The sequence below is a fragment of the Staurois parvus genome, unplaced genomic scaffold, assembly GCF_062004578.1.
Source record: "Staurois parvus isolate SC_StPar_1 unplaced genomic scaffold, SC_StPar_1.0 ptg001345l, whole genome shotgun sequence".
Lineage (NCBI taxonomy): Eukaryota > Metazoa > Chordata > Amphibia > Anura > Ranidae > Staurois > Staurois parvus.
Window position 1 is genome coordinate 563,810 of NW_028319141.1, and position 247,397 is coordinate 811,206.

General features: G+C 45.9%; 2 protein-coding genes and 1 pseudogene across 3 annotated transcripts; 1 reads left to right on the forward strand and 2 right to left on the reverse strand.

Annotated features, from left to right (window-relative positions):
* Window positions 1-305: 305 nt before the first annotated feature.
* On the reverse strand, window positions 306-166,725 carry LOC149436770 (uncharacterized). Its single transcript, XM_089661487.1, is given in 9 exon segments — window positions 306-2,003; window positions 45,985-46,334; window positions 46,337-47,126; window positions 72,445-73,323; window positions 112,356-112,456; window positions 141,336-142,403; window positions 146,261-146,304; window positions 163,961-165,710; window positions 166,602-166,725. Coding segments are annotated over 9 exon segments (6,057 nt in total). The 3' UTR covers window positions 306-1,052.
* Window positions 98,727-104,026, reverse strand: LOC149436771 (uncharacterized). 2 transcript variants are annotated; one of them, XM_089661480.1, is made up of 6 exons: window positions 103,921-104,026; window positions 101,340-101,429; window positions 100,888-100,963; window positions 100,315-100,473; window positions 99,875-99,966; window positions 98,727-99,054 (listed from the first exon to the last, which is right to left on the reverse strand). In XM_089661480.1, the coding sequence occupies exons 4-6, from the start codon at window positions 100,339-100,341 to the stop codon at window positions 98,745-98,747; spliced, it is 429 nt and encodes a 142-aa protein (XP_089517606.1). In that variant the 5' UTR covers window positions 100,342-100,473; window positions 100,888-100,963; window positions 101,340-101,429; window positions 103,921-104,026; the 3' UTR covers window positions 98,727-98,744. The 2 variants fall into 2 exon arrangements, 1 of the variants encoding a protein (XP_089517606.1); XR_016308265.1 differs by lacking the exon at window positions 100,315-100,473.
* A 5,550-nt stretch (window positions 166,726-172,275) lies between the features above and the next one.
* LOC149436772 (uncharacterized) lies at window positions 172,276-215,343 on the forward strand (annotated as a pseudogene).
* The last annotated feature ends 32,054 nt before the right edge of the window (window positions 215,344-247,397 follow it).

Sequence of the window (247,397 nt, forward strand, 5' to 3'; positions counted from 1 at the left end):
AACAGCGTTTTCTTGCATCTGCACAAAACTCTCACCAATTCTGATTCTAGGCTGATTTCGATTATGCCAAAGGGTCATCTGCTGAAGGCTTTTATTTCTCCTGAAAGCTCGACTTCATATTTTGCTGACCTTGCAGCCATCTTCTCTCTCATCAAGGTGAAGGAGAAAAAAGTCAAAAACTATCGATATTCGGAAAAAATCAAACTGGTCTGACTCGCCACTGCAAAATACCGGATTGTCTCGATGTTTTGTTAACTTGTATTGATGAGAAAAGTGCAAAATAGAAAATCCTTCCAACTCTTGCATAAACTCAAAAATGTATTTAATAATAATATTGCATACAATTAGAAATAAAATATTGGAATACAAAATGTTTAGATAATGTCCAAAAAATATAGTTCTGTTCTTGAGATAAAAATTGTATGTAAAATTGTTTGTGTAGTGTGAATCTGTAGGCTCCTTAGCCCAGCTTCTAAAAAGTGTGCCACCAAAAAGTCTTTGTTCTGCTCTATAAGGAGCAATTCAGCCCCCACCTTCTCCTAAAAGTTGGCTGGTTTTCCTCTCTGGTTCTTATAGTCCCACAATAATATCTGGTGACAGATGTATAGAACAAACCTTCAGTCTTCTCCCCTCCCCTAGGAGAGAGTCTGAAAATGAATCCTTGGGACCTCTAATCAAAACTTCACTGATATTCCATCAGTCAGGGGGGATGGGATGTGTTACACATACTGTATATACTATATATATATATATAATTTCCTAAAAATAGTCTTAATATAAAAGTTATATCATATATAAATATCCTAATCAAGAAATATTACAGTATAAAATGTGTAAGCTTACCATGTATCAAGAAGATTCTTACAAATCTCTATTAGTGAAACTTTAGCTCCTACCCACAGAGATGGGGGAGGAAAGCTAGCAAACCAATTCATGACTAATTACTACCACGTTACTATACTAGAATGTAGAGAAAAGATCCAACACATTCATACATATGTTAGTAATGTCAATAAGCAGATATTAGGTTATATCTAACAGGAACATTTCCTTCATTCAGGACAGGAAAGTGGCTTCTCCCCCGTGTGAGACCTCTGATGTGTGTAAAGACTGGACTTCTCCGAAAAACATTTCCCGCAGTCAAGACAGGAAAATTGCTTTTCAACCACATGAGACTTCTGATGTCTGACGAGTTTTGATTTCTCTACAAAACATTTCCCACACTCAGGACAGGAATATGGCTTCTCTCCTGTGTGCAATTTCTGATGATTATAAAGATTGGGCTTCTTTGAAAAACATTTCCCACACTCAGAACAGAAATACGGCTTCTCCCCCGTGTGAGATCTCTGATGTGTGTACAGACTGGACTTATCTGAAAAACATTTCCTGCACTCAGAACAGGAATATGGCTTCTCCCCCGTGTGAGATCTCTGATGCCTGGAAAGATGGGACTTCACTGAAAAACATTTCCCGCACTCAGGACACAAATATGGCTTTTCTCCCGTGTGAGATCTCTGATGTTTCTGAAGACTGGCCTTCACTGAAAAACATTTCCCACACTCAGGACAAGAATACGGCTTCTCCCCCGTGTGAGATCTCTGATGTGTTTGAAAGTTGGACTTTTGCAAAAAACATTTCCCACACTCAGGACAGGAATACAGATTCTCCCCCGTGTGAGATCTCTGATGTTTGTGAAGACTGGACTTCACTGAAAAACATTTCCCACACTCAGGACAGGAGTACGGCTTTTCCCCTGTGTGACATATTTTATGCACATTAAGATTGTACTTAGAACAGAAACCCTTCCCACACTCAGTACAGGAGAAGCTCTTCCCTGTTGGAAGGCCGGCCCGGTCCCACACAGTCTGAGGTTCCTCAGGATACGAGGAATCCGATGGTCCATCTACACTGGGTGGTGCCGGATGGACATTGGAGGGAGCCGGGTTTTCTCCTGGACTATACTGTGTGATGTCCTCATCTTCTACTTTCCAGTCTGGAGACAAAGTGAGACAATCCTCGGAGGTTTTCCTCATCTCCCGGCCATGGACTAAAATACAAAGACAAAGAGGATTACTAGACAGGAGCGGATTGGTTCCTCCAAACCAGGACTCCACCCACATCAGGCAGCTTGGTCTCTGAGGAGCTTACAATTCCACCCTCAAGGGAACTAGGAAATGGCTCCTCTGATCTCCTACCAGGTCATTTCTTTATTCATGGACCTTAGTCAGAGAGTGAGGAAACAACCAGAACTGTCTTTTATAGGAGGGACAGTGATGAGGGGATTATAGGACGAGGGTCCCCACCCCCTCTATCACTCATCGCCAAGATGAAGACTGGACTGATCCTGAAGACCACCATCATTGGGGTATTGACTCCTCCCTCATTATCACTTTCTGTTTAAGGGTCCAAAGTTGGAGGATGTTATCACATTATTATCACTAGAGATGAGCGAATCGAACCAGGCGAACCGGAATTCGAGTCGAATTTCAGGAAATATTCGATTCGCGGCGAAACCGAAATTTTGCCTACTTCGGGTGCGCGAATCGAACATTTCCCGATCAGCCGGCAAAAGTGTCCCTGCAGTGAGCTCCGCTATTTCTGACAGTTCTCTGACAGAAGGAACACATGTTTAGAGGTTGAAACATTGTATCTATTAGTTTCCATTTAGGATACAGATGTTTCAACCGCTGTACATGTGAAGAAGCTGTGAGAGAACTGTCAGAAATAGAGGAACTCTGCACATACACTTTTTGCCGGCTTGGAATTATTCTTCTTTTCATCCTACTTCTTCTTCTTCTTCTTCATCCTCATCCTCTTCTTCTGAGGATGAGGATGAGGATGAAGAAGAAGAAGAAGCAGTAGGATGAAAATAAGAATAATTCCAAGCCGGCAAAAAGTGTATGTGCAGAGTTCCTCTATTCTGCAGATACACTTAGAGGAGCTCTGCACATACACTTTTTGCCTGTTTGGAATTAATCTTATTTTCATCCTACTTCTTCTTCTTCTTCTTCTTCTTCTTTATCCTCATCCTCAGAAGAAGAAGAAGAGGATGAAGAAGAAGAAGAAGAAGAAGAAGTAGGATGAAAATAAGAATAATTGCAAGCCGGCAAAAAGTGTATGTGCAGAGTTCCTCTATTCTGCAGATACACTTAGAGGAGCTCTGCACATACACTTTTTGCCGGCTTGGAATTAATCTTATTTTCATCCTACTTCTTCTTCTTCTTCTTCATCCTCATCCTCATCCTCAGAAGAAGAAGAGGATGAGGATGAGGATGAAGAAGAAGAAGAAGTAGGATGAAAATAAGAATAATTCCAAGCCGGCAAAAAGTGTATGTGCAGAGCTCCTCTAAGTGTATCTGCAGAGCTCCTCTAAGTGTATCTGCAGAATAGAGGAACTCTGCACATACACTTTTTGCCGAAAACCGCTGTATGGAGGGAATGTCCCAGAACTGTCAGAAATAGTCTATTTCTGACAGTTCTGGGACATTACCTCCATACAGCTGTTTCAACCGCTGTATGGAGGGAATGTCATGGAACTGTCAGAAATAGACTATTAATGACAGTTCTGGGACTGTCCTTCCATACAGCGGTTGAAACATTGTATCTATTTGTTTCCATAAATGGATCCATTTATGGAAACAAATACATACAATGTTTCAACCGCTGCATGGAAGGACAGTCCCAGAACTGTCATTAATAGTCTATTTCTGACAGTTCCATGACATTCCCTCCATACAGCGGTTGAAACAGCTGTATGGAGTGAATGTCCCAGAACTGTCAGAAATAGACAGAAACTGTCACAGAACTGTCCTTCTTCTCATCCTTCTTCTCATCCTTCTTCTCATCCTTCTCCTTCTTCTCATCCTTCTCCTTCTTCTCATCCTTCTCCTTCTCCTTCTTCTCATCCTTTTCCTTCTCCTTCTTCTCATCCTTCTCCTTCTTCTCATCCTTCTCCTTCTCCTTCTTCTCATCCTTCTCCTTCTCCTTCTTCTCATCCTTCTCCTTCTCCTTCTTCTCATCCTTCTCCTTCTTCTCATCCTTCTCCATCTTCTCATCCTTCTCCTTCTCCATCTTCTCATCCTTCTCCTTCTTCTCATCCTTCTCCTTCTCCTTCTTCTCATCCTTCTCCTTCTCCATCTTCTCATCCTTCTCCTTTTCCTTCTTCTCATCCTTCTCCTTCTGCTTCTCCTTCTCCTTCTTCTCATCCTTCTCCTTCTTCTCATCCTTCTCCTTCTTCTCATCCTTCTCCTTCTCCTTCTTCTCATCCTTCTCCTTCTTCTCATCCTTCTCCTTCTTCTCATCCTTCTCCTTCTTCTCATCCTTCTCCTTCTTCTCATCCTTCTCCTTCTCCTCATCCTTCTCCTTCTCCTCATCCTTCTCCTTCTTCTCATCCTTCTCCTTCTCCTTCTTCTCATCCTTCTCCTTCTCCTTCTTCTCATCCTTCTCCTTCTCCATCTTCTCATCCTTCTCCTTCTTCTCATCCTTCTCCTTCTTCTCATCCTTCTCCTTCTTCTCATCCTTCTCCTTCTCCTTCTTCTCATCCTTCTCCTTCTCCTCATCCTTCTCCTTCTCCTTCTTCTCATCCTTCTCCTTCTCCTTCTTCTCATCCTTCTCCTTCTTCTCATCCTTCTCCTTCTCCTTCTTCTCATCCTTCTCCTTCTCCTTCTTCTCATCCTTCTCCTTCTTCTCATCCTTCTCCTTCTCCTTCTCTTTCCTCATCTCCAAGGGCATTTAAATTAAAGGTACAGTGTTCTGCACTAATTTAAAGGCTCTCTGAAGCCTAGAAACCCTTTTTATAAGTCATCTTCGTAGCGAAGAAATTCGCATCGAATCGAATTTCACACTGGAATTCGCCGAATCAGCCGAATCGAATTTTTGAAAAATTCGCTCATCTCTAATTATCACCATGTAAAAGTCTGTGCTCCAATCACATCATCCGATATAAAATGTCCAGCTGGGAGGAAATGGGTGTAAAATAATTAAGACCTATGTAATGTCCAACTTGTATAGGATACAAAAGTTAGGACTATACAGTATTAGTTTTCTTCTATATTCATCTAGTGATCTAGCCAGTAAATCTGTTGTTTTATAAAGACCATTTACCACTGACAGGGGGCTTACAATGATCAGCTTTTATTTATTCATGTAAAACTTTTATCCCAAAAAGAAAAACCTGTTTGATGAAACTGAATATGAAGTGTGAGCTGGAGTTTGGCTTCAATTAGTTACTGTTTTTAAATCTGCTAGTACATCTAACACTCCCCTCCCCCCAGACTGACCATGCTGCTGTCTCCACAGTGGGGGCGCTCTAATACAGAAGGTGTGTAACTGGCCAGATCACCAGGTGAAAACAGGGAAAAAATCCAAAGAAAAGGAATGCAGCCGCCACATCCAATGATTGGTAAGCTATAATATGGGACATTTGTGGTTTAACCGCTTGCCGACCCGCCACAGTGTTGTTACTGCAGCAGGGCGGCACCTGTACGCACAATGCCGTCTTTTAACGTCGCTGTGCAAAACAGGTAGGGGGCGCGCGTGAGGCGTGTGCCCGCTCTACCCTACCTGCCGATCGTGGCAGCAGGTGTCTGTCACCGGCTCCGGGCGGGTCATTTCCCGCGGGGTGCCAGCGATTACAAGTAATCACTGACAGACAGCACGGCTGCAGTGTTTACATTACAGCTCTGCTATCTGTCAGTTCCAAACACGCTGAACCTGAGAGAAGACTTAATCTCTAGGGATCAGTGTGTTCCCTTCAGTACACACCCCCGCCCACTAGTAAAACACTCCCCTCACACAGTTAACCCTTTCATTACCTAAAAAATGTTAACCCCTTCCTCCCCAGTGCCATTAGTACAGGGTCAGTGGTTTTTTTTGCACTGATCACTGTATTGGTGTCACTGGGGATGTCAGTGACCCCAAGTCAGTTCCCCCCTATGTCAAAATGTCTGCCGCAGTCCCGCCATAAGTCGCTGATCACTGTCATAAATCGCTGATCACCGCAATAAGTTCCATTATTAGTATAATTAAAAATAAAAATCCCAGTATCTTTCCCGCCATTTGTAAACGTTATAACTTTCACATAAACCAATTAATTTACACGTATTGGGATTATTTTTAAGCAAAGACATGTCACAGAATGCATTTTGGTAGAAATTTATGACTAAATTTGATTTTTACATTTTTTTACTGGACATGTTTTATAGCAAAAAGTCCAAAATATTGTTTTTTTTTCTCAAAATTGTCAGCCTTTTTTTATAGCGCAAAAAATAAAAAAAACGCACAGGCGATTAAATACCACCGAAAGAAAGCTCAATTTGTGGGAAAAAAAGGATGTAACTTTCATTTATGTACCGTATTGCATGACCGCGCAATTGTCTGTTAAACTAGCACAGTGCTGTATAGCAAAAAATGGCATAAATTGCATTATCTATCCCATAGTTTGTAGACGCTATAACTGTCACACAAAGCAATCAATATGCACTTATTGGGATTTTTTTTACCAAAAACATGGAGCAGAATACATTTTGGCCTAAATTTATAACCAACTTTGAGTTTACTATATATTTTTTATAGCTGAAAGCAAAAAATATAATTTTTCTTCAAAAATTTTTTTTTTCTTTATATATAGTGTGAAAAATAAAAAAAAGTGCACAGATAATCAAATACCACTGAAAGAAAGCTCTATTTGTGTGAAAAAAAGGATGTAAATTTCATTTGGGTGCAGCATTGCATGACCGCGCAATTATCAGTGGAATTAGTGCAGCGCTGAGTAGCAAAAAGAGGCGTGGTCATTAAGGGGGGTAAATCCACAGGAGGGCGAGGGGTTGGTGAAATCTCATCCTATGTCCAGTGATAGCAGTGACATCTACTGGCCACAGTGAGACATCACAAGACAACCTAAACTTAGGGAGAAACCAAGTGAAGAACTATACAATCAGCCTGAGCCAAGTACAGCCCAGCCACAAACTAAACCCACATAGTACCTCTATTCAGGACAAGGGGGCGATACTAATAAATAGTGTAAGGATCACATCAAATTGGTGTTTAGTAATCAGAGATCACTTACAGTGGTTGTAACCCTCAGACATGGAATATGAACAAACATATCCCTCTACAGTGTGTACTTGTCTCACTCCAGAGCAATAAGAGCCATTTCTGTCTGCTGTCTCCTTCCTCTGTGATCAGCATGAATCACTTCTAACAAATCTTCCTGACACCAAGAAAAAAAAGATGACAGGGGAGGGAGCTCCAGCACACAGCCTCTGATTGACAGCCTCAGCTCTGTTCCTGTGTGAAGGAAGTGTGTCCCTTCCCATCAATTGTTTCTCAGAGCTCATTTCACTGAGCTCTGAAGAGAGTGACTTCAGCTCTCTGCCCCCTTTTTTCTGACTTCTCAGACAAGCTGTAAATATTCTAGACTTTGAACAAATATAGAGAAGAAAGTGCTACAGATACACAGGTACAACGTATGTAGGAGGATTTTTTTTTATCTCTGTGTGTCACCTGAGGCCAGTCACTGCACTGGGTATATGGAGGGTTTACAACCACTTTAAATGTTTACTGTAGACAAGTTGCAGAGATCCCACACCGCTGCCTCCCATCTCCTGAGACTGCACTCAGTGACTTGGGTCTGAGACACTACAGCCATATCCCTCCACCCGGCACAGCCAGCAGATAACAGAGAAGGTCCCCTGGGAGAATTGTTCTGTCAGACATGTTTCTGGACCCATAGACATCTATGGTGAAAATGAACATCTTGCTGCCAGCTGAACCCCAGAACCTCCATAAATCCAGTCTAGAGACATAAATTGTGTCTGCAGCACAGAGAAGGAAGATTATCCGAGAGAAATCCAGGAATACAGGACGGGGAACACAGCTCAGGAAAGTGACCAGGGGATTACAGGCTGATATCACCCAGTCCCCGCCCTACTCTGGACCAATCAGTGAGCAGTATGGGTGGAGGAATGGATTTAGTGTTCATGACCCACCTGTGCTGATCTCTGTAGGAGTGTCCTCCTCTATAAATGTCCCCGTTATTCCATCCTCCTCCATAGACTGCTGATCATCCCTCACATACGCCTCTTCTTCTTCTGCTTTCACCTCAAATTCTCTCAGGTCTCCACTCTGAATATATAATAAAATGACATCAATGGTAACAATGCAGATAATGTACAGATCCTAATGATACTATCAGTGATTGTTCCTCATCTACCTGATGATGGTGAGGGATGGTGTGACCTTCCTGTGTGGAATCCTGGGAATACAGAGGACGGGGACATCTCTCTGGTGGGTTCCCATGACTGGATCCATCTGTAGGAAACACACACACTGACTGAATCCATTGTTTCTATGTGTTTATCAGATGATGGGGGATCTAGGTGGATCCTCCGTACTGCTCTCTCCTTTACAATAAAGTCTCCTCTTACCCGGTGATGTGAGGGGCGGCTGATTGTCCATCATGACGTCCTTGTAGAGATCCTTGTGTCCTTCTAAATACTCCCACTCCTCCATGGAGAAATAGACAGTGACACCCTGACACCTTATAGGAACCTGACACACACAATGATACAGTCACCATCCAGACACATCCCTTGTCTGTTACTGGAGAATGTCCCAGAATTCCCGGCACCGCTCACCTCTCCTGTCAGCAGCTCCATCATCTTCTTGGTGACTTCTAGAATCTTCTGCATGTTGTGTCTCTCAGGGTTTAGGGAGTCACATGGAGGCACTGTGATGGTCATATGATCACCTGACTTCAGAAGAGGAAATCTCTGTAATGAGGAACCAATAAGAATATCATGTTAGAATCCCAGAATCCTCCTCACCTCTCCGGTCAGGTCTGTGTGTAGCAATTGTGCACACAGAGATGGACGCGGCCCCCCATTTTGTTAAGAATTTTCTATGTTATACAATTTCTAACTCTCAAGGCAGGCTACCCCCTCCATCTTGTAGATCTCTCTTCCCCCTCCCTCGCTGTTGGGTGATATGTGGCCTGAGTGATGAGAAGGGTCACAGGCGGCCAAAACACAGCAGGAAGCTCCGAGCTATAAAACCTCACGAGCTGGGTGCCTAGCTGTCTAATAAACTGCAATCTGGCACATCGTAAAAGTATAAACCGAGTCCCTCACTGAACTTCAAAAGACCTTCCAAGGGGTCGTAAAAACAGACTTACTTTTAAAAACTCACTTTTCATATAAGTTGATATCTTCACGTAGGACATAACTACCTAAACATGGAGCCTATATTCGGAAGGCTCAGATTGAGGCCATTCTCCTGGTATGTGACACCCCTTAGCTGACATACAGAGAAAAACAGAAAAGTATATCTCTTGAACCATTCAAGTGCATATTTCATGTTTCATCTCTAACCATTCCGCAGATGCGGCTGAGTATTAATATACTAGTGACCAGGCCGGCAAATGTACCTAGGAAAAGTTATGAGCCAAAATATTAGCTAGGAGAGATTCTGGTTGTAACTTAGGTCTCCACCCAACACCCCTCCCCAAAAAGAGACCATTGGTTACTACTCCAAAGAGACACCCTGCTGGGATTTGCTAGAAAAAGGCTGTTATGCTTGGAGTGTGGGTGAGAGAAGAGAAGAGTCTCCTGCTTTTAACATCGAAACTAGCAGTAGAGATAAGAAATCCTTTTTGTCTCATGAGACTTGAAGCTGCATAACCCAAGGCTTTTTGGCTAGTACTTCTCTACCTAAACTTCTTTCTGTTGTCTCTTTGCTGTGTTATTGCTCTCTATATATTTATATATATTGGTTACATCTTTTTTTTGTAAATATTATTATTGCACCCTTTTGACCTTTTAGTAATAAAACTTACTTTCTGAAAGTGTTGAACTGTTTCTAAAGCTCTTTAATGCAACTTACGAATTCCTGCTGCTGAAGAGCGCTACTGTGTGTGTTTAACCCTCTGTATAACCTGCCTGCGATTACAGTGGTATACAGATGATTATTTCAACCATCCTAGTGTTATTGCTGATATTGTCAAGTTTTCTCTTTCTCTGTACAAAAAGGAGGTGGTGGCAGTGTGAAGGGTTAATTGCGTAATTAACCTGACCCAGTAACAATTGCGCTCAGGCTGCTGGTACATCGATTTGTGGTCCAGTGAGTTGGAAAATCGTTGTGCAGGGTGCAGCTGGCCGTGGCATTGTTACGCATGTGACATTGCGGTTTTAGATTGGCTAGTCCTTCGGTCATGAGTCTGGTGAGAGGGGCAGGGATTTGACATCGCAATCGTCACACTGTGTATTATTAATAGAGATAAGAGTGATGTCATGTGACCTCCCAGAATTCTCCTCACCTCTCCGGTCAGGTCTGTGTATTATTAATAGAGATCAGAGTGATGTCATGTGACCTCCCAGAATCCTCCTCACCTCTCCGGTCAGGTCTGTGTTTTATTAATAGAGATCAGAGTGATGTCATGTGACCTCCCAGAATCCTCCTCACCTCTCCGGTCAGGTCTGTGTTTTATTAATAGAGATCAGAGTGATGTCATGTGACCTCCCAGAATTCTCCTCACCTCTCCGGTCAGGTCTGTGTTTTATTAATAGAGATGAGTGATGTCATGTGTCCTCCCAGAATCCTCCTCACTTCTCCGGTCAGGTCTGTGTTTTATTAATAGAGATGAGAGTGATGTCATGTGACCTCCCAGAATCCTCCTCACCTCTGAGGTCAGGTCTGTGTTTTATTAAGAGATAAGAGTGATGTCATGTGACCTCCCAGAATCCTCCTCACCTCTCCGGTCAGGTCTGTGTATTATTAACCTTCCTGATGGTATTCCCAAGTGTAGCTCAGGGTAAGGTTTCAGTACCACAAGCGGTAACCCCGAGCTACACTCGGGAATACCATGTGGCGCTGCTCCGTGATCCCTCGATCTCCCACCTTGTCCTCCGCTCCCGCGATGTCCCTCCTGCAGTGTCCCAAGCAATGTATTCCGGCGGATGCCGTCATCTGTTTTCTGGGTTCCCTCCCCTGCGAGCGTCGGGACGTACGAGAAATTTGAAAATGGCAAAAAGTGACATTCACTAAAATCACATCGTATAACATTCCTGTATCAAACCATTTCACATACATTTTGTCCCGAGTGCTTTGTCCGGCGCCCTGCCTGCATTTTTACTGTTCTTTCTGCCTGGAAACTGAGAAACGTCCATGGCATCCAAAAAGCGTCCCTTTAGGTCAGACGTGGTTATAGACCGGCTAGAGAACAGTGATAGTAAATCAGAACCACTTGCAGAATTGAGTGATAATGATTGGTGGGGGAAATTCCTCATCAGACACTGAAAACGATTCTGCGACCGAGCTCAGCGATGTGCGAACTTGGCGCTATATTTCACATTTCAGTGTTTTTGGTTTGTTTATATTATTGAATTACATTTATTATTATTATATTATTATTTTTTATGATTATTTATTAAATTATTATTTATGATTTTGTGTTTCAAGTTTTATCCTCCCCGGGATGGTTACTAGACTCTTGTCCGGACAGATTTCAGTGAGTTATTCCTAAGAATTACAGGCCGACAATAAAAAAATACATATTTCCATGCAAAAAAATGTACCGCTTTCAGCACAGAAATACTGACATAATCAGACTGCTAGGGAGGTTAATAGAGATGAGAGTGATGTCATGTGACCTCCCAGAATCCTCCTCACCTCTCCGGTCAGGTCTGTGTTTTATTAATAGAGATGAGAGTGATGTCATGTGACCTCCCAGAATCCTCCCCACCTCTCCGGTCAGGTCTGTGTTGTATTAACAGAGATGAGAGTGATGTCATGTGACCTCCCAGAATTCTCCTCACCTCTCCGGTCAGGTCTGTGTTGTATTAACAGAGATGAGAGTGATGTCATGTGACCTCCCAAAATCCTCCTCACCTCTCCGGTCAGGTCTGTGTTTTATTAATAGAGAGGAGAGTGATGTCATGTGACCTCCCAGAATCCTCCTCACCTCTCCGGTCAGGTCTGTGTTTTATTAATAGAGATGAGAGTGATGTCATGTGACCTCCCAGAATCCTCCTCACCTCTCCGGTCAGGTCTGTGTTTTATTAATAGAGATAAGAGCGATGTCATGTGACCTCCCAGAATCCTCCTCACCTCTCCGGTCAGGTCCGTGTTTTATTAATAGGGATCAGTGATATCATGTGACCTCCCAGAATCCTCTTCACCTCTCCGGTCAGGTCTGTTTTATTAATAGAGATAAGAGTGACGTCATGTGACCTCCCAGAATCCTCCTCACCTCTCCGGTCAGTCTGTGTTTTATTAATAGAGATAAGCGTGGTCATGTGACCTCCCAGAATCCCCCTCACTTCTCCGGTCAGGTCTGTGTTTTATGAATAGAGATGAGAGTGATGTCATGTGACCTCCCAAAATCCTCCTCACCTCTCCGGTCAGGTCTTTGTTTTATTAATAGAGATAAGAGTGATGTCATGTGACTTCCCAGAATCCTCCTCACCTCTCCGGTCAGGTCTTTGTTTTATTAATAGAGATGAGAGTGATGTCATGTGACCTCCCAGAATCCTCCTCACCTCTCCGGTCAGGTCTGTGTTTTATTAATAGAGATGAGAGTGATGTCATGTGACCTCCCAGAATCCTCCCCACCTCTCCGGTCAGGTCTGTGTTGTATTAACAGAGATGAGAGTGATGTCATGTGACCTCCCAGAATCCTCCTCACCTCTCCGGTCAGGTCTGTGTTTTATTAACAGAGATGAGAGTGATGTCATGTGACCTCCCAAAATCCTCCTCACCTCTCCGGTCAGGTCTGTGTTTTATTAATAGAGATGAGAGTGATGTCATGTGACCTCCCAGAATCCTCCTCACCTCTCCGGTCAGGTCTGTGTTTTATTAATAGAGATAAGAGCGATGTCATGTGACCTCCCAGAATCCTCCTCACCTCTCCGGTCAGGTCCGTGTTTTATTAATAGGGATCAGTGATATCATGTGACCTCCCAGAATCCTCCTCACCTCTCCGGTCAGGTCTGTTTTATTAATAGAGATAAGAGTGACGTCATGTGACCTCCCAGAATCCTCCTCACCTCTCCGGTCAGTCTGTGTTTTATTAATAGAGATAAGCGTGGTCATGTGACCTCCCAGAATCCCCCTCACTTCTCCGGTCAGGTCTGTGTTTTATGAATAGAGATGAGAGTGATGTCATGTGACCTCCCAAAATCCTCCTCACCTCTCCGGTCAGGTCTTTGTTTTATTAATAGAGATAAGAGTGATGTCATGTGACTTCCCAGAATCCTCCTCACCTCTCCGGTCAGGTCTTTGTTTTATTAATAGAGATGAGAGTGATGTCATGTGACCTCCCAGAATCCTCCCCACCTCTCCGGTCAGGTCTGTGTTTTATTAATAGAGATGAGAGTGATGTCATGTGACCTCCCAGAATCCTCCTCACCTCTCCAGTCAGGCCTTTGTTTTATTAATAGAGATGAGAGTGATGTCATGTGACCTCCCAGAATCCTCCCCACCTCTGCGGTCAGGTCTGTGTTTTATTAATAGAGATAAGAGTGATGTCATGTGACCTCCCAGAATCCTCCCCACATCTCTGGTCAGGTCTGTGTTTTATTAACAGAGATGAGAGTGATGTCATGTGACCTCCCAGAATCCTCCTCACCTCTCCAGTCAGGTCTGTGTTTTATTAATAGAGATGGGTGATGTCATGTGACCTCCCAGAATCCTCCTCACCTCTCTGGTCAGGTCTGTGTTTTATTAATAGAGATAAGAGTGATGTCATGTGACCTCCCAGAATCCTCCTCACCTCTCCGGTCAGGTCTGTGTTTTATTAATAGAGATCAGAGTGATGTCATGGGACCTCCCAGAATCCTCCTCACCTCTCCGGTCAGGTCTGTGTTTTATTAAGGTATACGAGGGATGTCATGTGACCTCCCAGAAACCTCCCCACCTCTCCGGTCAGGTCGGTGTTTTATTAATAGAGATGAGAGTGATGTCATGTGACCTCCCAGAATCCTCCTCACCTCTCCAGTCAGGTTTGTGTTTTATTAATAGAGATGAGAGTGATGTCATGTGACCTCCCAGAATCCTCCTCACCTCTCCGGTCAGGTCTGTGTTTTATTAATAGAGATAAGAGTGATGTCATGTGACCTCCCAGAATCCTCCTCACCTCTCCAGTCAGGTCTGTGTTTTATTAATAGAGATGGGTGATGTCATGTGACCTCCCAGAATCCTCCTCACCTCTCTGGTCAGGTCTGTGTTTTATTAATAGAGATAAGAGTGATGTCATGTGACCTCCCAGAATCCTCCTCACCTCTCCGGTCAGGTCTGTGTTTTATTAATAGAGATGAGAGTGATGTCATGTGACCTCCCAGAATCCTCCTCACCTCTCCGGTCAGGTCTGTGATTTATTCATAGAGATAAGAGTGATGTCATGTGACCTCCCAGAATCCTCCTCACCTCTCCGGTCAGCAGGTAGATGATCTCCAGGGTGAGGTTTAGTATCTTCTCAGTCATGTGACTCCGGTCCTCCTCCATCCTCATTGGTGCCATCATGTGATCTATACAGGTCTCCTTGTAGACGGATAACTTTGGGAAATGAAAGTAAGAATGATTTGGATGGTATTGGTCACACAATAATAGGATGTGGATGTGAGGGGGGAATAGGAGGGTTGGTGGACATATAAGATCTACTTCCCCATGCGAAGACAGTAGTCTGGACTGTTTAGTATTTGCTAAATTTTGGAGGTCCCGGGACCCTCTTGACCTGTCAAATCAGAAATCCCCTTTTCTCTGTTGGGTTTGTTTGGTCTCTGAACTGGTTTTGATGAGTTTTGGATCTGCAGACAAGGAATGATAAATCTGATCCTTCCTATGACTAGTTTGCTCTGAGGCAGTGCTGTGAGGTCAAATCGTCTCATCATGATGTCCAGGAAGAGGAACTTACTGACTTTTGGCCGGAGTTGCTGGCTAATCAGGACAATTGGCAGACCTCCGGCTGCAAGGCTCCAATCTCCAGCAGCCTGCTGACTGACAGGAGTGATGTCACTGTCACTCTCTGCAGTAAGAGAAGAGATTGGATTGGGTAGAAGGAGGATGGTGCTGGTGGAGTAGAGAGCTGTCAGGAAGGAGCCTATTCTGTTCCCTCCAATGACAGCCTAGTGTGGGTAGAAGGAGGACAGCAGGAGGGTCTGAGTATCAAGTATACTGTAGTATCCAGGACATTGTACAGAGTGGTGGTGGGTTCCTGGGGCTCTGAATTCCAGCACCGGGCACTGCCAGAGCCTGTGTCATGGGAAGGTATTGGAGTGTCTCCTGAAGATGTTCAGCACTGACCCCTGACTACCTTTTAGTCAAAAATGCACCAAGAGTCCTCCTCTAAGAACAAGTGCCCACCAAGGGGTGAAGGATTGTCCTTCTGCATTCTATTTGGTATCTTGGAATACATTATTTGACCAGTGAGATGGTAAGAAGGTGAAGGTTGTCTTCCTTTCCTGGTAGAAGTTCTGTAAGGAGGTCTGGAAAGTAAGTGCAGGTAAGAGGACAATCAGAGACCAAGAGCCCCCCTCCCTACCTCAGTGTCCCCCTGAGCCTGACAAACTTCTCTTTCCTCAGAGCCCTGCTCCCCACCAACCCTATCCTACCAGATTCCTTTAGCTACTCTACCCCCTTAAAACCCTTTAACTTCACTATCCCCTCAGGGGCCCCAAAGTCTCCCATCCTCAGTAACCCCTGAGAGACCCCTCAGCTCCTCTTCATCCCTCAGACCCCTCAGTATTTTCCTCCCTCTGACACCAATGATGGAACATATTCTTCATGGCAGGCTGGGGAATGTTTCCTTCCTCCTGAGCAGCAATGTAAGGGGCTCTATGCTCCATACTCCTGACCCCGGCACTCCATCATTGTGTTGGCTGCATAGTGTAATGATTGCCCATTGGCTGCCTGTGTAGTGTCATCATTGCCCTTTGTAGGCCATGTATGGTCAGGATGGTCCTTGTCTTGTCTATTTATTGTCAGTGCTGTTTGTTTAGAGGACCATATTACTAGAATTTATCTCCACAATGAGGAGAATGTTCCGGCCCCGGAAGTGGGGGAATGTTCTGCCCCTGAAGGGGTTCATCTGGGTTCCCACACTATATATGTGTGTATCATCATCTGCTGGAGATAAAAGATGTCACAGTGACTATGGAGGAAGAGGACAGACATGACTATGGAGGAAGAGGACAGACGTGACTATGGAGGAAGAGGACAGACGTGACTATGGAGGAAGAGGACGGGCGTGACTATGGAGGAAGAGGACGGGCGTGACTATGGAGGAAGAGGACGGGCGTGACCGTGGAGGAAGAGGACGGGCGTGACCGTGGAGGAAAAGGACGGGCGTGACCGTGGAGGAAGAGGACGAACGTGGCCATGGAGGAAGAGGACGGACGTGGCCATGGAGGAAGAGGACGGACGTGGCCATGGAGGAAGAGGACGGACGTGGCCATGGAGGAAGAGGACGGACGTGGCCATGGAGGAAGAGGACGGACGTGGCCATGGAGGAAGAGGACGGACGTGGCCATGGAGGAAGAGGATGGACGTGACTCTGGAGGAAGAGGACGGACGTGACTATGGAGGAAGAGGACAGACATGACGGGGGTTACTGGGTGTAAATAGAACATAACATCTTATTACCTCCTCTGCTGCCACTTCCACCAACGTCTCCTCTCCACTTTGTATGGTATACAACTTCCTGTCTTTATTCCAGATGACTTCCTGTCTGTGCCTGACATCACTTCCTGTCTTTGCCTGACATCACTTCCTGTCTGTGTTCTATAATAACTTCCTTTCTGGATAGAAGTGAGATCACCACCTTGTGGAGTTCACAGGAACTGCAGCCCTGAGAAACATTAAAATAACCGTTCCTGTGGTTTCCATGAAAGATCAAAAATAACTAAAAAAAAGGGGAGGGGAGAGGGGAGGAGGGGAGAGGGGAGGGAGGGGAGAGGGGAGAGGGGAGGGAGAGGGGAGGGGGGGGAGAGGGGAAGAGGGGAGGGAGGGGAGAGGGGAGGGGAGAGGGGAGGGAGGGGAGAGGGGAGGGGAGAGGGGAGGGAGAGGGGAGGGAGAGGGGAGGGGGGGGAGAGGGGAAGAGGGGAGAGGGGAGAGAGGGGGGGGAGGGGAGGGGAGGGGAGAGGGGAGAGAGGGGGGGGGAGGGGAGGGGAGAGGGGAGAGGGGGGGGAGGGGAGAGAGGGGGGGGAGGGGAGGGGGAGGGGGGGGGGAGGGGAGGGGGAGGGGAGGGGGAGGGGAGGGGAGGGGGAGGAGAGTCAAATCAGGAAGTACTAGGGCATGGAGATGTATGGAATCCATGGATCCCATATTTTATCACATTGGTGATGTAGCTAGGGGCAGTGTTGTGGGTGGCTTTGTACGTTGTAGTTTTTTTTTTGAATTTTATATGTTGGGTTAGTGGAAGTCAGTGAAGGGATTGGCAGAGAGGGGCAGCAGTCACTGATTGGTTGGGTTGTCTAATGAGAGCGATCCCGCCAAACCTGATCCTTCTGGGGGAGACAATGCAAAAATATATATCAATCCACTCATAATGACATCATCTTCTGGGAGTGTCTGCACATCCATCCATTTCATACACATTTCATTGTCTCAGCAGATCTCCTGTAGCCTATTAGCACCCATTTCCCTCTCTATGTCTCAGCAGATCTCCTGCAGCCTATTAGCGCCCATTTCCCTCTCTATGTCTCAGCAGATCTCCTGCAGCCTATTAGCGCCCATTTCCCTCTATGTCTCAGCGGATCTCCTGCAGCCTATTAGCTCCCATTTCCCTTTCTACATCTCAGCGGATCTCCTGCAGCCTATTAGTGCCCATTTCCTTCTCTACGTCTCAGCGGATCTCCTGCAGCCTATTAGTGCCCATTTCCTTCTCTACGTCTCAGCAGATCTCCGGTAGCCTATTAGCTCCCATTTCCCTTTTTACGTCTCAGCGGATCTCCTGCAGCCTATTAGCGCCCATTTCCTTCTCTATGTCTCACCGGATCTCCTGCAGACTATTAGCACCCATTTCCCTCTCTATGTCTCAGCAGATCTCCTGCAGCCTATTAGCACTCATTTCCCTTTCTACGTCTCAGCGGATCTCCTGCAGCCTATTAGCACCCATTTCCCTTTCTACGTCTCACCGGATCTCCTGCAGCCTATTAGCTCCCATTTCCCTTTCTACGTCTCAGCGGATCTCCTGCAGCCTATTAGCTCCCATTTCCCTCTCTATGTCTCAGCAGATCTCCTGCAGCCTATTAGCGCCCATTTCCCTCTCTATGTCTCAGCAGATCTCCTACAGCCTATTAGCTCCCATTTCTCTCTCTATGTCTCAGCAGATCTGCTGCAGCCTATTAGCTCCCATTTCCATGTCTCAGCAGATCTCCTGCATCCTATTAGCACCCATTTCCATTTCTATGTCTCAGCAGATCTCCTGCATCCTATTAGCACCCATTTCCCTCAATATCGCCTCTCCAAGAATAATGTCCCTTCTATCTAATATTCCTGAGACATCTATACAAGTCCTGAGCCAACAACAACTTCTTCCTGATACCTTTAGGGCTGAAGCCCAAACCTTTCCCCAGAAGGTCCATCTTACCCGATGTCAGTCCAGCTGAGGAGAAGGTGACAATTCCGTCTATTTCTGTTGATGATGAATCGTCTGTTGGGATGGTTGGATGAGTGGGAGATCCCTTGTTGCAGCGTTGATGTTTCCTACCTCCCCTATGGCCGGATCTCTGCTGTTTCCTTGATTCTGATGGACAATACGAGGCCGGAGTTGTCCCTCTATAGATCCTAATAAAGTGTCTCCAGCAGAGGAGGGAAGTGATGGGTCAGAGGCTGTAGAAGAAGCTCTAGTGAGCAGTCTAGATGGACGAGGTGAGTCTTGTGTAGGTGGTGCTCCAAGAGTACGCCTGATTAGTAGACGGTTAGATGTTGGACTCCTTCAGCTGCTCGGCTGACAATGCAGACTGCAGTGTAGACTCCACCTGTGTGATCTGTACAGCCAGAGCAGCTTCTTCCTTCTGGAGAAATGAAACTCCGAGAACAATGGAGCTTTTGTTTAGGACTTGTGTAAACAGACCACTGGACTCCTCCCTGTCCACGAACAGACCATTAGACTCCTCCCTGTCCACAAACAAACCACTGGACTCCTCCCTGTCCGCAAACAGACCACTGGACTCCTCCCTGTCCACAAACAGATCACTGGACTCCTCCCTGTCCACAAACAGACCACTGGACTCCTCCCTGTCCATAAACAGACCATTAGACTCCTCCCTGTCCACAAACAGACCACTGGACTCCTCCGTAGCTGCATACAGACCATTGGACTCCTCCCAGTCCACAAACAGACCATTGGACTCCTCCCAGTCCGCAAACAGACCACTGGACTCCTCCCAGTCCGCAAACAGACTACTGGACTCCTCCCTGTCCGCAAACAGACCACTGGACTCCTCCCTGTCCACAAACAGACCACTGGACTCCTCCCTGTCCGTAAACAGACCATTAGACTCCTCCCTGTCCACAAACAGACCACTGGACTCCTCCGTAGCTGCATACAGACCATTGGACTCCTCCCAGTCCACAAACAGACCATTGGACTCCTCCCAGTCCGCAAACAGACCACTGGACTCCTCCCTGTCCGCAAACAGACCACTGGACTCCTCCCTGTCCGTAAACAGACCACTGGACTCCTCCCTGTCCGTAAACAGACCACTGGACTCCTCCCTGTCCGCAGACCACTGGACTCCTCCCTGTCCGCAAACAGACCACTGGACTCCCCCCCTGTCTGCAAACAGACCACTGGACTCCCCCCCCGTCTGCAAACAGACCACTGGACTCCTCCCTGAACACATACAGACCACTGGACTCCTGCCTGTCCACAAACAGACCACTGGACTCCTCCCTGAACACATACAGACCAGTGGACTCCTCCCTGTCCACAAACAGACCACTGGACTCCTGCCTGTCCACAAACAGACCACTGGACTCCTCCCTGAACACATACAGACCACTGGACTCCTCCCTGTCCACAAACAGACCACTGGACTCCTCCCTGTCCGCAAACAGACCACTGGACTCCCCCCCCGTCTGCAAACAGACCACTGGACTCCTCCCTGAACACATACAGACCACTGGACTCCTGCCTGTCCACAAACAGACCACTGGACTCCTCCCTGAACACATACAGACCAGTGGACTCCTCCCTGTCCACAAACAGACCACTGGACTCCTGCCTGTCCACAAACAGACCACTGGACTCCTCCCTGAACACATACAGACCAGTGGACTCCTCCCTGTCCACAAACAGACCACTGGACTCCTCCCTGTCCGCAAACATACCACTGGACTCCTCCCTGTCCGTAAACAGACCACTGGACTCCTCCCTGTCCGTAAACAGACCACTGGACTCCTCCCTGTCCGCAGACCACTGGACTCCTCCCTGTCCGCAAACAGACCACTGGACTCCCCCCCTGTCTGCAAACAGACCACTGGACTCCCCCCCGTCTGCAAACAGACCACTGGACTCCTCCCTGAACACATACAGACCACTGGACTCCTGCCTGTCCACAAACAGACCACTGGACTCCTCCCTGAACACATACAGACCAGTGGACTCCTCCCTGTCCACAAACAGACCACTGGACTCCTGCCTGTCCACAAACAGACCACTGGACTCCTCCCTGAACACATACAGACCACTGGACTCCTCCCTGTCCACAAACAGACCACTGGACTCCTCCCTGTCCGCAAACAGACCACTGGACTCCCCCCCCGTCTGCAAACAGACCACTGGACTCCTCCCTGAACACATACAGACCACTGGACTCCTGCCTGTCCACAAACAGACCACTGGACTCCTCCCTGAACACATACAGACCAGTGGACTCCTCCCTGTCCACAAACAGACCACTGGACTCCTGCCTGTCCACAAACAGACCACTGGACTCCTCCCTGAACACATACAGACCAGTGGACTCCTCCCTGTCCACAAACAGACCACTGGACTCCTCCCTGTCCACAAACAAAGCTGGGGTCAGTTTACCTCATAGCCCCCTTGGAATACGCTGTGCTTCTAATATTCAGCTAAAGTTATCTTTTTACATAGACAAGACAGCTGTCTTTAGGAACTTCACAGGAGGACTTTGATCTGGTGTCATTTACCCAAAAAACCCTTCCCCTCCTCCACTAAGAACACCCTCTTCCCCCCACAGAGGACACCCTCCCCCACTACAGACACCCTTTCCACTGAAGACACTCCTCCCCCTCCTTTCCTGTGCTGGGGACACTCTTCTCCTTCTGAGGACACACCTCTCCCCTAGTGTTGTCACCCCTCCCCCACTGAAGACACTCTTTCCACTGAGATCACCCCCTGCAGTTTAACCAGTTGCTCTCCAGTCTATAGTCAGATGGCGGTTGGACGAACAGCTCGCCCCTCCAGGTGCTGCCATATGGCGTCCTTTCTGGAGCGTGCACCCCGCAGGGCTGTGGTGCGATCTGTCACCGGCCATGTACCTCAGACATGGCCGATGACAGATCTGTGCACCGGCCCTATTGCCAGTGCCATGTGACCTGCTGTGACCAATCACTGTAGGTCACATGACAGTTGTATACAATGGATGGCTTCCTTTCATACCATCCATTGTATACAAGTGTGTCTAGCTGTGAATGGTCACAGCGATCAGATGCACAAGCTGTACCACTCACAGCCCAGCTGTGTCATGTGATTAGCTGTAGCCAAATCACAGCTAAGCACAAAAAAACCCTGAATGAATCAATGTCATTCAGGTAAATGCATAAAACCTCCAGCAGCACTGAATGTCCGTTCGGAAAGCACGCTGGATGCAGGACAGGCCAGTAGCTTGATGGCATATTGAACAAGTTCTGGTCAGTGATCCATCCACAAGACCCAGTAACCCAGTGGATGCTCAGTTGGAAAGGTCTCCAAGTCTGTTCTTACCCCTAGATAATCCTGCACCATATGATGCAGACCCTGCCGATGGGTGCTTAAACCTAACAGTCCTGGGCGCTGAGGACTAAAGAACTGTTTAATCGGTCAGCTGACTGCCTTCTCCACCGCTCTTCCTTTGACAGAATGAAGCCTCAGAAACACGTTGTCCAGGAAATGGTGACCTCCCAGTGTCTGGAAAGGTGTTACACAATTTCAAGGCGTCCTCAGGATGTTTCATCCTCTGCTCCCTCTGGGAAGACTGGATGAGCTCTGCACCTTTACCCTTGTAACGTGGATCAAGAAGGGTTGCCAACCAGTATTGATCCCTCTTCTTGATAACACAAATCCTCAGGTCCTTACACAGACTTTGCAGAATCAGGGAGCCCATGCAGTGTAAGTTTGAGGAGGCAGGAGATTCTGAGACCTCTGGGTCACTGAGGATGACATTGTCAGGAACTACCTCCTCCCAGACATGTACTACTCCTGGCTGGGTTTCTGAGGACTGAAAAGTGCCCCTTGAAGACTGCTCTATGTGATCCTCTACTTCCATGCTGCTGCAATCCTCCTCCTCCACTTCCTCCTTCTGTGTGTTCTGTGGCCCCACAGGAATGGTTTCTGCATAAAGAGGGCCTTGAGAGGACAGGAAATCCTCCTCTTCCTCCCGATGTTCTGCCTCCAGTGCCCTGTCCATGATTCCATGCAGCGTGTGCTCCAGCAGGATGACAACAGGGATAGTGTCACTGATGCATGCAGTGTCACAGCTCACCATCCTTGTGGCCTCCTCAGATGGTGACAGGACAGCGCATGCATCCATTGTCAGCAGCCACTGGTGTGGTGAGAAGAAGCCAAGCTCCCCTGAGCCTGTCCTTGTGCCATTCTCACACAGGTACTCATTGATGGTCCTCTGCTGTGTGTGCAGCCACTGCAGCATCACCAAAGTGGAGTTCCACCGAGTGGACATGTCACAAATGAGTCAGTTGGTGGGCAGGTTGAATTTCAGCCAACTGAACACAGGCCGTGTATGACCACCAGAAATGGCCACAGACTTTTCTGGCCTGCCTCAGAAGATCTTGAAAGCCTGGGTACCTGTTCAAGAAGCACTGCACCACCAAATTCAGGACGTGTGCCAAGCATGGAACATGTGTCAAGTGTACCTGTTGGAGGGCAGAGAGCCCCTTCATAGCTGACAGAATCTCTGGCCCGGTGTGGCTCCTGTCCCTTAGACAGACCAGCTGAAGCACCACGTGGCATCTTTTATCCTGACTGATCGCATAGCTCCTTGAACGCTTATGGAGCACTGCTGGTTCAGATGACAATTCAGCAGAAGAGGCCATAGAAGCAGAGGAAGGGGAGAGGGTGGAGCAGACAGATGTGGCAGAATCACCACCAGGTTTTTGGAGGCATGGTGGTGGAACAAGCTCCAGAACTGAACCCTGTCCTGCATCCTTCCCAGCTGCTAGCAGAGTCACCCAGTGTGCCGTGACGGATATGTAACATCCCTGACTGTGCCTGCTGGACCACGTGTCAGTAATGTGGACCTTGCTGCTGACCGCCTTGTCCAACAAGGCCAAAACATGACCTTCCACATGATGGTACAGAGCTGGAATGGCCTTGCATGGAACAAATTGTCTTTTCGGAACCTGTCACTGTGATACAGCACATTCTGCAAATTCCCGGAAGGGGGAAGAGTCCACCAGATGGAAAGGCAGCAGTTGTAACGCAGCAATTTGGCCAGGATAGAATGTGGATGGCTGGGACAGTCTTTTTTTCATGGTTCAGCAAATGGGGTAGTGAAATGTTCCTGCTGAAATGAACAGGTGGTGTCCTGCTGTCAGATGGGCCACCCACTGCTGTACCATCACTCCTCTCAGTGGAGGCTGTTGAGAAGACCTGACGTTTTACAGTAGAGATCCCAGATGAGGAGCAAGGAGAAGTCTGCACTTTTTCTGGGTCTTTCAGGTGCTGTTACCAGCGGGCTGCATGGCAGCTCATCATACGTCTTGTCAATCATGTGGTGCCCAAGTGGCTGGTGTTTTGGCCACGCTTGGTCTGCTTCAGACAAAGACTGCAAACAGCAATGCTGCACATGTGTTGAAGAAAGCCCACACCAGAGAACTTGTGGAAGTCTGCATGGAGTCAGCAGCACCCCCCACCTGTGGAGCTCTGTCGTGTGATGCCATTGGTTGGCTGCCCTTATGCCTGTCCCTGGAGGACCTCCTGCCTTGTTGGAGTTCTGCCTCCTCCTCACTGTCCTCCTCTGTTCTCTCAGGCACCCAAGTATGGTCAGTGACCTCATCATCCCCATCCTCCTCATCAATGGAGCCAACTTGGCAGTGTGCTGCGGCTGGGGGAACAGGACTGACAATTTCTTTTCCCTCACTGGCGCCCCCTCTCTCTAGGCTCACGTCACTCCTTTCCTCATCCTGGGAACCAACATCACAGCATTCAGATTGCTGCACATCCTCCAGCAGCATGGGACTGACACTATGATCCAATCATTCTGGTGACTCCTCCATGCATGATGGTGGGGCTACGGAAGGAGCAGCTGTGGTGGACAAGGAGCCGGAGGAACAGGACACTTTGGCAGCTGTAGTGGAAGGCAAAATAGTATGAGCCTGGATGACAGAGGATGAGGATGACTGACTTATCCACTCCACCACCTCTTCTGCACGTTGTGGTTCAATAATACGGCCAGCACTTTGGCCAATCATGGCTCTTCCTGAGAACTCAGCTGTTATTGGCCAAAGCATTCCACCTGACCTGTGGTCAGGTGCAATGCTTTGGCCAATCACAAAGCATGTTTTACATTGTTTGGGCACACGGGCAAACTTCCTGCATAATGGTGAACACGCAAATGGCTAATGTTTGACTCAAACCATTAGCCCATCCCTACTCAAAATATTATTCTCTGTGGATCTACTGCTTCCACTTTACACCTACTTCATTGATCTTGTGTTGTTTGCCAGTAAATTAAGAATACTGAACCATGTGCAAATTCATATACAACAAAGTCTTTTGTGCTCAAGATTCAGTTCCCTGCAGATCTACTGCTTCCACTTTACACCAACTTCATGTAGCACTACCTCAGAAGGAGCTGAATGTTGCCCCTGGTTTCCCTTTGCTTTGCCCCACAGCAAGGCAAACACACACACTTCTGCTCGTTGTCCCCAATGACCAGTCTAGGGGATGTTTTGTGTTTGGAGTTTATTGTAGAACTGGGGATAGGGATGGGGAATGTAGTCGGATCCTCCAGAATCAGAACTCTTCACACTGAGGACATCTAGCTGATCTCTTAGTAGAAGACTTGTGAAGTCTCGGCTGACAGTAGATAGCAGACTTCTCAGTAACAAATAGCAGCAAGTAGTTGTAGGAGAGCGAAGTCCCATTAGCAGTAGCAATACTTGGACAAGCTCTGCAGAACACTAGGCAGGGCTCCCTTTCTCAGACCCAGGCTGACTATCAAGCACCAGAGGGGTAACAAGCACACAGAGCCCCCCAGATCTCTCAGAGTTTGCACTCACAGGTCCAAGGACAGAATGGTTGCCTCCTTCCAATCTTCCAAGCCACTCTCTCCAGTGACACCAGACAGAGCTTTGGCAGACAGCTCCCCTCAGTCAGCTTACTGTAGAATCAGGGTCACTCTCTCTAACTTCAGGCCCTCAGGTCACCCACCCGAGGCCACATAACAGCAAGTGCCAGGCGAGGCAGCCTGCCTCCAGCCTGGCTGGTGCAATCCTCTCCGAGGAAAGACACTGAACCCATGTGCTCTCAGAGTATAAATACCACTCCCAGCATGCAATGGGGCCACCCTCCCCTGCAATTGGCCAGGACTGTATCCATATTCATGCTGGTCATTTGTCTAGCCAATTCCCATGTTCTGGAAGACTCTCATAGCTTCCTGAAGGCGGGCAGAACTCAGACAAACTCCAACAGAACTAGAGCAGCATGAGCAGACCTGACTAATCAATCACAGCTCTCTGTAAAGCAGAATACCCGACTGAATTTACCTGACAGCCTCTCTGGTGAGCAGAGAAACACAGCTATGCATCACCTGACTACACATCCTAGACCTGACCAGGAGGGGGCGCTACATTCATTCATCTCATCAGATTTGCTGCTATAGGAAATCATCTCAAATTCTGTGCAAATCCATGGAGACCGACAATATTGTGTGCTCAGTATAGTGTTCTCTGCAAGTCCACCGCTTCCACTTTGCATCTACTTCAATCCACTTATTTTACTCCAAATATCCACCAATCAGTGAAAAGTTGATAAGGTGTGAAAGTGCTCCGCCCTCCAAACTAAGTTGGCTGTAGTGTAGCCCCGCCTTCTTCCACCTCTTGTATACGGGATGGTGAGGGCGCCCTCTAGTAGTGCTTCCCCCTCACCACACCAATAGGACTCCCAGCTTTTCAGCTCCCAGAGTCAGAAACATCCTTCACACTCTCCTCATCTCTGATGGTAAAGGAACCGGATCCTCCTCGCTCCCTCCTGCAAGTCTGCTGCGGGTTCTGTCAGTCTCCCTCCTAGACTCCGCCTCTGACCGCCATTCCAGAAGGAGCTCCGCCTCTAAATACACACTCATGGAGGAGAGAAAGGGGAACCCGACATCATGTGACACCTTTTATTACATGGAAATACGAAAATCAACGGGACTAATGCAATCACATTTACTGCAAAATCAAAGGGGCCAAAATCCCTCCCCCGAGGAGTCATATATTTCTGTCCCCCTTGGTGGGAGTGGAGGTGACCCCTCTATAAGGATCTACAGTCCATACACACCCAGCACAAGGTCGGGGTCACACTACCAGACGCTTCTCGGGGCTGCAGTTCCTCTGAGCTCCACAAGGTGGGGATCTCACTTCTACCCAGACAGGAAGTCTCTATGGAAGACAGACAGGAAGTGATGTCAGGTACAGACAGGAAGTGATGTCAGGTACAGACAGGAAGTGATGTCAGGTACAGACGGGAAGTTCCATGAATGAGGAAGTATAGAGGAGACATTCCTGGATCTGGCATCAGAGGAGGTAATACGTAGATGAACCCCTTCAGGGGGAGGAGTTGATGATAATATATTTGCTCCCAAAGCTGGCCTACATGGTTCAGTTTTATCGTTCAGCCAGCGGGATGACCATAAAAAGCTGAAGTGATTCCCCCATCCACACATTGGAGGTAGATGGGGGAATCCTCCCCGCTGCACTCTTGTATTCTGACAATGGGGGGACTCCTCCGCTCTCAGAATACACAGATCAGCACTGAAGCTATTGGCTGCAGCCGCTGGGGGAGTGGCTTTTATCCGGCAGTGGCCACACATGGATGGAAATGTGAGCGATCCCTGCTGAACCAGCTGAATTTCCATGGATCTATGGTCACCTTCAGTGACTTCCTCCCCTCCCCCTCATCTCCTTCATGATGGAAGTCATGCTGAGATCATCTCCCATTGGCTGAGCAATATTCTCATTTGTCTCTCAGCTCCTTCTTGCTATTCCTCGTCCTGCCTGTTGTTTCCTTGGATTGATTTTCTGTGTAGTGACCCCGGCTTGGTCTCTTGGATGCGCTCGTCTGTTGCTTGCCCTGACCTTTCTCCTGATTCCTGGATCTCCTCCTCATCTCTCCTCCATATCCTCTTACACAGCTTTTCTCCACACCTGCAGTGACCCTGGGGGGAGGAAACTTGGCACCAGCACGCCGCCAAATCCATCCCCACCATTAGGGGCTCTGGAGACAATTGTCTGCTATTTACACTCCGTTCCTCCGCACGTCACCTGATCACATGACAGCTTACTTCCACAGATTCCGGACAGATTTCTGGATGGTAAAGGTCAAAGTTCACTCTTCAGTTTAGGAGAGGTAGGACGCACCCAGGAACAAGGATCTGGTTTATACAGGAGCCTCATATAGAGGACCCCTCAAATCTCCCCATCCAAATGTCCCTCCATCCAGAGTCTATATGTCTTATGACATCACACTGACCTCACAGCTCCTCCCCCCAATGTCCCTCCATCCAGAGTCAGAGAATCCTATGACATCACACTGACCTCACAGCTCCTCCCCCCAATGTCCCTCCATCCAGAGTCAGAGAATCCTATGACATCACACTGACCTCACAGCTCCTCCTCCCAATGTCCCTCCATCCAGAGTCAGAGAATCCTATGATGTCACACTGACCTCACAGCTCCTCCCCCCAATGTCCCTCCATCCAGAGTCAGAGAATCCTATGACATCACACTGACCTCACAGCTCCTCCCCCCAATGTCCCTCCATCCAGAGTCAGAGAATCCTATGACATCACACTGACCTCACAGCTCCTCCTCCCAATGTCCCTTTATCTGATTTTCCCTGATGTTCTTAGGATGTGGGGCCCCTTGGTATCCTCACATGTAAAGTGGGACTGTTGGTCCTGCGTTGTATGTAATGACATCAGAATGCTGCAACAAGCCTATACCCTGCGTAGTGGGGGGTCCTGGGGGGGGAAATTATACCTCAGCCTGAAGTGGGGCTTTAATAAAATGGAGACCTGAATGGAGAGGTGAGGAGGATTCTGGGAATATCATTTGATGTGACTATTTGTGTTCAGATGTAGAGTTTTCCTCCTGTGAAGTCTGGAGATCATATGGCATCACATTGCCTCCACCTCCCTCCCTGATAGAAGAGAGAAAGAAGAAGAAGATTCTAGAAGTCACCAGAGAGATCACTGAGCTGCTGACAGGAGAGGTGAGCGGTGCCGGGAATTCTGGGACATTCTCCAGTAACAGACAAGGGATGTGTCTGGATGGTGACTGTATCATTGTGTGTGTCAGGTTCCTATAAGGTGTCAGGGTGTCACTGTCTATTTCTCCATGGAGGAGTGGGAGTATTTAGAAGGACACAAGGATCTCTACAAGGACGTCATGATGGACAATCAGCCGCCCCTCACATCACCGGGTAAGAGGAGACTTTATTGTAAAGGAGAGAGCAGTACGGAGGATCCACCTAGATCCCCCATCATCTGATAAACACATAGAAACAATGGATTCAGTCAGTGTGTGTGTTTCCTACAGATGGATCCAGTCATGGGAACCCACCAGAGAGATGTCCCCGTCCTCTGTATTCCCGGGATTCCACACAGGAAGGTCACACCATCCCTCACCATCATCAGGTAGATGATGACAATTATTGGTAGTTGTGATTTATACACAGCATGTTTGTTACAATGAATGTTTTATTATATCTTTCAGAGTGGAATCCTTGGGGATGATAATATTGATGGTAAAGAAGAGTATAAAGAGGAGGATGAGGAGTATGGAGTGATGGAGGAGTTTTCAGAAGGACACAAGGATATGATGGAGCCACCTAATACCAGGAACCCACCAGAGAGATGTCCCCGTCCTCTGTATTCCCGGGATTCCACACAGGAAGGTCACACCATCCCTCACTATTACAAGGTTGGTGGGATGGAGAATCTAGAACATGGACTTGTAGAGACTATGGGCTCCAATCACAAAGCGGTATCTTCCCGTATCCCAGTATGTAGTAAGATGCTGCATTCTGTTTTTTAGTAGTGAAGCCTGCGGGTAATTTACCACTGGTGTCCATAGCAACACTTGTAAATAGCTTGTTGTTAAGGAGAGGGCAGCCGCCAGTGTCCCCAACAACCAGTAAACAAGGAGAGGACGGCCACCAAGTTCCCCGCTGACAGCTGTGACAGGTCTGGTATGGATTTTGAGGGAATCCCCCAATGCCAAAACAATAAAAAAAAATGGCATGGGTTTCTCTCCAAAATCAATACCAGCCCCTTAGTGAGTGCCCACCTTCCTCCTGAACCATATCAGACCACATATCCTCAACATGGGGTGAGTGCTTCAGGGCAGGGGCACTCTGCCACCCCAAAAGCACCTTGTCCCCATGTCGATGGGGAAAAGGGTCCCTTACCCACATCCCTGGCCAGTGGTTGTGGGGGGCTGTGGGTGGGGGACTTATTGAAATCTGAAAGCCTCCTTTAACATGGAGGCCCCCAGATGCCAGCCCCCCCACAATGTGAATGAGTATAGAGTACATAGTACCCCTATTCATTTACCAAAAAAGGGTAAAAAAAAACTGTAAGAAAGTTTTGACAAAACAAAAATAAAGAACAATATCCCCCTGATGTAGATCCATCGATGATCCAATCACAACACTCGCTGTCATCGCTGACTGGAAGAAAAAACAAAGCTCCACTCCTTCCATCTGACAGCTCCGCCGCCTCCCACTTCTGAAAACACGAAGGACTGCTACTACCCTGTGACATCACTGGGTAGCCTTGCCCTCTTGTGACATCACCAATACAACATGCCCCGGTCAATGACGTCACCGAGTGGCACCGTCCCTTAGTATATTTAGTGGCAGGAGGCAGCAGAGCTGTCAGACAGAGGGGAGTCTTCATTGGGAGCGGAGCTTTTCTTTCTGAGTCAGCGGTGACATCGTGATTGATGATGGATCTACACCTGCCTGCTGTCTATATAACAGAATACTTTGTTGGGGTGAATAATTAGGGGTACCACGTACCCCATACTCATTCACATGGGGTGAAGGATCTGAGGGCCTCCTTGTTAAATTTTGTAAGTCCTCTTCCCGCAAACCCCCACAGCCACTAGCCTGGGTTGTTGGGAAGAGTCCCTTGTCCCCATCAACATGGACAAGGTGCTTTGGGTGAGCAAAGCCCCCCCGCCCCAGAGCATGCACTCTATGTTAAGAGCATGTGGCCTGGTATGTTTAAGGAGGGGGGGTCACTTGCTCATCCCCCGTTTACTGACCTGCGAGGCTGCATGCTCAGATAGGGGTCTGGTATGTATTTCTTTCATTTTGGCAAGGGGTCCCCCTCAAAATTCATACCAGACCCGAGGGGGGGACCCCACGCCATTTTCTTAATTTTTCATTGCCGATAATTCTTTTTTTCAGATTTATCGGTTGGTTAGGACGCGGCACCCGCTCACTCCCTAACAACCATGTTGTTTACTGGTTGTTAACCACCTCCCGTCCGGCTGTTCTATATAAACGGCTGGATGGTGGCACTGCAGGGTAGGGTGGCTGTTTATAAATGGTCTCCCCACCCCCTGCTTGTGCGCACTCCCTGGGAGCGTGCAGCACCACGATCCGGTGCCTGCTGTGTCCTCCGGACACAGTGAAACACCGGTCGTTGGATGGGACCTCTGTACGAGGTCCCGATCATCTGATCACTGATTGGCCAATCAGTGATCACATCCAGAGTAGTAAGCAAGATGACATTTGTGACTTCATTGCTTACTACGTGTGAAATCTGTGAATGATCACAGAGGTCACATGGTACAGGGCTATTCACAACAGCCTTGTACCATGTGACAAGCTGTGACCAATCACAGCTCACACAGTATTTCTCAATGGCTGCAAGAATGCAGACAGAGAGAAAGAGAAATGATTGCTTTTACATCCTATATGGGTGTAAAAAGCAATCAATGTAAAAAAAGAAAAAAAAAAATCTTCATCACCTCCCACAAGTAGTACAGTGTCACCATGGTGACACTGTACTGCTAGGGTGACAGTATGTAAAATAAATAAATAATAATATAAAAAAATAAAATAAAAATTAAAAAAAATTGTTTACAAATTATAATTTTTGGTTATAAACTAATTTGGCTTATTTTTTTTTTTACTAAAAAGATACATTTTGGCCAAGATTTATGATGAAATATTATTTATTTGCAAAATTTTATAAGAAAAACACTTTTTTTTCAAAATTTTTGGACTTTTTCATTTACATTGCAAAAAAAATAAAAATCCCAGCGGTGAATAAATACCACAAAAATAAAGTTTTATCTGTCTAAAAAAATGGTAAAAAATTCATATGGGTACAGTGTTGCATGACCGCGCAATTGTCATTCAAAGTGTTACAGCGCTGAAAGCTGAAAATTGTCCGGGGCAGGAAGGGGGTGAACGTGTCCGGACTGGAAGGGGGTGAAAGTGTCCGGACTGGAAGGGGGTGAAAGTGTCCGGACTGGAAGGGGGTGAAAGTGTCCGGACTGGAAGGGGGTGAAAGTGTCCGGACTGGAAGGGGGGAAAGTGTCCGGACTGGAAGGGGGTGAAAGTGTCCGGACTGGAAGGGGGTGAAAGTGTCCGGACTGAAAGGGGGTGAAAGTGTCCGGACTGAAAGGGGGTGAAAGTGTCCGGACTGGAAGGGGGTGAAAGTGTCTGGACTGGAAGGGGGGGAAAGTGTCCGGACTGGAAGGGGGGGAAAGTGTCCAAACTGGAAGGGGGGAAAGTGTCCGGACTGGAAGGGGGGGAAAGTGTCCGGACTGGAAGGGGGGGAAAGTGTCCGGACAGGAAGTGGTTAAGGATGCCAGCGGCCGCCCACTCTTTACCAAGCAGTACACATTTCCTGAATGCCGCATGTCTCCACCACTAATTAATGACCGCATGCATTTCATTCTTTATTTCCTTCTGTGAATGTAACGCCTGTTCATGCGGTATTTACTGAGCGTGTTCAGTGTTTGTGGTCAATACCGCAACACGGGATAGGAAATGGACAGTTTCAGGATGGCATGCGGTATTTAGGGGAAATGTACCCACATATCACATGTGATCTGCTTCTGTGAAGGGAGACAATGTGTGGATTTTGTGTGTGATGTCACAATCATAAATCTTACATTTTACAGATGATATTTTTTCCAATTTCCTTGATTTAGAGTGGAGATCCAATCGATATAGAATTTGAGGTGAAAGCAGAAGAAGAAGAGGCGTATGTGAGGGATGATCAGCAGTCTATGGAGGAGGATGGAATAACGGGGACATTTATAGAGGAGGACACTCCTACAGAGATCAGCACAGGTGGGTCATGAACACTAAATCCATTCCTCCACCCATACTGCTCACTGATTGGTCCAGAGTAGGGCGGGGACTGGGTGATATCAGCCTGTAATCCCCTGGTCACTTTCCTGAGCTGTGTTCCCCGTCCTGTATTCCTGGATTTCTCTCGGATAATCTTCCTTCTCTGTGCTGCAGACACAATTTATGTCTCTAGACTGGATTTATGGAGGTTCTGGGGTTCAGCTGGCAGCAAAATGTTGATTTTTACTCTAAGCATTGCATAATGTAGGCACCCAGGACATGTGACTGGGGTCTCCTGCCTTGTGCCTGACTCCTCCAGGGGACCTTCTCTGTTATCTGCTGGCTGTGCCGGGTGGAGGGATATGTCTGTAGTGTCTCAGACCCAAGTCACTGAGTGCAGTCTCAGAAGATGGGAGGCAGCGGTGTGGGACCAGTAATCTCCAGTAAACATTTAGATTAAAATTGATTACTGAATGCCAATATTATGATGCCTGACCTTTACACTATATAATTGATATTATACATTACATACTCCTGACCCCTGCACTATATACTCTATGTTGTACATTACATACTCCTGACCCCTGCACTATATACTCTATGTTGTACATTACATACTCCTGACCCCTGCAGTATATACTCTATGTTGTACATTACATACTCCTGACTTCTGCTCTCCCCCCTCCCCCCTCTGCTATATATACACATAATATGGATTCTCTTATTACACCCATTTCCTCCCAGCTGGACATTTTATATCGGATGATGTGATTGGAGCACAGACTTTTACATGGTGGTAATAATGTGATCACATCCTCCAACTTTGGACCCTTAAACAGAAAGTGATAATAAGGGAGGAGTCAATACCCCAATGATGGTGGTCTTCAGGATCAGTCCAGTTTTCATCTTGGTTGTTCTCCCCCCATCCTCACTCTCTGACCTCTGGTGGGGCTCAGCCCCGCTGTTCTTCATGACTAAATCATGGACTAAATAAGGAAGTGCAGTACTTCTTGTGTTGGGAAGATGATGATGAGTGATAGAGGGGGTGGGGACCCTCGTCCTATAATCCCCTCATCACTGTCCCTCCTATAAAAGACAGTTCTGGTTGTTTCCTCACTCTCTGACTAAGGTCCATGAATAAAGAAATGACCTGGTAGGAGATCAGAGGAGCCATTTCCTAGTTCCCTTGAGGGTGGAATTGTAAGCTCCTCAGAGACCAAGCTGCCTGATGTGGGCGGAGTCCTGGTTTGAGGGAACCAATCAGCTCCTGTCTAGTAATCCTCTTTGTCTTTGTATTTTAGTCCATGGCCGGGAGATGAGGAAAACCTCCGAGGATTGTCTCACTTTGTCTCCAGACTGGAAAGTAGAAGATGAGGACATCACACAGTATAGTCCAGGAGAAAACCGGGCTCCCTCCAATGTCCATCCGGCACCACCCAGTGTAGATGGACCATCGGATTCCTTGTATCCTGAGGAACCTCAGACTGTGCGGGACCGGGCCGGCCTTCCAACAGGGAAGAGCTTCTCCTGTACTGAGTGCGGGAAGGGTTTGCGTTCTAAATATGGTCTTAATGTGCATAAAAGATCTCACATGGGGGAGAAGCCGTATTCCTGTCCTGAGTGTGGGAAATGTTTTTCACATATGTCCAGTCTTTACAGACATCAAAGAACTCACACGGGGGAGAAGCCGTATTCCTGTCCTGAGTGCGAGAAATGTTTTTCAGAAAAGTTCAATCTTCACATACATCAGAGATCTCACAGGAGGGAAAAGCAATATTCCTGTCCTGAGTGTGGAAAATGTTTTTCAGTGAAGTCCAGTCTTTACAGACATCAGAGATCTCACACAGGAGAGAAGCCGTATTCCTGTCCTGAGTGCGGGAAATGTTTTTTAAGGAAGTCCAATCTTTACACACACCAGAGATCTCACACAGGGGAGAAGCCGTATTCCTGTCCTGAGTGTGGGAAATGTTTTTCAGACAAGTCCTATCTTCACACACATCAGAGATCTCACACGGGGGAGAAGCCATATTCCTGTTCTGAGTGTGGGAAATGTTTTTCAGACAAGTTCTATCTTCACACACATCAGAGATCTCACACGGGGGAGAAGCCATATTCCTGTTCTGAGTGTGGGAAATGTTTTTCACAGAAGTCCTATCTTCACACACATCAGAGATCTCACACGGGGGAGAAGCCATATTCCTGTTCTGAGTGTGGGAAATGTTTTTCACAGAAGTCCAGTCTTTCCAAACATCAGAAATCTCACACGGAGGAGAAACCGTATTCCTGTCCTGAGTGTGAGAAATTTTTTGCAGACAAGTCTTATCTTCACACACATCAGAGATCTCACACGGGGGAGAAGCCGTATTCCTGTCCTGAGTGTGGGAAATGTTTTTCAGCAAAGTCCTATCTTCACGCACATAAGAAATCTCATACAGGGGAGAAGCCGTATTCCTGTCCTGAGTGTGCGAAATGTTTTTCATGGAAGTCCCATCTTTCCAGACATCAGAGATGTCACACGGGGGAGAAGCCACTTTCCTGTCCTAAGTGAGGGAAATGTTCCTCACTGAAGTCCTGTCTTCCTGTACATCAGGGGTCCCACACAACCCTGGAGGTGTATTAGTGCCTTGAGTGCGGGAAATGTCTTCTAGATGAATGTTGCTGGACATCCCAGCTCTCATGTGGGGAAGAAGCACACCCTGATATACACCTCAGCTATACTCCATGGCTGATCTTCATCATGGAAGAAACAGTTGATAAGGAGATGAGAGGCCCCCAAAGACATGGATGAAGTGCAGTAAATGTCGGGGTGCAGAGTGGTCAGTAGATCCTGGAGATGAAGGACACAACTTCAGCCCTTCTTGGGTGTCGGAGTTGCGTTTCCTGATAATGATGTAGCGGGTTACAGAGCTAGAAGCCGGGAGAGCCCAGATCTCATTATCGGGGAACTTTACACAGACAACAAGAACTTCTGAAGTTGATGTCCTTCATTTCAAGGCTCTACAGAACAGTGGTGACCCCGAAGCGTCTCTCTGTCTTCAGTCCATCCTTCTCCCATCCCCCAACAGGAGGGAAGGAGAACTCCGCCCCAAACTAGGGGGGAACTTTCCTCTCATTATTTCCCTTGGCTTCTGTGTGGGTTTGGGTGGTTGGAGGAGTGCGGCACGAGAGGGAACACAGCTTGTTGTTCTATGTCTACATATGGGGTCTGGGTAGAGGGGATCCACCGGAAAATATTTCTACTCTTTGATTTTGTGCAAATCGTTTCTGTTTTCACTTTGAAGGGTGATATTATGTGTGGTTTGTAAAAGGGATTGGCCCAATAGATACCACCCCACTTAGAGAATAGATGAACTAATATGACCAGCATTCATTCAGCCAAGTCACATGGTGTTGTTTGATTTCACATAGTGATTTACTGTGATCATTGAATTATGTAAAGATTGCTTGTGAGCCACTGGAGTGTGTGTTCTGGATCTTTATGCAAAACAAATTTGTAGTGTATAAAATAAATTATAAAAAATATTAATATGGGCGCTGGCTTCCTTTCTCACCCTCATAAATGTGAGTCAAATATTGACAAAAATGAATATACTATAAGGTACCGCGCTCTATTTAGGACTAATGGTTGCTTACTCACTTGTGGAGGTGACTATGTCCTCTCTACAGTATAGTCATGAACAGTTTATAATATGATGAAATGAGATAATAATACTAAAGAAACTAATATATTAATTATTGTGATAGTATCTGTGGAAAACAGAAGAAATAAATGTATTCACCTAATTAATTTTGAAAAATTCAAATTGTGTGTGCTACTTGAAAATATACACTCATTAATTATAAATGATAAATTAGACAAAAATATATTATAATAATGATGAAAATATATTGTGAATATAAGTTTCAATGAAAAAAAAATGTTTCAAATGAAAAGAAAGTCTTAACCAACTTTGTGCAGAGTTCAATGAAATAGTTAGTGCGATGTGCTCTCTTCCCAAGCAGCCTGCTGATTTATGGGTGTAGTCTGTGTAGAGAAGATACTTCAGTGACAGGCAGACAGACCTCTCCCTCCTTGGAGCGCTCCTTATTCCTGCTCTCCGTTATTCCTCATTTCAGCCATGTAAGAAAAATGACATAGTGTCTTATCATAAACCGTGGATTTTATTTAGTGCCCAATATGCACTCACATTTAAAAGGATAAATCACGCTTTGTATAAAAAGCCGCTGCAAGCGGTGATGACCAGCCTCTTTAGTGTGTCAGCACACACTGACAATACTCGCTGTGTGGGTAGTCAGATCACTGGTGACGTCTCTGCTCCTCCCCTACGCGTTACGTTACAGGGACTCGTAGCTTCATCTGGGGGATGTAGTGAGACAAGCACCTTAGCTGAACTCCTTCAATAGCCATACGGTGCCATTTTCTTGAAGACGTAATATATTCTGCCATCTTTATGGGGTTGATCTCTCTATACTTATGGAGATGCCACTGACATGTTGTGCATTTAGATAATAATGATACAATTTAAACAATGTTGCATAATGGATACATTGTATGCCCCAGTGTCCTGCGGTTGATGTGTCCGTGAGTGTGATGGACACTACTAGGGAGGTCTGGTATAATAGATAAAACAAATTTAAAAACATAAATATACATTGTATTACTGTTTCATTATAACTATAAACTGCCCTAAACCACAGAGCCAATTTAATATCAGAGTAGGGTAGTCATATTACAAATAATAAATATATATAAAATAAAGATAAAAATAAAATTAAAATAATATATTATAAAAAACTAATTGTACAAATACAAGGAAACACCCAATATAAATTCTAGTTATATTCCTGTATCCTGTTAAATGAATATATGATTGATAATAGATATTCTTATGTGATATACTAATATTTAATCAGTTCCTAACCCACCATGGCCGGGAATCCCAGGAATAGAAAATCACAACAGAGAGAATGCAGAAAGAGAGGAAAAAGGGGAAGAAGAAAACACAAACAAAAAAAGGAGAAGAAATTAGGAGAAGGGGTTTTCAATTTAAGTGGAATATAGGAAGAAATATATGTACTGGACCAAGGTTTAAAATTTGCCCCAACAAAGGGACTCAACAAGTTTGAAACATATGTCAGTTTACAAAAATTGATTAGAAAATTACACATCAAAAATATTCTGCTCAAAATCCGTTTGGAAATAGTAACCCAAACCAATCGTCTACATTCTTACACAGCAATTTAACCACTTGAGCTCCTGAGGATTTACCCCCTTAATGACCACGCCTCTTTTTGGTACTTGGCGTTGCACTAATTCAACTGATAATTGCGCGGTCATGCAATGCTGCACCTAAACAAAATTTGCGTCCTTTTTTTCACACAAATAGAGCTTTCTTTTAGTGGTATTTGATCACCTGTGCGATTTTTATTTTTCACGCTATAAACAAAAAAAGACCAAATATTTTGAAGAAAAACAATATTTTTTACTTTCAGTTATAAAAAATATATAGTAAACTCAAAGTGGGTTATAAATTTAGGTCAAAATGTATTCTGCTCCATGTTTTTGGTAAAAAAAATCCCAATAATTGTATATTGATTGCTTTGTGTGATAGTTATAACGTCTACAAACTATGGTATAGATACTGCAATTTACGCCATTTGTTTGCTATACAGCGCTGCGCTAGTTTAATGGACAATTGCGCGGTCATGCAATATGGTACATAAATTTAATTTATGTCCTTTTTTAAAACAAATAGAGCATTCTTTTGGTGGCATTTGATCACCTGTGCACTTTTTATTTTTGGCGCTATAACCAGAAAAAATTTGAAGAAAAAATTTTTTTTTGGAAAAAACAATATTTTCTCATTTTGGTCATAAAAAACATCTAAAAAAACCTAAAATTTTGTCATAAATTTAGGCCAAAATGTATTATTCTACATGTTTTTGGTTAAAAAAAATCCCAATAAGTGTATATTGATTGCTTTGTGTGAAAGTTATAGCGTCTACAAACTATGGGAGAGATAATGGAATTTACACAGCTTTTACTTTCTGACCGCCCATCACATTTCTTGAGGTGCTAAAATACCAGAGGAGTACAAACACCCTTAAATGACCCCTTTTCGGAAAGTAGACACCCTAAGCTATCTGCTGAGAGGCATATTGAGTCCATGGAAGATTTATTTTTTTTCCACAAGTTTCTGGAAAATGACAAAACCTTTTTTTTTTTTTTTTTTACACGAAGTTGTCATTTAAATGATTTATTTCTCACACAAGCCATGGGTATATGTGGAATTACACCCCAAAATACGTTCTGCTACTTCTACTGAGTATGGGGATACCACATGTGTGAGAGTTTTTGGGAGCCTAGCCAAATACAGGAGCCTGAAATCCAATGACCGCTTTGAAAGCCTGAAGGTGCGTAACTTCCTCATTACACTTCCTCACTACCTATCACAGTTTCGAAGGCCCTGACATGCCAGATTAGCACCAAACCCCCCCAAATGACCCCTTTCTAGAAAGTAAACAACCCAAGGAATTTAAAAAGAGGCATGGTGAGTATTTTGCAGATCTCATTTTTTCCCACAAAGTTTTGAAATAGAAAAAAAATAGAAAAAATATGTTTTTGTTTTTTTCTTCATTTTCCAAAAAACTTGTGGCAACAAACGATATCTGCAAAATACTTACCGTGCTTTTTATCAAATTCCTTGGGGCGTCTACTTTCCAAAAAGGGGTCATTTGGGGGGGGTTAGGTGCTATCCTGGCATTTCATGGCCTCCGAAACTGTGATAGGTAGTCTGGAAGTGTAATGAGGAAATAAAGCCCTTTAAAAGCCTGAAGGTGCTTATTGGATTTTGGGGTCCTGTACTTGGCTAGACTGCCAAAAAGTCTCTCGCATGTGGAACCCCCATACCCGGGAGAAGTAGCAGAATGTATTTTGTGGAGTAATTCCACATATACCCATGGCATGTGTGAGCAATAAATCATGTAAGTGACAATTTTGTGTAAAAAAATATATATTTATTTTTGTCATTTTCCAAAAACTTGTGGTAAAAAAATAAATTCTTCTATTGATTCAACATTCCTCTCAGCAAATAGTTTGGGGTGACTACTTTCCAAAAAGGGGTCATTTTGGGGGGTGGGGGCGTTTTATGCCCAGCATTAGAAGTTTATGCCACACATCATTCACTCTTCTAACCACCTGAAGACCAAGCCTTTTTGTTCACATGAACCAAAACAGTTTTTTTTGCTAGGAAATTAATTTAAACCCCCCCAAACATTATATATTTTTTTTAAAGCAGACACCCTAGTGATATAAATGGTGGGTACTACAATTTTTTATGGCACATAGTACTTGCGCAGCGATTTTCCAAAAGCAATTTTTAAAAAAAAAAAATACACTTTTTTTACTTTTAATGCACAAAAACACAATATATTGGCCAATTGTTTGGTAAAATATAAAAGATAATGGTATGCCGAGTAAATAGATACCAAACATGACATTCTTTAAAACTGTGCATGCCCCGTTTAATGGCGACAAACTGCAAACATTTTTAATATCCATAGGCAGCGCTTTAAAAGCCTTTAAAAGCCACCATTTTAGATTTACAGAGGAGGTCTAGTGTTAGAATTACTGCCCTTCATCTGACGTTCACGGCAATACCTCACATGCATGGTGCAACCGCTGTTTACCTAATGGCACAGAGTCAAGGCTTGTGCACACAGGTGTGCGCGCGTGGGAGGGGCAATTTTTTTTTTTTTTTTTAGTTATTTTGATTTTTTTTATTATTTTTACATTTGTACCTCTCATTTTTTTTTTTATCACTTTTAATGCTATAACAGGGAATGTAAATGTCCCCGATAACTTCAATGGGCATTGTCATATATTATTTTTTGAGAAATCTGGGGTCTATCAGACTCTGGATATCTCCTCTGCCCTTACATTATCTAATCTCACCAAGATCGGTGATCAGATGCTTTCCCAATTTACAAATGGCGCTGTTTATATCCTGCGAAACTGAAGTGATGAAATGCTCATAGCTTCCGAATTCTTAGACTATAGAGATGATTGGCACCACTCTGGTCTCCAATCAGCTCTATGGTCAGCTGGCAGAAACACCGGCTGTATTCTCAGGTTCCCCTGATGGCACGGGACTGCCCGAGAAGGCCGTGGAAGGCAGCGGGGGAGGGGGGACATCATATCCCGCTGCTTGTAAAAGCAATCCTGCAGCTAATTAGCCACTAGGATTGCTTTTACATAAAAGCCGATCGCCGGCTGAAAAAAACAACACCAGGATGATGCCTGCAGCTGTAGGCATTATCCTGGTATAACCATTCAAAGTCCAGGGATGTACCAGTACGTCGCTGGTCCTTGTTGGGTATATATACTATATTCTTTTTTTTGTATGCAGCCTGTGGACTGAATGAAAAAAGAAAAGAAATCTCTGCCAGAAAAAGTGTGTGGTATGCCCACCATTAGAATATACCGCCCTGCATCCACCCACTTCTAATGGTGGGCACACATTAGGTCACACGGTGCCACATGCGCCAGTTCCAAGATTGTACAAATGTCTAAATAGTGGCACGCTTGAATAAAAATTGTCCACGCATAAGTGGTACCCCATATGGAAAAAGGATGACACCAAGTCCCAGACTATCTTGTCACTGCTCCCCATGTAGTCTGGGCATCCAGGGGGGCTCCACGTGACTATCTTTTGCCTTGTAAATCCAAAACTTATAAGTATAGCCTGTTGTCCTCTCACAGGTCTTCTACATCTTGACCCCATATCTGGCACGCTTGCTGGGGAGAAATTGTTTGAATGCAAGGCGGCCAGAAAAATGAATGAGGGACTCATCAACGCAGATGTTTTGCTGGGGAGTATAGATATCTGCAAATTTTAGGTTAAGGTGATTTGCGAGGGGCTGAATTTTGTGGAGCCGGTCAAATTCAGGGTCACCTCAAGGATGACAGAGTGTATTGTCATTGAAATGCATAAAACACATTATACTCTCATATCTATGCCTGGCCATGGCAGCAGAGAACACGGCATATGATGAATGGGGTCTGCGGACCAATACAACCGCAATTCATTTCTTTTAGTAATGCCCATGTTGAGGGTTAGGACCAAAAAAATGTAAATTTGAAAACCGTAATAAGTTTCCATGTGAATGGTCTGGCAAGGTTTGAATTTGGGTTGGCAGCAATAAATTGTTGTGCATATAAACTGCTTTGATCCACAATCAACGCATACAGATATTCCGTGAAAAACAGCTCCAAAAATCAAGGAGGTATGTGAAAGACCAGGATGTACTAGACCGCTGGTACTCGCCAGTTCACCAAAAGGTAGCGCGGCACTAGTACTGGCACTCTGTTGCATATGAGAGTTATCAAAATTTACCAGCAAGTGCTAACAGAGATCAGGCCTGATTCTGTGAACACTGCGGTTTGGTGTGCAATGTATCAAGTGACAGTGACCTACTGACACTGCACTTGCTGGGGGAGAAGGGGGGGTAAGCGTAGGGGCTAAACGCAGGTGTTGACAGGTGCCGGGGCTGATCCCACTAACACTGCACTTTTGGGGACGCTATACTAATGTGAACGCTAGTACAGTGCTGACCTGATCAAAGATATTGACCCGTTCAGACACTATACTAACAATGGAGGTTTATTGTACATGAGCATGCTCCTGGCAATCAAGGGGTTAAATGTGATGACTGGTGTACTGACGGACAATTTGATGCTATCTGGGAGGGGTGTGAAAACCACGGGAGCGCGAATCACGTATATATATATATATATATATGTGATTTTGCGTACCAATGCCGCCCTGTAGTAGTATTTCTGCTGTAGGGTGGTCAGGAAGCGGTTACAGAAGAGGTTTGTGTTACGGCACTGCGTTACTTTAACGGACAATTGCGCGGTCATGCAACACTGCACCCAAATTAAATTTACATCCTTTTTTTCACACAAATTGAGCTTTCTTTCGGTGGTATTTGATCGCCTGTGCGTTTTAACTTTTTTTGCGCTTTAAAAAAAAAGGCTGACAATTTTTAGAAAAAAAAACAATATTTTGGACTTTTTGCTATAAAACGTGTCCAGTAAAAAAAATTAAAAAAATTAATTTTGTTACAAATTTTGTCCAAAATGCATTCTGCGACATGTCTCTGCTAAAAAAAAATCCCGATATGTGTAAATTAATTATTTTACATGAAATTATTATAGTGTTTACAAATGGCGGGAAAGATACTGGGATTTAAAATTTTTTTATACTAATAATGGCGGCGATCAGCAACATACGGCGGCGATCAGTGACTTATGGTGGCAATCAGCGACTTATGGCGGCGATCAGCGACTTATGGCAGGACTGCGGCGGACATTTTGACACTGGGGGGAACTAACTTGGGGTCACTGACATCCCCAGTGACACCAATTGTCAGGAATGGACTTGCCAGTAATGGTGGGACTCACCTGCCTTGTGGGCTGCAGTACCAGGGCTGGCCAGCGGGTGCTCTCAGCAATCAGAGACTCAACCCTGCAGCCAGCCAAACACCTGAAGCTGATTATGCAGGTGTATTTAAGGGATGGCCAGACCTGCAGTCTGGGCCTTGGTGTGTGTGTTTTTCCTGGGCCCCTGTATCTTGTTACCTGCATCCCTGTTCCTGTCCCTGTCTGACTGATTCGTTGCTGACCCTGCTTGATCTGGACCTCTGCTGACTTCTCCTGTTTGATCCCTGGCTTGTGACCCCGACCATTCTCTGCCTGACCCCCTGTACCTATCTGCCCGTTAGTTGCTGTACCCGGCTCGTGACCTGACTACTCTCTGCCTGCTCCTCCTGTTCCTACCTGCCCGATTGTTATTGACCCGGCCTGCATGACTACGCTTGCATTGTATGTATTGTTATCTGTGGGTGGTTTGGTTCGTTTGCACTGTGTTATGTTTTAGTATTGCACTGCGTTTATGTATTGTTAGTGTTAATAAATTATATTGTTATAACATATCTGAAGCCTGCGTTTCCCTGTGTCAGTCCACATAACTCTGGTCATACCCAGAGCCCTGACACCAATACAGTGATCAGTGAAAAAAAAACCCACTGACACTGTCCTAATGGCACTGGGGAGGAAGGGGTTAACATTTTAGGGGTTTACTGTGTGAGGGGAGTGTTTTACTAGGGGGCGGGGGTGTGTGCTGGACGGGGGCAGGCTGATCAAGAGAGAAAAACTCTTCTCTCCCTCTTCAGCTTGTCACGAGCTGTCAGGGAACTGACACAGAGCAGGGCTGTGTGTAAACAATGCAGCCCTGCTCTCTGTCAGCGATCACCGTGAATCGTGGGAAAAAGGCCGGTAATGACCGGCCGTGACCCGGCGGCAGAGACCCGCTGCTGACACCCGCAGGACCGGTAGGGCGGGCACGTGCCTCACGCATGCCCCCTACCTGTTTTGCAAAAACACGTTTTAAAACGTGGTTTTGTGCAGCCGTGCCGCCCTGCAAACATACATATGCAGTGGCTGGGGCTGAAGAGGTTAAAGAGTCCCTAAAAATGAGAAACAATGGCTGTGAGATGACAGAGCTGAATTCTTTAAGGCCCCTTGGGTGTATGCCATCCGGTCCAGGGGCTTTATTCACCTTTATTCTGTCTAAATATTTCTGGATCATATAAATTGTGAGCCAATGTGGATCATCTGGGGGGTGTCAGTACCACCCCCCATTATGGACAAGAGCCCCCCCATGCTCCTTTGTATACACAGAGCTGAAGAAGGGATTTCATACATTGTCCTTCTCTTTGTCCCCCCCCCCTCTAGATGGTTCTGTAAAGGGCCTACATGCTGGGACCGGACCTTTCTACTATTCATATATTGGAGGAATGTTTTGGGGTCGTCCTGATATCTTTCTGTCGTTTGTTTTCAGTTTTTGCTCCTTTATTTCCTTTTTGCATATTCTGTTCTATTCTTTGTAATGTGTAAACGATGATCACGTTCCTTCATTGTTATATTTAATAAAAGCTCTTTTCTTATTATCTATCGCTTTTGTAACTTTGGCTGTAAGCCACATAGGTTTGATTTTTAGCCTTTTATACTTGTTGCCCATGGGAGTATATTTTGCAGTGTGGTCACATACAGTCTTTTTGAAGAACTCCCATTTCTGTGTTGTGTTCATCAATGCCAATATTCCCTCCCAGTCTAAGTCTTGGAGAGCAGCTCTCAGCCTTGGAAAATTAACTCTCTTAAAGTTGAGCATTTTTATTTTCCCCGTATGTGCTCACTGTTTACAGCTAACAATAAATGAAATCATGTTATGGTCACTGCTATCCAGATGTTCTTTTATATGGACATTCGTAATAAGCTCTGCATGGTTGGAGATGACCAGATCCAGCAGAGCATTATACCTAGTTGGGGCCTCTATGAACTGCACCATAAAACTGTCCTGTAGTAGGTTTATACATTCTTTTTGCCCTTTAACTGTTCCTGCAGTACCATTACTCAAGTCACTTTCTGGGTAGTTACCATCCCCCATTATTATCACTGTCCCAGCCCTTTCCATCTGTGGGAGGAGCTGAGTCTCCACCTCCTCATTAACACTGGGAGGCCTATAACAAACTCCAATGATGACCTTTGTAGTACCGCCCCCCATGTGCAGTTCCACCCATAATACTTCAGCCTCATCACACTCTCCATCAACTAGGTCCTCTTTCACACTCGCTCTGAGATCACTTCTCACATAGAGACAGACACCACCACCTTTCCTATTTCCCCCGTCTCTCCGAAAGAGAACCTAGCCAGGAATATGAATGGCCCAGTCATGTGAGGAATGAAGCCAAGATTCAGCAATACCAATTCAATCCTAGTTCTCTTCATGCACCAAACCTTCCAACTCACCTATTGTGCTGGGCAGACTTCTGGCATTGGTGAACACTTTCATTCACCTACACCTTGTTCATTCACCAACACCTTGTTCATTCACCGACACCTTGTTCATTCACTGACACCTTGTTCAATCACTGACACCTTGTTCACACGGTTTTTGTGTAATTTTTATTTTCATACAAATGGTACCAATTCCACTGGTTGTTTATAACATGGGAACCTTTTTACCATCTGCCATAGCCCTCCCCCCATCTTTCCCCATTCCAACCCCAATAAGTACTGACCCCTGTCTGATCTGTCTTCCCCATTATAATCCCAGATGTACAGGAAGACAGGACTTCAGTGAGGAACATTTCCCTCACTCAGGACAGGAAAGTGGCTTCTCCCCCGTATGAGATCTTTGATGTGGGTAAACATGGGACTTCTGTGAAAAACATTTCCCACACTCAGGACAAAAATATGGCTTCTCCCCCGTGTGAGATCTTTCATGTGTGTAAAGATGGGACTTCTGTGAAAAACATTTTAAGCACTCAGAACAAGAAAACGGCTTCTCCCCCGTGTGAGTTCTTTGATGTGTGTAAAGACTGGACTTCGCTGAAAAACATTTCCCACACTCAGGACAAAAATATGGCTTCTCCCCCGTGTGAGTTCTTTGATGTGTGTAAAGTCTGGCCTTCTCTGAAAAAGATTTCCCACACTCAGGACAGGAATATGGCTTCTCCCCGTGTGAGATCTCTGATGTGTGTAAAGACTGCACTTCACTGAAAAACATTTCCCACACTCAGGACATGAATATGGCTTCTCCCCCGTGTGAGTTCTTTGATGTGTGTAAAGTCTGGCCTTCTCTGAAAAAGATTTCCCACACTCAGGACAGGAATATGGCTTCTCCCCCGTGTGAGATCTCTGATGTGTGTAAAGACTGCACTTCACTGAAAAAGATTTCCCGCACTCAGGACAAGAATATGGCTTCACCCCCGTGTGAGTTCTTTGATGTGTGTAAAGTCTGGCCTTCTCTGAAAAAGATTTCCCACACTCAGGACAGGAATATGGCTTCTCCCCCATGTGAGTTCTTTGATGTATGTGAAAACTGGACTTCACTGAAAAACTTTTCCCACACTCAGGACAGGAATACGGCTTCTCCCCCGTGTGAGTTCTTTGATGTGTGTGAAAACTAGACTTCACTGAAAAACATTTTCCGCACTCTGTACAGAAATACGGCTTCTCTCCTGTGTGAGATCTTTTATGCCTATTAAGAACAGCTTTAGAACAGAAACCCTTCCCGCACTCAGTACAGGAGAATCTCTTCCCTGTTGGAAGGCTTGCCCGGTCCCACACAGTCTGAGGTTCCTCAGGATCCGAGGAATCCGATGGTCCATCTACACTGGGTGGTGCCGGATGGACATTGGAGGGAGCCGGGTTTTCTCCTAGACTATACTGGGTGATGTCCTCATCTTCTACTTTCCAGTCTGGAGACAAAGTGAGACAATCCTCGGAGGTTTTCCTCATCTCCCGGCCATGGACTAAAATACAAAGACAAAGAGGATTACTAGACAGGAGCTGATTGGTTCCCCCAAACCAGGACTCTGCCCACATCAGGCAGCTTGGGCTCTGAGGAGCTTACAATTCCACCCTCAAGGGAACTAGGAAATGGCTCCTCTGATCTCCTACCAGGTCATTTCTTTATTCATGGACCTTAGTCAGAGAGTGAGGAAACAACCAGAACTGTCTTTTATAGGAGGGACAGTGATGAGGGGATTATAGGACGAGGGTCCCCACCCCCTCTATTACTCATCGCCATCTTCCCAACACAAGAAGTACTGCACTTCCTTATTTAGTCCATGATTTAGTCATGATGAACAGTGGGGCTGAGCCCCACCAGGGGTCAGAGAGTGAGGAGGGGGGAGAACAACCAAGATGAAGAATGGACTGATCCTGAAGACCACCATCATTGGGGTATTGACTCCTCCCTCATTATCACTGTTTAAGGGTCCAAAGTTGGAGGATGTTATCACATTATTATCACCATGTAAAAGTCTGTGCTCCAATCACATCATCCGATATAAAATGTCCAGCTGGTAGGAAATGGGGGAAAAAAAGAGAATCCATATCATGGTGTCATGGAAATTTTCTACTTACAGGTTGAACTTTAAATGTGTCATATATTAGTGTTATACAAATCCACCACCAAAAACGATGGAATGAACTCACCAGAGCTATTTGCTGGTCAAATTATAAACCAGCAACAGCGCTTGTGCTCTGGGAGCGATGAATAATGATGTCCAATTAGTAGATGTAGTAATACTCAATCACTTTCCAAGTAATCAATAATAGTAATCAGCCTGAGGAATACTATATCCCGATCATAGGAAATACTCTGCAGCCAAAGGATCTCATGGGAAATTTCTCCACTCCATTTCATACCTCCATATATACATGCAGCACACTCAGGAACAAAGAAGAGAACATAATGGTGCCGTACGTTTTTACCATTTATCTATTTAATAAAAAAAGCTCATAAAAAACTCACAAACAAGGTGTCCAGACAGACACCAGCTTAAACTGCAATGCTCAACAGAGGCGAGGTACAAATACCGCTCACCACGGATCACCTCCACCGAACAATGGACAAGGAGCGTTCTGACATCGAGTAGGCCACGCCCAACGCGTTTCGTCACCACGACGTCATCAAGGGGCGGTACAGATAGACACGTCAGATGGCTCATACAAATACCGCCGTACATTTACATAATGCTAATGACCCGCCAATCACCGCGGCGCTGTCTCAATCCACCACCGCTCAATTAATCAGGTCATTAGAACTCTCCATTCAGTCCGCTCCACACAAATGTAGATAGGATGAATAAATGGCTGAATCCAAACCTGTGTGTGTCTGACCCTCCACAGTGAAACGCTATTGAAGGGCCACCCACACAAACATACAAAAATTCAATACATTTTATCGTGTGTATGGCTCTCCCCCGCTCGTAACAACATTAAAGGGCCATACACACAACTTAAAGCATCACTCTTCTCATAAAGAAAAAATATATATCAAATATATATAAGAAATAGTCATTAATATACACACAAAAGGAAGGGAATAGACCACCTAATTCCTATTTCCCCTGCATGTAAATACTAATACAAGGAATGAATATAAAATAAAATAAAAATTAAAAATAAAAAATATATTAAAAAAACCACCATCTTCCTAAAATTATAATCTCCAAAACATATAAAATATATGTGTAGCCAGTTCCCATCCTCCAATTTCTATAGCTAGCCACTATATTTAAAAATTAGTCAAAAAACAATTCAAATCAATATCTATATTTAAACCTTTTGGTACTAAAGAATCCAGTTCATATATCCAAAACGTCTCTTTCTTGGATATTTCTTTAATCAAATCAGTACCCTCCAATGTCTTTGTGCTCTCTCAATACTAGAGATGAGCGAAGTATTCAAAAATTCGATTCGACTGATTCGGCGAATTCGTGGAAAAATTTCGATTCGAGTCGAATATATTCGCTGTGAATTTAACTTATAAAAGGGTGTTTCTAGGCTTCAGAGAGCCTTTATATTAGTGCAGAACACTGTACCTTTAATTTAAATGCCCTTGGAGTCTGCTGGGGAAGAGAAATAATACTGTCAGTCAGTATGACATGCAGATGAGTGCCGTCGATCTTAGAATCACCGCACACTTCACTCATTTGGGCAGTCACGGGGCCAAAACCAGAGTGTGGAGCCACAGTGTGGCGGTGGAGGCAGCAGCAATGGGAGGCCATACAGCACCCTATGACAAAAATGGAAACCACCAGCAGTGTGAGGAGACCTGAAAGTGGCACATGGCAGAGTGTGGCGATAGAGACAGCAGCAATGGGAGGCCGTACAGGGACCCATGACACACTCTGGACCTGGCAGCAGCATGAGGAGGCGGTACAGGGGCCCATGGCAGATTACGGGCCTGGCAGCAGCATGAGGAGTCGGTACAGGGGCCCATGGCAGATTACGGGCCTGGCAGCAGCAATGGGAGGCCGTACAGGGACCCATGACACAATCTGGACCTGGCAGCAGAATGGGGAGGCGGTACAGGGGCCCATGACAGATTACGGGCCTGGCAGCAGCATTTGGAGTCGGTACGGGGGCCCATGACACACTCTGGACCTGGCAGCAGCATGAGGAGGCGGTACAGGGGCGCATGACAGATTACGAGCCTGGCAGCAGCAACTTGGACAGGAGGACGTTCAGTTTCTGCACCGTCTGGTGCGTGCTCGCAAACTGTTGTCTCTTGGAAACGGATTCCAAGAAAGACTGCTGACGGAATCCGTGAAGAGGAGTAGCAGGAGAAGGAGCATCTGAACGAGCGGAATATGCCAACAAGCGACAACAGGGGCCCATGACAGATTACGGGCCTGGCAGCAGCATGAGGAGTCGGTACGGGGGCCCATGGCAGATTAGGGGCCTGGCAGCAGCTATGGGAGGCCCGTAATCTGCCAGCACCCTATGACAAAAAATGGAACCCACCAGCAGTGTGAGGAGACCTGAAAGTGGCACATGGCAGAGTGTGGCGATGGAGACAGCAGCAATGGGAGGCCGTACAGGGACCCATGAGAGACTCTGGACCTGGCAGCAGCATGAGGAGGCGGTATAGGGGCCCATGGCAGATTAGGGGCCTGGCAGCAGCTATGGGAGGCCCGTAATCTGCCAGCACCCTATGACAAAAAATGGAATACACCAGCAGTGTGAGGAGACCTGAAAGTGGCACATGGCAGAGTGTGGCGATGGAGACAGCAGCAATGGGAGGCCGTACAGGGACCCATGAGAGACTCTGGACTTGGCAGCAGCATGAGGAGGCGGTATAGGGGCCCATGGCAGATTAGGGGCCTGGCAGCAGCAATGGGAGGCCCGTAATCTGCCAGCACCCTATGTCAAAAAATTCTACACACCAGCAGTGTGTGAGGAGACCTGAAAGTGGCACATGGCAGAGTGTGGCGATGGAGACAGCAGCAATGGGAGGCCGTACAGGGACCCATGAGAGACTCTGGACCTGGCAGCAGCATGAGGAGGCGGTATATAGGGGCCTATGGCAGATTAGGGGCCTGGCAGCAGCTATAGGAGGCCCGTAATCTGCCAGCACCCTATGTCAAAAAATTCTACACACCAGCAGTGTGAGGAGACCTGAAAGTGGCACATGGCATGAGACACTGTGGACCTGGCAGCAGCATGAGGAGGCGGTATATAGGGGCCCATGGCAGATTAGGGGCCTGGCAGCAGCTATGGGAGGCCCGTAATCTGCCAGCACCCTATGTCAAAAAATTCAACACACCAGCAGTGTGAGGATACCTGAAAGTGGCACATGGCATGAGAGACTGTGGACCTGGCAGCAGCATGAAGAGGCGGTATAGGGGCCCATGGCAGATTAGGGGCCTGGCAGCAGCTATGGGAGGCCCGTAATCTGCCAGCACCCTATGTCAAAAAATTGAACACACCAGCAGTGTGAGGAGACCTGAAAGTGGCACATGGCAGAGTGTGGCGATGGAGACAGCAGCAATGGGAGGCCGTACAGGGACCCATGAGAGACTCTGGACCTGGCAGCAGCATGAGGAGGCGGTATATAGGGGCCCATGGCAGATTAGGGGCCTGGCAGCAGCAATGGGAGGCCCGTAATCTGCCAGCACCCTATGTCAAAAAATTCTACACACCAGCAGTGTGAGGAGACCTGAAAGTGGCACATGGCAGAGTGTGGCGATGGAGACAGCAGCAATGGGAGGCCGTACAGGGACCCATGAGAGACTCTGGACTTGGCAGCAGCATGAGGAGGCGGTATATAGGGGCCCATGGCAGATTAGGGGCCTGGCAGCAGCTATGAGAGGCCCGTAATCTGCCAGCACCCTATGTCAAAAAATTCTACACACCAGCAGTGTGTGAGGAGACCTGAAAGTGGCACATGGCAGAGTGTGGCGATGGAGACAGCAGCAATGGGAGGCCGTACAGGGACCCATGAGAGACTCTGGACTTGGCAGCAGCATGAGGAGGCGGTATATAGGGGCCCATGGCAGATTAGGGGCCTGGCAGCAGCTATGGGAGGCCCGTAATCTGCCAGCACCCTATGTCAAAAAATTCTACACACCAGCAGTGTGTGAGGAGACCTGAAAGTGGCACATGGCAGAGTGTGGCGATGGAGACAGCAGCAATGGGAGGCCGTACAGGGACCCATGAGAGACTCTGGACCTGGCAGCAGCATGAGGAGGCGGTATATAGGGGCCTATGGCAGATTAGGGGCCTGGCAGCAGCTATAGGAGGCCCGTAATCTGCCAGCACCCTATGTCAAAAAATTCTACACACCAGCAGTGTGAGGAGACCTGAAAGTGGCACATGGCAGAGTGTGGCGATGGAGACAGACGCAATGGGAGGCCGTACAGGGACCCATGAGAGACTCTGGACCTGGCAGCAGCATGAGGAGGCGGTATATAGGGGCCTATGGCAGATTAGGGGCCTGGCAGCAGCTATAGGAGGCCCGTAATCTGCCAGCACCCTATGTCAAAAAATTCTACACACCAGCAGTGTGAGGAGACCTGAAAGTGGCACATGGCATGAGACACTGTGGACCTGGCAGCAGCATGAGGAGGCGGTATATAGGGGCCCATGGCAGATTAGGGGCCTGGCAGCAGCTATGGGAGGCCCGTAATCTGCCAGCACCCTATGTCAAAAAATTCAACACACCAGCAGTGTGAGGATACCTGAAAGTGGCACATGGCATGAGAGACTGTGGACCTGGCAGCAGCATGAAGAGGCGGTATAGGGGCCCATGGCAGATTAGGGGCCTGGCAGCAGCTATGGGAGGCCCGTAATCTGCCAGCACCCTATGTCAAAAAATTGAACACACCAGCAGTGTGAGGAGACCTGAAAGTGGCACATGGCAGAGTGTGGCGATGGAGACAGCAGCAATGGGAGGCCGTACAGGGACCCATGAGAGACTCTGGACCTGGCAGCAGCATGAGGAGGCGGTATATAGGGGCCCATGGCAGATTAGGGGCCTGGCAGCAGCAATGGGAGGCCCGTAATCTGCCAGCACCCTATGTCAAAAAATTCTACACACCAGCAGTGTGAGGAGACCTGAAAGTGGCACATGGCAGAGTGTGGCGATGGAGACAGCAGCAATGGGAGGCCGTACAGGGACCCATGAGAGACTCTGGACTTGGCAGCAGCATGAGGAGGCGGTATATAGGGGCCCATGGCAGATTAGGGGCCTGGCAGCAGCTATGAGAGGCCCGTAATCTGCCAGCACCCTATGTCAAAAAATTCTACACACCAGCAGTGTGTGAGGAGACCTGAAAGTGGCACATGGCAGAGTGTGGCGATGGAGACAGCAGCAATGGGAGGCCGTACAGGGACCCATGAGAGACTCTGGACTTGGCAGCAGCATGAGGAGGCGGTATATAGGGGCCCATGGCAGATTAGGGGCCTGGCAGCAGCTATGGGAGGCCCGTAATCTGCCAGCACCCTATGTCAAAAAATTCTACACACCAGCAGTGTGTGAGGAGACCTGAAAGTGGCACATGGCAGAGTGTGGCGATGGAGACAGCAGCAATGGGAGGCCGTACAGGGACCCATGAGAGACTCTGGACCTGGCAGCAGCATGAGGAGGCGGTATATAGGGGCCTATGGCAGATTAGGGGCCTGGCAGCAGCTATAGGAGGCCCGTAATCTGCCAGCACCCTATGTCAAAAAATTCTACACACCAGCAGTGTGAGGAGACCTGAAAGTGGCACATGGCAGAGTGTGGCGATGGAGACAGACGCAATGGGAGGCCGTACAGGGACCCATGAGAGACTCTGGACCTGGCAGCAGCATGAGGAGGCGGTATATAGGGGCCTATGGCAGATTAGGGGCCTGGCAGCAGCTATAGGAGGCCCGTAATCTGCCAGCACCCTATGTCAAAAAATTCTACACACCAGCAGTGTGAGGAGACCTGAAAGTGGCACATGGCATGAGACACTGTGGACCTGGCAGCAGCATGAGGAGGCGGTATATAGGGGCCCATGGCAGATTAGGGGCCTGGCAGCAGCTATGGGAGGCCCGTAATCTGCCAGCACCCTATGTCAAAAAATTCAACACACCAGCAGTGTGAGGATACCTGAAAGTGGCACATGGCATGAGAGACTGTGGACCTGGCAGCAGCATGAAGAGGCGGTATAGGGGCCCATGGCAGATTAGGGGCCTGGCAGCAGCTATGGGAGGCCCGTAATCTGCCAGCACCCTATGTCAAAAAATTGAACACACCAGCAGTGTGAGGAGACCTGAAAGTGGCACATGGCAGAGTGTGGCGATGGAGACAGCAGCAATGGGAGGCCGTACAGGGACCCATGAGAGACTCTGGACCTGGCAGCAGCATGAGGAGGCGGTATATAGGGGCCCATGGCAGATTAGGGGCCTGGCAGCAGCAATGGGAGGCCCGTAATCTGCCAGCACCCTATGTCAAAAAATTCTACACACCAGCAGTGTGAGGAGACCTGAAAGTGGCACATGGCAGAGTGTGGCGATGGAGACAGCAGCAATGGGAGGCCGTACAGGGACCCATGAGAGACTCTGGACTTGGCAGCAGCATGAGGAGGCGGTATATAGGGGCCCATGGCAGATTAGGGGCCTGGCAGCAGCTATGGGAGGCCCGTAATCTGCCAGCACCCTATGTCAAAAAATTCTACACACCAGCAGTGTGTGAGGAGACCTGAAAGTGGCACATGGCAGAGTGTGGCGATGGAGACAGCAGCAATGGGAGGCCGTACAGGGACCCATGAGAGACTCTGGACTTGGCAGCAGCATGAGGAGGCGGTATATAGGGGCCCATGGCAGATTAGGGGCCTGGCAGCAGCTATGGGAGGCCCGTAATCTGCCAGCACCCTATGTCAAAAAATTCTACACACCAGCAGTGTGTGAGGAGACCTGAAAGTGGCACATGGCAGAGTGTGGCGATGGAGACAGCAGCAATGGGAGGCCGTACAGGGACCCATGAGAGACTCTGGACCTGGCAGCAGCATGAGGAGGCGGTATATAGGGGCCTATGGCAGATTAGGGGCCTGGCAGCAGCTATAGGAGGCCCGTAATCTGCCAGCACCCTATGTCAAAAAATTCTACACACCAGCAGTGTGAGGAGACCTGAAAGTGGCACATGGCAGAGTGTGGCGATGGAGACAGCAGCAATGGGAGGCCGTACAGGGACCCATGAGAGACTCTGGACTTGGCAGCAGCATGAGGAGGCGGTATAGGGGCCCATGGCAGATTAGGGGCCTGGCAGCAGCAATGGGAGGCCCGTAATCTGCCAGCACCCTATGTCAAAAAATTCTACACACCAGCAGTGTGTGAGGAGACCTGAAAGTGGCACATGGCAGAGTGTGGCGATGGAGACAGCAGCAATGGGAGGCCGTACAGGGACCCATGAGAGACTCTGGACCTGGCAGCAGCATGAGGAGGCGGTATATAGGGGCCTATGGCAGATTAGGGGCCTGGCAGCAGCTATAGGAGGCCCGTAATCTGCCAGCACCCTATGTCAAAAAATTCTACACACCAGCAGTGTGAGGAGACCTGAAAGTGGCACATGGCAGAGTGTGGCGATGGAGACAGACGAAATGGGAGGCCGTACAGGGACCCATGAGAGACTCTGGACCTGGCAGCAGCATGAGGAGGCGGTATATAGGGGCCTATGGCAGATTAGGGGCCTGGCAGCAGCTATAGGAGGCCCATAATCTGCCAGCACCCTATGTCAAAAAATTCAACACACCAGCAGTGTGAGGAGACCTGAAAGTGGCACATGGCATGAGACACTGTGGACCTGGCAGCAGCATGAGGAGGCGGTATATAGGGGCCCATGGCAGATTAGGGGCCTGGCAGCAGCTATGGGAGGCCCGTAATCTGCCAGCACCCTATGTCAAAAAATTCAACACACCAGCAGTGTGAGGAGACCTGAAAGTGGCACATGGCATGAGAGACTGTGGACCTGGCAGCAGCATGAAGAGGCGGTATAGGGGCCCATGGCAGATAAGGGGCCTGGCAGCAGCTATGGGAGGCCCGTAATCTGCCAGCACCCTATGTCAAAAAATTTAACACACCAGCAGTGTGAGGAGACCTGAAAGTGGCACATGGCAGAGTGTGGCGATGGAGACAGCAGCAATGGGAGGCCGTACAGGGACCCATGAGAGACTCTGGACCTGGCAGCAGCATGAGGAGGCGGTATATAGGGGCCCATGGCAGATTAGGGGCCTGGCAGCAGCTATAGGAGACCCGTAATCTGCCAGCACCCTATGTCAAAAAATTCTACACACCAGCAGTGTGTGAGGAGACCTGAAAGTGGCACATGGCAGAGTGTGGCGATGGAGACAGCAGCAATGGGAGGCCGTACAGGGACCCATGAGAGACTCTGGACTTGGCAGCAGCATGAGGAGGCGGTATATAGGGGCCCATGGCAGATTAGGGGCCTGGCAGCAGCTATGGGAGGCCCGTAATCTGCCAGCACCCTATGTCAAAAAATTCTACACACCAGCAGTGTGTGAGGAGACCTGAAAGTGGCACATGGCAGAGTGTGGCGATGGAGACAGCAGCAATGGGAGGCCGTACAGGGACCCATGAGAGACTCTGGACCTGGCAGCAGCATGAGGAGGCGGTATATAGGGGCCTATGGCAGATTAGGGGCCTGGCAGCAGCTATAGGAGGCCCGTAATCTGCCAGCACCCTATGTCAAAAAATTCTACACACCAGCAGTGTGAGGAGACCTGAAAGTGGCACATGGCAGAGTGTGGCGATGGAGACAGACGCAATGGGAGGCCGTACAGGGACCCATGAGAGACTCTGGACTTGGCAGCAGCATGAGGAGGCGGTATAGGGGCCCATGGCAGATTAGGGGCCTGGCAGCAGCAATGGGAGGCCCGTAATCTGCCAGCACCCTATGTCAAAAAATTCTACACACCAGCAGTGTGTGAGGAGACCTGAAAGTGGCACATGGCAGAGTGTGGCGATGGAGACAGCAGCAATGGGAGGCCGTACAGGGACCCATGAGAGACTCTGGACCTGGCAGCAGCATGAGGAGGCGGTATATAGGGGCCTATGGCAGATTAGGGGCCTGGCAGCAGCAATGGGAGGCCCGTAATCTGCCAGCACCCTATGTCAAAAAATTCTACACACCAGCAGTGTGTGAGGAGAACTGAAAGTGGCACATGGCAGAGTGTGGCGATGGAGACAGCAGCAATGGGAGGCCGTACAGGGACCCATGAGAGACTCTGGACCTGGCAGCAGCATGAGGAGGCGGTATATAGGGGCCTATGGCAGATTAGGGGCCTGGCAGCAGCTATAGGAGGCCCGTAATCTGCCAGCACCCTATGTCAAAAAATTCTACACACCAGCAGTGTGAGGAGACCTGAAAGTGGCACATGGCAGAGTGTGGCGATGGAGACAGCAGCAATGGGAGGCCGTACAGGGACCCATGAGAGACTCTGGACTTGGCAGCAGCATGAGGAGGCGGTATAGGGGCCCATGGCAGATTAGGGGCCTGGCAGCAGCAATGGGAGGCCCGTAATCTGCCAGCACCCTATGTCAAAAAATTCTACACACCAGCAGTGTGTGAGGAGACCTGAAAGTGGCACATGGCAGAGTGTGGCGATGGAGACAGCAGCAATGGGAGGCCGTACAGGGACCCATGAGAGACTCTGGACCTGGCAGCAGCATGAGGAGGCGGTATATAGGGGCCTATGGCAGATTAGGGGCCTGGCAGCAGCTATGGGAGGCCCGTAATCTGCCAGCACCCTATGTCAAAAAATTCTACACACCAGCAGTGTGTGAGGAGACCTGAAAGTGGCACATGTTTGAGGCATGATTCATGGCGGATTTAGTCAGTTGTGTCAGGAACTGGTGGTTTGAAATCCAGACTAATCCACGCCTGATTCATTTTCACAAACGTGAGTCTCTCCACACTTTGGGTGGACAGTCGTGTCCTCCGCGGAGTTACAATACCTCCTGCCGCACTAAACACGCGCTCCGATGCCACGCTACTGGCCGGGCATGACAGCCTTTCAAGGGCAAATTCAGCTAGTTGGGGCCAAAGGTCAAGTTTCGTTGACCAGTAGTCAAGGGGATTGTCTACCTCGGTTGGCAGGGTGCTGTCCAAGTAGGCCCAAGCCTGTTGTTTGAGGTCCTGCTCCAGGTCCACCTGATGCTGCTGCTGCTGCGGCTGGTTAGTAGTTTCCTCACTGCGCTGGTGAAGAAAGCTACTCATCATTGACTGCAGACTGAGGCAGCCGCTGCTGGTGGAGCTGCCACTGCTCCTACCACCCCACCCCTCCCCTGCTGCCATGGCAGCGGAACGCGAGCGCACAGGGCCCACAGTGTCTGAGGATGGACGTTGGCGCACAAAGGCAGAGACCAGCTGACTACATAGGTGGTTTTTATAGTACGTTATTTTGGCCTCCCTCTCAGCAGGTGTGAAAAAGGCCACCATTTTGGAACGGTAGCGAGGGTCCAACAAGGTGGACAGCCAAAAGTCATCCCTCTGTCTGATGGTTATTATTCGGCTGTCGCTACGCAAGCAACCGAGCATGCTATGGGCCATTTGTGCCAAGGAATGCGAGGGACTCCCTGCCTCCATCTCCACAGCATACTGCCACGGTGCGTCTGGGTCCTCTGTCTCCTCCTCCTCCTCCTCTACCAGATGCTCCTGCTCCTCCACTCCTGTCCGCTGAGTGGAAAAACCACCCATTTCACTCAATAATTCCTGAGCACAAATGTCCTCCTCTACCTCCTCCTCTTCTTCCTGTCCTGCCCCCACAGGGGTCATGTGGCGTTGAGATCTGTGCGCCACGTCTACCGCACCCTGACCAGCCATTGTTAACAGCATTTGTTCAAGGACGTGCAACAGAGGAATGACGTCGTTCATCCCATAGTCCTGCCGACTCACGAATAGCGTGGCCTCCTCAAAGGGCCTGAGCAAGCGGCAGGTGTCACGCATGAGCTGCCAATGGCTGACATCGAAGTTACACAGGGGAGTACCTTTATCCGCTTGTAACATCAGGAAATCGGTGATGGCCTTTCGCTGCTCGTAAAGGCGGTCTAACATGTGTAGGGTTGAATTCCACCTTGTTGCAACGTCGCAGATCAGGCGATGCTGTGGAATTCCGTTCTGCCGCTGCAGCTCAATGAGGGTGTGCTTTGCGGTGTAGGAATGGCTGAAATGCATGCAAAGTTTACGTGACATTTTAAGGATGTCTTGCAGTGGGATGGTGGATTTTAGGAACCGCTTGACAACCAGATTGAACACGTGAGCCATGCATGGCGCATGGCACAACCTTCCTTGACGCAGAGCAGACACCATGTTCTTTCCGTTGTCGGTCAACATGGTTCCGATTTTCAGTTTGCGCGGAGACAGCCATCTGTCGATTTCTCTGTTCATTACACTCAGAAGTTCCTCCCCTGTGTGACTACGTTCGCGAAGGCATACCAGGTGCAGAACAGCGTGACACCGTTGCGCCCTGCACATGTGATATGCCGGTCGGGTAATGGGACTTGGCACGGGGGTGGCGGCTGAGGACACGGCGGAAGAAGAGGTGGTAGAGGCGGACATGTTTGCTGGACCAAGGACGTGCAAACGTGGAGGCAAAAGCGTCGTGACCTGTCCAAGTTGCTGGTGCGGCTGTGCCGGCACCACGTTCACCCAGTGGGCCGTAAATGACATGTACTGTCCCTGACCGTAGTTACAGCTCCACACGTCGGCGCTGCCGTGCACTTTGGCAGAGACCGACATGCTCAAAGACTGGCCCACCATCTCTTCTACATGTGAATGCAGGGCTGGCACTGCCTTTTTGGCGAAGAAATGCCGGATTGGCACTCTCCACCGTGGCGCGGCACAAGCCATCATTTCTCGGAAAGGTGCTGAGTCCAGCACTTGGAAAGGGAGGGACTGCAGCACCAGCAACTTGGACAGGAGGACGTTCAGCTTTTGCACCGTCGGGTGCGTGCTCGCAAACTGTTGTCTCTTGGATACGGATTCCAAGAAAGACTGTTGATGGAATCCGAGAAGAGGAGTAGCAGGAGAAGGAGCATCTGAACGAGCGGAAGATGGCAACGAGCGACAACTCCCCTCAGCAGAGGTGTTGGAGCCTTGACTGGCTGATAGAGGGCGATTGACGTCGGGTGACGGAGCAAGTAACGGAGCGGGTGATGGAGCGGGGGCTGGGGCAGGCAGAACCGCCGTATCTTTATCACGGTTTTCCCAGGCCACCGAATGGTGACGCTGCATATGCTGAGGCAACGCTGTAGTCCCAACATGGGCCCCCTGGCCACGCTTGACTTTCTGGCCACATAGTCGACATACGGCTACGTTTACTTCCTCGGGCGGCTTGACGAAAAATTGCCACACCACCGAGTAGGAAACTTTGCCCCCGATACTCCTCACTGGCTGACTGCTACTTCCTCCGTGCGCACCGGCACCACTACTGGCCGTGGTGGTAGGCTGCAGTGGAGCTGGTGCTCTAATCCGTGGCCGTTTGGCTCCACTGACACTGCTGCGACCCTGCTGCCTCCTGGGCAACCCACCGACTGTTTCGCTCGCTGCCAAGCTGGCACCCTCTTCTCCTGATGATGTGGAAGAAATTACCTGATGACGACGAGGCTGCCAAGTGCGATCAACCTCCTCATCATCAAGTAGGGTCTCCGCCTCACTACTAGCCCCCTCGGCTGCGTCTGGGTCAGGAGACAGACCTGTCTCTAGACCGGCTACCGAGCCACTCTCCTCGCCAGTACTTCTTCGCCTGGCTGCTGAAAAGGCGGATGTCTCCCCCCGTTCCTGACCGCCCTCTGTTAGCTCTTCCTCACTGTACAGTGGGGCTGAGCCCACAGCATGCGATACTTCGCTTGGTGAGGGAACAGCAAAGGACAGGGGCAGGTCGAGGACACGTGATTTCAGTGGGCTTGCTCCCGGGCCATGCCAACTAACGGTTGAGTCTGACATACCCACCGACCGTTGGCTGTAGGTGTCAGAGGTGACCTGGGAAGAGGAAGACGACCGAGCCAACCAATCGATGACGGCAGGGTTGTCGGTGGAGACACGACCGCTGGATGACACCGGGAGCACTGGCCTCTGGCTGCGAATAGTGCTGCCTCGACCCCTTCCTCTGCTGCCACGTCTGCTCGCTCCTAAAACATTGCCTCCTCTGCCACTCATCTGCGTGTTGTCTGACATACTCTTTAATTCAACGATTCTGTGTCCCTGAGTAACAATTCTGTGTCCCTGAGTAACAATTCTGTGTCTGTCCCTGAGTAACAATTCTGTGGCCCTAAGTAACGGTTCTGTGGCCCTCAGTAACAATTCTGTGTCCCTGAGTAACGTTTCTGTGTCTGTCCCTGAGTAACAATTCTGTGGCCCTAAGTAACGGTTCTGTGGCCCTCAGTAACAATTCTGTGTCCCTGAGTAACAATTCTGTGGCCCTAAGTAACGGTTCTGTGGCCCTCAGTAACAATTCTGTGTCCCTCAGTAACAATTCTGTGTCTGTCCCTGAGTAACAATTCTGTGGCCCTAAGTAACGGTTCTGTGGCCCTCAGTAACAATTCTGTGTCGCTGAGTAACGTTTCTGTGGCCCTAAGTAACGGTTCTGTGGCCCTCAGTAACAATTCTGTGTCCCTGAGTAACAATTCTGTGGCCCTAAGTAACGGTTCTGTGGCCCTCAGTAACAATTCTGTGTCCCTGAGTAACAATTCTGTGGCCCTAAGTAACGGTTCTGTGGCCCTCAGTAACAATTCTGTGTCCCTCAGTAACAATTCTGTGTCTGTCCCTGAGTAACAATTCTGTGGCCCTAAGTAACGGTTCTGTGGCCCTCAGTAACAATTCTGTGTCTGTCCCTGAGTAACAATTCTGTGGCCCTAACTAACGTTTCTGTGGCCCTAAGTAACAGTTCTGTGGCCCTCAGTAACAATTCTGTGTCCCTGAGTAACGTTTCTGTGGCCCTAAGTAACAATTCTGTGGCCCTCAGTAACAATTCTGTGTCTGTCCCTGAGTAACAATTCTGTGGCCCTAAGTAACGGTTCTGTGGCCCTCAGTAACAATTCTGTGTCCCTGAGTAACAATTCTGTGGCCCTAAGTAACGGTTCTGTGGCCCTCAGTAACAATTCTGTGTCCCTGAGTAACAATTCTGTGTCTGTCCCTGAGTAACAATTCTGTGTCCCTAAGTAACGGTTCTGTGGCCCTCAGTAACAATTCTGTGTCCCTGAGTAACAATTCTGTGGCCCTAAGTAACGGTTCTGTGGCCCTCAGTAACAATTCTGTGTCCCTCAGTAACAATTCTGTGTCTGTCCCTCAGTAACAATTCTGTGTCCCTGAGTAACGTTTCTGTGGCCCTAAGTAACAATTCTGTGGCCCTCAGTAACAATTCTGTGTCTGTCCCTGAGTAACGTTTCTGTGGCCCTAAGTAACGGTTCTGTGGCCCTCAGTAACAATTCTGTGTCCCTGAGTAACAATTCTGTAGCCCTAAGTAACGGTTCTGTGGCCCTCAGTAACAATTCTGTGTCCCTGAGTAACAATTCTGTGTCTGTCCCTGAGTAACAATTCTGTGGCCCTAAGTAACGGTTCTGTGGCCCTCAGTAACAATTCTGTGTCCCTGAGTAACAATTCTGTGGCCCTAAGTAACGGTTCTGTGGCCCTCAGTAACAATTGTGTCCCTGAGTAACAATTCTGTGTCTGTCCCTGAGTAACAATTCTGTGGCCCTAAGTAACGGTTCTGTGGCCCTCAGTAACAATTCTGTGTCCCTGAGTAACAATTCTGTGGCCCTAAGTAACAGTTCTGTGGCCCTCAGTAACAATTCTGTGTCCCTCAGTAACAATTCTGTGTCTGTCCCTGAGTAACAATTCTGTGGCCCTAACTAACGTTTCTGTGGCCCTAAGTAACAGTTCTGTGGCCCTCAGTAACAATTCTGTGTCCCTGAGTAACGTTTCTGTGGCCCTAAGTAACAATTCTGTGGCCCTCAGTAACAATTCTGTGTCTGTCCCTGAGTAACAATTCTGTGGCCCTAACTAACGTTTCTGTGGCCCTAACAGTTCTGTGGCCCTCAGTAACAATTCTGTGGCCCTGAGTAACGTTTCTGTGGCCCTAAGTAACAATTCTGTGGCCCTCAGTAACAATTCTGTGTCTGTCCCTGAGTAACAATTCTGTGGCCCTAACTAACGTTTCTGTGGCCCTAAGTAACAGTTCTGTGGCCCTCAGTAACAATTCTGTGTCTGTCCCTGAGTAACAATTCTGTGGCCCTAACTAACGTTTCTGTGGCCCTAAGTAACAATTCTGTCTGTCCCTGAGTAACAATTCTGTGGCCCTAACTAGCGTTTCTGTGGCCCTAAGTAACGATTCTGTGGTCCTCACTAACAATTCTGTGTCCCTGAGTAATGTTTCTCTGTCCCTAAGTAACGTTTCTCTGTCCCTAAGTAACGTTTCTCTGTCCCCAAGTAACGTTTATGTGGCCCTAACTCTGTCCCTAATACAGAGCGGTCTGCCTCTCTTGAATGACTGGAGGCAAATGAAGAATTCTAAAATGGCCGCCATTTATAGCTCGACCATTACACAGTGCTGGCTGGCTGGCTGCTGGCTGATTGGCTAATGCGATCACATGTCATTAAGGAATGCATTATGGGTCAGCGCGCCTTGTCTGCGCGCCTTCCCAGACATCCCCGCTCCGTCGCCGCACATGTCCGCCGCCATTTTAGGAAAAATTTCGATTCGCGCATCCGAAGTATGCTATTTTTCGGATTCGGCGCGAATCGAAAATTTTCCAATATTCGAAACGAATTCCACTTCGCCTACTTCGATTCGCTCATCTCTAATTATTACTAAAAGGTCAAAAGGGTGCAATAAAAATATTTACAGAAAAATATGTAGCCAATATATATATAAATATACAGAGAACAATAACACAGCAAAGAGATAACAGAGAGAAGTTTAGAGGGTTAAAGTACTTGCCACACGTCCTGGGTTAAGCAGATTAGTTTTCAGAGCAAAAGGATTTCTTATCTCCCACTGTCAGTTTCAATGTTAAAACAGAGATTTTTCAACTCACCCCAACTCAGCATTTTCTAGCAACTCCACAGGGTGTCTCCCTGGAGCAGTAAACCAATCGCCTCATTTGGGGAGGGAGGTGTAGGTGGAGACCTAAGCTATGACCAAAAACTCTCATAGCTTCTATTATGATTCATAACTTATTCTCGGGGCATTTAGCAGCCTTGAAATATCAGAAACAAGAACGAGCGCTAGATCTATAGGGCAGAAGCAGCTAGCATGAAAGGTAATTCCCTCAAAACCTTCTATATCACTCAGATCTCATATACCATGCAGCGCTAAAATTATTCAATAATATCCTCAAAGTGTGCTTAAATATCGTCTCTATTTAGCCAAAACGATTCAAATAATAAATGAATATTCAACAATAATACAGGTAGGTGATGAGTCGTGACAGTCTCTTAGATATTTAAATCATAGTATGGTGACTTCGGTGACAGATATAGCTGTAGAATGCACTAACCAGAGAGCGCTTAATATTGCGCATGTAATAGATGGTATTAGGTAATCTGGGGTTGGGCATCCAGGACACAGATCTGTTGAAGAACGCCACCAGAGATAGTAGTATTTCAGCCAATATATCCAGGTTATGCAATCCAGATCCACCAGGGGGAGCCAGCAGTCTAGATGTCATCCAGGATCCAAGGCTCAGAAACACAGATGAATATCAGATGGTTGCAATCTCTCAGAGGGTGCCAGTAATTAACCTGTCATCTCAGGGGATCCTTTAGGAGGTGGGCTCAAAGAAAAAAGAGCCCAAGCACAAATATTTCCATAGTGCAACACCGTTTTTATTCAGAATTTGTATAAAAAAGATAATAGTGACACTTACACTTTTAATTTTCTGTTGGCATCTGGCCAGATGAGAGATCCACGTGGCTGAGTCACTGAGAGCAACTTCCTGACATGTTTCATGCGATGGCACGTTATCAAAGGAAGCTGACTGCTCTCAGTGACAGCTCTTATATAGTGTGGGCGGCGCATGCTCATTAGATGATCGTGACGTCATCATTGGATGCTCGAGCATGCGCAGATCATCTGCGCGGCAGCCATTTTGAAGAAGACCAAAAATGCATTGACTTTTATGGGGGATTTTTCTCAATGGGAAAGGACATGTGAACTCAATCAGTACAGAATCTATGTATTGAGCCACTAATTCTCACGTGTTTAGATGGTTAAATAAACATGTATATTCTAGTTTAAATAGCAGAGATTGTCTAGATCTCTTCCTTTGATTCCCAAAGTTGATTATATCCCCTCATTTATTTATTATAAATTTTACTCAGTATGTTTAATGAAGTGGTGGAACTACAAGTCTCAATTAGCTAGCGATCTCCATAGTATGCGCAGACCACAAATATAATTAGTCAACAGGCATTGAATACTTAATATTACACATTAAAAATAGACTGTATATATGAAAAAACAGTATATGCCTATAAAATAACAATGAATTATATGTATATAAAATATTAATAATCCATAAAAATACACAAAAAATGAATCCAAATGATATCTGTATGAGTATAATAGGATTATAAAACGCTCCATATACATACATAAAATAACATAATAGTTAAAAAATGTAAAATGATGTGCTTGATATTAGTTATGTAAAAAAATATTCTCCCGTGCATATCTTATATTTATGTTCACACCTATAGTTGACAACCTTTAATAAATATATTTGGTAAATAAATGTATAGATAAAAAATGGGTGAGCTACCCAATGCAAAAATAATAAAAAATATTAAAAAACGTCACTCCCTAAAATATAGGATATTTTAGTGGCTGTGAATGAGTTTTCTTACTATTAAGATGAGTATTAAAAATAATGATATAATAAAATTCATAACCATAGACCATTTCCTTCGAAAATTGGAAGAATGTTCCCATAACTGGTATGATTAATTCTAAACAGAGGAGAGTTAACTAGTATCTATATAACAATTAATATCTAATTCCACATTCAAGCCTAGCGGTGCCGAGGTACACAACAGATAAATCCATTTCGTTTCTAATCTCGATACCGCACGGCGTTTAAAAATACCCCTCCAATGGCTATTTACAATATCAATTCCCATCAATTTCAAACCGTGTGGATTTTTACCATGGGCTTCCTTAACCCCTTGACGCCGACGTAACACAAATATGCGTCCTCACAGACCTGGGCTTTTTTCCGTGGGGCCGCATATTTCCGTACCTGTCTTTGTGCTGGGAGCGCGCTGCTCGGCGCGCTCCCAGCACCAAGACCGCGGTGTCACTGAGAGCCCTGGGTCCCGTTCTAACGATCGGGACCCGGGACTCCCGATTCCGGGTCACGTGATCGCTGTGATAGCCTCTGATTGGCTATCACAGTGATCAATCACTGTGCAGCCCGGCCCCCTTGTTTTCTCTCTCTCTATGAATGGAGAAGAGAGATACATTGTATCTCTCGAACTCCTGACATAGAGAGATAAAAAAAAAGTTTGTAAAAAAAAAAAAAAAAAAAGATAAATATTAAAAAATAAAATAAAAAATAAAGAAAAATACCTAGATCAATGTTTGATCTAGTTCAGTACCAGGGTTAGTGTTTGGGTCAAGGTCAGGGTCAAAGGTCAGGGTCAAGGGCAAAGGTCAGGGTCAGGATTTAAAAAAAAAATTGGTATCAGTGTCAGTTAGTGTCAGTGTTAATGGCAGTGACAGTGTGTTTTATGTATAAAAAAAAGAAAAAAAAAAGACAAACAAAATGCACACTATTGTTTCTGGACTGTACTACGGGTACAAACAACAAATAACATATACATATATGGTATTGCTGTGATCAACAAGAACTGGAGAATGTATTTTGGGTTGTTCTTTGGTGGTAGGTTATGGTCGTAACAAGAAACACACAGTTAAATTTAAAAAAATGTTTTTTTTTTACTATTTTGGCCCAGTTTTCCTTTAATAATAAAAAAAAAATTAGGAGCTATCCATGACCATTTACCACCAAATGAAAGCCCAATTTGTCCTGAAAAAAACAAGGTATAATCCACCTGGATGTACAAAGTAGTTGTGACAATATGTACGGTTTTACTAACACGTCAACGTTGCAGAATTGTGCTTAGGCATTTAGATTTGTTTTACCCTTAGGCGTGAAGGGGTTAAAGTGCATTGATACTGAGTGGTCTTTGAACCCCTTTTTTATATTTGAAAGATGTTCCCTGAGTCTGTCCTGCAACTTTCTTGTAGTTCTACCAATGTATTGTTTCCCACATTCACATTCCAGTAGATATACCACATGAGTGCTATAACATGTTATTGTTCCTTGAATGTCATATGTTTTACCAGTGATACTGGAGTGGAAACTCTTAATTGGTTTTTTATGTATTCCATTGTAGGTGCATAACATGCACCTATTGCAGGGGTAGAATCCTTTATGGTTCAAGTTAAAGGAGAGGTTTTTGGGTGGCTTGACAATATTTGGTGCCAGAATATTCCTTAACGGTGGGGCTTTTTTAAATGTGATTTCAGGATGACTGGGTAATGATTCACCAAGTATAGGATCGTTCATGAGAATGGGACAGTTTTTCTTACTAATTCTAGATACACTTCTATGTTGCAACGAATAGTTCGTAATGAAGGGACAGAATCTTTCATTGTTCCGTTGAACTTTAGGACCAAGGAGATTCTCTCTGTCCAAGTTACCAACTTCTATGATCTCCTTGTCCAAAACTTCAGTATTGTACCCTTTCTCAGCAAATTGTGCTTTGAGAGTATTAACTTGGGAAGTGTAATCTTCTAATTTATGGCAATTTCTGCGAATGCGTAAGAACTGACTCTTGGGGATCCCATTTAGCCATCTGGGATGATGGCAACTAGTTTTTGGGATGAAACTGTTTCTATCTGTGGTTTTAAAAAAACTTTTGGTTAAAATACTTGTCCCTTCTCTAAAAAGTGTTAAATCTAAAAAGTTTATTTCGTAGTAACTGTATTCATACGTCAGTTTGATATTATGATTATTATCATTTAAAGTGTTAAAAAAGTTAGTTAACGTGAATTCGTCCCCTTTCCACAGGAGTAAAATATTGTCTATATAGCGTTTATAAAAAATGAGGTCTGGCCAGTCCCTAGAATAATCTCCTCCTCCCAGTTAGCCATAAAGAGATTGGCTAGGCTGGGGGCAAATTTTGCCCCCATATCAACCCCTGTGGTTTGTAAGTAATATTTGTCGCCAAACCAAAAATAGTTATGTGTCATTGCAAAATCAAGGAGTTCTAGAATCAAGTTTTTTTGTAACATTGAAATATCCTGCGATTCATTTAAGTAATGATCCACTGCCATCAAACCATCAGTGTGTTTTATGTTGCTGTACAGTGACGCTACGTCCGCCGTCACTAAATACGTGGGATGTTGTAACTTAATGTCACGATATAAGGTCAGGTTCAGAGACCAGTTGCTATAGCAGTAAAAGGCTTACCTGAAACCAGTAGTATAGGTACACCAGTGGATCCCCCTGGGAATGACGCAGGCTCACCTGAGGTGCGGGGTCTAAGTATTAACCGGTCTTCCCCAGAGCTCCTAATGGTGGAGGTGGATTGGGCTGCGTGTTAATACCAGGTCGCAGATCTCAGGATCACCCCACCAGGGAATGAGCAGACTGGGAACCAATAGCGGATCAACAGGTTAGGGATCAGACGAAAGCAGAGTCAGTCACAAGCCAAGGGTCGGTCACAAATGGTAGCAGATCAATCATAGTACGTTAGGATGAGACAAAATCGTGGTCAGGAACAAGCCAAAGGTCAATAGCGGAGGTGTAGACAGCAGCAGGAACAGTAGCGGGATATTGGCTGGAAAGGCACAATAATCTGGCAAGGAGGAAGTGCATGGACATGACTTTTATAAGGAAGTTCATGGGAGGAGCAAGGAGTTCAAGGTTCAAGAGTAATCAAGGCACAAGGCAGGATTATCCAAGAATTGTCAAGGGAGCTGTCCAGCATTCCAGATAGCTCAGTGAGTAGAGACATTGCCTCTCACTGCAGAAGGACCAGGTTCGATCCCAGGCTCTGACACTTAATAGTTTTCAGGTCCAATAAAACCTGTTTGGTATCCTTTAAAAATGCAGGAGTATTATTAACCAGCGGTTGTAAAAAGAAATCTATATACTCCCCAATGCGTGACGTTAGTGATCCTATACCGCTTACTATTGGTCTTCCTGGCCGTTTAATCAGACTTTTGGTAAGCAATAGAAGACAGGTAATCTGGGAGCAATAGGGCATAGGCAGTCCTTCTCTTTTTTGTTTAATATCCCTGCTTCATAACCTCTTTTCAGAATGCACTTAAGAGACTTTTTATACAACATCAGAGGGTTATTCTGTAATACTTGATGTGTGTTTCTATCATCCAATATATCACATACTTGTGTTATGTAATCTTTTTGTCTAGGACAACCACTCCGCCCCCTTTATCAGCTGGGCGGATAACAAGCTCTTTCTCTTTTAGTAAATCATCCTTCAGTTTCACAATTTCTTTTGGGCAGTTGTAGTCCCATTTATTAATTTTTAATTTCTGTAAATCCTTTAGGAGCATGTTCTTAAAAATAAAAATGTGGGAGTGCGGTGGAGGATTAAATAAAGAGGCATTCTTAAGATGCGATGATTTTATGTGTACCTGTCTATACACAGGGCTGTATGTGACATGTTCCTGACCACTGCACTCTATACACAGGCCTAAGATATAATCCTGACCACTACATTCTATATACAGGGCTGTGTATGACATATTCCTGACCACTGCACTCAATACACAGGGCTGTGTATGACATGTTCCTGACCACTGCACTCAATACACAGGGCTGTGTATGACATGTTCCTGACCACTGCACTCAATACACAGGGCTGTGTATGACATGTTCCTGACCACTGCACTCTATACACAGGGCTGTGTATGACATGTTCCTGACCACTACACTCTATACACAGGGCTCTATATGACATGTTCCTGACCACTGCACTCTATACACAGGGCTGTATATGACATGTTCCTGACCACTGCACTCTATACACAGGGCTGTATATGACATGTTCCTGACCACTGCACTCAATACACAGGGCTGTATATGACATGTTCCTGACCACTGCACTCTATACACAGGGCTGTATATGATATACTCCTGACCACTGCACTCTATACACAGGGCTGTATATGACATGTTCCTGACCACTGCACTCTATACACAGGGCTGTATATGACATACTCCTGACAACTACTCTATACACAGGGCTGTAAAATGACATACTCCTGACCACTGCACTCTATACACAGGGCTGTATATGACATGTTCCTGACCACTGCACTCTATACACAGGGCTTTATATGACATGTTCCTGACCACTGCACTCAATACACAGGGCTGTATATGACATGTTCCTAACCACTGCACTCAATACACAGGGCTGTATATGACATGTTCCTGACCACTGCACTCTATACACAGGGCTGTATATGACATGTTCCTGACCACTGCACTCTATACACAGGGCTGTATATGATATACTCCTGACCACTGCACTCAATACACAGGGCTGTATATGACATGTTCCTGGCCACTGCACTCTATACACAGGGCTGTATATGACATGTTCTTGACCACTGCACTCTATACACAGGGCTGTATATGACATACTCCTGACAACTACTCTATACACAGGGCTGTAAAATGACATACTCCTGACCACTGCACTCTATACACAGGGCTGTATATGACATGTTCCTGACCACTGCACTCTATACACAGGGCTGTATATGACATGTTCCTGACCACTGCACTCTATACACAGGGCTGTATATGACATGTTCCTGACCACTGCACTCTATACACAGGGCTGTATATGATATACTCCTGACCACTGCACTCTATACACAGGGCTGTATATGACATGTTCCTGACCACTGCACTCTATACACAGGCCTAAGATATAATCCTGACCACTACACTCTATACACAGGGCTTTATATGACATCTTCCTGACTACTGCACTCTGTACACAGGTATGTATATCATATACTTCTTACCACTACATTCTGTACTCTGGGATGTAAATCACATACTCCTGACCACTACACTCTGTACTCTGGGATGTAAATCACATACTCCTGACCACTACACTCTGTACTCTGGGATGTAAATCACATACTCCTGACCACTACACTCTGTACTCTGGGATGGAAATCACATACTCCTGACCACTACACTCTGTACTCTGGGATGTAAATCACATACTCCTGACCACTACACTCTGTACTGTGGGATATAAGTCCTGACCACTACACTCTGTACTCTGGGATGTAAATCACATACTCCTGACCACTACACTCTGTACTGTGGGATATAAGTCCTGACCACTACACTCTGGGATGGAAATCACATACTCCTGACCACTACACTCTGTACTGTGGGATATAAGTCCTGACCACTACACTCTGGGATGGAAATCACATACTCCTGACCACTACACTCTGTACTCGGAGATGTAAATCACATACTCCTGACCACTACACTCTGTACTCTGGGATGTAACTCCTGACGACTACACTCTGTACTCTGGGATGTAAATCACATACTCCTGACCACTACACTCTGTACTCGTAGATGGAAATCACATACTCCTGACCACTGCAAGGGGGGTGATGAAATAGTCATCACCTGTCTAACGTGCAGCATAAAAGAGTTCCAAGGTACATAAGGACAGATGAGCGAGGTCTTATAGGGACAGATGAGCGAGGTCTTATAGGGACAGAGGAAAATAGTCATTTTAAGGGGGGACTGTGATGGATTTGGTAAAATGCCTATTTGGTTTCCTATTGAATATACTGTATATGTTTTTTATACACATTTTATAAATATTTACTTTTATACTTTAATACATGTTGTGTGAATATTTTCTGCCTGCTGGGCTTTGTGGTACTTTAAGAAATCCTTGCTTAAGAAATGTTTCACTCACACACACCGACCCCCCCCCCTCCCATCGTCCCAACTTGAGACAAAGGAATGTTTTTCTTTCTATAGATAAGACTTGGAAGAAGATCACACCTATACCATGACGGAGATTGTTTTCCTGTGGAAATGACCAAAGACTGATATAATACTTATGCTGTTGTCACATGACTCTGATACTGTTGTCACATGACTCTGATGCTGTCCTCACATGACTCTGATGCTGTCCTCACATGACTCTGATGCTGTCCTCACATGACTCTCGCATCATTCTGCATATATAAGTTCACTTTCTCATTATAATAAACTAGAAGTATTCATAGACTGAACATGTGTGTCAGCGTGAGTCTCTTCCAATGTGCGCACATTCCAAAGCTAGCGTCATAAATTAGGAAAGGAACAGATAATCAACGGACATTTTTAGTCCTCTTCTAAATCAATATCATTATCAGGAAACGCAACTCCGACACCCAAGAAGGGCTGAAGTTGTGTCCTTCATTTCCAGGATCTACTGGCCACTCTGCACCCCGACATTTACTGCACTTCATCCATGTCTTTGGGGGCCTCTCATCTCCTTATCAACTGTTTCTTCCATGATGAAGATCAGCCATGGAGTATATCTGAGGTGTATATCAGGGTGTGCTTCTTCCCCACATGAGAGCTGAGATGTCCAGCAACATTCATCTAGAAGACATTTCCCGCACTCAAGGCACTAATACACCTCCAGGGTTGTGTGGGACCCCTGATGTACAGGAAGACAGGACTTCAGTGAGGAACATTTCCCTCACTCAGGACAGGAAAGTGGATTCTTCCCCATGTGAGATCTCTGATGTTTGTAAAGATTAGACTTCCTTGTAAAATATTTCCCACACTCAGGACAGGAATACGGCTTCTCCCCTGTGTGAGAACTCTGGTGTGTGTAAAGATTGGACTTACTTGTAAAACATTTCCCGCACTCAGGACAGGAATACGGCTTCTCCCCTGTGTGAGATCTCTGATGTGTGTAAAGACTGGACTTCACTGAAAAACATTTCCCGCACTCAGGACAGGAATATGGCTTCTCCCCTGTGTGAGATCTCTGATGTCTGTAAAGATTGGACTTTAGTAAAAAACATTTCCAGCACTCAGAACAGGAATACGGCTTCTCCCCCGTGTGGGATCTCTGATGTTTGCACAGGTGGGTCTTCGTTGAAAAACATTTCCCGCACTCGGGACAGGAATACGGCTTCTCCCCTGTGTGAGATCTCTGATGTCTGTAAAGATTGGACTTCCCTGAAAAACATTTCCCACACTCAGGACAGGAATACGGCTTCTCCTGCATGTGAGATATTTTATGCACATTAACATGGGATTTAGAACTGAAACATTTCCCGCACTCTGAACAGGAATATGGCTTCTCCCCCGTGTGAGATCTTTTATGCACGTTAAGATGGTATGTAGAATGGAAACATTTCCCGCACTCAGTACAGGAGAACCTCTTCCCTGTTGGAAGGCCGGCCCGGTCCCGCACAGTCTGAGGTTCCTCAGGATACGAGGAATCCGATGGTCCATCTACACTGGGTGGTGCCGGATGGACATTGGAGGGAGCCGGGTTTTCTCCTGGACTATACTGTGTGATGTCCTCATCTTCTACTTTCCAGTCTGGAGACAAAGTGAGACAATCCTCGGAGGTTTTCCTCATCTCCCGGCCATGGACTAAAATACAAAGACAAAGAGGATTACTAGACAGGAGTTGATTGGTTCCCCCAAACCAGGACTCCGCCCACATCAGGCAGCTTGGTCTGTGAGGAGCTTACAATTCCACCCTCAAGGGAACTAGGAAATGGCTCCTCTGATCTCCTACCAGGTCATTTCTTTATTCATGGACCTTAGTCAGAGAGTGAGGAAACAACCAGAACTGTCTTTTATAGGAGGGACAGTGATGAGGGGATTATAGGACGAGGGTCCCCACCCCCTCTATCACTCATCGCCATCTTCCCAACACAAGAAGTACTGCACTTCCTTATTTAGTCCATGATTTAGTCATGAAGAACAGCGGGGCTGAGCCCCACCAGAGGTCAGAGAGTGAGGATGGGGGGAGAACAACCAAGATGAAGACTGGACTGATTCTGAAGACCACCATCATTGGGGTATTGACTCCTCCCTCATTATCACTTTCTGTTTAAGGGTCCAAAGTTGGAGGATGTTATCACATTATTATCACCATGTAAAAGTCTGTGCTCCAATCACATCATCCGATATAAAATGTCCAGCTGGGAGGAAATGGGGGGAACAGAAGAGACTCCATATTATGTATATATATAGCAGTGGGGGGAGAGAAGAGGTCAGGAGTATGTAATGTACAACATAGAGTATATAGTGCAGGGGTCAGGAGTATGTAATGTACAACATAGAGTATATAGTGCAGGGGTCAGGAGTATGTAATGTACAACACGGAGTATATAGTGCAGGGGTCAGGAGTATGTAATGTACAACATAGAGTATATAGTGCAGGGGTCAGGAGTATGTAATGTACAACATAGAGTATATAGTGCAGGGGTCAGGAGTATGTAATGTACAACATAGAGTATATAGTGCAGGGGTCAGGAGTATGTAATGTACAACATAGAGTATATAGTGCAGGGGTCAGGAGTATGTAATATACAATATAAATTATACAGTGTAAGGGTCAGGGTTCATAATATTGATATTAAGTAATCAGTGGAAGATTAAATGTTTACTGTAGACAAGTTGCAGAGATCCCACACCGCTGCCTCCCATCTCCTGAGACTGCACTCAGTGACTTGGGTCTGAGACACTACAGACATATCCCTCCACCCGGCACAGCCAGCAGATAACAGAGCAAGGAACCCTGGGAGAATTGTTCTGTTAGAGATCTTACTAGACCCGGGAATGGGGAAGAAGACTCAAAGCACACACCCCAGGTGCCTAGGTTAATGCTAATGGTGAAAACGTAACATTTTGCAGCCAGCTGAACCCCAGAATCTCCAAAAATCCAGTCTAGATATTTAAATTGTGTCTTACAGACTGATATTGCCAAGTGTTGACTCTACTCTGGACCAATCAGTGAGCAGTATGGGTGGAGGAATGGATTTAGTGTTCATGACCCACCTGTGCTGATCTCTGTAGGAGTGTCCTCCTCTATAAATGTCCCCGTTATTCCATCCTCCTCCATAGACTGCTGATCATCCCTCACATACGCCTCTTCTTCTTCTGCTTTCACCTCAAATTCTATATCGATTGGATCTCCACTCTAAATCAAGGAAATGAGAGAAAATATCATCTGTAAAATGTAAGATTTATGATTGTGACATCACACACAAAATCCACACATTGTCTCCCTTCACAGAAGCAGATCACATGTGATATGTGGGTACATTTCCCCTAAATACCGCATGCCATCCTGAAACTGTCCATTTCCTATCCCGTGTTGCGGTATTGACCACAAACACTGAACACGCTCAGTAAATACCGCATGAACAGGCGTTACATTCACAGAAGGAAATAAAGAATGAAATGCATGCGGTCATTAATTAGTGGTGGAGACATGCGGCATTCAGGAAATGTGTACTGCTTGGTAAAGAGTGGGCGGCCGCTGGCATCCTTAACAACCAGTAAACAACATGGTTGTTAGGGACCGAGCGGCCGCTGCGTCCTAACCAACCGCTAAAAAAAAAAAAAAATTACCGGCAACAAAATATTAAGAAAATGTTGTAGGGTCCCCCCCTGGGGTCTGGTATGGATTTTGAGGGGGACTCCTTGCCAAAATGAAAGAAATACATACCAGACCCCTATCTGAGCATGCTGCTGGCAGGTCAGGAAAAGGGGGGATGAGCAAGCGACCCCCCTCCTGAAACATACCAGGCCATGTGCCCTTAACATGGAGTGGATGCTCTGGGGCAGGGGAGACTTTGCTCCCCCAGAGCACCTTGTCCATGTTGATGGGGATAAGGGAGTCTTCCCCACAACCCAGGCTAGTGGCTGTGGGGGTTTGCAGGCAGAGCACTTACAAAATGTAACAAGGGGGCCCTCAGATCCCTCACCCCATGTGAATGAGTATGGGGTACATGGCACCCCTAATTATTCACCCCAAAAAAGTATTCTGTTAAATACAGCAGGCAGGTTTTGACAAGTCCTTTATTAAAAAAGCAAAACTAAAGCAAAATGTCCCCCCGGTGTAGATCCATCACCAATCACGATGCTCACTGTCACCGCTGACTCGGAAAGAAAAGCTCCGCTCCCAATGAAGACTCCCCTCTGTCTGACAGCTCTGCTGCCTCCTGCCACTAAATATACTAAGGGGCGGTGCCACTCAGTGATGTCACTGACCGGGGCATGTTGTATTGGTGACGTCACTGACCAGGGCATGTTGTATTGGTGATGTCACTGACCGGGGCATGTTGTATTGGTGACGTCACTGACCAGGGCATGTAGTATTGGTGATGTCACTGACCAGGGCATGTTGTATTGGTGATGTCACAAGAAGGCAATGACAGCGAGTATCGTGATTGGATCATCGATGGATCTACATCAGGGGATATTGTTCTTTATTTTTGTTTTATCAAAAATTACTTCCAGTGTTTTTTTAAACCACTTTTTTTTGGTGAATGAATAGGGGTACTATGTACTCTATACTCATTCACATTGTGGGGGGCCGGGATCTGGGGGCCTCCTTGTTAAAGGTGGCTTCCAGATTCCAATAAGCCCCCCACCCACAACCACTGCCCAGGGTTGTGGGGAAGGACCCTTGTCCCCATCACCATGGGGACAAGGTGCTTTTGGGAGGATAGAGTGCCCCTGCCCTGAAGCACCCACCCCATGTTGAGGGTATGTGGCCTAGTATGGTTCAGGAGGAAGGTGGGCACTCACTAAGGGTCTGGTATTGAGTTTGGAGGGGAAACCATGCATTTCATTTTATTATTTTGGCATCGGGGTTCCCCTCAAAATCCATACCAGACCTGTCACAGCTGTCAGCGGGGAACTTGGCGACCGTCCGCTCCTTGTTTACTGGTTGTTGGGGACACTGGCGGCTGCCCTCTCCTTAACAACAAGCTATTTCCAAGTGTTGCTATGGACACCAGTGGTAAATTCCCCGCAGGATTCACTACTAAAAAACAGAATGCAGCATCTTACTACATACTGGGATACGGGAAGATACCGCTTTGTGATTGGAGCCCATAGTCTCTACAAGTCCATGTTCTAGATACTCCATCCCACCAACCTTGTAATAGTGAGGGATGGTGTGACCTTCCTGTGTGGAATCCCGGGAATACAGAGGACGGGGACATCTCTCTGGTGGGTTCCTGGTATTAGGTGGCTCCATCATATCCTTGTGTCCTTCTGAAAACTCCTCCATCACTCCATACTCCTCATCCTCCTCTTTATACTCTTCTTTAACATCAATATTATCATCCCCGAGGATTCCACTCTGAAAGATATAATAAAACATTCATTGTAACAAACATGCTGTGTATAAATCACAACTACCAATAATTGTCATCATCTACCTGATGATGGTGAGGGATGGTGTGACCTTCCTGTGTGGAATCCCGGGAATACAGAGGACGGGGACATCTCTCTGGTGGGTTCCCATGACTGGATCCATCTGTAGGAAACACACACACTGACTGAATCCATTGTTTCTATGTGTTTATCAGATGATGGGGGATCTAGGTGGATCCTCCGTACTGCTCTCTCCTTTACAATAAAGTCTCCTCTTACCCGGTGATGTGAGGGGCGGCTGATTGTCCATCATGACGTCCTTGTAGAGATCCTTGTGTCCTTCTAAATACTCCCACTCCTCCATGGAGAAATAGACAGTGACACCCTGACACCTTATAGGAACCTGACACACACAATGATACAGTCACCATCCAGACACATCCCTTGTCTGTTACTGGAGAATGTCCCAGAATTCCCGGCACCGCTCACCTCTCCTGTCAGCAGCTCCATCATCTTCTTGGTGACTTCTAGAATCTTCTGTGTCTTCTGTCTTGTAGGGATCAGGGATGGAGGTGGGGGGATGGTGATGGGATTCTGGATTCTCGAGGATCTTGTGGTCATACGATGAGATCTCCTTCTGGTGTCATTGTCGGTAGATTTCTTCATGACTCCTGTACAGTTCTGTGTGATACAAAGATAAATCTCACTCTCCCATAATCCCTCACTTCTATGGTCAGCTCTAGATTTATTCTCCAGGGATTGGCCACAATGTGCCGACTCAGCAAAGGACAGACATCTCCATCCAATGATATGATGACAATGGGGTCAGATTTATAGCTCCTTCTAGAAGTCATATAATAGAGTCACTAATGGTTTACTAGTAAGGCTCACTGACCCACCAGGAAATGTCACCCATGGATTTAGTGGTCAGTGGGCGTGGCATGCTGGTAATCATGGGTCTCCCTGATTGGACTAAAGCTGAGATTGTTCTCTTCTATAACCAATGCCGCCATCTTGTGCTATAACCAAATCTCATAGAGTCCGGACACTTTATGTATTCATAGTACTTGTGTGGATGTCGTTATTGATTACAGAACATCAGAAGACTTCAAGTGACTCTGAATACCTCCCAGTGTACAGCCGAGTCAGATTTAACCCCTTCATTACACTCACCTCTCCAGTCAGCAGGCTGAGGATCTCCAGGGTGAGCTTCAATATCGTCTCATTCCGGGGAAATTCCTTCCTTACAATCTTCACAAAACCCAAAGTCTGCTGATTGTCCATCATGACGTCCTTGTAGAGGTCCTTGTGTCCTTCTAAATACTCCCACTCCTCCATGGAGAAATAGACAGTGACACCCTGACACCTTATAGGAACCTGACACACACAATGATACAGTCACCATCCAGACACATCCCTTGTCTGTTACTGGAGAATGTCCCAGAATTCCCGGCACCGCTCACCTCTCCTGTCAGCAGATGGACCATCATGGTGGTCAGTTCCAGAATCTTCTGCTCTTTCTCCCTCTCAGGTATTAGAGAATGAGATGGAGGCACCATGGTGAGGCTCCGGGTTCTGCTCCATCCTCCTGAGATTGGCTCCCCACTAGACTTCTTCTTTACAACATAATCCTACAGATCAGGAGACAAATAAAACATCAACCACCTGACATCATCTAAATGTGTGCAAAAATAAAATGGTCTATTGACCAGAATAGACAAGAGTGATGTCATGTGACCTCCCAGAATCCTCCTCACCTCTCCGGTCAGGTCTGTGTTTTATTAATAGAGATCAGAGTGATGTCATGTGACCTCCCAGAATCCTCCTCACCTCTCCGTTCAGGTCTGTGTGTTATTAATAGAGATGAGAGTGATGTCATGTGACCTCCCAGAATCCACCTCACCTCTCCGGTCAGGTCTGTTTTTTATTAATAGAGATAAGTGATGTCATGTGACCTCCCAGAATCCTCCTCACCTCTCCGGTCAGGTCTGTGTTTTATTAATAGAGATGAGAGTGATATCATGTGACCTCCCAGAATCCTCCTCACCTCTCCGGTCAGGTCTGTGTTTTATTAATAGAGATGAGAGTGATGTCATGTGACCTCCCAGAATCCTCCTCACCTCTCCGGTCAGGTCTGTGTGTTATTAATAGAGATGAGAGTGACGTCATGTGACCTCCCAGAATCCTCCTCACCTCTCCGGTCAGGTCTGTGTATTATTAATAGAGATGAGAGTGATGTCATGTGACCTCCCAGAATCCTCCTCACCTCTCCGGTCAGGTCTGTGTTTTATTAATAGAGATAAGAGTGATGTCATGTGACCTCCCAGAATCCTCCTCACCTCTCCGGTCAGGTCTGTGTTTTATTAATAGAGATAAGAGTGATGTCATGTGACCTCCCAGAATCCTCCTCACCTCTCCGGTCAGCAGGTAGATGATCTCCAGGGTGAGGTTTAGTATCTTCTCAGTCATGTGACTCCGGTCCTCCTCCATCCTCATTGGTGCCATCATGTGATCTATACAGGTCTCCTTGTAGACGGATAACTTTGGGAAATGAAAGTAAGAATGATTTGGATGGTATTGGTCACACAATAATAGGATGTGGATGTGAGGGGGGAATAGGAGGGTTGCTGGACATTGAAGAACTACTCCCCCCATGGGAAGACATTTTGTTTGGACTGTTTAGTGTTTACTACAATTTTGAGGTCCGGGGCCCTTTTCTCTGTTGGGTTTGTTTGGTCTCTGAACTGGTTTTGATGAGTATTAGATCTGCAGACAAGGAATGATAAATCTGATCCTTCCTATGACTAGTTTGCTCTGAGGCAGTGCTGTGAGGTCAATGTCGGCTCATCATGCAGGGATGGTCACTTTACATCGCCCGACGCCCGGGACATGTAGTTCTGGGGGCCGGGCAAGTATTGTTTTTAATCTTTATCCCTGCTGAGGACAAGCCGCAGGGCTCTCCTTTCAGGTGCCAGCCTCTGCCACCCCGTGTGTGTGAACCTCTCCTGTACCTGCTATGCTTCCCCGGCTCTGCTTGCCCATCTGTGGGCCCGGGTCAGCGGGTGTCGGAGGGTAGAGGGGATGGAGGAGAGCGGACATGTTCACTCCCTTCTTGTCCTGACCCAGAAGTGACGTTATGACAGATTTCCCGACCATCGAGGCCGGCAAAGAATGTAATGCGGTGCGATGTGCTCTACATTACATCCAATGGAGTACAGGGGAGACATTGGGGGTCTTTTAGACCCTGGATGTCTCAATAAAGAGAACCTGTCATCAAACGACATCTCATTGAGGACTTTGTCCCCTTAAGTAAATATGTTTTTTTTAAATGCAAAGAATTAAAGTTATAACCAAGTACATAACTCCTCCCTTTAAAAAATTTTAAGGCCCCCCTCCCCCACATATATGCACACCCAAACGTAAGAGCACATGCCGGAGCGCCTACACGTGATAACATTGATTGTGATACACGTTACATATCGCCGGTCACACCAGAATGAGAGGATAATTCTAGGAGCAGACCTCCTCCGTACTCTATACTGATGACCTAGAAGGGGCTATAAATGTGTCCCCTATAGATAATACCGGGGACTAAAGGTTGTCACCATTTCAGCACACACAACTTAAGGTTTGACATGTTGAATATCTATTTACTCGCTGCAACCTCGGCTTTTATATTTTTACACATAAATGGGTCATTTATTGCTTTTTTGTGCCCTGAAATTAACTTAAGTGTATTTTTTACTGAAATTTGGCATTTCCTAGACTTTGTGATAATATTTTGTGACATAAAAAATTGGAACTGCCACTATTTTATTCTCTAAAGTCTCTACTTTCAGAAAATCGATATTTTGGGGGTTTTGTGTCAACTTCAGGATAAAATGATTTTTTAAACGTGCAAAAATGCAAAAATGGCTCTGGGAGTGAAAGGGAAAAAGGATAAGCAGGACACTCCCCTTTCCTGAGGAGCAGCCAATCGGTTCTCATTACACTGTAAGGAATCTCCCCTCCCTGCTAGTCCCCGGGTGCGGTGCTGGAGACAGGCGGGGGAGGGGAGGAGGAGATAAACAGCTCAATGTTACACATATTAAATGTTTTAGTCGCTATAAAGCCCCATTTATTTTTTAACCCCCAGATATTCCTAAAAGAGCCTCAGATTTATATACATTTTCTGTTACAAAGGAATGTTTCCTTCCTCCTGAGCAGCAATGTAAGGGGCTCTATGCTCCATACTCCTGACCCCGGCACTCCATCATTGTGTTGGCTGCATAGTGTCATGATTGCCCATTGGCTGCCTGTGTAGTGTCATCATTGCCCTTTGTAGGCCATGTATGGTCAGGATGGTCCTTGTCTTGTCTATTTATTGTCAGTGCTGTTTGTTTAGAGGACCATATTACTAGAATTTATCTCCACAATGAGGAGAATGTTCCGGCCCCGGAAGTGGGGGAATGTTCTGCCCCTGAAGGGGTTCATCTGGGTTCCCACACTATATATGTGTGTATCATCATCTGCTGGAGATAAAAGACATCACAGTGACTGTCAGGAATGGACTTGCCAGTAATGGTGGGACTCACCTGCCTTGTGGGCTGCAGTACCAGGGCTGGCCAGCGGGTGCTCCCGGCAATCAGAGACTCAACCTTGCATCCAGCCAAACACCTGAAGCTGATTATGGAGGTGTATTCAAGGGATGGCCAGACCTGCAGTCTCTGCCTTGGTGTGTGTTTTTCCTGGGCCCTGTATCTTGTTACCTGCATCCCTGTTCCTGTCTGATTCATTGCTGACCCTGCCTGATTCCGGACCTCTGCTGACTTCTCCTGTTTCATCCCTGGCTTGTGACCCCGACCATTCTCCGCTTGCTCCTCCTGTTCCTACCTGCCCGATTGTTATTGACCCGGCCTGCCTGACGACGCTTGCATTGTATGTACTGTTATCTGTGGGTGGTTTGGTTTGTTTGCACTGTGTTATGTTTTAGTATTGCACTGCATTTATGTTTGTATTGTTAGTCTTTAATAAATTATATTGTTTATAACTTATCTGAAGCCTGCGTTTCCCTGCGTCAGTCACATACCTCTGGTCATACCCCGGAGCCCTGACAGTGACTATGGAGGAAGAGGACGGACGTGACTATGGAGGAAGAGGACGGACGTGACTATGGAAGAAGAGGACGGACGTGACTATGGAAGAAGAGGACGGACGTGACTATGGAGGAAGAGGACGGACGTGACTATGGAGGAAGAGGACGGACGTGACTATGGAGGAAGAGGACGGACAGGACTATGGAGGAAGAGGACGGACAGGACTATGGAGGAAGAGGACGGACATGACTATGGAGGAAGAGGACGGACAGGACTATGGAGGAAGAGGACGGACAGGACTATGGAGGAAGAGGACGGACAGGACTATGGAGGAAGAGGACGGACGTGACTATGGAGGAAGAGGACGGACAGGACTATGGAGGAAGAGGATGGACATGACGGTGAGGTTACTGGGTGTAAATAGGAAATAACATCTTATTACCTCCTCTGCTGCCACGTCCACCAATGTCTCTGATCTGCTTCCTCCCAACTCACCTCTCTGTCTACCTGACATCACTTCCTGTCTGTACCTGACATCACTTCCTGTCTGTACCTGACATCACTTCCTGTCTGTACCTGACATCACTTCCTATCTGTATCCCATAGAGAAGTCCTGTCTGGGGAGAAATGAGATCACCATCTTGTGGAGTTCAGAGGAACTGCAGCCCCAAGAAACATCCCCTAATAACCATTCCTGCATTGTATCTACCTTACAGAGATACCAGGGAAGATCAAAAAGAACTAAAAAAAGTAAGAAACAATAAACCTAACTCTTATGCAACCAACTGTTTAAATAATATATTTTACTACAGATAGAAAAGACTTAAAGACACAGAACACAAGATAAAAACAAAATACATAATAAAACAGAGACCTCCAAAACAGATCTTTTTGGGTAAAAAAAATGCAAAAATACATCCTAAAGTATAAGAATATCTATCAATCCACTGATAATGAAGATGTTAGACATAAATGACAAGGATGTAATGGTCACAGAGGAATGGTGGTGGAGATCTCTCAAAGTAAGAACACTTCCTTGAATGGTTCTATAAATAAAGAATGAATCCTGGAGGGAATAAAGCTGTAAAGCAATAAATAATATATAAACTGGGCCATCCACTTCATCCATAAAGACATTGTGATTGAAGATCTTCTAGATCACATAGAAGGAGGACTCATCCATGATTTCATACATTTGTTTGGAAGGATAGAACAATCCTCAGAAGGGAACATGTAGGATGACAGGAAAGGCTCCTGACTGGTGAGATCCTCCAAACATAATGATGACATCCATGAACTGGAGCGAGCTCGTTGGGGTGATAAAGCCAATCTGGAAACACTGTGTAGACGTTCTCCAAGAACTCAGCACACTCCAGGTGTGGAGAAAGTCTCCAGGTGGGTTTAGCCTGTCATTTATCATAGGTAGAAATGTCCACACATGGACTTCCACAGGGACCCCGAGACTACATATAGATCTTGTACAGTGTCCCCTGTAATGAATTGCTTCCCCATCGGCCTATAGCAGAATGACAGCTGAGCGGGATCTCTCCCATCCTGGGTGGACATCATATGAAGTCCTCCAAGTCTAGTGGCTCTGCTGTATCTTGATATGTCACCTGCTGTGTCCACCAAATGACAGATCATTTTATCTGGCCAGCCCAGTACCATGTGATTGCTATGACCAATCACAGTGATCACATGACAGTTGTACACAATGAATGGCTTTCATTCATAGCCATTCATTGTGTACTATTGTGATGATCTCTGTGATTTGTCACTGGCTCACTACCTCTACTGGAAATGTATTCCAAGCATCTACTACTCTTTCAGTAAAATAATACTTTCTGAGATTAGTTGTGAACTTTCCTCCAGTTAGTTGGAGGTCATGTCCTGTGTTCTTCATTTTGGTTTCATATTGAAAATCCTGCCCTCCTGAACCTTATTCACTCCCTTGTTGTATGTAAAGGTTTCAGTCATGTCTCCCCTTTCCCTTCTCTCCTCCAGACTGGACATGTTACGTTCCTGAAGTCTCTCCTGATATCACTATTTGTATTCCCCGTCTCTGGACTCGTTCTATCTTATCACCTTTATGTAAGTGAGGTCTCCAGAACTGGACACAGTATTCTAAATGAGGTTGCTGGTGACCCCTCTAGTGATAGATCTATATAGAGGAATCAGGACCTCCTTCCTCCTGCCGTTGACCCCTCTAGTGATATAAAGATCTATATAGAGGAATCAGGACCTCCTTCCTCTCGCCGGTGACCCCTCTGTAAGGGAATTCCCGTGAGACGGCTGCTGATTAGACGTGCGCATGTGCACAGAAATGCACGATCATGCACGGTGAAGATTGGCTCCAGGTGGACTATTTAAAAGGTGCCTTTGCCTGTGCTGAGTGCTGACTGGTCTTCAGCTGTTCCCTGTTTCCTGCTCGTTCCTGTGTGTGATTTCCTTGTTGCTGACCTGGCTTGTTCCTGACCTGACTCTGATTACTCCCCTGCTTGATACTGGTTCCTGACTTCGGCTCTGCTCCTGACTTTGGCTTGCTTATGATTTGGTACCTTGCTGTCCGCCCATTAATGACCCCGGCTATTCCTATGACATTGCTCCTGTCTCCCATGCCTGCTTCCTGCCTTGCTCTGGTGCACACCTGGTGATCTACCATACCAGCTCTGCATATCACTACTGTGCCTCAATTGGAGGTTCATCAGTCTTCCAAAGTCTCCAGCTGCAAGAGCTGAAAACAACATCTGCTGGTGCTCTTGTCCCCCTGGTCCCTAGACACCCTCTGTTCCTCTTCCAGTGGGGTCAGGGCTAGTGACACAAGTAAGGCCGACCTCGTCATTTCAGTCCCCCATCAGGTACATGACAGTACCAGTCAGCCAATGATGGAGTCTGAAAGGGAGGCCTCTGCAATAGGGGACATCTGTCAATCAATCTCTGCCTTGTCTTACATGGTGCAGAGGTTGCAAAAGAATCCTTGAGCACATGGAAAACCAATTACCAACCAAGTCAGATGTCTCAACAGCCATGGGTCCTTCTGCAGTCTCAGACATAACTACCCAGAGAGGGCTCAGCATGATTCATGACCCCTCTAGTGATATAAAGATCTATATAGAGGAATCAGGACCTTCCTCCTCCTGCTGGTGACCCCTCTAGTGATATAAATATCTATATAGAGTAATCGGGACCTCCTTCCTCCTGCTGGTGACCCCTCAAGTGATATAAAGATCTATATAGAGTAATCGGGACCTCCTTCCTCCTGCCGGTGACCCCTCAAGTGATATAAAGATCTATATAGAGGAATCGGGACGTCCTTCCTCCTGCCGGTGACCCCTCTAGTGATATAAAGATCTATCTAGAGGAATCATGATCTCCTTCCTCCTGCCGGTGACCCCTCTAGTGATATTAAGATCTATATAGAGGAATCAGGACCTCCTTCCTCCTGCCGGTGACCCCTCTAGTGATATAAAGATCTATATAGAATAATGAGGACCTCCTTCCTCCTGCCAGTGACCCCTCTAGTGATAGAAAGATCTATATAGAGGAATCGGGACCTCCTTCCTCCTGCCGGTGACCCCTCTAGCAATATAAAGATCTATATAGAGGAATCAGGACCTCCTTCTGTGATGATTGTGTGCAATAGAGGCATAGACATTGTACATGACAGCCATCTTGTTAGGTTTCAGCCATGTTCCCTTCTGTCCTCCCTCCTCCCTTTGTCCATGGAATGCATAGCTACAAGTTGACGGAGGTCAACAGGATCTCTTATCCTAAATAAAACACAGATAGATCAGCTCCAGGGCTGTAAACCTCTAATTAGTCTGGTTCCAGGGGGTTTGCTGGAAAACCACTTCCCTCTGCCCGGTTGTAAAACAATAACTCAGTCAGTCATGACCTGTTAGGCTATTAGGGCAGAGCATGCCATAAAACGTACATTCCACAAGAGTCATTTTTCATACAATTTATAAACTTCAGCAGGAACTGGGCACATTAATATGAAGTATATATACAGATGGATCATTTTATTATGAGTCACACAAGACCTTACATTACTATGTTAGTGCCTACAAGAGAGAAGAAGCAGTCTCTTTCCTCCTGGGTGACAAGGGTACGCTATGTTTGGTATCTTTGTGTTCCGAACAGGGGCGGACTGACAACTCATGGGGCCCCTGGGCAATAGGGGATCATGGGGCCCCTGTGTCCTTGCCCAAACTCAAAAAAGCCTATGAAACATTTAAAATTCATTTCCACCTCCCGTGAACTTATATTCTCGTGAACCAACCTAAATATTCTTTTTTGTTTAACCTCATCTATCTCCACACCCAAATCTCTTTCCCATTTTTCTATATACATTAGTTTTTTTCCACCTTTATCTAACTCAGTGAGAATTTTATATATCCTTGCCGTACCGTGTCTCCCATCACCTCGTGCTCCCAACAGCTTCTCAAACAAGTTCCAATCTATACTCGCTCTAAAAAGCCTTAGGCAATTTCCCCACAAAACATTTTAATTGATTATATCTCCAACCATCTATCCTAGTGAAAATCTTTCCCTCTTCCTTTTTCAAATCTTTAAGTGTTCTCAGTTCTACTCCTTTCATTATATCTCTCAATTGGGCACTCTCATTTGTGATACATTTTCCTGAAACCTCCTCCCTACCTGGTGGGAAGAACCCTGAATTTTTCAATGGCATCAATAATGAATTAAATTCCCACTTTAACTGTCTGTGCATTTTATCCCACACTCTTAACACATTTAAAGTATACACACGTGTGCTTTCTTTTAGTCCTCTATACTCTGTAGGCATCCATATACTCCTACTTAAATCATTACCACTAAGTGAGTTTTCCACTGTGACCCAACTTTTCCCTTTTGCATTATATGTCCAATCAAATATTCTAGCCAAAATAACTGCATTATAATATCTCTTAAAATCAGGGACTCCCAATCCGCCATTCTCTTTATTTCTAGTTATCACTTCATAAGATACTCTAGGTTTTTTATTACTCCAAATAAATCTTGTCATCATCTTTTTCAGTATCTTAAAATATATCTCAGGCAACTTAATAGGGACCATTTGAAATTTATATAGGATTTTGGGAACTACAACCATTTTTATCAAATTTATACGTCCCAACCAGGACCGATTTCCTCCCCCTAATCTCTTTAGTTCCTCTCTAATTTCATTTAACATTACTATATAATTTGCTTGATACAAGTTTTTATAGGCCGAAGTGAGTTAAATACCTAAATACTTCAATTCTCTCTCTCTCCACACAAAGGGAAACTCCCCTTGTATCCCCCTTTTTTCTTTATTTGAAAGGTTTATATTTAATATCTCTGTTTTAGACGGGTTTATTTTTAAGTTTGACATCTCTCCATATTCCTTCAAAGCCCTCATTAAATTAGGGAGCGTTATCCTAGGATTTTCTACATAAAACAGTAAATCATCTGCAAATGCGGCAACCTTATGTTCTATATTTCCCACCCGTATTCCTTTTATGTCTACATTTTTCCTTATTGTTGCTAATAATGATTCCAAAGATAGAACATATAACAATGGGGACAGTGGACAGCCCTGTCTTGTTCCATTTGTCAACTCAAAAGATTCCGATAGCTCCCCATTTACCATTACCACTGTAGAGGGGTTCTTATATAACTTTCCTATCCAAGTTCTCATTCTATCGCCCACTCCTAAGATCTCCAATGTGTCCATCATATATCCCCATTTGACTCTATCAAATGCCTTCTCTGCATCCACTGAAAGAGCCACCGCTGGCGACCTTCCCTTTCTACTTTTCTGGATAAGCAACAGTGATCTCTACCCTCTCGCCCCTGAACAAAACCCACCTGATCTTCATGTATCCATTCGGGCATTAAATCTTTCAATCTATTTGCCAAGATCTTTGCATAAATCTTCGTATCTATATTCAGCAAAGATATTGGTCTATAGCTTGAACATTGGGTGGGATCTTTTCCTTCCTTGTATATGAGGACCGCCTGAGCCTGCAGTGATTCTCGTCTCATATCCATCTCTTCTCCCAAGGCGTTAACATAGGACTTCAATTTAGGTATTAACAGTTCACTATATTTTTTATAATATCTAACAGTATATCCATCTGGTCCTGGGCTTTTACCTATCATAGATGTTTTTAATGCTATCTTTATTTCTTCATAGGTAATTTCAGATTCTAAGGAATTCAAAAGATCTTCATTTAATTTCGGTAGTCCTGTGTTTTTTAAATATATTCTTCTTTTTTCTACGTTTATTATTCCATCTTTACGTGTTGAATCTTGAGGGGCAATATTATAAAGTTTGCTATAATAATCCCTAAACACCTTCGCAATATCTTTAGTTGAGTGCACCAGTTCTCCCTTGGGGTTTTTTATTTTCTCTATGTAATTCCTATTATTCTTTTTCCTCAAAGCTCTCATCAAAAGCTTTCCTGATTTATCACCCCATCTATATCTTTCGCATAATACTTTGTTAAAGACTCTCTTCTTCTCTTCCTCCATCATAATCTCTAATTCCTCTTTCTTTTCCTTTACCTTCTGCATTATCTCTTTCGTTATATTCTTTTTATGCAATTGTTCAACATCCGCCAGTTCTTTTAGGAGCCTACTGATCTTCTCTCTCCTTTCCCTTTTCTTTCTAGCCCCTATTGCAATAAGAATTCCCCTTATGTAGACCTTATGAGCCTCCCACACTGTAGCCTCAGATATCTCTCCCGTTTAATTTTCCTCAAAATATCTCTTAATTTCCTCTCCAACCTTTCGCTCAGTCTCTGGATCCATTAGGAGAGACTCATTCAACCGCCACATCAAACCACCTGGAGGCTTTCTTCCCCATCCTATTTTCATTACAACTGGGGCATGGTCTGAGAGTGACCTTATCTCTATTGTCACTCTAACCAAAGACTCTATTAATCGATGATCTATCAGTATGTAATCCAGTCTAGAATACATCTCATGGGCCCTTGAGAAGAAGGAATAGTCTCTATTGTTCATGTGCATAATTCTCCAACCATCCACTAACTGATACTCCCTTATCTCTTTCTTTAGTACTCTTAGGGACTTACTACCCTCTCTTTGTATAGATGAAGTAGTATCCATTTGTGGGTCCATACATAAATTGAGGTCCCCAGCTACTATCAAATACCCCTTTCTAAAATCCATCAATCTTTTTAAAATTATTTTCAAGAATCTTTCCGGCTTCTTATTAGGACAATAAATATTAGCAACTGTACATTCAATGTCTTCTATTTTACCTCTTAGAAATAAAAACCTCCCCTCCGGGTCTGTCTCTCTCTCTTCCAACTCAAACCTTATATCTTTTGCAAATCTTATAGCTACCCCCTTTGCTCTCTTAACCGGGGAATCTGCATAGTACCATAATGGGTAATATCTAGAATTCAACTTTACATTTGACTTTAGTTCAAAATGCGTTTCCTGTAGGAAAGCCACTGATACTGCTCTATGTTGTAGTTCCTTATATAATTTAAATCTTTTTCCTGGACAACACAACCCGTTTACATTATAAGTTATAAATCTTAGATCTTTCATTTCCTTTATATCTTTTCCCTTCTCTCTATCTTATCCTCTCTCTCTCTGCCCCAATTACTCTTCTCTTCCTCCAAACTATACAGCCTCTTATCTTTCCTCCATCCCTCCCATATCCCTCTACCCCCCTGTCCACCTCTCCCCTCCCTCCCACCCTTCCCATCCTTTAGGCTTACGTTTTGCCTATACATCTTTTGCGGGGCCAAACCCACCATAGATTACCTCCTTGGGGTTGAACTCCAACCATGGACAGATCCCCACACCTCCCACCACCTCAGATACCCCAAAAGTATTTCCATCATCAATTCAAGATGTTCCACCTTTCTTAAGGTCCCAACGGAGAAAAGAGAGAGAGAGGGTGGTGTCAAGCGTGATAAGAGGAGAGAAAAAAAAAAAATTCTTTCCCCTTCTCTTTCTCTCTCCTCTCCTTCAATTCTCTATCTCCCTCTTCTAGCAAACTGCCACTCCTCTCTCTCTCCACCTCCCAAACCACCCTCTTCCACCTCCCAACCAGGGACTTCCATCCTTTGTAATTCAAGTCTATCACAGAAGTTTCTTAAGTCCTCAGGAAATCTCAACTGGGCTGTAACTCCATTCTTCCATCCAATTAGGCACTCTGGCATACCCCATCTATAGTGCACCTTTTGCTTTATCATCTGCTCTAACAGGGGTTTTAGAGTTCTTCTCCTCCACAATTTCTCTGGTGTTAAATCTGCAAAAATCTGTATATTCATTTCTCCATAATTAATACTTGATCTTCCCTTGATCTTTCTCCATACTTCTTCTTTATCCTCCCATTTCTGAAATTGGACTATTTTATCTCTTGGTTTCTCTTTTCCACTTCCTTGTTGATTTTTTCCTATCCTGAAAACACCTTCCAGGTTAATCTTTTCTGTTTCTGATCTATCCATAATGGAGTTTAATATTTTACAGATAAGGCCTCTTGTTTCTTCTCCTTTTACCACTTCCGGAACTCCTCTCACCCTAATGTTGTTTCTCCTTTCCCTATTTTCTTGTACTTCCATTCTATATAACAGCTTTTTTTGATCTTTCTTAATTTCCATTGTCCTTTTCTCCAGATCAGAAATATATTGAGCATGGCTTTTTGAACTCTTTCCTCTGTCTCCTCCACCCTCGATAGCATCCGGCCCAAATCATTTTGTATACTTGTCATTTCATGTTTTAATGTTTTTTCTAAGTTCTTGAACATATCTGCCATCTCTTTCTTGTTTGGAATTTGTAATTCACTTTCACTTTCCAATTTTTCTGTAAGATGTTGACTGTTATATTCTTTTCCCAGGGAGAGTCTAGGGCTACCTTCTATACTCATTTCCATTTCACATTTATCACCAACGCTTTGAGATCTATCTGGAGTCACGTTTCCTTGAGATGTATATTTTTTTATCGTGCCAGTTTGAGACCCCTTTGGGCCACTATTTTTAACATTTTTATTTTTCATCTCTTCTATGCGTTCTTTTTCTTTCTTCAATAGGGGGAACACAAAGATTGATAACAATTTATACCAGGGACTCCTTTTTTTTTTTCTCTTTTTTTTTTTCTTCTTCAAGTTCTCTACTTAGTATTCCTTCCAGGCTACTTTAATCTCCTCCTCTCTCTCCGTCAGACCCCCCAGGGAAACCCCCTCTCTCACAACTCCTCCTTTGCCTTTAGACAACAGAAACAGTCATTTATGTATCACAATAATCCATCCAGGCTGCTCTCACTCACCCTTCACAGCTGCAGCTCTAGCAAGTTCCTCGGTTGTCACATTCCATAGCTCTCTTCAGGAGGGGGAGGTTTCCTCCAGGTTTCTTCGTTTTCACTCCTCTGTAACAAAGTCACCTCCATTCGGGGGGGGGGGGGAGGCATCTTGCTGCATATTTCTCCCATAAGAATGTCTCATGTACTGGGAGGGGAGCAATCTGACGTCTTCCTCTCCCCTCTCAGCTCTAAAGACCAGCCGGCTTTTCCCCTACCCAGTAGTTCTCTGCGGCTGACACGTGGTCAAGCCGAGCCTGCTCGTTTCCTCGGCAACCCTGCTCTCTGCTCTCTCTCCCCTAGGACGGGTCTCCAGCCTGTCTTCAATCCAATGGCACCGTTCACTTCCTACTCATAGCGCCCGGAGCCACGGCTTCAGCACGGAACCCACCATACTCTGGTAGGTCCCCCCAGTCCCTGCTCTCCAGTATCTGTATCCCAGGCGGTGGGGAAGGACGGAGAGCTTCCACACCACGCTCTCCTACACCGCCATAGTTAGGCTCCTCCCCCTCGGTTTTGTAAGTTGATAATATTTTGAATTTGATTCATTGGGTGAGCGGAAGCCAGTGGAGATGACAATTCAGCAGAAGAGGCCATTGAGGAAGGGGAGGGGGAGGGGGTGGAGCAGACAGATGTGGCAGAATCACCACCAGGTTTTTGGAGGCATGGTGGTGGAACAAGCTCCAGAACTGAACCCTGTCCTGCATCCTTCCCAGCTGCTAGCAGAGTCACCCAGTGTGCCGTGACGGATATGTACCATCCCTGACTGTGCCTGCTGGACCACGTGTCAGTAATGTGGACCTTGCTGCTGACCGCCTTGTCCAACAAGGCCAAAACATGACCTTCCACATGATGGCACAGAGCTGGAATGGCCTTGCATGGAACAAATTGTCTTTTCGGAACCTGTCACTGTGATACAGCACATTCTGCAAATTCCCGGAAGGGGGAAGAGTCCACCAGATGGAAAGGCAGCAGTTGTAACGCAGCAATTTGGCCAGGATAGAATGTGGATGGCTGGGACAGTCTTTTTTTCATGGTTCAGTAAATGGGGTAGTGAAATGTTCCTGCTGAAATGAACAGGTGGTGTCCTGCTGTCAGATGGGCCACCCACTGCTGTACCATCACTCCTCTCAGTGGAGGCTGTTGAGAAGACCTGACGTTTTATAGTAGAGATCCCAGATGAGGAGCAAGGAGAAGTCTGCACTTTTTCTGGGTCTTTCAGGTGCTGTTACCAGCGGGCTGCATGGCAGCTCATCATACGTCTTGTCAAGCATGTGGTGCCCAAGTGGCTGGTGTTTTGGCCACGCTTGGTCTGCTTCAGTCAAAGACTGCAAACAGCAATGCTGCACATGTGTTGAAGAAAGCCCACACCAGAGAACTTGTGGAAGTCTGCCTGGAGTCAGCAGCGCCCCCCACCTGTGGAGCTCTGTCGTGGGATGCCATTGGTTGGCTGCCCTTATGCCTGTCCCTGGAGGACATCCTGCCTTGTTGGAGTTCTGCCTCCTCCTCACTGTCCTCCTCTGTTCTCTCAGGCACCCAAGTATGGTCAGTGACCTCATCATCCCCATCCTCCTCATCAATGGAGCCAACTTGGCAGTGTGCTGCGGCTGGGGGAACAGGACTGACCATTTCTTTTCCCTCACTGGCGCCCCCTCTCTCTAGGCTCACGTCACTCCTTTCCTCATCCTGGGAACCAACATCACAGCATTCAGATTGCTGCACATCCTCCAGCAGCATGGGACTGACACTATGATCCAATCATTCTGGTGACTCCTCCATGCATGATGGTGGGGCTACGGAAGGAGCAGCTGTGGTGGACAAGGAGCCGGAGGAACAGGACACTTTGGCAGCTGTGGTGGAAGGCAAAATAGTATGAGCCTGGGTGACAGAGGATGAGGATGACTGACTTATCCACTCCACCACCTCTTCTGCATGTTGTGGTTCAATAATACGGCCAGCACTTTGGCCAATCATGGCTCTTCCTGAGAACTCAGCTGTTATTGGCCAAAGCATTGCACCTGACCTGTGGTCAGGTGCAATGCTTTGGCCAATCACAAAGCATGTTTTACATTGAGCACACGGACAAACTTTCTGTATAATGATGAACACGCAAATGGCTAATATTCGAGTCGAACTTATGTTTGACTCGAACCGTCAGCCCATCCCTACTCAAAATATTATTTTCTGCGGATCTACTGCTTCCACTTTACACCTACTTCATTGATCTTGTGTTGTTTGCTAGTAAATTAAGAATACTGAACCATGTGCAAATTCATATACAACAAAGTGCTTTGTGCTCAAGATGCAGTTCCCTGCAGATCTACTGCTTCCACTTTATACCCACTTCATGTAGCACTACCTCAGAAGGAGCTGAATGTTGCCCCTGGTTCCCCTTTGCTTTGCCCCACAGCAAGGCAAACACACACACTTCTGCTCGTTGTCTCCAATGACCAGTCTAGGGGATGTTTTGTGTTTGGAGTTTATTGTAGAACTGGGGATAGGGATGGGGAATGTAGTCGGATCCTCCAGAATCAGAACTCTTCACACTGAGGACATCTAGCTGATCTCTTAGTAGAACACTTGTGAAGTCTCGGCTGACAGTAGATAGCAGACTTCTCAGTAACAAATAGCAGCAAGTAGTTGTAGGAGAGCGAAGTCCCATTAGCAGTAGCAATACTTGGACAAGCTCTGCAGAACACTAGGCAGGGCTCCCTTTCTCAGACCCAGGCTGACTATCAAGCACCAGAGGGGTAACAAGCACACAGAGCCCCCCAGATCTCTCAGAGTTTGCACTCACAGGTCCAAGGACAGAATGGTTGCCTCCTTCCAATCTTCCAAGCCACTCTCTCCAGTGATACCAGACAGAGCTTTGGCAGACAGCTCCCCTCAGTCAGCTTACTGTAGAATCAGGGTCACTCTCTCTAACTTCAGGCCCTCAGGTCACCCACCCGAGGCCACATAACAGCAAGTGCCAGGCGAGGCAGCCTGCCTCCAGCCTGGCTGGTGCAATCCTCTCCGAGGAAAGACACTGAACCCATGTGCTCTCAGAGTATAAATACCACTCCCAGCATGCAATGGGGCCACCCTCCCCTGCAATTGGTCAGGATTGTATCCATATTCATGCTGGTCATTTGTCTAGCCAATTCCCATGTTCTGGAAGACTCTCATAGCTTCCTGAAGGCGGGCAGAACTCAGACAAACTCCAACAGAACCAGAGCAGCATGAGCAGACCTGACTAATCAATCACAGCTCTCTGTAACTCAGAATACCCGACTGAATTTACCTGACAGCCTCTCTGGTGAGCAGAGAAACACAGCTATGCTTTACCTGACTACACAACCTAGACCTGACCAGGAGGGGGCGCTACATTCATTCATCTCATCAGATTTGCTGCTATAGGAAATCATCTCAAATCCTGTGCAAATCCATGGAGACAGACAATATTGTGTGCCAGTATAGTGTTCTCTGCAAGTCCACCGCTTCCACTTTGCATCTACTTCAATCCACTTATTTTACTCCAAAAATCCACCAATCAGTGAAAAGTTGATAAGGGGTGAAAGTGCTCCGCCCTCCAAACTGTGTGGGCTGTAGTGTAGCCCCGCCTTCTTCCACCTCTTGTACACGGGATGGTGAGGGTGCCCCCTAGTAGTGCTTCCCCCTCACCACACCAATAGGACTCCCAGCTTTTCAGCTCCCAGAGTCACAAACATCCTTCACACTCTCCTCATCTCCGATGGTAAAGGAACCGGATCCTCCTCGCTCACTCCTGCAAGTCTGCTGCGGGTTCTGTCAGTCTCCCTCCTAGACTCCGCCTCCGACCACCATTCCAGCAGGAGCTCCGCCTCTAAATACACACTCAGGGAGGAGAGAAAGGGGAACCCGACATCATGTGACACCTTTTATTACATGGAAATACGAAAATCAACGGGACTAATGCAATCACATTTACTGCAAAATCAAAGGGGCCAAAATCCCTCCCCCGAGCAGTCATATATTTCTGTCCCCCTTGGTGGGAGTGGAGGTGACCCCTCTATAAGGATCTACAGTCCATACACACCCAGCACAAGGCTGGGGTCACACTACCAGACGCTTCTCGGGGCTGCAGTTCCTCTGAGCTCCACAAGGTGGGGATCTCACTTCTACCCAGACAGGAAGTCTCTATGGAAGACAGGAAGTGATGTCAGGTACAGACAGGATGTGATGTCAGGTACAGACAGGAAGTGATGTCGGGTACAGACAGGATGCTCTACACTGTAAAATCCAATTAGTAAACCTTACTTAAAAAAAGCATGCAAACCGATTGCCTCAAAAAAACCAAGTAAACTAGAATAAGAATTGCATTTTCTTCTTACAAATGCTTATTGAGTGTGGTGAACTTACACTTTAGTATACACAACTAACAAAAAATAGTGAATAGTACTTGGAAATTTTTTGTTAGGTGAACTCTTAACTTAGTAATGAGTACTCAGATTTGCCATTTAAAATAACAAAATCATATTAAGTTAAGTTTACTGTGTAATGTATTCCAAATGACACATTTATTTAGGTTGGGCTAACTAATGTGATATTTTCTGCAACTCTGAATATTGAGTTGTGGTTACTTGCACAGCAATCCGATTTACTTGTTAAAACCATGCAAACCGATTGCCTTAAAAAAAACAAGTAAGTGTTACTTGTTTTATTTTAGTTTTATCCAAACATCCATTTTACATTAACATCTCTCATCTGCCCAATACTGCAGACAAGCGGCGCAGGCAGGCCAGACTATCTAACTGTAAGGCATGGGTCTGTTTCAGGGTTTGGCACCCCCTGCCTACCCATGCTGTGATTGGAAGCAGTACACATCAATCAACAGGTTTCAGCCAATGATTGTGGCTGAAACCTGCTAACCGGCTCTTTCAAATCACGTTTACACAGACACAGCCAGATCACTGTGCTGTGAACAGAGGTCATGTTTCTTCTCCCTGACAACTAAATCTGTTAACAGCAGCACAAATGACACACATTACACTTCACAGAACCCCCCCCCCGTCAGTGTCATTAATACAGTGTACATTATTGTCTGATCACTGTATTAGTGTCACTATTGATGTCAGTTGGTGTCCCTCCCAGCCAGTGTGTTAGCTCTAGATTGCCCACCACTCCATCACAGTCACACTATTTATGTTATGTTGCTGTACTGTCATTACAGTATAGAATCTATAGCTGTGTAAATTCCATATGTGTAGACACAAACCAATTAATATACACTTATTTGGAGTTTGTTTTAACCAGAACACGATCATTTTTTTCAGAATACCAATTTTTTTTTATTGGATGTTTTGTAACAAATCTATATCTATTAATTAAAAACCCAGTGGAGATCAAATACAATACAAATACAAAATAAAGCTCTGAGTGAAAAAAAAAATTGTATATAAAATTTAATTTGGGTACAGCGTTACATGGCTGTGCAATTGTCAGTTAAAGTAGCATGGTGCTGAATAGAAAAAAAATGACCTGGTCATGAAGGGGCAAAAGCTTCTGTGGGGCAAGTGGTTCCATTCTCACAGGTACATATAAATAAATGACTGTTCCAAAGTTCAAATACAATTTTTTTTAATTTTTCTTACTGTTATAAGAAATAACATCGTTCTTTAAAACTTTGTTACATAACAACTCGCTTTTGAAAACATTTAGGCCTCGTTCACACCATGAGGTTTTGTGCACCTTTTTCTGCAAGAGAATGAAAACATCTTCTGCACTATGTTCATACCACAAAACTGGTATCTTGTGCGGATTTGGCCTGAGCAGGAACCTGCAACAATATATGCAGTTTTCTGTGTGAAGAAAAAAAAAATAAAAAGGAAAGGACGTGACATGAGCATTGTGGAAAGAACAGGGCACATACAGAGCTGTTTATTGCCCTTGTAGAGAATTTACATATTACTTCTACAAACTGTTATAGTAAGCAACAGCCATAATAACAAACGTTGATGCTCGGTTTAAAACCTGACAAACTATCCAGAGTTTTCCATGACTGCCTATTTAAATATATCATTTCATACAATTAAAGTGGTTGTAAACCCTTCCATATATACCTAGTGAAGTGACTGGCCTTAGGTGATACAGAGATTAAACATACTGCTACACAAGTTATACCTGTTAATCTGCAGTCTTCAGTACAGCCATTTAAAGTGCTGTATTTATAAAGCTTGTCCGAGAGTTCAGAAAACAGAGGGTGGAGAGCTGAAATGAAACTCTGCAGAAATTCAGTGAGGAGAGCTCTAAGAACTGTTTGGTGGGATGAGATACCTCCTTCACAGGAACAGAGCTGAGGCTGTCAATCTGCTAGAGGGCCCTCCAGTTACCTTTTTTCTCTTGGTGTCAGGAAAAAAAACTTGTCAGAAGTGATTCATGCCGATATGGAGAAATGAAGCAGCAGAAATGAAATTATACTCATTGCTTTTAATGGAGACAAGTACACACTATAGGGGGATATACTTTGTTCATATTTCATGTCTGAAGTTTACAACCATTTTAATAGTAGTTTTCCACCATGCCATTTTAACCTTACTCACAATAGGTCCACTAAATTAACTCTGCCTGCAAGTAAAGGACCTTTTACAGGATGAGTAGGAACTAGTGAACACTTTGCATATACAAGAGATGTACAAGCTGGCCAACTGTATCAAAATGATCTGTCTCTGGTCCTTGCATACCAAATCACCAAAATAGAAAATATAGGCATAGCTCATTGCATATATCACAATTGATATTAAAGCTGACCAACTGCCTCAAAGTGATTTGTACTTACATGGAATAAACTCAGTGCATATATTATAGAGATGTACAAACTAGACAACTGCATCCATGAGTTTATTCCACGTAAGCACAGATCACTCTGAGGCAGTTGGTCAGCTTTAAAATCAATTATGATACATGAAATGAGTTTAGCCCACATTGGTAATATACAACCACTCAGGTATGTTTGTTGTATGATCAGAGAGAGATTACTTTGAGGCAATTGAACATCAATTGCAATATGTGAAATAACATTAGCCTGTATTGGTTCTGTACAACCACTGAGGTATGGCGATTTGGTATGCAAGGACCAGAGACAGATCATTTTGATGCAGTTGGCCAGCTTGAACATCTATTACAATAAATTTTAAAACAGCACACTAAGGTTTCTGAGCTCTGTGACGTCAGCTAACTTTAGTCTACTGAAAACAGGTCACAGGCATGCAGAAAACAAAACAAAATAAAACAAAAAACAAACATTCTAACACAACAGGAGATTCTTCAGACTTTGTAGTTTTGGTGGGAGTTTGTTCTCCCACATGCCAAGCGTCACTCTTTGAATGAAGTTAAAAGTGTTTTTCATGGCTTTAGGGTATTCCAGGTGTAAAGCATATAAAAGTCCAAAGAGGCAAAGTGCTTGAGGTAGGTTCTGGAGATCCTCCATTACAGTACCTCCCTTGGCTATGATGGCAATAAACACTGGGTCAAGGTGGAGATGATTTGGAGAAGCAGGCATACTTTCATCAATGACAGTCATCAGTCCAACAGGTAAACGTGCCCAGACCTCATCGCTGTCAGAAGGCGATACAAAAACAAACATGATCATTTGTCACTGTGTTGTATATGGTTAGTTTTAGCGTCAAGGTAAGGGTCAAAGTCAATCTATTTTTGGAAGGTTTCTTCCTTTAAAGCATTTTTTTAAGCGGTTCTAAAGGCAGGTTTTTATTTTAATGCATTCTATGCATTAGGATAAAGCACCTTCTGTGTGCAGCAGGTCCTCATTAACTGAGACAGCAGTGGGGCACCATTACCTCCCATTGCATTCAAAGTCAGTGAGCCAATGAGGAGAGAGAGGAGGTGGGGCCAATCCGCAGCTCTGTGTCTAAATAGACACACACAGCCTTGGCACAATTGGGGCAATTGGGCCAAGGCTGTGTGTGTCTGTAGGGGCACTCAGCAGGAGGGAAGGGCCAGGAGTGCTAGCAGGGGACCCGAGAATAGGAGGGTCTGGGCTGCTCTGTGCAAAACCAACTGCACAAAAGGTGGTGAGTATAACACGTTTGTTATATTTAAACAGAAAAACACACAAGGACTTTAATATCACTTTAAATTAGATAGCTATATACACACACAAAAAAGGGTATAATCCATCTGGATACACAAAGTAGTTGTAATGATACAGTTCTACTAACACGTCTAAGTTGCAAAATTGTGTTCAGGCATTAACATTTGTTTTACCCTCCCTCACTAAAGGATTACATTTTATAAACTGCCATGCCAAACTGCCATGCCCACCACTGTACTAGTGATATAATAAGTATTAATCTGTATTTCTAAGGAATATAAAGCAAATCCCCCCACAACTGCCAAGGTGCAACTATGATAACTTACGAAGCAGGTGATGTAGAATGTACTGGGGTCATCACCAAGTAGAACAGGGAGGCCTCGGAGCACAAGGTGTGCATTGCTGTCACATCAGGTTTCTAGAAGTAAATTATCAAAAGTTCAGTTTAATATTGCATAAAATGTAAACCGACGTGTTTCTGAAACAAATATCACAATATTTGACAGTTCAGGAAAGTTACTGATTGAAGTTATTTAAATTACACCCATAGCTTCGATGTTTTAACATCATTGGATCACAACTTCTCAAGACCACTTTAAAATATTGAAATCAATACAGGTAGCAACATAGGCCAAAAGGGATAGTAGCAGAGGTTATCGGTTGTACATTTATGGTATCTTACATATTTCTGTATATTACAACAAAGTGAATCATGAAAGGTTTTGTAAGTTGAGAACAAACAAAAAGAGGGTTGCAGTAGACTCACCTCTGAATTAATTTGCTGCACAAACATTGACAATGTCTCTCCAACACTTCCTTTCTTGGACTTGAAGATTGTGACAAAGCGTGGTGTGTATCGATCCAGGGCATCAAAAAAGTTATTTTGCAGATTTGTGGTGGCTATTCTATTGAACTCTGCAAACACCTACAACACACAAATAAAAAAAAAAAAAATCTCTTTTGCCTTAATATTTGAATATGTTTCTCCCAAATTCTCCAGTGCCCCAGCAGGCAGATCCTTGTCCTCCCTCTCTCTGTGGTTCCCCCAGCTCTTCCCTCACCTTTACCTGTGAAGTTCAGTGGTTAGTAAGGTAAACTTTTCTTCCTTACAAACTACTAAAGTCTGCATTCAGAGATCATTGGTTTGTAAGCCAACACAAAACTGCTTAACTCCTAAATTTACTTACCAACTACTGAACTCTGCCTTACAAACTACAGAATTCTACATGTATAGTTCAGTAATTTTGTGAACCAGAGCTCAGAAGTTTGAAAGGCAGAGTTCTAAGTAGACCTATTGCAGGAAAATCCATTAAAATATTACTAGCTATTGGCATCTTACCTCCAGTGTACTGAAGCCCACTTTGACAAAGTCTGTTCAAGGAAGAGATCTCAGGCAGCTGCTGTGAGCAATTCTTCTGAAAAGGACAAAATTCCTTACTTAAAAATAAGTTCCCCTTTACAACCTAGTGGTTAGTAGATTACAGATAGACACCGTCTTTGATACCGTATGTACATTCTTTATAAGCATAGGAAACTACAGCAAGCATTGAAAAAAAAATTATTACAATAACTTAAAATTGAATGTTTCATTTAACATTTTAAGTGGTTAGGATAAGTTTAATGGTTTAAGGCAACATCCAGAGTTCAGTGGTTTGTAATGCAGAGTTTATATTTACCACCTCCATCCTGAACACAGGCTTTTGTGCCCTGTAGCACCCCCCTTCGTGGTGGGCAGTATCTGTATCCACTCCCCCATGTGGTCAGTGTTTGTGTACCCCAGAAAATACTCACAATGGCAGAGACTGTCCAGTCGGTAATTATGGATCAAGGATTACCATTACACAAGGAAAAATCTTCCTCTGTAGAATGGATCGTTGTTGACTGAAAGAGTAGAGTACAGGAAAAATGGTCATAAATAACTGTAATAAAAGCTGTGTCTGCGCCCCTTGTCCTTTGTGGTCAAGTGTCTTTTCATCCAGTGCCCCCCCCCCCCCCCCACACAATAGGTTTGAAGATTGCCACCATACAAGCATTCATAGAGCAAAGTGATTGTAGAGAGACAGCACAATGTGCTCCTGGTGGTCAGACGCCAAGCCCCTGGCGATCAGTGGCTGCTCCCCCATTCAAATAGTGCTTGTTGACTGCATCCTTTTCTTGCCAGTCCATGGCCACATGCACCCCTCCCCTTGCTGGTTGGTGGCCACACCCCCATATCCTCCTTGTTGGTAGTCAGCATCTGCGCCCCCCAGGCCCCAGATGATCAGTGTCCACACTCTATCTACAGTGTTGCCAACCTACCAAAATAAATTTACTGGTAAGACACCCACAATTTAATGACACAGACATGTTTTTACTGCCATTTTGACAATTACAGTTGTAAGTGCAAATTTCAGTATTTAAGTTACAATTAAGTACAATATATAATTAGCAATGTGAGAAAATCTGAAGGCAAAAACATTTTTGATAAAGTAAGGGCAGTTATTAAAACCCATTAGTTTTCTGTCATCCCTGTCAAACTCAAGAGATTTCCTATTAACTACTTTAGCCCTAAAAGGATTTACCCCCCTTCCTGACCAGGCCATTTTTTGTGATACGGCACTGCGTTACTTTAACTGACAATTGCACGGTCGTGTGACATGGTACCCAAACAGAAACTATGTCCTTTTTTTCCCACAAATAGAGCTTTCTTTTGGTGGTATTTGATCACCTGTGCGGTTTTTACTTTTTACGCTATAAACAAAAACAGAGCGACAATTTTGAAAAAAATATAAATATTTTTTACTTTCTGCTATAATACATAGCCAATGAATTTTTTTTTTTTTAAAGTCAATTTTCTTCATCAATTTTGGCCGATATGTATTCTGCTACATGTTTTTAGTAAAAAAAATCCCAATAGACATATATCGATCGGTTTGCGCAAAAGTTATAGTGTCTACAGACTACGGGAAAGATTTATGGTTTTTATTTTTATTTTATCTTTACTAGTAATAGTGGCTATCAGCAATTTTTAGCAGTACTGTGACATTGGGGTGGACACATCGCATACTTGTGAACCATTTTGGGAACCAGTGACACCAATACAGAGATCAGTGCTAAACAAAAAGCACTTTTTCTGTATTGGTGTCACTGGGAGGGAAGGTGCTAACACTAGTGAGATAGGGAGGGGTTAAGTGTGTTCCCTGGGCATGTTCTAACTGTGAGGGGAGCTGGGCTGTCCAAATGGAGCAGAGTGATCTGTCTCCTGATGACAGGAAGGTGGGGATCATTCCGCTCCTTACCAAAAGAACCGCAAGCTGCCTTGTTTACATAGGCAGCTCACCGTTCTCCTCTCATAGTGAAGATTGTTGGGTAGCTGGTGGCAATCAAGCCTGCCGGATACCTGCGCTGTCTCCTGCTGTGTGAGGAGACAGTGACAGCGGCGCTGGGGGAGCGTGTGAGCACCTCCCCTGCCCACCTGCGCCCTCGACATACAGTTACGGGATTTAGCCTGCACGTGCCACCCCGTTGCCGTATATGTGTGTGGGGTGGTCCCAAACAGGTTAATTTCTGTTTCATAGCCAACACTGAAAGTGAGGGGAAATCCATGGTAGCCACCAGGATTACAAGAAATTAGGTCTCCAATTCTAAAATTTTGCCTTTATTTCTGTTTTAGATTCTTCTACTCTTGGTGATAGCAGTAAAAGGAGAGGAAAAAAAATCTACCAAACTGGGGCATGAGAGAGAAAAAACACACACTGAGACTGCTGCACATTGCACCCCCCCAGACTGCAGAGGGACACAGATATGGAAGCACACATTGAACAGAACTTAGCTTTTCCCATGCACTTCCTCTCTCCAGATCACAGTGCAACACACACTCACCTCCAGAGATGATACTAAATCCCAAGAGGGAATGGCAGTCTCAGAACTCAGCTTTTCCCCCACTCTTCCTCTCTCCAACTCACACAGCCCCCACCTTCCTGATCACACACAGACCTCAGCCCCCACCTTTCTGATCACACACAGACCTCAGCCCCCACCTTTCTGATCACACACAGACCTCAGCCCCCACCTTTCTGATCACACACAGACCTCAGCCCCCACCTTTCTGATCACACACAGACCTCAGCCCCCACCTTTCTGATCACACACAGACCTCAGCCCCCACCTTTCTGATCACACACAGACCTCAGCCCCCACCTTTCTGATCACACACAGCTCTCTGGGGAAGCAGACACTGAACACCAAGGAGGAGTGGCATATTACAGCACATGGACTTTCCCACGCGCTTCCTCTCTGCAGCTCACACTGCTCAGGCACCTCCTCTACATCTCAGATCTGTCTTCAAGTCCATCCTTCGAGTCCAATTGCCCATATTTCCCACTGTACTCACTCCATGTCTCTCACACCCTCTTCAGCAGCTCTTCTTTCTCCTGGACGTCCTTCCAGTCTGATGTCCACGTGCTTTCTGCCTGCATACTGTTGTAGCTTAGCTGGGACCTCTGCTTCTCATTGGTGCAGACAACTGTCTGTCACTAATAACCCCATGTCCTATTGGAAGTAGGGAGGAGGAAAATGTAGGTGGCTGGAGATAGGACAAATAATGATTGAGGCTCTGAGGCTGTGTATGGATAAACACTTGTATTCCAGTGTGCATGTAAATGAGTATATACAGAGTATAGACAGAAAATAAGTGTACTTTGTATTTTTTTCTTGCACACTTGGTGCTGCTTTATTAATCTTTAGTCAGTAGTGTGCATTGTGTCATAGACATCAGTACATCTGATTAGAGATCAGTAAAACACAAGGTGTTTTTCACTCCCATGTGCAAGAGGCCTAACCCTTTCTCCTCCTTAAAGGACCAAAAAGAACCAGAAAGGCAGCACTGTGAAAAAAAGAGCCAGCAGGAGAAAATGTACTGTAACTGGCTGCCTGTTAGGGCATTTTTAATACATTTGCAGCAGTACTGAAACACTGGACTAAAGTGATTGTAAACACAATTTAAAAAAATAAAGGTTTATACTTTTCTGCTGTGTGCAATTCCCCCAGTTGCCCTATTTTGGCGCTCATGGCTCCTCATGTTCTAAGTGTGCTTCCTATGGTGGTACACCTGCAGGCGCAATCCTGAGCCGCTGTCTGTGTCAACTGACAGACTCTGGCTCCACCTAATCCCTCAATCTCTCTTCACTGGCTTTGATTGATGACAGAAGGAGCAACTGCCTCAGAAAAGCCTGTTAGACCTGGAAATCTGAAGAGAAAGCCGCTATACAGACAGACATAGCGCTGGATCAAGTGTAATAAGGGGAGTGAGGGGGCAATAATATTACCAAAACATTTATCACCTTAATGCAGGAAAAATTGTTTAGACTTTACAATCACTTAAATCCCAACTCCAGGCAAAACAAATATTACCTTGCAGTGGGACTGCAAGGGTTAACTACCCATTTTTGTCTAGTGGTGAGAGAAAGGAGATATACTTACCTGATCTTTCAATTCTCCCTGTACAAAACTGATCCCTGCAGCTCATGCAACTCCACCCCCCTGATCTAGCATTCTTGAGTAGTGAACTGGTCCTGATGTCAGCAAGCCCATAGACCTGCAGGACATGAGGATGTCAGGAATAGTCCACTGTTGGATCGTGGGGGAGTGCCATTTGCAGTATTGGAGGATCAACTGAGTTTAAGCTTTTTTTCTCTCCTGCAAAAACAGTTAACCCTTGCAGTGCAAGCAAAGCTCCTCTGCATAGGAATTTCTTTCTTTTTGCCCAGAGTTGGGCTTTAAGGACAGTTAATGCATTGCTGCCTCCTACTGGTGTAGTATTGCCACTGCGTCCTTTGTTGCAGCTTGATTATTTTAAGTTGGTTTCACTCAAAAAAATAAGTAAAATGGTTTCATTACCTTGCAATTATCTCTAACTTAATAAACACTAGTAAGAAGGCATATTTTTGATATATGAGTAAAATTAACAAATATATCTAAGTTGGGAAAGCTATTGGATTTTACAGTGTATGTGAGAGATGAATCGGGAGGAAGCGGAGAGGAGAATCTGCATCTGGTGTCAGAGGAGGTAATACGTAGATGAACCCCTTCAGGGGGAGGGGTTGATGATAATATATTTCCCCCCAAAGCTGGCCTACATGGTTCAGTTTTATCGTTCAGCCAGCGGGATGACCATAAAAACTGAAGTGATTCCCCCATCCACACATTGGAGGTGGATGGGGGAATCCTCCCCGCTTCACGCTTGTATTCTGACAATGGAGGGACTCCTCCACTCTCAGAATACACAGATCAGCACTGAAGCTATTGGCTGCAGCCGCTGGGGGGGTGGCTTTTATCCGGCAGTGGCCACACATGGATGGAAATGTGAGCGATCCCTGCTGAACCAGCTGAATTTCCATGGATCTATGGTCACCTTCAGTGACTTCCTCCCCTCCCCCTCATCTCCTTCATGATGGAAGTCATGCTGAGATCATCTCCCATTGGCTGAGCAATATTCTCATTTGTCTCTCAGCTCCTTCTTGCTATTCCTCGTCCTGCCTGTTGTTTCCTTGGATTGATTTTCTGTGTAGTGACCCCGGCTTGGTCTCTTGGATGCGCTCGTCTGTTGCTTGCCCTGACCTTTCTCCTGATTCCTGGATCTCCTCCTCATCTCTCCTCCATATCCTCTTACACAGCTTTTCTCCACACCTGCAGTGACCCTGGGGGGAGGAAACTTGGCACCAGCACGCCGCCAAATCCATCCCCACCATTAGGGGCTCTGGAGACAATTGTCTGCTATGTACACTCCGTTCCTCCGCACGTCACCTGATCACATGACAGCTTACTTCCACAGATTCCGGACAGATTTCTGGATGGTAAAGGTCAAAGTTCACTCTTCAGTTTAGGAGAGGTAGGACGCACCCAGGAACAAGGATTTGATTTACATGGGAGGCACATCTAGAGGATCCCTCAAATCTCCCAAATGTCCCTCCATCCAGAGTCTATATGTCCTATAACATCACACTGACCTCACAGCTCCTCCTCCCAATGTCCTTCTATCCAGAGTCAGAGAATCCTATGACATCACACTGACCTCACAGCTCCTCCTCCCAATGTCCCTCCATCCAGAGTCAGAGAATCCTATGACATCACACTGACCTCACAGCTCCTCCTCCCAATGTCCCTCCATCCAGAGTCAGAGAATCCTATGACATCACACTGACCTCACAGCTCCTCCCCCCAATGTTCCTCCATCTGGCATTTCTCTGTTGCTCTTAGGATGTGGGGCCCCTTGGTATCCTCACATGTAAAGTGGGACTGTTGGTCCTGCGTTGTATGTAATGACATCAGAATGCTGCAACAAGCCTATACCCTGCGTAGTGTGGGGGTCCTGTGGGGGGAAATTATACCTCAGCCTGAAGTGGGGCTTTAATAAAATGGAGACCTGAATGGAGAGGTGAGGAGGATTCTGGGAATATCATTTGATGTGACTATTTGTGTTCAGATGTAGAGTTTTCCTCCTGTGAAGTCTGGAGATCATATGACATCACATTGCCTCCACCTCCCTCCCTGATAGAAGAGAGAAAGAAGAAGAAGATTCTAGAAGTCACCAGAGAGATCACTGAGCTGCTGACAGGAGAGGTGAGCGGTGCCGGGAATTCTGGGACATTCTCCAGTAACAGACAAGGGATGTGTCTGGATGGTGACTGTATCATTGTGTGTGTCAGGTTCCTATAAGGTGTCAGGGTGTCACTGTCTATTTCTCCATGGAGGAGTGGGAGTATTTAGAAGGACACAAGGATCTCTACAAGGACGTCATGATGGACAATCAGCCGCCCCTCACATCACCGGGTAAGAGGAGACTTTATTGTAAAGGAGAGAGCAGTACGGAGGATCCACCTAGATCCCCCATCATCTGATAAACACATAGAAACAATGGATTCAGTCAGTGTGTGTGTTTCCTACAGATGGATCCAGTCATGGGAACCCACCAGAGAGATGTCCCCGTCCTCTGTATTCCCGGGATTCCACACAGGAAGGTCACACCATCCCTCACCATCATCAGGTAGATGATGACAATTATTGGTAGTTGTGATTTATACACAGCATGTTTGTTACAATGAATGTTTTATTATATCTTTCAGAGTGGAATCCTCGGGGATGATAATATTGATGTTAAAGAAGAGTATAAAGAGGAGGATGAGTATGGAGTGATGGAGGAGTTTTCAGAAGGACACAAGGATATGATGGAGCCACCTAATACCAGGAACCCACCAGAGAGATGTCCCCGTCCTCTGTATTCCCGGGATTCCACACAGGAAGGTCACACCATCCCTCATCATTACAAGGTTGGTGGGATGGAGAGCATGGACTTGGGACAATATATGGATTTTTTATGTGAGTTTATATTTTACAGATGACCTCTTCTCTCATTTTCTTGGTTTAGAGTGAAGACATCAAAGTTGAGGTTAAAGCAGAAGAAGAAGAGGCGTATGTGAGGGATGATCAGCAGTCTATGGAGGAGGATGGAATAACGGGGACATTTATAGAGGAGGACACTCCTACAGAGATCAGCACAGGTGGGTCATGAACACTAAATCCATTCCTCCACCCATACTTGTCATGCTTCCCTTCACATTGATCCAGCACCGGGTTTTGCCTCCTGTCTGTTGCTCGGGTTCCTACCTATCTCCCCTGAACCTAGGTATTATTAAGCCTTTACACCTGTGTATTAGTGTTTGAGAAACGTGTCTTCATGTGGACCCTTTGGACCCTTAAACAGAAAGTGATAATGAGGGAGGAGTCAATACTCCAATGATGGTGGTCTTCAGGATCAGTCCAGTCTTCATCTTGGTTGTTCTCACCCCATTCTCACTCTCTGACCTCTGGTGGGGCTCAGCCCCGCTGTTCTTCATGACTAAATCATGGACTAAATAAGGAAGTGCAGTACTTCTTGTGTTGGGAAGATGGTGATGAGTGATAGAGGGGGTGGGGACCCTCGTCCTATAATCCCCTCATCACTGTCCCTCCTATAAAAGACAGTTCTGGTTGTTTCCTCACTCTCTGACTAAGGTCCATGAATAAAGAAATGACCTGGTAGGAGATCAGGGGAGCCATTTCCTTGTTCCCTTGAGGGTGGAATTGTAAGCTCCTCAGAGACCAAGCTGCCTGATGTGGGCGGAGTCCTGGTTTGGGGGAACCAATCACCTCCTGTCTAGTAATCCTCTTTGTCTTTGTATTTTAGTCCATGGCCGGGAGATGAGGAAAACCTCCGAGGATTGTCTCACTTTGTCTCCAGACTGGAAAGTAGAAGATGAGGACATCACACAGTATAGTCCAGGAGAAAAACCCGGCTCCCTCCAATGTCCATCCGGCACCACCCAGTGTAGATGGACCATCGGATTCCTCGTATCCTGAGGAACCTCAGACTGTGCGGGACCGGGCCGGCCTTCCAACAGGGAAGAGGTTCTCCTGTCCTGAGTGTGGGAAGGGTTTCAGTTTTAAATCCCATCTTAATGTGCATAAAAGGTCTCATACGGGGGAGAAGCCGTATCCCTGTCCTGAGTGCGGGAAATGTTTTTCACAAAAGTCCAACTTTCAATTACATCAGAGATCTCATACGGGGGGAGAAGCCATATTACTGTTCTGAGTGCGGGAAATGTTTTTCAGATAAGTCTAATCTTTACAGACATAAGAAATTGCATACTGGGGACAAGCCACATTCTTGTCCTCAGTGTGGGAAATGTTTTTCAGAGAAGTCCCATCTTTACATACATCAGAGATCTCACACGGGGGAAAAGCCATATTCCTGTTCTGAGTGCGAGAAATGTTTTTCGCAGATTTCCCATCTTTACATACATCAGAGATTGCACACGGGGCAGAAGCCGTATTCCTGTCCTGAGTGCGGGAAATGTTTTTCAGGGAGGTCCGGCCTTAACACACATCAGAGATTTCATACAGGGAAAAAGCCATATTCCTGTTCTGAGTGCGGGAAATGTTTTTTGCAGAAGTCCGATCTTTACAGACATCAGCAAATTCACAAAGGGGAGAAGCCACGTTCCTTTCCTGATTGAGGGAAATGTTCCTCACTGAAGTCCTGTCTTCCTGTACATCAGGGATCCCACACAACCCTGGAGGTGTATTAGTGCCTTGAGTGCGGGAAATGTTTTCTAGGTGAATGTTGCTGGACATCCCAGCTCTCATGTGGGGAAGAGCACCCCCTGATATACACCTCAGATATACTCTATGGCTGATCTTCATCATGGAAGAAACAGTTCATAAGGAGATCAGAGGCCCCCAAAGACATGGATGAAGTGTTGGACCGGGTTGGCATTGATAGCAGGAGAAGAATAAAAATGGAGTCCTGACGTTTCATTGGCTGAGTACATATTTTTTAAACATTCTTTATTGAGTTTTCTAAAGAGATATACAAAGAAGCAATATGTCTGGGGTGAAAGAGGAGACGAGCACCTCATACTTCTTGCCATGACTTCTGAATAAAAGATAAATCACAGTAACCAATGAAATAATTATAATCTCTCCAATAAAGAAAGAGGAAGGAATCTTCTGGCAGGAACTGACCTGGAGGTGTGACCGGGTGTGATACCTGATCAGAAAACATGGATGGACTCTCCTGAGACTTTGTTCCCAACTCCAATAAGTGAGAGGAGCAGAATGTCATAATGTTCCTAGATGTCATGATAAAGCCAAGGAAGTAAGGTTCGGCCATGAGTGCGCACAGACACATCAGGAGAGCAAAAGAATGACAACGTCATGAACCAGAAAACCAAGGTATACACGGCCAGATGGGGAGCAAGTAACACCTGTTATGTATGCGTGTCCTCAATGCGTGTTCCATACACGGCTGTCTGATCTCTACAATGTAACCACCTTCACCAACCCATCCATAGAAGTAAATGAAGACAACATAGAGGATTGCTCCAAGGATGTAAGTGTTGCTGCAATAAAAGTGTCCCATCTATTATGGAAATGTTTGACTGAGGCTTGGTTGTTGAGCTCCATGTCTACCTTCTCTCTGTAAATCAGAAGACGTAGATCTTTTTTAGTGTCTGTGATGGTGGGGACAAGGTGATAGTCCATTTCTTAGGAATAGCCCTGTGGGCCACCAGTAAACATAATAATATCCTCTGCAAGCTCCTGCAGGATTTGTGGATGTGGGTTTTCTCGGCTGAAGGGAGAGTTGTAGAAGAACTGGGTCCATGGGGAGTGAGCAGCCACAAACTCCTCAGATGTAGGCTAACACTTGTTCCCAATAGGTTGAGATGCGGGGCCATTCCTGAAATCGGTGGAAGAGAGAGGGCGGTGCTCACTACATAGTGGATTTGTGGAGAGTTCTTAGTGGATAGAAATGGGATGATGGCCCCATGGAAGAGCTTACATTGAGACTCTCCAGGATTCATTCACCACAAGCCTTTGCACTTTGTTCTATCCTTCCAGTATGTTGCCCAGCAGGTTCTCTCCCGGTATGACCTTGCTCCAAGATTTCACAGATGTGGGATGTAGAGGTTTAGTAAAGAGAGAGTGTAAAGGTTGATAGATGTCGGATATGGAGTATTTCCATTCCTGTAGAAAGAGATCCAATATGGAAGCTTGAAAACATTGTTGTTTGGCTGGGCAGCACCAGTTTATACAACCTGAGAGGTGTAGGTAGTAGAGAGAGGGATGGCTTGGCAGGGCACAAGTTGATGCATTGGTTGGGAAAGATTTCAAAGTTCCTGATGGTTCAAATATGCGTCATACATGGAGGCAACGCAGGAGAGCCCCTTAGAACTCCAAATGTTGAAAGCCGCATATTGAACAGCTTCTGGAAACATTGGATTGCCTCTTATGGGCAGATATTGGGAGACATGGGGTGACAGGCCCAGTTTGCTCTGTATGTCCCTCCATGTAAGAATCAGATCCCGTATCAGAAGGTTGTGTTGAATACTTGTGGGGAACAATTGTATTTTGCAATGCAGGAGTGCAGCTAAGTCATATGGTTGCCTCACTGCCAACTCCAAAACATAATTGGTGTATGAGGAAGCCTGAAGTATCCAATCTGTCCCTATACACAATAAACAGGCAAGGTGATACAATCAAATATTGGGAAAGTTTGCGCCACCCTCCTTTTTTTTTTGTTGCTCCCCCTGTTTAAGCAGTAACAGAATTGTTTGAAGAGGGTACAATAGGGGAGCAAAGCTCACCATTTTGAACAGGTGGCATCCCCCAAAAAGCGATAGGAGAAGGTACATCCATGTTTCCATCTCATTTCCTATTTTAGATATCAGTGGAGGGTAGTAATGATAGACCGAGGATGGCTCCTTCCCTATCGTAATGCCTGAATATGTGATCTGAACATTTGCTACGTGAAGAGAGACTGCTGGGCCCAGGGAAGGGTGTTGGTTTGAGATAAGGAAAGTATTCCACTCTTAGCAGAATTGATTGGAAGGCCAGAGCACTGTAGGCAGCTTGTGAAGACCTGATGGAGAATGTGAATATCTGCCACAGGATCCACCATAAAATATATCATCAGCAAATAGGACTACACAGAGTTCTTCTTGACCTGTCTGAATCCCATGTATTGGGGCTCTGGAGGAAAGGTAACGGGAGAAAGGTTCCAGGGCAAGGTTGAAAAGAAGAGGTGAAGGGGGGGCAACCCTGGTGAGTACCCTTCGTGCAGCAATATTTCACCTGATATGAGACCTGCAGCTACCACCCTGGGTGAAGGTGCAGAATCCATACTGCTGAAAAGCCCATCAGAAGAACCAGAGCAAGCCAATGATAGCTGACATTATCCAAGACTTTTCCAGCATCCAATGTAATAATAGCTCGATCCTCAGACGGATGTACCTTGCCTTGTTCCAGCTCTGCAATAACTTTCTGAATGTTGGAAGCCACTGGTCTACCATTAATAAAGCCAGCCTGGGCAGTATGGATAAGGGAGGGTAATACTGCAGCCAAGAGGGATGCTACTATTTCAGAGAGTATTTTAGTGTCCACATTTAGGAGGGATAGGAGTCGGTATGCCTCCGGTTCAATTGGGTCCTTGCCCTTATTAGAAATCAATTTCATTGTCTTGGTGACCCATTGGAAGGTATGGGCCCCCCTCCCAAACCCCGTTATATACTGTCAGTAGCTGAGGGATGAAGAGAGTCCATCATCTTATACAATGCTGGTGTGTAGCCATCAGGACCAGGTGATTTCCCACTAGGTAAGCCTTTAATCACCTCAGACACTTCCTTTAATGAAATAGGGGCATTTACAGATTGCAGGTGGGAGGGGCCAATAGTGAGTAAATGAAGCGAGTCTAGGAATTTTGTGGTCACCTCAAGGTCTTGGATCTAGATATAGAGTGGCACAAATATCTTCCAGTATTTTATTGGTTTCTTCTGAGGAGGAGACAAGGGTAGCAGAAGTATCCTTTAGGGAGGCTACATGAGTTGGTTGGAGACCCTTTGCTTACCCACCTTATCACCATATTTACACAATTGTGAATCAGCAGAGGAACAATTTACTGTATATGTTTACCCAGCCAAGTCCTTCCTGTGTTAGCGCCTCCACTCTGCTACCCAGCCAAGTCCTTCCTGTGTTAGCGCCTCCACTCTGCTACCCAGCCAAGTCCTTCCTGTGTTAGCACCTCCACTCTGCTACCCAGCCAAGTCCTTCCTGTGTTAGCGCCTCCACTCTGCTACCCAGACGAGTCCTTCCTGTGTTAGCGCCTCCACTCTGCTACCCAGCCAGGTCCTTCCTGTGTTAGCGCCTCCACTCTGCTGCCCAGCCAAGTCCTTCCTGTGTTAGCGCCTCCACTCTGCTGCCCAGCCGAGTCCTTCCTGTGTTAGCGCCTCCACTCTGCTACCCAGCCGAGTCCTTCCTGTGTTAGCGCCTCCACTCTGCTACCCGGCCGAGTCCTTCCTGTGTTAGCGCCTCCACTCTGCTGCCCAGCCAAGTCCTTCCTGTGTTAGCGCCTCCACTCTGCTACCCAGCCGAGTCCTTCCTGTGTTAGCGCCTCCACTCTGCTACCCAGCCGAGTCCTTCCTGTGTTAGCGCCTCCACTCTGCTGCCCAGCCGAGTCCTTCCTGTGTTAGCGCCTCCACTCTGCTACCCAGCCAAGTCCTTCCTGTGTTAGCGCCTCCACTCTGCAAACCCCGGGAGATGTTCACCTGTCCTTCACTCCAGGCCAGGACCTCCAGAAATCCCCCCTGTACCCATCTCAGGCTCTCTCCTTCCAGTCACAGGGCTTTTCAGAGGACATCTGACAGACGATGAGGACATGTTATTACCACCCCCACACCTAATTTCACCCTACAATGATACACTACCACATTGTAATTGTGGGCATTGTACGTAGTGGTGGTGTGGCCCCATTGAGCCCAGTGGGGGAGCTTGATAAGAGGTGCTGCTTGTCAGACTCTGCACCCCGAGGTAATAATGCTGCAGACACGGCCTGTTAATAGCCCCATCTGGCTGTTATTTTACAGTTTGAGAGCAGAAACACTGTGGCTCAGCTGTCCATTTTTACCACCCCCAAAACCCAACTGAAAGAGACCAATCTCATGAGCAGTGGTATCTAAAATAAATTTAATAACTCTAACACTAACTATGGTGAAATGAAAACAACAAAAATTACAATTAAATACTGTAGCCGCTAGTGCACACAACCCATGTCTCAGTATACAATCGTAATGTGAAGTGAAAAAATGCTGCGCTACATGAAACAATGGCACAATCCTTATATAACCAAAAAACAAAGTGAAAAAATAAAACAAATATATATTATAAGATAAAATAGAAAAAATATTAATATTGAAATTAAAAAAAAAAAAAATATATATATAAAAACAAAAAACACAAAAAATAAAGAATAGTTTTAAGTATGAATCAAAAAAAAAGTCATTCAAAAAATCAATCAATAAAGTGTTCATTCAGTGAGCCCTCCTTTTGGATAATGAAAAATATGTGCATCTGTTATGAATTCCCATGCAGAGACACCATATATCCGCTCACCATCCTCCGCCGTGTATCCGCTCACCATCCTCCGCCATGTATCCGCTCACCATCCTCCACCATGTATCCGCTCACCATCCTCCGCCATGTATCCGCTCACCATCCTCCACCGTGTATCTGCTCACCATCCTCCACCATGTATCTGCTCCCCATCCTCCACCATGTATCTGCTCACCATCCTCCACCATGTATCCGCTCACCATCCTCCACCATGTATCCGCTCACCATCCTCCACCATGTATCTGCTCACCTCACGCAGTGTGATCGCACATTGTACAATGTTACGGTGTAGCTGCACTTTTTTTTCTCATATGGACTCAGAAGATCAGCTTGCTGAATGAAGACTCCAAAGTAATCTCCCTCCTGATAAGCGTCTTTGTATCAGCCGTATTCCTCATTAATAAGAACTCCACATGGTGCTTTATCCTTTTATACTTTTATTCATCAATTAGACATAATAAATGCTCTCACGTTGCGGAGGTGTACATTGCACCATGTATGATGAAGATCCAGTGATGTACTGATTAGACACAAGGTGGCAGTATCATCTCAGCAGCAGAGTCCTGCACATGCTCAGAACAGACACCATCCATCGGGGAGGAGTGTGCGGATGACGTCACGACGTTGCCATTCATCGGGACAGCGGTTGTAGTACTTTACAAACGGCTCTTGGAAGGACATTACAGCAGGCAATAGCATTCACTAAGGGGCCCCGTGCTTTGCCTTGCATCACATGGTGGATGGTGTCTGTTCTGAGCATGTGCAGGACTCTGCTGCTGAGATGATACTGAGATGATACTGCCACCTTGTGTCTGATCAGTACATCACTGGATCTTCATCATACATGGTGCAGAATACACCTCCGGAACGTGAGAGCATTTCTTATGTGTAATTGATGAATAAAAGTATAAAAGGATAAAGCACCATGTGGAGTTCTTATTAATGAGGAATACGGCTGATACAAAGACGCTGATCTTCTGAGTCCATATGGGACCAAAAGTGCAGCTACACCGTAACATTGTACAATGTGTGGTCACACTGCGTGACGTGAGCAGATATACAGTCATGGCCGAAATTGTTGGCACCCTTGATATTTCTCCAGGAAATCATGTATTTCTCACGAAACGTATTGCATTAACACATGTTTTGCTATACACATGTTTATTCCCTTTGTGTGTATTGGGACAAAACAAAAAAAGGGAGGAAAGAAAGAAAATTCGACATAATGTCACACAAACCTCCAAAAATGGGCTGGACAAAAGTATTGGCACCCTTTCACAACTGCGGATAAATAAGAATGTTACAAGCATGTGATGCTCCTGTAAACTCACCTGGGGCAAGTAACAGGTGTGGGCAATATAGAAATCACACCTGAAAGCAGATAAAAAGGAGAGACGTTCACTTAACCTTTGCATTGTGTGTCTGTCTGTGCCACACTAAGCATGGACAACAGAAAGAGGAGACGAGAACTGTCTGAGGACCTGAGAACCAAAATTGTGGCAAAATATCAACAATCTCAAGGTTACAAGTCCATCTCCAGAGAACTAGATTTGCCTTTGTCCACAGTGCGCAACATTATCAAGAAGTTTGCAACCCATGGCACTGTAGCTAATCTCCCTGGTCGTGGACGGATGAGGAAAATTGATGAAAGATTGCAACGCAGAATAGTCCGGATGGTGGATAAGCAGCCCCAAACATGTTCCAAAGACATTCAAGCTGTCCTGCAGGCTCAGGGAGCATCAGTGTCAGCGCGAACTATCCGTCGACATTTAAATGAAATGAAACGCTATGGCAGGAGACCCAGGAGGACCCCACTGCTGACACAGAGACATAAAAAAGCAAGACTACAGTTTGCCAAAATGTACTTGAGTAAGCCAAAAGCCTTCTGGGAAAACGTCTTGTGGACAGATGAGACCAAGATAGAGCTTTTCGGTAAAGCACATCATTCTACTGTTTACCGAAAACGGAATGAGGCCTACAAAGAACAAAACACAGTACCTACGGTAAAATATGGTGGAGGTTCAATGATGTTTTGGGGTTGTTTTGCTGCCTCTGGCACTGGGTGCCTTGACTGTGTGCAAGGCATCATGAAATCTGAGGATTACCAAAGGATTTTGGGTCGCACTGTAGGGCCCAGTGTCAGAAAGCTGGGTTTGCGTCCAAGATCCTGGGTCTTCCAGCAGGACAATGACCCCAAACATACGTCAAAAAGCACTCAGAAATGGATGGCAAAGAAGCGCTGGAGAGTTCTGAAGTGGCCAGCAATGAGCCCAGATCTAAATCCCATTGAACACCTGTGGAGAGATCTTAAAATTGCTGTTGGGAAAAGGTGTCCTTCCAATAAGAGAGACCTGGAGCTGTTTGCAAAGGAAGAGTGGTCCAAAATTCCGGGTGAGAGGTGTCAGAAGCTTATTGATGGTTATAGGAAGCGACTGATTTCAGTTATGTTTTCCAAAGGGTGTGCAACCAAATATTAAGTTAAGGGTGCCAATACTTTTGTCCAGCCCATTTTTGGGGTTTTGTGTGACATTATGTCATATTTGCTTTTCTGCCTCTGTTTTATATTTGTTCCAATACATACAAAGGGAATAAACATGTGTATAGCAAAACATGTGTTAATGCAATACCTTTTTTGTGTGAAATACTTGATTTTCAGGAAAAATATCAAGGGTGCCAACAATTTCGGCCATGACTGTATGGTGGAGGATGGGGAGCAGATACATGGTGGAGGATGGGGAGCAGATACATGGTGGAGGATGGGGAGCAGATACATGGTGGAGGATGGGGAGCTGATACATGGCGGAGGATGGGGAGCAGATACATGGCGGAGGATGGGGAGCAGATACATGGCGGAGGATGGTGAGCAGATACATGGTGGAGGATGTCTCTGCATGGGAATTGATGACAAATGCATATATTTTTCATTATCCAAAGGAGGGTTCACTGAATGAGCACTATTGATTGAACTTGATTTTTTGAATGACTTTTGTTTGATTCAAGCTTAAAAATATATTTAATTTTTTGTGTGATTTTTGTTTTATATATATTTATACATACAGTATGTGTGTATATATATATTTATTTATTTATTTATTTCAATATTAATAGTTTTTCTACTATTTCTTCTTCTAAAAATAAATATATATACAGTTGTGTTCAAAATAATAGCAGTGTGTTGAAAAAAGTGAATAAAGCTGAAAATCCTTCTAATAGCTTTTATTTCCATCCACACAAATGCATTGGGAACACGACACATTCTATTCCAAATCACAACATGAAGAAAAATACATCAAATTTGTGTTGTTCCTCTAAAAAAATGGAAGAAAAGTGAATATTAGACGGTTCAAAAAAATCGCAGTGTTTGTATTCTTCTTTACAAACTCAAACATTCACTATATAAACTGAGAAATGTTTGAAGATTTTGCTTTCCTTTGAATGACTTCATGAATATTTGGTTGTAGTCGCACTGTTTCTGAGAACTGCTGTACATCTGTGTTGCATGGAGTCCCCCAACTTCTGGCCCCTGTGATCAGGTATTCCAGCCCAGGATGATTGGACCACATTCCACAGTTCTTCTCTATTTCTTGGTTTTGCCTCAGAAACGGCATTTTTGATGTCACCCCACAAGTTTTCTATTGGATGAAGATCCGGGGATTGGGCTGGCCACTCCATAACGTCCATCTTGTTGGTCTGGAACCAAGATGTTGCACGTTTACTGGTGTGTTTGAGGTCGTTGTCTTGTTGGAACACCCATTTCAAGGGCATTTCCTCTTCAGCATAAGGCAGCATGACCTCTTCAAGTATTCTGATGTCTTCAAACTGATCCATGATCCCTGGTATGCGATAAATAGGCCCAACACCGTAGTATGAGAAACATCCCCATATCATGATGCTTGCACCACCATGCTTCACGGTCTTCACAGTGTCCTGTGGCTTGAATTCAGTGTTTGGGGGTCATCTTACAAACTGTCTCCGCCCACTAGACCCAAAAAGAACAATCTTACTTTCATCAGTCCACAAAATGTTGCGCCATTTCTCTTTAGGCCAGTCAATGTGCTCTTTGGCAGATTGTAACCTCTTCAGCACACGTCTTTTTTCCAACAGTGGGACTTTGCGGGGGCTTCTTGCAGATAGCTTGGCTTCACATCGGCGTCTTCTAATTGTAACAGTCCTCACAGGGAACGTCACACCTTCTTTGATCTTCCTGGAGCTGATTGTTGGCTGAGTCCGCCCCATTTTGGCTATTCTTCTATCCATTCCAATGGTAGTTTTTCGCTTTCTTCCACGTCTTTCAGGTTTTGGTTGCCATTTTAAAGCATTTGCCATCATTTTAGCTGAGCAGCCGATCATTTTCTGCACTTCTTTATATGTTTTCCCCTCTCCAATCAACTTTTTAATCAAGGTACGCTGTTCTTCTGAACAATATCTGGAACGACCCATTTTCCTCAGAATTTCAGAGAGAAATGCACTGTAACCAGCATGTCCAACATTTGCTGCCTTCCTTCCTTAAATAAGGGCAATCATTGCCACCTGTTTTTCAAAGAATGAATGACCTCACTAATAGAACTCCACACTGCAATTATTTTGAACACGCCCCTTTCAATGAGTGATTCAATGACACAGAATCAGCAGCATGCATGTCATGACTGTTGGGTCTGTTGGATTTCTATTACTCTACTACACCTGCTAGGAAATTATTTGCCATGTAGAAATATCATTTCCACCAAAAACAGTGATTGATCCGGTTAGTGATGTCTGACTGCTATTATTTTGAACATAACTGTATTTCATATCCCACTCAGGATCTGGACCAAAATAGGGAAAGGAAGTTTTGTCTCCTAAACCTATATCCCCTTTATCATATCCATGTGAAAATCATCATTGTCCCCATGTCTGGGAAAAGGACTGGCACTCCCCATGGTTGAACTCCACCCCACCAGACTGTCCACTCATGGGACAACACAACTCCAAGGTGACACTCGGGCAACATACTCTTTACATGTCTCATTAGCTGGTAGTTGGGATTTTTCTAGAGCTGATCCGTCTTCCTTAGTACATTTCTTTAACAGTTTTCTTCCTCTGAATACTTTACACGATGGCTCCGGAGGGTCTGGGTACTTCCCCTTACCTTGGGAGTTTCCCATCATCACTGCAAAGCAAAGAAGCAATATTATGTGAGCTGACCTATGTGTTTCTGTCCCGGTGATGACTCTTTGTGCCGGGTGAAGCTGGACTGAACTCACATAGAGCTCCGACAAAATTCTTCTCAAATGCACAAGTGCTTCAAGGCTGAAAATCCCCTGGACAGGTACACCCCTATTGTGACTCCTTCAGACTGTCACTGTTCTGCCCATATTGTTGAAAATAATGTATGTAATATACTGTTGTGATGGATTTGGTAAAATGCCTATTCTGTTTTCTGTTTAAAATATACATTTTATACATATTTACTTTTATATTTTTTTTATATTTCTAAATATATGTGTTGTGCGTATATATATATTTTGTCTGTTGGGCTTTGCAGTCCTCCTTAACTTGTTTTGTTCAGAGCGATGCTCTCAACCCCTCCCTTCGCACTGAGAGGATTTTACTTTGGGAATGTGAGGAGGAGTGAAAAGATAACGGGATGAGAAGCAAGCATCAAGTTTCTACATTTCTCCTATATTTCAGCCAAGCAAAATGTGCCTTTTAGAATGTGACTGTATATACGTAATAGTGACGTGTACTCTATTGTTTTCTATGTATAAAAGGTTAAGCACCGCCCTGCAATAAACAGAGATGAGATGATGTGAAAGTGGTTGTACTGGACAGTTGTCCGTGTAATTATTTTCCGGCACGCAATCCATATCTCAAAATTAGGAACAGCAGCAGAAATCCTACCCTGAGCCCGATTGTGGTTCTCCCAACCTTTTTAGCTGGCTGCCCAACGAGGGGCCCCAGGTTCTGATCGATGGAAGGCCGCGTGAGGGACTGAGCGGCTGGCCAGGACAGACCAAAAGGGATTTGCGCACCCCTGAGAGTACGGTAGGTACTTTTTATACTTACCACTGTACGATTTGTTTCTGTCCAGCCTTGACGCCAGTTTTGTCGGCTTCCAGAGGTCATCAAGAGCGGCAGGTCATTTTTATTCCTCGCCTGGGGCTGTTTAACGAACCTGCCACTGGATTTCTGCTGACTATGTATTTGTTCAGTGTCTGTCGTTCTATGCGACTGTGATAACTCAGTAGACTGAAAGATAAGTTGCAATGAGTGTCCTGACCAGGTGAGCTGTGGGCCCCTGGAAGACGGAACCTTGCAATATGTTGCAATGAGATTTCTGACCAGGTGAGCTGTTGGCCCCTGGAAGACGGAACCTTGCAACAAGCGTCTTCGGACGGTGACTCGGAGTTGACGGTGTGAGACCCCTGAGGGTTTAGTTCACGGAGCGAGGGGCGGCAGGTGTAATGTCCTGTTCTGAGTGTATTTGTGGATTAGTGTTTGTTCTGAGATAAGACAGAAAGCAGCGAAGGAGGGATAATAATCTAATAGTTGCCCTCGCTGCCTCTGAAACCGTTAGCTGAGACTACGGTGAAAGAACAGAACAGAGTGAGAAGAGAGAGGGGGGGAAGATGGGTCAGAAGACAGCCAAGCCACAGAAAGGATTGTTAGTATGTGATATTGTGACGAGGAGAGAAGGAAGTGAAGCAATTAAAAAGTTATCTAAAGTAGCAAAAGTTTGTAAGCTGAAGGTCAACATTGCCCGACTTCAGCCAGAGGACTGGCGTAAATTATTGCAGGAACAGAGAGGAATTTTATGTGATAAAGGTTTGCTGAACGTAGCAGAAGCCTGGTATAAAACTGCAAAAGCGTTGCATAAAGAAGGATGGTTGGAAGAAATTCAAGAAAATGGCGATTGTATAATGTATGTGTATCACAAAATTGAAAATGGAAGTGTGCTAAAACCACCGCCCTATGACGATAGTATTCAGAACAAAGGAGGGCAGGGACAGCCCTGCCCTTCGTCTAACGCCTACTTTATTCCCACCACCCCAGCCCTGCCCAGTACACTTCCCACTAGCAGCCATCTTGCCGCACCTGTATTGTCACTTCCTGCCCCGCCCAGTACACTTCCTGGTAGCAGCCATCTTGCTGCACCTGTATTGTCACTTCCTGTCCAGCCCAGTGCACTTCTGCCCGGCGGCCATCTTGGTACAGCCGGAAGGCCTAAACAAGGTGTTTATCCAGTTCTCCCTGTTCTAAAACAGGATGGTTCCTACCACACTCCCGTTTTCCCCAATATGGAAGTGTCACCTTCACAAGCCGGATACATGAATGACAATGCATTCGAGTCGGATGATCAAAAACCGCAAGCAGGAAGGATGCCGATAGGTATGACTCTCAAACCTATGCCAGATGTCCAATTGAATGACAATGCAGCTGAATGGAGTGCTCAACAACTGCAAGCAACAAGGGCTCCAATGGATTTGACTCCCAAACCCACGCACAGTGGAGTACAACCTAAACAGGAACAGTACACAAGACAACCCCGACATTCAATATTACCGGAAGGGGCACCGGTAATGTATGTCGCTTTTACCCCATCACAAGCAGCGGCTTTAGTGACGAGTCTGCCTGACCAAGAGAAACAGCCAATGCCCTTTTACCGCAGGGTAGTGCAGATACAAGAAACTTACTCAGCTGCTTGGAAAGACCTGCTCAGTCTATGCCAAATTAAAGCAGGACATGTTTTCTGGCCAGTTATGCAGACGGCCTTCAATGATGCCTGCCTGACAAGTGTTATTTCCTATTCTTCAGGCGTGGAGTTCTGTGCCCAGCTCCATGACTGGGCAAAGGAGAAATTGGCGGATCAGACTACCACGATTCAAGACATCACCCAAGATAAAGGGAAGTCTGTGGAGAAGTATTATGCCAGACTCATACAGGTCTTTGATGATCTGGGCTTCTCTCAATATGAAAAGGCACACACACACATGCTCTCAACTGCTTTTGTTTCAGGGCTCAAAGAGGATATCAGGAAAGGTCTGATGGTGGCCCGCCCTGAATACCGCTCTATGAAGATGTCTGACTTACTGTTGGTGGCCAGAGGCATAGAAAACCAAAAAGGGAAAAAACCAGCGCCCCTTATGGTGGTCAATGACGAAGATCCCACCTACACTCGTCCACCACCATTGCCAAATATCAGGGAAAGGATCACCTGTTATAATTGTGGGAAACGGGGACACTTTAGAAGAGAATGCAAAGCCCCAAGATATCCCAGACAAGACAGGGACCCCCGAGAAGGGCAGCGCGAATATCAACCACCATGCCCCAACTCTCGTTAGGAAATGGGCAAACCCGTGTCACCCCTTATGGCAGTATCCTCGAACAAGACTGGGGGACCCCTTGCAAAGGTCACGTTACCCATACAGGGAAAACCTACTACCTTTCTCGTTGACACGGGTGCAGCCAGGAGCGTGCTGAGGGCTGAGGACCTGCCTGCTGATTCTTTCCTTTCCACTATTGATGTTTGCTGTGTGGGTGTGGAAGGGGTGCCCCGATCCAGCCCACTTACAGAGCCACTTCAAGTGGGGACATTTACTGATTTGCTTGCCAGATTTGTGGTGTCCTCTACATGTCCCTTAAATCTGTTAGGAGCTGATGTGCTGTCCAGACTGCAGGCCTCAATCATTTTCACGCCTGAAGGAGGAGTGAAACTATACACTCCCCTATCCTTGGAGGATTCCTCTGTCTTGTGCTCTTTACCCCTCATGATGACAATACATGAAGCAATAACCCAAGGTGTAATACCACAGGAAGTACTTGATAGGATCCCATATGTTTATGGTCTACAGGACCCGAAGACATCGGTCATTTGAAGGTGCCACCGGTTTCAGTCAAGCTCAAAGAGGGCGCAACATTGCCCCGAAAACCACAATATCCACTCAAACTGGCGAAGTCAGAAGCTATATCAAAACATGTAGTTGCTCTAGTCCGGAATGGAGCCTTGGTCCCCTGCACCTCACCGTGTAAATCACCCCTTTTTCCTGTCAAGAAGAAAACACAGAAGGGGGAACCAGACAGGTACAGAATGGTGCAGGATCTGCGAGCAGTTAATGAAGCCACGGTGTTGGATACCCCAATTGTGCCAAATCCACATACCTTATTATCAGGTGTACCTCCAGAGGCTGAGTACTTTACAGTGGTGGACCTGGCCAATGCCTTCTTCAGTGTGCCTCTTGCCCAAGAGAGCCAGTACCTTTTCGCCTTCACCCATGAGGGCCGGCAGTACACCTGGACAGTTGTGCCACAAGGAGCCCAGAATTCACCCAGCCAATTTGCTCAAGCAATGGCAGGGATCTTGAGCACGTGGCAGGCAGAGAATCCTACTGTGACCCTGCTCCAATATGTTGATGACCTCTTGCTATGTGCCGACACCCTGCCCTTAGCAGCAGAAGCATCTGAAAAGCTGCTCCGGTACTTGGCCGAACAAGGCTGCAAGGCCTCCAAAGACAAACTACAATGGTGTTCCAAGAAAGTCACCTTTTTGGGCCACTGCATTTCCAAGGGCACAAGACATATTACACCGGACCGTGTAGCTGTAATCCAGGATATTCCCCAACCTAAAGCTGCTAAACAACTGCATGCCTTTCTTGGACTCATATCCTACTGCAGGGCATGGATCCCTGATGCATCGGTCCTTATGCAACCACTCTATGATGCTCTCAAGTCTGGGCCATTTACTTTGTCAAGCAAGGCCCTGGACAATTTTATTCTGCTGAAGCAAGCAATATCCACCGCTCCTGCCTTGGGACTTCCAGATTATGAGAAACCTTTCAAACTGTTTGTGTCAGAAAAGCAAGGCCACGCCACGGGGGTCCTAGCTCAAGTACATGGAGGGCAAACCAGACCCATTCTTACTTACATTCGTACTATTCTTGCCATTTGGACCTCGTAGCTAGGGGTGGTCCTTTATGTTTAAGAGCCGTCTTCGCTGCTCAAGCACTGTTGGACAAAACTTCAGATCTCGTTTTAGCACACCCCCTGTTTCTTCTGGCACCGCATGACATTGCTGCCATCCTGAATCAGGTACAACCCCGACACCTGTCCACGGCCAGACATCTACAATTGCAAATCTCCCTTCTTATTCCTGACAATGTGACCCTCCAAAGGTGTCTCACCCTCAACCCAGCCACCCTTCTGCCATTTTTTGAGGGGGGAAAAGAAGGCGAGGGTGAAGAAGGAGACCCCTGCACTACTCCACATGACTGCCTTGAAATGATGCGCATGGAAACCACACATCTCCCTACGGTGAGTGAAATTCCTCTGGAAAACCCTGATTACACACTTTTTGTGGATGGCTCCAGATATGCAGATGAAGGAGGCAAGTACCACACAGGTTATGCTGTGACCTCGGAATTTGAAATTCTACAAGCAGGAGCATTATCACCAACTTTATCTGCCCAGGAAGCAGAGCTTCAAGCCCTCACTACAGCGTGTAAGATGGCAGAAGGTAAAAGAGCTAATATTTACACAGACTCAAGGTACGGCTTTGGAGTAGCTTATGACGATGGTATCACCTGGAAAGCCAGAGGGTTTCTAACAGCGGCTGGAACACCGGTAAAACATGGCCCAGCCATCAAGGATTTAATAGAAGCACTGCTCCTGCCTGACTAAGTGGCTGTCTTGAAGGTTAAAGCACATGGTAAACTGAATTCTCAAGAGGCCAGAGGGAACCACTTGGCGGATATAGCTGCCAAAGAAGCAGCGAAAAACCAATGAAAAATGTCCGAGGTGGCCGAAGAGGAGAGTGAGATATCAGCACAGATACTTTTGGCGGTGCATGTGCCATCAGACAAGCAATACCTGATTTATATGCAAATGGCCGCTTATACAGAAGAAAGGCTGGAATGGATTGATAAAGGAGCAGACTACGATGGAGAATTGAATTCGATGAAAGGAAAAACTTGTTTACCAAAACATATGTATCCAGCAGTTGTCCAATGGGCGCATAGACATGCACATTTCTCCAAGGACTTAATGAATTCACTGATCAGCAAGTATTACTGAGCTCCAGGGATAACCACCTTAACCAGAAATTACTGCGCCTCATGTGTAGTATGTGCAAAATGCAACCTGGGGAGGACAGAAAACACACCGCAGAAACATCTGGCAAAACCCCTCTATCCATTCCAGAGGGTACAGATTGATCATATACAGATGCCAAAAAGTGGCCGATATGAATATGCCCTAGTGGTGGTGGACATGTTCTCTGGTTGGCCGGAAGCCTATGCTGTTACAAACATGACAGCCAAGACCACGGCTAATAAACTACTGAGTGAGGTAGTCTGTAGATTTGGGGTCCCAGAGGTGATAGAGAGTGTTCAGGGTCCAGCCTTCACAGCAACCCTTACAAAAGAGATTTGGACAGCACTGGGGGTCGAGTTGGCCCTACATACCCCATATCACCCTCAAAGCAGTGGGAAGGTAGAAAGGATGAATGGGACTCTAAAAAACAGGATGCTAAAGATGGCCCAAGAGACTAACATGAGTTGGCCACACAGTTTGCCCATTGCTCTGTTTAGTGTCAGACACACCCCCCTGGGGGAAACAAGCCCTGTCCCCTTATGAAATTTTGTTTAGCTCAGCCCCCAGACTTGGCTGTTACTTTCCGCAACAGTTGCAATTACAATCTGATGTGTTAACTGATTATGTGACTGTATTATCACGTGAATTAACCCGTATCCATGTCCAAGTGTTTTCTCCATTCCAGATTCTGAGTCAGATACAGGAACTCACAGCCTATTACCCGGAGATTGGTTATTAGTAAAGACATTTATGAAGAAACGTTTCCTTGAGCCAAGATATGATGGTCCATTCCAAGTTCTGCTGACCACAGCCCCTTCTGACAAGGTGGCCGGGAAGAACACTTGGATACACGCCTCCCAATGCAAGAAAGTCCCAACCCTGAGGGAAAGGCGTCATCTACACCATGACAACTATGTTGTATATCCTTTTTCTTATAAGTCTGACAGAGGCTCAACAGGTGGCTATCACTGAAATAGGTGACACCACTATATTTTGGTACAACTCATCCAACACTCATGTAGCTATTTTCACCTTTGATTTCTGTAGTATAGATCCCATGTGGTGCTATGACCATAATCTATATGATCTTGACACAACGAGCATGTTCCGATAGTAGTGACCAGGTATACATATATGTCATGGATGATTACTGGGGGCAAAAGATTAGAACCAGATTGGAAGGGATTTGGACTGGTGAGTATGCTCTTGCAAAGGTCATTATGCCTCTCCACATCCTAGCAGAGAATACCCCTGACCCAACGCCTGGCCGTAGGAGGAAGCGAAAAGCTCCTTCTGGCAGTTTTGACCCACATGTGTATATAGATGCCATTGGAGTCCCAAGGGGGGTGCCTAATGAATTCAAAGCCAGAGACCAAGTAAAGCAGGCTTCGAATCCCTGATTCTCATGATAACTGTTAATAAAAATGTAGATTAGATAAATTACATATACTACAACCAACAGAGGCTTGTGAATTACACCAGGGATGCCCTCCAAGGAATCGTTGACCAGTTAGCCCCTACATCCTACATGACATTCCAGAATAGAATGGCTCTGGACATGATTTTAGCGGAAAAAGGAGGTGTCTGTAAAATGATAGAAGGAACCGGAACCTGTTGTACATATATTCCTGACAATGCTGGCCTGAATGGTAAGGTTACTCTGTCTATAAAGAAATTAGAAGATCTGTCAGTGGAGCTGAAGAAGAACTCAGGTATCTCAGACCTGTGGGATCAATATATTAGCTGGATGAGTGGGTGGCAAAAAGTGCTCGCCCAAATAGGGGTAACGGTACTAATAATTCTAGTTCTTTTAGCTCTGATTGTATGTTGTATTCTATCATTTGTAAAGAAGTTAATAAGCAAGGCTGTAGACAACAGCACACCTGCATTTCTCCATCAAGAAGAGGAGGACCCTTTGTGATGGAAGAGGATAAACCTTTCACTCCTCTACGGTCCCTCCCCACCAATAGCAATTTCACAATTTTGTAGGGATAGCATCTGACTTCCTTATGTACAAAGTCTGTGGCAAGGGGGGTGATGAAATAGTCATCACCTGTCTAACGTACAGCATAAAAGAGTTCCAAGGTACATGAGGACAGATGAGCGAGGTCTTATAGGGACAGAGGAAAATAGTCATTTTAAGGGGGGACTGTGATGGATTTGGTAAAATGCCTATTCTGTTTCCTGTTTTAAAATATACATTTTATACATATTTACTTTTATACTTTTTCATATTTCTAAATATATGTGTTGTGCATATATATATATATATATATATATATATTTTGTCTGCTGGGCTTTGCAGTCCTCCTTAACTTGTTTTGCTCAGACCGATGCTCTCAACCCCTCCCCTTGCACTGAGAGGATTTTACTTTGAGTATGTGAGGGGGAGTGAAAAAGATAACGGGCCTCAAGCTTCAAGTTTCTACATTTCTCCTATATTTCAGCCAAGCAAAATGTGCCTTTTAGAATGTGACTGTATATACGTAATAGTGACGTATACTCTATTGTTTTCTATGTATAAAAGGTTAAGCACCGCCCTGCAATAAACAGAGATGAGATGATGTGAAAGTGGTTGTACTGGACAGTTGTCCGTGTAATTATTTTCCGGCGTGCACGCAATCCATATCTCAAAATTAGGAACAGCAGCAGAAATCCTACCCTGAGCCCGATTGTGGTTCTCACAACCTTTTTAGTGTAAATGTACTTGGGTGGGTGAGTCTAGGGGTGGTCCTTTGCAAAGTGTATATAACCCCTTAGCAAAACCCCCAACATTCTCTTTGTCCCTTTGTCTCTTCCGGAGCCCAGACCTCAGAACATCAGGATGTCTGTGTAATGTACCAGCATTGCTCTGTTTCTTTTCTATAACTTCCATCTCTTTGTATTGGTAACATTCTGTATTTGAATTGTTATATTACTACTTTTAAAGTTATACCGGCTACTATTTATTTGGTCATAACTGATTAGTAGTCAGCTTCTTTGCTGTGTAAATAAATCAGATCTTTACTTTTTGCACAGTTGTTTTCCTTTGCTATTAACATTATTGGTAGTATCCACATGAGGATTGGCTGAATTCATGTAGAGGGAAAAGGTTGTGATCACTTATTTCATTAAAATATTAGATAGAAACAAGTAAATAAGTGCAGTAGGAAAACCGCCAAAACACACCAATGTAGGAAGGAACCACAATGACCACCAATGTAAGGAGACACTATACTGACCACCAATGTAAGGAGGAACTACAATGATCACCTCACTCATACTCCTCCTCATACTCCTCCTCCGTTCCCAAAATCTCTTCTCTATATTCCTGTGCTCCTCCCAAACATCTGTACATTGCGCCCTCACTGCTCCCTTCTCCCCTCTACGGCTCTCTCCACCTCCTCCTGATACTCCACTCTCCCACTGACCCAAACACCTCCACTGGTAGACTTACACGCTCTTGTACATCCCGCTCCCATGCCACCTTTCTCACCCTTCTTATTCTAACAGCAGGGGACATCTCCCCGAACCCTGGTCCTCCACCACCTTGCTCACCCACAAGGCACCCTCCTACTTCCATGAACTGCCGCAACCCCCTCAACCTAGTACCTGTCCCTGTGCTCCCCAAAACCACCCCCCCATTTTTGTGTGCACTCTTGAACACCCAATCGGTTTGCAACAAACTCACCGCCATCCATAACCTCTTTGCCTCCCACTCCCTCAACCTCCAAGCGATCACTGAAATCTGGATCCAAGCCTCTGACTCTACCTCCCCTGTGGCACTCTCCCACTGAGGTCTCATTTGGACCCACTCACCCAGACCCAACGGTCGGAAAAGTGGTGGGGTTGGCATGCTCCTGTCACTGCTGAGCACCTTTCAAGTCCTCTAAAACCCCCCCACCCTATCCTTCTCCTCCTTTGAGGTCCATGGCATCTGACTATTCTCCCCCACCCCTCTGAGGATTGTGGTAATCTATCGGCCTCCTGGACCCGTGTCCCACTTCCTCAATGACTTCTCCACCTGGCTACCCTTCTTTCTCTTCTCCGAGCTACCCACCATCATCCTTGGAGACCTCAACATCCCTATCAACATTAAAAACCCGGTTACATCCCAACTCCTCCACTTGACCTCTTCTTTTGAATTTGCACAGTGTATACAGTCCACCACCCACACCCACTCTGACGGGAACACCCTGGACCTTGTTTTCTCTCATCTCTGCACTCCCCACAACCTCACAAACACCCCCTTTCTTCTCCCTGACCACAACCTTATTACCTTTTCCGCCTCCTCGTCCTCAAACACCTACCCCTCCAAATGTCAAACTATCACCAGCCAAACCCTCTGCAACTTCAACCCTGACCCTTTCCACTCTGCAGCTGAACAACTGTACAACAGTATCCTTTCCCCGCTCTGCCCTGACCGGGCCACTACTTTTTATAACAACTCTCTGTCAGCCGCTCTGGACTCGTTAGTCCCTCTAACCACACAAAGCATTAGACCCCGACCGCTTCAACCCTGGCAGACTGATCATACCAAAAATCTCAAACAACGCAATCATGCACTGGAGCGACTATGGCACAAAACCAGATCCCAGCAAGCGTTCACCCGATATAAATCCACCTTCCTCACCTACACTTCCTCCCTCCACACTGCCAAGCAATCCTACTTTGTGACCCTCATCAATACCTTCTCCTCCAGTCCTCGCTGGCACTTCTCTACTTTTAACTCTCTACTCTCTCCACCCCCACCTCCACCCAGCACCTCACTCACTGCCCACGAGATTGCCAATCACTTCAAAAATAAGATCGACACTATTCGTAGGGACATTGCCACTGCTCAGACTTCCACCCCACCTAGCATCCCTCACATGAAAACCCCCTCAACTCCCCTCTCCTTTGACCTCACCACTGTCCAGATATCCACCCCACCTAACACTCCCCGCACAAAAACCCCCTCAACACTCCACTCCTTTGACCTTGCTACCACTGAAGAAGTCACTAAGGTCTTCTCTGAAGCCCGCCTCACCACCTGCCCCCTTGACCCTGTCCCCTCACAACTCCTACGGTCACCCTCCTCCTCCATCCTACGCTCCCTGACTCACATCTTTAATCTCTCCCTCTCTGCTGGCACTTTCCCCTCCCCTCTGAAGCACGCGCAGATCACTTCCATACTTAAAAAACCCTCCCTGGATCCCACCGACCTGAACAACCTTAGACCCATCTCCCTGCTGCCATTTACATCCAAACTCCTTGAGCACCTTGTCTATAATCACTTGAGTTCCCACCTCACCGACAACAACCTCCTTGATCCCCTACAGTCTGGCTTCCGTCCCCTTCACTCCACCGAAACTGCCTTACTCAAAATCACTAATGTCCTGCTAACCGCCAAAGCTAATGGCCACTACTCAGTGCTGCTACTCCTCGACCTCTCTGTGGCTTTCGACACAGTTGACCACCCCCTCCTCCTCAAAAACTATACTCTATTGGCCTCAGAGACTCCGCTCTCTCCTATCTATCACAGCGCTCCTTCAGTGTTACCTATAATGCTACCACCTCCCCCTCTCTGTTGGGGTCCCTCAAGGTTCTGTCATAGGGTTCCTTCTCTTCTCCATCTACACCTCCTCCCTTGGCCAACTGATACACTCTCACAGCTTCAACTACCAATTCTATACCGATGACACGCAAATCTGTCTATCCCTCGCCTCACCCCCTCAGTCTCTGCCTGAATCACTAGCCTACTGAACGACGTATCGGATTGGATGTCACTTCACTTCCTCAAATTAAACCTTTCCAAAACCGAGCTCCTAATTTTCCCCCAAGCCCGTACCCCCCTGACTTCTCCATCAAGACCAACAACACCACCATCAGTCCCACCCCGCACACCAGAGTACTTGTTGTCATCCTAGACTCCAACCTGTTTTTCCAACCCCAGGTCCAATCGCTGACAAACTCATGTAGACTCCACCTCCGCAACATCTCCAAAATCCGCACGTTCCTAACCCCGGAAACCACTAAGCAACTCGTTCACTCCCTTATTATATCACGACTCGACTACTGCAACTCCCTCCTCGCTGGCCTGCCTCGCCGCTGGCTATCCCCGCTTCAGTCTGTCCTAAATTCTGCGGTCAGACTCATTCACCTTACCAACCGCTCCGTATCAGCCACCCTCCTCTGTCAATCCCTCCACTGGCTTCTGATTGCCCAACAAATAAAATTCAAAATACTAACATTGACGTACAAAGCTGTTCATAACACTGCCCCAAACTACATCACTGACCTGACATCCATCTGCCACCCAAAACATACTCTTCACTCCTCACAAGATCTCCTACTCTCTAGTTCCCTGGTCTCTTCCTCCCATGCCTGCCTCCAGGACCTCTCAAGGGCTTCCCCCATCCTCTGGAACTCCCTACCCCAATCCATTAGACTATCACCTACCCTCCTCTCCTTTAGATGCACCCTGAAGACCCATCTCTTCAGGGAAGCCTACCCCGCCCTCAGCTAATTGCCGATCGCCTCCACTCTTTCTACCACTCCATCCCCCACAGCTATTTCCTCCTGTACCACTATCCCCTCCCTCCTAGATTGTAAGCTCCAAGGAGCAGGGCCCTTGAACCCCTCGTGTATCGTATTGTACTGTTACTGTACTGCCTCGTGTACTGTCTCCCATTATGATGTACAGCGCTGAGCAAACCGTTGGCGCTTTATAAATACTGTATAATAATAATAATGGAAGGAGACACTACACTGACCACCAATGTAAGGAGGAACTACACTGACCACCAATGTAAGGAGGAACTACACTGATCACCAATGTAAGGAGACACTACACTGACCACCAATGTAAGGAGGAACTATACTGATCACCAATGTAAGGAGACACTACACTGATCACTAATGTAAGGAGACACTACACTGATCACCAATGTAAGGAGGAACTACACTGATCACCAATGTAAGGAGACACTACACTGACCACCAATGTAAGGAGACACTACACTGACCACAAATGTAAGGAAACACTACACTGACCACCAATGTAAGGAGGAACTACACTGATCACCAATGTAAGGAGGAACTACACTGATCACCAATGTAAGGAGGAACTACACTGATCACCAATGTAAGGAGACACTACACTGACCACCAATGTAAGGAGACACTACACTGACCACAAATGTAAGGAAACACTACACTGACCACCAATGTAAGGAAACACTACACTGATCACCAATGTAAGGAGGAACTACACTGATCACCAATGTAAGGAGACACTACACTGACCACCAATGTAAGGAGACACTACACTGACCACCAATGTAAGGAGACACTACACTGACCACAAATGTAAGGAGACACTACACTGACCACAAATGTAAGGAGACACTACACTGACCACCAATGTAAGGAGGAACTACACTGATCACCAATGTAAGGAGACACTACACTGACCACCAATGTAAGGAGACACTACACTGACCACCAATGTAAGGAGACACTACACTGACCACCAATGTAAGGAGACACTACACTGACCACAAATGTAAGGAGACACTACACTGATCACCAATGTAAGGAGACGCTACACTGATCACCAATGTAAGGAGACACTACACTGACCACAAATGTAAGGAGACACTACACTGACCACCAATGTAAGGAGGAACTACACTGATCACCAATGTAAGGAGACACTACACTGACCACCAATGTAAGGAGACACTACACTGACCACCAATGTAAGGAGGAACTACACTGATCACCAATGTAAGGAGGAACTACACTGATCACCAATGTAACGAGGAACTACACTGATCACCAATGTAAGGAGACGCTACACTGATCACCAATGTAAGGAGACACTACACTGACCACCAATGTAAGGAGGAACTACACTGATCACCAATGTAAGGAGGAACTACACTGATCACCAATGTAAGGAGGAACTACACTGATCACCAATGTAAGGAGACACTACACTGACCACCAATGTAAGGAGGAACCACACTGATCACCAATGTAAGGAGGAACCACACTGATCACCAATGTAAGGAGACACTACACTGACCACCAATGTAAGGAGACACTACACTGACCACAAATGTAAGGAGACACTACACTGACCACCAATGTAAGGAGACACTACACTCACCACCAATGTAAGGAGACGCTACACTGACCGCCAACGTAAGGAGGCACTACACTGACCACCAACGTAAGGAGGAACTACACTGACCACAAATGTAAGGAGACACTACACTGATCACCAATGTAAGGAGACACTACACTGACCACCAATGTAAGGAGGAACCACACTGATCACCAATGTAAGGAGACACTACACTGACCACCAATGTAAGGAGACACTACACTGATCACCAATGTAAGGAGGAACTACACTGATCACTAATGTAAGGAGACACTACACTCACCACCAATGTAAGGAGGAACTACACTGATCACCAATGTAAGGAGTAACTACACTGATCACCAATGTAAGGAGACACTATACTGACCACAAATGTAAGGAGACACTACACTGATCACCAATGTAGGGAGACACTACACTGATCACCAATGTAAGGAGACACTACACTGACCACAAATGTAAGGAGACACTACACTGACCACCAATGTAAGGAGGAACTACACTGATCACCAATGTAAGGAGACACTACACTGACCACCAATGTAAGGAGGAACTACACTGATCACCAATGTAAGGAGACACTACACTGACCACAAATGTAAGGAGACACTACACTGATCACCAATGTAAGGAGACGCTACACTGATCACCAATGTAAGGAGGAACTACACTGATCACCAATGTAAGGAGACACTACACTGACCACAAATGTAAGGAGACACTACACTGATCACCAATGTAAGGAGACGCTACACTGATCACCAATGTAAGGAGACACTACACTGATCACCAATGTAAGGAGACACTACACTGACCACAAATGTAAGGAGACACTACACTGACCACCAATGTAAGGAGGAACTACACTGATCACCAATGTAAGGAGACACTACACTGACCACCAATGTAAGGAGGAACTACACTGATCACCAATGTAAGGAGACACTACACTGACCACAAATGTAAGGAGGAACTACACTGATCACCAATGTAAGGAGACACTACACTGATCACCAATGTAAGGAGACGCTACACTGATCACCAATGTAAGGAGACACTACACTGATCACCAATGTAAGGAGGAACTACACTGATCACCAATGTAAGGAGACACTACACTGACCACCAATGTAAGGAGGAACTACACTGATCACCAATGTAAGGAGACACTACACTGACCACCAATGTAAGGAGGAACTACACTGACCACCAATGTAAGGAGACACTACACTGATCACCAATGTAAGGAGACACTACACTGACCACAAATGTAAGAAAACACTACACTGACCACCAATGTAAGGAGGAACTACACTGATCACCAATGTAAGGAGGAACTACACTGATCACCAATGTAAGGAGGAACTACACTGATCACCAATGTAAGGAGACACTACACTGACCACCAATGTAAGGAGACACTACACTGACCACCAATGTAAGGAGACACTACACTGATCACCAATGTAAGGAGACACTACACTGACCACCAATGTAAGGAGGAACTACACTGATCACCAATGTAAGGAGACGCTACACTGACCACCAATGTAAGGAGGAACTACACTGATCACCAATGTAAGGAGACACTACACTGACCACAAATGTAAGGAAACACTACACTGACCACCAATGTAAGGAGGAACTACACTGATCACCAATGTAAGGAGGAACTACACTGATCACCAATGTAAGGAGGAACTACACTGATCACCAATGTAAGGCGACACTACACTGACCACCAATGTAAGGAGACACTACACTGACCACCAATGTAAGGAGACACTACACTGATCACCAATGTAAGGAGACGCTACACTGATCACCAATGTAAGGAGACACTACACTGATCACCGATGTAAGGAGACACTACACTGACCACAAATGTAAGGAGGAACTACACTGATCACCAATGTAAGGAGGAACTACACTGATCACCAATGTAAGGAGACGCTACACTGATCACCAATGTAAGGAGACACTACACTGATCACCAATGTAAGGAGGAACTACACTGATCACCAATGTAAGGAGGAACTACACTGATCACCAATGTAAGGAGGAACTACACTGATCACCAATGTAAGCAGACACTACACTGACCACCAATGTAAGGAGGAACTACACTGATCACCAATGTAAGGAGGAACCACACTGATCACCAATGTAAGGAGACACTACACTGATCACAAATGTAAGGAGACACTACACTGACCACCAATGTAAGGAGGAACTACACTGATCACCAATGTAAGGAGGAACCACACTGATCACCAATGTAAGGAGACACTACACTGACCACAAATGTAAGGAGACACTACACTGACCACCAATGTAAGGAGACAATACACTGACCACAAATGTAAGGAGACACTACACTGATCACCAATGTAAGGAGACACTACACTGACCACCAATGTAAGGAGGAACCACACTGATCACCAATGTAAGGAGACACTACACTGACCACCAATGTAAGGAGGAACTACACTGATCACCAATGTAAGGAGTAACTACACTGATCACCAATGTAAGGAGACACTATACTGACCACAAATGAAAGGAGACACTACACTGATCACCAATGTAAGGAGGAACTACACTGATCACCAATGTAAGGAGACACTACACTGATCACCAATGTAAGGAGACACTACACTGATCACCAATGTAAGGAGACACTACACTGACCACAAATGTAAGGAGACACTACACTGACCACCAATGTAAGGAGGAACTACACTGATCACCAATGTAAGGAGACACTACACTGACCACCAATGTAAGGAGGAACTACACTGACCACCAATGTAAGGAGACACTACACTGACCACCAATGTAAGGAGGAACTACACTGATCACCAATGTAAGGAGGAACCACACTGATCACCAATGTAAGGAGACACTACACTGATCACTAATGTAAGGAGACACTACACTGATCACCAATGTAAGGAGACACTACACTGATCACCAATGTAAGGAGACACTACACTGATCACCAATGTAAGGAGACACTACACTGACCACCAATGTAAGCAGACACTACACTGATCACCAATGTAAGGAGACACTACACTGACCACCAATGTAAGGAGGAACCACACTGATCACCAATGTAAGGAGACACTACACTGACCACCAATGTAAGGAGGAACTACACTGATCACCAATGTAAGGAGTAACTACACTGATCACCAATGTAAGGAGACACTATACTGACCACAAATGTAAGGAGACACTACACTGATCACCAATGTAAGGAGGAACTACACTGATCACCAATGTAAGGAGACACTACACTGATCACCAATGTAAGGAGACACTACACTGATCACCAATGTAAGGAGACACTACACTGACCACAAATGTAAGGAGACACTACACTGACCACCAATGTAAGGAGGAACTACACTGATCACCAATGTAAGGAGACACTACACTGACCACCAATGTAAGGAGGAACTACACTGACCACCAATGTAAGGAGACACTACACTGACCACCAATGTAAGGAGGAACTACACTGATCACCAATGTAAGGAGGAACCACACTGATCACTAATGTAAGGAGACACTACACTGATCACTAATGTAAGGAGACACTACACTGATCACCAATGTAAGGAGACACTACACTGACCACAAATGTAAGGAGATACTACACTGACCACCAATGTAAGGAGACACTACACTGATCACCAATGTAAGGAGACACTACACTGATCACTAATGTAAGGAGACACTACACTGACCACAAATGTAAGGAGATACTACACTGGCCACCAATGTAAGGAGACACTACACTGACCACCAATGTAAGGAGGAACTACACTGATCACCAATGTAAGGAGACACTACACTGACCACCAATGTAAGGAGTAACTACACTGATCACCAATGTAAGGAGACACTACACTGATCACCAATGTAAGGAGACACTACACTCACCACCAATGTAAGGAGACGCTACACTGACCGCCAACGTAAGGAGGCACTACACTGACCACCAACGTAAGGAGGAACTACACTGATCACCAATGTAAGGAGGAACTACACTGATCACCAATGTAAAGAGACACTACACTGACCACCAATGTAAGGAGACACTACACTGACCACCAATGTAAGGAGGAACTACACTGATCACTAATGTAAGGAGACACTACACTGACCACAAATGTAAGGAGATACTACACTGGCCACCAATGTAAGGAGACACTACACTGACCACCAATGTAAGGAGGAACTACACTGATCACCAATGTAAGGAGACACTACACTGACCACCAATGTAAGGAGTAACTACACTGATCACCAATGTAAGGAGACACTACACTGATCACCAATGTAAGGAGACACTACACTCACCACCAATGTAAGGAGACGCTACACTGACCGCCAACGTAAGGAGGCACTACACTGACCACCAACGTAAGGAGGAACTACACTGATCACCAATGTAAGGAGGAACTACACTGATCACCAATGTAAAGAGACACTACACTGACCACCAATGTAAGGAGACACTACACTGACCACCAATGTAAGGAGACGCTACATTGACCACCAACCGCCAGCAGACACTTTTACCTTCCCGCACTTTCACTCTACTCATGCGTGGACACTGCTAGCAAACACCTCTACCTTCCCCCACTTCTGCTCTACTTCTCACAAGTGGACACCACTAGCAGACACCTCTACCCTCCCCCACTTCTGCTCTACTTCTCACAAGTGGACACCACTAGCAGACACCTCTACCCTCCCCCACTTCTGCTCTACTTCTCACACGGGGACACAGCTAGCAGACACCTTTACCCTCCCCCACGTCCGCTCTGCTTCTCAGACTAGCAGACACCTCTAAACCACTTCATCCAAGGAGATCCCATTACTCCATCTTCTCTGCAGATTTGACCAAGTCATTATCATCCCCTATACTCCAACTGTTGAAGGGCCCCATCTATAGCCGGCAGAAGATGAACTCTCCTTGATCTCCATATACTGTATATCCATCAGTAACTCAGAGATGCTCCCACTTTCCATTAGCCAATCCCTGCTCGTCATCCCTCCACACCCGCCCCATATACAGTCCAGGCGTGGCAGTCCCGGGAGTGCAGCTGTAGCTGTGTGAAGCCTGAATGTCCCAGTAGGAGGAGTTCTGCCCGCAGTGTGAGCTGCACTCCTGGAGGACCCTGTTCCAGTCTATGCTGCACCACCCACAGCTTCATGATTGGCCTTCCTCGGCCTCATTGTCTGATATCAATTGTCCGTGTATTGCTACATGTTGGGGATTTCTGCTACAAATCTGAACTAGGAATAGAGAAAGGTAGAAAGGATGGCGCTCTACTTCCTGCTCTCTGTGCTTTCCATCCCCCATCAACCAATCACAATGTGTCCACAATCACCATGGAAATGATCAGATCAATAAAACGTTTGTCATAGACAGACCATCATGTGCCGATCATATACACAGACATTTGTATCACGGGAAACATACAAGAAGAAACATGTATGGAGAAAGACACGGGAAAGTCCCAATATGTGCATTCACCAATCACTCCTTCATTCCCGGTATACACACAATTCCATTGCTTCCATGTGTACACCATCAGTCACTCTCCTAGAATTGGGACATTTTATTACCACCCACCTCTTCAGTGATCCCCCACCATGCAAGTATTGTCCTCACCTCCAACTGTGGGCCTAATGGGTGCTTGGAACATTTGTCCACAAAGTATTAATAATAGACCTCCAAGTGTTTGTGAAATCTCCCACCACAAAATGTACTCAGCCAATCACAGGGCAGGACTCCATTTTTATTCTTCTCCTGCCATCAATGGCCAACCCGGTCCCAGTCTCAGTTATATCTGAAGAATTGTAATACTATTGGCTTAAGGCGTCCATTCAAACATATTAATATTAATTATGATTAATGATAAAAAAACAAATATTTTGCAAGCTTGCCATCAGTATAAGTGCCGAATCATAAATTTTGATTTCTAACAATAATAATAATCCTAACAGGAGTTCTGTCATTTTTCAGGATGTCAGGAAAAACATGTCCTCCGTCAGTAAATGTTCATGTTGTGTCAGTAATAAAAGTCACGGAGGGTTGGGAACCCTGCAAGGGGGGCAGAGATATGTGACTGCCTAGTCCAGCCTTTCTCAGCCAGGGTTCCTCCAAAGGGTTCTAGGGCTTCCTTGTCACTTCATTGGGCTGTATATGGAAGTGTCACCGACCAGCCGTTTCTGGATACACAGCTTTGTCATCATTGCACACACACCATTTTGTTTTTGTTCAATACAATTTTTATTATAATTTCACTTTTAACAAGATTGCAAAAAAAAAATTCAGGAAACAGTAAAGGCAGAAATCCGATTGGTCAGGAAGATCCCTTGTCTGGAATGTGGGGGCGGAGTCATTATTATTGGTGTACAATACAATACACAACGTGTTCCATTATTATAACAAACTATTGTAGAAAAGATCCCAACATAGAAAATGGGGGAAAGGAGGAAATAAAGGCGGATATGAAGGGGAATCTGTGTACGGGGAACACCTTAACAATCACCACCATTTTATTCTCCAGGGCCTCTGATGTCACAGAATAGATGTTTGGGGGTTTATCTCATCTTCAGGACCAAAATCTGCATTTTCCCATGTGTGCAAAATCATGCAGAAACAGCTCTGGCAGTGAGAGGGTTAATGTGGGCTAGATGGGATCCCTCTGCTGGGGTGACATTAGAGCTCCCCCTAGCTGCAGCCTGGTAATAACATTGCCCTCCATCCATTAGACATAATGGGGGATTTTTCCTGATATATGGCAATCAATAACAGCAGCACAATATCACATTATGGCCACTAGATGGAGCCAAAGGAATCAGAGTATGAAATAAAGTATGCCCAATATTCGTCATGGCCGGGCGAATGTCACTCACATTCCTTCTAACTTTTTTTTTTTATTTTTTTACTAAACCTCTAAATGTTTGTGAAAGCTTCCATCATAAATATACTCAGCCAATGAGAGGTGATGACTCCATATTTATTACAGGTACTTCTATAGCACTGTCCATTTACACAAATTGTTCATTCCCATCAGTCCCCGCCCCCGAGGAGCATACAATCTAAGGTCCCTAACTCACATTCATACATACACATACTAGGGGACAATATAGACAGGAGCCAATAAACCTATCAGCATGTCTTTGGCATGTGGGAAGAAACCAGAGTACCTGGAGGAGACCCACACAGGCACAGGGAGAACATGCAAACTCCAGGCAGGTGGTGCCATGGTTGGGATTCAAACTAATGACCCAAGTACTGCCAGGCAGAAGGGCTAACCACTGAGCTGCTATCAATAGCCAACCCCGTCCCACACTTCATCCGTGTCTTTGGTGGCCTCTGATCTCCTTATGAACTGTTTCTTCCATGATGAAGATCAGCCATGGAGTATATCTGAGGTGTATATCAGGGTGTGCTTCTTCCCCACATGAGAGCTGGGATGTCCAGCAACATTCATCTAGAAGACATTTCCCACACTCAAGGCACTAATACACCTCCAGGGTTGTGTGAGACCCCTGATGTACAGGAAGACAGGACTTCAGTGAGGAACATTTCCCTCACTCAGGACAGGAATATGGCTTCTCTCCCATGTGAGAGCTTTGATGTTTATTAAGACTGGACTTGTCTGAAAAACATTTCCCGCACTCAGGACAATAATACGGCATCTTTCCCTTGTGAGATCTCTGATGTCTGTAAACACTGGACTTATCTGAAAAACATTTTCCACACTCAGGACAGGAATATGGCTTCTCCCCAGTGTGAGATCTCTGATGTCTGTAAAGACTGCGCTTCTCTAAAAAACATTTCCCACACTCAGGACAGGAATATGGCTTCTCACCTGTATGAGATCTCTGATGTGTGTAAAGACGGGACTTCTGTGAAAAACATTTCCCACACTCAGGACAGGAATACGGCTTCTCTCCCGTGTGAGATCTCTTATGTGTGTAAAGATTTGCCTTCTGTGAAAAACTTTTCCCGCACTCAGGACAGGAATACAGCTTCTCTCCCGTGTGAGATCTCTGATGTATGTAAAGATAGGACTTCCTTGAAAAACATTTCCCGCACTTAGGACAGGAATACGGCTTCTCCCCTGTGTGAGATCTCTGATGTATGTAAAGACTGGTCTTCTGTAAAAAACATTTCCCACACTCAGGACAGGAATACGGCTTCTCTCCCGTGTGAGATCTCTGATGTAAGTAAAGAAGATACTTCCGTGAAAAACATTTCCCGCACTCAGGACAGGAATACGGCTTCTCCCCCATGTGAGATTTCTGATGTAAGTAAAGAATTGAATTCCGTGAAAAACATTTCCCGCACTCAGGACAGGAATACGGCTTCTCTCCCGTGTGAGATCTTATATGCTCATTAAGATTGGATTTATATCGGAAACCCTTCCCACACTCAGTACAGGAGAACCTCTTCCCTGTTGGAAGGCCGGCCGGGTCCCGCACAGTCTGAGGTTCCTCCGGATACGACGAATCCGATGGTCCATCTACACTGGGTGGTGCCGGATGGACATTGGAGGGAGCCGGGTTTTCTCCTGGACTATACTGTGTGATGTCCTCATCTTCTACTTTCCAGTCTGGAGACAAAGTGAGACAATCCTCGGAGGTTTTCCTCATCTCCTGACCATGGACTAAAATACAAAGACAAAGAGGATTACTAGACAGGAGCTGATTGGTTCCCCCAAACCAGGACTCCGCCCACATCAGGCAGCTTGGTCTCTGAGGAGCTTACAATTCCACCCTCAAGGGAACTAGGAAATGGCTCCTCTGATCTCCTACCAGGTCATTTCTTTATTCATGGACCTTAGTCAGAGAGTGAGGAAACAACCAGAACTGTCTTTTATAGGAGGGACAGTGATGAGGGGATTATAGGACGAGGGTCCCCACCCCCTCTATCACTCATCACCATCTTCCCAACACAAGAAGTACTGCATTTCCTTATTTAGTCCATGATTTAGTCATGAAGAACAGCGGGGCTGAGCCCCACCAGAGGTCAGAGAGTGAGGATGGGGGGGAGAACAACCAAGATGAAGACTGGACTGATCCTGAAGACCACCATCATTGGGGTATTGACTCCTCCCTCATTATCACTTTCTGTTTAAGGGTCCAAAGTTGGAGGATGTTATCACGTTATTATCACCATGTACAAGTCTGTGCTCCAATCACATCATCCGATATAAAATGTCCAGCTGGGAGGAAATGGGGGGAACAAAAGTGTCAGGGATCTCCTCGATCCCCGCCGCGATGGTCCCGGCGCAGGCACAGTGTGCCGCCCTGTGCAGGGACTCGGGCACTAGGTCTGGGCCGGCCGCGGCGTTCGAGTTTGCGCATGCGCAGTAGAAGCCGCGGCCGCCCGCTGGGCACCAATGGCAGCGCAGGGTGGGATATTTAAATGGCCCTGAGCTGTCATTCAGTGCCTTCTGGTCTTCCCTGTATCCTGTATCTGCGAACCTGTGAATTGTAAGTTGCTGACCCGGATTGTATTCTCCTGCCCAGACCCTTGCTTTGCCTGACCTCTCTCTTGAATTCCCCCTATTGGATCTGACCTGCTGTTACTGACATGGCGTGTGACCCGACTATTCTCTGCCCGCTGCCTTGTACCGTACCATCCTCCCTGTTACCGACCCGGCTTGTCTGACTTCGCACCTGCTCAGCCATCCATCCCTTCCAGTGGGGTCTTCTGACCTCCTCATATCAGGCTCTTCCCCGTGGGAGCCCTCGGCGTATACCACTACCACTGATGGGTTTACCCAGTAGCCACGACCTTTTCTCGGGGAGCTCCAAGTCCATCCCCACCATCAGGGGCCCTGGTGAACAACCACCCTGGGACTTAGACTCCGTGCTCTGGGAACGCCTATTTAGTGGAGTGCTAGTGGTACCTCCGGGTGGTCCCTTACAGTACCAGAAGGTCATGACGGAGCCTCGAGGAGAACCCTCCCCGCTGGAGGAAGTTTGTAGGCACCTGGCTACCCTGACACAAGCTGTAAACGTATTACAGGACAGGTGTTTACAGATTGAAAATCGGTTCCAGGCCTGCACTATATCTGTCCCTGCACCACAGGCCCCGGTCCCTGCACCTCCGCCCGTAGCGGCCCCTGAGCCCGCTTCAGGGGCCCCCGCACCACTTCCTATGGCCGAACCCCGAGTACCTCTACAGGAGCGTTTTCACGGGGACCGCACATGCTTCAGGTCGTTCCGTGAGTCCTGCCTTCTCTATTTCGAGTTACAACCTCGTACCTTTTTGACGGAATCAGTAAAGGTGGGGTTTGTCATCTCCCTCCTGCAGGGTGAACCCCAAGACTGGGCCCACCGACTGAGAGGGAACAACGACCCCCACCTAGGCTCAGTTAACGTTTTTTTTGACGCAATGGCCATCTTATATGATGACCCACAGCGGGCAGCTTCGGCCGAAGCAACCTTGTACGCGCTCCGGCAGGGCCGACGGGCGGCGGAGGAGTACGCCTCTGATTTTAGGAGTTGGATGGGGGACACACGCTGGAACGAGTTTGCCCTTGTGCACCAGTTCCGTATGGGCCTGTCAGAGGCCCTGAAAGACGAGCTCGCCCGGGTAGAAATGCCTGAGGCGCTAGAAGACTTAATTGCACTAACCATCAAGATTGACCGTAGACTGCGGGAACGCAGGTTTGAGAGGTCCGGTCAAGGTCGTGGAAGTACCTGGGGGTCTTTCCAGGGTCCCAGCCAATCCACTAGGCCACATTTCCAGAACCCACCGCCGGAGGATACTCCTGAACCCATGCAGCTAGGCCTGGCGCGACCTAAGCTATCTCCAGAGGAACGCCAGCGCAGACGCTCCCAGAACCTATGCCTCTACTGTGGTGAAGCTGGTCACATAGTACGATCCTGCCCGCAGAAACTGAGTAAGTGCACCTCTTCTTCCTTATCTGTTGGCGATGTTCATTATTCCCAATACTTAGTTGTTCCCCTCTCCTTTCAGCTTCCAGAGAGGACCGTGGAAGTGACGGCCATAATTGACTCGGGGGCATGCAGCTGTTTTGTAGATATTAATTTTGCTCACCAGCAGGGTATTCCCCTCCAACCAAAAGAAAAGGGGTTCAACATATTTCTGGCCGATGGATCCCGGATAAGATCAGGGGTGGTTAACCAGGAGACCCCTTCCATTGCCACCACCATTGCCAGCCAACACCAGGAACTCCTCCACCTGGATGCTATCGCATCACCCCTTTTCCCAGTTATTTTGGGGCTCCCGTGGTTACGGGCTCATAACCCCCAGATTGACTGGGAGACCAGGGTAGTCTCGTTCCCTTCCCCATACTGTCGGGAACACTGCCGCACTTCGGGCCCGGGGGTCCCCCAGGTCCTCGTGTGCTCGGAAGGGGATGCCGACTTAAGGCAGGTCATTCCTGCAGCCTATCATGAATTCCTTGATGTATTCAGTAAACGGGGAGCAGATACTCTACCCCCCCACCGCCCGTATGACTGTCCCGTTGACCTGTTACCTGGCTCAGAGATCCCTTTTGGGCGGATCTTCCCCCTTTCGGAGCTCGAATTGGGGGCCCTGAGGGAATACATTGAGGACAGCCTCCAGAAGGGATTCATCCGCCCCTCTACCTCTCTGGCAGGGGCAGGGATTTTCTTTGTAGAAAAAAAAGGACAAGACCTTGAGACCGTGTATTGATTACCGGGAGTTGAATAGAGTCACAATCAAAAATCGTTACCCCCTGCCATTGGTACCAGAGTTATTTCAGAGTTTAAAGGCTGCAGTGGTGTTCACAAAACTGGATTTAAGGGGAGCATACAACTTGGTTCGCATAAGGGAGGGGGATGAGTGGAAAATGGCATTCCGCACCCGCTTTGGCCACTTCGAATATCTGGTCATGCCGTTCGGTCTGCGCAATGCACCGGCCACTTTCCAACACTTTGTGAATTACATTTTTAGGGACTTCCTGGATGTCTTTGTTATCGTCTACTTAGACGATATTTAGATTTTTTCACCTTCTCTGGGGGAGCACAGAGTTCATGTAGCAAGGGTATTGGGGCGGTTGCGGCAGCACGGCTTATACGCCAAGGCTGACAAATGTTGCTTTGAACAATCCAGCATTATTTTTCTGGGTCTGATTATCTCCACTGCGGGGGTCGCGATGGACCCTCAGAAAGTCTCTGCAATACTGGATTGGCCTGAACCCACAGACAGGAAAGGCGTCCAACGGTTTGTTGGGTTCGCAAACTTTTACCGCAAGTTCATCAAGAACTTCTCGGGTCTGGTCTCCCCCATTACTCAGCTAACCAAGCTTGGAACTCGGTTCAGGTGGATGCCAGAGGCGCAGGAAGCTTTTGAAGCTTTGAAGAAGCTATTCACCTCGGCACCCATCCTGGGTCACCCAGATGCCGCCTTACCCTACATCTTGGAGGTAGATGCATTGGAGAATGCAGTAGGTTCCATCCTATCCCAGCGAAAGGGCACCAGGGAATTGCTCCATCCTGTGGCATTCTTCTCACGGAAACTCACCCCGGCGGAAAGGAACTACGATATCGGCGATCGTGAACTTCTGGCTATTAAGACAGCGTTAGAGGAATGGAGGTACCTGCTGGAAGGTGCCTCACACCCCATCTTGATATTTACAGATCACAAGAATCTGGAGTACCTGAGGACCGCCAAACGCTTACGCCCACGACAGGCGAGATGGGCATTGTTCTTCTCAAGATTTAATTTCCACATTACGTACAGGCCTGGATCAAAGGATACGAAGCCAGATGCGTTGTCACGCATGTACGAGGACGCCAAGGAGATCCCAGTGCCCGACACTATCCTGTCCTCAGGAAACTTCTTGGCGCTCCAGACGGACCTTCGGTCCAAGATAATGGAGGCATCCACGGCCATACCCATCCCAGCCGGGGTGCCCCTCCAGAACAAGGGGGGACTCCTATGGAAGGGGGATCGGATTATGGTGCCAGAGGAAACCCGAACCCTGGTCTTGGGACATTGCCATGACCACCCGATGGCAGGGCACTTTGGCTAGGCCAAGACCCTAGAGCTCCTCCGACGCTCCTTCTGGTGGCCTGATATGGCTAAAGATTGCAAACACTATGTAAAATCCTGCATCACCTGCCAGAGGAACAAACCTTCAAGGAACAAGGCTTGGGGTCTTCTGCGGCCTTTACCGATTCCTGAACGGCCTTGGCAGAAGATTTCGATGGATTTTATTGTTGAGCTCCCACCATCACTAGACCACACAGCAATCCTTGTGGTCGTGGACCGTTTATCTAAGATGGCCCACTTCATACCATTAAGGAAGACTCCATCGGCAGCCGAAACTGCGCGAGTATTCATTCAAGAAATTGTAAGACTGTACGGGGTCCCTAAAGACATTGTCTCAGACCGAGGGGTTCAGTTTACCTCAAGATTTTGGAGGGCTCTGTGTAAAGCCCTGGACATCCAACTGTCCCTCTCTTCTGCATTCCACCTTCAGTCCAATGGACAGACCGAAAGAACCAACCAGACTCTGGAGCAATACCTGCGCTGCTATACATCTTTTGCCCAGGATGACTGGATACCACTTCTACCCTTGGTGGAATTCGCGTACAACAACGCGTGCCATTCGGCAACGGGGCAGTCCCCGTTCTTTTCCAATTATGGGTTTCACCCTATCTTCCTCCCGGACTTGGTCCCTGAATGCCCAGTTCCAGCAACGCAGGATACATTGACATTCTTCTCCTCGAACAACAAGAAGCTACAGGAAGCCATCATTCGGGCCCAAGAAGACTACAAGAAGGCATTTAACAAGAAACGAAGGGGAGATCTGGTGTTGCGACCCGGAGAGAAGGTTTGGTTGTCTACATCCAACTTAAAGATGCTTTGCCCCTCAAAGAAATTGGGACCTAAATTTATAGGACCCTTTTGCGTTAAGCGGATGGTCAACGAGGTGGCTTACGAACTTGTCCTCCCTGACACACTCAAGATCCACCCAGTCTTCCATGTGTCCCTGCTGAAGCCAGTGATCCCAGATGCCTTCCCTGACCGAGAATCTAGACCTCCGGAGGCCATAACGGTCGAAGGAGAAGAAGAATTTGAGGTAGAAACAATCCTGAAGTGCCGAAGGAGGGGGGGCCAGACCCAATTCCTAATCAAATGGAAGGGCTACGGCCCTGAGGACAATTCTTGGGAACCAGCCCATAATGTCCATGCACCCAGACTTGTCCAGAGGTTTTTTCGCGATCACCCGTGGTGGAGAGATCGGGTGGGCATCCGGAGGTTGCCCGTAGGGGAGGGCAATGTCAGGGATCTCCTCGATCCCTGCCGCGATGGTCCCGGTGCAGGCGCAGTGCGCCGCCCTGTTCAGGGACTCGGGCACTAGGTCCGGGCCGGCCGCGGCGTTCGAGTTTGCGCATGCGCAGTAGAAGCCGCGGCCACCCGCTGGGCACCAATGGCAGTGCAGGGCGGGATATTTAAATGGCCCTGAGCTGTCATTCAGTTCCTTCTGGTCTTCCCTGTATCCTGTATCTGCGAACCTGTGAATTGTAAGTTGCTGACCCGGATTGTGCTCTGACCTTGTTGTATTCTCCTGCCCTGACCCTTGCTTTGCCTGACCTCTCTCTTGAATGCCCCCTATTGGATCTGACCTGCTGTTACTGACCTGGCGTGTGACCCGACTATTCTCTGCCCGCTGCCTTGTACCATACCGTCCTCCCTGTTACCAACCCCGCTTGTCTGACTTTGCACCTGCTCAGCCATCCATCCATCCCTCCCAGTGGGGTCTTCTGACCTCATATCAGGATCTTCCCCGTGGGAGCCCTCGGCATATACCACTACTACTGATGGGTTTACACAGTAGCCACGACCTGGTCTCGGGGAGCTCCAAGTCCATCCCCACCATCAGGGGCCCTGGTGAACAAGCACCCTGGAACTTAGACTCCGTGCTCTGGGAACGCCTATTTAGTGGAGTGCTAGTGGTACCGCCGGGTGGTCCATTACAAAAAGAGAATCAATATTATGTGTATATATAGCAGTGGGGGAGGGGGGAGAGAAGAAGTCAGGAGTATGTAATGTACAACATAGAGTATATAGTGCAGGGGTCAGGAGTATGTAATGTACAACATAGAGTATATAGTGCAGGGGTCAGGAGTATGTAATGTACAACATAGAGTATATAGTGCAGGGGTCAGGAGTATGTAATGTACAACATAGAGTATATAGTGCAGGGGTCAGGAGTATGTAATGTACAACATAAAGTATATAGTGCAGGGGTCAGGAGTATGTAATGTACAACATGGAGTATATAGTGCAGGGGTCAGGAGTATGTAATGTACAACACACAGTATATAGTGCAGGGGTCAAGAGTATGTAATGTACAACATAGAGTATATAGTGCAGGGGTCAGGAGTATGTAATGTACAACAGAGTATATAGTGCAGGGGTCAGGAATATGTAATGTACAACATAGAGAATATAGCGCAGGGGTCAGGAGTATGTAATGAACAACAGAATATAATGTGCAGGAGGTCAGGAGTATGTAATGTACAACAGAAAAAAAAGTGCAGGGGGTCAGGAGTATGTAATGTACAACAGAGTATATAGTGCAGGGGTCAGGAGTATGTAATGTACAACATAGAGTATATAGTGCAGGGATCAGGAGTATGTAATGAACAACAGAATATAAGGTGCAGGAGGTCAGGAGTATGTAATGTACAACATAGTATATAGTGCAGGGTTCAGGAGTATGTAATGAACAGCAGAAAATAAAGTGCAGGGGGTCAGGAGTATGTAATGTACAACAGAGTATATAGTGCAGGGGTCAGGAGTATGTAATGTACAACATAGAGTATATAGTGCAAGGGTCAGGAGTATGTAATGTACAACATGGAGTATATAGTGCAGGGGTCAGGAGTATGTAATGTACAACATAGAGTATATAGTGCAGGGGTCAGGTGTATGTAATGTACAACATAGAGTATATAGTGCAGGGGTCAGGAGTATGTAATATACAACAGAGTATATAGTGCAGGGGTCAGGAGTATGTAATGTACAACATAGAGTATATAGTGCAGAGGTCAGGAGTATGTAATGTACAACATAGAGTATATAGTGCAGGGGTCAGGAGTATGTAATGAACAACAGAATATAAAGTGCAGGGGTCAGGAGTATGTAATGTACAATATACAGTATATAGTGCAAAGGATAGGAGTATGTAATGTACAACAGAGAGTACATAGTGCAGGGGTCAGGAGTATGTAATGTACAACCCAGAGTATATAGTGCAGAGGTCAGGAATATGTATTGTACAACAGAGTATATAGTTCAGGGGTCAGGAGTATGTAATGTACAACATAGAGCATATAGTGCGGGGGTCAGGAGTATGTAATGTACAACATAGAGTATATAGTGCAGAGGTCAGGAGTATGTAATGTACAACAGAGTATATAGTGCAGGGGTCAGGAGTATGTAATGTACAACAGAGTATATAGTGCAGGGGTCAGGAGTATGTAATGTACAACAGAGTATATAGTGCAGGGGTCAGGAGTATGTAATGTACAACATAGAGTATATAGTGCAGGGGTCAGGAGTATGTAATGAACAAGAGAATATAATGTGCAAGAGATCAGGAGTATGTAATGTACAACATAGAGTATATAGTGCAGGGGTCAGGGGGATGTAATGTACAACAAAGTATATAGTGCAGGGGTCAGGAGTATGTAATGAACAACAGAATATAAAGTGCAGGAGGTCAGGAGTATGTAATGTACAACAGAGTATATAGTGCAGGGGTCCGGAGTATAGAATGTACAACATAGAGTATATAGTGCAGTGGTCAGGAGTATGTAATGTACAACATAGAGTATATAGTGCAGGGGTCAGGAGTATGTAATGTACAACAGAGTATAAAGTGCAGGGATCAGGAATACGTAATGTTCAACAGAGTATATAGTGCAGGAGTATGTAATGTACAATATAGAGTATATAGTGCAGGGGTCTGAAGGATATAATGTACAACAGAGTATAAAGTGCAGGGGTCAGGAGTATGTAATGAACAACAGAATATATAGTGCAGGATGTCAGGAGTATGTAATGTACAACATAGATTATATAGTGCAGGGGTCAGGGGTATGTAATGTACAACATAGAATATATAGTGCAGGGGCCAGGAGTATGCAATGTACAACATTAAGTATATAGTGCAGGGGTCAGGAGTATGTAATGTACAACATTAAGTATATAGTGCAGGGGTCAGGAGTATGTAATGTACAACATAGAGTATATAGTGCAGGGGTCAGGAGTATGTAATGTACAACATAAAGTATAAAGTGCAGGGGTCAGGAGTATGTAATGCACACCAAAGTATATAGTGCAGGGTCAGGAGTATGTCATATACAACAAAGATTATATAGTGCAGGGGTCAATAGTATGTCATGTACAACAGAGTATATAGTGCAGGGGTCAATAGTATGTCATGTACAACAGAGTATATAGTGCAGGGGTCAGGAGTATGTAATGTACAACAGAGTATATAGTGCAGTGGTCCGAAGTATGGAATGTACAACATAGAGTATATAGTGCAGGGGTCAGGAGTATGTAATGTACAACATACAGTATATAGTGCAGGGCTCAGGAGGATGTAATGTATAACATAGAGTATATAGTGCAGGGGTCAGGAGTATGTAATGTACAACATAGAGTATATAGTGCAGGGGTCAGGAGTATGTAATGTACAACATAGAGTATATAGTGCAGGGGTCAGGAGTATGTAATGTACAACATAGAGTATATAGTGCAGGGTTCAGGAGTATGTAATGTACAACATAGAGTATATAGTGCAGGGGTCAGGAGTATGTAATGTACAACATAGAGTATATAGTGCAGGGGTCAGGAGTATATAATGTACAACATGGAGTATATAGTGCAGGGGTCAGGAGTATGTAATGTACAACATAGAGTATATAGTGCAGGGGTCAGGAGTATGTAATGTACAACATAGAGTATATAGTGCAGGGATCAGGAGTATGTAATGTACAAGTTATATAGTATAAGGGTCAGGACTCACAGTATTAGTATTCTGTAATCAGTGGAATCTTAAATGTTTATTGAAGACAACATGTAGAGGTGAGTTGGGATTAAACCATCATGAAACAGGTTAGATTGGAAGTGAGCAAATCCTTGGACAGAGGGGTGGCGGTGGACGTGGTATACTTGGACAAAGGGGTGGCGGTGGATGTGGTATACTTGGACAGAGGGGTAGTGGTGGACGTGGTATACTTGGACAGAGGGGTAGTGGTGGACGTGGTATACTTGGAATGAGGGTAGCCTGGGGACGTGGTATACTTGGAAAGATGGGTGGTATTGGACGTGGTATACTTGGACAGAGGGTGGCTGTGAACGTGGTATACTTGGACAGAGGGGTGGCTGTGAACGTGGTATACTTGGACAGATGGGTGGTGGTGGACATGGTACACTTGGACAGAGGGGTGGTGGTGGATGTGGTACACTTGGACAGAGGGGAGGCGGTGGATGTGGTACACTTGGACAGAGGGGTGGTGGTGGATGTGGTATACTTGGACAGAGGGGTGCTGGTGGATGTGGTATACTTGGAATGAGGGTAGCCTGGGGACGTGGTATACTTGGAAAGATGGGTGGTATTGGACGTGGTATACTTGGACAGAGGGTGGCTGTGAACGTGGTATACTTGGACAGAGGGGTGGCTGTGAACGTGGTATACTTGGACAGATGGGTGGTGGTGGACATGGTACACTTGGACAGAGGGGTGGTGGTGGATGTGGTACACTTGGACAGAGGGGAGGCGGTGGATGTGGTACACTTGGACAGAGGGGTGGTGGTGGATGTGGTATACTTGGACAGAGGGGTGGCGGTGGACGTGGTATACTTGGACAGAGGGGTGGCTCTGGTTGTGGTATATTTGGACAAAACGGTGGCAGTGGAAATGGTATACTTGGACAGAGGGGTGGCGGCGGACGTGGTATACTTGGACAGAGGGGTGGCTGTGAATGTGGTATACTTGGACAGAGGGTTGGCTGTGAATGTGGTATACTTGGACAGAGGGGTGGTGGTGGACGTGGTACACTTGGACAGAGGGGTGGTGGTGGACGTGGTACACTTGGACAGAGGGGTGGCGATGGACGTGGTATACTTGGGACAGAGGGGTGGCGGTGGACGTGGTATACTTGGACAGAGGGGTGGCGGTGGACGTGGTATACTTGGACAGAGGGGTGGCGGTGGATGTGGTATACTTGGACACAGTTCCCCACACACGGCTAATGTGTAAGGTAAAGTCTATAGGCTGGAAAAATCTGAATGTAAATGGATAGAAAACTGGCTAAAAGATCGTATTCAGAGAGTAGCGGTTCATTTTTCATACTCTGAATGGTCTGGGGGTGTCAGTGGGGTACCCCAAGGGTCAGTATTATTAGTGGGGTACCCCAAGGGTCAGTGTTAGTGGGGTTCCCCAGTGTTCAGTGCTATTAGTGGGGTACCCCAGGGTTCAGTGTTATTAGTGGGGTACCCCAGGATTCAGTGTTATTAGTGGGATATCCCAGGGTTCACTGTTATTAGTGGGGTACACCAGGGATCAGTGTTATTAGTGGGGTACCCCAGGGATCAGTGTTATTAGTGGGGTACCCCAGGGATCAGTGTAATTAGTGGGGTACCCCAAGGTTCAGTGTTATTAGTGGGGTACCCCAAGGTTCAGTGTTATTAGTGGGGTACCCCAAAGTTCAGTGTTATTAGTGGGGTACCCCAAGGGTCAGTGTGAATAGTGGGGTACCCCAGGGATGAGTGTTATTAGTGGGGTACCCCAAGGTTCAGTGTTATTAGTGGGGTATCCCAGGGATTAGTGTTATTAGTGGGGTACCCCAAAGTTCAGTGTTATTAGTGGGGTACCCCAAGGGTCAGTGTGATTAGTGGGGTACCCCAATGTTCAGTGTGATTAGTGGGGTACCCCAAGGTTCAGTGTTATTAGTGGGGTACCCCAGGGTTCAGTGTTATTAGTGGGGTACCCCAGGGTTCAGTGTTATTAGTGGGGGTACCCCAAGGTTCAGTGTTGGGACCCTTACTTATTAATATATATATAAACAATATGGGGTGTGAGATTATAAATCCCATTCCAGTCTTTGCAGATGACACCAAGCTGTGCCGGGGAATAACGTCCTTACAGGATGTCTCCAACTTACAAGCCGACCTCAATGCTCTGTGTAATTGGGGGACTATGGGGCCAATGAGGGCTAATGGTGATAAATGTAAGGTTCTGCACTTGGGGGGGCCAAGAATATGCATCATACATACTAGGGGGGTAATACTGGGGGGGACAATGGTGGAAAGTGATCTGAGGGGATCAATTTCGGAGAAGGATCTAGGAGACAATGGTGGAGAAGGATCTAGAGAGGTAGGGGTCAGTGGTGAAGGATGTGGGGGGGTCACTGGTGGAGAAGGATCTGGGGGTTCTAGTAGATCCCAAGCTTAATAATGGCAGCAATGCAAAGCTGCGGGTTCTAAAGCGACCAAAAATCTCTCTTGTATTAGGAGAGGTATAGACTCCAGAGAGAGAGATATCACCCCCCCTCCCCCGGTACAAATCATTAGTAAGACCTCATCTGGAATATGCAGTTCAGTTTTGGGCTCCAATTCAAAAAAGAACATTGGGGAACTGGAGGAAGTACAGAGAAGGGCAACCAAACTGATACGAGGCATGGAGGAGATCAGCTATGAGGAGAGATTAGAGGAACTGAATGTATTCTCTACTGAGAAGAGGAGATTAAGGGGGGGATATGATCTCCATGTATAATACATAAGGGGGGATATGATCTCCATGTATAATACATAAGGGGGGATATGATCACCATGTATGATACATAAGGGGGATATGATCTCCATGTATAATACATAAGGGGGGATATGATCACCATGTATGATACATAAGGGGGGATATGATCTCCATGTATAATACATAAGGGGGGATATGATCTCCATGTATAATACATAAGGGGGGATATGATCTCCATGTATAATACATAAGGGGGGATATGATCTCCATGTATAATACATAAGGGGGGATATGATCACCATGTATAATACATAAGGGGGATATGATCTCCATGTATAATACATAAGGGGGGATATGATCACCATGTATAATACATAAGGGGGGATATGATCTCCATGTATAATACATAAGGGGGGATATGATCTCCATGTATGATACATAAGGGGGGATATGATCTCCATGTATGATACATAAGGGGGGATATGATCTCCATGTATAATACATAAGGGGGGATATGATCACCGTGTATGATACATAAGGGGGAATATGATCTCCGTGTATAATACGTAAGGGGGGGATATGATCACCATGTATAATACATAAGGGGGGATATGATCTCCATGTATAATACATAAGGGGGATATGATCACCATGTATAATACATAAGGGGGGATATGATCTCCATGTATAATACATAAGGGGGGATATGATCACCATGTATAATACATAAGGGGGGATATGATCTCCATGTATAATACATAAGGGGGGATATGATCTCCATGTATAATACATAAGGGGGATATGATCTCCATGTATAATACATAAGGGGGGATATGATCTCCATGTATAATACATAAGGGGGGATATGATCTCCATGTATAATACATAAGGGGGATATGATCTCCATGTATAATACATAAGGGGGGATATGATCTCCATGTATAATACATAAGGGGGGATATGATCTCCATGTATAATACATAAGGGGGGATATGATCTCCATGTATAATACATAAGGGGGATATGATCTCCATGTATAATACATAAGGGGGGATATGATCTCCATGTATAATACATAAGGGGGGATATGATCTCCATGTATAATACATGAGGGAGATATGATCTCCATGTATAATACATGAGGGGATATGATCTCCATGTACAATACATAAGGGGGATATGATCTCCATGTATAATACATAAGGGGGGAAAAGATCTCCATGTATAATACATAAGGGGGGGGGGATATGATCTCCATGTATAATACATAAGGGGGGATATGATCTCCATGTATAATACATAAGGGGGGATATGATCTCCATGTATAATACATAAGGGGGGATATGATCTCCATGTATAATACATAAGGGGGGATATGATCTCCATGTATAATACATAAGGGGGATATGATCTCCATGTATAATACATAAGGAGGGATATGATCTCCATGTATAATACATAAGGGGGGATATGATCTCCATGTATAATACATAAGAGGGGATATGATCTCCATGTATAATACATAAGGGGGGATATGATCTCCATGAATAATACATAAGGGGGGATATGATCTCCATGTATAATACATAAGGGGGGTATGATCTCCATGTATAATACATAAGCGGGATATGATCTCCATGTATAATACATAAGGGGGATATGATCTCCATGTATAATACATAAGGGGGGGATATGATCTCCATGTATAATACATAAGGGGGGATATGATCTCCATGTATAATACATAAGGGGGGATATGATCTCCATGTATAATACATAAGGGGGGATATGATCTCCATGTATAATACATAAGGGGGATATGATCTCCATGTATAATACATAAGGGGGGATATGATCTCAATGTATAATACATAAGGGGGATATGATCTCCATGTATAATACATAAGGGGGGATATGATCTCCATGTATAATACATAAGGGGGGATATGATCTCCATGTATAATACATAAGGGGGGGATATGATCACCATGTATAATACATAAGGGGGGATATGATCACCATGTATAATACATAAGGGGGATATGATCTCCATGTATAATACATAAGGGGGGATATGATCTCAATGTATAATACATAAGGGGGATATGATCTCCATGTATAATACATAAGGGGGGATATGATCACCATGTATAATACATAAGGGGGATATGATCTCCATGTATAACACATAAGGGGGGATATGATCTCCATGTATAATACATAAGGGGGGTAGGATCTCCATGTATAATACATAAGGGGGGGGGGAATATGATCTCCATGTATAATACATAAGGGGGGGGGGATATGATTTCCATGTATAATACATAAGGGGGGATATGATCACCATGTGTAATACATAAGGGGGGATATGATCTCCATGTATGATACATAAGGGGGGATATGATCTCCATGTATAATACATAAGGGGGGATATGATCTCCATGTATAATACATAAGGGGGGATATGATCTCCATGTATAATACATAAGGGGGATATGATCTCCATGTATAATACATAAGGGGGGATATGATCTCCATGTATAATACACAAGGGGGGGATATGATCTCCATGTATAATACATAAGGGGGATAGGATCTCCATGTATAATACATAAGGGGGGGGGATATGATCTCCATGTATAATACATAAGGGGGGATATGATCACTATGTATGATACATAAGGGGGGATATGATCTCCATGTATAATACATAAGGGGGATATGATCTCCATGTATAATACATAAGGGGAGATTTGATCTCCATGTATAATACATAAGGGGGGGATATGATCTCCATGTATAATACATAAGGGGGGATATGATCTCCATGTATAATACATAAGGGGGGATATGATCACCATGTATGATACATAAGGGGGGATATGATCTCCATGTATGATACATAAGGGGGATATGATCTCCATGTATAATACATAAGGAGGATATGATCTCCATGTATAATACATAAGGGGGGGATATGATCTCCATGTATAATACATAAGGGGGGATATGATCTCCATGTATAATACATAAGGGGGGATATGATCACCATGTATGATACATAAGGGGGGATATGATCTCCATGTATAATACATAAGGGGGGGGGGATATGATTTCCATGTATAATACATAAGGGGGGATATGATCACCATGTGTAATACATAAGGGGGGATATGATCTCCATGTATGATACATAAGGGGGATATGATCTCCATGTATAATACATAAGGGGGGATATGATCTCCATGTATAATACATAAGGGGGATATGATCTCCATGTATAATACATAAGGGGGATATGATCTCCATGTATAATACATAAGGGGGGATATGATCTCCATGTATAATACACAAGGGGGGGATATGATCTCCATGTATAATACATAAGGGGGATAGGATCTCCATGTATAATACATAAGGGGGGGGGATATGATCTCCATGTATAATACATAAGGGGGGATATGATCACTATGTATGATACATAAGGGGGGATATGATCTCCATGTATAATACATAAGGGGGATATGATCTCCATGTATAATACATAAGGGGAGATTTGATCTCCATGTATAATACATAAGGGGGGGATATGATCTCCATGTATAATACATAAGGGGGGATATGATCTCCATGTATAATACATAAGGGGGGATATGATCACCATGTATGATACATAAGGGGGGATATGATCTCCATGTATAATACATAAGGGGGATATGATCTCCATGTATAATACATAAGGGGAGATTTGATCTGCATGTATAATACATAAGGGGGGGATATGATCTCCATGTATAATACATAAGGGGGGATATGATCTCCATGTATAATACATAAGGGGGGATATGATCACCATGTATGATACATAAGGGGGGATATGATCTCCATGTATAATACATAAGGGGGATATGATCTCCATGTATAATACATAAGGAGGATATGATCTCCATGTATAATACATAAGGAGGATATGATCTCCATGTATAATACATAAGGGGGGGATATGATCTCCATGTATAATACATAAGAGGGATATGATCTCCATGTATAATACATAAGGGGGGATATGATCTCCATGTATAATACATAAGGGGGGATATGATCACCATGTATGATACATAAGGGGGGATATGATCTCCATGTATAATACATAAGGGGGATATGATCTCCATGTATAATACATAGGGGGGATATGATCTCCATGTATAATACATAAGGGGGGGATGTGATCTCCATGTATAATACATAAGGGGGGATATGATCTCCATGTATAATACATAAGGGGGGATATGATCTCCATGTATAATACATAAGGGGGGATATGATCTCCATGTATAATACATAAGAGGGATACGATCTCCATGTATAATACATAAAGGGGGATATGATCACCATGTATAATACATAAGGGGGATATGATCTCCATGTATAATACATAAGGGGGGATATGATCTCCATGTATAATACACAAGGGGGGGATATGATCTCCATGTATAATACATAAGGGGGATAGGATCTCCATGTATAATACATAAGGGGGGGGGGGAATATGATCTCCATGTATAATACATAAGGGGGGATATGATCACTATGTATGATACATAAGGGGGGATATGATCTCCATGTATAATACATAAGGGGGATATGATCTCCATGTATAATACATAAGGGGAGATTTGATCTCCATGTATAATACATAAGGGGGGGATATGATCTCCATGTATAATACATAAGGGGGGATATGATCTCCATGTATAATACATAAGGGGGGATATGATCACCATGTATGATATATAAGGGGGGATATGATCTCCATGTATAATACATAAGGGGGATATGATCTCCATGTATAATACATAAGGGGAGATTTGATCTGCATGTATAATACATAAGGGGGGGATATGATCTCCATGTATAATACATAAGGGGGGATATGATCTCCATGTATAATACATAAGGGGGGATATGATCACCATGTATGATACATAAGGGGGGATATGATCTCCATGTATAATACATAAGGGGGATATGATCTCCATGTATAATACATAAGGAGGATATGATCTCCATGTATAATACATAAGGAGGATATGATCTCCATGTATAATACATAAGGGGGGGATATGATCTCCATGTATAATACATAAGAGGGATATGATCTCCATGTATAATACATAAGGGGGGATATGATCTCCATGTATAATACATAAGGGGGGATATGATCACCATGTATGATACATAAGGGGGGATATGATCTCCATGTATAATACATAAGGGGGATATGATCTCCATGTATAATACATAGGGGGGATATGATCTCCATGTATAATACATAAGGGGGGATGTGATCTCCATGTATAATACATAAGGGGGGATATGATCTCCATGTATAATACATAAGGGGGGATATGATCTCCATGTATAATACATAAGGGGGGATATGATCTCCATGTATAATACATAAGGGGGGATATGATCTCCATGTATAATGCATAAGGGGGGATACGATCTCCATGTATAATACATAAGGGGGGGGATATGATCTCCATGTATAATACATAAGGGGGGTATGATCTCCATGTATAATACATAAGGGGGGATATGATCTCCATGTATAATACATAAGAGGGATACGATCTCCATGTATAATACATAAGGGGGGATATGATCTCCATGTATAATGCATAAGGGGGATATGATCTCCATGTATAATACATAAGGGGGGGATATGATCTCCATGTATAATACATAAGGGTGGGATATGATCACTATGTATAATACATAAGGAGGGATATGATCTCCATGTATAATACATAAGGGGGATATGATCTCCATGTATAATACATAAGGGGGGGATACGATCTCCATGTATAATACATAAGGGGGGGATACGATCTCCATGTATAATACATAAGGGGGGATATGATCTCCATGTATAATACATAAGGGGGGATATGATCTCCATGTATAATACATAAGGGGGGATATGATCTCCATGTATAATACATAAGAGGGATACGATCTCCATGTATAATACATAAGGGGGGATATGATCACCATGTATAATACATAAGGGGGGATATGATCTCCATGTATAATGCATAAGGGGGGATACGATCTCCATGTATAATACATAAGGGGGGGGATATGATCTCCATGTATAATACATAAGGGGGGTATGATCTCCATGTATAATACATAAGGGGGGATATGATCTCCATGTATAATACATAAGAGGGATACGATCTCCATGTATAATACATAAGGGGGGATATGATCACCATGTATAATACATAAGGGGGGATATGATCTCCATGTATAATGCATAAGGGGGATATGATCTCCATGTATAATACATAAGGGTAAGATATGATCACTATGTATAATACATAAGGAGGGATATGATCTCCATGTATAATACATAAGGGGGATATGATCTCCATGTATAATACATAAGGGGGATATGATCACCATGTATAATACATAAGGGGGGGATATGATCTCCATGTATAATACATAAGGGGGGGATATGATCTCCATGTATAATACATAAGGGGGGATATGATCTCCATGTATAATACATAAGGGGGGATATCATCTCCATGTATAATACATAAGGGGGGGGGGGATATGATCTCCATGTATAATACATAAGGGGGGATATGATCACTATGTATAATACATAAGGGGGGATATGATCTCCATGTATAATACATAAGAGGGATACGATCTCCATGTATAATACATAAGGGGGGATATGATCACCATGTATAATACATAAGGGGGGATATGATCTCCATGTATAATACATAAGGGGGGATATGATCTCCATGTATAATGCATAAGGGGGATATGATCTCCATGTATAATACATAAGGGGGGGATATGATCTCCATGTATAATACATAAGGGTGGGATATGATCACTATGTATAATACATAAGGAGGGATATGATCTCCATGTATAATACATAAGGGGGATATGATCTCCATGTATAATACATAAGGGGGGGATACGATCTCCATGTATAATACATAAGGGGGGGATACGATCTCCATGTATAATACATAAGGGGGGATATGATCTCCATGTATAATACATAAGGGGGGATATGATCTCCATGTATAATACATAAGGGGGGATATGATCTCCATGTATAATACATAAGAGGGATACGATCTCCATGTATAATACATAAGGGGGGGGATATGATCTCCATGTATAATACATAAGGGGGGTATGATCTCCATGTATAATACATAAGGGGGGATATGATCTCCATGTATAATACATAAGAGGGATACGATCTCCATGTATAATACATAAGGGGGGATATGATCACCATGTATAATACATAAGGGGGGATATGATCTCCATGTATAATGCATAAGGGGGATATGATCTCCATGTATAATACATAAGGGTGGGATATGATCACTATGTATAATACATAAGGAGGGATATGATCTCCATGTATAATACATAAGGGGGATATGATCTCCATGTATAATACATAAGGGGGGGATATGATCTCCATGTATAATACATAAGGGGGGATACGATCTCCATGTATAATACATAAGGGGGGGATACGATCTCCATGTATAATACATAAGGGGGGATACGATCTCCATGTATAATACATAAGGGGGGATACGATCTCCATGTATAATACATAAGGGGGGATACGATCTCCATGTATAATACATAAGGGGGATATGATCTCCATGTATAATACATAAGGGGGGATATGATCTCCATGTATAATACATAAGGGGGGATATGATCACCATGTATAATACATAAGGGGGGATATGATCTCCATGTATAATACATAAGGGGGGATATGATCTCCATGTATAATACATAAGGGGGGATATGATCTCCATGTATAATACATAAGGGGGGATATGATCTCCATGTATAATACATAAGGGGGGGATATGATCTCCATGTATAATACATAAGGGGGGGATATGATCTCCATGTATAATACATAAGGGGGATATGATCGCCATGTATAATACATAAGGGGGGATATGGTCTCCATGTATAATACATAAAGGGGGATATGATCTCCATGTATAATACATAAGGGGGGGATATGATCTCCATGTATAATACATAAGGGGGGATATGATCTCCATGTATAATACATAAGGGGGATATCATCTCCATGTATAATACATAAGGGGGGATATGATCTCCATGTATAATACATAAGGGGGATATGATCACCATGTATAATACATAAGGGGGGATATGATCTCCATGTATAATACATAAGGGGGGATATCATCTCCATGTATAATACATAAGGGGCGATATGATCTCCATGTATAATACATATTCTGACTCAGATTGTTGTGATAGCGATTTATCCCTTGTGAGACCTCTCTGCCTAGCCTGTATAAGCAGATATAATCACTGTGGACAATCCTTATCAGATAGCTGAACTCACCAATACTGTGTTCATCCAGAAGTTGCTTTATTCTGTACATGTGACAACAGGATACAGCAGAATGAATGGTTTCCAGTATTATGCGGTCAAAAGATGTTAATTTCTGTAGCGTACTATGCAGAATACATGTGTCCCTGTTACATGTGGTCTGTTAGCTGCATCCATGACACAGGAAGTGCTGAACTCAAGAAGAAGGGAGGAGCTTCATATACAAAGGAACTGTGTCATAGATCTCAGGGAGGCAACATGAAAAACAAAGTGCACTACCAAATAAGACCACTGGATGGCAGCATTACTAACTATAGAAATATCCATAGAAAATGGTACAAAAAATAAACTATATGAACTCTCATGTGCATTAACATAAATAATAACTGTGTAACAGCATACTCCCCGTCTGGCATTGTAAATGTCACTATTTAAACCATAACGGTAGTTATACAATTGCAAATAAACAACAGTGCAATTTGCTTGAAGTCTTCAAGACCTGAAAGACATAAAAAAGAGAACATGCATATAGTGCAACAATTATAATGTAAGGCTTCAAGTTGTATCAAATAAAGTTCAAGACACTTCCTTCTTGAAGTCACAGGTTGGATCCAGAAGCATACGCAAGCAAGTTCATTCTCCAAAGGGTAAGAGCAGAACAAGTTCCGTGATAGGTCTGCTGAAAGTCTTTACAGTCCCTTGTCTTGCAACTTTCACCTCCACCTTGCGTACCTTGCTGTCATCACTAGGAATGCTCTTTACAATGAGTCCCATAGGCCACTCGATTCTTTCAGCTTGCTGGTCCTTCAGCAGAACGAGATCTCCAACTTTAATGTTAGGGTTCAGGCGTTGCCATTTTCTGCGTCCTTGCAGAGTAGAAATATACTCCATTCTCCAACGATTCCAGAAGCAGTTGGAGAGGTGTTGTACTCGCTTCCACTGGTCATAGCACATATTTCCTGTTTTAAAGTTTCCAGGTGGAACAGGAACGGACCCAAGCTTCTGGGTAAGTAGAGTAGCTGGGGTAAGGATAGTTGGGGTCTCTGGATCTGTAGAAACTGGAACAAGTGGTCTTGAATTGATTATGGCAGATGCTTCTGCCAGGAAGGTGGTTAGAATCTCATGGGTAAGTCTTGTGGAGTTCAAGTCCATAAGCATAGAGTCCAGTATTTTTCGTGTGATGCCTATCATTCTCTCCCAAGAGCCACCCATGTGGGAAGAATGAGGAGGATTGAAAATCCATGTACAGCCCTTTTCAGCTAAAAGGTCTTGGATTGGCCTAGAGTTAAGCTGTAACTCTCGACAGGCTCCAACAAAATTAGTTCCACAGTCAGATCTTAGTGTCTTGACTGGTCCTCTGATGGCAAGAAATCGTCTTAGAGCATTGATGAAACTTGAGGCATCCATAGATTCTATGACTTCAATGTGTACTGCGCGCACACTCATACAAGTGAACAGCACTGCCCATCGTTTGCTGTTTGCTTGGCCTCCTCGAGTTCTGCGGGCTGTTACCATCCATGGTCCAAAGACATCCAAACCAACATGAGTGAAAGGTGGGTCAGTACTTAATCTGTCGGCTGGCAAATCTGACATTTGCTGTTGCTGATGTTTACCTCTTAGTTTCCGGCACTGAACACAGCTGTGCAGTGTAGTTGTAATCTGTCTTTTTGCTCCTATAATCCAAAGGCCTGCAGCTCTTATGGCACCCTCTGTGAAGTGTCTTCCTTGGTGCTTAACCCCTTCATGGTAGTGCCGTATGAGCAGAGTGGTGATATGATGGCGAGCAGGTATAATGAGAGGATTCTGTTCCTGATCTCCCAACTCAGCCTTGTTTAAACGTCCACCAACCCTTAACATGCCATCACTGTCAATGAATGGGTTCAGGTTTGCAATTGAACTGTTTTTTGGAATATCCCTCTTGTCACGGATACATTTAATTTCTGAGCCAAAGACATCCTGTTGTACATTGTGGATTATGATCATTTCACCTTCAGCAATGTCTTTTGCAGAAAGAAGCCTTTGGCACATGTGCCACCCTTGACATTGAACATTGGTGGGCTTTGTGTGAAAGCAGTGTGCAATATGGACTAACCTTGCGATGGTGCGTACATGTCTTATCCACTTAGAAAAACGTTCAAAGCGTTGACAGCCCAAGACGAGTCTTTGTTCAGTTCTGGTGACAAGGGTTTTGACTTCAGGACGAATCTCTGGATCTCTGTCAGGTTCTAGAAGACTGAAGATATCAGCTGAGGTTTCTTCTGGATGATCCAGCAGGAATTCAGGACCTGTTAACCACGAAGAATTTGCAAAGACACTTGCAGACACTGGCCTGGTGGCATGATCTGCAGGATTCATTTCAGATGGGACATAATGCCATTGTTCAGGTTTAGATGATTTCCTGATTCTTTCTACACGGTTGCTGACATACACATAAAAACGTTTAGTCTGGTTGTATATGTAGCCCAGAACAACTTTGCTGTCTGTGTAGAATTTGGTGTCATCTATCTGAGTGTCCAACTCGCGCAGTATGAAATCGGCAATTTCTACAGCTAGCACAGTTCCACAAAGTTCAAGCCTAGGAATTGTGTGCACAGGCTTAGGTGCTAACTTAGCTTTCCCAAACAGAAACCCTATGTGGGTTTGATAAGAGTCTATTACCTTGAGGTAGGCAACAGCTGCTATGGCCTCATTAGATGCATCTGAGAAGATGTGAAGCTCTTTCCTCTGACTTGTAGCAAGGGAAGCTGAGGTGTAACAGCGTGGTATACTGATTCCATCTAAGGCATGTAGAGATTGTTTCCAGGACTCCCACTTTGGAAGCTTGTCTGTAGGCAGCGGAGCATCCCAATCTTTAATAGACTCTGAGAACTGTCTAAGTAAGGCTTTACCTTGTATGGTGATGGGAGCCACAAATCCCAATGGATCGTATAAACTGTTCACCACTGACAGAACACCACGCTTGGTAAATGGTTTGTCTGCAGAGCCGACTTGAAAGCCGAAGGTATCTTTTAATAAGTCCCACCGTAGGCCCAGACTTCTCTGTACAGGTGGCATGTCCATTCCAAGATTTAAATCTTTAAACCCAGTGGCATGATCGCCAGGTTGAAAGGCTTTCATAACAGCGACACTATTCGAGGCAATCTTGTGTAGTCTGAGGTTAGCCTCGGAAAGCATACCTTGTGTCCTTTGGAGCAGGTCTATGGCTTCTTCGTCTGTAGGTAAAGACTTAAGTCCGTCGTCAACATAAAAGTCTCTCTCAACGAAGTGTCGAGCATCCGCACCATACTCCTTTTCTCCATCAAGGGCAGTCCTTCGTAAACCATATGTTGCAACAGCGGGTGAGGGACTATTTCCAAAAACATGTACCTTCATGCGGTATTCAATTATCTCATTGTCCATGTTGTTGTTACGGTGCCACAGAAACCTTAGGAGGTTCCTATGGTCTTCACGTACAATGAAGCAATGAAACATTTGCTCAATATCAGCAGTTATGGCAACTGGTTCTCTTCTAAATCTCATAAGTATACCTACAAGGTTGTTGGTTAGATTCGGGCCAGTGAGAAGAACATCGTTCAGGGATACGCCTTGATGCTTGGCACTGGAGTCAAATACTACCCTGATTTGTTTTGGCTTACGTGGATGATACACTCCGAAGAAGGGCAGGTACCAGCACTCATCGTGTCTTTGAAGTGGTGGGGCTGGTTCGGCGTGATCATTATCAAAGATCCTTTTCATAAAAGCGATGAAATGTTCCTTCATTTCTGGCCTGTTCTTTAGTGTTCGTTGAAGTGAGTTGAATCTGGATAGAGCCTGTTCACGATTGGTTGGGAGTGTGGCCCTTGCAGCACGAAGAGGTAATGGTGCGATCCAGCTGTTAGACTCATCCTGGAAGAATTCTTCGTCCATTATTTTGATGAACTCTCTATCTTCGACCGACAAGGCTATTTTGTTGTCATCACTTGTAGTACAAAACACTGTGGTACCTAGGTTGTCATCACAAAGAACAGGAGTAACATCAGGTACTTGGATGATGTCAAGAGGCTTCTCCTTTACTTCATAATGGTGAGGGCACTGTTTGAAGTGGGATGCACGTCCATTTCCCAACATGTAAGTTTTGAAGGAGTGGATCTCAGAGGACGTTCTGTCCAGGCATACATCGCCCACTGTTACCCAGCCTAGGTCAAGTCTTTGTGCATAAGGGGCATTGTTAGGTCCATCGCATTGGTCGCGTACTTTATGTACTCTGAGAATGTCTCTTCCTAGCAGGACCAAGATTTCAGCACTCTTGTCCATCGCAGGAATCTCATCAGCAAGGTGCCTTAAGTGAGGATGATGATATGCAGCTTCTGGAGTAGGAATCTCTTCTCTTTCGTCTGGTATCTGATCACACTCAACTAATGTTGGGAGGGGTATGCCTTCTCCATCCTTGATATGAGAGACCATGAATCCATCGACCCTTCTGCCAAAGGTCTCTACACGAGCAGAACAGGTTCTGAGAGTATACGGTGTGGCGTGACCTTCTAAGCCAAAGATCTCAAAGAATTTAGGCTTAACCAAGGATCTGTTGCTCTGTTCATCTATTATGGCATACATCCTAGCAGCTTCCTCAGGATGATCCTTGGGGTATATCTTGACTAGGCATATCTTGGCACAGCATTTGTGATCCAGTCCCTCTCCACAGACTTCTGTGCATGAAGAAGAAACATTACTTTTGGCTAGAGCATGACTTTGTTGCTCCCCGCCATAATTTGGGACAGGGGTTGAGGTAGGTAGCTGCTGCGGGTTGTCTGGAAGTGGAGTAGGATGCATGGCTGTAACATGTCTGTCGCTACCGCATTCTGTGCACTTGATGACAACTTTACAGTCTTTAGCAAAGTGGTTATAAGAAGCACAGCACTTGTAGCATATTCCAAGTTTCTGGAGAATCTCCCTGCGCTCTTGTAAAGTCTTTGCCCTAAGCCCACGACATTTCTTAAGAGGGTGAGGCTTCTTGTGAATAGGACACTGACGATTAGGGTCTTTATCTCTGGCATCCACAATGCCTTGGTCAGTAGGTGAGGTTGTGGAGGGTGAGATGTCTGTCCTTTTAACAGATATTGCTCTAGTATAGTCTCTACGTTTAGCTGCTGTGTTATCATACCTTGATGATGATGAGGATGAAGCAGGTAAGTTTGGTTCACTGAAGCTGAAGCTGGGATCGTTTCTCGTCCAGGCTTGATCACTAATGAACCTGCAAAAGTATGAGAATGGAGGAAAGGATACGTTATAGTCTCTTTTGTACCTTGAGCCCTGTTGTGCCCATTTCTCTTGCAGGCCGTATGGCAGTTTAGACACCACTGGGTTAACACCATGAGCGGTGTCCAGGAAGCTTAGTCCAGATAGACGTGGGTCTGTCTTTGCCAACTCTAGCTCCATGAGGAGGTCACTTAGATCTTGGAGCCTGCGATAGTCTTTGTTTCCTATTTTTGGGAAGTTTTGCAGTCTCTTGAATAGAGCGCTCTCTATGGCTTCAGAGCTACCATAGGCTTGCTCAAGTCTTGCCCATGCAGCAACAAGACCTGCGTCTGGGTGGTCAACATGTACTGTTCTCAGTCTTTTAACACGATCTGCAGATTCTGGTCCCAGCCACTTTATGAGCAAATCAAGTTCTTCCTTAGTAGTAAGGTTGAGATCAGCAATAGCAGCCTTGAAGGTTGATCTCCAGGCCCTGTAGCTCTCTGGACAGTCGTCAAACCTTGAGAGGCTGGTGTTAATGAGCTCACGGCGAATCATATATCTGGCAAAGTGATTCAAGTCTGATCTCTCACTCTTTGGTGCCAAAGTAACTTGTGGAACCCCTTGGGTGTGAAAGTTCTCTGGTGATGTAGGGTGAGGTTTACCAGGGTAAAATGATGTTGCATGAGCGTTTAACTGTGGTGTAGTCTCTAAGGCTTGTGCTGGCTGTGGCTTGAGCTGCGAATTGTCACTGGAAGTCACCTTGTTGTTGGCAAGAGTTGATGTGGTTTGCTGCATAGATGTACTTGTGTTGTAGATTTGAAGAGGGTTAGGCATATGGAGCCGAGAGGTCTCTGTGTTGAGAGTCAGAACAGTGTTAGTAGGAGGTACAGGAGATGACTCTGTATCTTCGCAAATGTTATGCTTTAATACGTATTCACTGGTGCGTTCAACTGGATCTTCCAGTTCTGCTGGGATAAGGCAGTCTGAATTAGTACTTTGTCCCATTGCTTGTTCAAGGACTTTCAGCCTTGCTAGGGAAGCTGCTTCCTCCCCTTCCATCTGCAGAATCTTTATTTGGGAATCTGCCTCTGCTTGTTGAGAAGCCATTTGTGCTTGGAGAGCTTTGCTTTGAGCTTCCATCTCTGCTTGCTGAGCTATCTTGCATGCTTCTATCTCTGCTTGCTGAGCTTTGCTTTTAGCTTCCATCTCTGCTTGCTGAGCTTTGCTTTTAGCTTCCATCTCTGCTTGCTGAGCTTTGCTTTTAGCTTCCATCTCTGCTTGGTGAGCTTTGCTTTTAGCTTTCATCTCTGCTTGCTGAGCTACCTTGCGTGCTTCTATCTCTGCTTGCTGAGCTATCATCTCCGCTTGTTGCGCTATCTTGCGTGCTTCTACCTCTGCTTCTTTTCTGGTAAAAGAGCTTTGCGCCTTTTTTGATTCAGCATCAGCGCGGGCCTCTATTAGCTTATCGCTTAACGTCGAACTTCTGGAGCGAGAGGATCTAGAAGAAAGTGCAATGCGCTTGGTTGAGGTGGATCTGTGAGATCTGGTCTCCTGCAGTTGAGTAATGCGGAGTTCTGCTTTAAACTTAGCATTTTGCACTGCAAGATCCCTTTGTTGGTTTAGTGCATCAGTCCTGGTCAGTTCTGCTGAAGAATCCTCTATATTAGAGTCCTGCAAGAAAGCTGAGTATTTTACAGACAGCCGCTGGTAGCGTTCATACGCAGCAGATAGGCGATTTATAGAGTCTCTTAATTCAGCTGGTTGATCATTAAAGTGTGACAAAACTGACATGCATTGTGAAGTTCGGTCCCAGAGGTCTGACAGATTACTGGAGAACTCATCTCTAGTGGCTTCATAGTTTTCCCTGAGTTTCTGTGTCAGTTTTATTGTACGTTTGGGTTTTACGCTCTGTTCGGGAATGTCTGCAGAATCTGCTCCCTGTACGTCTGCTGGTTCAGAGGAATGATGTATCTGCATTGGTTCGGCCATAAAGGAGTGTTTAGTGCCTTGTCTAGACATTTTTTACTGTTCTGCAAAAATTGGTACTGTCTCTTTAAGAAGACGAACAGCAGCTTAGACAGGTGGGGTAACACAGTTCAATGCAGAGAAACAGTTTTCAACATTCACATGAAGTGCAGTAAGCTTGTGTGACCATGTGCTTTGCAGGATGGCGGATGGCACTGAGCTTGATTGCAGATTAGGCACACACATATACACAGCAGGCTGTAGGGATTCTATGCATCTTCTGACTATTCTGACTCAGATTGTTGTGATAGCGATTTATCCTTTGTGAGACCTCTCTGCCTAGCCTGTATAAGCAGATATAATCACTGTGGGCAATCCTTATCAGATAGCTGAACTCACCAATACTGTGTTCATCCAGAAGTTGCTTTATTCTGTACATGTGACAACAGGATACAGCAGAATGAATGGTTTCCAGTATTATGCGGTCAAAAGATGATACTTTCTGTAGAGTACTATGCAGAATACATGTGTCCCTGTTACATGTGGTCTGTTAGCTGCATCCATGACACAGGAAGTGCTGAACTCAAGAAGAAGGGAGGAGCTTCATATACAAAGGAACTGTGTCATAGATCTCAGGGAGGTAATATGAAAAACAAAGTGTATACCAAATAAGACCACTGGATGGCAGCATTACTAACTATAGAAATGTCCATAGAAAATGGTACAAAAAATAAACTATATGAATCCTCATGAACATTAACATAAATATTAACTGTGTAACAGCATAGTTTTTACTTCTCTGATAACCGTAGCTACAAAACACTGAACTCCAGCTACTGCTGACCAGAAGGGAAAGAGAAGATTTAACAGGTAAACCCTGATCATCGGATCTCATTTTATGATAACAGATCAATGATCTCTTATCAAAGTTGGGACCGTTTCTCCAACCGATTAAACACTCTGGGAATCCCCAGCTATATCTAACGTTCTGCTTTCTCATTTGTTCAAGTAATGGTTCAATATTCTCCTTCTTATAAAAGTTTCCACTGCTAGGTCAGCAAAGATCTGCAAATGTATATCTCCATATTTTATTGCTGCCCTTCCTTTTATCTCCTTCCAAAGCTCCTCTTTATCCCGGTAATAATGTAATTGTACAATCACATCTCTCAAATTTTCTCTTCTACCTTCTTGCCATAATCTTCCAATTCTATATACTTTATCAGTTTTAAGTGGCTCTGTTGCAGGTCTGTCCATTACTATTACAAGCATTTTCCCTGTTGTTTCCATTACATTTTCTCCTTGGGAAGTCTCAGGGAAACCTTGAATCTTCTATCCCTGTTCTCCTGATTTTGCAGTTTATATAGCAGATTTCTCTGTTCTTTTCTCATTTCCGTCATCTGTCTCTCTAAATTTTATTATGGCTTGGGCATGTTTATCCAATTCTTCCTCCGTCTCTACTACCCTCTTCAATACCTGCCCCAAATCTTTGTGCAGTTTCGCCATCTCCTGTTTTATTGACTTTTCTAACCCTTTAAACATTTCTGCAATTTCTGTTTTAGTGGGTAATTGAGAGTTCTTTTTTTGTTCTTCTATGTTCTCCAAATCCGCTGTTTTTCCTATATCTCCTTCCTCTATATCCTGACTAACGTTGGTCATGTCCAGGACAATCTAGATCATTCTCCAGTGCTGTTCTCCATCTCTGTTCTTCCACTTATTCCTTGGTGTCTCTGGGGTCTGTTTCTCTTGTTGGGGTATATATTTGAATTGCGCTTGTCTGGGAGGCCTTTGGCCCTCCTCCTTTTATCCCTTTATTTTTCATCCTGTTGACATTTTTTTCCCTTTTCTCCTTACTCTCCCCTCCTATAGACCTCTGTTAGTATCCAGTCCCCTTTTGGGTCCTATTGATTTTAGTTTATCCTCCTTCCCCTTCTTCTTTTTCAGGATCCCCGGGGTTCTGTCCCCTGGGTGCCTCCCCCCCTCAGATTTACTTCACAGTTCCAATCAATTATAATAAGTTATTTCATTTAAATTTTCCTTTTTCATTTCATCTCAGTCACCATCCTGATCTCTTCTTCCTCCACACCAGATGATTCAGTCTTCAGATGGGTCTTCTCCTGAATGAGCGAGATGTCTGCTTCCCTGGCTGTTGGTACAGCTTCCGGGGGGGGGCTCCCTTGGTGCCCCTACAGGGGACCCAACAGCTCCAGCCTGATGGTATCCAGGAGGGGGGGTGGTAAGGAGAGGGGAGAGAGGTCCGCCACTTCCTGCACTCCTTCACACCGGCCAGCTTCTCCCAGCTCCCAGGACTCCTTTGCAGCGAGTACTGTGACCGCTCGGCATCCACGCTGGATCTCTGCTCTCCTCCTCCTCCAGCCTCAGCCGCGCTCTCACTCTCCATCACCGGCCGGCCAGCCCAACCTGGAAGGGTCCGCACTCCTCGCTCTCCTCCACATAGGACCACTCCTGATCCCAGGAAGGTCACGGCAGCTGCTCCTAGGGGATTTCCTCCTGTGCTCTAGCGGGACATTGGAGAAACCTGGTGCTGGGAGATCTCACATTGATCTGCCGCTTGGTGCCATATTCAGGCTCCTCCTCTGCAAACTAGTTTCCTTCATTTATTGATAAACTCCATAAGACCAATGAAGTGGGTGTAAAGTGGAAGCAGTGGATCTGCAGGGAGCAGCATCTTGAGCACAAAGCACTTTATGTTGTGGATGGATTTGCACACGGTTCAGTTTCCTTCATTTATTGATAAACCCCATAAGACCAATGAAGTGGGTGTAAAGTGGAAGCAGTGGATGTGCAGAGAATAGGATTTGGAGCCCCGAGCTCTTTATCTCTGAATGTCTCCACATATTTGTAGTGTATTTGTGATGATTTCTGTGCACACACAATAGGACAGCGCTGTGACACATAATGCTCTTCTAGATGACAGGGAATCCTTCCCTTTGTTACAGCAGCAGTCCGCTAGAAGGTTTTTGTAGGTTTGGAGTTGTTACACATAGCGCGGGTTTTATCCATTTATAGTGATGACATCATTGCCCAAATCTGGGGGTCATCAGCCATTTCCACCCTTTACTCCCAGCTGGGGGGCTTTGTATCCATATACCAGATGTTCTACAGGACTAAATCTGCAATCAATGTTACTGCAAAATCAAAGGGGCCAAAACCCCTCCCCCGAGCAGTCATATATTTCTGTCCCCCTTGGTGGGAGTGGAGGTGACCCCTCTATAAGGATCTACAGTCCATACACACCCAGCACAAGGCCGGGGTCACACTACCAGACGCTTCTCGGGGCTGCAGTTCCTCTGAGCTCCACAAGGTGGGGATCTCACTTCTACCCAGACAGGAAGTCTCTATGGAAGACAGACAGGAAGTGATGTCAGGTACAGATGGGAAGTGATGTCAGGTACAGACAGGAAGTGATGTCAGGTACAGACAGGACATTCCATGAAAGAGGAAGAAGAGAGGAGATATTCCTGGATCTGGCAGAGGAGGTAATACGTAGATGAACCCCTTCAGGGGGAGGAGTTGATGATAATATATTTGCCCCCAAAGCTGGCCTACATGGTTCAGTTTTATCGTTCAGCCAGCGGGATGAGCATAAAAACTGAAGTGATTCCCCCATCCACACATTGGAGGTGGATGGGGGAATCCTCCCCGCTGCACTCTTGTATTCTGACAATGGGGGGACTCCTCCATTCTCAGAATACACGGATCAGCACTGAATCTATTGGCTTCAGCCGCTGGGGGAGTGGCTTTTATCCGGCAGTGGCCACACATGGATGGAAATGTGAGCGATCCCTGCTGAACCAGCTGAATTTCCATGGATCTATGGTCACCTTCAGTGACTTCCTCCCCTCCCCCTCATCTCCTTCATGATGGAAGTCATGCTGAGATCATCTCCCATTGGCTGAGCAATATTCTCATTTGTCTCTCAGCTCCTTCTTGCTATTCCTCGTCCTGCCTGTTGTTTCCTTGGATTGATTTTCTGTGTAGTGACCCCGGCTTGGTCTCTTGGATGCGCTCGTCTGTTGCTTGCCCTGACCTTTCTCCTGATTCCTGGATCTCCTCCTCATCTCTCCTCCATATCCTCTTACACAGCTTTTCTCCACACCTGCAGTGACCCTGGGGGGAGGAAACTTGGCACCAGCACGCCGCCAAATCCATCCCCACCATTAGGGGCTCTGGAGACAATTGTCTGCTATTTACACTCCGTTCCTCCGCACGTCACCTGATCACATGACAGCTTACTTCCACAGATTCCGGACAGATTTCTGGATGGTAAAGGTCAAAGTTCACTCTTCAGTTTAGGAGAGGTAGGACGCACCCAAGAACAAGGATTTGGTTTATACAGGAGCCTCATATAGAGGACCCCTCAAATCTCCCATCCAAATGTCTCTCCATCCAGAGTCTATATGTCCTATGACATCACACCGACCTCACAGCTCCTCCTCCCAATGTCCCTCCATCCAGAGTCTCTATGTCCTATGACATCACACCTCACAGCTCCTCCCCCCAATGTCCCTCCATCCAGAGTCAGAGAATCCTATGACATCACACTGACCTCACAGCCCCTCCTCCAATGTCCCTCCATCCAGAGTCAGAGAATCCTATGACATCACACTGACCTCACAGCTCCTCCTCCCAATGTCCCTCCATCTTGCTTTTTTCTGATGCTCTTAGGATGTGGGGCCCCTTGGTATCCTCACATGTAAAGTGGGACTGTTGGTCCTGCGTTGTATGTAATGACATCAGAATGCTGCAACAAGCCTATACCCTGCGTAGTGTGGGGGTCCTGTGGGGGGGAATTATACCTCAGCCTGAAGTGGGGCTTTAATAAAATGGAGACCTGAATGGAGAGGTGAGGAGGATTCTGGGAATATCATTTGATGTGACTATTTGTGTTCAGATGTAGAGTTTTCCTCCTGTGAAGTCTGGAGATCATATGACATCACATTGCCTCCACCTCCCTCCCTGATAGAAGAGAGAAAGAAGAAGAAGATTCTAGAAGTCACCAGAGAGATCACTGAGCTGCTGACAGGAGAGGTGAGCGGTGCCGGGAATTCTGGGACATTCTCCAGTAACAGACAAGGGATGTGTCTGGATGGTGACTGTATCAGTGTGTGTCAGGTTCCTATAAGGTGTCAGGGTGTCACTGTCTATTTCTCCATGGAGGAGTGGGAGTATTTAGAAGGACACAAGGATCTCTACAAGGACGTCATGATGGACAATCAGCCGCCCCTCACATCACCGGGTAAGAGGAGACTTTATTGTAAAGGAGAGAGCAGTACGGAGGATCCACCTAGATCCCCCATCATCTGATAAACACATAGAAACAATGGATTCAGTCAGTGTGTGTGTTTCCTACAGATGGATCCAGTCATGGGAACCCACCAGAGAGATGTCCCCGTCCTCTGTATTCCCGGGATTCCACACAGGAAGGTCACACCATCCCTCACCATCATCAGGTAGATGAGGAACAATCACTGATAGTATCATTAGGATCTGTACATTATCTGCATTGTTACCATTGATGGCATTTTTATTATATATTCAGAGTGGAAACCTGAGAGATCCTAAAGTTGAGGTTAAAGAAGAGATAAAAGAGGAGGAGGATGAGGATGGGGGGATGGAGGAGTCAGAGCTTCTAAAAGAACACAAAGATCTGTACCAGGACACCATGGTGGAGTCATCCAGCTACAGGAACCCACCAGAGAGATGTCCCCGTCCTCTGTATTCCCGGGATTCCACACAGGAAGGTCACACCATCCCTCACCATCATCAGGTAGATGATGACAATTATTGGTAGTTGTGATTTATACACAGCATGTTTGTTACAATGAATGTTTTATTATATCTTTCAGAGTGGAATCCTCGGGGATGAGAATATTGATGTTAAAGAAGAGTATAAAGAGGAGGATGAGGAGTATGGAGTGATGGAGGAGTTTTCAGAAGGACACAAGGATATGATGGAGCCACCTAATACCAGGAACCCACCAGAGAGATGTCCCCGTCCTCTGTATTCCCGGGATTCCACACAGGAAGGTCACACCATCCCTCACCATTACAAGGTTGGTGGGGTGGAGAGCATGGACTTGGGACAATATATGGATTGTTTATGTGAGCTTATATTTTACAGATGACCTCTTCTATTTTTTCTTGGTTTAGGGTGAAGATCTGATAGATATAAAAGTTGAGGTGAAAGCAGAAGAAGAAGAGGCGTATGTGAGGGATGATCAGCAGTCTATGGAGGAGGATGGAATAACGGGGACATTTATAGAGGAGGACACTCCTACAGAGATCAGCACAGGTGGGTCATGAACACTAAATCCATTCCTCCACCCATACTTGTCATGCTTCCCTTCACATTGATCCAGCACCAGGTTTTGCCTCCTGTCCGTGTTGCTCGGGTTCCTGCCTATCCCCCCTGAACCTAGGTATTATCAAGTCTTTGCACCTGTGTGTTAGTGTTCCAGCAACGTGTCTTCATGTGGAAGCCGCACCCCTCTGGTTCCTGTGGTGTTCACTGCTGCTTGAGTATTCCCACATTCTGTGTGCTGTTTGATCCTGTCTTTGTTCTCAGTGTTTTCCCTCTGGCTGTGCAGTTATATTCCCTTTGGTTTCTGTCCGTGGATCCCCTCATTTCCTGTTGCTGTGTGTGTCCTTTTCAGCATTGTTTCCTGTTGTTTGCCTGCAGCCCTTTCCATCTTGCTGAGTCTCTCTGTCTGCACCATTGCTCAGCATCCCTCCCTCTCCTGCACTTTACACGTGTTCCCTGCGTCCTCTCCCCCGGAGCCCCTTCCTAGGTTGCTGCAGTAGGTGACCTTGGTTCCTAGTATCCTGTGTGTACCGCGTGTCCTTCCAGCATGCTATTTGGTTGCACTGTGCCTGCACGGGTGTGTTAGAGAGCCGCAACCTGGGGGCTGCCATGCAGCACAACATCCACCCCTCCAGTGGCTCTGGTACATACCATAGTCCTGACTTCTGCTCTCCTCCCTCCCCCCACTGCTATATATACACATAATATGGATTCTCTTTTGTTACACCCATTTCCTAGTTACCATGAGGGTGGAATTGTAAGCTCCTCGGAGACCAAGCTGCCTGATGTGGGCGGAGTCCTGGTTTGGGGAACCAATCAGCTCCTGTCTAGTAATCCTCTTTGTCTTTGTATTTTAGTCCATGGCCGGGAGATGAGGAAAACCTCCGAGGATTGTCTCACTTTGTCTCCAGACTGGAAAGTAGAAGATGAGGACATCACACAGTATAGTCCAGGAGAAAACCCGGCTCCCTCCAATGTCCATCCGGCACCACCCAGTGTAGATGGGCCATCGGATTCCTCGTATCCTGAGGACCCTCAGACTGTGCGGGACAAGACCAGCCATCCAACAGGGAAGAGCTTCCCCTGTCCTGAGTGCGGGAAGGGTTTCAATTTTAAATCCCATCTTAATGTGCATAAAAGGTCTCACACGGGGGAGAAGCCGTATCTCTGTCCTGAGTGCGGGAAATGTTTTTCACAAAAGTCCAACTTTCAATTACATCAGAGATCTCATACGGGGTAGAAGCCATATTACTGTTCTGAGTGCGGGAAATGTTTTTCAGATAAGTCTAATCTTTACAGACATAAGAAATTGCATACTGGGGACAAGCCACATTCTTGTCCTCAGTGTGGGAAATGTTTTTCAGAGAAGTCCCATCTTTACATACATCAGAGATCTCACACGGGGGAAAAGCCATATTCCTGTTCTGAGTGCAAGAAATGTTTTTCACAGATTTCCCATCTTTACATACATCAGAGATTGCACACGGGGCAGAAGCCGTATTCCTGTCCTGAGTGCGGGAAATGTTTTTCAGGGAGGTCCGGCCTTAACACACATCAGAGATTTCATACAGGGGAAAAGCCATATTCCTGTTCTGAGTGCGGGAAATGTTTTTTGCAGAAGTCCGATCTTTACAGACATCAGCGAATTCACACAGTGGAGAAGCCACGTTCCTATCCTGATTGAGAGAAATGTTCCTCACTGAAGTCCTATCTTCCTGTACATCAGGGATCCCACACAACCTTGGAGGTGTATTAGTGCCTTGAGTGCGGGAAATGTCTTCTAGATGAATGTTGCTGGACATCCCAGCTCTCATGTGGGGAAGAAGCACACCCTGATATACACCTCAGATATACTCCATGGCTGATCTTCATCATGGAAGAAACAGTTCATAAGGAGATCAGAGGTCCCCAAAGACATGGATGAAGTGTGGGACCAGGTTGGACATTGATAGCAGGAGAAGAATAAAAATGTAATCCTGACCTTTCATTGGCTGAGTACATATTTTGTAAACATTCTATATTGAGTTTTCTAAAGAGATATAGAAAGAAGCAATATAAAAAGAGGAGACGAGTGGCTCATACTTCTTGCCATGACTTCTGAATAAAAGATAAATCACAGTAACCAATGAAATAATTATAATCTCTCCAATAAAGAAAGAGGAAGGAATCTTCTGGCAGGAACTGACCTGGAGGTGTGACCGGGTGTGATACCTGATCAGAAAACATGGATGGACTCTCCTGAGACTTTGTTCCCAACTCCAATAAGTGAGAGGAGCAGAATGTCATAATGTTCCTAGATGTCATGATAAAGCCAAGGAAGTAAGGTTCGGCCATGAGTGCGCACAGACACATCAGGAGAGCAAAAGAATGACAACGTCATGAACCAGAAAACCAAGATATACACGGCCAGATGGGGAGCAAGTAACACCTGTTATGTATGCGTGTCCTCAATGCGTGTTCCATACACGGCTGTCTGATCTCTACAATGTAACCACCTTGACAAACCCATCCATAGAAGTAAAAGAAGACAACATAGAGGATTGCTCCAAGGATGTAAGTGTTGCTGCAATAAAAGTGTCCCATCTATTATGGAAATGTTTGACTGAGGCTTGGTTGTTGAGCTCCATGTCTACCTTCTCTCTGTAAATCAGAAGACGTAGATCTTTTTCAGTGTCTGTGATGGTGGGGACAAGGTGATAGTCCATTTCTTAGGAATAGCCCTGTGGGCCACCAGTAAACATAATAATATCCTCTGCAAGCTCCTGCGGGATTTGTGGATGTGGGTTTTCTGAGCTGAATGGAGAGTTGTAGCGGAGCCGAAGAGTAGAAGAACTGGGTCCATGGGGAGTGAACAGCCACAAACTCCTGATATGCAGGCTAACACTTGTTCCCAAAAGGTTGAGATGCGGGGCCATTCCTGAAATCGGTGGAAGAGAGAGGGCGGTGCTCACTATATAGTGGATTTGTAGAGAGTTCTTGGTGGATAGAAATGGGATGATGGCCCCATGGAAGAGCTTACATTGAGACTCTCCAGGATTCATTCACCACAAGCCTTTGCACTTTGTTCTATCCTTCCAGTATGTTGCCCACCAGGTTCTCTCCCGGTATGACCTTCCTCCAAGATTTCACAGATGTGGGATGTAGAGGTTTAGTAAAGAGAGAGTGTAAAGGTCGATAGATGTCAGATACGGAGTATTTCCATTCCTGTAGGAAGCCATCCGATATGGAAGTTTGAAAACGTTGTTGCTTGGCTGGGCAGCACCAGTTTATACAACCTGAGAGGTGTAGGTAGTAGAGAGAGGGATGGCTTGGCAGGTCATAAGTTGATGCAAGGGTTGGGAAAGATTTCAAAGTTCCTGATAGTTCAAATATGCGTCATACATGGAGGCAACGCAGGAGAGCCCCTTAGAACTCCAAATGTTGAAAGCCGCATATTGAACAGCTTGTGGAAACATTGGATTGTCTCTTATGGGGAAATATTGGGAGACATGGGGTGACAGGCCCAGTTTGCTCTGTATGTCCCTCCATGTAAGAATCAGATCCCGTATCAGAAGGTTGTGTTGAATACTTGTGGGGAACAATTGTATTTTGCAATGTAGGAGTGCAGCTAAGTCATATGGTTACACCACTGCCAACTCCAAATCATAATTGGTGTATGAGGAAGCCTGAAGTATCCAATCTGTCCCTATACACAATAAACAGGCAAGGTGATACAATCCAATATTAGGCACGTTTGCTCCACCCTCTTTTTTTTTTTTTTGCTCCCCCTGTTTAAGCAGTAACAGAATTGTTTGAAGAGGGTACAATAGGTGAGCAATGCTCACCATTTTGAACAGGTTTCATCCCCCAAAAAGTGATAGGAGAAGGTACATCCATGTTTCCATCTCATTTCCTATTTTAGATATCAGTGGAGGGTAGCAATGATAGACCGAGGATGGCTCCTTCCCTATCGTAATGCCTGAATATGTGATCTGAACATTTGCTACGTGAAGAGAGACTGCTGGGCCCAGGGAAGGGTGTTGGTTCCAGATAAGGAAAGTATTCCACTCTTAGCAGAATTGATTGGAAGGCCAGAGCACTGTAGGCAGCTTGTGAAGACCTGATGGAGAATGTGAATATCTGCCACAGGATCCGCCATAAAAAATAAGAATATCATCGGCAAATAGGACTACACAGAGTTCTTCTTGACCTGCCTGAATCCCATGTATTGGGGCTCTGGAGGAAAGGTAACGGAAGAAAGGTTCCAGGGCAAGGTTCAAAAGAAGAGGTGAAAGGGGGCAACCCTGGTGAGTACCCTTCGTGCAGCAATATTTCACCTGATATGAGGCCTGCAGCTACCACCCTGGGTGAAGGTGCAGAATCCATACTGCTGAAAAGCCCATCAGAAGAACCAGAGCAAGCCAATGACAGGTGACATTATCCAAGACTTTTTCAGCATCCAATGTAATAATAGCTCGATCCTCAGACGGGTGTACCTTGCCTTGTTCCAGCACTGCAATAACTTTCTGAATGTTGGAAGACACTGATCTACCATTAATAAAGCCAGCCTGGGCAGTATGGATAAGGGAGGGTAATATTGCAGCCAAGAAGGATGCTACTATTTCAGAGAGTATTTTAGTGTCCACATTTAGGAGGGATAGGAGTCGGTATGCCTCCGGTTCAAGTGGGTCCTTGCCCTTATTAGAAATCAATTTTATATAGTCTTGGTGACCCATTGGAAGGTATGGGCCCCCCTCCCAAACCTCATTATATACTGTCAGTAGCTGAGGGATGAAGAGAGTCCATCATCTTATAAAATTCTGGTGTGTAGCCATCAGGACCAGGGGATTTCCCACTAGGTAAGCCTTTAATCACCTCAGACTCTTCCTTTAATGAAATAGGGGCATTTACAGATTGCAGGTGGGAGGGGCCAATAGTGAGTAAATGAAGGGAGTCTAGGAATTTTGTGGTCACCTCAAGGTCTTGGATCTAGATATAGAGTGGCACAAATATCTTCCAGTATTTTATTGGTTTCTTCTGGGGAGGAGACAAGGGTAGCAGAAGTATCCTTTAGGGAGGCTACAGGAGTTGGTTGGAAAGACCCTTTGCTTACCCACCTTATCACCATATTTACACAATTGTGAATCAGCATAGGAACAATTTACTGTATATGTTTACCCAGCCAAGTCCTTCCTGTGTTAGAGCCTCCACTCTGCTACCCAGACAAGTCCTTCCTGTGTTAGAGCCTCCACTCTGCTACCCAGACAAGTCCTTCCTGTGTTAGCGCCTCCACTCTGCTACCCAGCCAAGTCCTTCCTGTGTTAGCGCCTCCACTCTGCTACCCAGCCGAGTCCTTCCTGTGTTAGCGCCTCCACTCTGCTACCCAGCCAAGTCCTTCCTGTGTTAGCGCCTCCACTCTGCTACCCAGCCGAGTCCTTCCTGTGTTAGCGCCTCCACTCTGCTACCCAGCCGAGTCCTTCCTGTGTTAGCGCCTCCACTCTGCTACCCAGCCGAGTCCTTCCTGTGTTAGAGCCTCCACTCTGCTACCCAGCCGAGTCCTTCCTGTGTTAGCGCCTCCACTCTGCTACCCAGCCAAGTCCTTCCTGTGTTAGCGCCTCCACTCTGCTACCCAGCCGAGTCCTTCCTGTGTTAGCGCCTCCACTCTGCTACCCAGCCGAGTCCTTCCTGTGTTAGAGCCTCCACTCTGCTACCCAGCCGAGTCCTTCCTGTGTTAGCGCCTCCACTCTGCTACCCAGCCAAGTCCTTCCTGTGTTAGCGCCTCCACTCTGCTACCCAGCCAAGTCCTTCCTGTGTTAGCGCCTCCACTCTGCTACCCAGCCGAGTCCTTCCAGTGTTAGCGCCTCCACTCTGCAAACCCGGGAGATGTTCACCTGTCCTTCACTCCAGGCCAGGACCCCCAGAAATCCCCCCATCTCAGGCTCTCTCCTTCCAGTCACAGAGCTTTTCAGAGGACATCTGACAGGGAACGAGGACATGTTATTACCACCCCCACACCTAATTTCACCCTACAATGACACACTACCACATTGTAATTGTGTGCATTGTACGTAGTGGTGGTGTGGCCCCATTGAGCCCAGTGGGGGAGCTTGATAAGAGGTGCTGCTTGTCAGACTCTGCACCCCGAGGTAATAATGCTGCAGACACGGCCTGTTAATAGCCCCATCTGGCTGTTATTTTACAGTTTGAGAGCAGAAACACTGTGGCTCAGCTGTCCATTTTTACCACCCCCAAAACCCAACTGAAAGAGACCAATCTCATGAGCAGTGGTATCTAAAATAAATTGAATAACTAGCGCTAACTATGGTGAAATGAAAACAACAAAAATTACAATTAAATACTGTAGCCGCTGGTGCACACAACCCATGTCTCAGTGCGACAAATTATACATTCATAATGTGAAGTGAAAAAATGCTGCGCTACATGAAACAATGGCATAATCCTTATATAACCAAAAAACAAAGTGAAAAAATAAAAATATATATATTAGAAGATAAAATAATAGAAAAAATATTAATATTGAAATTAAAAAAAAAAAAAAAATATATATATATATATATATATATATATATATATATAAAACAAAAAACACACAAAAAATAAAGAATATTTTTAAGTATAAATCAAACAAAAGTCATTCAAAAAATCAAGTTCAATCAATAAAGTGTTCATTCAGTGAACCTTCCTTTGGATAATGAAAAATATGTGCATCTGTCATGAATTCCTGTTCAGAGACATCCTCCACCATGTATATGCTCACCATCCTCCACCATGTATCTGCTCACCATCCTCCACCGTGTATCTGCTCACCATCCTCCACCATGTATCTGCTCACCATCCTCCACCGTGTATCTGCTCACCATCCTCCACCATGTATCTGCTCACCATCCTCCACCATGTATCTGCTCACCATCCTCACCCATGTATCTGCTCACCATTCCCCACCATGTATCTGCTCACCATCCTCCACCATGTATCTGCTCACCGTCCTCCACCATATATCTGCTCACCATCCTCCACCGTGTATCTGCTCACCATCCTCCACCGTGTATCTGCTCACCATCCTCCACCATGTATCTGCTCACCATCCTCCGCCGTGTATCTGCTCACCATCCTCCACCGTGTATCTGCTCACCATCCTCCACCGTGTATCTGCTCACCATCCTCCACCGTGTATCTGCTCACCATCCTCCACCGTGTATCTGCTCACCATCCTCCACCATGTATCTGCTCACCATCCTCCACCATGTATCTGCTCACCATCCTCCGCCACATATCTGCTCACCATCCTCCGCCATGTATCTGCTCACCATCCTCCACCATGTATCTGCTCACCATCCTCCACCATGTATCTGCTCACCATCCTCCACCGTGTATCTGCTCACCATCCTCCACCGTGTATCTGCTCACCATCCTCCGCCATGTATCTGCTCACCATCCTCCACCGTGTATCTGCTCACCATCCTCCACCGTGTATCTGCTCACCATCCTCCACCGTGTATCTGCTCACCATCCTCCACCGTGTATCTGCTCACCATCCTCCACCGTGTATCTGCTCACCATCCTCCACCATGTATCTGCTCACCATCCTCCACCATGTATCTGCTCACCATCCTCCACCATGTATCTGCTCACCATCCTCCACCATGTATCTGCTCACCTCACGCAGTGTGACCGCACATTGTACAATGTTACGGTCAAACTGCACTTTTGGTCCCATATGGACTCAGAAGATCAGCTTGCTGAATGAAGACTCCAAAGTAATCTCCCTCCTGATAAGCATCTTTGTATCAGCCGTATTCCTCATTAATAAGAACTCCACATGGTGCTTTATCCTTTTATTCATCAATTACACATAATAAATGCTCTCATGTTCCGGAGGTGTACATTGCACCATGTATGATGAACATCCAGTGATGTACTGATCAAACACAAGGTGGCAGTATCATCTCAGTAGCAGAGTCCTGCACATGCTCAGAACAGACACCATCCATCGGGGAGGAGTGTGCGGATGACGTCATGATGTTGCCATTCATCGGGACAGCGGTTGTAGTACTCTCTAACCGGCCCTTGGAAGGACATTACAGCAGGCAATAGCATTCACTAAGGGGCCCCGTGCTTTGCCTTACATCACATGATGGATGGTGTCTGTTCTGAGCATGTGCAGGACTCTGCTGCTGAGATGATACTGCCACCTTGTGTCTGATCAGTACATCACTGGATCTTCATCATACATGGTGCAAAATACACCTCCGGAACGTGAGAGCATTTCTTATGTGTAATTGATTAATAAAAGTATAAAAGGATAAAGCACCATGTGGAGTTCTTATTAATGAGGAATACGGCTGATACAAAGACGCTTATCAGGAGGGAGCTTACTTTGGAGTCTTCATTCAGCAAGCTGATCCTCTGAGTCCACATGAGACCAAAAGTGCAGTTTGACCGTAACATTGTATAATCACACTGCGTGAGGTGAGCAGATATATGGTGGAGGATGGTGAGCAGATACATGGTGGAGGATGGTGAGCAGATATATGGTGGAGGATGGTGAGCAGATATATGGTGGAGGATGGTGAGCAGATACATGGTGGAGGATGGTGAGCAGATACATGGTGGAGGATGGTGAGCAGATACATGGCGGAGGATGGTGAGCAGATACATGGCGGAGGATGGTGAGCAGATACATGGCGGAGGATGGTGAGCAGATACATGGCGGAGGATGGTGAGCAGATACATGGTGGAGGATGGGGAGCAGATACATGGTGGAGGATGGTGAGCAGATACACGGTGAAGGATGGTGAGCAGATACACGGTGGAGGATGGTGAGCAGATACACGGTGGAGGATGGTGAGCAGATACATGGTGGAGGATGGTGAGCAGATATATGGTGGAGGATGTCTCTGCATGGGAATTGATGACAGATGCACATATTTTTTGATTCATACTTAAAAATATTTTTTATTTTTTGTGTGATTTTTGTTTATATAAATTATTTAATTTAATTTTTTTTTATTTCAATATTAATAGTTTTTCTACTATTTTTTATTCTAATATATATATATATTTTTTTTTTTTCACTTTGTTTTTTGGTTATATAAGGATTGTGCCATTGTTTCATGTAGCGCAGCATTTTTTCACTTCACATGATGATCATCAATGGACAGCCAGAGACTATGTCAGCATTGTAGGATATGAGCAGCTTGCTGCAGTGTGGGTGCCAACAAGTGGCCATATGAAATTGGCCTTAAGCCCTTCTGGTTCTGGTCATCTAGTTTAGTAACCCAAACTGAAAGAGGACTTTGCTATGTTGGTTAGGGCTAGGACTTACTACCGGGGCCTGTACTATGTGACTGTTTAACATCCATGTGTTTCTTGAATGTCAGGGCTCGCATCTTTACTGTGTCTTTTTTTTACTCTTCACGTATTTGTACCTCAGAATGCCCGGGGTGCTATGGGGGAGCTCCAGCCCCCTCTGGATGCAGAGGCCAGCGTCCCTGAAGGTCAGTTTCTAAACTGCTTAAACATATGCACATGTAATGTATGTAGAAGGCTTCCCCTCCCCCCTACTTGTCTCCATTGGTTGGCCTCATCCTGAGTTTCGGATGCCCCCCAAAGAAATAAAACATTCACACTAAACAACACATCAGGCAGATAGGGGGCTTAATCTTCACACTTAGACCTGACAGCTGAGTTGGTCTACATAGGAATACATTAAAGTGTTTTTCCAATGAAGAAAGGACAATAAACCAAGAATATGACACAATAGTCAAGCACTAACCTGACACTCCAGTGAGCAAAAACCTGCTTCCCAAGTAACAAGTGTTTGTTCCACTCTGGTCTCTCCGCCATCTTAAAGAATCACTCCTAATAGATGCAGCTGACACATCCAGCTTCCTGGGAGATGGACCGCCTCCCTTCAAGGACACACCTGGTTAATCACACTGCCAGATCTATAGGAATCTCTGGGCCTGTGTGGAGGGAGTTGGGCCACTAGCCTCCAATAGGCTCACAGAGTTTGCTCAGCTCTGTGCTCTGACTGTGTATAATGTGTGTAGGGCCCCCCTCCCCCCCCTGCAGCTAATAGAAATCTAGGATAGATGTCTTTGGGAACTCTGTGGAGGAGATAGGTGTGACAAAGTCATCTGTTGTCTTTACTGATGAGATTGCCCTTTTCACTGTTGCCCACAGATCTATTTGTAGTCAGTGAGCAAACACTTTAATCTAGGCCTAAGGATTCCAAGCTCACTCCCTGGGCCATGAAATCCTCCCAGGCAAGAAATGTAAGTTCTGTGTTCCAGTTATGAGGTGACAACAGTATAGAGTGCTTTCAGGATAATGGACAAAGGTAGACAAGTATTGCATGCTGTTGTTGGTTTTGGAAGTAATTGTGTCTCCTTTTTTATTGCAGCTAATACATTTTGTTTGGCTTTTTCTACATTGTTCAATGATCCAGACATTCATGGCCTCATGTGCTGTGTGTGCCGACACATCCAGACCCTGGAGCAAGCCCTGGAGGTGGACCCAGCCGAGGACCAGCCTGGACTTGTAGCCTATATTAAGGAACATTTTTAGTTTTTTTTTTTGTTTTAAGATGTTTTATAGTTTTCTATTGATTGTTGGTAATAAATGTTCTATTTCTCTTGGACAGTGCCCTGTGTTGTGCCTTCTTCAGCCTTTGCAGGTCGGCAATCTTCTTCATTGCAGTTGGAGCTGATCTGCATGTCCCTAAAGCATTGCAGGACTCTGCTAGCTCCAGCTGCACTGGACAATCCTGCTTACCTGGAATTTCTGGTAATGTCCAAACGAAGTCTTTTCTGGCAAGTCCAGCTTTAGGACTGTAGCAGATAGGATTGCATGTTTCTGAGAGGTAAACCAGCTCCTTCCATCCTAAGCTGGGATACATAAAGATTGAAGTTGTCTGCTTGCTGTCTGCAGCTACTCCCAATCTTGGTTTGCTTCCTCTTGTGAAATGCTGCAACAGTTTACACAGAACACTCCATTCACGTTACATTGTTCACGTTTGGAGTAGATCTTCATTCCATCCAGGGACTTCTACATAGCTTGGTGGGGTGTAGTTGTGCAGACTGACAAAAGGGGGTGCAGCCAAGTAGACAATGTGTGGGGGGATCCTGTGGCCCAACTCTGTCAAGATGTCTCCCATCACCTCATCTCTAGTTGGGATTGGCATTACACAGAAGTCACATGACTTGAAAGCTGCTCTTGGAAGGACTATCAGTTATGGATGAGACCAGTTACATGCAATGTCCCCCAGAAAAGAAGGGGCCCTAATGGGCAAATTGTCTATCTGCTCACCACATACCACTTGGATCCAACTTGTTGCTCATTCACATGTCAGTGTTTTGGCAACAAGAGGTGGGGAGGGAATGAAGTGAGGAACAAGTGTCCACTGGACACATAAATTCCATAGGCACACACGTCTAGAATCAGGCAGCTAAAGGTCCTATGCTCCTCAACCAATCTCGGGGCAAGATGTTACACGGGGTGTAAAGCAAACTTAGTCTGGGTCCAGTTAGTCCAGCATAATGATAGTCCAAACAACAGAAGGCCTTCTTCTTATTTTCATATTAAAGCGTGTAACACACAGCACAAGGGTACAGTAGGACAGGGGGCTCGTCTGACACCAAACACTAGATCATGTTCTTGTCCCACCCCTAGGACCAGGTATTGGTGAATGCCTTTCCCTGACACATTACACTGGATGAACATTTGACTGAAATGAATGGTTTGGCATCTTTCCCCAGACTGATACCTTCCTGCTGATTTGTCACCTGCACATCACTCCCTCCAGCTCCTGACTAAACAATGATCCGAAGAAAGTAAGTTACACATCACGTTGCCAAGTCCTGCCCAGCCAGGAACGGAGTTATACTCTAAATGGGTGACTCATTAGGGAGAACATCTTTAGCATCTCTTACTGGATGTTCAGGAAACTCAGGTGGAGGTGACGGCATTTCACACAAGTTTGGAGTGCCTGAACTTTCCTGCACCACAAAACAAAAAACAATGCATGACATTTCCCAAATACACATGAAACATGCATTTGTACATCCCCACCCATTACAGCAGTTCCTGTACCCCAACATCAGATGCAGATTCTTCTCCCACTCCAACAGCTGGGGCCTCCAGGGGCAAAAGATGATCTGCAAATAGAGTTCAAGATGCTGATTAGTAACAGATACTAGTTGGGCTGTGTGTATGATGTGACATTTGTGACCAAGGTTTGAGGGATTGCTCATTGGTATGTTCTTCACCCAAGTTTATCCAGACAAATAGGACACTGGCAGCCACAGCCCAGGAGACTGTTTGGGAGAAGAAAGAGGAATGGTAAGGCTCAGGAGCAGGGGCCACAAGAATGAGGGGCCACCTTTCCTGCCAAACAAGGAGGCAGATGTTAGGATGGCTCCATTATGCCCATAAGCTACTGCACCCATTTTGACTATGGGCTTCAAACATTAAAGCAAAAGATATAACATTTTTTGTTAAGGCAACATTCCAAAAAGGATTCAATAGGTAATAGAAGGGTCACCCAGGGAAAAAAAGGGGTCGGATCAAATCTAAATTTTCCCCAAAATATTTCCAAAGCCAAACGCATGTAAATGCACCCAAAAGAATTGTTGATATAACTGTTGATCTGAAGAGACCAAGAGCAATGCATCCAAAACTCCTTTAATCACTTTTAAACCGCAGGTCTCCTGCAAACTCAATGTGAAAAAGAAAATAATGAACTCATGTGGCAGTCTCAGAATATCCAAAAAGATTAAACAGCCTTTCCAGATGATTGGAAGCTGAGCTACAAAGGGCGGGACTACTCAATATTGAACCCTACGGACTAAGACTGGGATGTCATTGAAGTTCATGTGTGCGGAAAGGAAGTCATCCCAGCAGTGTTGGCAATATAGTGTATTTGTCAATGAACTATAGATTAGTCTTTATGATGCCTTTTGGGCTTTAGGTGACTTCAATCCTGAGATACTCGGTGGATAAGTCTGGCAAAGGAATAGATCTTCCTGCTAGTCATGTGATGTGCAAAACTCAAGCAGTCTAATTATTGGCCCCAAGTTTACATAAGAGGCCCAAAGCATTAGTTAGATTCCATTTTTTGGGGGGGAGGGGCACTATAAAATGATTTGCCCCTGGGCATTCCTTTTTCAAAAATTAGAAAATTGACATTTTTGTGTGATTTTATTTTTGATCTGGCTGGGTTTTTGGACTCCGGGAAAATGGCCCCAAGAATACTCAGTCTTGGTATGTATTTGATTTGGCCTCTACATTTGGAGCAATGGGAAAATGGTTGCCGTCAATTGGAACTTGACAATTGGGTGAGTAGCTACATTTCTTGATGTTGACCTCAAGTTTTACTATGCTGAAGTCCCAGATCACATGCTTCTGGTAGATCCCTACCTGCCATATCTGCTACTGGTTCCTGGCTTGCTCACTTCCTGGTGAGATGATCCTGAGAACTGCGACCTGGTACTAACACCAGCAAAATCCATCTCCACCATTAGGAGCTCTGGTGATACCAGTTAGTACTTAGACCCCGCACCTCAGGTGAGCCTGCGTCATTCCCAGGGGGACCTGCCTCTGTACCTATCCTGCTGGTTTCAGGTAAGCCTTACACTGCCGGTCTTTGATCCTGACCCCTGATCGTGACAACGGAAATAGATCGTATCCATAGAGCTCTGGTCTTTGATCCTGACCCCTGATCGTGACAACGGAAATAGATCGTATCCATAGAGCTCTGGTCTTTGATCCTGACCCCTGATCGTGACAACGGAAATAGATCGTATCCATAGAGCTCTGGTCTTTGAGCCTGACCCCTGATCGTGACAACGGAAATAGATCGTATCCATAGAGCTCTGGTCTTTGAGCCTGACCCCTGATTGTGACAACGGAAATAGATCGTATCCATAGAGCTCTGGTCTTTGATCCTGACCCCTGATCGTGACAACGGAAATAGATCGTATCCATAGAGCTCTGGTCTTTGATCCTGACCCCTGATCGTGACAACGGAAATAGATCGTATCCATAGAGCTCTGGTCTTTGATCCTGACCCCTGATCGTGACAACGGAAATAGATCGTATCCATAGAGCTCTGGTCTTTGATCCTGACCCCTGATCGTGACAACGGAAATAGATCGTATCCATAGAGCTCTGGTCTTTGATCCTGACCCCTGATCGTGACAACGGAAATAGATCGTATCCATAGAGCTCTGGTCCCTATAAAACTGGATGGACCTCCTCAAGACATAATCATTAAACCCCATTTTTTTAAATTAAGGAGGCGGTGATGCGATACGCCAGGGAACATCCAGATTTTGAAATCCATGGGCACAAGATTCAAGTCTTCGCAGATATTTCTCAAGCTACTATCCTGAAATGGAGGAAGTTCAAGCCGTTGCTTTCATCTTTAATTCAAAGGGACATTCGTTTTCAATGGAAATATCCATTTTGCTTACAATTTACTTACAATGGCAAATCCTACGCCTTTTCTACATTTTCTGAAGGAGAGAAACTTGCTGAATCTGGGCTTTATTTCCCTTAGCCCCTCCCCACAGAACCAGCCCAGGGTTGACGGCCCTCCTCCCCCACTTTCACCTCTGTGGTCCCCCTCTTCAAGGAAGAAGAAACCTGCTACTCCACATTAGGTCCCTTGAGGACCCTGCTGGCTACTAGTTGATTTCTATCGGGCGGGGACCTCTACATGGTCTTGTTATGGGACATTGGCCTCCGCCCTTGTTCTTCTTTGAATTGTTATTCCAAATATTATGTTTTTTAATTTTATTGCTTTTTACCTGTTTAATGGCTAGATTGGATATATGTCAGGTATTCTATTTCTCTGGGGTTAGGAACCTTTCTTATACATGTCTTTTACAGACCCCATGGTGCTGGGAAGCGTCTATGTGCTCTTCCAAATTGAAAGACTGTCCCCACTGCTGTGCTTTGGCAGAGACTCTTCCATTCCTTGACCTTGTGTCTGGGTTATTTGGTGTTTTACTGTTTTATGCTGCATATCGTTGTTTTACCACTTGAACTGATGCCAGCCATTTTCTGGGCTCGGTGTCTTTTGTCTCTCCCCTATTTCTTCCTTTTTTTCCTCACTTTTTTAATTATTTTTCTTTGAGGGTCATCTCGGGAATTTTTATTTGATCCTGGATTCTCGATCTCCCCTACGGGGATGTGTGGGTCTCCCCATCGCTGTCTTGCATTTTTCTATGTCCACCTTAAGACCTAATAGTGGCGTTGTTCCATTACTCTCCCATAATGTGCAGGTTTGGGATTCCCCTCTAAGCATCTCAAGGTTTTTTCTCATTATCCTCGCTGACTCTTCTCCACCTTCAACTCTCTACTCTCTCCACCCCCACCTCCACCCAGCACCTCACTCACCACCCTTGAGATTGCCAATCACTTCAAAAAGAAGATTGACACAATTCGCAAGGACATCACCACAACTCACACACCCTCTCAACCCGTCCCCTCTCACACAGCTACCCCCTCATCCCCCCTCTCCCTCGACATAACCCGCAGGGACTTCATCACTGCTCAAACTCCCTCCAACCCCGTTCCCCCTCACTCAGCTACCCCCTCATCACCCCTCTCCCACGGCCCCACCACTGCTCTGACCTCCACTTCCACCCCACCCTGCATTCTTCATACTGAAGCCCCCCCAACACTTCACACCTTTGACCTTACTACCATCGAGGAAGTCTGCAAGATCCTCTCTGATGCCCGCCTCACCACCTGCCCCCTTGACCCTATCCCCTCACAACTCCTACGACCTCCCTCCCCCTCCATCATATGCTCCCTCACCCACATCTTTAATCTCTCTCCTCCGGCACTTTCCCCTCCCCTCTGAAACATGCACACATCACCCCCATACTTAAAAAGCCCTCCCTGGACCCCAATGACCCGAACAACCTCAGACCCATCTCCCTGCTCCCATTTACATCCAAACTCCTCGAGCGCCTAGTCTACACCCGCCTATGCTCTCACCTCAACGACAACAACCTCCTTGATCCCCTACAGTCTGGCTTCCGTCCCCTACACTCCACCAAAAATGCCTTACTCAAACTCTCCAACGACCTGCTAACCGCCAAAGCTAATGGCCACTATTCAGTGCTCCTACTCCTTGACCTCTCCGCGGCCTTCGACACAGTCGACCACCCCCCTCCTCCTCAAAAAACTACACTCCCTCGGCCTCAGAGATTCTGCTCTCTCCTGGCTCTCATCCTACCTGTCACAACCCTCTTTCAGCGTTACCAATAATGCTACCACCTCCCCCTCACTGTTGGGGTCCCTCAAGGCTCTGTCCTCGGGCCCCTTCTCTTCTCCATCTGCACCTCCTCCCTTGGCCAACTCATACACTCTCACGGCTTCAACTACCACCTCTATGCCGACGACACACAAATCTATCTCTCAACCCCCCACCTCACCCCCTCTGTCTCCGCCCAAATCACACACCTACTGAGCGACATATCAGACTGGATGTCGCTCCACTTCCTTAAACTGATCTCTCCAAAACCAAGTTTCTTGTCTTCCCCCCAGCCCGGACACCACCCCCCATTGACTTCTGCATCACATCCAACAACGCCACCATCAAACCCGCCCCACATGCCAGAGTACTTGGTGTCATTCTGGACTCCAACCTATCCTTCCAGCCCCAAGTCCAATCTTTAACAAACTCGTGCAGACTCCACCTCCGCAACATCGCCAAAATCCGCACGTTCCTAACCCCAGAAACCACTAAACAGCTCATCCACTCCCTCATCATATCACGACTCGACTACTGCAACTCCCTCCTCACTGGCCTGCCTCGCCGCTGGATATCCCCGCTACAGTCCATCCTGAATATGGCTGCCAGACTCATTCACCTTTCCAACCGCTCCATCTTTGCCACCCCCCTCTGCCAATCCCTCCACTGGCTTCCGATTGCACAACGGATCAAATTCAAAATCCTAACACTGATGTACAAAGCTGTCCACCATACAGCCCCGAACTACATCACTGACCTAATATCCAAGTAGCGCCCAACACGCACACTCCGCTCCTCACAAGACCTCCTTCTCTCTAGTTCCCTGGTCTCCTCCTCCCATGCCCGCCTCCAGGACTTCTCCAGGGAGTCACCCATCCTCTGGAACTCCCTGCCCCAACCCATCAGATTATCACCTACTCTCCTCTCCTTTAGGCGCACCCTGAAAACCCACCTCTTCAAGGAAGCCTACCCCACCCCCTGCTAACTTGCCGACCTCCTCCACTCTTCCTACCACTCCATCCCCCACAGCTATCTCCTCCTGTACCACCATCCCCTCCTAGATTGTAAGCTCGAAAGAGCAGGGCCCTCAATCCCCTCATGTGTTGCATTGTATTGGTATTGTTCTGTCACATGTTCTGTCCCCCTTTGTAATGTACAGCGCTGAGCCAACTTTTGGCGCTTTATAAATACTGTATAATAATAATTATAAGTCCCTGGGAGCTGATATAGTTGCTCTGCAGGAAACCCATTTTGTCTCCTCTTTCACACCACGTTATATTCATAGAGATTTCCCTGTGTGCTTTTTGCTAATGCATCTGAGAAAGAATGAGGGGTAGCGCTCTGTTTGGCCCGGCGGTTATCATTTACTGAATCTAAAGTGATACGGGACAAGGAAGGGCGATATCTATTGGTTAAAGGCCACTTGGGGGGAAACTTAGTGACTTTCCTGATTTACTACGCCCCTAATGTGAATCAATTAGCCTTTTTTCGATCCCTGTTTCAGTCTTTAGCTCCGTAACTGGAAGGCGATGTCATTTTAGTGGGGGATTCAAATTTGGCTTTAGATCAAACGCTTGATAAATCGCATGCGACCAAACTTGCATCCCCTGAAACAAAGTCGCAAATTTGCTCAACCTTTATATCGCTATAATTTGGTGGATGCATGGAGAGAGGCCAATCCTACTTCTAGAGACTACTCTCATTTCTCTAGAGCTCACAACCATAAAGCTTCTATCAGAGGTTTTTGTATCCAAAGAGCCTATAGACTAAAGTGATCTCGTGAGATCTCTGCCAAAACTAAGGAATACGAGGCTTTACTGGCCCAACGTAAAATTACTCCAACCCCGGACTTGTTACTTAAGATACAACAGGCTCGTTTGGAGCTTAATCTTTGTCTCACCACAAAAACGGAAAAACAGCTACGATGGAGGAATCATAAATTCTTCACATGGCGAGACAAACAGGAGTGTTGAGAGAGACTGCCCATGTGCTGGGAGCTGCCAAGTAGCCAGAGATGAACTGGGCTAAACTTGGGGATGATGGAGTCATGAGATGTTTGCCTAAGGATTGGAACCCCGTCTGTAACATACTGGAGTGACAGTTCAGGGAGTGACTACAACACTGGAGTGACAGTCTGGGGAGCGACTACAACACTGGAGTGACAGTCCGGGGAGCGACTACAACACTGGAGTGAGAGTCCGGGGAGCGACTACAACACTGGAGTGAGAGTCCGGGGAGAGACTACAACACTGGAGTGACAGTCCGGGGAGCGACTACAACACTGGAGTGACAGTCCGGGGAGCGACTACAACACTGGAGTGACAGTCCGGGGAGAGACTACAACACTGGAGTGACAGTCCGGGGAGCGACTACAACACTGGAGTGACAGTCCGGGGAGAGACTACAACACTGGAGTGAGAGTCCGGGGAGCGACTACAACACTGGAGTGACAGTCCGGGGAGCGACTACAACACTGGAGTGAGAGTCCAGGGAGCGACTACAACACTGGAGTGAGAGTCCGGGGAGAGACTACAACACTGGAGTGAGAGTCCGGGGAGCGACTACAACACTGGAGTGAGAGTCCGGGGAGAGACTACAACACTGGAGTGACAGTCCGGGGAGCGACTACAACACTGGAGTGACAGTCCGGGGAGCGACTACAACACTGGAGTGACAGTCCGGGGAGAGACTACAACACTGGAGTGACAGTCCGGGGAGCGACTACAACACTGGAGTGACAGTCCGGGGAGAGACTACAACACTGGAGTGAGAGTCCGGGGAGCGACTACAACACTGGAGTGACAGTCCGGGGAGCGACTACAACACTGGAGTGAGAGTCCAGGGAGCGACTACAACACTGGAGTGACAGTCCGGGGAGAGACTACAACACTGGAGTGACAGTCCGGGGAGCGACTACAACACTGGAGTGAGAGTCCGGGGAGCGACTACAACACTGGAGTGAGAGTCCGGGGAGCGACTACAACACTGGAGTGACAGTCCGGGGAGCGACTACAACACTGGAGTGAGAGTCCAGGGAGAGACTACAACACTGGAGTGAGAGTCCGGGGAGCGACTACAACACTGGAGTGACAGTCCGGGGAGCGACTACAACACTGGAGTGAGAGTCCGGGGAGCGACTACAACACTGGAGTGAGAGTCCGGGGAGCGACTACAACACTGGAGTGAGAGTCCGGGGAGCGACTACAACACTGGAGTGAGAGTCCGGGGAGCGACTACAACACTGGAGTGAGAGTCCGGGGAGCGACTACAACACTGGAGTGAGAGTCCGGGGAGCGACTACAACACTGGAGTGAGAGTCCGGGGAGCGACTACAACACTGGAGTGAGAGTCCGGGGAGCGACTACAACACTGGAGTGAGAGTCCGGGGAGCGACTACAACACTGGAGTGAGAGTCCGGGGAGCGACTACAACACTGGAGTGAGAGTCCGGGGAGCGACTACAACACTGGAGTGAGAGTCCGGGGAGCGACTACAACACTGGAGTGAGAGTCCGGGGAGCGACTACAACACTGGAGTGAGAGTCCGGGGAGCGACTACAACACTGGAGTGACAGTCCGGGGAGCGACTACAACACTGGAGTGAGAGTCCGGGGAGCGACTACAACACTGGAGTGAGAGTCCGGGGAGCGACTACAACACTGGAGTGAGAGTCCGGGGAGCAACTACAACACTGGAGTGAGAATCCGGGGAGCGACTACAACACTGGAGTGACAGTCCGGGGAGCGACTACAACACTGGAGTGACAGTCCGGGGAGCGACTACAACACTGGAGTGACAGTCCGGGGAGCGACTACAACACTGGAGTGACAGTCCGGGGAGCGACTACAACACTGGAGTGACAGTCCGGGGAGCGACTACAACACTGGAGTGACAGTCCGGGGAGCGACTACAACACTGGAGTGACAGTCCGGGGAGCGACTACAACACTGGAGTGACAGTCCGGGGAGCGACTACAACACTGGAGTGACAGTCCAGGGTGTACTCTTTAAAGGCTCGCTATTACTCTAATGAGGGTAATTGTATGCATTTCAGCTATTTAGAAGTGTTCACAATTTATATCATTTTATTTATTTATTTCCTTTATTTTATTTATTTATTTTAATTTTATTTATTTTTTTGTTTTATGAGTGTACACTGATTGTTCACATTTATATATATTTATAGTGTACACGGAGTGATTTCACGATTCATGTGTTGCTCACGATTTGAATCTTGTTTTTATTTTATTTTGTGCATATTTTGTTAAGTATATATTATTGTTGGTAAAGTATATACCAGATGATATTGAAGGTAATACACTATTTTTAGTTTTTCCATTTTTTTTGAGGTACACATCTTATCTGGATTTATGGGGAGGTTGAAGTTGGACACAGAGGATTCATTTATGTGGACTATAATTTTGGATTTTAAACATTGACTGGCACAAATAAGATTTTTGTATAATGTCTGATAGTTACTAGATTTTGGATCCACATGTTTAACCTTATGTACAGGGTGATGGGGGTTAATGTTGGTAGGGCCCCGGAAACGGCCATAAATTTCCACTTACAGTACCAAAAGAAGACCCTTAACCACTTGCCAACTGCATATAGCCAAATGATGGCTTCACTGTGGCCGGCTAGTTCTGGGAGTGTCATATGACGTCCTCCCAGAACACGCCCTCCCGCGTACCCCCGGAGGCATGCACTCTGTGATCTCCATGATCGCTGTGTCCTACGGACACAGCTGATCATGTGATGTGGTAAAAGGCCAATCACAGCGGCCTATTACCACATGATCAGCTGTGTCCAATGACACAGCAGATCACCAGGAAATGTAGTTGCCAGTTATCGGCTGCACTTTCCTCACACTGTCACAGCATGAGGAAAGTACTGCTGATAACCAGCAATTGTCAGAGGAGGGATCAGCACCGATCATCAGGGCACTGATGATCAGTGCCAAGCAGTGCCAGTCACCTGTGCCCTGCAGTTCCGCCCACAAGTGCCCAGAGGTGCCCACCATTGCCGCCCAGCAGTGCCACCCAGCAGTGCCGTAAGTCAGTGCCATCCATCAGTGCCACCTCTCAGTGCCTATGAGTGCTTTCTATCAGTGCCCAACATTGTTGCATATCAGTGCATCAGCATCAGTGCCGCCTATAAGTTCTGCCTATCTGTGCCACCTCATCAGTGCCCATCAGTGCTGCCTATCATTGCTGCACATCAGTGCCCATCAGTGCTGCCTATCATTGCTGCACATCAGTGCCCATCAGTGCTGCCTATCAGTGCTGCCTATCAGTGCAGTCTCATCAGCGCACATCAGTGAAGGAGAAAAATTAACTGTTTGCAAAATTTTATAATAGAAACAAAAAAAACCCTTTTTTTTTCAAAATTTTTGCTTTTTTTTGTTTATAGCTCAAAAAATAAAACACCCAGCAGTGAGTAAATACCATCAAAAGAAAACTCTATTTGTGTGAAAAACAAATGGTATGTTTCACATGGGTACAGTGTTGCATGACTGCGCAATTGTCATTCAAAGTTCTACAACGCTGAAAGCTGAAAATTGTCCTGGTCAGGAAGGGGGTAGAACTGCCCGGTAGGCGAGGGGTTAAGCATCTTACTTCTATGCTGTTAGCAGCGAGAATCACTATTGCTGAATATTAGAAGAGATCAATTATTCCGCTTCAATATGTTCACAACAAATGAGATTGGATCCTGATTAACGACAGACTCACCTGTGTTTTACATCATAATACCAACATGTGTGATAAAACGTGGGATCCGTGGAGTCCATACATATCCGTGCTCTAGTACTTCCTGATTTGGCTCTCTTCTCCTTCCCTCCTTTTCTCTCCTTCCCTCTTCTCTCCTCTTCCCTCCTCTCTCCCCTCCCCTCTCCTCTCCCCTGCACTCCCCTCCCCTCTCCTCTCCTTTCCTCTGCCATCTCCTCTTCCCTCCCCTCTCCCCTCCCCTTTCCCCTCCCCCCTCCTCTACCCTCTCCACTCCCCTGCACTCTCCTCTCTCCTCCTCTACCCTCTCCCCTGCCCTCCCCTCCCCTCTCCTCTCCCCTGCACTCCCCTCCCCTCTCCTTTCCTCTGCCATCTCCTCTTCCCTCCCCTCCCCTCTCCTCTACCCTCTCCACTCCCCTGCGCTCTCCTCTCTCCTCCTCTACCCTCTCCCCTGCCCTCCCCTCTCCTCTCCCCTCTCCTTTCTTCTCCTCTCCTCCTCCTCCCCTCTACTCTCCTCCCCTTTCCCCTCCCCCTTCTCTTCTCTCCTCTCCTCCTCCTCTCTTCTCCTCTCCATCTCTCTCTCTTCTCACCTGCCCTGCCCTCCCCTCTCCCCTCCCCTCTCCCTTCTCCTCTTTTCTCTTCTCTCCTCCCCTCTCCTCTCCTTCTCTCCTCTTCTCCTCCCCTCTCCTCCTCTCCTCCTCCTCCCTTCCCTTTCTCCTCCTCCTCTCCTCTCCTCCTCCTCCCCTCTCCTCCTGTCCTCTCCTCCTCCTCCCCTCTCCTCCTCTCCTCTCCTCTCCTCCTCCTCCCTTCTCTTTCTCCTCTTCCTCTCCTCTCCTCCTCCTCCCCTCCCCTCTCCTCCTCTTCTATCCTCCTCTCCTCCTCTTCTCTCGTCTTCTCTCTTCTCTCCTCTCATTACTGTTACCCTCTTTTCTTCCTTTCTGCTGTCTCTTTTATTTTCCCATGTTCTGGTGCTAGTGTAGTTCCATGTTGTATGTGTTGTGCACTATGTGTGGTGTGTATGATGAATGCTCTGTGTGATCCATATGTCTCCTATTATTGCTTCCCCTGTACAAGGTGGACTTAATGCTGGGAATGTTCTATGTGACGTCTCCAGTCATTATTGCACACATTTCCTGCTTCCCTGCGGGATGTCTGTTGTTTATTCATCCGCCTGTTTGTTGGGGAGATTTCATACCTTATATTATAACATGACACTTGTCTGTTACATTTTCTGTAACTTGAAAAATTTCAATATAAATATTAGAAAATAAATAGTTGGTTGCATAAGAGATAGTTTTTTTTTTCTCAGTTTTTTTTAGTTATTTTTGATCTTTCATGGAAACCAAAGGAACGAATATTTTAATATTTCTTGGGGCTGCAGTTCCTCTGAACTCCACAAGGTGGTGATCTCACTTCTATCCAGAAAAGAAGTTATTATAGAACACAGACAGGAAGTGATGTCAGGTACAGACAGGAAGTGATGTCAGGTACAGACAGGAAGTAATCTGCAAAAAGACAGGAAGTTCCATACCATAGGAAGCAGCGAGGAGACAGTGGTCGAAGTAGCAGCAGAGGAGGTAATAAGATGTTATTTTATATTTACACCCAGTAACCCCCCATCATGTCCGTCCTCTTCCTCCATAGTCACGTCCGTCCTCTTCCTCCATAGTCACATCCGTCCTCTTCCTCCATAGTCACGTCCGTCCTTTTCCTCCATAGTCACGTCCGTCCTCTTCCTCCATAGTCACGTCCGTCCTTTTCCTCCATAGTCACGTCCTTCCTCTTCCTCCATAGTCACGTCCTTCCTCTTCCTCCATAGTCACGTCCGTCCTCTTCCTCCATAGTCACGTCCGTCCTCTTCCTCCATAGTCACGTCCGTCCTCTTCCTCCATAGTCACGTCCGTCCTCTTCCTCCATAGTCACGTCCGTCCTCTTCCTCCATAGTCACGTCCGTCCTCTTCCACCATAGTCACGTCCGTCCTCTTCCACCATAGTCACGTCCGTCCTCTTCCACCATAGTCACGTCCGTCCTCTTCCACCATAGTCACTACGACGTCTTATCTCCAGCAGATGATGATACACACATATATAGTGTGGGAACCCAGATGAACCCCTTCAGGGGCAGAACATTCCCCACTTCCGGGGCCGGAACATTCTCCTCATTGTGGAGATAAATTCTAGTAATGTGGTCCTCTAAACCAGTGGTTCTCAACCTTTCTAATGCCGCGACCCCTTAATACAGTTCCTCATGTTGTGGTGACCCCCAACCATAAAATTATTTTCGTTGCTACTTCATAACTGTAATTTTGCAGTGGGAGGACTAGTGCCACATCACTGATGTCAGTGGGAGGAATAGTGTCCCATCGTTGGTATCAGTGGGAGGAATAGTGCCCCATCATTGGTGTCAGTGAGAGGAATAGTGCTCCATCACTGATGTCAGTGGGAGGAATAGTGTCCCATCGTTGGTATCAGTGGGAGGAATAGTGCCCCATCATTGGTGTCAGTGAGAGGAATAGTGCTCCATCACTGATGTCAGTGGGAGGAATAGTGTCCCATCGTTGGTATCAGTGGGAGGAATAGTGCCCCATCATTGGTGTCAGTGGGAGGAATAGTGCCACATCACTGATGTCAGTGGGAGGAATAGTGTCCCATCGTTGGTATCAGTGGGAGGAATAGTGCCCCATCATTGGTGTCAGTGGGAGGAATAGTGCCCCATCACTGATGTCAGTGTCAGGAATAGTGTCCCATCGTTGGTGTCAGTGGGAGGAATAGTGCCCCATCATTGGTGTCAGTGGGGGGAATAGTGCCCCATCATTGGTGTCAGTGGGAGGAATAGTGCCCCATCATTGGTATCAGTGGGAGGAATAGTGTCCCATCGTTGGTATCAGTGGGAGGAATAGTGCCCCATCATTGGTATCAGTGGGAGGAATAGTGCCCCATCATTGGTGTCAGTGGGAGGAATAGTGCCCCATCATTGGTATCAGTGGGAGGAATAGTGCCCCATCATTGGTGTCAGTGGGAGGAATAGTGCCCCATCATTGGTGTCAGTGGGAGGAATAGTGCCCCATCATTGGTGTCAGTGGGAGGAATAGTGCCCCATCATTGGTGTCAGTGGGAGGAATAGCACCCCATCATTGGTGTCAGTGGGAGGAATAGTGCCCCATCATTGGTGTCAGTGGGAGGAATAGTGCCCCATCATTAGTGTCAGTGGGAGGAATAGTGCCCCATCATTGGTGTCAGTGGGAGGAATAGTGCCCCATCATTGGTATCAGTGGGAGGAATAGTGCCCCATCACTGATGTCAGTGTCAGGAATAGTGTCCCATCGTTGGTATCAGTGGGAGGAATAGTGCCCCATCATTGGTGTCAGTGGGAGGAATAGTGCCCCATCATTGGTGTCAGTGGGAGGAATAGTGCCCCATCATTGGTGTCAGTGGGAGGAATAGTGCCCCATCATTGGTGTCAGTGGGAGGAATAGCACCCCATCATTGGTGTCAGTGGGAGGAATAGTGCCCCATCATTGGTGTCAGTGGGAGGAATAGTGCCCCATCATTAGTGTCAGTGGGAGGAATAGTGCCCCATCATTGGTGTCAGTGGGAGGAATAGTGCCCCATCATTGGTATCAGTGGGAGGAATAGTGCCCCATCACTGATGTCAGTGTCAGGAATAGTGTCCCATCGTTGGTATCAGTGGGAGGAATAGTGCCCCATCATTGGTGTCAGTGGGAGGAATAGTGCCCCATCATTGGTGTCAGTGGGAGGAATAGCACCCCATCATTGGTGTCAGTGGGAGGAATAGTGCCCCATCATTGGTGTCAGTGGGAGGAATAGTGCCCCATCATTGGTGTCAGTGGGAGGAATAGTGCCCCATCATTGGTGTCAGTGGGAGGAATAGTGCCCCATCATTGGTATCAGTGGGAGGAATAGTGCCCCATCATTGGTATCAGTGGGAGGAATAGTGCCCCATCATTGGTATCAGTGGGAGGAATAGTGCCCCATCATTGGTATCAGTGGGAGGAATAGTGCCCCATCATTGGTATCAGTGGGAGGAATAGTGCCCCATCGTTGGTGTCAGTGGGAGGAATAGTGCCCCATCACTGATGTCAGTGTCAGGAATAGTGTCCCATCGTTGGTATCAGTGGGAGGAATAGTGCCCCATCGTTGGTGTCAGTGGGAGGAATAGTGTCCCATCGTTGGTATCAGTGGGAGGAATAGTGTCCCCATCATTGGTGTCAGTGGGAGGAATAGTGCCCCATCATTGGTATCAGTGGGAGGAATAGTGTCCCCATCATTGGTGTCAGCGGGAGGAATAGTGCTCCATCATTGGCATTAGTGGGAGGAATAGTGTCCCCATCATTGGTGTCAGAGGGAGGAATAGTGCTCTATCATTGGCATTAGTGGGAGGAATAGTGTCCCCATCATTGGTGTCAGCGGGAGGAATAGTGCTCCATCATTGGCGTCAGTGGGAGGAATAGTGTCCCATCATTGGTGTCAGTGGGAGGAATAGTGTCCCATCATTGGTGTCAGTGGGAGGAATAGTGCCCCATCATTGGTGTCAGTGGGAGGAATAGTGCCCCATCATTGGCATTAGTGGGAGGAATAGTGTCCCATCATTGGTGTCAGTGGGAGGAATAGTGTCCCATCATTGGTGTCAGTGGGAGGAATAGTGCCCCATCATTGGTGTCAGTGGGAGGAATAGTGCCCCATCATTGGTGTCAGTGGGAGGAATAGTGCCCCATCATTGGTGTCAGTGGGAGGAATAGTGCCCCATCATTGGTATCAGTGGAGGAATAGTGCCCCATCATTGGCATTAGTGGGAGGAATAGTGTCCCATCATTGGTGTCAGTGGGAGGAATAGTGCCCCATCATTGGTGTCAGTGGAAGGAATAGTGCCCCATCGTTGGTGTCAGTGGGAGGAATAGTGCCCCATCATTGGTGTCAGTGGGAGGAATAGTGCCTCATCATTGGTGTCAGTGGGAGGAATAGTGCCCCATCATTGGTGTCAGTGGGAGGAATAGTGCCCCATCATTGGTGTCAGTGGGAGGAATAGTGTCCCATCATTGGTGTCAGTGGGAGGAATAGTGCCCCATCATTGGTGTCGGTGGGAGGAATAGTGGCCCATCGTTGGTGTCGGTGGGAGGAATAGTGCCCCATCGTTGGTGTCGGTGGGAGGAATAGTGCCCCATCGTTGGTGTCGGTGGGAGGAATAGTGCCCCATCGTTGGTGTCGGTGGGAGGAATAGTGCCCCATCCTTGGTGTCAGTGGGAGGAATAGTGCCCCATCATTGGTGTCAGTGGGAGGAATAGTGCCCCATCATTGGTGTCGGTGGGAGGAATAGTGCCCCATCATTGATGTCAGTGTGGTGGAGGGGGAATAGTGCCCCATCATTGGGGTCAGGGGGGGGAATAGTGGCCCATCATTGGGGTCAGTGGGGGGGGGGATAGTGACCCATCGTTGGGGTCAGTGGGGGGGGGGGGAATAGTGCCCCATCGTTGGTGTCGGTGGGGGGAGGAATAGTGCCCCATTCTTGGTGTCAGTGGGGGGAGGAATAGTGCCCCATCGTTGGTGTCAGTGGGGGGAGGAATAGTGCCCCATCGTTGGTGTCAGTGGGAGGAATAGTGCCCCATCGTTGGTATTAGTGACACAAATGATGGGGCACTATCCCTCCCACTGACACCAATGATACTTACCTTGCTGACTCCTGCTCCAGCCTGGGCTCGCTCTCTCACTTACCTGTCAGCTGTCTTCCTTCTCTGGCCTCTCTCTTCACTCGCTCCTGCAGATCCCTCGATCTTCTTTGATCTCCGCGCGCTGGCGCTCGGCTCCTCCTCTCCAAGCTCCACCTCCTCGCCGGTGATTGGCCGCCTGTGTGCCTCTCCTGAGCTACAGTTCCGGTGGCCAATCAGCGGCGAGGAGGCGGAGCTGTTGAGTGATCCCGGAGGTGTGGCCATGTGACAGGGGCAGCATATCATCCCGCCCACAGATCGCCTGAGACAGGAGCGGTGTCTCGGTTCCTAAGACCATCGGAAATATGTGTTTTCCGATGGTCTTAGGCGACCCCTGTGAAATGGTCGTTCGACCCCCAAAGGGGTCGCGACCCCCAGGTTGAGAACCGCTGCTCTAAACAAACAGCACTGACAATAAATAGACAAGACAAGGACCATCCTGACCATACATGGCCTACAAAGGGCAATGATGACACTACACAGGCAGCCAATGGGCAATCATTACACTATGCAGCCAACACAATGATGGAGTGCCGGGGTCAGGAGTATGGAGCATAGAGCCCCTTACATTGCTGGGAAGGAGGAAGAAAACATTCCCCAGCCTGCCATGAAGAATATGTTCCATCATTGGTGTCAGAGGGAGGAAAATACTGAGGGGTCTGAGCAAAGTAGAGGAGCTGAGGGGGTCTCTCAGGGGTTACTGAGGATGAGGAACTTTGGGGCCCCTGAGGGGGTAGTGGAGTTCAAGGGCTTTTAGGGGTTTGAGTAGCTGAAGGAATCTGGTAGGATAGGGTTGGCAGGGAGCAGGGCTCTGAGGAAAGAGACGTTTGTCAGGCTCAGGGGGACACTGAGGTAGGGAGGGGGGCTCTTGGTCTCTGATTGTCCTCTTACCTGCACTTACTTTCCAGACCTCCTTACAGAACTCCTACCAGGAAAGGAAGACAACCTTCACCTTCTTACCATCTCACCGGTCAAATAATATATTCCACGATACCAAATGGGATGCAGAAGGACAGTCCTTCACCCCTTGGTGGGCACTTGTTCTTAGAGGAGGTCTGTTGGTGTATTATCGACTAAAAGGTAGTCAGGGGATCAGTGCTGAACATCTTCAGGAGACACTCCAATACCTTCCCATGACACAGGCTCTGGCAGTGCCCGGTGCTGGAATTCACAGCCCCAGGAACCCACCACCACTCTGTACAATGTCCTGGATACTACAGTATACTTGGTATCCAAACCTGTCCCCCTCCTGTCCTCCTTCTACCCACACTAGGCTGTCATTGGAGGGAAGAGAACAGGCTCCTCCCCCACAGCTCTCTACTCCACCAGCACCATCCTCCTGCTATCCCATCCAAGCTCTTCTTTTACTGCAGAGAGTGACAGTGACATCACTCCTGTCAGTCAGCAGGCTGCCACAGATTGGAGCCTTGCAGTCGGAGTTCTGCCAATTATCCTGATTTTCCAGCAACTCCGGCCAAAAGTCATCAAGTTCCCCTTCCTGGACCTCATGATGAGCCGACATTGACCTCACAGCACTGCCTCAGAGCAAACAAGTCATAGGAAGGATTGTATTTATCATTCCTTGTCTGCAGATCTAATACTCATCAAACCAGTTCAGAGACCAAACAAACCCAACAGAGAAAAGGGGATTTCTGATCTGGCAGGACAAGAGGGTCCCGGGACCTCAAATATGCATCAAACACTAAACTGTCCAAACAAAATGTCTTCCCATGGGGGGAGTAATTCTTCCATGTCCAGCAACCCTCCTATTCCCCCCTCACATCCACATCCTATTATTGTGTGACCAATACCATCCAAATCATTCTTACTTTCATTTCCCAAAGTTATCCGTCTACAAGGAGACCTGTATAGATCACATGATGGCACCAATGAGGATGGAGGAGGACCGGAGTCACATGACTGAGAAGATACTAAACCTCACCCTGGAGATCATCTACCTGCTGACCGGAGAGGTGAGGAGGATTCTGGGAGGTCACATGACATCACTCTCATCTCTATTAATAAAACACAGACCTGACCGGAGAGGTGAGGAGGATTCTGGGAGGTCACATGACATCACTCTTATCTCTATTAATAAAACACAGACCTGACCGGAGAGGTGAGGATTCTGGGAGGTCACATGACATCACTCTCAACTTTTTTAATAAAACACAGACCTGACCGGAGAGGTGAGGAGGATTCTGGGAGGTCACATGACATCACTTTGATCTGTATTAAAAAAAAAACACAGACCTGACCGGAGAGGTGAGGAGGATTCTGGGAGGTCACATGACAGCACTCTTATGTCTATTAATAATACACAGTGTGACGATTGCGATATCAAATCTCTGCCCCTCTCACCAGACTCGTGACCGAAGGACTAGCCAATCTAAAACCGCGATGTCAGGTGCGTAACAATGCCACGCCCAGCTGCACCCTGCACAATGATTTTCCAGCTAACTGGACCACAAATCTATGTACCGGCAGCCTGAGCACGATTGTTACTGGGTCAGGTTAATTACGCAATTAACCCTTCACATTGCCCCAACCTCCTTTTTGTACAGAGAAAGAGGAAACTCGGCAATATCAGCAATAACACTAGGGTGGTTGAAATAATCATCTGTATACCACTGTCACTGCAGACAGGTTATACAGAGGGTTAAACACACACAGTAGCGCTCTTCAGCGGCAGGAATTCTTAAGTTGCATTAAAGAGCTTTAGAAACAGTTCAACACTTTCAGAAAGTAAGATTTATTACTAAAAGGTCAAAAGGGTGCAATAAAAAGATTTACAGAAAAAAGATGTAACCAATATATATATAAATATACAGAGAGCAATAACACCGCAAAGAGATAACAGAAGTTTAGGTAGATAAGTACTAGCCAAAAAGCCTTGGGTTATGCAGTTTCAAGTCTCATGAGCCAATTTCTTGGCTCTACTGCTAGTCTCGATGTTAAAAGCAGGAGACTCTTCTCTTCTCTCATCCACACTCCAAGCATAACAGCCTTTTTCTAGCAAATCCCAGCAGGGTGTCTCTTTGGAGTAGTAACCAATGGTCTCCTTTTGGGGAGGGGTGTTGGGTGGAGACCTAAGTTACAAGCAGAATCTCTCCTAGCTTATATTTTGGCTCATAACTTTTCCTAGGTACATTTGCCGGCCTGGTCACTAGTATATTAATACTCAGCCACATCTGCAGAATGGTTAGAGATGAAACATGAAATATGCACTTAAATGGTTCAAGAGATATACTTTTCTGCTTTTCTCTGTAGGTCAGCTAAGGGGTGTCACATACCAGGAGAATGGCCTCAATCTGAGCCTTCCGCATATAGGCTCCATGTTTAGGTAGTTATGTCCTACGTGAACATATCAACTTATATGTAAAGTGAGTTTTTAAAAGTAAGTCTGTGTTTACAACCCCTTGGAAGGTCTTTTGAAGTTCAGTGACCCTTCTCATCACTCAGGCCACATGTCACCCCACAGCACGGGAGGGGGATGAGAGATCTACAAGATGGAGGGGGTAGCCTGCTTTGGGAGTTAGAAATGGTATAACATAGAAAATTATTAACAAAACGGAGGGCCGTGTCCATCTCTGTGTGCACGATTCCTACACACAGACCTGACCGGAGAGGTGAGGAGGATTCTGGGAGGTCACATGACATCACACAGACCTGACCGGAGAGGTGAGGAGGATTCTGGGAGGTCACATGACATCACACAGACCTGACCGGAGAGGTGAGGAGGATTCTGGGAGGTCACATGACATCACACAGACCTGACCGGAGAGGTGAGGAGGATTCTGGGAGGTCACATGACATCACACAGACCTGACCTGACCGGAGAGGTGAGGAGGATTCTGGGATTCTAACATGATATTCTTATTGGTTCCTCAATACAGAGATTTCCTCTTCTGAAGTCAGGTGATCATATGACCATCACAGTGCCTCCATGTGACTCCCTAAACCCTGAGAGACACAACATGCAGAAGATTCTAGAAGTCACCAAGAAGATGATGGAGCTGCTGACAGGAGAGGTGAGCGGTGCCGGGAATTCTGGGACATTCTCCAGTAACAGACAAGGGATGTGTCTGGATGGTGACTGTATCATTGTGTGTGTCAGGTTCCTATAAGGTGTCAGGGTGTCACTGTCTATTTCTCCATGGAGGAGTGGGAGTATTTAGAAGGACACAAGGATCTCTACAAGGACGTCATGATGGACAATCAGCCGCCCCTCACATCACCGGGTAAGAGGAGACTTTATTGTAAAGGAGAGAGCAGTACGGAGGATCCACCTAGATCCCCCATCATCTGATAAACACATAGAAACAATGGATTCAGCCAGTGTGTGTGTTTCCTACAGATGGATCCAGTCATGGGAACCCACCAGAGAGATGTCCCCGTCCTCTGTATTCCCGGGATTCCACACAGGAAGGTCACACCATCCCTCACCATCATCAGGTAGATGAGGAACAATCACTGATAGTATCATTAGGATCTGTACATTATCTGCATTGTTACCATTGATGGCATTTTTATTATATATTCAGAGTGGAAACCTGAGAGAATTTGAGGTTGAAGAAGAAGAGGCGTATGTGAGGGATGATCAGCAGTCTATGGAGGAGGATGGAATAACGGGGACATTTATAGAGGAGGACACTCCTACAGAGATCAGCACAGGTGGGTCATGAACACTAAATCCATTCCTCCACCCATACTGCTCACTGATTGGTCCAGAGTAGGGCGGGGACTGGGTGATATCAGCCTGTAATCCCCTGGTCACTTTCCTGAGCTGTGTTCCCCGTCCTGTATTCCTGGATTTCTCTCGGATAATCTTCCTTCTCTGTGCTGCAGACACACTTTATGTCTCTAGACTGGATTTATGGAGGTTCTGGGGTTCAGCTGGCAGCAAAATGTTCATTTTCATCATAGACGTTACTAGACCTAGACACCTGGGGTGTGTGCTTTGGGTCTTCTGCCCCATGCCCGGGTCTAGTAAGATCTCTGACAGAACATTTCTCCCAGGGTTCCTTGCTCTGTGGTCTGCTGGCTGTGCCGGGTGGAGGGATATGTCTGTAGTGTCTCAGACCCAAGTCACTGAGTGCAGTCTCAGGAGATGGGAGGCAGCGGTGTGGGATCTCTGCAACTTGTCTACAGTAGACATTTAAAGTGGTTGTAATCCCTCCATATACTCAGTGCAGTGACTGGCCTCAGGTGATACACAGAGATAAAACAAATCCTACATATGTTGCACCTTTTTATCTGCAGCAATCTCTTCTCTACAACTGTTCAAAGCCCAGAATGTATACAGCTTGTCTGAGAAGTCAGAAAAAAAGAGACAGAGAGATAAAGTCACATTCTGCAGAGTTCAGTGAGGTGAGCTCTAAAGGTGATTGGAGGGAAGGTACACACAGCACACAGGAACAGAGCTGAGGCTGTCAATCACAGGCTGTGTGCTGGAGCTTCTCCCCTTTCACATTTTTTCTCTTGGTGTCAGGAAGACTTGTCAGAAGTGATTCATGCTGATCGCAGAGGAAGGAGATAGCAGACAGAAATGGCTCTTATTGCTCTGGAGTGAGACAAGTACACACTATAGAGGGATATGTTTGTTCATATTCCATGTCTGAGGGTTACAACCCCTGTAAGTGATCTCTGATTACTAAACACCAATTTGATGTGATCCTTACACTATTTATTAGTGTCGCCCCCTTGTCCTGAATAGAGGTACTATGTGGGTTTAGTTTGTGGCTGGGCTGTACTTGGCTCAGGCTGATTGTATAGTTCTTCACTTGGTTTCTCCCTAAGTTTAGGTTGTCTTGTGATGTCTCACTGTGGCCAGTAGATGTCACTGCTATCACTGGACATAGGATGAGATTTCACAAACCAAACTAAAGGGATATTAGACCACAAATGTCCCATATTGCAGCTTACCAATCATTGGGTGTGGCGGCTGCATTCCTTTTCTTTGGCTTTTTTCCCTGTTTTCTCCTGGTGATCTGGCCAGTAACACACCTTCTGTATTAGAGCGCCCCCGCTGTGGATACAGCAGCATGTTCAGTCTGGGGGGAGGGGAGTGTTAGATGTACTAGCAGATATAAAAACAGTAACTAATTGAAGCCAAACTCCAGCTCACACTTCATAATCAGTTTCATCAAACAGGTTTTTTCTTTTGGGATAAAAGTTTTACATGAATAAATAAAAGCTGATCATTGTAAGCCCCCTGTCAGTGGTAAGTGGTCTGCCTCATCCCTGGAACTGATACATTCTGCTGCAGAGTTTTATAAAACAGATTTACTGGCTAGATCACCAGATGAATATAGAAGAAAACGAATACTGTTTAGTCCTAACTTTTGTATCCCATATGATAAGTTGTACATTACATACAGTGAAGGAAATGTGTATTTGCTCCCCGGCTGATGGTGAATGTTCGCCCCGCACACAGAAATGATCGGTCTAACAATGGAATGTTCGCCCCTCACACAGAAATGATTGGTCTAACAATGGAATGTTCACCCCTCACACAGAAATGATCGGTCTAACAATGGAATGTTTGCCCCTCACACAGAAATGATCGGTCTAACAATGGAATGTTCGCCCCTCACACAGAAATGATCGGTCTAACAATGGAATGTTCGGTGTAACACTGAGAGACAGAATACAACAACAAATTCAGCAGAAATGCGTCTAACAAATGATGACGGATCTGCATGTTCATGAGGGAAAGAAGGATTTGATCCCCTATCATTCAGCAGGATTTCTGGCTCCCAGGTGTCTTTCATACAGCTAATAAGCTGAGATTAGAAGCAGTCTCTTAAAGGGAGTGCTGCTAATCTCATTGTGTTACCTGTATAAAGACACCTGTCCACAGGAGCAATCAAACCATCAGATTCCAAACTCTCCACCATGGCAAAGACCAAAGAGCTGTCCAAGGATGTCAGGGACAAGATGGTAGACCTACACAAGGCTGGACTGGGCTACCAAACTATGGCCAAGCAGCTTGGTGAGAAGGTGACAACAGTTGGTGCAATCATTCACAAATGGAAGAAACACAAAACAAGTGTCAGTCTCCCTAGGTCTGGTGCACCATGCAAGATCTCCCCTCGTGGGGTGTCAATGATCATGAGAACAGTGAGGAATCATCCCAGAACTACACGTGAGGATCTTGTCAATGATCTCCAGACAGCTGGGACCACAGTCACCAAGAAAACAATTGGTAACACACTACGCCGACAAGGACTGAAATCCTGCAGTGCCCGCAAGGTCCCTCTGCTCAAGAAAGCCCATGTCCAGGCCCGTCTGAAGTCTGCCACTGAACATCTGAATGATGCAGAGGAGGACTGGTGGGAAGTGTTGTGGTCAGAGGAGACCAAAATCCAGCTCTTTGGCATCAACTCAACTCATTGTTTGGAGGAGGAGGAATGCTGCCTATGACCCCAAGAACACCATCCCAACTGTGAAACATGGTGGTGGAAACATTCTTCTTTGGGACAGGACAACTGCACCGCATCAAAGGGACGATGGATGGGGCAATGTACAGTCTAATCTTGGGTGAGAACCTTCTTCCCTCAGCCAGGGCATTGAAAATGGGTGGTGGATGGGTGTTCCAGCATGACAATGACCCGAAACACATGGCCAAGGCAACAAAGGAGGGGCTCAAGAAGAAGCACATTAAGGCCCTGGAGTGGCCTAGCCAGTCTCCAGACCTTCATCCGATTGAAAATCTGTGGAGGGAGCTGAAAGTTCGAGTTGTCAAACGTCATACACCAAACCTTAATGACTTGGAGAGGATCTGCCAAGAGGAGTGGGCCAAAATCCCTCCTGAGATGTGTGCGAACCTGGGGCCAACTCCAGGAAACGTCTGACCTCTGTGATTGCCAACAAGGGATTTGCCACCAAGTACTAAGTCATGTTTTGTGAAGGGGATCCAATCCTTCTTTCCCTCATGAACATGCAGATCAGTCATCATTTGTTAGACGCATTTCTGCTGAATTTGTTGTATTCTGTCTCTCGGTGTTACACCGAACATTCAATTGTTAGACCGATCATTTCTGTGTGAGGGGCGACCATTCAACATCAGCAGGGGAGCAAATACACATTTCCTTCACTTTAGGCCTTAATTATTTTCCACCCATTTCCTCCCAGCTGGACATTTTATATCGGATGATGTGATTGGAGCACAGACTTTTACATGGTGATAATAATGTGATAACATCCTCCAACTTTGGACCCTTAAACAGAAAGTGATAATGAGGGAGGAGTCAATACCCCAATGATGGTGGTCTTCAGGATCAGTCCAGTCTTCATCTTGGTTGTTCTCCCCCCATCCTCACTCTCTGACCTCTGGTGGGGCTCAGCCCCGCTGTTCTTCATGACTAAATCATGGACTAAATAAGGAAGTGCAGTACTTCTTGTGTTGGGAAGATGGCGATGAGTGATAGAGGGGGTGGGGACCCTCGTCCTATAATCCCCTCATCACTGTCCCTCCTATAAAAGACAGTTCTGGTTGTTTCCTCACTCTCTGACTAAGGTCCATGAATAAAGAAATGACCTGGTAGGAGATCAGAGGAGCCATTTCCTAGTTCCCTTGAGGGTGGAATTGTAAGCTCCTCAGAGACCAAGCTTCCTGATGTGGGCGGAGTCCTGGTTTGGGGGAACCAATCAGCTCCTGTCTAGTAATCCTCTTTGTCTTTGTATTTTAGTCCATGGCCGGGAGATGAGGAAAACCTCCGAGGATTGTCTCACTTTGTCACCAGACTGTGAAGTAGAAGATGAGGACATCACACAGTATAGTCCAGGAGAAAACCCGGCTCCCTCCAATGTCCATCCGGCACCACCCAGTGTAGATGGACCATCGGATTCCTTCTATCCTGAGGAACCTCAGACTGTGCGGGACCAGGCCGGCCTTCCAATAGGGAAGAGCTTCTCCTGTACTGAGTGCGGGAAATGTTTCTGTTATAAATCCCATCTTAATGTGCATAAAAGAACTCACAGGGGGGAGAAGCCGTATTCCTGTCCTGAGTGCGGGAAATGTTTCCGTTTTAAATGTCGTCTTAATGAGCATAAAACATCTCACACAGGAGAGAAGCCACATTCCTGTCCTGAGTGCGGGAAATGTTTTTCACAGAAGTGCAATCTTTCCAGACATCAGAGATCTCACAAGGGGGAGAAGCCATTTTCTTGTCCTGAGTGTGGGAAATGTTTTGTAGCAAAATCAGATCTTGTTAAGCATCAAAGATCTCACACAGGGAAAAGACCTTATATCTGTCCTAAGTGTAGAAAATGTTTCTCAGAGAAGTCTGATCTTTACAGACATCAGAGATCTCACACAGGGGAAAAGCCATATTCCTGTGCAGAGTGTGGGAAATGTTTTTCAGACAAGTCCAGTCTTTACAGACATCATAGATCTCACACGGGGGAGAAGCCATATGCCTGTCCTGAGTGCGGGAAATGTTTTTCAATGAGGTTCCATGTTTACAGTCATCAGAGAACTCACACAGGGGAGAAGCCACTTTCCTGTTCTGAGTGCGGGAAATGTTTTTCTGATAAGTCCAGTCTTCGTATTCATCAGAGATTGCACACGGGGGAGAAACCATTTTCCTGTCCTGAATGTGGGAAATGTTTTTCAGAGAAGTCTAATCTTCACGCACATCAAAGATCTCACACGGGGGAGAAGCCATATGCTTGTCCTGAGTGTGGGAAATGTTTTTCACAGAAATCCAATCTTTACACACATCAGAGATCTCACACGGGGGAGAAGCCGTATGCCTGTTGTGAGTGTGGGAAATGTTTTTCAGTGAAGTCCAATCTTTACAAACATCAGAGATGTCACACGGGGGAGAAGCCACTTTTCTGTCCTGAGTGAGGGAAATGTTCCTCACTGAAGTCCTGTCTTCCTGCACATCAGGGGTCCCACACAACCCTGGAGGTGTATTAGTGCCTTGAGTGCGGGAAATGTCTTCTAGATGAATGTTGCTGGACATCCCAGCTCTCATGTGGGGAAGAAGCACACCCTGATATACACCTCAGATATACTCCATGGCTGATCTTCATCATGGAAGAAACAGTTCATAAGGAGATCAGAGGTCCCCAAAGACATGGATGAAGTGTGGGACCGGGTTGGCTATTGATAGCAGCTCAGTGGTTAGCCCTTCTGCCTGGCAGTACTCGGGTCATTAGTTTGAATCCCAACCATGGCACCACCTGCTTGGAGTTTGCATGTTCTCCCTGTGCCTGCATGGGTCTCCTCCAGGTACTCTGGTTTCTTCCCACATGCCAAAGACATGCTGGTAGGTATATTGTCCCCTAGTATGTGTATGTATGAATGTGAGTTAGGGACCTTAGATTGTACGCTCCTCGGGGGCGGGGACTGATGGGAATGAACAATTTATGTATAAATGAACAGTGCTATAGAAGTACCTGTAATAAATATGGAGTCATCGCCTCTCATTGGCTGAGTATATTTATGGTGGAAGCTTTCACAAACACTTAGAGGTTTAGTAAAAAAAAAAAAGTTAGAAGGAATGTGAGTGACATTCGCCCGGCCATGACGAATATTGGGCATACTTTATTTCACACTCTGATTCCTTTGGCTCCATCTAGTGGCCATAATGTGGTATTGTGCCATTAGTGATTGCTGTATTTCAGGAAAAATCCACTATTATGTCCAATCGATGGAGGGCAATGTTATTACCAGGCTGCAGCTAGGGGGAGCTCTAATGTCACCCCAGCAGAGGGATCCCATCTAGCCCACATTAACCCTCTCACTGCCAGAGCTGTTTCTGCATGATTTTGCACACATGGGAAAATGCAGATTTTGGTCCTGAAGATGAGATAAACCCCCAAACATCTATTCTGTGACATCAGAGGCCCTGGAGAATAAAATGGTGGTGATTGTTAAGGTGTTCCCCGTACACAGATTCCCCTTCATATCCGCCTTTATTTCCTCCTTTCCCCCATTTTCTATGTTGGGATCTTTTCTACAAAACTTTGTTATAATAATGGAACACGTTGTGTATTGTATTGTACACCAATAATAATGACTCTGCCCCCACATTCCAGACAAGGGATCTTCCTGACCAATCGGATTTCTGCCTTTACTATTTCCTGGTTATTTTTGTAATCTTGTTAAAAGTGAAATTGTAATAAAAATGTATTGAATGAAAACAAAATCCTGTGTGTGTGCAATGATGACAGAGCTGTGTATCCAGAAACGGCTGGTCACTGACACTTCCATATACAGCCCAATGAAGTGACAAGGAAGCCCTAGAACCCTTTGGAGGAACCCTGGCTGAGAAAGGCTGGACTAGGCAGTCACATATCTCTGCCCCCCTTGCAGGGTTCCCAACCCTCCGTGACTTTTATTCCTGACACAACATGAACATTTACTGACGGAGGACATGTTTTTCCTGACATCCTGAAAAATGACAGAACTCCTGTTAGGATTATTATTATTATTATACATTATTTATATAGCGCCAAAGGGTTTGCTCAGCGCTGTACAGTAGCGGGGGGGACAGAACATGAGACAAGACAGTAACAATACAATACACGAGGGGTGCGAGGGCCCTGCTCTTTCCAGCTTACAATCTAGGAGGGAGGAGAAGGTGGCACAGGAGGAGATGGCTGTGGGGGATGGAGTGGTCGGAGGAGTGGAGGAGGTTAGTTGTTAGGTGTGGTCAGGTGTTAGGTGAGGGTGGGGTAGGCTTCCCTGAAGAGATGGGTTTTCAGGGTGCGCTTGAAGGTGAGGAGGGTAGGCGACAGTCTGATGGATTGGGGTTGGGAGTTCCAGAGGATGGGGGATGTCCTGGAGAAGTCCTGCAATCGGGCGTGGGAGGAGGAGACCAGGGAGCTAGAGAGCAGAAGGTCCTGAGAGGAGCGGAGGGCACGGGTAGGGTAGTATCTGGGTATCAGGTCGGTTATGTAGTTTGGGGCGGCGTTGTGAATGGCTTTGTAGGTCAGGGTTAGCAGCTTGAACTTGATGCGTTGGGCAATTGGGAGCCAATGAAGGGATTGGCAGATGGGGGAGGCAGATGTGGAGTGCTTGGTGAGGTGGATGAGTCTCGCCGCTGAGTTTAGGATCGACTGGAGTGGGGATAGTGTTCGTTTGGGTAGGCCAGTGAGGAGGGAGTTGCAGTAGTCCAGGCGTGAGATGATGAGGGAGTGTACGAGTTGTTTGGTGTCTGGGGTGAGGAATGTGCGTATCTTGGAGATGTTGCCGAGGTGGAGCCTGCAAGATTTAGATAGCAGTTGGATATGGGGTAGGAAGGAGAGGTGGGAGTCCAGGGTGACACCCAGGACTTTGGCGTGTGGTGTGGGAGTGATGGTGGCGTTGTTAGTAGTGATGGGGGGGGCACGGGGTGGGGGGGAAGACCAGGAGCTTGGTTTTGGATAGGTTAAGTTTGAGGAAGTGGAGCGACATCCAGTCTGATATGTTGTTTAGGAGGTGGGCAATGCGGGCAGAGAGTGAGGGGGTGAGGTGGGGGGGGTGGAGAGGTAAATTTGGGTGTTGTCAGCATAGAGGTGGTAATTGAAGCCGTGGGAGTGAATAAGTTTGCCAAGGGAGAAGGTATAGATGGAGAAGAGGAGGGGCCTGAGGACAGAGCCTTGGGGGACCCCGACAGAGAGGGGGAGGTGGCAGTGTTGTAGGTGACACTGAAGGAGCGTTGGGAAAGGTAGGAGGAGAACCAGGAGAGAGCAGCGTCCTTGATGCCAAGGGAGTGCAGTTTGGCAAGGAGGAGAGGGTGGTCAACAGTGTTGAAGGCCACGGAGAGGTCGAGGAGCAGGAGGATAGAATAGTGGCCATTGGCTTTGGCGATTGTAGGCCAGGTGCTCAAGGAGCTTGGAAGTGAAGGGCAACAAGGAGATGGGTCTAAGGTTGTTAAGGTTGGTGGGGTCAAGGGAGGGTTTTTTGAGTATGGGGGTGATGTGTGCATGCTTTAGAGGGGAGGGGACGGTGCCAGTGGAGAGGGAGAGATTGAAGATGTGGGTGAGGGAGCGAATGATGGAGGGGGGTGACTGGAGGAGCTGTGAGGGGATTTGGTCTAGGGGGCAGGTGGTGAGGCGGGCTTCAGGGAAGACCTTAGAGACCTCCTAGGGGGTAGTTGAGCTGAAGGAGCGGAGTGTTGGCGAGGTGATGATGTGTGGGGCATTAGGTATAGTGGGGGGTAGTGCGGCTATGAGGTCGGGGGAGGGGACGGTTGAAGGAGGGCAGAAGGCTGGGTGGAGAGGTAGATTGCGAGTTGACAATGTCCTTACGGATTGCGTCAATCTTGTTTTGGAAGTGATTGGCAATCTCGTGGGCGGTGAGTGAGGTGCTGGGTGGGGGTGGGGGGGATGTAGTGACTTTTGGGGGAATATTTATTAAAAATATGATTTCAATCCAACAGTAACAAGCCCAGCCGTCTGTTAGGGGTTAATCTTTCTTGGTGAGAATTCAAATGACCTTCTCGTGAAATCACACACACAATGAGTGGAAGAGACTTGTTCCAGAGACAATATACTATTTGAATCTCTACAGGTGGTCAAACAAGTCCCAGGAAAGATAATAGTGGGATCTGATGTCGGTGACTCTAAGACTGGCAAAGTATGTTTTCTCAACAATTACCATTGTCTGTTGAAAATGAGGAGATTTCACCTGAAAAAAGTTAATTACAAAGTCAAATACCACCGTTGGACTTCCAAACAGCGAGTCATCACACCTGACCAAAATGACAATGGTGAGACGATACTTGTAGATCTGAGAAGATTAAATAAAACCTTGAAAGTGTGGATTCCCAGAGGAAACTTTATGGACTGTCACAATAGGCTATTGAATTCAGGTTTAACTACAGGCCAGTCTATGTACTTTAAGCACTCAACAATGGATAAGGGTCTCTGTCATATTCCCATGAACTATATTCCCAGCCAAGGAAAGTGTGGGGGATCTCAATGGGATGTTATAAAGGGTTCCACACACAAAAATCTATTCAGCAGAGTTGGGGATTGCAGACCACTAAATTAAGTATGAAATGGTGAAAAGTAAGATATTTTGTGAATTGGTATCAGTTGTATGTTTCCATCAGAAAGCAAATGTTTCACACAAGTTTGAATCTCAGGGAAATGAAAAACTGAATGCACATATATCTTTCTATGGTTCCTATCCGAAACATTAGTGGTAAAATCAAATATATTTGGATAAGACGTATATTTAATATCTAAAATTACCTTGGTTTCCACCCGAGGCATGAGTCATCATTAATACTCAAATTGTTTTGTGATCCCTGACTGCCCCCCAGTGGACAGGTGAGAGATATCTTAGGTACATACACTTCTCGACCGGCCAATCAAAAAGCCTGTTGGGAGGGTCTTTTAAAACAATGGTTTGGATGGTATAAAAAAGCCATGCACCTCATTTAAAAAAAAACATATACTAAAAGACTCATGCTAAGAAAAATAAGAAAGCTAAAGAAAAACCAATCAACAATCGGAAGGAGATTTGAAAAGCTGAAGGAATCTGACGAGGCTGAAATCTATCCCATCTGAAAAACTTAAAGACCTTTTAACACTATTTCTCAATATTTTCAAACTACTAAAACTTCTACTAGACTCCTAAATCTCTGAACTTCTACCATCCTACACTTTTTCTTAAACACTACCCCCTATTGCACTCACTTGCTCCCTGCGGCCATTCTTCTGCAGGAATTTCAATTGCCAGCTAAATCCACTGGGGAGGCGTCATAATCCAGGTTCTGGGTGTGGTGAGATTGTTAAGAATTAATATTGTATTTTATATTTCCTCTCTTGCATTGGGGTGATAGTAATTGCATTGGGGTGATAGTAATTGCATTGGGTGTTCATATATATATAGAGAGATCCATATTATTACTGCTAAGAATTGTTTGGTGTAATATTGAAATTATAGATATTGCATAATTAATTAATTTTTAATTGGTTATAGTATGATTTATCAGGGAATATTTTCTCACATTTCTATGGCCACGTTTTGGGAGAAATGACCTCTGAAGTACTATAAATTAACACTTATCACTAAATTTGATTTTAATCTTTATTACTATCTAGAAAAATTGTTTGGTGTATAGAATTGGTATAGTATATCTTTGATCGTGTGTACCAGTATCCATTCATCACCAGTCTTTTGCGTTTTGTGTTAAAATATATATAATTTTTGTACATAAATAAATTTATCTATTTATTATAAAGGCAATTTTTGTGTGTATGGTACGAAATCATACTGGCTAAAAGGACTCAAGGTATATTAATAAGTGGTGATCAAATTATTAAGGTGTCCAAATTATTGGTTCATTAAATAATTGCCGTATTTTAACGGCTGTAGGCACTGCGATATTTTGTTTAAGGGAAAAGGACACGGCCCTACATAAGTAGAATAAATTCTTACATAAACCACCACAGGGAGAGAGCAGGGATTTGAAAGTGGAGAAGAGCCGACGAGGACAGGTGGAGAGGGTGTTGATGAGGGTTATGAAATAGGCTTGCTTGGCAGCGTGGAGGGAGGTGGTGTAGGCGAGGTAGGCAGCTTTATAGAGGGAGAACCCGGGAGGGGATCTGGTTTTGCACCATAAGCACTCCAGGGCGTGACTGCGTTGTTTGAGGCATTTTGTGTGGTCGTTTTGCCAGGGTTGAAGCGGTCGGGGTCTAATGCTACGTGTGGTTAGGGGTGCCAGGGAGTCAAGGGTCAGCTGCTGGGTGGAGATGGGTCGGGTCCAGATTGCGGAGGTTGCGGGTGATGGTTAGATGCTTTGGGGGGGAGTTGAGGGAGGGGGAGATGGAGAATGTGAGGAGGTGGTGGTCAGAGAGGGGGAAGGGGGTGTTAGTGAAGTCATGGGGGGTGCAGAGGTGGGAGAAAACGAGGTCCAGGGTGTTTCCGTTGGAGTGGGTGGAGGACTGAGTGTGCGCGAAGGAGGAGGTTAGAAGGAGGAGTTGGGAAGTAGCCGGGCTGTTGGCGTTGATCGGGATATTAAAGTCACCTAGGATGATGGTCGGTAGCTCGGAGGAGAGGAAGAAGGGAAGCCAGGCGGCGAAGTCCTCTAGGAAGAGGGATGCGGAACAGGAGGCCGATAGATTACCGCAATCCTTAGGGGGGTGGGAGAGAAGAGCCGGATGCAGTGGGCCTCGAAGGAGGAGGATAGGGAGAGGAGATAGGGAGGACCTGGAAGGTGCTCAGCGGTGGTAGGAGCATACCAAACCCTCCGCCTCTGCGTCCACTCGGTCTGGGTGAATAGGTCCAAACGAGGCCTCTGTTGGAGAGGGCAGCAGGGGAGGTGGAGTCAGTGGCTTGGATCCAGGTTTCGGTGACCGCTAGGAGGTTGAGGGAGTGGGAGACAAAGAGGTCGTGGATGGCGGTGAGCTTGTTGCAAACCAAACAGGCATTCAGGAGTGCAACCGAGAGGGGAGGGGTGGATGTGGGGAGGAGGGGGACAGATATGAGATTGAGGGGGTTGTGGTGGTTGGCGTGAGTAGGGGGGTGCCGGGTGTTGGGAATGCAACAGCATGTACTATAATGTACTATATATAGTATTGTGTGTTATTGTCACTTGACCAGTAGATGGCACTATACACTAAAGGTTACTAGTTGTGTATATCTGAAAACTTGTTTGTTCCTCTTCTCTATCATCTCTTCAGGAAGTAATGTGTCTGTAATATGTCTGCTGAGAAATGTGCTCTGTATGTTTGCAACTTAAGCCACACAAGTAAAGTCTGAATTCTGCTATCACTACCAGTGTCTTCTATAACACATAACCAACAGGTTATGGGCCCAGCTCCAGACACTGGAAAAAGGAAAACTACAAGCAAGTAAGTGCTGCATTTGCAATCCTACCAATTCACTGAAAGATGGCAAGTGCTTCAGATATGAAGTTTACAATAGCAAAGCTCAACAATACCAACTACCAGGTATGGAAGTTTAAGCTTGAAATGCTGCTATCCAAAGATGACTTGTGGCCGGTACTAGATACACACAGACCCAATGACAACCCGGAAGAATGGGACAGAAAAAACAGACAAGCAAAAGCAGTCATAAGCCTGTTAGTGGAGGACGATCAACTCATTCATATAAGGAAAGAAAGCACAGCTAAAGGTATGTGGACTGCATTACAAACACTGCATGAACGTGCAAACCTGAACAGTAAACTATATCTGCTGCGCAAACTGTATAAGATGAGGCTGGAAAGAGGGCAGGAAATGGGTGAACATGTAAATGCTATGCTAGAAATTGTGGACCAGCTGGGTGCAATAGGTGAAGAATTAAAAAGCAACCATGTTGTGTCAATACTTCTGTGCAGCATTCCAGAATCATACAGTGCCCTTATAAATGCTCTAGAAACTAGACCGGAAGCTGAACTGACGCTCGAATATGTTAAGGGAAAATTAATTGATGAATACAGCAGAAGAAAGGAAAATTTGCATAGTGAAGAGAACGAGAGGCCAGAGGCAGCTCTGAAGGTGCATGAAGGCATAAGACAAAGCAAAGAAACCAGGGTATGTTTTCGCTGCAAAAAGGCCGGTCACCTGAAAAAGAACTGTTCAATCTGGAAAGCTGAGCAGTGAAAGCGGGAGCTACCCACAAGAGAAAGAGCTAAAGCTGTCATAAAAGAAAATGAAAGTGCATCATGGAATGGTACTTTTAAAGTGACTCAGAATAGTACCCCACATGGATGGTACATTGATTCAGGGGCAACAAGTCACATGACAAGCGACGAGACATTCTTCACAGAAATTGATTTTAGTGTAAAAGATAAAGTCTTCCTAGCAAATGGGAAAAGTATTACAGCGGAAGGTAAAGGTCAGGGATTTCTGAACTGTAAAACGCCATCAGGGGGCAAGCAGAGCATCCTTGTAAAGAATGTTCTATATGTTCCAAGCCTAGAAGGAAGCCTCCTATCAGTTAAAACCCTTGCAAGCAATGGACTCACTGTCCAGTTCAGAGGTAATGAATGCACAATTCAAAATGGAAAGCAAATTCTAACAAGAGGAAGATTAAATGAACATCTGTACAAAATCATCACTGAAAGTGAGAAGGCCAATGCGGCAACTCATAACCCACATGACAAGTGCATCCACCTGTGGCATAGAAGATTGGGGCATCGAAACCCAGAAGCTATAAAAGGACTTTGCAAAGAGAGGTCTATCAGAAGACATGAAAATATTGCCTTGCCACATACTCAGCAAGTGCACGTGTTGCATCAAAGCAAAGGCCACCCGAACCCCTCTTCCACAGACCAGTCAGAGTAAAACCATTAAACCCATGGAACTGATACACAGTGATGTGTGCAGACCAATGAAAACCATCACACCTGGCGGGAACAGATATTTACTGACTTTCATCGATGATTATTCCCGGTACACAATAACGTATCTAATGAAGCACAAAAGTGAGACATTAGAAAAACTTCAAGAGTTTGTAGCTATCACAAGCAACAAGTTTCAAAGGAAACCTGGAATAATATGCACTGACAATGGAGGGGAATATATGAATAAAGAGATGGAATCATACCTAAAGAAACAAGGTATTATACACCAAACAACTGTACCATACACTCCTGAGCAAAACGGTGTAGCGGAAAGAAAGAATCGCACTCTTGTAGAAATGGCCAAATGTATGATTACAGACGCTGCCTTACCTAACAAATACTGGGGAGAAGCAATAATGACTGCAACATACCTACAAAACAGGCTCCCATCAAAAGCTATTGAGAGTACACCATATGAAATGTGGAATGGATCAAAACCTAACGTAGGACACATCAGAGTGTTCGGCTGTAAAGCATATGCCCACATTCCAAGTCAGAAACGCTCCAAGTTGGAGAACAAAGCCATAGAAGGCATTCTGGTGGGCTACAGTGAGCAGAGTAAGGGATATAGAATCCTTTGTCCAAAGACCAACAAGGTCACAGTAAGCCGCAGTGTTTATTTTGATGAAAGTGAAGCACCAGATAATACAATTCTTGAAAAATGTGGAGAGGATTTACACACTGAATCGGCAAGAGACACTGACCCATGCGAAGCAGGACAAGAGCAAGAACAAGAAGTGGAACTTACAATCAAGGATCCAATAGAACCCACTGAACAACAAGAAATCAGAAGATCCTCTCGAATGACAAAAGGGATACCACCCCGCAGGTTATCATACGCTGCTAAAACACATCAAACACAGGAGCCAACATCCTGGGAAGACATAGAAACTTTGCTGAGAAGGGAAGCCGATCAGTGGAGAAAAGCAGCTGAAGAAGAAATAAAATCACCTCAAGAAAATAAAACTTGGTCACTAACAGAACTCCCTCCCGGTCGCAAAACCAACGGAAGCAAATGGACTTTTAAAGTGAAATATGATACAGAAGGAAACAAGTGACTGTTGCACTCTCTTCAACTGAAGCGGAATACATAGCAGCAGCACATGCATGTCAAGAAGCCATTTGGATTCGTCAACGTCTACTAGACATGGGACTGAATATGTCACAACCCACACCCATCTTTGAAGACAATCAGGGATGCATAAACCTTACACACTCTGAGAAGATTAACCCAAGAACCAAGCACATTGATGGAAGATATCATCTGCTCAGAGACATGCAAGAACAAGGGGTTATCGACATCCAGTACTGCCCATCAGAGGAGATGACTGCAGACGCACTCACCAAACCTTTGCCAAGGGAACGTCATTGTTTTCTACAAAAGAGACTAAATGTCATATAATTATGCACATGCCGTTGAGAAGGGGTGTTGGGAATGCAACAGCATGTACTATAATGTACTATATACAGTATTCTGTGGTAATATCACTTGACCAGTAGATGGCACTATACACTAAAGGTTACTAGTTGTGTATGTGTAAAACTTGCTGCTTCTTTCTTCTTCTCTATCATCTCTTCAGGAAGTAATGTGTCTGTAATATGTCTGCTGCAATGTGCTCTGTATGTTTGTAACTTAAGCCACACAAGTAAAGCCTGAATTCTGCTATCACTGCAAGTGTCTTCTATAACACATAACCAACAGTACTTTGAGTTCAGACCTGAGCACCAAATGACCGGTCCCGAGGAGCCTGGCTTTATCCAGATACAGATACAATGCTGTCTGAACTACCCACTGAGATCAGCCTCATCTATCCAATGAGGGGAACGGGAACTCATAGATAAGCAGATAAGATGACAGCTTTACACACTGTCAGGGGTGGCTGATTTCACCAAAAAATTATATTTCTGCCCTCAGCGACATTTAGAAAACAAAGCTGCCTGGAACTGTCATTCATTTGGCAATTTAAAGCCTAAGTTTAGTCAAATCTTTCTTCAATGGGATGCATCCCTTGTGCTGATAGTTGCTGGTTTGGTTGACGTTTTCCATCCTTCAATCCCCTCCACCCACACATCAGTAATCTCTCAGGAAAGGCCAATGACAGAACAGGCAGAGTTCAATCCGTACTTTGATCTCCTCCCCATAGCCGGCTTTAGAAGCTGCAGATTAACATTGAATGGAAGTCTTCTAGGATGATTTGGAATGGTCTCTGAGTCACTTTGGGTGGGGGGCCCATGGAACCCAGCTCACTTCGGAGAGGTGGGGAGACCCCTGTCTCAGCTCCCCATAATCCTCTTATGTGTAAGTCACTCTGTGCCTGTTAGGGGTACAGGGTGATCTGTCCTAATATTGTGTAGACATGTATAGGCGGGGTGGGGGTTGTGGATTGTTTGGTGTTATGGGGCTGCATCCCATCGTTCTATTGTTTGTCTGGCTTGGGAGCAAACTATTATGACATGTATGTGTTTATGTGTATTAGTTTAGTGGGGTGTCTCCAGCAGCCCTCCCTCCTGATGGGACTGTCTGCTGGTGTGAAGTTTGAATACCTGTGTGTCTCTTGTTGCTAAGTATAGATTGCCCCTCCCCTGCGTCATTATGCAGGGAGGGGGGACTGTCCCCTGAGTGTATAAAAAAGCCAGTTTGAGTTTCAAATAAAGAGTTCCATGTTTAGACAGACTGGTGTCATCTAGTCTTGTATGGTCGGCTGTGGTGTCTGTGGTCGGTGTTCGGATGGGGAAGCGGTATTCTAACAGAAGTACCCAAGTGCATTCGGGGTTGGTTCCATTACAGTCTCTCCTCCTGGGAGGACGTTATTCATCATCCTACTCATACAACCAGCATTCGAGTTATGATGACCATACACTGATTGAAATGTGACTGATTCACCAGGGACCAACCCAACTCCTCTCTGCCAATCCCTTCATTGGCTGACACTCACCCAACAAATTCAATTCAAAATACTAACTTACAAAGCCATCCACCATCTGGCCTCAGTGACATCACTAACCTGGTCTCAAAATACCAACCAAATTGTTCTCTTCACTCCTCCCAACACATCCTGCTCTCTAGATCCCTTGTCACCTCCTCCCTTGCTCGCCTCCAGGACTTTTCCTGAGTCTCTCCCATCCATTGGAACTCCCTACTCCAATCTGTCTATCTCCTACTCTTGCCCACTTTTAGGCAATTGCTGAAAATCCTTCTCTCCAGAGAAGCCTATCCTGTCCCCACCTAATATCTGTACTTTTATTTTCTCCATCACCCCATCCCCCACAATATTTACCTTGACCCCCCTTGGATTGTAAGCTCTGACAAGCAGAGCCCTCTGATTCCTCCTGTATTGTATTGTGACTGTACTGTCTGCCCTCATGTTGTAAAGTGCTGAGCAAACTGTTGGCGTCATATAAATCCTATATTATAATAATAATACATTCTGCTCAGCGTATGGCTATTCCCTCTCAACAAACATTGACTGTTGACATGATGGAAATCTTTTGACAATCAGCAGCTGCAGCCACCAATCAGTGTATTCCCAGTGGGAGGGATTCCTCCATCCATCTTGTTTGTGTGGAAGGAGAAATCTGAACAAAATACCTAACAGTGTATGGTCAGCTTTAGACGTGTTCTACTCTCCGTATACAAAGAGGAAGTTGTATGCCACCAACGATGGGTTGTGTAAGAAGTGATGGAAGGCAGAGCCGGCTCTGATAGAGGAAGTATGAGAAATCCCCCTCCACCTCCTCCTCTCTTCTTCCTCCATCATCAGACATCATTGGGAGTGAAGTGCAGACCAACTCTTTGTTCACACATGAATATCGATCTTCATACAGTATGAAGAAGGTGGAGCTCCCAGTGCCATGTTTCCAGGTATTTCTGCTGTATTATTCTATATATCCCTGTGTATAACATCCCTCTACTGATATCATGGAGGGACTACAAATCCCAGCATTCTTCCAATGATATCATGGGGACTAACAGTTCCAGCATCCCTCCACTGATATCATAGGTATATACAAGTCCAAGGATCTCTCCATTGATATCACAGACCAGAAGTCTGTATATTGTGTAGCTCCATATAGTGTATAAATGGATAGTGTGTACTATATAGAAGGAAAGATAATCTGTATCATTCTGTAATAAATCTAAATTATGATTCGGCACTTATATTGATGGCAAGCTTGCAAAATATTTGGTTTTTATGATTAGTCATAATTAATATTAATATGTGTAAGTGGTCTTTTTACAAATGGTAGTATTAGTATTCTTCAATTAAACTGAGACTGAAAAAGATATGAATAAGTTACGCTGAACTAGCTAAATCAGTTGAAGGTTGAGTATACTATATTTAGGCATAAAGTATCTGGTAGTTATGTCAAGGTGATTAGAAGTGACTTACTATTACATTACGTATTTTAATAGCATCTGAGTGTATTTAGTATACGTTTCTAACATTGATACATATATAGTTTAGTGATTATACATTGATATGTTCTTAAGCTATACTATTCTTTAAATATATAGCTGAGGGTTCATCAGCATACATATGTTCCTGTCCATCAAACATCATATGTATAGCATCCCCTTCCTTATATGAAATGGCTTTGCTAAGCAGTAATAATTTCCATAGAAGGTATTAAGATCACTAACTATGACGTACATTTGCCTCATAAAAGACCATGAGACAACAGACAAGGGACACACGCTACACGACACTCTTTCATACATAACACACACACACATGGCTGTTCATAAGAACTTTCTGAGATGCTGGAACAGGTGCTGCAAGACAAGAGATCATCATTAACGTCACTTCCGTCTTCTTTCTCGGACTCTGTGTTGGACAAGACAAGATCACGTGAAGGACAGAACAGCCATGACAGATAATGGTGACTTTATCGTTTGTTTGTTATTTCTACAGTAGTTTTATCTACATGGAACTGTTCATGATACACTTTACATTGTTATTTCTACAGTAGTTGTATCTCCATGGAACTGTTCATAATACACTTACATTGATATTTCTACAGTAGTTGTATCTCCATGGAACTGTTCATGATACGCTTTACATTGTTATTTCTACAGTAGTTGTATCTCCATGGAACTGTTCATGATACACTTTACATTGTTATTTCTACAGTAGTTGTATCTCCATGGAACTGTTCATGATACGCTTTACATTGTTATTTGACATCATTGTGTGATAGAATAAAATCACACTTTATTTGTTATTTCAATGGCTCTTTCATTCATAATCGCCTCAAAACACTAGAAGAAGTATTATATGTGTCTAAAATCCAACACATTCTATATATCCCTGTGTACAACATCCCTACACTGATATAGTAGCCAGTTAGTCTGGCTGAAAAAATACAAAAGTCCATCCAGTTCAACCATTTAAAAAAAAAAGTTATAATCCTCCACCCACAGTTGATCCAGAGGAAGGCAAAAAAAAACCAGCAAAGCACGATCCAATCTCCTCCTGCAGGGAAAAAATTCCTTCCTGATCCCCCGAGAGGCAATTGGATATTCCCTGGATCAACTTTCCCTATAAATGTTATATCCAGTTATATTCTGTGTATGTAAAATTATATCTCTCTCTGGACTCTCTATACCTCTCCTAATACTAGAGAGGATTTTGCTCGCTTTAGAACCCGCAGTTTGGCGTTGCATGCCAATTATTAAGCTTGTGATCTACTAGAACCCCCAGATCCTTCTCCACCATGGACCCCCCAGATCCTTCTCCACCATTGACCCCCCCCAGTTGTACCCCCCTAGTATGTATGATGCATGCATATTCTTAGCCCCCAAGTGCAGAGCCTTACATTTATCACCATTAGCCCTCATTGGCCCCATAGTCCCCCAATTACACAGAGCATTGAGGTCGGCTTGTAAGTTGGAGACATCCTGTAAGGACGTTATTCCCCGGCACAGCTTGGTGTCATCTGCAAAGACTGGAATGGGGTTTATAATCTCACACCCCATATTGTTTATATATATATTAATAAGTAAGGGTCCCAACACTGAACCCTGGGGTACCCCACTAATAACACTGAACCCTGGGGTACCCCACTAATAACACTGAACCCTGGGGTACCCCACTAATAACACTGAGCCTTGGGGTACCCCACTAATAACGCTGAACCCTGGGGTACCCCACTAATAACACTGATCCTTGGGGTACCCCACTAATAACACTGATTCATGGGGTACCCCACTAATCACACTGATTCATGGGGTACCCCACTAATCACACTGAACCTTGGGGTACCCCACTAATAACACTGAACCCTGGGGTACACCACTAATAACACTGAACCTTGGGGTACACCACTGACACCCCCAGACCACTCAGAGTATGAATCATTAACTACTACTCTTTGAATCTTTTAGCCAGTTTTCTATCCATTTACATTCGGATTGTTTCAGCCTGTAGACTTTACTTTACACATTAGCCGTGTGTGGGGAACTGTGTCAAATGCTTTTACAAAATTCTAGTATACCACGTCCACCGCCACCCCTCTGTCCAAGTATACCACGGCCACCACCACCCCTCTGTCCAACTATACCACGTCCACCGCCACCCCTTTGTCCAAGTATACCACGTCCAAAGCAACCCCTCTGTCCAAGTATACCACGTCCACCGCCACCCCTCTGTCCAAGTATACCACGTCCACCTCCACCCCTCTGTCCAAGTATACCACATCCACAGCCACCCCTCTGTCCAGTATACTAAGTCCACCACCACCCCTCTGTCCAAGCATACCACGTCCACAGCCACCCCTCTGTCCAGTATACTAAGTCCACCACCACCCCTCTGTCCAAGTATACCACGTCCACAGCCACCCCTCTGTCCAAGTACATCATGTCCACAGCCACCCCTCTGTCCAAGTACATCATGTCCACAGCCACCCCTCTGTCCAAAGTTTTGCTTACCTCCTCATAAAAAGAAATCAGATTTGTGTGACAACTTCTGTCTTTTATGAATCCATGCTGTCTGTGGCTTACAATATTTGTTTCCAGCAAGAACTCCTCTCTGTGGTCTTTTATTAAACTCTCCAGTATATTCCCAACTATAGAAGTTACACTAACAGGTCTATAATTACTTGGGAAAGATTTTGTCCCCTTTATAAATATTGGCCCCACATTGGCCTTACACCAATCCAGTGGTACTATGCCAGTCATTAAAGAGTCCCTAACAATGAGAAACAATGGCTGTGAGATGACAGAGCTGAATTCTTTAAGGCCCCGTGGGTGTCTGCCATCCGGTCCAGGGGCTTTATTCACCTTTATTCTGTCTAAATATTTCTGGATCATATCAATTGTGAGCCAATGTGGATCATCTGGGGGGTGTCAGTACCACCCTCCATTATGGACAAGAGCCCCCCCATGCTCCTTTGTATACACAGAGCTGGAGAAGGGATTTCATACATTGGCCTTCTCTTTGTTTCCAGTCATCCACTCTAGATTATTTTGTAAAGGGCCTACATGCTGTCCCCTCCCAGATGGTCTGCCCTCCCGGTTGTTAGGGATAGCAGTGACATCCAGGGCTGCCACCAATGAGCTTGCAACCCCCACATCTTCACCCAACTTGGCAAATCTGTTTGGGTGCACAAACCCAGGGCCAGCCTTCCTTTTCTGTGAGCCCCTACCACTCCCTCTCATTACAGTAACCCATCTTCCTACCTGATAATCCCTATTAGCCCCTCCCCACTCCACATCAATCCCATTAGCTACCCACTCAGAGAGCAGAAGACCCCTTTCAAGGTTGTCAGTTCTGCCCAGTGTTGGAACTTGCCCCTTCAGATCTCTAATGCGAGATTCCAGAAGGGCAACCCGCTCACATCTGTCGCAGTGGTATCCATCCTGAAGCTGTTGCTCCATACATGCGGCACACTGTGCACGGCACAAAACCTTCCATCCTGCTTGTACTCATGTAGCCCTGTTTTGGGGGGGGGGGGTTATGTGAAATGGCCCACACCAAACAAGCTATGGCGCTAACCTGTATATGAGTAGGCAATCCTGAGCCTTCGCTATATGGAAGAGGGGGTTGTGATAATACAAATGGCAGTGCCTCCACCTAGAATAGGGATCCTGCAATTGAGGAGACTCACCCCTTTCTAGGAATGTAACAGGTAGACAACTTAAAGTAACTATACATAGCAGTATTAATGCACCCAGCTTATATTTCTGAAATGAAAACATGTCACCCACCTGTATGAGATTAATGCAAAGTTTATATAAAGCAGCCACATAAAACAGGATGCATAAGAATAACATTCAGGAATTACAATTCACCATAAATTGGGAGGTTGCAATTATACCCGGGTATATGTGCATGTAGTATACAGAATACCTCCAACCATGGGCTATAGCGCAGTCCGGTTGCAGGGGCCCCTGGAGAGGTGAGAGTCAATAAGATGCACGCTTCCACTTTAGATGCTGTGATGGCGTCCAAGTAACATGCGGATGATTGCACGGCTTGTCTGAAGATCAGCGATGCATCACCTAAAAGGATAAAATGCTCTATCTATCCTCACTCTTCGTCCCTATCCCTAAACTGGGCTGTCACTGCAACCGGGCCTCTATCTGTCTAAGTGGCCATCGGATGCCTAACCTACCTCTAGCCTAATCTATCCAACGCTCCCTATGCTAATCCTAGCTAAAGGGAGATCCAGACCAATAAGGGTGCTATGGCTTTAAGCAAAGAGGCTGCAAAGATACACTGCAATTAAAAGAAAGTTCACCTGACAGTCTTATGCAGCTGAAAACACGGATCTATATATATATATGACAACTATAAGGATTCTGCAGTGTAAATAGAATAATGATAATGAACCACAACTCTCTCTCTTACAGAGATATTAGGGTTCCTATACAGAAGTTGAAATATAACAGAGGCAGACCTAATCTGCTTCAGTAACAACTACATAGATAACAGCCTTGTTAATCTGGATCATTACTCACAGAATCCCCATACAGTTCCCCCCAGATACATAGCACATGGCAGTCTGGAACCCTCTGCCTGATACTTCCTGGAAAACAAACTATATAACATCCTGGGGTTTCTTGACCTCCTTGCAGGGGCAGGAAGCACACCCAGGGACTTGTCTGTAATGGGACCTCTATGGTAGTGGCTGTATATGAACATAAACAAACCACAACCAGTGTATAAAATAACAGTTCCCTACACTCTCCCCCTGGTGAAACCTTTACGTCCCGTCAAAGGAAGCTCACATTATATACAATAATGAAATTCAATTTCAAATACACAACGTTGTCCTCTCTCCATTACAATGGTTTGCTAAAGAAAACAACAGATTAGTATAAATACATGCCAGGTGATGCAAATACAGGTAGCATATTGACCAGATTAGATACTGCCCCTACCCAGGCATGGTATAGATGGGGCTGAGGAATGATGCTGGGATCTCCCAAAGTATCATAAGTCAAAACAGGTGGTGGATGTCTAACCCTTCCTCCTCTACGCACTTCCCTATGAGGTAATCCCTGATTTTCAGGTACTGAATGAGGGCTTTGTGTCATGGGAAGAGATGGCACTGATTGTGGAGTAGAACTAGATCCTTGGTTAGGCGTACTCACTGACTCAGGCACAAACTCTGGAGATCTAGGGTTCAGTGACTCTCTTGGAAGAGGAGAAGCTGTTGGGCTCTGAATCTCAGGAACTACAGTCCAGTCACTCTCATTAGAGTCAGGAGGATCAGTTGTAATGTTAGCCTGAGGTTGTGGGGAGTCCCTTCCCACAGTATCTTCTGAGTCATCATCATCAGTGACTTGAGGAATAGGGAGCAAATGGTTTCGATGCCAAGCTTTTACTCTTCTTCCTTCTGGTCCCTTTATTTTGTACACAGGAATTCCAGGTAATTTGCTCACCACTGTAAAAATCTCATTCCTCCATCGGTCAGCTAATTTATGCTTCCCAGAAGGGCCCAAGTTTCTAAGCAATACCTGGTCAACAGGTTTCAATTCTCTGTGTCTCACACGACGATCAAACCTCCTTTTGTTCCCATCATTTATCTTGGCAGCATTTTCTTCAGCCAAACGATAAGCTGACTTAAGGGTATCTTTCAGACGAGCTACATACTGATAGTGACTTTGATGATCGACACCATCAGTGGAGACCCCTAGCAAGAGGTCTATTGGCAGTCTAGGCTCCCTTCCAAACATTAAGAAATAAGGGGAGAATCCCGTAGTCTCATGTCTTGTGCTATTGTAAGCATGAACCATGGCTTCAACTTTACGACTCCAAGTGCGTTTATCATCAACCTGTAGAGTACCTAACATATCAAGCAACGTTCTGTTAAATCTCTCAGGGAGAGCATCACCTTCAGGGTGATAAGGGGTAGTCCGGCTTTTATGGATGTTGAGCAGTTGAAGTAATTCCTTAACTAGTCTGCTCTCAAAGTTTCTTCCCTGATCCAAATGCAATCTGTGGGGTAAGCCATAGTGGATGAAATACTTCTCCCAAAGCACTCTGGCGACTGTCACTGCCTTTTGATCCTTGGTAGGAAAAGCTTGTGCATACCAGGTGTAGTGATCAGTCACTACCAACACGTTCCCAATTCCTCTTGAATCATTGTCAATGCATAGAAAATCGATACAGACCAAATCCATGGGTCCTGAACTCTGTAAATGTCCCATTGGGGCAGCTCGAACTGGGAGGGTTTTTCGTCTCAGACAACGGAGGCACCTTCTACAAAGGCTAGTCACAGTTTCTCTCATTCTGAGCCAATAAAAGCGGTCCTGAATCAAGCCATAGGTCTTCTCAGGCCCCAAATGACCATGAAGATCATGTAGACTTCTGAAAACCATCTTTCGAAAACAATAAGGGAGAACCAGTTGACGTCTCCCTGGGTGGTCATGATACAGAGTCACACGGTAGAGTAGGCCCTTTTCAATCCTGAATTTATCCCAGTCTCTCAGAAATGAGCTACATTCAGCAGGCAAGGTTTTCTTCAATATCTCTGGATCATTAACACTAACTGCTCTATATAAAGGTCCAATCAAAGGGTCAGCCTTTTGACTCTTAATCATCCGCTGAGGAGATATAGAACAGTTCTCAAATGAGCCAAGGGCTGCTGGGTAAGCAAACATGTCTGGTACAGCATCAGGTCCACTTCCTATGGAGTCTATGAGCCGCATCTCTGAGAAAGCCATGTTATCGTCCACTACTGCAGCCATAGAACATAGTGCTCCAACACCGGGACCAGGGACTTCCTCCCATTCATTGTCTTCAGAGACAGGCGTTAACCCAGGGCGTCTGGATAACGCATCTGCACCAATGTTTTTTGGACCAGGTTTGTATTTCAAGGTGAATTGATAATTTGATAGAGCAGCCAACCAGCGATGTCCAGTGGCATCTAGTTTTGCTGTGGTTAAGACATATGTCAAAGGATTGTTATCCGTTCTTACTTCGATAGCTGCTCCATAAAGATAATCATGTAACTTATCGACAATAGCCCATTTGAGAGCTAAGAATTCCAACTTGTGAACTGGGTAATTGCGCTCGCTAACTGTGAGGCTTCGACTGATGAAGGCGACGGGTCGCAACCCAGCTGGATACTGCTGGTGCAACACTCCACCCAGTCCTTCAAAGCTAGCATCTACATGGAGAACATACGGCTTTCGAGCATTAGCATAGGCCAGAACGGGTGCCTCTGTTAACTTCTTCTTTAACTGAATGAAGGCATCCTCACAGGCTGAAGTCCACTTATCGCCAAAAGGATTTTTGGTGGATTTCTTCTGCTTTTCTTGACCGCTCGAATCAGTCTTCAACAAGTCATGTAGGGACTTGGCCACTTTGGAATATCCTTCTACAAATCTGCGGTAATAACCACAGAATCCAAGGAATGAACGTAACTCTGTGATATTCTGAGGTCGTGGCCAATTCACAACTGCTTCAACTTTGGCAGGATCTGTGGCCACTCCTTCAGCAGAAACAATGTGGCCTACATAGGTAACAGATGAACAGCAGAACTTACACTTGTCTGAAGACAACTTCAGCCCTTCCTCCTTTAGACGATGCAACACTCACATGAGATGTTCTTCATGTTCCTCCAATGAAGCTCCAAATACAATAATGTCATCGAGGTACACAAGACACTCTCGTGGCACTAAATCACCCAAAACGCGTTCCATTAATCTTTGAAATGTTGCTGGTGCACCCCTTATGCCTTGTGGCATGCGGGTAAACTGATAGAAGCCCAAAGGACATATGAAGGCTGTTTTCTCTTGGTCTTCAGGAGCCATTGGAACCTGATAGTACCCTGACCGCAAATCAAGAACTGTGAACCACTGATTTCCATTCAGAGCTTCCAAAGCCTCTTCTATCCTGGGTAGTGTATACTGATCAGGTATTGTCCTTCGATTCAGGGTTCGATAGTCCACACATAGGCGAATAGATCCACACTTCTTTCTTACCACAACAATAGGTGAAGCATAGGGACTTTTACTATCCGCAATGATCCCCTGATCTTTCATCTGACGTAAGGTCTGTCTGAGCTCATCAACATCCTTTGGAGCTATCCTTCTGGGCCTTTCCCGGAAGGGAGTGGCATCTGTTAGCCTGAAAGTGTGTTGAGCACTTTTGGCACAGCCTACATCCATTTCATCCATAGAAAATACTTCTGGTAATCCTGATAACTGCTGTGTCAATCTGTGACCCCAAAGCTCTGATAAGTTTGGGTCAGTCAGATCAAATTCAACAGTAGGAGCGGTACCTTCAACTTGCACTTTGCACACTTCAGCATAGGGGTTAACACCAAACACAGGATAGCAATGGGCTACCTTTTGGTAAGGATCAATTACAATGGGGTAAGGTGAACAGTTTCTCACAGTCACAACTGTAGATAGGTCCACTCTGGCCCTCCAGTCTTTCCTTTCAGGAATCACCTTCCACCCCTCTTTGTTGATCATCTCTTCAGGTGTTTCCATAAGGACGTAACTGCCATCTCTAAGTAGCTCAGGAGCAATGCTGGAGGAAACCCTTAGTATTCTCTCTCCCCCTGGAGGAATTTCCACTGCATGCCTACCGATGTGATACACCACTCCGTGTTGATAGCCAACAGAGAGGACATTACAAAGCTCTTTAAGATCAGAAGACAGTTCAATTTGATCAAAAGAAGCAGTTCGACCTCCTTCAATAAACTTCTGAAAAGCACAATGTACTGCTTTACAATTAGTACCTAATATCACAGGAGCGGCATTGGAGTCCCCAGTGTCGGGACACACAAGTGCAGTGATCTCCATGGGAGGAACACCTTTGTCCTCTAAACCAGGTACAGTAACAATTATGCGCAGGCTTCCATTAACAGGGTATGACTTAGAGTTCAACCCCCACAACTTCATCTGTCCAGTAGATTGAAGTGGTGTGTTGCTCAAATGCTTCTGATAGAAGGAACGATAGATAAGGGTAACTTGAGACCCAGTGTCAGACAAAGCTGAAGTTTTAAGTCTGTTGACAGTAACGTTAACAATGGACTTGGAGCCTATGATAGGCTGTTTTGATCCTGACTTTGAATATTTCAGTCGTCCTTTGTGCTTTTGTACAGGGAATGACACACTTTGCACCATTCCCTCATAATCGTCATGACATTGTCTAGCTGAATGGCCCGTCTGACCACACCTGAAGCACTTTCTAGAGTCTCTCCCTCTGTGTAATGCAACGGGCTTGTTAATGGAAGACTTGGACCGAGTGAATTCAGGTTGATCATTTTGAACAGGACGAGAAGGGAAGTCCTCTTTAAAAGGTTGTTTCACTTTCTTAGGGGTGCTAAACTGAATGTCAGCTTCCAATTTCTTCACTAACTTCATTAGTCCATGAAGAGGAAGATCATCATCAGATTTCTTCACTTTGAGGAGCTGTGCGAGAGGATGATGAGGTAACAACCCCCGTACTAATTGACTAGTTCTCATTGAATTCTCTGCATCAGGATGTATAGCAGTGTGATACACCAGACGTGACAACAGTAACTGCAATCGATTAATGAAAGTGGAAACACTGTCTCCTTCTGTCTGACGGGTCATACGATAGTCAGCAACCATCTGTTCAAGGTCATAGTATGGTTCAAAATGGTCAGACAGTACTTGTATATAGTCTGTTGCACTTACCCCCTCATGGGTATCTCGATACAAGCGGATTAGTTCTCCTGCTGGAGATTGCAGACTTTCCATAACATGCTGACGCTTGCCTTCCTCTGAGCAGGACCATTCTTTCAAGCATTGAAGGGTGTGCTCTTTCCAAACTTCGAAAGCTTCTTCTCCTTGTGGTACAGGAACATTACCAGAGAACACTTTTAGCTTTCTATAATGTGCCGCCTGTAACCCTTGTGCTAGCATCTCAGTCAGTTGATTTAAAGTGCCAACAGCATTCTCACTAGATTGTGAAATATTGGCATCTTCCTGATAAGAATAGTTAACTGGCATTTGTTCTTCTTTTACTCTGACGTTTGGTGGGACAGAGGGAAGGTACCTCCTTCTAGGAGTAGGTTGAGGGCGCCACTTTTCTTCGTGTTGCTCCTCCATGACTGACTATTAAACCCACTTCGATCTCAGCAGTGCCTCCAAATGTAGCCCTGTTTTGGGGGGGGTTATGTGAAATGGCCCACACCAAACAAGCTATGGCGCTAACCTGTATATGAATAGGCAATCCTGAGCCTTCGCTATATGGAAGAGGGGGTTGTGATAATACAAATGGCAGTGCCTCCACCTAGAATAGGGATCCTGCAATTGAGGAGACTCACCCCTTTCTAGGAATGTAACAGGTAGACAACCTAAAGTAACTATACATAGCAGTATTAATGCACCCAGCTTATATTTCTAACATGGAAACATGTCACCCACCTGTATGAGATTAATGCAAAGTTTATATAAAGCAGCCACATAAAACAGGATGCATAAGAATAACATTCAGGAATTACAATTTACCATAAATTGGGAGGTTGCAATTATACCCGGGTATATGTGCATGTAGTATACAGAATACCTCCAACCATGGGTTATAGCGCAGTCCGGTTGCAGGGGCCCCTGGAGAGGTGAGAGTCAATAAGATGCACGCTTCCACTTTAGATGCTGTGATGGCGTCCAAGTAACATGCGGATGATTGCACTGCTTGTCTGAAGATCAGCGATGCATCACCTAAAAGGATAAAATGCCCTATCTATCCTCATTCTTAGTCCCTATCCCTAAACTGGGCTGTCACTGCAACCGGGCCTCTATCTGTCTAAGTGGCCGTTGGATGCCTAACCTACCTCTAGCCTAATCTATCCAACACTCCCTATGCTAATCCTAGCTAAAGGGAGATCCAGACCAATAAGGGAGCTATGGCTTTAAGCAAAGAGGCTGCAAAGATACACTGCAATTAACAGAAAGTTCCCTTGACAGTCTTATGCAGGTGAAAACACGGATCTATATATATTGTGGGAACTCGCTTCAACTGGTAGAGCTTTTCTTGTTTAAGCACACAGCAACTCGCTTCTTTAAGGGCTTTTTTGCCCACTTTTATTTAAAGAAAGTTCAAATAACACAAATGCTTCCCACGCAGGGGTATCCACCATCAAGAAATACCAACAAAGATTCAGCCTCCTGGCTTGTACACAGTTCACTGTCTGTCTCCTGCAGACTCTTCCCAAATTATGGCCACTAGCACACAGCTAGTCTGGCTTTCACCTGACTCCAAGGCAGAGACCTCCTGTCTGCCGGGGTGGAGCCCTCCTGACTCCGTCTGCCGGGGTGGAGCCCAGAACTATGGTTAGGACTCTATAAAAAGGCCTGCACACACCTGTGCAATCAGTGTGCTGGGGTTCTCAAAACACGGACCCCGGATTGGAGATTTCATCCCTCCCAGATCTCTTTGAAATCTCCAGGCTCCAGATCCCAAAACAGACTTAATGAATATATGAGGAAACTGAAAAGCCAGTTTCCTCTGCAATATATCAACTCTCTGGAGCCCCTCAACCTGCCTGGTTAAGAATCCAGGGTTTTCAGCTTTATTTTGACCGTGGCAGGACACTGCACTGCCACATATCCCCCCCCTTTGTTTTGACCCCGTAGGGGGCGGAACACACAAACCTAAAACCCTTGCTTTAGACCTTCTGTGCGGGCTATCACCTGTAAAGGTCCAATCCTGGCTGACTTCATTTTCACCAAAGGGAGACACTACTCCCTGCCCCAAGAGGTGACTTCCCCTGTCTCCCCTTACTTGGGCTTTACTACTTCCCCGTGCCTTTTTACGAGTGCGCTTCCAAAAGCGCGGTCTTTCTAATTTCCTTAAGACTATGCTAGTCCTTTTACCACTAGGGGGTTTACAAATCTCAGTACCCTTTGTAACCTGGGGTTGACTCCTAAGCTTTAAGTGCCTGGTACCTGTAATATTACAACGTGCTCCCTCAAATTCCTCTAGACCATCCCTTTTTGCTTTATTTAATTTTGATGGGGTTATATTTTTAGACCCTTTAGTAACAGACATGGGCTCTTTTATTGTGCCATCAAACTCTTTTAACATCCCCTTGTTAAGCTTTGGGCCAGTTCCCTTAGACCTTTCATTCTTACAACTTGGGCATTTACTGGACCTTTGGAAAACTTTTCCAGAGTGACCTTCCTGAACCTGTAGGGGGCCTATTACTATACTCTTAACCTGTCTTGTGTCTGTTAAGCACTCATTACCTTTTCCGGGATGACCAGCTACCATGTCAACTTGACCACCAGGTCTATCATTCTTTTTGTTATCACACATAGTAATCAGACAATCCAAATTCATCAACACATTTCCCTTTTTATCATTAGCCAAAATACTCTTGTCAGAACTCAGTTCACTAGTAGTTGGCAGGGCAGTTTCTGGAGAGGAATTACACACAGCGGAGTGGGTGTCTCCCATGGAAACATCACTACCCATTGACTTCGCTGTCACAAAAGACTCTGCCAGCAACTGTCCTGATGCCAAACCATCCTTACATAATTCTACATTTGGGTAGACGACCCCAACCACATCACATATACATGTGTCTTCTGGCACTTCTGCCAAAACCTCTGTCCTGTCCAACAGTACTCTGGTGTGCCTCTCATACAGATTACTGCTATGAAGCAACCCAGCAATGCACTGAAAGACAATTTTCACCATTACCAACAAGGATGGTATCACAGAATTCCTATATTGACCATCTTTGTCTTGTATATCCTGTAATACCAAGCTCCAATTAGCGGGACCCCACTGTACCAGCTCCCCCGAACATGGAAGAGACAGCAAGGTATACACCGGCTGTACACTCCAGAAGGCTAACATTTCCATCAGCAGGTCTGTTATAAAAAGACAGCCTGATTCCACACATAAGACCTTCCTGGAGACATGGAGACCCTCATTTACTGATGCCTCAGAGGTGGTGCTTCTTAAAGAGGCTTCCTCTCGGCTGGAGGTACCCAACACAATAACCTGGGGCTCTCCCAGAGCGTAACCAGGTGTGGGATTCACCCAAATACTCTGAGGCTCAGTGTCAATGAGCTCTTCCACGGCTTTTCTATGGATATCAGTTTGGTATACCACACCATTAACTCCTTTATGGGCTGTGGGCAAAACTTCTGCTGAGCGTTTATCCTCAATGGTGCCTTTTACCAGCAGTGAGTTAATTTTGGCAGCGACAGGAGCGCCCTGGACTAATAGCTGCTCCACAGTCACTCTATTCAGCACAGCAGAAGTTGTGTCCACTTCATTGTTGGCAACAGAGGTATCTTTTATTAACGCCAACAAGCTTGTTGCCCATCTGTCCCAGTCCATCGTCCCTGTGATCCCATCAGAGGTACTACGCAGTACCACTCCAACCGCTGAAGGAGACACAGAGGGACAGAGTGGCTCTGTATCAGACCCATTACCTATATCTTCATAATCCATATCACACTGGGAGACTCCTTTTCTAGGCACAGCAGGTTGCAATTTCACACTCTCACCACCGTAACCTAGTGGCGTGTCATTCACTACAAAAACTTTTGCATTAGTGGATTGCATTGACCCATCATTATGAATACATTCATACCTTTTAGATTCACCATTGCCACACTGAAATAACAAATTCTCATCACTCAATTCAGATACGCTCTGGTCCACCAGAGCAACACCATAGTTATCCTGGGTTACCTTAACCACCGTTGCTAGGGGAGATAACACATCCTGCTTAGTGGTCACCCCTACTACATTTAATTCAGCATTGTCTTTAGAGGACATTGGTGCAACCCCAATATCAGCACTCTTCACATTGACATTTTTAACCGTTGCCTCCCTACTAAAAGCATTATACAGAGGCAAGTCTTTCTCACAATCACCAGCAGTGGGTTTCCCAACTGGGAGTATCCCATATTTATAGCAGAGTGTCTCAAAGTCAGTCTCAATCAGTGCATTAGTGTCTCTCACATTTATCTCAAAAGTAACAGTCTTACCCACCACTGTAACAGGCGTCACCTTCACTTGAGTGCGTGGGATCTGGATCCTTTCTGTCATCTCCTCCGCTTGGCTTTGGCCAGCCAGTTCATCCATGCAGCTATAGGATGATACTGTGGCAGGCACTTCTGACTCCTTGGCACCCCCTGCAGGCACAACAGGTACTTCTTCACTGTTGCTAGGGGTGGCTGCCAACATTTTTAAACATGAATCTGGGCTTGCAGATGAAGACTTTTGCCCAGTAGCACCCTCATCAGTGGTATTCCATAATATGGGGCAGGTAAAGATACCATGCCCAAACTGACCACATTCCAGGCAGGGTATGGTTCCACAGATAACCTTCTTGGGATAAGGAACCACATCTTCCTTGTAGCCCCTTCTCCTGGTTGGCAGGCTTTCTCCTGTTGCTATGGGAGATGGCACTCTCCCAGCTGAACTTTGTGGGTTCCTCCAGATGCGCTGAACTCTCATCTCTGCGTTGCCACAATCCTCTGTAGATGACACTTCTCTCACAGGGTCCGCAGGCCTGAAGTCACAGGTGTTGCTATGGGCAACCACATTTTTCTGAAATTTTTGGGCAGCCTGCTGATCCTTCCTGGAACTCCAAGCAGGCTTCCCAATTGCATACCCAGACCTTTGTCTGGTTCTGTCACCTTGTACTGGAAGCTTGGATAAAGGGCACTTGGAGACAGTGTGCCCCCATTCACTGCACCGCAAACAGCGCTCTTGCGGCAGTATCTTAGCCGAACTTCCAACACTGCATCCTCTTTCAGGCTTAGTACTCTGCACACAGAAAACTGGTTTTCTTTCAGCAGCATTGCCAGGGACAACAGCATGCACTTCCCACTGTGGCAAACTTTGTGCAGCCATGTATGGGGCTTGTTCTGGTGGTAACAACCCCTCCAGCCACAGGGCTCTGTCTCTCATTTCAGAAAATCTTGCTTCTTTTTTGAGTTTTGACCGCCCCATCTTTGCAGTCACTCCACAACACTTTTGCACAGTCCAGCAACACAATGGAGCACTGTCTCTTTAAGGCAAGTTCCTTTTCTCTTGCAGGATCTCCTCACCTGCACACACTGATAGTGCAGAGTCATGCACCAAACACAGTTCAACACATGAACTTACTTCCTTGCTGGGATCTCTAATTCTGCCCGCATCCTCCACCATATGTGGGCACTCGCTTCAACTGGTAGAGCTTTTCTTGTTTAAGCACACAGCAACTCGCTTCTTTAAGGGCTTTTTTGCCCACTTTTATTTAAAGAAAGTTCAAATAACACAAATGCTTCCCACGCAGGGGTATCCACCATCAAGAAATACCAACAAAGATTCAGCCTCCTGGCTTGTACACAGTTCACTGTCTGTCTCCTGCAGACTCTTCCCAAATTATGGCCACTAGCACACAGCTAGTCTGGCTTTCACCTGACTCCAAGGCAGAGACCTCCTGTCTGCCGGGGTGGAGCCCTCCTGACTCCGTCTGCCGGGGTGGAGCCCTGCTTACTCCTAGCTGCCGGGGTGGAGCCCAGAACTATGGTTAGGACTCTATAAAAAGGCCTGCACACACCTGTTCAATCAGTGTGCTGGGGGTTCTCAAAACACGGACCCCGGATTGGAGATTTCATCCCTCCCAGATCTCTTTGAAATCTCCAGGCTCCAGATCCCAAAACAGACTTAATGAATATATGAGGAAACTGAAAAGCCAGTTTCCTCTGCAATATATCAACTCTCTGGAGCCCCTCAACCTGCCTGGTTAAGAATCCAGGGTTTTCAGCTTTATTTTGACCGTGGCAGGACACCGCACTGCCACAATATATATAGACAACTATAAGGATTCTGCAGTGTAAATAGAATAATGATAATGAACCACAACTCTCTCTCTTACAGAGATATTAGGGTTCCTATACAGAAGTTGAAATATAACAGAGGCAGACCTAATCTGCTTCAGTAACAACTACATAGATGGCAGCCTTGTTAATCTGGATCATTACTCACAGAATTCCCATACAGTTCTCCCCAGATACATAGCACATGGAAGGCTGGAACCCTCTGCCTGATACTTCCTGGAAAACAACTATATAATATCCTGGGGTTTCCTGACCTCCTTGTAGGGGCAGGAAGCACACCTAGGGACTTGTCTGTAATGGGACCTCTATGGTAGTGGCTGTATATGGATGTAAACAAACCACAACTAGTGTATAAAATAACAGTTCCCTACACAGCTATCACCTTTTATATCCCCTCCCCCTTTACTTCAGATTGTAAGCTCCACGAGCCGGACCCTCCTATTCCTTCTGTACTGAAATGTATTGTACAGTAATTGTACCGCCCCCCTTATATTGTACAGCGCTGCGAAGACTGTTGGTGCCATATAAATCCTGTATAATAATAATAATAATAATTGCTGAATATTAGAAGAGATCAATTATTCCGCTTCAATATGTTCAGAACAAATGAGATTGGATCCTGATTAACGACAGACTCACCTGTGTTTTACATCATAATACCAACATGTGTGATAAAACGTGGGATCCGTGGAGTCCATACATCTCCGTGCCCTAGTACTTCCTGATTTGGCTCCCCTCCCCTCTCCTCTCCTCTTCTCTTCTCTTCTCCTCCTCCCTCTCCCTTCCCCTCCTCTCTCCTCCCCTTCCCTCCCCTCTCCTCCCCTCTCCCCACTCCTTTCCTCTTCCTCTTCCTCCCCTCTCTCCTCTCATTACTGTTACCCTCTTTTCTTCCTTTCTGCTGTCTCTTTTATTTTCCATGTTCTGGTGCTAGTGTAGTTCCATGTTGTATGTGTTGTGCACTATGTGTGGTGTGTATGATGAATGCTCTGTGTGATCCATATGTCTCCTATTATTGCTTCCCCTGTACAAGGTGGACTTAATGCTGGGAATGTTCTATGTGACGTCTCCAGTCATTATTGCACACATTTCCTGCTTCCCTGCGGGATGTCTGTTGTTTATTCATCCGCCTGTTTGTTGGGGAGATTTCATACCTTATAACATGACACTTGTCTATTACATTTTCTGTAACTTGAAAAATTTCAATAAAAATATTGGAAAATAAATAGTTGGTTGCATAAGAGCTAGATTTATTTTTTCTCAGATTTTTTTTTAAGTTATTTTTGATCTTTCATAGAAACCACAGGAATGGATATTTTAATTTTTCTCGAGGCTGCATTTCCTCTGAGATCCACAAGGTGGTGATCTCACTTCTATCCAGAAAGGAAGTTATTGTAGAACACAGACAGGAAGTGATGTCAGGTACAGACAGGAAGTGATGTCAGGCACAGACAGGAAATCATCTGGAATAAAGACAAGAAGTTCCATACCATATGAAGTGGTGAGGAGACCTTGGTGGAAGTGGCAGCAGAGGAGGTAATAAGATGTTATGTTCTATTTACACCCAGTAACCCCCTATCATGTCTGTCCTCTTCCTCCATAGTCACGCCCGTCCTCTTCCTCCATAGTCACGCCCGTCCTCTTCCTCCATAGTCACGCCCGTCCTCTTCCTCCATAGTCACGCCCGTCCTCTTCCTCCATAGTCACGCCCGTCCTCTTCCTCCATAGTCACGTCCGTCCTCTTCCTCCATAGTCACGTCCGTCCTCTTCCTCCATAGTCACGTCCGTCCTCTTCCTCCATAGTCACATCCGTCCTCTTCCTCCATAGTCACGTCCGTCCTCTTCCTCCATAGTCACGTCCGTCCTCTTCCTCCATAGTCACGTCCGTCCTCTTCCTCCATAGTCACTGTGACGTCTTTTATCTCCAGATGATGATGATACACACATATATAGTGTGGGAACCCAGATGAACCCCTTCAGGGGCAGAACATTCCCCCACTTCCGGGGCCGGAACATTCTCCTCATTGTGGAGATAAATTCTAGTAATATGGTCCTCTAAACAAACAGCACTGACAATAAATAGACAAGACAAGGACCATCCTGACCATACATGGCCTGCAAAGGGCAATGATGACACTACACAGGCAGCCAATGGGCAATCATTATTATTATACAGGATTTATATGGCACCAACAGTTTGCGCAGCGCTGTACAAAAGGAAGGCAGACATTACAGTTACAATACAATTTGGTACCAGAGGAAACAGAGGGCCCTGATCCTGAGAGCTTACAATCTAGGAGGAAGGGTTGAGTGATACAAAAGGTAATAGCTGTGGGGGGAGGAGCTGATGGAAGAAATAAATGGCAGTTTACTAAGTAGAAGCAGGATAGGTTTCTTTAAAGAGGTTTTCAGGGATCATCTAAAGGTGGATAGATTGGGAGACAGCCGGACAGATTGTGGTAAGGAGTTGCATAGGATTGGAGAAGCTCAGGAGAAGTCCTGGAGGTGAGCATGGGAGGAGGTGACACAGTAAGTAGATAGTAGAGGTCTTGGGAGGATTAAAGAGAGCGGTTTGGTTGATATTTTGAGACCAGGTTGGTGATGCAGCGGAGGGCAGAGTTGTGGATGGTTTTGTAAGTTGTTAGTATTTTGGGTATAATTCGTTGGGTGAGTGGAAGCCAGTGGAGGGATTGCAGAGAGGGGTAGCAGACAGTGAACAGTTGGTACACTACACAGGCAGCCAATGGGCAATCATTGCAATATGCAGCTAACACAATGATAGAGTGCCGGGGTCAGGAGTATGGAGCATAGAGCCCCTTACATTGCTGGTCAGGAGGAAGAAAACATTCCCCAGCCTGCCATGAAGAATATGTTCCATCATTGGTGTCAGAGGGAGGGAAATTCTGATAGAAGTAGAGGAGCTGAGGGGGTCTCTCAGGGGTTACTGAGGATGGGAAACATTGGGGCCCCTGAGAGAGTAGTGGAGTTCAAAGGCTTTTAGGGGGTAGAGTAGGTGAAGGAATCTGGGTGGATAGGGTTGGTGGGGAGCAGGGCTCTGAGGAAAGAAAAGTTTGTCAGGCTCAGGGGGACACTGAGGTAGGGAGGGGGGCTCTTGGTCTCTGGTTGTCCTCTTACTTTCCAGACCTTCTTACAGAACTCCTACCAGGAAAGGAAGGCAACCTTCACCTTCTTACCATCTCACTGGTCATATATTATTTTCCAGTATACCAAGTGGAATGAAGAAGGACAATCCTTCACCCCTTGGTGGGCACTTGTTCTTAGAAGAGGTCTGTTGGTGCATTATCGACTAAAAGGTAGTCAGGGGTCAGTGCTATACATCTTCAGGAGACACTCCAATACCTCCCATGACACAGGCTCTGGCAGTGCCCGGTGCTGGAATTCAGAGCCCCAGGAACCCACCACCACTCTGTACAATGTCCTGGATACTACAGTATACTTGGTAACCAAACCCCTCCCCCTCCTGTCCTCCTTCTACCCACACTAGGCTGTCATTGGAGGGAAGAGACAGAATTATCCTGATTAGCCAGGAAAAGTCATCACGTTCCCCTTCCTGGACATCATAATGAGCCGACATTGACCTCACAGCACTGCCTCAGAGCAAACAAGTCATAGGAAGGATCGTATTTATCATTCCTTGTCTGCAGATCTAATACTCATCAAAACCAGTTCAGAGACCAAACAAACCCAACAGAGAAAAGGGGATTTCTGATCTGGCAGGACAAGAGGGTCCCGGGACCTCCTAAATGTAAGAAATATTAAACAGTCCCAACTAAATATCTTCCCATGATTGTATTAGTTCCTAAATGTCCAGCAACCCTCCTATTCCCCCCTCACATCCACATCCTATTATTGTGTGACCAATACCATCCAAATCATTCTTACTTTCATTTCCCAAAGTTATCCGTCTACAAGGAGACCTGTATAGGTCACATGATGGCACCAATGAGGATGGAGGAGGACCGGAGTCACATGACTGAGAAGATACTAAACCTCACCCTGGAGATCATCTACCTGCTGACCGGAGAGGTGAGGAGGATTCTGGGAGGTCACATGACATCACTCTTATCTCTATTAATAAAACACAGACCTGACCGGAGAGGTGAGGAGGATTCTGGGAGTCTAACATGATATTCCTATTGGTCCCTCAATACAGAGATTTCCTCTTCTGAAGTCAGGTGATCATATGACCATCACAGTGCCTCCATGTGACTCCCTAAACCCTGAGAGACACAACATGCAGAAGATTCTAGAAGTCACCAAGAAGATGATGGAGCTGCTGACAGGAGAGGTGAGCGGTGCCGGGAATTCTGGGACATTCTCCAGTAACAGACAAGGGATGTGTCTGGATGGTGACTGTATCATTGTGTGTGTCAGGTTCCTATAAGGTGTCAGGGTGTCACTGTCTATTTCTCCATGGAGGAGTGGGAGTATTTAGAAGGACACAAGGATCTCTACAAGGACGTCATGATGGACAATCAGCCGCCCCTCACATCACCGGGTAAGAGGAGACTTTATTGTAAAGGAGAGAGCAGTACGGAGGATCCACCTAGATCCCCCATCATCTGATAAACACATAGAAACAATGGATTCAGTCAGTGTGTGTGTTTCCTACAGATGGA

Coding starts and splice junctions, on each gene's coding strand:
- LOC149436771 (XM_089661480.1), bottom strand. CDS start 100,341: ATGTTTGTGCAGCAAATTAATTCAGAG. Junction 99,967..100,314: donor TGCAGCAAATTAATTCAGAG/GTGAGTCTACTG, acceptor ATTTACTTCTAG/AAACCTGATGTGACAGCAAT. Junction 99,055..99,874: donor CATTCTACATCACCTGCTTC/GTAAGTTATCAT, acceptor GCCTTCTGACAG/CGATGAGGTCTGGGCACGTT.